Below are 248858 nucleotides of genomic sequence, written 5' to 3' on the forward strand. Positions count from 1 at the left end.
TTATTAAACCCAAATTACAATAGTAGGGAAGAGGGGAAGGGGAGAGAACCCAAGCTCATAAAACTGCCCCAGGTGATGCTTTGAGAAAACAGCTTACCAAGTTAACATGCTAATTTTGCTCTTGAACAACTGATGCCTTTCTGAGTAGTGCTACTTCAAAAGAGAGCAGCTGATACAACTGCGCACACTGCAGCAACTTTCAGTTTCTCTCTTCATCCCAGCATTTCGGAAGCAGGCTGAGAAGGCTCAAGTATTTGATTTTCAGCCTGCTGCAAGTTTTGTCACTGTCTGTTTTCTGATGTGTGTAACAGTAACTCAGAGGCACTCTCCAGCGTGTATACACACATCCATACCTACTTTTGGGATTAAAAATTTTGTAAACATAGGTATTTTCTGGAATGCCACTGAAACTAGTGACATGGAACAAATGCGACTGATGAAAGATTGCAGCTTTCTGTCATTTGATAAGATGATGGCATTAGTGAATTGCTGCTAGGCATATCATATGATATGCTGGCACTTGTGAAGGTTACCAGTGCTTGTGTTGAGTCACAAGATTGTTTTTCTATGTCTTCTGAATTCACAGAGATCAGACTAGCATGTTTTGATCTCCTCCATAACAAAGTTTGCTTCCGAAGGCTTCCCAAGTCCTCCTTAAAGTGTGGATTGAAAAGTATATAAAGGAGTGGGTTTAGACATGCAGGCAGTGGGACAATCACCAGCAGTATTGACTTAATCACTTCTGGGCTGATAAAAGTAAGGTTTAGTAAGGAGGAAAAAGATAAGAAGGCCACAGGGCAATAAAGAATGCAATTAGTAAAAAGTAACAAGGCTATATGTTTGACCATAGAGCAATCCCACATGTTGTCTAGTTCTCCCTTTTCTAAACTACAGTAGAGCTTTGTATAAGCAATAGTCATTACCAGAAAACAAAGGGAGTTCAACAATACCAGCGCTACCATGTAGCCCATAGCAGTGGGTTCTCCAAATGGTAACGGTAAACATAGTGGAGAAACCCCATACTCACTCCCAGTGAGGAGGGGTATCATTGCAATGATTAGTGCCAACATAAAGCAAAAGAAAATGGCAATTTTTATGCTAGCAATGGAAGATTTTGTTTCAAACTTTGTAGCGTGTTTTACAGAGAATGCACGTTCAAGTGCAGCTATGGTAAGGAGGAAAATGGAAGCCTCTGAAGCAAAAATGGAGAGAAGCCCAGTTATTTGGCAACCAGTTCCACTTTCCCACCGTGCTCCGTACTGAGCAAAGCTACCAAAAGTTGATGCATCCACACTAGCCAGAACTCCGCTGGCCAGACCCATCAAGGCATTTACAATAGCTATTAAACTGATCAACAGTTTTATGGAGGACATATACAATGGAGATCTGAAAACTGTAGCAGACACCAGTGCATTGCAAATAAAGGTCAAACCCACTATGGTCCACACTCCAATTCGGATCAGCCAGCTACCAAACAGATGGTCACATGGTTTGAAGGGACCTGAAATGACAAAACGAAAAAGATCATGGAAAACCCATGTGAAGCAAACATCAATTTTGCACTTTTTAAAGTGCAAAGATTTCACTGCTTCGTGCAGATTCTCAGCATAGCCAAGCAATGAGTTTCAGTCCAGAAGGGGACCTGTGAATTTGCTCTTCCTTTGCAGTAATTTGAGACCTTGATAACATACTGCTAAATGCATGTTGCATGTTGTGTTACATGAGCCTGTGTCCCTTAAGTCAAATAGTGTATGGGTTTCCTTTTGTGCCTAGCAGTACAACTGCAATGTCAATGTTCAGTCAGTAGTTTCAAGAAATGCTGTAAAGTTTGTCAGTGTGTGAAAAAAGCTGAAAAAGATACCCCTCACTAAACTAGGGCAGGTTGCTATTGAATCCTGGTGAAGTGCGGTGTAGTGGATATCAACAGATGCACTTTGGTTGTCTTATAACATGTTGTTACATGGATGATGAAAATTGAGATTGTCCTTTCATTTCAAAGTGCTGCCTTTTCAGAGGAGCTTCTAATGAGCTGTGGCTGAAGTCAGGTCATTATGATCGAAGCCTGGTGTATATTCTCATAAACTGAGGTTCATATGCTGTGCAGTTGAAGCTGAATGTTCTGCAGCCTGAGAAACATTATTTATCTTGGTACAAGCCAGTTATCTTCTCTCAAAGGAAGTCCTTTACAATGGTCTGTGCTTCTCCATGAAGACACAGTCCCTGCAGCTCAGATGCGCTCCATATGACTACAGCTGTTGCCATCAAGTAGACATAAGCATCTATTGTGTCAAGTTTTTCTAAGATACCATTTGAAAGATCAACATGGAAGCCAAGTTTTCTCTTGAGTCTGGTGATACCTTACCTTGAAGACAGCGACATTTTTGTGAAAGCAGTAATTACATTTAGGCCATAGGAGAGTACGTGATGGTCAAATGGTTCTAAATTCTTTGGCTCCCTGCCTTTCCTACTACATAACTTAAAAAAACCTATTATTATTTGCTGTTCCAAAAAGGAATCTTGGCTTGGAATATACGCTAAAGTCCTAGGTTGTCACTTGGGTATTTTTGTTTATGTTTCACAATGAAAGAATGGTTAGGGAAAATGCGGAATCAAGCAAGCAAACCTTATAACCACAGATCTTTAAGCTAGGAGCAACCTTCCAGGGAGACATGTTTCTTTCCTTGCCTTAAGGGAAAATTTCAGTGGAACTAGTGGCCTGTACGCTTGCAATTCAACCAGTGTATTTATTTTTCCTTTCTGCCACACTGAGAAGCCAGAGATGCACTATTCTATAAAGGAAATAACAGGAGTTATTTCCTTTGCAATGGACTGTGTGCAGCAATATAGTACTGTTTGGTATTTTCTAGACATTCAACTAAACTGTGTGTTGTTCAAGAAGCTCGTGTAGAGTAACTCAGAAAAGTTCAGAAGAATTACTTTAGCTTTACAAAAGACTGAGTGAGCAAAGATTCTGCTGCCTTTTATCATCTGTGTCTTGGTAGAACAGAGTCTTTGCTCTCTCACTCCCCAGAAAGGACTTGGAGTGAGGATCTGATTCAGGACTGGGTAGAACTTTTGTTACACTAATAGATGAATTTAATACCTGAATAGTTTTCTGCATTTCAGTGCAAAATTTTATATTATTGTGCAATGTATTTGTATTAATCTCACCACTTTATTGGAAAATACCACCTTACTCTACTAGTGTCAGATAGAGTTTGTTCTGCACCTAGAGTATCTGGTAATATTGTGCTTGGATTCCTGTCTGTCTGGCAGTGTCATACCTGGAGAAGGTGAGCATTGCACTGAATGATGAGCTTTCAAATCTTCTTCAAAGTCAAGAAAAAAGTCTTCAAAGTCACGCTCATCTGTGGGGGAGAAAATACCCAGATTTTCAGGAAAACTTCTTTTAGTACAAATTGCAATCATGTCTGTGGTATTTAAGGCCTGCTCTTGCCCTTCTCCCTGCCAAACTGTGAGCAGAAGCAGACACATGCCTACTTGGTTTTGAATTACTGTACTAAGGATTATTTAAAAAGTTGGCACAATCAGAAAATGATCACATTCTTGTTACCCAATTGCCAGTGTGACGACTGCCTAGGGAGGAGTTCAAAACATGAATTCTGCTGCTGTGCCAGGCTACTAAGAATTAACTTGAGTTTTTCTGTTTCTTAAGTCATCACTGTGTGTTCTTGGGTGTATTCTTACTGGGGATAGCCTGAACTTGGAGACTTACTGGTCTGCAGAGTGGAGATAGGACAGAAAGCAGCAGGATGGTGTAACATGTATACGTGCACCTACATAGCAGGTAACAGGTCAAGTAACAGACCTTGGGCTGAAGGGGAAGAAAAATACAGTAGTCTGCTGTCCTGGAGAGCAGATGCACTCTCTGGTACTCAGGAAGTGCTAGAAAATGTATCAGCAGGTATGCCAAAGTAGCCACATAAGCTCTGTGAGTCATCCTGAAGCACGTGCACAGAAGGAGAGCCAAGGATGCGTTGCTACTTCCAAGGCTGGCGAGAAACCTGATCTTTGCTGGGCTGCTCTTGTATGAAGTTACATACCAGCATCGCTTCCCTGTCTCACACATAAAGGGAAGATTTCACTTCCCATGTTATTACATTGTTATTTGGACAGAAAGATGAGTGAGTGAGATTTCTGACAGACAGACCTGAAAAAAATGAGTTTGCTAAGCACAGGAATGCCTCAATAGCAGAACGCTGGGCAAGAGACAGTGAGAGGCTGCATCTGTGACTGTAAAAGAGTACTGGATTTGTTTGACATCAGAGACTGCTCATAGATTTCAGGCAGATTTAAAAGCCAAAGATGGCGATTACCTTGAATCTGTAACAACCCCACATCCTTCCTGTGGAAATCGTCAATGCTGCTATTCTCATCTTTGCTCCACTGGCTGGAGATTTTGTAGTGGCTCTCACAAGCTCCAAAGGCACAGCACTGGTAAGCATAAGGCATTTCCATAACCCTGTAGAAGAATAAGGAAGCATGCCAAGATAGCGGTTTAGCAGCAGGGTTACTGGATTGTACTGCTCCTCTGCTATTAGCACAGAGGAACATGTTTAAATAGCCATGACTGAAAGCAAAAATATCTGTGGGTAAAAATCAGTCATGATAATACAAAATGAGGACTCACAAATAAAATTCCACAACAGAAATGCAAATGATTTCTAGGCTAATTTTAGTAAAGGCACAATGAAACATTTAAAAGCACTTATGCATTTTCATGGGAGATATGAAACTGGGAGATATCTGCCTTGCCACTGAGTGAATGTTTCTCTTAGAGCTGTATTACTATTTTATGATTTTGAATGATTTTGCAGTGTAACCCAACAGTTTCTCCATGTTACTTTCTTAATGGTTTCTTTAAAAAAAGTGGATCCACAGATCACAGCTGCATCTACCTGCCTAACAGACAAAACTAAAACATCACTTCTCAAATGGAATTTCTCTAGTTTGGGGACAACGAGACCTTTTGGAATTTAAATTTTATCCATCTCTTCCCATACCCAACTCTTTTCTCAGTAAAATGGAAAAAAGGAGATTGTGTTTTGCGTACAAATCATGAAAGCACTGCTGTAAACCAAGAGGTGAACGAGTTAGAAAGGCCCTGTGCGTGAAAACAAATGTCACTGAAGAACAGGTTTTACTTTATTAATTGTCTTATAAATGAACATGGTCACTGCAAGACACTGGATGTTTATTCCTAACTCTTTGAAGGTCATCCCTAACACATCACTGAGGATAGGTCTGAGTTTCAAATGATTCTGAGGGCTTCTTTTGTCAGAAAATTGCTCATTTCTGGTATGTTTTGAATCCAGTTCCTTTGGGGATATGCAAAATCTGGCGTAACCTGGAAGCACTGAATACACTCAGGTTCTATAAACTATTTCTTCTATTCCTCAGATAATTCTATGCTTTGGAAGCAGAGATATTTAATTTGCACAGTTTGCCAATAGTACAAAGTAAAACCTAACAGGTCACCTGAATTCTAAAAGCCCAATAAATGAAAAAAAATCAAAGCTAAAGAGGCAAAGTTATTCTGACTTAACTTAAAAGGAATAAAACAGAATTAGATCCTCCTATCGGATTACTTTCAACAGGTTAATCATGTAAATTATCATAATGAGCATTCCAAGCAACCTCTAACCCCCTGGGAAATCTGCAAAGAAATCAGTCGGAATCAGGCGCAGTGCCAACAGGACTTAAACTTGTGCACTAGCCAAAAGCCTGGTACAAAGGAGAGAAATCTAAACTCTAAAACTCTAAAGTGATTTCAAATTAGTGCATTTTGGGGCATTTAGATTCTATATACTTACATTTTTGTTGTGAATTAGCAACAAAAATGTGTACCCTTGTACCCAAATGCAAAAAGCTTCATAAGGTGTTTTTAAGGTACTCCAAGGAAATTTAAGATAACCAAGATCCAACTATTAAGCAACCTCATGCCAGCATATTTAAATACTTAATTTCTAACTCATTTCTGTGCATGCCATCTTTTAAAATAAGAAGATGATCTCAACTGAACATTTTTAACACATTTCCCAGAAGCCCTTCTTAAATAAACTATAATTAAACTCATAGATGACTAGACTAACCCATAGCTCCATAGCTAGTCACGTGGGCTAAATCCAACCTCAGTCCCCAACTAGAAATTCCCCTTTTCTGGATATTAAAAAAAAATATTCCCCACAAACAAACAAGAAAACAAAAACTTCTCAAAAGAAACACTGAAAGTTGTGCAAGGTGATCACTGTAACTTGTGGCTTCTGACCTTTTAGAATTCATTGATACAACTGCAGAAATGATCAGCCATAGTAGATATTTTGGGCTCAAGGGACTAATAAATGTATTCTCTTATCATTCAAATAGATCTGTGTGTTTAATAATGTCAGATTTCCAGAAGCTGTTGTGCTTCTACCAGCCTGCTAGCCTGTCATACATTGAAAATGTGGACCTCTCACATTGTACCAGTCCACTACTTTGATGAAGTAGGCAAAAAACCCCAACTGCTTTTAAATTATCTTTAAAGAGCAAGACTTCTGTTTCCTATCCTCTCTAGTTTTAGGTCTTTCCACCCCCCCCGGGTTACTAGGATATACAGATAGGCCTAAAATTGGTGAGTGCTGCTAATGTGTGTGCAAAGCGTAATTGCACAGAAGGACTGGCACCCAGAACACAGAGGACACAACATACTTTGCAGGGCAGAGAAATAAGTATCAGCTTTTCTTGGTGAGAGTGGAATTTCTCATGAAAAATATATTCAACAAAAAAGAAATAAAAATCCCTAACCAAAAAACAAACAACAAAACCCAAAACCTCTCAGCCATAAAGTGCTGGAAGCGATCCTTTTAATGGCTGGTGCTTATTTGATGTGGGTGATTAGATTTGGACTTTGTTGAACTAAACTCTTTTAGAAACACTGGCTGAATTTATTTCTCTCTATTGCTTATCTTTCTGATGACATCTGTATCCTTGATAATTATTCCACAGCAAGGAATGCCTTTTTTTTTCTGATTTTTGATTAAGCAGCAGAGAACACAAGGTTATTTTCTGCATTGCAAAGGTGTGGGGTTGCTGGTGAATGAGAAGTTACAGTTATGATGAATGAAGCAAACACTGAGTTCTTTACAGTGCTGAATCAAAGCATCAGATCAAGAAGGAGGGAGTGGATGGCAGCCTGACTTTACTTCCTCAAAGCTTGCCATAACAGGCTGGGCTCAGCTCTTAGAGCATTCTCGTGCCATTGCAGAGTTTTAATCTGCTCCGCACTCCTACTCATGACTCCCTTACTGATAATTCCAAACACTTCAGTTCTTTTCATTAGTGGTAACATCTTGAGTTGTCTGGCTACTAAGACTCATAGGACTTTGCCAGTGCAAAAGGCAAACCTAGTGAAGACATAAGAATGGAGTTTCCCTCCTTGGAGACATTCAGAAGTTGTTTGGACATGGTCCTGGACAACTGGTTCCAGGTGACCCTGCTTGAGTAGTGTGGGTTGCACAAGACGACTTCTAGAGTTCCCTTCCGACATCAACCATTCTGTGATTCTGTAACTATGTGCACGCCCATTGTTTCAGATTTTATGGTAGCAAGCATTTTACAGTAAAACATAGAAAAAAATATATGTTGCATTTGGCAATCTCTAATTAAAATGTAAAAATCAAGAGAGAATTAGGGGACACTCCCTGAAGTCATGGTGATTTCTCTGTGGTCATCCAGTGACAGGCAGAGCTGCAGATGATCTCTAGAGAACATTTCCTTCCTGTATCACAGAGCATCCAGCAGAAAATTATGAGCATCAAAATGTTTTAGTAATAATGGCAAAGTATTATCTGAATCTTAATCAAAAGATAACAGAAAAAAACCATGGTCAAAACAAGTGAGGTCAAATATTTTGGAACTCCAGAAGTATATTCTTCCCTTGGTATTTGCTGTGTTCTGACCAAATGTATGTCCTGTAAGCACAATCCAGTAGACAGACATATCACTAAGCTGCTAGCAATATTGTTTTAACAGCTTTCGAAACATATCACCAGGAAGCAGATGTGGCTCATATTAAGCAAGTACTGGGGTTAATATTTCAAAACTCTTCATAGTTTCTTCAGTTAAAAGTGAGCATAATAAAAGAAGTCTATCATTTTTATCATATTTGCTTTAGTTTTAATAGCACAGATCAAAGACTGACAATACAAAGTAACATGCATTACACACTGACACACCTTCCATTGCACACGAACACAAATGTGGCTTATTAGTTTTAATGATATACTCACTTGAGTTCTGGAAAATTTTCAGATGATATCAAACTTTGTAGGGCATGATTTCCTGTTAATTTTAAATGAGTTAAACCATGTAGCCCCGTCACAGGAAAAGAGGACAAAAGGTTGGATGACACATCCCTGCATAACAGCAAATAAAAATCAGCTTATGGGTTTTCATCTTTTTTCTTTAACTCTAGAAGCGTCATGTTGGAAAAACAGATTAGACTTTTCTAACTCAATCAAAAATTACTACATTAAACAGAGGCCTCAGTCAGCAGAGCAAAGCTGCAGCACCACTCAGGAGTATGCACCTATGCGTCCAGCAGAATGCTAACAGTAGCATCTAGCATTTAGCTAAGTCTCTGTTGCCAAATTTTGACTCCAAACATTCATAGTGGCAGTTTTGAGATGAGCAAATGAATTTAAAATCTGTTCATTACATTGTTTGAATTAAAGAAAGCTGGTACCAGAACAGCTTCCCAGTTTAAAAGATTCAGTGGGATGCTAGAGGGCATGGCTGCCCTGAAAGCTCCAGAGGGAGCAAGTCAGGTGTATGAGGAAGACGTGTTTCAGGGTAGGATGGGTCTGGGCTGGAGCAGATGAAGGTGACAGTTCTTAGCTGAGGTTTGCCTGAGGAGCTGAGGGAAGACAGCGCTGATGAACATGTATATATAACTTCAGAAAAGTAAAACAGGAGAAAAAAAAAAGTGATATAGTATTCAAAAAGGGGGGAGCCCAGAGGTACTCTTTTCTCTATTTTTCCCTTTTTCTTTCATTTATTCTATGAGCCTTTTCAGTCCTCTTCACAATTACCTACACTGCAATACTTCAAATGGTCAACAGTCAAGAACAAGGAAGAAGGGGAGTCTGATGTTACTGAAATCCTTTTATGCCCAAGGCTGAACATCAAAGTTCCTGTCTCTTGGACTGTCTACTGAAATCTAAGGGCTAGACATAAAAAAGGTATGTTGATGAACTGGTGCTCTACCTATCTGATTTAGTGTGTGTCCTCTTGCTCACAAGACAGTTAAATACAAAAGGTGAAATTCTGGTCCTACTGCAATGCTAAAAATGACCCCTGACTTCAGTCAGACCAGGGTTAGAGACTAGCATTTTAGGGAACACTACTGCACTGTTACAGTGTGTGTGTTAAAGGGCTTTTTTCTTTAACTCTTTCTGACTGTTCTATGCTACTGACCAAAGGCACGATTTACTACTCCCCTCACAAAGTAGGAAAGTTTGAGGAGGGCTCCAAAAGGGATGTCATAGACAATATTGTCTTTATGGACTATTCAGGCGGCTTTGCACATCAACAGAAATTAGTACCCCTTTAAAGTTTAGGTTTCCCAGCAGCAACTGGATTACCTATGAACAAATGCCCAGCAGTGTACTTTTGTGACAATCTTGCAGCAGGATGACTCCAGGGGATTTTTTTTTCCCTGGGACTCATTTTTTCAAGAGGCATTACAATGACAATGGGAAATAGGAAAAAGTTAGTAAGGACTGAGAAGTGCTGTGATCAAGGCCTGCAAAACTGATGGCTGATGTTTTGAATTTACTACAGAAGAAAAACTATTCCATCAAATAAGGAATGATGAAATAAAGATGTGTACTGAAAAACGCTTCTTATTTAAATTTTAATCCCATTCCTTAGTCCTGAAACACAACTAAAATGAAATATTCCCCGCTGCTACAAGAGACTAAAATGCTAACAAATTAAACAAAGATGCAGATGCATCGATAACTTCATGAACCCCAAATCATTCTAATTACACAGTGTTATATGCAGCTTTGCCATAATACCTGTGGGGGATGGTGAAGTACAACGAAGCAGGCATTTAGATATGGATTCAACAGACCAGAAGATGAGAAAAAAGAAAGCTTTGATTTCTGCTGGGGCACTAAGTTATTAAATTCTTGTATGCTCTTGCAAGACAAATGTGAACATTTGAATGTAAAAGATATACAAATACTTACAGTTTGATCAGAGATGGTAAAGAGGAGAAGGCATTGGGGTGAATAATTTTAATTTTGTTCCAAGCTAAATCCCTACAAGAAAAGTGAGTGGAAAATTACATACCCACTGAGTGAATGTGGAAGTTTTCATACACTTGATTAGGGCGCCTAAATATAGAAAAGGTATTATTTACATGCGGATATTTTCAATAAACTTCTGCATATCTTATAGTGCAAAATCTTTTTTCCATTTTTAAATTATGTTAGTCCATTCATGGTATTAGTTATTAAACTGACAACTTCTAAAAAATGTTATAGTGCCTTATAAAGTCTAAGGCAGGTATTTTCAGTCTCCTTCATAGCTTCCCAAGGCAGCAGAAAGAAGGGTGGGGTATACAGACTACTTCTAAGAAGTCCTCATGTGACTAAGAATAGAAAATCCATTGCCAATAGGCTTAATTTCCTAATCTCAATCTTCACTGCCACTGAAAAGTCAAAAAGACTGAAAACAACTCTTAAAAGAATGTATGGGTTTGATTCTGCAAGTTCCAAAACTTACAACCATGAATAATCTCTTGGCAAAATTACTCTGTTAGCACATGTGCCTATGTGAAAACTAGAAACCCACACATAACTGGACTGTATTTCTTAAGACACTGTTCTCTATAAAGGGATTTCATGCTCCCTAGAGCTCACTATTAGGTGAACCTGCCAACAGACACCAGCTATAGCTCAGTATCTCTCTCTACCTCTATCAGAAACATTTGAAAGTAACAGCTTTTATAGCTATAAATTGATGACTTTGAATTCGTTGCTGCAGATGCTAAAATTCACAATGTTTGTTCTCCTTTCGCAGTTATGACCTAATGGGTGGAAGATCAAAGTGAGATAAAATGGAAACAAGGATGTTTTGGGGCATACAGTGAGCAGACAGCATAGACCCCATGCTTTTGAGAACCTGGGTGAATGGCTGTTAGGGCTGTACTCACAGAGACCGAAGAGCAGCCAGCTGCCGAAATGTGTCTGCTTTGATTTCACCGATTTCATTATGATGCAAGTCACTGAAACAGCAATAAGAATCTCTTCAGTTTCAAAGGCACTTGCAGGACACTTCAGGGTGTTTTGGATTGTGTTTATGATACACTTCAATATAGTGTATGTGTTTGGGATATGTCAAATCACCCAGCAATAATTCAAGTTAATGATGCTCCAACAAATTTGTATATAGATGCTTCTTTTTAGGCTTTTTAGGGTAGTTTGGCACTTACATTTTTTGAAGTTTTTTACAGGCAGTAAAACAAGGTAACTCTTGCAGCAGGTTATAAGACAAATCCCTGTAATACAGAAGAAAATAAAAGATTAACATCAAAGTAACATTAAAAGAAAAAGATCTTTCATTGTCTACCTTCATGCTCAATTTAAAATAACTTGTTTTCATTCCACTCACAAAAGAATAGAAATGTGCAAACTCACTTATCATCTCTCATCTGTCAGATTTTCATTTCTGACTGAGGAGGAGAGAGAAAAGGAAAAGCACGATGTATTAACTCCATATCCTATGTTTGCAAATTCCTTTCATTGTCTGAAGATTTCCTGCCTAAAGTACAGACTTCTGCTGAGAGTTTTGTAGTAATGATATTGGCCATCTGCTTATAGGAAATATTCGATTTACATCACAGACTTCATATCCATCATGCTTAAATTCCGAGGAATATTTGAACCATTTAAAATAATGTGCTAAATAGCTATACATTCATACTTCTTCAGAGAAGATCCTGTATCTTTCTGGTAATAATCACAAGGGACTGCAATCAGCTGTCCATTCTACACTTTTAATTAAGCACTATGCCTCCCTGATCTTTAGATCTTGTAACTGAGGGAAATAGTAAAAAAAAAGGTATTGGAACTAACTAACATTGAAACCAATCACTACACGGGGGAAAAAACCTCTTTAACAGACTTGAGCCAAAACTCAACAAATTACAGAATAACTGAAACATCTGGACTGATTTATAGCATAATGTAGCTAATCAAAACCAAGCCCAGGCAATTTGCAGAAATTGGAAGAAAAAAAAAAATTAAAGGACCAAACACTCACCCCCACCATGCAACAGTCTCATCCTATATATACGTGTTGCTCAGGGAAAAATGAATGGGCAATATGCTAGTGAGGAAATACACAAAAAAGCTTATTCCTACAATTAGGAAAAATATCCTTTTCCACAGCTATCCAATATGATCATGTAAAAGAGTAATCTCTTTTCAAACCTGCTTTAAATTCTTCAAATCTGGTTCATAGGCACCCATTTCCTTCCTTGGTAAAATTTTATTTTCACTGTTTCTATCCCAACAGGGGCTTTTAGACTGTTCTACATAAAATAAAAAAATGTGAATTTCCAATGAACAGTCTAACTCTACTATGAAATGTATAAGTTATTAATTACTATAGTATTTATTTGCCTTCTGTTTTGAGGTTATTTATTGGTTTTGAATAATCTGAAGGGGGGGTACACGGGTGCTGGAGAGGGACTCTTCATCTGGGACTGTAGAGGGTAAGGGGCAATGTGTTCAAATTTAAACGGGGGAGATTCAGGTTAGATACATGGAAGAAGTTCTTCACTGTGAGGGTGGTGAGACACTGGAAGAGGTTGCCCAAGGAAGCTGTGGTTGCCCTAACCCTGGCAGTGTTCAAGGCCAGGCTGGACAGACCCCTTGGGTAACACGGTCTAGTGTGAGGCGTCCCTGCTGATGGCAGGGAGGTTGGAACTGGGTGATCATGAGGTCCTTTCCAACCCTAATCACTCTACGATTCTATGAATGCAGGACATATTTAAACTGCATGCAGACTTCCCTGTGGCAACAGAGTCTGTTTCTGTCTTTTATCACTCTGGAAATGATTATATTGATTCCATCAACTAAAACTTAACTTTTTCTGGAAATGTTCATGACATCCATGCTGGTATTCAAATAACGTGTTATAATTAGTGCTATTTCAATGCTGGCCAAAGGACTAATACCAAATACATTCCTCGTGATGTAATACATAGAGGAAAGTGCTGCTGGCTCTTTCTCAAAGAAGCAGACACAATGATTACTTTCATTAGTGATTAAGCAAACTCCAAGGAAATTTTCAGGCTAAAATAACATTGGGTATGTAGTATAAAAACTATGCCCCAACTATGCCAAGCAATAGTCTGCTAAAATTTCAGCCAGCTACTTATGTCTGGTCAGAAAAGAAACTAAAAGAGGAGCATAACAAGGACTCAATACTACACTCCTTAGTTATATTTTCCATTCACTTCACTGAATTATCTGCCTCACTGAGTTAAAAACCCCCAGACTGCTGTAGCAGAGACAGAATGAATGAAAGTACGGTAGTTCTGTTGTGTTTTAAACAAATTAAAAACCATTTTATGCTTTCCTAAAAATATGTAAAGTAATTATCTTTTTTCACCAATGTATGGGAAATCCTGATCGATAAGGGGGTTGTAAACTTCTTGAGGAACACAGGGGTCTGCTCCCTGAGCTGAATTCCTAAGAATTAACAGGATACACAGTAATAGCAGCAACTGGGTAATTTTGAAATCAGAATGATTCATTTGTCCATTAATCTCTTGCATTAATGTAACATTAGTAATCTTACTGAAACGTACAGCACTTGGAGATTAGGTAACTGGTCACAAGCTGATCTGGGGAGAGAGGTGATCTGTGCTCCTGTGAGTGTCCTGTTGAAAGTATTGATTTCAAAAAAAAGAAAACCAAAAAGATTTCTTATTAAAGATTGCAAAACAAATATAATTTTAAGACATTCTTTAGAGTAAGTATCCAAAAAATAAAACAGAGCACAAATATTTTTCTCACTTACAAACTCTCCAGACTTGTAGTCCCTGTCAGATCAGGAAACTCTGTTATCTGTGAAGCACCATTTAAAGTTCTACAAGATAAAAACATTTCAATACAGTTGTGGTAAGTGCAGGACAACTCTAATATTGCAGTATATAAAGACAATTATATAAAGACAATTAAGATAAAAAAGTAAGCACATACAGAGTTCTGAGTTCTGGTAAGTGTTGAAAAGCAGATTTTCCAACAAGCTGTATAGGGTTGTCATAAAAATGTCTGAAAATAGAGGATAAAGGACATTTTATGAAAAGTATTTTAAAAAATTCTAAATATATTACATGATTATGCTAAAAGTAAATGAGTAAACTCCCTACGATGAACCCCAGACTGTGCACCTCTGGTTGTAGCACCCACTAATTTATATCCACCAACCCTACTTCACACTTTGAACACTGAAGTAGTCATTGTTTTCTTGGTTTTAAAGCCAGAAGCCAGTCCCAAAATATTCCCTCTTCCTCCCAAGTTTGCAAAGATAGAAATACATATATGAAGAACTTTGTTATGACCCGGGACAAATTTAATGTTAGTGGATGAAGAAGTCAGAACTTCACCTACTCAGAAGAGCAGCTTTAAAGTCATGTTGCTTTTGTTCATAGAATAACATTGCTCACGACAAGTGACTATTTTTTTTTAACATTTATTTTACAAGATCTAATTCTGAGGTTTGCCCATTAAATGCATTGTCATGTAAGACAATGGGAACTCAGACTGGAATCCATCGAGAGTAACTCTGCTAGCTTCTACATTGCCAGTAATGCCAAGAGGCTTGGAAGAAACAGTTCAAATCAAAGGTCAAAGGCCAGAGACCACTACTCGCTTCCCTTAAACAGGGCATGTAAACTGCCATTCTTTCCACAAAACTGGAAAGATATGAGCTTATTTGCTTATATAATGATGTGCTACAGAGTACGTTCACAAGAAGGGCTATTTGACAATTAGCCACAAATATGACACTTAGTTCCATGTTCTCTAATCAGAAGAGTCATGAAAAGCACTCTTATCACTTACATTGTAATAAGTGATGGATTACCCACAAATGCACGCTCAGGTATTGACTTGATGTTATTGCTATGAAATCCCCTACAAAAGGAAAAATGATTAACACAGTAAGAAAAAAAGTGAAGGCACAATCCGTATTCACAATGCACAGGTTTTTTTTTGCTTATTATAAGAAAAGCATCTGTATGTAAAGATATGTCCTTGTTTTCTGGAATAAGAACTGAAAAAGGCAAAAGAAAAGAAAAACAATGAAATAGGTGGAATTCTGCTCTTTTCTAAATGAACAAAACAAACACAATAGTGTGTGTATATATATCTATATATATTTCCTCCTGTACTTGTTAAACTGCAAGTATTTCTTTTGCTGGGATAATAATGGATCGCACAAGCTTATCAAGTAAATGGTTTTTACATTATATTGTAATCCATTGAGCCTCCCACAACCATCTTTCTGTTGGAATATTTTAAATGTGGATGTGAACAAACTCTCCAATGTACTCAGAAGGCGCAATTTTTGTCTCATCATTAATTACTGGATTTTATTCATATGAGTAATTCTCCATTGTGAAAAACAAAAGACACAACTAAGATTTCAAAAGAACAATGATGATTTGTGTGGGAAACTCCCATTAGTTCAGTCGGGTATGAAAAAGGCTTTCCAGCTTAAATTTATGCATTTAGAAAGCCTCAGATTGTTCACTGATGCAAGCACACTTGGCCATTACTTGAACAGGTCCTACATTATTGGTTTTACTTGTTTAGGCATTGTGCTACTGCTGATGAGCTACACAGCAAGGCTCTAAATCCCTAGCTCTTTTGCACGCAGTAAGAACTGCATCTATGCAGATGCAGACTCTAAGCAGTATGAGGATGCCATTTTATCCAGAACAGTTTTGTGGCTGTATTGAATAGGATTCAATACATGACAGAAAAGCTAAGGAAATGGCATGACAATTTCCCAGCACAATTCTGGCCCTCGTCATTATTCTGACTTGAGTCAGAGAGCAGCCCCATCAGAGCAGACTCCAATGCATTTATGCACAGAAAAGCCTGAAACACTTCTGAGTCAGAAGAGAGTGTGCTCACAGCTGTAGCCTGTGTCCTGGACACTGTACCCAAGTGACACAAACTGTCTGAATTTAAGGCACCTTATAGCCTGTTGATTCACACAATGAACAAAAGAACAGTGAAATCTATGTGCCTCCCCAGGTAAAAAGACTATATTAATGCCACACTGGGAAAAATGCTTCTACAGTTACCTTCAAAACCCAGTCTGTAAAACATTGTATATACATGAACTTTGGGTAACAGCTATATCCACTTACTTTGGAGAGGTAACTGCTCCTACAGCTGAGACCTTGAAATGCAGAGCATCTGGGACAACGGGGTCTCTGTAGCATCGAACAGAAATGGCCCTGACTCGCTGGCCACTTGCCAGCAGAGATCGAGCTCTGACTGCCTGCCTTGGATGCCTCCAAGCTGGAGACAAATGCCATAGTCTGTGTTTTCAGCCCAGGCATAACTTCTGAGAGAAAAATGACATCCCACTAAGAAATACCCTTACTAAGGTGGCCCTGCAATGAGCTGAACCTCTGTGGGCTTAGGCTCCTACTTGGGTGGGGACACTAGGGCATGCACAACCTTGTGGGAACACCTTGTGCATGCAAGATAAGCTTTCCAGAGCCCAAACAATGCACTGAAGCACATGGTCTCATGGTCTGTGCTGGATTTGGGATGTCAGGTTGCAATTTTACACCACAGAGATTTCTTGCACCTATGAGCTTATCTGAAACATAAGTGTGATACTCAGAGGTGAAGTCCTACAGGAGCCAGCAAGTAATCTCAATCACATGAGGCACTTTGCTGGGTTATCCATGTTTGGCTACTGGCACCAGAGGTCAGCAAAAAGACAATCCTTAACAGCCACTGGATTTCATACCAATTATTTTAGCCAACAAGATGACATAATAGCAGCTGAGAACAACTGGGCTGCAAAACTCGTAGCCCCAGTTCCTCCTCCAGAGCTGCACTGTGCCAGCACTGTCCCAGCACTGAGCTGGAGGCAGCACTGCCTGAGGGTCCCTGCTTTGGAAAAAGTCCAGGTAGCTATTTAAAGGGGCTTTAAGATCAGTTTGTGATGCAGCAGGGGTACAACCACGTCCAACTTGTATATGACTACCTGTTGTTTTCAAAAACCTATTCTGATGGTACAAGTAACATGTTAAATAATTCAAAGGGAAAAAATTCTCAACATATGCATTGATGTGTACAATTGTGTGCATGATGTGTGAATCGAATTTCATTAGTTTGTAATAATTCAGCTCTTTCTTACAATAAACTTGGCTCATTTAATTTTTGATTATTTTTTAATGCAAGCTATGTCTGTGTATCCAGAAGTGTTTTATTTACAGCATTACAAGGGACTATTTACGTTGAAAAGAAAATGCTTTAATTTAATGCGGGGTAGGGAGGGAAGAAGGTTAAACCTTTAAACCTGATGGACTAACATCTTCTGACACTAGAAGACCGTGACTTATTGGACTGTTTGCAAAATCCAGCTGTTGTGTTTGGATTCAAAGTGAATTCATTGTGTTTATTTACTGCATTCCAGGGAGAAAGTTCCTCAAAAAAAAACCCACTGCACAATGCAGTATACAAGTAAAAGTTGTCAGAACTTCAATGCTCTAAACTCAGTGTTGAAAATGATCTTTTATGCAAGTTGGCATGTTTATTAGTTTTTCCTAGGATATCAGTTTTTAAGGATTACTGATAAAATCACCAGCATTAAAAAAAAAAATCACATACTAGACAAAACATCCTCCTTCCTAATAGCAGCTCTGTACTTACAGTTCTTTTAGGTTTGTTAGTGTCCTGATAGCAGTGGGGAACTCGTCCAGACTGTTGTAATTTAAATCTCTGTGTGAAAATGGATTTTATTATTTAGGTTATTCACTGCATATGAAGTAATGAAGTATCACCTTCCATGCATTGAATAAATACATACAGACAAAAGCCAGGATATCCTTGAAAGTATATGGATGTTTTCCAACAAACTCTATTTAGGGCACATTATAATTTATATTTTTTAATCAGCATCCTATTTTTACTTATATCTTAGCTATTCTGAGATGAAGAAAACATAAGTGGATTCAGACACAGATTTGCTGTTTTTCAAATTGCCCATCCGAATCATTACTCGAAAGTATTAATGGCGAAAAAATCTTTCAAACAGAATATTCAGCAACTTTATATAGTGAGCTGTGTGTCACACGGCTAATACATCTCACTATGATGTATTTCTCTGATTCACTGTCTAGTCATATTAGTCTCCCTGTTTGTTTTACTTTTTCTGATGAAAAATCTCTAAAGAGTTTTTTCACAATGGTTAAGTGGTAAAAATAAGAGACACTGGAGTTTGGAGGGTAAAAATGATTGGTGGAAATCTTCCTCTAGCTAAAATAAGTGGGAAAACATACAGTAAGTTCAATGTTACCATTATCTGTATTGTTAATTTCAAGATTTGTCAATGTTCATACAGAGAATGTTTCTAATCACACAAATTGTAAAGCCAGTAGTTTAGTTAGGGTACGGACTTCTGCTTTAAGAAATGCTCATGCTGCAGTGGTAATTAGACTTTATTCAGGTAGATTGAATGGACTATAAGCCTTCTTTTGCCCTCAGATTGACGTATGCATCCTCTAGCATTCAGGAGACACATGAAACTAAAACCAAGATATGCTAGGTTACTGTGATGCTCTCTGGCACTGCTTTGTGAAGCATATAGTCTGAAAAACTTGAGCAAAAGCCTTTTTGAACAAGCAAAACAGAAATCACAGTTTACAATAGATTGAAATTGAAATAGTATCAGGCTGAAGTAATGCAGGCAGGAAACTGCTGTCTGAACTCAACAAGGTTTTCCTTCCTGCTTGTAAACCTCTCTTGCTTATTGACAAAAAGAGATTACAGACATGTACAGTTTGGTTTTGCCCTCCAGTGACATGTGATTTCCAGACCTATGCGTTGATGCAAACAAATTATCTTAAAGCTGGTGTCCATCATTTATGCTGAGATCTCTTTAGATTATCTTGAAACTATCTGGAAACTGGTCTATACAGGACACAGTTACCGGGCTTCAGGCAAGTACTACATTCTGTTATTACAGTCAAGTGGCTGCACCTACACTTATTCCCAGGTTCCTGACTGTCCTCTGTGTTTTCATCTCTCTCATGCCAGGTGGCTGGGACTGGCTTTGCAATTACTTATTCCATTGTTCTGTTTTTCACAATTTTTGACCAAGTGCCATGTGAATCTCATGTAAAAAAACCAAAACAAACAATTACATTTTCCTTCCCCCTTTCCTGTGCCCCTTTCCGGTGCTGCTCTAAGGGACTTCCTCTCAACTCACAGCCAGCTAAAAGTCAAAATTGCAAAACTGCAATTCAGTGGCAAGGGATCAATGTAATCAAAACTAGTGATAAAAAAAAAAAAAGGCCCCAACCTTCTTGCTCTCTGGTCTTAATGAAACATGAAAGTGGGCAGTACATTGTTCTGTGGATGAGAAAGCAGTCACCTTTAGACTAGCATTATTCATGTTTGAAACTGTCTATTTGTTCCTTGTATAACAGGCCTTTTAGCCTCTGGCATGGTTGGGTGAAATACTGTGAATCTCTGAAAATGATGCAGCTGACTGTGGCAGGTGCCAGCGGAAGGATGTGGAAGCGTCTACTCTCCTTGTAGCATTTTGGGGGGTTGGGGGCTACTCCAGCGGACACCACTTTTACTTGAGTAACTCTGCAGTAAAATACCTTGAGCTAACCGTCAGCACTGCATTCCTGTTTGGCATTCTTCTGTAGAATTACTTTTTGCCAGAAAACTCAAGAAAATTTGAATAGGTCTGAACAAACTACAGTGGAAACCTGAGGAAGCATCAATCTGTACCAGTGCTATTCTTTATCAGAGTTCTTTAAATACAAAAACTTGGATACAACTGAAACGCTCTTCTTCTCCCTTTGTAAAATACATGCATAATTTGGCTACCTGGCACTTTCATCTTTTCCAGGGATATAAAACCCCATCTAATTTTATAACACTACGGTGAGACAGTTTTCTAATGTTAAGACTTTTCATTGTGACAATTACCCAATCTACCTATTATTTGCTTTATTGATTAAACAAGACAAATAAATAGTACTAAACTAGCCAAACATATCTGTTCATGAATAGCCACTTCTTTTTCAATGCTCAATAGTTTTCAACTGTTCTTCAAACAATTTATCGATTGACAATGCTTATTAAAAAGGCAAACTAATTTTATAGTCAAAAATAGGATTTGCTACGTAGAGTCATTGTAAGCCACCACTTAGATCCTGTAGCGATTAGGCAGGCCAAAACCCACATTTGGCTTTTAGGCTATTTTTATTCTTTCAGAATATTAATGAAAACACTCTAAAAAAAGGGAAACAAATAAGAGGTCAACTCACAAAGTCTCTAGGCTGTGGAGCCCATCAAAGCATTTCTTTCCCAGGGAGTAGATTCTATTGTTATGGAGATGTCTGGAGGGGAACATTAAGCACACAGTCAGGAAAGCACACTGCACAGAGTGGACTTAAGCAAAACATTTTGATAGTTAAATCAAAAGAAATTTATTTCCAGGCATGTACTGATTATATGCAAGTCATGCTTTTGCAAAAGCATGTATAGAAGGCACCCCGACTGCCTTTCTCCTCCCCCCCCCATATGTCCCCACCCATGAAAGGCTTCCATTTAGAAGGGATTTGTTTTAAATCACCTAGATTGTTTATAAAGGGCATATCCCAGAGTTCCAGGTTGGGGGTTGCACATCAAATACAGAGAAATTGTAGAGATATTCACAGTGGTGGTTAGTAACATGTTGTCTTAAAAACCATGTATGGGGCATGAGGTGTATAGGGAAGATGTATATTCAAAGGGTGTCAGAGGATATGGCACAGAACAGGAGCAGGTAAGGAGATGGATAACACAGCAGACAGGAAAGGGGCATTAGGCTTGCAGAACAAAAGACGACACAGGGCCATAGGACAAGAAGTCGTACCTCCACTGATATGAGTAAACTAACCCATCTCAAAAGTGCTGTAACTTGCCTTCCTTTGAAACTGTAAGAATCAACATCTGCTTTCTCAGACGTTTAGCAGTTGAAAGTAATTTTGTTATGTATTTCAATCAGCTTCTCACACAGAGTGCTATTTCTGAGATTTTTAGACTAACGTGATAAAACCCCACTCCCAGTGAAGCTCATTAATGTGAGCAGATACAACCTGAAGCCACTTCATGTTGTTTTTTAAAAAAGATGCCTTTTTTTCCCAGCAGTTTTTTATTTTATTCTTGACACTCTACACCTAAAGTGGGGAGAAACTATGGGAGTAGCCCTTTAAAAGAAAAGAAGGGCTGTAAATAAGGGTCTACCAGGCACTTTCCCTTCAGTGCTTTATTCTGCTCTAAAAATACTGTTGAAGATCAGAGCCTCTCTGAATGCTCTGCAGAACCTGCAGAAATTGAGTCTACCTGTCCACAAAAGGCAGGGATTCTGATGGTAAAATGCAGATCTTCCATGAGTTTTTACTTTCCCAGGAAGAAAGCTAATCAGCTATTTTTCTTAATGACTACACTGACCTTTAATACTTTAGTTAGCATGGAAAGCGCATCTCCAACTTGCAATTATGTTTGGATATTTAATGATAGAGCTTCAAGCCTGCTCCAATTGACCATGCTTTTTTGCACTGAGTTGAAACTTTGCCAGACAAAAGACAGCAGAACCACACACAAAGATTCTGATGAGCCAAAAATACTAGATGTTGTAGATCATGAAGAATGATTCCATTATTAATCAATATGAAGACCAGAAGATTAGAAATAATCAAGGCAGATCTAAACCAAGGAAACCTAACTGAGCAGAAGTAATCAAGGCATGAAAACAGATAATTTTCTCATGAATTTCTTAACATGTCTCTTATCACTACGTTTTTGGTTGGGATCTAGAGCACAATGTTAAGGAAGTCTCTTGCCTTTAGCACTATTAAGCCTAGAAGCTCCATCAAATAACAAGTTCATCCAGTTTTTAACTTGATTTGGTTTGATACTTAATGTAAAGAAACAAAAGACAAAAGTTTTGCAGCACAAGGCTGCTGTTATCCCTCATTTTTGGTGCCCTATATGCTTATATAAGCACTAGGCAGAGATGGTGATTATAAACGTCAACAAAAGAACCCAAGCATGTGCCAGGTTCAATGCTTACATTAGGGTTAGTATATGCTAAAATATGCTAAGAGTCTTAGCATAGTGACTACGGTTTTGGACAGCTTGTAAAGCTTGAATATATTATTCTTTCTTTAATAATGACAAAATTTTCCAAAGTACCCTGAAATAACTTTTCCACCTCAGTTTCTCCAGCCAGTCCAGATTTTTTTTCCATCTGGTACATTCCCAGAAGAAAAAAAGATGAAACTGTGCTTCACAGTATACCTTCCGGATTTTGCTGCGAGCTATGCATATTTCATTTAGTTGAACTCTTATGCAAACATAAGCAACTACAAAATTACATATACTTTCTATGAAGAGAAGTGCATACTTTTTCTACTGGACAGCATTCTTTTTCCAAGTCATCCAGAAAGCTCTCAGTTCATTTCCTGTTTCTAATCTTCCCTAATTTAGCCCTTAGAGTCTTAGAGGACACACAATTCATCTCTTCCTGTTTGCTTTGCTGACCAGATAGGGTGATTGTTTAATTCCCTTATGTAGCTCTTTATTGGTGATGGAAACTTGTAAGCTCGATCAAAACAAGTGATGCAGCAAATGCCAGTTTAACTTCAGGAAGATGTAAAAATCTGCTTCTCCAAGCTAATTTTTAAATATTATGGATTGTTGCAATTCAGAAAAAGGAATTTATATTTCAAAAAGAACATTCTCTGCAGCAAACAAAACTGACCTCTTGGTAAAGAAATATCACTAAGCCGAGTGCAAATGTAGAAGGGAAACTGCAGATTCATAGCCTGAAGATAACAATCTAATATTAAGACTGTAAGACAAAATGGATGTTTAATTAACCCAGATATATACCTATTTATCTATCATTTGCCATTTATCTCAAGCAACATCAAAATTAAACGCAGTATCTTCAAGTTCTTTATCACAAAGAGAACAGACCTGCAAAGAAGCTGAGATTGTGTCTAAAAAAGCAATCAATAAAACTTACAGAACTACCAAACTAGAGAGGTTTCCAAAAGCATAGTCTGGTATATAATGGATTTTATTCAGTGCCAGTGTCATTGCCTGAAGTGCTGGTAAACTTCTAAAAGCTTGGACAGGAATTTCTGTCAAAGAATTATCATCTAGCCACAGGTGTCTAAGGGAGACCAAGCCATTGAAGCAGTTGGGGGGCACATAGTTGATGTGGTTGGCATCCAGACGTCTAGGAGAAAAAGAAATAGAGAAAATTGACTCTGAGAAAAGAACAGTGGATTTCCACAATGACTATCAGAAGTTATCACCAACAACACAACCCCAAAGGATGCACATGTGTTGCCACATCCATTTTTCATTTTCTGGAGATCCTACATTTCCATCTTGCTTGCAGCCTCAGCCCTGAGACCTCACATTATGTTTACAATTCTCCTTGTCAGCTGGCTCTCCACAGACAGCTCTCCTTTGGAACCATCAGCTCACAGAGAGCACACACTGATCATTTTTGAGCAGACTCTCTGTTACAGACCAGGTATGAATTTGTTTCCCTTCCCAATCATTTGAAAGTATGGAATAAAAAAAAGTGCAAGAAACCAAGCAAGAGATTCTCTTTCAGAACCTATAAATCACTGACCTGCAAGATGGGTTTCCATATGCTCTCTCATTCTAAGAGCCAAAAATAAAACTCACTTCTGAGTCTCTGTTCCTGGTTTACCTTTCATATAAAATGTTTATTCCAATGATTATAATGAGCACTGAAGTTCACATTTTTTGTAGTGGAACAAAACGTTTTAAAAAATCGTTTAGTGCTGCTAATGCAATATACTTATTTTGAGAAAGAAGTTATTAAATACACTTCAGTTGCTGCAGAGCCAAGAGAGGGAGCCCAACTGCGCATCGTACCTCTTCAGAGTCTGCAGGTGATATTTTGCTCTCATACTTGTGTAAATAAGGATTAAATCTACTGAACTTTTTGCAGATGTGGTGCTAGAAATATTATGTCATGTATTCAGTGGCTTCTCCGTCTGCTCTGTTTTGCTTTCCCATTGTGATGCTTTCAGGGAAATATTTAAAAGTGTGCTTCACCTTTCTGAAACTTTGCAAAGCATTCAGCCGGTGATCTGTACTCCAAAACACTTTCTGCTTTTAATGTGTTGTAGTGACTTGTACCTTGGTCAGAACATGAAAGCCATGCTCTTAAACTCTCCTTGAAGATGTCTGTACAGGGCAGTAATTAAGTGAATGGTGAAACAGAAATAAATGCAAATAGATGTTTGAAAACACAACAGAACAAACAACCACATCCAGGGTACAAAGAAGTAATTCTGTACAACCTAAATTCGGTCTGTTTGAGAGAAGTGCAATACCTTTTGTGGCGAGCATGCTAATCTCTTTATTTAAAGCTGTTTCCTCATTTATAGTCATGTAAAACGTCAGGTCCACTCTATCTCCTGCTCCATGCTGCTCCTACCTACTGCATGAGAACAAATAATGACTGCTAAGGCTCTGTGCCAGGCTGACAAATAACTGAGACAAGGTCAGTCGGAACAAATTTATAAAGTTCAGTGTCAAAGCCCTTGTACAATTAAATTTTTGATATAATAACTGACATGGCTGGCAGCAGAGACGGAGCTTCCAAACAACTCAGGGGTCTGTCAACAAATGGGTGAGGCTGGAAATGGTTAGAAATACTCATGCTGTACCTCCCCTCTTCCCCAGGCAACAACCATGCTATGCCTGTGTTTTCAAAGAAGGTAGAATTCAAATGAGTAGATGAGGTTTCTTTGTGTTTAGTCATAATAAGTAAATTTCTTCCCTGTGTGATGCTGGTATGTAAACTAAGAAGTTACAGTTGCCTTAGTTTGACAGTTACACTGATTAAAGAATGGAGGCTTTATTCAGCTTATACTCTTACTGTATTACAGTTAACATCTCGTTCAATACGAAACCTGCCTGTGCAGCTCTAATGTCCCTGTTGACTCCACAGGAGTTACCCACAGGATGCCTGGCTGCATGGTGAAGCTGAAAGCAGGTTGAAATGGCAATGTTTCTGCTGTCATCAGGGGGACCAAGATTTTTGTCTTCCCAATATTTGGTAGCAAATCAAGGGACTGACTTTTTTAATACCTGAGGCTTCCAAAGACAAACCCAGCACTGGCTATGTAAACAAAATACACAAAAAATAAAACACGAGTGCTGTAATATACATGAAATTCTAGGTACTTGAAAATAGGGAAAATATGGGCCCTCTCTGGAAAGAAAACAGAGACCATGTTACCCGGGATATGGACAAGGCTGAGGTATTCAAAAACTGTTTTTGCCTCAATCTCCACCAGCAAGTGCTCCAGCCATACCACCCAAGTCACAGAAGGCAAAGGCAGGGACTGGGAGAATGAAGAATTCCCCACTGTAGGAGAAGATCAAGTTCAAGACCATCTAAGGAACCTGAAGGTGCACAAATCCATGCATCTGTGGGCCCTGAGACAGCTGTCATGTGAAGTGACTAAGCCAGCATCCATCATATTTGGGAAGTCCTGGCAGTCCAGTGAAGTTCCCACTGACTGGAAAAAAGGGAAACATAACTCTCATTTTTAAAAAGGGAAAAAAGGAGAACCTAGGGCACTATGAGCCAGTTGGTGCCTGCCAAGATCATGGAGCAGATCTTCCTGGAAACTATGCTAAGGCACATGAACAATAAGGGGGTGACTGGTGACAGCCAACATAGCTTCACAAGTGGCAAATTTTGCCTGACTGATTCAGTGGCCTTCTACAACAGGGTTACAGTGTTGGCGGATAAGGGAAGAGCGACTGATGTCATCTACCTGGACTTGTGCAAAGCGTTCAACACTGTCCCACATGACATCCTTGTCTCTAAATTGGAGAGACATCAATTTGATGGATGGACTACCCAGCGGATAAGCAATGAGATGGATGGTTGCACTCAAAGTATTGCAGTCAACAGTTTGATGTCTAAGTGGAGACCAGTGATGAGAGGCATTCTTCAGGGGTCAGTATTGGGATCAGTGCTGTTTAACATCTTTGTCACCAGCATGGACAGTGGGATTGAGTGCGCCCTCAGCAAGTTTGCCGATGACACCAAGCTGTGTGGTTCGGTTGATACACTGGAGGGAAGGAATGCCATCCAGAGGGACCTTGACATGCTTGAGAGATGGGCCAATGCCAACCTCATGAAGTTCAACAAAGCAAAGTGCAAGATCCTACACCGGAGTCAGGTCAATCCCCGGCACAGCTACAGGTTGGGGAGGGAAGAGATTCAGAACAGCCCTGCGGAGAAGGCCTTGGAGGCATTGGGTGATAAGAAGCTCAACATGAGCCAGCTTCAGTGTGCGCTCACAGCCCAGAAAGCCAACCGTATCCTGGGCTGCATCAAAAGAAGCGTGACCAGCAGGTTGAAGGAGGTGATCCTGCCCCTCTACTCTGCTCTCAAGACCGAACCCTGAAGTACTGCATGCAGCTCTGGGGCCCCCAACGTAAGAAGAATATGGAGCTATTGGAATAAATACAGAGGAGGGTCATGAAGATGATTAGAGGGATGGAGCACTTCTGAAGATGTATGAAGACAGGTTGAGAGAGTTGGGGCTGTTCAACCTGGAGAAGAGAAGGCTCCAGGGAGATCTTCAAGCAGCCTTCCAGTGCCTAAAGGCAGTCTACAAGAAAGCCAGAGAGGGACTTTTACAAGGGAATGTAGGGATAGGACAAGGGGTAATGGCCTTAAAGTGAAAGAGGGGAGACTTAGACTAGGTATTAGGAAGAAATTCTTTACTGTGAGGGTGCTGAGGCACTGGCACAGGCTGCCCAGAGAAGCTGTGGCTGCCCCATCCCTGTCAGTGTTCAAGGCCAGGTAGGATGGGACTTGGAGCAACCTGGTCTAGTGGAAGGTGTCCCTGCCTGTGGCACAGGGGCTGGAACTGGATGATCTCTAAGGTCCTTTCCAACACAAACCATTCTATGGTTCTATGATTCTATGAATTAGTGTTTAAATAAAGCTTGGAAGAAATCAGGAAGCTACAATTATTCCTGTGTCAGGTCCTGTAACTGGATTACATATCCTGCAAGAGCTTGTAAGAAGTACTGCCTCAAGTGCTCTTTTGTTATCTAATATTTTTAAAATTTCCAAGTGCCATTTTCCCTCTTGCAGATATTAAAAGGTTTCAGCAGTGGTTAAGTTTCCTGTTATACTGTAGGCAATGCACACTGATGTATAAAGCATTAATCAAAATCGCTGTTTTCAGCCAATTGTTTTACATGTGTTGATCAAAGTTTTGGCACTTCAAGACCTAAACCCATTAACTCACAAACATGACCCTACTTACAATTGAAAATATATAGATAACATGTGGTGAGTTTGAAAGCTGCTATTATATTCCAGAGAGGGCCAATTTAGGGAAACAAATACTTGATCTCTTCTGATAGGCAGCATGTAAATAAAGCAGCCAGTATGAAATTCACCATGAGCTCACTTAAAATGTTTAAAACTTTCAAAGCAAATGCTTGAGCTAAGTGGACGGTATCCCACTGGTGCTTCCTGTGAATGCTACAACCATGTGCATCAATTATGAAAAGATATGAAAAGTCACTGTAAACAGGACTCATTTATTAGTACTCTAAAACAGGTGAAAAAGACTGATTTGCATTTTTTTGATCAATTCACTAAGTATCCAATGACTGGATACTTAATTTTATGCCACTGGTAGGTTTCTAAAGTAATATTTACTTTTTTTCCTGTTCTGAATCTTCTTTCAAGAGCAAGCCCAGCTACAACCAGGATGTACCCTGTGATCAAGAAGTTCCTTAATGTCTTGTAGGAGTGCCTTGCTTATTCATTCAGAGGTAAATGAAATGCTAGATATAGGATCAGGAAGGAGATTTCTCCCTCTGAAATGAACAGCTATTACATGGATTGCCTCTTCTTGCAATGGATGAATGCTTGCATACAATGAAGGGACCAGAGAAGAGGAGAGCCACAAAGACAGATAAAGAAGTCAAGTTAAAAATTATTCTTCTGCCATTTAAGTTTTAAACAGGAAAGGTAAAATGAACATGGCTGTATGTAACAGGTAGGGGAGGCAGAGAACTGAGAGCACACGTTGGGCTTGGCAGATTACAGAAGTGGTGTGCTCCTCCCTCTGTTTCCACCTTCCTCTTCTCCTGACCTGGCTCTGTTATACAGGGAGACACAGCCAAGCCTCACCACAAGGTATTGGGATGGGGCCTGTCTGTGGAGGGTATAACAGGCAGGAGGGGATCACCTCCAGCCCCAACATCTGTGCTAGTGTGTGGTAACAGGTCCTTTCAAGGGTTTGTTCACGTAAGTTTGACTAAAGCCTCATTTAAGTAATGGCAAGCGACACTGAAACTGGGTCTGAAAAGTGAATGTAATGAAAATATAGCTGGCTATCATGAGTCATGTTTTTCAAACATGGCCTTTTACGCAGGATATCCCCTTCAGTCCACAGGGGAAAATGCTAGGACTATTGTAAAAGATTAAGTACAACACACCAGCACAGCAGTTCCCACAGCTCACTTTCAGCTCTGCCCTCATATGGGTTTCTACAGGACTGATATAAAGAACCCTCGTGTGGCAGCAGCAAGACAAAAAAAGTCACTAGTCACAGTTGAGGAGCATTTGTTTCTGTCCCACTGCTCAGTTTTCCAGGAGGAGGTATCTGCAGCTCTGGGATTTTCAATCTTTAGTGTTTCTCTTCATACCCAAACATACTTCCTCCAAGATCAAGTGGGCCAGGATGCCAGATAACTGCATAAAGCAAAACAGCCAAGTGCAATGCTGTATTTATGCAAAGACTGGCCCTGATACTGGGTACCCTAAATCCCCACAGCTGGGAAAAAGTGGGGGCCAGCAGCAGTGGTTGGGTTATCCTAGGAATCTGCCTGCACTCAGGTTACCAGTCCCCAGCTAGACTAGCACGTTTGGTGTGGCTGGGAATGCTCCCAGGTCCCGCAGCCAGCTGGCTCTGAGTGACCTCTCCTAGCCTCCCAAGCAAGGTGGCTGTATGCAGAGCTCCTAACAGGCACAGTCCCAGGGGTGTGGGAACTCCCAGATGGCCCCGGGAAACAGCTCAGGCATGTGTTAGGTGGCACAGGTCAAAAGGGTGCCAAGGACCCTGTTAACAGTGCAGCAGGACAGATGGTCACGGCCAGTGCCTGGAGCACTAAAGCACTTTGCTTTGCTTGGCTGATAGTAGCAGCACTCTGTCACTATGGTGCCCAAAAGGATCTCAGAAGTCTAGTGTGAGCCCCTGTACTGACAGTCACTCCAACAGTGGCTTCTTGCTCTCCTCCCACATGTGGTGTACATACTGGTGGGCTTTAGCCATGCAGGATGATTTTTGGCTAGCAGTTCTGAAGTTGAGAAATTTGCCTGTCCTTTACAAAACGTGGTTAAAACCCTCTCTTTTGAAATTACTCAGAAGACAGAAAAGAGTCAGATGCCCAGTAGCTTCTACTGGATGAAAAACCCCATCATCCAGTGGCCTTGAACTGCTCATCTAGTTCACTCTATTTGCACCAAACTTTGAAAGCAACTGCCTTGTGGCTGGTTGATTTAGGGACTGCATCTCAAAAAAACAGTAGCACATGCATTTTAGACAACCTTGAGCCTCTATCTTCCTCCCAGCTGCTTATCAAGATAGAAAAAAAAGTGTCTGTGACTGAGAGGGGTGGCCTGATACTGTACTACTACTTGCTTCATGTTCAGTCACTCTTCTGTTCTCTAGCCCATCCCAGGGCTCCAGTAGCTCAGATGACTAAGATGTGCAATAAAATGAGAAGACTGCAGTGGTGAGTTTTGAGCCGTCTTTGTGTATGTGTACATACAGCTGCATGGGTACACACAAACTTGATTTAAACTGTGGGAAATTCCTCCTCAGGGAGTTTGTGGGTACCTTTTGAGGTACTAGGTTTCCTAAGAGGATAATACTTTCTGTAGGCTTCATTATCATGGGGTGTGACATGGAAAACCACAACTAAAGCTCCTGTCTTTTCATGAAAACAGTTCTCTAGGGAGAATGTGATTTCATCAAAGTTGTTTTGCCTCTTAACAAAAAATCAGGATTAGTAACACAAGCATCAAACTGGAAAAGAAAGAAAAATGTTTGAAGTCAACATTTCTGAAGAAAAGGCTTTTTAATTTCAGACTTAAACTGGAAGCATTTCAGAACACTGAGCCCTCAAAGTCTTCAACTCTTTCTCTGGATTAAGAATGGAAACTTCTCTTGAAATGTCAAATATTTAGAGGAGTAGGGAGAAGATTAAAAATCCATTTGCAGACCTGTTCCAACCAGCTGATTATTAAGAATATCTAAGATGATTTCTAGATAATCTTTCATGTAAAACTCGGTGTAACCATCAGATGCTCCACAAATACTGAAATTTCTTAAAAATAAAGTTTACACAATTTACAAATTCTGTTAGGAAAAATAAACAAATGTAATTGATGTTATCTCATTGTTACTTGTAAAGCCAAATTAATTTGCTTCACTGAATTTCAAGTTTGCAGGTTGTCAAGGGAGAAAAGATGGTTTATTTTTTTCTCTACCATTTCTGGTGCTTTGGAAGATGGGCTATGCTGTCTTCTGCCCTATTTTGTGCTACTGAAGTAGAAGTCCTCTTAAATTTTACAGGAAGGAAAGTAGGTGATACAGTAAAAAAGGCTTGCTTTTCAATGTCCTTCATGACTGGTTTGGCATGGGCAGTGAGACAGTGCCCGGTCTGTTCTTGATATTGAAAATTTCGGCCTCTGAAAATGGTGCTTACAGAACAAACCGATACACATATGTAAAAGGTTTTTAGACCATACAGTTATATTCAAAATCACTAAAAGGCTGCTGGATTTAAAAGCATTCTGGAGATACTGATGCTGCAGAAAAACAAAACCCAGAGACCATCTGCTTATAGTTGGTTCTAAACAAATATATTTGCACAAGGTGCAAAACAGAGAAGACAGAACACAAGCGACACCAAACCCTGCTGCCAAGATCCAAGTTGGAACATGTCACTGACTCCTTTCAGTCATGTTCCTCCTTTTCAGTCATGGTACCTGTGAATATATTTTCTCACAGATATTTGCTGTTGAAGCTGGAATGCTAAAACCTCAGGGTTCTTTTTGTTGTCCACTTCTTATGTCATAGTATTTACTGATTAATATCTGCTGTCTGAAGGAGACTGATCTATTCTAGAAACAGGTCAACCCTTAAGAAATTTAGGAATATATATCACTCAAACTTGTTACGCTATTCTGCATGACAGACTTCGACAAGTTAGTGGAACAAATAGTTGCTTGTTCCTGCAGTACATCAGTTCTTTTTTTGTGGGCCACAGGCCATTTAACATCAGTTAATATATCTATCAATACTGATGCTTGCACTGTCATTTTTTAGCTTGGAACTAGATAATAAGAAAAGCATGTAATCTAGAAATACCCTTTTGTGCAAAATATTTGTGATGAATTTGTATTACAAGTGAACATGGAGAACTTGCTTCTGCATATATATATACATATACTGTTCATGTGTATGCATACAATTGTATATGTATACTGATAAAAAAATGATTGTAACATAATTCTCCTCACACTGACTAAGGCAGCAAGGCAGTTAGTATGGCTGACCACTCTATATGACTGCCTTTCTTGTGTAAAACCACAAAAGGCAGAGATTTGAGTCCTGTCATCAGTTTTCTGCATCCATCCTAAGCTAAAGCAAAGTGTTAATGAGGCTTTCAGAAATCACACCATGTGCATAGTTAAAGGTAGTTAAGTACAAGAAGCTGCTATCTTACAGGAATTGCCTTTGTGAAGGCTTTTAACCTCTTAATTACACTCTTGAAAAGACTCCTGTTAGTTCAAAGCTTTCAAGAAACAATTCCTATTGGAAATCAGAAATCAATGCAAGAACCACCTTGAGGACAGAAAATTCCTAGACTATATGAAACAAGAAATTGAATCTGTGCACACCTTTATCCGACAGTCACAACCTTGTTTAAGCAAACAAAAGAATAATAGTTTTCTTTTCCTCAAAGAGGTCTCTTTTGCTGATGATCATCTTTCAGGTGATAGTAGCTCTTCTGTACAAACCCATATCATATCATCTTGTCCTGCTACATAGCTGTCTAAAGGTTTCTACTGACCTCTCCTATTCTCCTTCTGTTTTAATTCTGTCACAAAATATCCATCCTTTACATAGGCAAATGCACAAATGATGTTTGGTTTACTTCAAATTGTTCACCCAAGGAAAAAATATTTGCTAAAAAGCCTGAGTGAGACTGTCATTTTGTTTAGAAACTGTGATGAAAATTCAACAGTCTCTTTCAGAGCAACAAAAGAACTCTTGTTTGCTTGGCTTATCATGTTTTGGTTCAGAACGTGTATAGAGCGATCTGATCTCAGCAAGATTGTTTTTGTTTGTTTAGCAGAAAGAAAATCTAATACAGTCACTAGACCAGCATTTTCTCATGACTTTTTCAAAGATCAAAGGAAAGAACTGTAACCTCAAAAGTATATGGCTGAGATATTGCAGTCTGTGTCTGGTCAATAAAGAAAAAAGGTACTGACCAAATAGCAATTATAAGATAATTAATTCCTAGGGCTGTTTCACCTTTAGAAACCTTAACAAATGCTTTGTATATTAAGACGGTAAATGTTCAAGCTGGACAAAAGAAACTGGGAGCTAATGAAATATAAAGTGTGTCTGTGTAGCGGCAAGTTATACACAGATGACATAATTCTGCTGAAAATCAATTCCTTTAATTAATTCTGTTCTTCAGATTTTGGATGAATTGAATGTATGCAAAAGATGTTAACCTTTTGGTGGAACTTCTTTATGCACAAAAAAAGAAGACTGTGTTCAACACAGTTATTTCTCAACCAATACAACTTAACTCTAACCAGACTGGATAGACTGGTACAGACACTCACTCTACCTTTGTTAGACTTTTACCAGTGATGCTGGTGATCAGTGCACACTGCAGCAATTGTTTATGATTTAATATTTGAACTTCCAGATTTACTTCCACATTGGATATTGGAACTTCTTAGGAAAAACAGCTTTACTTCAGAGTAATTCTGTGAAAACATAAAGTGGTCAGCTAAAGACAGAAGGTTCCTCTGCTCAGAGAACCCGCATGCCTATCTTAAAGAATCTAAATATTTTATGCTGCTCATCAAAATTAGTAGATCCTTTAGAAAATAATCTTTTTACTTTTTTTTTAATTGGGTGACAATGAAATTCTGTGGATAACTTGGAAACATACTCTATTTATTATGTCTGGCATGCAGACAGCAAGAGTGGCCTTGTGGTTGGAAACTGTTAACTGCAAGTACAGCAGAAAGAACTCATGATACTCAACTGACTCACAAGAATATGGCAGATGAGTTTCAGTGTCGATAGGCATCAATTGAGGCACTTAGGGAAATGGCAATACAAACTTTACATGACAAACTCATGAGTAGCTACTAATATGCTAGACAGAAGTCCAGCAGTCGTAATAAGTATGAAAATAAAAGCTCAATTTTCAGTAAAGGTTAAAATAATTCATCAAAATAAAATTTGGGGGAATTAGGAGGAAAGCGAACAAAACAGCATTTATAATTCCACTCTATAAATCCATAGCGTGCAAAAACTTTAAACATGCTGTGAAGGCCTGATTGCTCCTTGACTTTTCCATATCAAATATATGAGAACTGAATAAAAGTTCAGTAAGAGTGACAAGGATGACCAGAGGAAGGGAACAGCTCCCAGATGAAAAACAATCCTAACAGCCTATGCCTGAAAAACATGACTCATGGAGATAAAACAGAGGTCTATGAATCTGGCATATATCAATAAGGATCTGCTGATTTCACTTTCTCCTGATGCTGCACTTAAGGGACACCAAATGTGTGTTACAAGTAAATAACAGGAGGTACTTCCCCATGCTATGCAGAGCTAGCCAATAAGCAGATATACTGCCACAAAAAAAATCATGAGTGTTACAGTGGCTCAAAAAGCAATTGTACAAAAACATAGAATAAAATTCTTTAAGAGCTATTAAATTCAAAGAAGCCACAATAGGCTCAGTGAGTCCCTGAGTGAAAATTTCCAGCAGCTGGGACAGTTTACCAAAGGAGTGTTTTATATTCCTTGCCAGTCCTTCTAGTTTTCCTGCTGTTGAAGACTGGATACTGGGCTAGGTCAGCTTTTAGCACAACCTGGTACAACCATCCTTACGTTATGGGGCAGAAGCACATAAAAATAATTTCATTCATACCATGAAGCAGCCAATCCTCACTCCTGGTCTAGCAGTTCTGGCAGTTCTGTTAAAACTGAAGCTCATGGACTGAGTCAGCATAGCACAGTCAAGAAGTATAAATATGGAGACCTGCCTGAAGCACAGATCATAATAAAGCATCCTCTAGTACACTTTGTTTCATGAGTTAATATTGTTTTCCATACTGCTTAAAAAGAAATAAAAAAATTACACCAAATGAAAAAAACAAGGGAGTCATTTGAAATTCTTTCTTTTCCCTGGTAAAGAACCTCAGCAAGAAACCATGGGAAGGACCAGCGCTCAAGGGACCATATTCTTCTGGACAGACAGAAAGCACTGCAGGGCAAGGTGTGTCTTCTCAGACAGCGAACCAGTTTATAGTGCTGCAGAGAAGCTGCCGGTGTCTTGAAATTACCGGAATGAAATCAGTCACTTTTGATGTTTGAGTGTACAATTCTGCTGAAAAACAGCTCAAAGAGAGTTAAAAGAAAAAGTTGATTCAGCACATTATTAAGTGATAATAACAGGTAGTTAATAGGTACTCATATATTCTTGTTCATGCAAGGTTACAAGTTGATTTGTCAAGTATACTCACAGAGACTGCAGGCTGCGCAAGTTCTGGAGTGCTTCAGTAGGGACCTGGCGCAGTTGGTTATTCTGCAGCATCCTACATTTTCAGTAGTACAAAAAAACAGAATCAACACAGTAAAGATGATTTCCTTCTCTCAAAATTTTTTTTCCAAGCTTACCTCCTTTGTACTGGTTCTATTGCAAGATTACAAACAAAGGAAAGCTACACAAATACTCTGTTCCCCTGCCCCTGTCAAATGCCAGCTCTTTTCAAAGCAAACAAATACCTGAAGCATATCAGCTTTGTTAACAGCTACACATCAGCTTTGAGAAGGATTTTCGAAACAGCTGAGAAAGTTAAAAGAATAAATGCAATTCACTTTCAATAGGGCTTGAGCACCTAATTGCCTCCAGTGATTCTGAAATTGTCATCCTCATGTACTGATTTTGTTTTCCTTCTGAAGTGCTTCAGTTTCTTATTCTGATAAAGCTGAGAAGACGGACTCTTGAAATCCTTCCTCAGGAAAACGCTACTATGGCAATTGGGACTTATAACAATATGAGGAGTTCATGATTTGATTTGAATAAAAATTTATCTCTGTAAAAATCGCTGATTTTTTTCCCAATGAAATTGATTTTCTCAAACAGAAGGTTGCTAGCAATGACCTGACAAATCTCTTTTCTGAAATATCACACCATTTAAATTTCAAAGATTAAAAAATGACTTTTCATTCCAAAATAATATTTTCCTCCCTTTGAATTCAGTGTCATTTACACTGCCTGATATCCCAGTTTGAACCGACTCCTACATATACAAAAGGATTCTATGTGGGTAAAACTGAACTAGTACAATGTACCTTCAAAATGAGGCATACTTGGTGGGACACTGGAAATGAAATCATTTTTGGCAGGCCTTAATCTCCTTAGGCCAACAAGCGCTACAGCTGGCCAACTTAAGAATAAATGGAGTGGGAACCTCTTCATACTTCTTTCCCACTTAGGTATTTTTTCTGTAGAGCTTTGTATACTCTTACAGTAGCATCTGGCTTGACTTGATGCTGCCCGGGAGACTGGTGCTAACAATACAGTTTCTGTGATAGGCAAAGATCCCCTCTAGTATAAATATTGTGAGATGTGGCCTGCTAATAATTTCAGTAACTGTATGTGCTGTCCTATTACTCCAAATAATACAGGGGTTTGTCATATTTTTTTAATTTACTTCTCAGTAATTACATGGCAAAGAACAAGATATGAAATACAAACTGGATTTTACTTTCACGGTGTTCTACAACAATGTTTCTTTCCCCTGGCTCTCAAGAAAAGAAGGCAATTTACCCCCAGTTCTGTGTGATGATGGGAAGTTCACTAAGATTACTACACTTGAAATCAGAACTTTTGAGACACTTAAAGAAACTATTAACCGAACCTATTTTTACCTTTGATATTATACAGAGACATCTATTTGGTGAGCAAGTTGTTTTTAGAATGTTATTAATGCTTTCTAACCTTTTTGTTTGGGATATTTTCTAAATGAAAAAACAGATTTAATGATGTTCATATGTATCTTCAATTGAATTGTTCAAAATGAGCTGATCAAAATATGTAATTTACTTGATCAAAACTTCACTGGCTAATTAGTTCCCTGGAGCATTTAGGAAATCAGAAATATATCAAACAACACACAGTTTACTTACAGCACTTTAAGACTGAAAAGGCCAGCAAATGCTCCCTTAGGAATGTATGTCAAGCCATTTCCTGCAAGACGTCTGCAAAGTTTGAAAAAGGAAAAGAAAAAGAGTGAATACTTTTTCTCTTCATGTGGAATTAATTTGGTTGTTAAAAAGTGCAACACAGCTACGTCTGAGCGACTGATGCCAGAGGCAGTAGTTTAAGAGCCTTGTTTTGTCATTAATACACTTTTAAAAGCAGAAAAAAAAAGAGAAGTCCTTAACTGTACAGTTGATTTACTGACAGCTAGACTGCAGAGCAAAAATGCAATTTCACTGCAAATTGAGTTTATAGGTTAGAATGCACACTGAATTCTTCATATTGTTCTTTTTAAAGATTACAGCAATCTCAGGAACTAAAATACATACGTACTGACAACAGTTAGCATCATTGGGTTTACAGGAATCCACTTTTGGAATTGTGCATGTATGATGTTTGTTAACATTTAACTCATTTGCACTGAAATATATCCACATAGTCATGACCATAGTCTATTTTAAACTAACTACACAGAAAACTGCTGCACTGGTGGAACCATAGTTTTTCCTGTGAACAGGTAAGGTTCATAAGGTTGGCATAAAATGTATTTGCTAAAATCTGTAGTGCTTTTTTCCCTACTTCTATTGCATCTTCCTTCAGAGAATACCTGAACGTACTTCACAGACCTAGGTGAGTACAACGAATACCTCTGTAAAGCGTCTTACTCTGACAAAGAGCACATTCTGTAAGGTTTGTGCCTAGGAAAGAGGTTTTGTATTTATCTGAAATAAAAGCACATTATTGGAACATAATGGCACAGTGGAACTGCAGAGAATCTTGCATTTAGCCTACTGACATCCCAGTTTAGGGTGAACGTGCAGCAGGAAACTGACTGCTGGGGTCAGATTACCAGTAAAGTTACTTTGCGTCACTAGAGATACAGTGTCTGGGGGTAGCTGGCAGCAAATGTGGGTGGGTGGATATGATGTAACCCTCCTTGACAGTAAATCAAGCTAGGCAGAACTGATACTTCCCATCAGGTAAAGCATTGCACACCAAAGCTGCAGGCAGTTAAGCTGATGTCGAAAGACCTGACATCTGATTTGGCCTCTGGCCCCTTAGGAAAGACCACAGGACTATACCCAGAAAATGTCTTAGGTACCAAGCTGCCAGAGAAGAACCTGCACCACTGAAGAAGGCACCGGTTGCCAATACTGTTTGTGAAACAGGCCACCTGCTAATGACTGCAGTCCCATAGATCCAGCAGTGACTGGCCTTAAACATCTTTCTTTGGAGTTTAGTTGTCCCAGGCTAAGTAGAGAGTCCTGAGCACACCTCCTCATTAGATACCTCTTTCATACAGAAAATAAAAGCAAAAAGAGCCATAAAGAAAGAAAACATGATTCTAGATCCCAGCTCCAAAGACTTTTCAGGCCATTTTCAGTGTGTGGAAAAGACTCTTCCTGTACACACACCTCCTGGGTGTTGTGACCTATAACTGAGCAAGTGGCTCTTCCTAGCTCTGTTCAATTATTTTAACTGTGCTCTGCAGAAGCACTTGACTACAGACAGAGCTGCCGAACTTGTCTCTTATTTTGGAGTACACTGCACTCTGATGTTGAGACATCCGAGAACTGGGCATAGGTACCTGAATTCCTGCAGGCAAATGAGTGAACCAAACCTGGCTTGCTCTTGCTCCAAGGTGAGGAACTCACAGGCTGAGCTTATATTTGTTTGAGGGGCTTCTTCAGCTTCAGCTTTCATTCTGGACGAAAATCACAGTAACTTTTGGGTTGTTGCTGGATCAAGCCGGTGTGTGTTGATTATGTACACCACACTGGGTCCCTGAAAGCAAATGCCACTTGTGGGTTGCTGACTAGCAGACGGTCAGGACCTACCTAACCTGAGTTTACGATAAAGAGTTTTTTGAAAAGACCCGTGACTGCTTCATCCCCACAGAACCCTTTTGCTCTCTTATTTTAATTACATGACTGGACATGAGTCTGGACATGAGCCTGGCATGAACCAGAAAGTGAGGAGTCTGCAAAACTTTACTGGAAAAAGGCAGGTACAGGTCTTGAGGTATAGAAAGCTTGATAAAGAGCAGAGAACTAAGCTCACACATCTAAAGATGTAAGTTGGTGCTCTTTCAGGCCACCAGACCTTCTTAAGAGTGGCTGTGTTGTGGCAATTTTCGTAATTGTCACCATGCAAACTGCCTAACACACCACATGTTCATACCGCCTGTTTGAACTGGAATGCTCTGCATAAAATGGGCTAGCTGAGAAAATCAGACCTGTTTAAGAGCTCCTGAGAAGGGCTTTGGCAATTACCAAGGATGCTCCTCCCTGTTGCAAAGACGGGACTGCAGTAATTTAATTGGGACACTATGCAGCTTTCAAGTTTTTTTGTCAAGATGTAATACTCATTTTTCCCAGGTTCAGAGCATCATTGTGGCTTTCTGTGGTAAGCCTTAATGTTTGGCATTTTTTTGAGAATGGAGTGCCATAATTTTAAGACATTTTTGTCGTACTTGTAATCTGTATCTAATATATTTAGAAAGAAATACCTAAGCACAGAGACACACCTATACATATACATGCTACACATCTCACTGACACTGAACCTGGTTTCAGTGAGGCTGTACTGCAATGGGTTGTATCTGAGCTAGTCTCTGATGGCTAAAACTTTTCCATGTAATTTTTTCCCCCGTTTCCTTTTCTGGCCAGGTTTTCTGTCAAAGTGATTTCAGGAGAAGATTTGCCAGATTAAACTACTGTCATTCTGACTGTTAAGGTCCACTTGGAACATCTGGCCACACACAATATACCACCTTAAAGCCTGATCCCCCTGCATGGCCCCAGTTTCAACACCTTTTAGAGGAATACCCAAAGCTGACAGATGGTTAGTTGTACGCGAGGGATGTTGAGCCATGTTCCTGAGCTGTTCTAAGTGACAGTTACCAGTACTGTTAAACTGGGATGTATTTTTTTTTCTCTTTTGTTTTGTTTCAGATTCCAACCCTTGTTTTATATTCTGCTTCTTTTCCTTTTAGATCCCAACTTCTCAATTATTAAATACACCTTGTACAAACACTTCAGAGAGAAGGAACCACAAGTCAATCTTCTTTTTGGTAGACGCATCTTCTGCATTTACTTCTTATGAGTTTTTCAAACCTCAGGTCATTCTTGAAATTCTGCTTTGAATATTTTTCTCTTTGGAAAGAGCTCTCGCTAATTTTGCAGCCAGTGATTAATGCTATTTTATACCATATTCCTCTTCTTATGTAGCAGAAGATCATGGTCATCAGATACAGCCCTACATATTTCAGCAGAGGGCTACATCAAACATATCATAAATGCCAAAATACGTGTACGTCCACGTAGTACTCATACCAAGTAAACTGGCAACATCAGAAAAGATAGACTTCTGGCAACAATTATTTTTCATGTAATGATGTTGTCTGCCCTTCAGTTAAAATATTCTTTCTCATGATGTCCTTTTTGTGACTTTTTGTGGGACTGACTTCAGGGAAACCACCTATCTATTCCCAAGACACTCCGTGAGACCACTTCTGAACAACAGCATAACAGTAGCATCTTCCCAGGCCTTTAGAATTCCCCAGCATTGTGGTATTTGGTAAAAGTCAGCAAAAATGATTCACTGGGATTGTTGTTTAATTATTTCAATATTCTTGGATGAAAGTTAACACATCAGTTATTTAAGGCATGCTGTAAAGCTCATTAAGTTTGGTTTATTTGTTCCTGACCATTTTTAATGCCTCCTTGTGGTTTTTTTTTTGTGCTGCTACTATGTTCTATTCAAGTCTTGGCATAGGGGCACATTAATCCCCTTGTTGACACTACAGTAACTGTCAAATATCTATCAGGGTTTACTCTTCTCCACTTCAAAGATTTTGTTTTCCATTACCCTAAATTATTTAAGGGAAACTGCCCAGTATTTTACTGAACTTTGTATGGACTTTTGGTAGTGATTTTAGTCTGGATGGGTAAATATTGCTTTCCCCAAACAGATGAAGGCAAATATACTATCTGTCTCTGTAAATCAGCATTTAATTAATGATTTCTGAGGGCAGGAGTGAACTAGCTTGTTTATAGTGCTTACATAACCAAATGGTTGGCTTTCATTGTTTGATCAACTTCAATTTTTATTGATTTCCAGCATTTCCAACTATTTTAGAAGTATCTCATTAAGTACATTTAAGCTCAAATGTATCATATCTCTTTAGTAATCAAAAGTACACAGCACCATTGATTTTAGATCATACCTTTTGAGCTCTATCATTTTAGAATTAGATTTTACTTATGCTGCTTCATATAATCTTGCAAATTAATGGAGGCTGGAGAAGTTTATGGGGAAGTGTTATCACATGTTTCCCTCTGTACTCACTTACCTGCCACCAGTCAAGAGACTAGGACACTTCTGGCTTAAGCATAGGCTAAGTTTTTATACTAGTGCATGTTTCTTTCTAAAAGATGTAAAATAAATGAGCTGAGAGAAAAGCATGCTGCCTCCATCCTTTGAAATGACAGCAATTGATAAAGATGGTCAGATCTAAGAAAAGGTGTGTCTTGGCTCTCCTTTGAGTCCTGCCCACCTGTTTATGGCTACAAATTTTTTAGTAAAGGCAGTGCAGCAAGGCAAGGCGGTGGAGCTGCTCTTCATGTGAGACAGCAAGTGGAATATATCAAGCTCGAGTGGATGAAGACTGAGTTGAGAGTTTATGGGTAAGAGTTCAGGGGCAGGCTAACATGTGTGTGACACTGTTGTGGGTGTTTACTACACCCTGATCAGAAGGAGGAAGTCGATGAGACCTTATATGGACAGCTAGAAGTAGCCTCATGATCGCAGGCCCTGGTTCTTGTGGGGGCTATGAAAATGATTAAGGAACGTGACCATCTGTCTTATGAGGAAGGGCTAAGAGAGACAACTGAGAGGGGATCTTATCAATACATACAATTAGTTTAAGGATAGGTGTCAAGAGGACAAGACCAGGCTCTTTTTGTAGGTGCCCAGTGACAGGGTAAGGGGCAATGGCTACAAACTGGAACACAGAAAGTTCATCCGAATATAAGGAGGAACTTCCTTACTCTGAGGATGACAGAGCACTGGAACAGGCCACCCATAGAGGCTGTGGAGTTTCTTTCCCTTGAGATATTCAAATCCCACCTGAATACAATCCTGTGCAACCTGCTTCAGGTGAACCTGCTTTAGCAAGGGTGTTGGACTAGCTGATCTCCAGAGGTCCCTTCCAACCCAAAACATCCTGTGACTGTGTGATTCCGCGTTTACCCTTTGGGCGTATTCTGACCTCTCCTGCAGTGCAGTAGTTCTGAGAAATTGTAGTCAACAAATCAGAAGAACATTCACAAAGACAACACAACTAATGAGACACCCACTGAAAGCTCTGAAAATGATCAGAGAGTTTTGCTTTACTTTACTTTATTTGCTTCATTCCTCAGAGAAAAGCAAATAAACATGAAGTTGTGACTGAGCACAGTCAACTATTTACTTTACATTTTTAATACAACAGTTTTTCTTCACCAACTCAGAACTGCTTTGTGCATGTATTTTTTTTCTGCATCAGGACAAGCCTTGCCTTGTACCATGCCTCCCCTCATTACCTGCTGGAATGGAAGGTGAACTTGAAACACTAAAAAGTCTTCTCTCTACAGCTAAAAAACTGTGGCATTTAATAAAGAAAGCATCTCTCCACTATCTGTGGAAACAACCTGTGGTAAATCTATCCCAGCTACTCCTCATTATCTGCAGTGGGCAGTATCTGTACTATATGGGTACTGGCTGCTTTCCTTTGCTTGAGTAAGATCCAGTAAATGCTGAATAAGCATCTGTAAAATGTATTTCAAAATCTGGTAGCATCAAACCTATAGGAAGGACATGAAAGGAAGATAATAGTCTCCTTGGGAAAAAACATGTTTATATTCATTAATATTCACACCATGTTCTAACAGGATTAGCACAATGGAAATTTCTGGAACAAGTTACTGATTATATCTTGCAAGGTGCTGTAATGTAGAATAGATGACACTCTGGATCTTGGTGTAGCTCAACATATGACAGGAATAAGAAGTGTGAAAGGAGTCAAGCTCCACTACTGAGAAGTGGAAAACCAGTGAAATCTGTTGTAATTCTATTTCAGAACAGATACAGTTAAGTAGAATTTCATTACACTCAAAATTCTGGTTAATATATTGGACCCTTATTATAATGCCAGTAAACTATAACAGCAATATGAGAGTGACTCAGTGTTTCTAGGCTAGTGCCAGGGCATGCCCTTTAATACAGATTAGGTTATATATCATTGCATCACGTATGTTGCATTATATTTAATCAGTCCACATGTATCCTATACAGAATGTAACTGTAAGTGCAATTTGAATTCACGCTTCAACAGCACAAAGATACTGAGGGATTTCTACAAAAATAATTCCCTGAACTACTATCTTGCCTTGTTGTCCCTTTGACTCTGCATTTTACTTCTGCTCACTCACTGGTTTGCTGGTTTTATTTAAGGAATGAGAGCAAAGACAGCACATGTTACGGGAATGCTATCATGAATGAATTTGGATATGCATATATATATGCAGGTTTAAAGGTGAGTAGGTTAACATCAATGCCACAACTCAGTCAGTTTTATATTTGCCTATTTTCTTGGAAAACAGATGCTTTATTCTTAATTTTCTACATTATATCCTGCAACTAACAAACTTCTCCAGACAGATAATTGGAAAGGAATTACACAGAAGAACCTAGAAACCAGTGAAAAAATCTTTGCATTTGTGAATAGAAATTGAAAGTACAGAAGGCCTGAGATAGTGAAAAACCCCAACAGCAGGGACAGTTCTGCTCCTACATAGTACTAACCTTCCTGCATTTGGTGCTAAACCACTAGTGTGCCATGTAGAAAACTCCATTAAAATTGATGTAATCATAGATTGTGTCTTTTATACCTCAGGTACAGATCACTAATTCTCTTTCGTAATTTGAAACTTGTTTCTTAAAAGCCTGATCTACCTCTACAACTGCCATAATTGTTCTTCATAACTGATAAAGATCCATGGTGAAATCTTAGTCTCATTGATGTCTGTGGAAATATTTCTGCTGACACAAGTAGAAATAGGGCTTTCATTTGCATCCAACCTCAACTCTTCTCATCTTACCACCTTTTCTCTGAGGCATTGTACTAATAGCACTAGTACCAATCCTAAAACTATTATCTCAATTTCTAATAAAGGAAATGGCTGTTTGAGGAGTAACAACATGGAAATAGAGCAGGAAAACATAAATCTAAAAAATCTTTTTCTAAAACAACTTGTGGATATAAAAGAGCACCTCTGTTCAAGGAAGAATAACCAGTCTTGAAATTTTAGCTCAATTTTCTTTCCTATCAAGCTTAATCAAAGATACACAAGCACACAGCTACACATATATTTAGTCCAGCTATATAAATATATAGCTGATATATAATTTATATATTTCTACGACCATATTTTTTTTTCAGCTTACATATATATCTATAAATAGGTTACACAAAATGTTCTTGCATATCAGAAAAGCTTTGACAATGCAGATACTCATAAAGCGCTTTCCCAAAGTCAACTAAAATTTTGAGATAAGAGTTTAATGTGATACTTATTAGCAATTATTCTTGAGCCAATGCAATACAAATGTATGAATGGCTGGTTAATTACTGTTTAATTATTAGTTAACTAATGGATCATATCAACATATATATTTCAAAATGTTTTGTTAGGAATTACTTTATTAGACTAGGAATTTAAGTGTTATTCTGTATTTTAATTATCTTTTTATATTTCAATTTGTCATGTTAATCAAAACTGTAATCATTATAATAACATAAAAAGAAATGTGGGTCAAATGACATACTAATAACTCTGATGCTCAGAGAGATCAAAGAAGAAAATGTAAAGATATTATCCTTTCTTTAAAAAAGGGGGGGGAGTGTGCAAGTCGTAATTGTGCTGTATATTATATTTATTGCTACTTAAAGTTTAGTTGGAAATTAAAATATAACACACTCTGATCTTGCTTTAGGGCCTAACTGCCTTTTAAAATGCATGTGCCTAATTCTCATAGGGTGTGAACTGAAATAACTTCAACTGACCTCAAGCAGTTGGAATGAAATCAGTGTGCATTTGATCTTCAGCTGGCTTTGATAGAACAGATCACAGATTTTTGTCAGTTAAGGATATGGTCTAAAATGTACTATTTCTTTCTCTACTTATAAAAGGCAGAGACTCTTTCTGCACATGGCATGAGTGTGATCCAGTAACTGCTAAAGCCAATTGATCTCTCCTTTGGTGAAGCTGTCCACTGCCAGCGCTGAGAACAAGCCGTTTTGTTCTCAGCACTGCAGAAGGCAGCACCCTTCTATAGGGCTCCAACAGGCCCGTCTGCTACACAGACATACAGGTACCTGCCTTCTGACTGCAGCAAGGCTGGCTCTCAGGAAGTTCTCCAACACTGGCCAGGAGATCCCTCTCTGATTCCCAGCAGTGCATCCCGAGGATGTAACCAGTAAGAGACATAACTTTACTCCTGTGTTTAAAGAATGCTGTCACCAAATCACTACTCCCAGAAAAATCTGAAATTTGCTAAAATTCCTTTCTCAGTGTTTAAATGTTACAGCAAGATGGAGCAACAAATGCTGGATTCTATGCATCACATTTCTTAGGCTGGGTCTTCCAAGCAACATTTATGCTTCTGATGCTGGATTTGGTTTTATCCCAGAAGTGCCAGTAAAGGGTAAGAGCCTTCCTGGTTCTTACCAGAAAGGGTAAGAACTAAAAACAATAATAACAGGCCAGCTGAAGTGCACGGCAGTACAACACATCTTGATCAAACTGTCAATAATGAAAAATGTGACAGCTGTTTTGTCATTCTTACGTGATATGCAAAGGACATAAATTGTGCAGATAACAAGTTTCAAGGTTACTGCTGGTTTTTTGAGTGGTACAATGAAGCGGTATCAAAGAAGTAGGGGAGAAATTACTGCCACCCATGTTTGGAAATCCATAAAACAACTTAAAGAGAAGGTGTTGGGTTTATTTGCATGTGAACCTACTAGATAGCAATGTGATATTGGTTGAATTCATTGCACGTAATCCTAAGCAAGTGGAAAATTGAACAGTGTAGGGATCAGAAGTGCTCACTGCCCTGCGATCACACAGTCTACAAATAGGCTGAACTTCCACTGACAAAAAAGGAAATTATTTCTGTGTACTTGCTACTGCTGTGCACATAGAGTGTGTAAGACTTCAATTAAAATCCTGCCTCAGGATCTACAGATATATAGCACATTTAATAAAGTGTCGTTTTGCCTTAGTTTAATTAAGTATAATGTCACTATCTGATTGATCGCAAAAAAAAAGAACTTCTTCCTTTGACATTCTAAACTAGTTCATAGTGAATATTGCTGGATTATATATTACAAGTTCCAAAAAGCACTTACAAGCTACAAGCCAAAAATAAACTTCAACACACGCTCAGTAAGAGCAACACAGCAGTAGTGACAAGGCTTCTTGGATATCAACCTAGAACATTTACTGATTCCGCTTGCATGCGTATCTTACTCTTTTCACTTCTTTTTCCTTCCCCCATGTTCTCCCCTTCTGCCACTTTATACCACAGATGCACAGCAGTTCCAGTGTTAAGGCTGCTCCATGCAATCTGCATTAACATTTCCAGAATAATTATCTGTCAGCGCAAGTTATTTAACAAACAATGCAAGCATGCCTGGTTTACTAAGGCACTTGCTCTGTTGTTTCTCCTTTTTTTTTAGTTCCTCATCTTGTCACTCTTGATAAGGCAGCAAAAAGGGCAGTTTAGAGGGTGTCAGGCTGACACATCCACATGGGAGAGTTCTTTGTTGTTACTTGCTTTGGCGGCAAAAAGGAACAGCAACAAAGGCAATGACAGTTCTAGAACATCACGGCCTTTGTTTTGTTAATGTAAAGGTTACAAGTTGTTATCTTGTACAGTAGAAGTCTTCTACATTTGGGTTTATTCCTTTCTAGTAAACCTAACTGTGTATGTAAAAACTAAGGGAGAAAAATACCTTCATTGCTTCCAACTGATTAACAAGACAAACATCTTCTCACTGTTTTTATGGACATATGGTTAACTTCAAGAAGACCGGCGCCCTTCCTGCTGTTTGGACTTCCAGTGCCTTCCTGGGTGTATTGAAGCAAAGTTGAGGAGTCACAGCCCTGTTTTATCAACGAAGTCTGTCTTACAGCAACAGAACTGACAACGTACCATGGGCCCCTTTCCTGGTGGGTACCTCACACTGACAAACACCAAGTGTGGCATAGTCTGAACACACCATCTCTACGTGCATGAGGTGAAGAAATCAAATTCACCATTTATGTGAAGATATCAAATTCACAACTTATTTGTTAGATTGTGCCCAGCTCTGAAATTCCCTATGGGGCTGTAAGTCATTTAGCAGTGAAAGTTATTGAAACTTTAGCTGACATGGCACAGGCAAATTTCCACTGAGAACAGCTCCACTAAAACCTGCTCTGCAGGCACTGTAAAAGGGTATTTAAGCGACATAGGAAGGAAGCATGTGCAGACAGTTTGAGAGCACTAGATGATACTCTATTTTTACTTTTGTTGTGCATGTCAGTTGCAGGTAGTTTTACTTTTTTGCCTTGGAGGTTTTTAAACCTACACAGTTTAAACTTTGTGAAAGATTTTAGTTATCAAGCATCATGTCTAAAAGTTGTTGAAGTAACTTATAATATTTCCTGTCTTTCTCCAAAAAGTTTTAGACTATGGCTGCAGTACTCTCATGTTTTCTACTAGCCTACATAATAGTAAAAAGCACAGAGTGAGTTTTCAGTGCTAGCCATAATGTGCCTGCACCAGCACAAAAATAAAGACTGTACAAGACACCAGGAGATAATGCTCTTGGTTTTCAAAGATGTAAATGATCAGAGCTCAGTCCTACTGCTCAAAGTCAGTGGGGAAAAGAACATCTAATTCCCATTAACAGCTTTGAAAACTTTGTAAGAAGAGCAAGCAGAGAGAGAAGTAAAGGGAAAACAATAAATAAGAACAGATGGTAATGGATTATGCCTGGTAATTTAGGACTTCATTTTCATGTATATAGTGGCCTATTGACCACTTCTGTGGTGTAAAGGGATTTCCACACAAATCATGGTAAGATTTACATGATATATCTCATACATACTGTATCTGTAATTCTGCACTTCAGTATTGTAGTAAGATGCACTTTTAAAGACACTGCCTAGGTAACTGCTATAAAAATACCATGATCAATCTGAAAAACTTTGTATATACATTTAATTGCCTTCAAGGTTCTTTTAGGAAATAACATGGTCATCAGTAAACTTTCTTGCACCTGTAGGTAGGTTACAATTAATTGATGGTGGCTTCATTGCTTGCTTTTGTGAAGTGAAATTTATTTGGAACTGGTTTACTCTGTAGGTAAAATAATTGTAAGAAAAAAGTCCTTTGTTGCTGTTTTACTAAAATGCCTATTTTAAGTTGCTGAAAAATAGCAAAGTACTAAAAATCACTTGGAGTTTTCCTTATCTGTAGAATTTTTCTGTGTTTAAAATGAAAATTAAAGCCTTATATATGTGCATGTGTGGGGGTGTGTGCATATATTTATGCATGTGCATATGCATGTATGTGTAGAAATATATCTAGTTGGAGATATCTGCAGTTTGGTCTGACTCAAATAGTTTGAAATTATTATTGGCTTTCTTCCTCGCTCCTCATAGAGACATTAATCTAGAAAATAAAACAGTTTCAGGCACTGCTTTGAAGTGTTCCTAATCATAAGATGATATGTCTACACTCATATGTAGCTGCCTCTTAAAAGCTTAGAATTCCCACCCTCGGTAATTCCTCACACTTTTTTAAAAACCCTTTTTTTCATGGATTATGCTGATTTACTGATCTATTAATACAGCCATTCTACACATATTGTAGAATGACATGCATTTACACATCCTCCATATGAGACTGAGTCTTGGATTCAGGCATACTGATAAATATCTGCAGTTATTTTGAATTTATAATGAAGAATTTGACTTAATGGTCTGGTACAAGTTCATGCAGAGCAACTTGCTGATAATCAAGCAGCTGAAGCATATTTCTTTCTTGCTGGGAGTTCCATCATATGCACTTCAAGAAAAAATGGGGCCTGAAATGACCATCATTTTCACAAATAGAAGATCTTGCTCCAAACTAAACATTTTAGGAGCTAGAACAGTTCAGTATGCAAAGTACCATGAGGTTTTCCAAAGTTTTTAGAGGAACTTGCACTTCAAAAATACAGCATAGTTTCAGTATGTTGCACTTCAGTGATCAAAGTCTTTGGTTAAGGATAAATAAAGAGCATGATCATCAGGATTGCAAGAATGCTGCTTGCAAAAGTGTCTAACCTTGCCTAGAAGAGTGGATCAAATTGAGCCTAGAAGATCAGGAACCTGGCTTATACATCCTTGCTTTAGAGTCAAAACAACTGGTTTAACTGTCATTTAACTGTCAAAATAACTGCCCATTACCCCAGTTATTTTGGGGTAATGACTTACAATTATTGCCAAACCAAGCATGTAGGACGTAAGATCTAAGCTAAAACTCAGTGGGATCAATTGTTAACTTTTATCACGTTTCTGAACCAGACCTCCAATAAAAGGATTAATTAACTCTTTTTTCCAGCACTAAAAAACCCCGCCCAAAAAAAAAACATTTTAAGCTCCCAGTGTAGTTGTATTTCAAAAAGCAGATAGACATTTCTAAGATGCATTTTAATTTCATGGAAACATTGCTTTGGTATAAAGATCTCGTAAAATCTTATTTTACAATGTCTGTAGTATGGCCTAAGTTATCTTTTACAATAGGTGCCTTTAACTAAAACACATAACCAAAACACAAATTTTTGGAGAGAGTCCAGAGGAGGGCCAGAAAGATGATCAGAGGGATGGAGCACCTTTCCTATGAAGACAGGCTGAGTTGGGTTCTTCAGCCTGGAAAGAGAAGGCTTTGGAGAGACCCTTTAGCAACCTTCCAGCAGCTAAAGGGGGCCTACGAGAAAGCCAGAGAGGGAATTTAAAAGGGAATGTAGGGATAGGACAAGGGGGAATGGCTTTAAACTGAAAGAGGGGAGATTTAGACTAGGTATTAGGAAGAAATTCTTTACTGTGAGGGTGGTGAGGCACTTGCACAAGTTGCCCAGAGAAGCTGTGGCTGCCCCATCCCTGTCAGTGTTCAAGGTCAGGTTGGATGGGACTTTGAGCAACCTGATATAATGGAGGGTGTCCCTGCCTGTGGCATGGGGGTTGGAAGTGGATGATCTTAAGAACCCTTCCAATCTAAACTGTTCTGTAGTCCTATGAATTCCCAGATTAAGCCAGGAATAAAAATCATGTGGCAAAATAATTTTCATGTGTACAATCGCTGCTCAGAAATTAACACAGGGGAGCACAGGAACTACAAATGACTGTTACCCCCTCCTTAAAAATTCAATATCCAGTTCTCTTTCTATTATCTATACCTTTTTCTATGTAATACTAGACTGAAATGTATTACATGCCTCTGAGCACCAAAGACTCTCTCAGCACAATGGGTTTGAATTAGCATCAAGGTAATCAGTTGCCTCAGCTCTTCAAAGGCTTACTTTTCCTATGCTTATTTGAAAAGTGAATATAAACTGGAAGGGTTTCATAAAACAGCATCACAATTAATGAGAAATGGAAATTATTGGCTTGTGTGAAATGAATGGAGAAGCTGACTGCATATATGTAAAACAGAACATAGTGAATAAATAAATATTTTTTTGGTACTACCAGTAATGAAGGAATGGAATTACTTAAATTGGAGGAGGGTTATAAGGATTGCAGTTTAATATTTCTGGTGGAAAACATAGGCCCAAACCAAGAATAAGGTAAGAACACTACCAAAGGTCTTGATCAGTAAGATGAAGTTGACTGCTGAACAGTTTCTCAAACAGCGACATGAGTCTTACTTATTTGGGTCATCTAACTTTAGGCTGTAAAATGAAGGAGTGAAGGTAACTTCGCTTAATGTATTAGAATTTCCTTGCAGGAAAAGCTCACGCGTTAGTTTTTCTTTTTTTTTTTTTCCCTCTTTAATGGCTGGAGAGAAATCTTTCTTTGGAAGTTTTTAGTAGGGTTATTACAGTTGACAAGAGATTAGACAAGCAAACATGAACATGATGCAAAAATCCATAAGCAAGGTCTTTGTGGCATAATTCATTTCATAAGCACTTGATACTGTTAGTACTTGTGTGTGATGTTATGTTATGTCCGTATCTGTATGATACTTGAAAGTTGCACCAACAGCAATACAGACAATGAAAACCAAAGAAAACTAGGAATTAAAGGAAGAGAGAGATCTCAAAGCAATAATGCTTTCTAATACAAGTGATGCCAGTAAAAAAAGTAAGAAAGACAGGAAAGGAAAATCAGCCTGCGAACAGAGTACAGTTCAAAGACAGCATTACAAATAGATTAGGTTTTTTTCTAATTTTTTTTTTTTTTCATAGACCAGACAGCAAAATTCAAATGAGTGTTGACAAGGACACCAAAAGTTGTCAGTGCAATACCCACCTAAATTACAGAGGACTGTACAAACTTCATTGCTTAAAATAGACCATGGTTTTACAAGAAGGGCAGCACCATGACTTTGCATATCTTACATGGGTTTTATGGCGTGTTAGGAGCCAAACATGTTATAAAAAAAGGAGGCTTTCGCTTTTAAAAGCTTATAAACCACATTTCATAAGAGGCTGGATGCCTAGACAATTCTTTTAATCAACTTTTAGAGATATACATGCAAATTGTGGGTACCAGCTTTTTCCCACACAACCTATGGTGCATCAGTTACAGAGTCTTCATCACTCCTCAGGAATCTGAATTTTCTTTTAAGCCTGGGCCATTATAACTAGGGTCACAGCCAAATCCAGGTCTCATGAATGCACAATACTTTTCACTTTTGATTAGTCACCATCACTTCAAACGAGCATTCCCCTTTTGATGTTGTGCTTGATTAGCTAGTTTTTGCAGTGTACTTTTTCCCCTCAGTGAATGTACTAGATAGATAGCTTAACTAAGCTTTTTGCAGGATTCTGCATTTTACAGTCAGCCTTCAGGGATGCTAAATTTAAGGGTAAGGAAACAGTAATTAAAAGTGATTAGGACAAGAAGCCTTGATACTATGAAATGTGGACTCAATTGTCCTTGACACAAGCAGAACGAGGCAGCAGGTTTTGGTTTTGATTATAGCTTTACTTGCGATTTTAATAAACATGAGCCAGTATTCAAACTTTTAATATCCTGCTGCTTAACTATTTCCAAAAAGCAATCCAGTTCTTTTAAACTGCCCTTGTTTAAAAATTTTAATTTGTTTGGCTCTGTCTCTGCTTAGAGAAGTTGTAGCTTCACGGTAACTCTTTTATAAGTTCATTTCCAGAATCACAAGCAATTGTTTTTTTTTCAACTAAGTGTTTCCGCATGTGCCAGAAGTATCAAGCTGACAGCTTTCCTGCACTGTTTTATCTGGTTCCCACAGTAAGTATTAGAGACAAACACAGGAATGTGTCTAGTGCTAACTATGCTCATCAAGGATACAATGATACTTACAGCTCTTCCAGGAAGCGGAGATTGTGCACAGGGTTTGAGGGCAGCTTAGTAATGTTGTTCATACTGAGATCACTATAGGGGAAAACAGACAGAGACTTAATACAGCATGCCACAACTGTGGTATCCAGCTGTTCATTCCACACATTTTTAAGTACTACATTAACAAAAATTAGTTCCTCTGCCAGAACTGATGAATCATTATCTAGTTAGCACATTAAACATTTTTCCTTCATATGAACACAGCTTTGTCAAACCAAATATAGGCTGTAGTGTGTTCCGTGTTTCCAAGAATTTTGGAATGTTTCATCATGACCTATAAATCAGCTGGAACACTAAACAACCCTTTTATTCTACATAACTTTAATAAACCACTGTTCTGTATTAAAATTTACTTGGAGTAGTAAAGAAAAACTACTACGATTTTTGTTGTTGTAGTACTGTAGCACAGTTGGTTGACTAAAGTACAGAGGCAGAAGTGTACAGATACAAACTACCTTCATCATTCTTTACATTTCATGAATACAGAAACATGTTTCTTTTGCTGTACAACCTGCGGCACGGTTGTACTGATTTGCCTTGCCTTACATTAGGCACATCAGCTGTTCCCAGAACCCAAGTTACTTGAGTCAAAGAAATCACATATTTTCAAATAATAAACATCCCCTTTTTAGAGTGCTCTTTTTTTGCAGGTACTCAAATTGCATTAAATAAGTGAAATGAACCATAAAACAAGGGTGTAATGTGATCCTGCTCTGTAGCACACTTCCTGGTGGGGTTCCTTGGTAGTTCCTGGCACAGGAAACAGGCAACCATATCAGCTCTGTCAGGGTTCATTCAAGCTATGTTTTAGACTAAATTTCATATAATACCTTTTTATTCTTAACATGCTTTTTCATTGTTTTCCATTATCTTCCCCATGCCCCACAGTATCACTATAATTGCTTTGCATTAAGTGTAAAAACTGTAAACAGACTGCATAATAAAATTGTGTGGAAGATATGATTTACGCAACTACATCAAAATTCCAGTAGACCGTTACAATAAAAGTATTAGACCTGCATATTTTATGCAGACATTATGTGATAATTTAAAACTCCCCACTATTTAAACATATATATGTGTGTGTGTGTATATATATATATATATATATTTGTAGTGGTGCTTACAGCTTCCAGCTACTTTGGGTAGTATTTAGATAACTTTATTTCTTCCAGCTGTTGAGAGCTTACAAGGTAAATAAGTTATCTGTATGGTGGTGGGTAGACATCTTATTCCTATTCCATCTAGTTCTTATTACTCACAGTCTGTTTCACATTACAGAATATATGCTTTTAGTCAGCATAGTTAATTTTGATGTTTGATCTTTTGCTGAATTTTAAAATGTATAATTTAAAAACATGCTTCACATAGAGATTCTGAAATAAAGGAAATGTGTTAATACTTTACAACAATTATCAAATCACTGTTGGGTAAGGTCTCCACATTCACTTCAAAATCAAGGTATAATTTGAGAACCGTGTACTTATTAAATTCAGTCTTTATTTTATCACCCAAATTCTTTCATACTGTTTAGCAGGTTATTACCATTTCAGTTTGATAAAGGCTCAAAGGATTTATTCTGGCAAAGGAACAAACCCATGGATTTATTTGGCAAAAAAACCCCTCATGCACGTAGTGAATCATATACTACTGAGTATTAAGATAAGCTCAATATTTTAACAGTATCATTTTAATTGTGAGATTTTCAACATGTCTTAAAGTTTTTTTTGTAAACATACCAAATCACATTTTAGACTTAAAAAAGCAGCCTTGGTGGAAGATGGGAGTGATTTATCTTCAGAGAGACAGACATTTAGGTCATTCTACATAGCCAGCATTAACCACTGCTCAAGGCAGCACCAACCACTGCTCTGCCTGACCAGGGAAACCTTAAGCCTTTTTCTTGCATATGAATTTCTAGTAGGTAGTACTTGTCTGCTTGTATCACCCACAGGACCCCATGATGACACCAAGTCACAAACAATATACAGACCAGACCCCAATAGCCTAAAAGGATCTGAAGAAGAGAAGGTGGCTTTCATTATGCGCTTTGATGTACAATGAGAAAATCACACACACTTTTCTCAAAAACATCTTTAGACCCCACAGGTGGGGGCCAATAGTGAACTCCAAATCCTAGCGTCCTTTTTGGACTCCACTCGTGGTAAAGTATGGGTTCCACAACACGTGATGGAGAACCTCTTTTTTCCCCCCTCAGCTAGCAACTGCTAGCTCTTTCTATACCTACCAGTTAAATAATCTAATTCTCTTAGACAGGTTCCTTTTTTTTCCAGATTATTCTTTTATTGGGATATAAAGTACAAGGTTGTTTTTATGCAACAGAACTACTAAACATTACCTATGCATATTTCATAGAATCACAGAATCATTTAGGTTGGAAAACACCCACACGATCATCAAGTCCAACCATTAACCTAACACTATCAAGTCCACCACTACACCATCACGTCTTTTAAATATGCTCAGGGATTATGTCCAAATTTGTTCAATAACATCTATCCAAATCAGTTTTTAACACACTGGTAACTAATACACAGGCCATTCCAGTCTATGTCAGTGATGTGTTACTATTGTAGCTAGAAGGGTTTAAGAATATAAGGGAGAATACTGTAGAGAGAAGCAATATCTCTGATGAGGCTAGCTGATGCAGCTGGAAAAGCTAAGTAACTTTCAGGCACAAAAAATCAAAACTCTCTAATTCTTCCAGCTGTACCAGTTGGCTAAAGAGGTGACATTATTTCTCCCTAAAAACCTCACATTGCTTTCACTGGCAAAGCAGTTCATCTGTGCTTACAGGTTATAGATTCAGAATACGCTTTTGGGTCACAATCACCATGGATGCATTTAATCCAATTTTTGTTCACTGGAGTAACTAAGGGACTTATGAGAGAAGTTTCATGAAGCACAGATATTCTGAGGGGATGTTCAAAGAAGTGAAACAAAAAGTTAATGGAATGAAATCAGTTGCTGGGTCTCATGTGAGCAATACTGCAAGTTCAGGCTGCTGAGCAGACATTCCTTGCAGTTCTTCAAATAAAGGTGATTCTCGGCAAACATGCCAGCCTTTGGACCATATTGCTAAGAAGACATAGCTAGAATGAGATTTATGGCTCTTACCTTGATCAAGCATAGCTAACAGCCAGGAAGAGCTAGTCGGTAAATTCTAGGCTTACATATTACTACTATGAAGAACAGTAACAACTGTAATGGGTATGTCTTTTGTCGTGTACCTGCAATGGTTTCTTTCCAAAAAGTGCATCGAATGGGTATTCTGATTTCTCCTTTCAGCGTTAGCCTGTCAAAATCAGCAATTTGCTGATTGCAATTGCTTGCACATCAGAATTTGTAGTGTAATGCTGAAAAATGTTAAAACCAAAGTACTAGATCTTTTAACTATCCTCAGTGGAATGGTTCTGATTTTATATCAGATCCATTCCTCAATTTCCTTTGTGTGCCTGTACATGTATACTTGGAAGAAATCAGCTGAAACTGCAAACATTTCTAGTCAAATTTGGTAGACTCTTACAAGCTACAGTGATGAAAAACTGAACGGTTATTAGCATAATGAAAATCTTTAAATAAACTAGTGTAACAGAACTACTCCTATATCACAATACCACAGCACATGCAAACACCACTGAAATCAGTAAGAGCAGCACTGTAAGAGTATACTCTGAGTTTTAAAACGCTCCTAATGTAAACAGCAATAGTACCAGATCTACTTTTATGAAAGCTACCTGCACCACAAGCTGACATACTGTGCTGGAAAGGTGATACACTATTTTGAACAGCCACATGAACATACTACCTGTTCTCCCACCGGCACTCCTGCACCCTCTTTCTAACTGCTGGCTGTAAAAGTAACATAACTGCAAATGAAACTTATACCTTTTCAAAAGATAAAAATTTTTGCTTCAATGATTGCAATGCCAACATAGCTCACTATAATAATATCTCAATTATACTCTGTGCCCATCAATCACCATGCCATCCCTCTGGTGACTTGCAAAGGGAATCCTATGTGCGATGAAATCTTTGAAGAACAGGAAATATTGCAAAGTGCACCACGCATCTGTTTTTTCTTCATGACTATATGGGCAATTTCTAAGCACTTGCAAAACAGAGTCCAAGAAGGCAAATACAACAGGGCTCTCTCCTCTCCAATTTTGTTGTCCGTGCATATACATGCTGGGAAAATGTTCAGTTACCATCTGAAGAGTTAGTAGTTCACAATGAATTCTCAAAAGCCAGAAAAAAAATTAAGTGAACTAGCTCTTAACATACAGTAGATGAGACTGCAGGCCAAGTTACTAACCTGTTATTAGCTGTTATTGCAAGAGATGTTTCAGTGACTATTCATCTTGGAGGATCCGTTTTCCGTATTATATTTATGCCTTTTAAAGGAGAACAAAAATCTATCTTGGGATATACACAAGGCTTCTATTGGCTTTCACCGACCTGTTAATCTACTACTATGCTCAACTTCTATTATACTGAATTGTACAAACTGTCTGCCCATTGCAGGACTAATATAATAATACAGTTTTAAAGACAATGAATTTTGTAGAATAATTTACTCTCTGATGGATGACTATGCTAGCTATTGAATGCACGCCATCTAGTAACACAAATGATTCACTATGGATATTAAAAATAACTTCATCTGCTACAGCTACTTCAAGTAGAGAGATCTATTTGCCAACACTGTAGTAGCAATTCCTATTTCTTACAAATAAATTTCTACAGCATGTTTTCATTCAATGGCCTCAGTAAATAAATAGAATAATAATTACCATCATTTTACAGAAGGGAAACTAAGACACCTAATGGCAAAGTGACATGCTCACAGTCAAATAGCGGGTTACACACCATGGAGAAACCAAATGCTGATGACTTGTGCAGTACCCTTTTCATGAGCTCACACTGTTCGCCCCGTGGCATTTACATTGGTTTTCCAAATGGTGATGTAAAAACTGCCAATAGCCTCAGAAAACAATGACCATATTTTCTATTTTCATTTTAATGGTCCTAGATTATATTATCTTCCAAAATCAATATGAAAATTGGTAGTCATGAATTTGTATGCTTAGTACACCCATGCAGAGCAGCACAGGGCAGAGTATAAGCATGCATAAGTAAGCATTTAAGTGCTTCCTGACAATTAAATCATAGTATTTCTTCTCACAACTAGCTTCAAACTTCATCTGTGGTTCTTTGAAGGTCTCTAGAAAACTATGAATAATATGTACATTTCCACTAAATGATTCACATTTGAAGCACTGCATCTTTGTGTTTGGAAAATTTCCAGGAAAAAAGTGGTAGATTTGCAGGAAGAAGCAGTAAAGAGAGTTATAATAGACATTATACGGAGCAGGCAATCTCTCTATCAAGGTATTCACAGTAAATAACAAGTGGCAACAGCATGGATATTTCTGCCCTTCTTCACGTTCATAAAGACAAACGCTAAATTAAATATCTAAAAATCAATTATCCCATGTAATATTATTTGTAACAGCAAATTATCATCAATGTATCCTGTTCCATTATTTTTAAAAATTAATAAAGAAGGGATGCAAGGCTAAACCAGGATTACTTCTTACACATTTTTTACAGAAGATTTCTGTTACTTGACATTGAAGTTTATTGTTTCTAGAGATCCTACACCTTGTACTAAAACATGCCCTGCAAAAAGCAAATGATGTTGGGTGGCCACATGAGAATAGACCCTGCAGTGAAATTATGTGCACCTGTGCACCTCACAAAATGCTTTACACAAGTAAATGTAAAGTAGTCCCATTACCTCATAACACTGTCCTTCCTTTCCTTGGCACACCAGTGGTGCTTGTTCCAGCAGCGCATTTTGCTTACACTGCAACTGCAAATACATATTGACGGGAAGGATCAGGTGCCTTGAATGTAGGGAAGCTTCAAAAGGTCAGCAGGGCTCTGTCTCTGTCTGTTGTGTACTGGCCCATAACCCACTGGGAGAATACTAAACATCAGATCCTAGCAAACCAGGCTGATAACCATGTCTGGATTCAACACGAGCTAACAAAATGCTTTGACCAAAATTCTGCACTCCCAACACCGGCCAGTGGGTTCTTCTAATGTCACAGATGGAAAAATATGGATTATTATTGCAGAAGCTCTATAACAAAGTCATTTTAAACAGCATGCATTATTCCTGAATCTAGTAGGCAATTCTGTCATATAAACAGCCATCAAAGACTTACTTAAATCTAGGCTGCAGAACATTTGTAAAGCAAACAAGTACGTGCATGATTAATCTTTTCAGGAAACAATTTTGCCATTCAGTTTATCCAAGACTCCAGCAGAGGGAGCAGGGCAGAGCAAACAATTAAGGTCAAAAAGAAAGTAAAGATCAAAGATCAGATCAAACACACACAGTGCTGAATTAATCTGACAAGTACCTGACATTTCATTTTAGGTACAAAGATTCTGGCTCTCTGCTTTTTTTGTATGTCAAATTCACGATGCTCCCTACATGAAATTATCCATTTACTTTCAAAGTTGATTCATGGCTGTTCATTTGGCATGAAGACTCAGTTTGCTAAGTAATAATTACCAGGGTAAGTAACAAAAACATTCCAACATGTCAATCATTTACTGTACTCAACTCACATATTTTAAAGCTTAAATAACTAAAAAAATATTTCATAATACAGAAGCCAGCAGGAGCAATTAAAAGAGGACTGAATGGAATTCCTCTTTCTCCCATGCCCACAGACTGCATCAGTATTATTTAACTTTGTGAGTTATTACTTCTTTCTGCTGCACTAATTCGAATGAACTATGCAAGTACTGCAGACACAATTCATCTTGTTCAAATACTGAATACATAACAGAAAAAAATATCCATTTTTATTGTAAATTATGAGGACAACTACTAGAATGTTTGGTCTGTTTTTCATCATTACCTGTTTGTTTATCACATATTGTTTATCTTATTTTTGATGAAGAACAGTAGAGTTAAATTGAGAAATATTTATTAGAAGTGACCAAGTCCGGGAGAAAAACCCAAACCCTGGTCTCTCTTAGTTTCAGGATGTTTTCTGCAATTCTAGAAGCTGTAAATAGCTTTTACAACTATTTGTTAAAAAAATTACAAAAAAAACAGGAAAGCACCTTGTTTTATTTTCTTTTTTTTTTTTATTTTTTCCCCTGGATGGACACATTCATCCATTTTAAACTGGAAGGCCAATTTTCTTCTAATTCCAGGTCTATAATTTCATTCCTGTGAATTCAATGAAGTTGTTCCTAAATTATAGTAATTTATATGTGAGGAGAGCATTCACAAAAAGCACAGCATAGTTTGCTTGTTAGCATACTACACCTTCACTACAGCAGAGTCTAATTCAAAATATATCTCAGTGTAGGCAGACTACAAATACAATCCTAAAATCATAAAGTACAGACTTCCCAAATCAAGTATTGTGGGCTCAACTGGAAGTTACGCACAGCATAGATTACATGTTACACAACACATTTTAAAACTCATCGTCACCAAAATATCCAGTATTACTTCAGTGAGACTGCTTAGAGTAGAAATGAACCAGGGTTACCCTGATTTCATTCATAACAAGATACACAGTAAGTTAATTATTTTGCTCATCTTAATTTGCCTCAACTAAGTTCCACAGCATGGACTGGAAGAATGAAAATGCAAACAGCTTTGAGAGCATCTGTTACTAACACATTCTAACAGTGATGGTGTAAGTCTGGGTATCTGGAAATCTGTGCACAACACACCTGCATTTAGAGCAGGAAATATATATCCTACATTACACAGTGCAAAGTTCCCTGAGGTACTGACGAGTGAGCTGGGTCCAGTGCTGGAAGTTACATTACCACATCAGGTGCTCTCGGAAAGACTAATTATCCCAGGTACAGAAGGATGATGCTATGACTAACTTCAAAATTTCACAATGCAGGGTCTCTGCACAATGCTCCTTTGTGTGATGTAATTTAGCAGTTGTCATTTTTATCAGCTCTGTATTCCCAGAGTGTGTCCCTGCAAAATACACATACTCTGGACTGGGTGAAATTCTGGACTGGAGAAGGAAATGGCAAAAATGTCATTCAGCAAAGACAAGAGTCCACCTCTTTGATCCCAACTGCTCTTTTTAACCTCAGAGGAGTTTTCAGTAAAATTCTGGTTAGCTTCTTCACTACTCTTACTCTACAGATTCCTATTTTCCTATGCACTGGTGTTCAATCATAGAATCATTTGGGTTGGAAAAAAACTTGAAGATCTTTTGAGTCACTGACTCCAGCTATTAATCTAACACTGCCAAGTCCACCATTAGACCATGTCCCTTGGTGTCACATCTACACACCTTTTAAACACTTCCAGAGATAGTGATTCCACTACTTCCATGGGCAGCCTGTTCCAGTGCTTGACAGCCCTTTTGTGAAAGAGATTTTTTTTCTAATATCCAATTTAAACCTTACTTGGCGGAGCTTGAGGCCAATTCCTCTTGTCCTATCGTTTGCTACTTGGGAGAACAGACCCGACACCCACCTTGCTACAACCTCCATTCAGGTCTTCCCTGAGCCTCCTTTTTTCCAGACTAAACAACTCCAGTTCCCTCAGCCGCTCTTCATCAGACTTGCTCTCCAGATCCGTCACCAGCTTCTTTGCCCTTCTCTGGATATGTTCCAGCACCTCACTATCTCTCTTGTAGTGACAGACCCCAAACTGAACACATGATTTGAGGTGCAGCCTCACCGGTGCCACATACAGGGGACAATCATTTCCCTAGTCCTGCTGGTCACACTACTTGTGATACAAACCAGGATGCTATTGGCCTTCTTGTCCACCTGGGCAGAAACTGGCTAATGTTCAGCCATCTTTCAACTAAAACCCCCAGGATTTTTTCCACCAGCCACCCTTCCAGCCACTCTTCCCCTCACCTGTTTTGTTACATGGGATTTTTGTGACGCAAGTGCTGGAGACAGCACTGAGCCATGTTGAACCCCATGCAATTGATCTCAGCCCATTGATCCAGCCTGTCCAGATCCCTGTGTAGAGCCTTCCTATCCTTGAGCAGTTCAACCCTCCTGAATGATGGGACTTGTCTTAACACCACATTGTCACTTCCGCTTTTATTATAATTTAGATGTGACAGCAAAGTCCTCAGGTTGCAGGTTTTGTAAGAGTGCCCTTCTCTTAGATGGAAGACCTTACAAGGCTAGGCGAGCTCCATCTGCCCGGGTTTGAAGTTAGGAGTTTTCCTTCTCCTATGAGGAAAACTCCTAACTTCAAACCGGGCAGCTAGCTAGGACGTGGCAGATAAACCTCAGGTGTAAAGGGTGGGGCCAGTTCTGCACCTCACCTAAAAAATCCACTGCACAGGCTGGAAGGGTTTCCTCTCACTTGTCTGTAATGGACAGGCAAGGGTCTGTAATGGACAGGTGAGGGTCAAAACGGCAGGTGACAAGGTGCATTGGAAGCTGAAGATCCAACCTTGCATGTGGGCGTATCAGGACTTTGGTCGCTTGATATTGCCTCAGGAGATGACAGTCCTGGTCGGAAACTTCCTGATCGCTTAAACACCCTTTTTTCCAACCAGATTTGCCTATCTCACATGCCCTTGGTCATTGTGCTTGTAGTAAGCGTGGGTAAAGCCCTTCCCAAATCTTCGCTCGCAGTCAAGTCATCAGTCAATCATAATTTAGATGTACCTTGCTTTGTTGAAGAGTAATTGAAGAGTTTCACAGAGAAAATGCTTCTTTATATCACAACTACTAGAGTTCCACTCTGAATTACTTATTTGATCATTTTTGTGTTGTTGCTTAGCTGAAATAATTTTTAGCAGAATCTTCTCTTTATTGTGTGGACAACCCAACTGAGGTCATATTACCAGCATACTCATTTTCATCTAATGTTGCTGCCAAAAGAATTTCTCCTTATCTCTCCATCACCCCAGCATTGCTCATTCCTTTTGAGGATGCTGTTGAACCACATTGTTGCAGCTTGTACTACCACAAGCTAAAGTATAGAGGAAAAACAAATATGGAAGGTGAAGCAGAACTGTTTTTTTTTCACTTGGCAGTATTGAATTAGAGTAATGCAGGGTGATCCTATACCTAGGATGCAAGGATTGTAAATCTTCAGATGTACAAAGTTGTGGATTTTATTTATACATGCATCTTCCCTTTATGTCTGACAGGGCTTGTTCACTGAAATACAATGGGCCTCCAGATCTGGCTGACAGCCTCTTCCAACACCTCCTACAGAGCTCAGAGGAATGACAGAGCTGTCAGATTTTTCCCTGACAGGTTGAACACCCAAACTGCAATTGTAAGTGCCAGGAAATATGTATCGTTTGATTCTTACAAAGATAATGCACTTAAAACCACTGTATTTCTCCATCAGGACTATTTTTCTTCATGAGACACCTTTCCATAGGTTGGCATAAAACAATCTGAATATACATAAAGACCAAGTCCTTAATCTTATACTGAAGTCACATGTACCTGGTCTCCACACTTTTTTTTTTTGCTTGTAACTAAACAGCTGCTTTGAGAAAAGCAGAGTACTGAAATACCCAATCTAGCTTTAAACAATCCAGGCAAAGGAGCAGGGTTGAGATGCACTAATTTACCCTACCAAGGAGAAATCTCTGGCAGAGACCTCACTTGTTTGATCAAGCTGGTATGTACTTCTTATGTGGTTTTACCAGCACAATCTTCAGGGAAAAGAGCTGTGCTCCTTCTAGTATAAAAGTGTCTTCTTTTTGGATAAATTATTTCCCTTTCCAGTAATTAAATTACTGGTATCAGAGCTATACAATTAATACATGGAGGCAAAATACTTCAGGACTATTTCTACTGAGATCGGCTGGGCTGTTCAGAGGTAAGCAAATATTTACTATGAGTAGAGGCAGCAGAGGCTGATCCAGACAGAATAAATGATTTTTTTCCTTCCGTTTATTCATAGTGTTACAGAGTCACTTTTTGGCAACTCCACTCTGAGGCCAGTGACCCACCACTTCTTGTGATTGTTATGATGATCAACGGAAAACCTCTTCAGGGCGAGCAATAAACTGGTGCCGATCACTCAAATACACTGCTGTGTATGAATTTCAGGTTTCAAACATCAGGTTTGGGTCTCCCTGGAGACAATACTGAACAATATTACAAACCATCTGTAGTCAAAACAAACCTTTAACAAATGTAAACTGTTGCTGCCAACTGTATTGCACCTATGTGCGTATGGGGAGTGTGTCCCCTATACTGCACCTGTTTTGCTTTTCTTGCACATGAAATGAACTTTCCAAGATCTTTCTTTAGTTATTCCAAATGCTATAAAAATGCTGGAAAGAATCAGTCACCCTATTATTTACATGTCTTAAAACTTGTAACACAGCAAGTCAACGTCAGCACTAGAACATTTCTTGCGGGTAAACACCTGGCTCCACTGACACTGGCAGCAAAAATTCCACTGACTCCCATGGGAGAAGCATGTCATCCCAGGCCTACGAGTGCCTAATACCAGGTTCTACCCAATAGGCAGTATTTCACAGTTGTGGAAATGATGCAACAGCACTTCACTTTGCCTGAAGTAGTGAATATAGTACCACTGGGCTCACTGGGAAAACTTCTATGTACTTTTCCAGCCCTTTTTTGTTCCTAAAATCAACTGAGTCAAAGGTGGGATGCTGCTGGTTTGGGTCACCAAAGAGAGGAAAATGTAACATTTTCTGCTAACAAAATAATCCTTATACCTGTTTTTCAAGAGAGGAGGTTTAAAAAATCTAAGGAAATGGTTTATTCGGTTTCTTTCACTTCTGCATTGTTCATTGTTACAGCCTTTCTTTCTTTTCTGTTTGGCTGCCATACCTGCTCCAATTATTTGACTACTTTACTTTCCATTCCTGATGTTCTACTTCCAAAGTGATGTGTGAATTCTCCTCATTTTCTGTTTCTCACCCTTTCTTCTCCATAGTCTTTGCTCAATTTTTCTTTCAGTGAAGTTCAGCTTTCCAGTCAGCTCCACCAGGAAAACAGGAGGATTACCTGGAATAACCTTTCTGGTTCTTTCTGGGTGAAGATGAATCAACATTTTGGAACTAATAGGCTTAAAACACTCTGGGAGATCTCTTATAGGCTTAATTTGCCTTGTGATGAACAAACAGCACAAATGAACACAGCAACACCCACCTCCTACATGACAGCAACTGCTAATGACCACTGGTCTCACCTTGCGGAAGAGTTCACAAGACAGTACCTGCCACATACTGCTATTGCTGCACTCCTCCCCAAAATGGTGACGAAATAGATGCCAGCTTGAAAATGGTGCAGGTAGAAATGAAATACAGAACAGAAATAAAGTCAAGGCACTCACAGAAGAAGCAGGTCTTCTGCTAAGAGGTGTCATCCTATTTTACACACTCCTCAGAATCCAGTCAGCCTTCTCTTCCCTTTATGAGGTGTTTGGAGTTGGTGGGATTCAGACCACACTCAGAGACTGCCTCAGCCCACATGCTGGCTTCATTTAACCATCCCATGTGGGGAGCTGTGTGAAGATTTAGAGAGGTGGCATTTGGGTCTCAACTTTCATGTACTTGTGGCAGACTGAAGAAGACAGCACCACATGGCTCTCCATGCATTAATACTGTTGCTATCAGAAGGACTGCAAAGGGGGTTTTGTGGGCACTACTTCAGACTGAAAAACACAAACCTGTCAGGAACTTCCTGAATAAAGTCCCAATATATCCTTGCATGATCCACTAGAGATTCCAGAGGGATTCTTTCTCTAGAACTGTCCAGAGGATTCTGCTCCTTTTTTTATTTATGCAGTTTTATTAAGCTCTTCAGAATTTCCATCTGCAGATTCAGCACAGCACAAGAAGAAACGAGGACTTCAAGCCACTGTGATCTTAAATTAAAACCCCTTTAACAAAAACAGGAGCATCTAAGGTGTCTTTTCTTCTGACCTAATCCCACAATGAACAGTTTTTAATAAAGGCATGTGGTTTGAAAATGAGCTTGTAAATAACCATAGAAAAGAAAGAACAAAGAAACAGGCTTTTAAATGTCTGTGGAAAAAAGACAAGGCATTATTTTAAATAATTAAATTCAAAGCTCAGGTGATTTGTCTTGTCATATGTATAATGTATGAGGTTACATTTTTTAGAAGTCAGTGTTAAAAGAAGGAAATGGTAGGATCGCTAACAAATGCTATAGGGCAGAAAGTCTTTTCTGGACAACTTTTCCATTAAATAAAATTTCAAACCTGTATTTTGCCATTTCCAGCTCCCATATTAAAAACCTATTAGCAGAAAGCCTATTGAAAAGCTGACCATGAGCACAAGAGACTTTTTCTGGAAACACTTCTATTCAGTTCTCATGCTTGAACAAAAGCAGATTAGCACATTCAGTTATATACAAACGCCTTTGAAAGGGACTTCCCCCCCCTTTTCCATAGCCACGCGTTTCAGGGCTCTATATGCTGAAGGAAGCCAGTGAAAGGTTTGAAGGGGTGGGGAGACCAAGGGCTTCCACCGAGCTCCTTCAAAGTCCTCGTCTTCTATAGTGGGAGGATTTCCCTCTAAATCCCTTTCAATAGCATATTGATGGCTTTGAAAGCTTAAATGGCATTTGTCAACCATCAGTAAATCTTGAAAACTGTTTCTGCAAATAGCCTAACTCTGAGTCTCAGCTTTTCCCATTAATCTGTACGTAAGGCCACTGAAGACTTTTTCAGAGCCTAGATAATGCCTGGATTAAAAGGTCCATTCAGAAGGGAAAACTTTAGCATTCACCTTGTGTACATAGCCATTTCACCAGTGGTATTCATGGGTTGTTATTTCAACTCTGCATTTGTCCTGCAAACAAGACATTTTGCCACAAAGACTTGGTAGAGACATTCTTCATTGAATTACTGAAACCTAGCCCCATTATTTGTCATGGCTTGTTATTTTTATCAAGTGTAATCAGTTCAAATAGGAACCCCAGACTGACAACTTTACAATTATGTTACTATTTTAAGACTGGAAGCTATGTTTTCTTCTAATTCAACAATGAAACTGATTAAAGCACAACCTGATTGCTTTATCTAATGAAACAATCTAAAATTTCCCTTAATCAGCTGTCAGAAGACTTTGTTTTTATTGAAAGTAAAGACAAGAACTTTATAAAAATCATTATTCAACATTTTAACTTTATGATGTTTTAGAAAAGTTTTATACATTTACAATGCTTAATAATTTATAACATATTACATATTGCTTTGTGTTTGCATTTTGCAATAATACTGCATTAATATACCTTTCTCCAAATAAAACAAATGGACAGACTTTAAACCCTCAGGACCTCTGTCCCTTACACATACAAACCTTTTTTTTTCAGTCTGTTCTTACATCTCAATAATGTTTGTGAACTCTTCTTTCTATTTTTCTTTTTCATTTTGCATCCAATAAGTAATACCAAAGCCAAGGTATGAGCTCTTTAGATGGGCACAAAGGATTTCACCATTATTATTATTCTCAAAATAATCAGGTCAAGATGTTTATGCATCACAGAGAAGAAGAAAAACAGAACAAGATCACACACTGGAGTCTCCAGGCAAATACTGAAGAGCCAGTGACACAATGCAATCAGATTTTTTATTAAAAAAAATATAAAGAAATCGGACCACATCAGATTTTGCCCAGATAGATCTCATTGTTTGAACAAATTGACCTTTCCCTCACACTGGACAATTTACTGTGAATGTCAAGAGCACCCAGCCTGGGATCAGTGAAGTTCACTGGAAATCCCTTACAAGGACACACAGAAATTATCCTTCCTTCTAGTACTGTTGAAAGGGAGAAGCTTAGTCAAGGATTTATATCACATATTAAATCACAGATATTAAAGAATGGAGACTCCATTTAGTTTGCTAAACACAGCCATCTACAGCAACGCAAAACTATCCTCAGTTACCTGAGACATCCACATGGGCCTGCAAATACAACATTACAACACAACCTACTGCCTTTTGAACAGACAACTGAAGGCCAGCTCAGATACTGTAAGACAAATCAAGTCACTCGATATCTACCTGTGCTTAGGCAACTGCACTGACCTCTGAGACTGAGATTCAGCTCCAAACACCCCTAAGTTAGCTGTCTGCATGTGTAACAAGCTTCTGGGTTCCTGGTGTAGTCAGTGAAATCTAGAAGGATTTGTCATCTTCTGATAAGTGACTTATTTTAGTCACTGCTCTCCAGTGACTAGGACTACACTGACTGTTAGGGAAGCGAGACACTGCATGCTCTAGACAGATGCATTTTAGATAAGCTTGTGAATCTGGAGCTGAACAGCAGTTCAGTTGACTCCAAGAGCAACTAAATTACATAACAAAATGTATGCACAATATTTACACTAGTGGTGGTGCAAGGAAATTAGATGAAGAAATCTGCTGCTTTCATTACTTCTCTGCACCCATACGACTTAAGTTTTCTGACATCTGAAGCATACTCTAATGCCTGGTTGCTTATTCAAGCTTTTCTTTTAATGAAAGAACTTAGTTTTCTTTTGCAGGAAAGGGAGAGTCTTTATGAGTCTTTACTTTCATCAGTATTCATTAGGACCTGTAACTTGATTGCTGGGCTTTCTTTTTATAATAATATCAATAGGTAGGTCTTCCTAGAAATACAGAATACTCACTAAGGATGACTTAATACAAATTAGGAAAACGCTAACAAATGTGAATGCAAAGTAGGCTGTAACAACACTTAAAGACTTTTGAAATTTTTCTCTGTAACGCAGCATGTGTTTCATGAAAGTAGAGCATAGGGTGCTCAGTTTCACACAAGTCTCTGTCTTGCAGTTAGACTCCTCTAGGTACCATGAGATGGAGAAGCTTTCTCTTCTATGCAGATTCTTAGGTGTCTCTAGATCTAGATACAAGCCAACCATTTTGGTAAGGTTAGTGCTCATGTAAGGTCAGCACTTTGCTGATGGTTTCCAGATGGCTCAGAACATGGGCAGAGCTCACACACATCTTCAAAAAAATTCTATGTAGATGTGACTTCATATGTGCGTTGAATCCTTTGGGACTAGATACAACTGATATCACAAAAGTGATATCAGAGTTGTGCATTTCCATATCGTCATGAGAATGTTACTTTTAAAACCCTTGGCCAACTTTCATAATTAGGGTTAGTGTTTTCCTCCTGTAAGAGACACAGATCCTCTGATTTCCTCATGGTTCTGAAAAACTCTAAGAATTTAGGAAACAGATTTCCATGAAACTCAAAAAGACGGACAAAAGCAATTCCCCACCCTTCCTCAGGTTTGTGAACAGCAGCTGTAGGAATCTGCACTCTAGCGCACACCCTACAGAAAATGGGATGCAATTTAAAGGTCTCTTGGGAGTGCCAGGGGAGCAACTTCTGCCCACCCATACCCATGACGGATATGTACTGGCAGGAAGGTAGGGAAGAATTTTCTGGGCTGGTGTAATTATGCATTTGCTGGCTCCTTCCTCCTGCTCTTTTTGTACAGCAATATTCAATTATGCAATACTTTACAAAGAACAACATAAGGAATTAACTACTATTAGAAGTTGAGGAGACCACAGGGTGGGAGATAAACCAATTTTGCTGTGGCACTAAGCAATGCAATAAGGAAATGTAAGAAAATATAGGTCTGAATCTCATATCCATAAGGTGGTGCTGCCTCCTTAAGCAAAACAAATAAATATTCCCAGGCTAACCACAACTCTCAGTGGTATTTCAATGAATGCTTCTACTTTTCTTTACGACTATTCCATCAATTTTTATTTTTGTGACCGTGTTCTCACATTCAAACTAACATACCCTTTGCATCTGACATCACAGGTTTTGGAATACGAAGACTGCAGATGTTCACAATGCCAACAGATTTTAGGACACAGAAAGACAGAAAAATCTATTATCTACTTTAGTTTAAGACTGCTATCATATGGGAACATAGGGTTTTCCCCCCCAAAAAATACTATTCAGTGCATCTTGCTGGCAGGGGAAATTAATTTTCCAAACTCAGTCTTTAAAGGATATTATTTTTTTAATAGAAGCGCCTTTGAGATAGAACATATGCCCCTGTTTCTCTATCCACACCATAAAATGTTTTTCCCATTCATCACAAATAGCACGTTTTTTTGTTTTACTGTGAAAGCTTTTATAGAGCCTGCCTTCCTGAAACAGTGGATCCACAACCTCATATGGCTGTGGACTGCAATACCGCCATAACACAAATGATAAATAGGGTCCTTATGCTTATCTAATTCTTCAGCTATAACTTCCAAAATACAAAGAGGTAGGTAGACAAAACTATTAAGCATGTTGGCTGTAACTGCCTGCTGAACTACTGAATTAATACAGAAGATGGGGAAACCTGGGGGAAGATGAAATCCTTAACCTTCATTTAGTACAGTCTAAGGTTACACGATTCTCCTCTGCATTATTGCATAGCACAGAAGTATGTAGAAATGTGAAGCCTTAATGCCTATGGAAGGCCTGTCTGCCCTCTAGAAGAATGGATGTTTTAGGTCCCTAATGCCCCCTGAAATAGCTTCTATACCCTTGTAAATCAAGTTTGTGAAAGTGAGATAACTAACAGCTGAACAATGCAGTCTAGAATTTTTTTCATGGACTATTTAGAGATTTGTTTGCTTATGATAATATGCAAATTACTGACAGGGCACCAGACTCCTGACTGGCAGCAAACACGAAAAATTACAAGAACACATATTCTTTGGAAGCTTCTTACTTTAATACTGGTTAACATGGCTAATATATATTTCCAAAACAATCTTCATATTAAAGACAGGAATTAAAAATGGGGGATTCCGCAGCCCATGGACTTCAGTGAGATTATCTGAATGAGTACTGTTTGTCTGGGTAAAGAGAGCAGTTCTGTACTCTGGCATTTCATTATGCCTGCATATTAAGGGGTTTACAGTGAATCTTAGTGTCTTTCTGGGCATCTCGATTTATACTTCAAAAGAAAAGACAAGGAGTAACAGCTCCCAGAAAACCTGGCTGAGGTATATTACATGAGAGCACATGTGTCAAGCTAACAGTCACCTTTTCAGCCCACAGAATCTCACAGCTGTTACCCAACAGAATCAGGAGACAGGGATATGCAGTTGATTTGGCTTTGGCTATGGCAGTTTTGATTTCACTATGTGGCCTTAGAAACCCTCACCCTAAAGCCTTATGGTAGCAGCAGATCCAGACTTAATCAACCACTGAATTATTCTAACGCAATTGTGGAGAAAGACACCAAATGCCCTGAGAAATCAAACAGCATCCTCAGAGAACAGCAGACATACTGTTTACATGGGATATGCTTTTTCCATAAAAGAGAACAGAATCTAAATATACTGAAACTCATGGGAAATTAATCTTCAGAAACGTTTAGCTGCGTACCATTATAGATCATGGTGTACAATGACATCTCAGCCCATAAAACCACCTTAATCAGGGCCTCTCTCTTACGGCACCATCCTATTTTCAACTCACAATGCTTTCAGATGAGCCAAAAAGGGGTACTTTGCTCCCACCACTACAATTTCTGCTCTTTTCTTTACCCTTTTCAAAAAACATGAAAGCATTGGATTGCTAATTACTTTTATCCAGCCTATAGGAAAATTAGTTTATCTTCCTGATCAAAGCAAATTAGGCAGATCATGGCTGATTAGAATGCAACAGTAAAATCTCCATACTTTCTATTCCACCCCCTTTTCTCTCAGAAATGGGGCCTGTGTCAAATATGTAGGTATTTCCCACGGCCAGTCTGGACTCTGCTTCCAACAGGCTCTGGGGCTGGGACAATGGTTCTTACACAGACACTGAAGTTCTTTAGTTCAGTCATTGTGCAAGGAAAGAACTGGTAACCCCTTAGCTAGCATTTGATGAAACATCTAGATTTACACATTTCCCTAATTGCATTTTTTGAATGTGAGTGAGATTTATCTGACCAGAGTTAAATGACCCCTTTATTCTACTACCCAAAATACAAACCTATGCTCACCAGGCAGAGTTGCATTTGGTTATGATCCCAGCATTAAAATTTTGTTTTCACTATAGTGGGACAAAGCAATGCCTACCTTTACTTCTGAAAACACAGTCTAAAGAAGACTTGGCTAGTTGCTTCCAAGGTGGCTGCTGCACTACATTGCAAAACTGCATACCATTACTCCTTCTAAGTAGCTGCTTCAAGCAGCATTTTCTATCACTCAAGTATTTTACTGTTCACTTTTTACCCTTAATAACTCATTTCCCTTCAATTTGCATTCTATGGCTTTAATAGATGAAAGCCAAGCTATGCTGCTACTTTATTTATAACCAATTACTATAAATTAACAGTAAATCTCACATTTAGCTCCATTTAAACATCACTATGCAGCTGCCCATTTGAAAATAAAATGGTTGCCTTCTTTCACTTGAGTGGGCACAATACAAAACATCCATTGAGCTTTTCCTTTATTGCAGCTGCCAATGCCCAGCCGACTTTAACAAACCAACCAAGCGGAATAACAATGCAGCTGCAACATTTTATGGTATTTCTGTTAGTTCTCTTTTGAGACTGAAGGTGTTAATTAGGAATCAAAGAATACAACCCTGCCAGCTTTCTTTCACAAACTATACACTGGCCACTGCAGTTTTCAGAAGAAAAATAAATCTAATAAAGGGACAAAAATGTTGTTTGTCACACCAGTAACGTGTATTTAAGACCCTTTGATCACGAGCTTTTTACGTAGTCTTGTCAGACAGGCTGAAAATATTTTTTCCTCTCTTTTCTCCTTTCTTTTGGCTCTTCTAAATACTGATTCTAGGGTTGTCTGGAAAGGTGAAAAACCCGATCGTAACTGGAATGCTTTACAGGTTAAAAAGGCTTTGCTGAGCAAGCCAACTTTAAATCAAATCAAATCAAGTCAAGTCAAATCAAATCAAATCATAATTGTTCACTTTTCTAATTCAAGTGTAAGTTGTTTTGAAATACAAAGACCTGTTCCTGTTATAGAGTGTAAGAATCCTGTGTAGCATTTATTATTTTAAGAATTTAAAGATATGCAAGTGTTTTACTATTAATACACTGCTTTGTGGAATCTCATTTTAAACCACAAAAACGACAGTTTACAGACGTTGTAAAAAAATCCATGACATACATATTTTCATATGTATACCATCCAATATATATTCAACATTTTATTTATAAATTAACCGTAATTGTATTAGAGTATCATATATTCAAAGGTAGCAGCGTGAAGTCATTACCTTTAATCTTTAGTCAAAGTTAAAACCTGAAAATAGGTTTATGAAGTTAGCACAACTGAGAATTAGTCAAGCTTGCTGGCTTACCCAGCAAGAGCTTTCACTGTTAAATGCACAAATCATGCCAAAATCCATTAATCCTGCCAAGGAATGGCAGAAAGAAGCTCTGGTTGTTGATTTAATGATAATCAATTGAACAGGCTCTTAAGGCTACCTGCAGAGTTTTCTAAACTGTAAAACAAATAAAGTCAATTTTAAGAAATGCTTTCTACAGAAGTATATATAACCAGTTTTCTTTGCTTTAAACACTAGGTAGGAGAAGCAAGGTTTTAAACTACAATTCCACTTATTTTGTTATAAGTTTAATATAATTCCTTAGAATGTTATTTGCTGTTCGGTAACCAAGAAATGCAAAACTGGTTTGAAAATGTGATAATACAAACCTTAGTAACAACTAAGTTTGATCAATGCTGTCATGTTCTGTATCTCATGTGAAGTGCAATGGCAGCTGGAAGGCAGAAGAGAATATTCCCATTCTGCATACGGATTAAAGGAAAGCAAGCAAATATATTTGAAATTGGCTGCTGTAATCATTTCTTACAATGCGTTTTTTTCTGTTATTGCACCATAATAGTGACATGGTGTCTAAAGGAATTCAATTATTCTTGTAGAAAGATGTCAAGTATATAAACACAAGACACACTGCTCTCCATAGGGTTAATAACAATTATTAGAGGCTTGTTGCTAATAATTTGGTGAAGTTCTGCTCTGACTGATATCTTTCATAGCTATTTCACAGTAAGCTGGAATTTTCAGTTGTAAGCTCACCCTCTTAAACATGGTCTTGTGTGGTGTACAGGCTGAGGATATATGTGTCTTGGGTGAAGTCTGCCATTAAGCAGACAAAACATTTTAGCCGTGGGTACTTCAATATGGAGTAGAAAGGATTTTATTTTTCTTCCTCTAGTTTTGGAAAAGTTTTTTACCCAGTCATTATTTTGAAATTATTTGGTGTATAAACTTCGTATTTATTTGACTCACAAATTCAAGAACTGCTCTATGTGGCTGCTTTTATTGAGCAATGCCTGGGTGAAATATTTACTCTGGGTTGACTAATAATGCAAATGAACTCAAGTTCTCTGAGAATGTTTTCCTGTTCAGTTTTGCTGAATTCTAGACTCATCTGGAATAGTCTGAATAATTTATATTCTTCCTATTTTAAGCATCTCAAATGGAACTTTTACAAAGTGCTATGTTTATCAACAATACACAATCAAAGAAGGCAAAAGACTTTTGCTAATGAACACACGACTACAACTAAATCAAAGACAAGAAAATCTCATCCCTATGGTTTTTTGTATGTTCATTTTTGCATTGGAAACTGCAGTGGTACAAGGGTACTAGAAAAGTTTTCCAGTTCCCTTCAGTTGCTCACTGACCTCCCAGTCAGCTGTCCCTGCCCCTTCAGCTGTGCTGGTTTGGCTGTTTCTGTGGCTACATTCTAAAACAGATCAGTGAAATGAGATACATATTTTTCAAAGACTAGAAATGTGTTTCTTTTTAAACTGGATTATTTCACAGGTCTGCTTAGGAGCACAGCCCAGCAAACAGCTGAATCAGCACAGCCAGAAGATGAAGCGTAGAGCAGCAGAGTGGGAACAACTAACTTCAACGGGGGAAGCTAACATGGGCAGCATCTAAAACTGTCTCTGCTGCAGACTCATTTTGTCTGAGTTTTCTATTCCAACTCAAATCTTCCAGAAAATTCTGAGCGCTATCTTCCTCCAATTCTGTAAATTCAGGACCTTAACTAGGAAAGACAAGCAGCTCCTACTCAAGGAATTCAGCTGCAGAAAGCAGGTTCTTTTTGCAGTGCCCTGCCCGGCTAAGTGAAACCGGCAACTGAGCTTCAGCAGCGAGTGTCAGGAGTCAGTGCACACACACGCTGGCACCTTGGAAGTTCATTTTTGGTAGTCTACTTTTCCTGAACTGTTTTTCCGCATAGATCCAGCAATTCCTAAACCTGTTACCTTTCACAGCTTGGAGAAAAAGTCCATTTTGGTTTCTTAACGCTTTTGTATGAGAAGATTCTGTGCTGATAGGACCAGAAGAGAAAGTATATAGACAAAACATACCAGCAAATAAAGCATGTAAATCAAACTTTTCCTGACATCTTTCTCATCTTTTTCACTAGAACACTAATGTTACAAGATTTCATTACTTATCCTCAAGTATAATCTTTGGACCGAATCTAAAATGTCCACGATATTCTCATTCTGTTGCCTTCCAGGCCCAGTCATGATAGTGAAAAACAAAACTTGCGCTCAAAGTTGGCTTCTGCAATGGAACTGATTTTTGATTACTCTGGATTTTTCTATTTTGGTAAGCAAATAATTGCAACCCCCCCCCCAAATTTTCTATTCACTGAACATTCACCATTTATTTTAAGAACTCTAAAGGAATTTTAAAAAAACAACATAAGAGCATACAAAAAAAAAAAGGCTCTTTTGTTTAGAGAGAAGATGAATACAATCTCCTCTTCAAAATGAGAAACAAACCTCTTCATGATAGACTCCTGTAATAATAAAGCTATCAATATTTAATACTTTAAAAAACCCTCTATCTGTATCTAAAAACCCTGTTGTCTTGAGGTAGCTGAAATTAGTATTTTGACAGCATTTAGAAAGGGTCAGTTCGCTCTCAGGAAGAAGAATGTTCCCAACTATATGAAAATACAATAGGGCAGGGATTTGTTTCCACTTACAAGGTAACAGTTAAATATCTTCCAAAGCAACTAGGCGTGGCTGCTGTTCGAATGAGATACGGATTTAATTACCTTGGTCTCATCCATTCTGCACTCTTTTATTTTGTCCTTCAGAATACAGATTGCCTAGTAATTCAATTCTGATTACCCCTGGTTTAATTGCTTTATAATTTGTAGACTCTTACATAGTTTTATGAGAGCTTACACAGTTCACTGTGATAACAAGACCACTCGATTTTCAGATTTACTTGTCAATAGCTACTTTCACAAAGAGGATGGACCTAGGAACATGACAGAAATATAGTCAGTGATCTGAGGATCAAATTTAGGCAGCTGTCTTATTCTCCGCTGTCCATACATTTGCAGTCATACCTTTGCTTGTTATCAATGTAGTTGTATATGTTTGTAGATTTCCACAGTGACTGCCAGGCACGTTTAGATGATAGAGCATATAAAAATGAATGTAAAAATAAATATTAAAATGTTTACCAGAACCTCTTTCCAGCCTGTACACACAACATCTGTATGTAGTCTACCAACTGCAGTTTAGAAGCAAATAATCTTCTTCATCTTATTAATGTCTTAAAAAGTGAGAGATGCAATTCAGACTCAATAGTTAGAAAAACCTTAAGAAAAGCCTCTTTCTAGTTCTGGAATAATGAGCTGAGAAGCTTGAAAGGTTTGTTGTCTGCTTTAAGACATCTCTTTTCTACTTTAATAGCTTAAAGATGGTAAGGATAAAGATCTTAAAAGCTGTATAGGCACTTAAGAGATGCAAATAGCAAACACAGACTTACTAAGAAGGGACCAGGCACTGAGTAGATAATATGGAGGTAATAGTCCCCCCCAGCTGATTGCCTGATGTCACACCAGTTACACCATGATCTGTCTTCCCTTCCACACATAATAACAGCTAGATCTGCAACCGTATCCAAAAGTGTGTAACCGCCATTTCCATGAATAAAGGATAACTTGGTAACCAAGGAAAAATTGAATGCATAACAGAACTTCAAAAGTATTTCCACTTTGACAGAATGAAGGATTCAGATACTGGAATAAAAAATACATTAATTTATCTTTATTTTTTTTATTTTACACTTAAAGCTTAAGACTTAATGAGGGCATGGAGGATCTGCACTGTACAGAAGCACTGCAGCTGAAATCATTAGCCTGAAGATGCATACATTTGCTAGTCTGCATTTATTTATGTCTCCAGAAAACATAATGCATATAATAAAGCCAGTCATTTTACCGGAGAACTTTACCGAGAACTAGCAAAGCTTGTAGTTATACTGAGGTCTTCTACATGTGGCAGTTTAAGAACTGTCATAGATACAAGTTTTTAAGATCCAAGAAGAGCCAACGATTCTGCTACTGAACTAAATGATAGTTAAGACAGATGTTCATTATTTTTAACAGAACTGGGGAACAGAGCTTCACTGACACAGCTGTGCACCAATTCGAATGGGGCTCACTTGTCTCTAAGTAGCCCCCTCAGGATGAGATAATGGTGTATAGCAAACCTCCTCAGAAGACAGAGAAAGACATTTTACATTCGCTCCTTGACAGCTCTGACTAGTGGAATGGTTCCCAGGATATCTGTGAGCTGACTGCTTTTCTAAGAAGCAGCCTTAGGCCTTTTCTACTTTCTTCGTGAGCTGTGCTGCTGTCCTAAGTAACCTCAGAAGGAAAATATTTTAAAATGGCAAAATGTACCTCTACCCACCCCGGCCAGGCCTGGACTTTAGAAGCCGCATAAATTCTACTCCAGTATCCCTTAGTGAGTTCTTCTTAATTAGTATCTTTTCAAGTCAAATGCATCATGTGCTTTGTAAATTACTGAAAAAGTAGCACGAGGTACAGAACTGGCGTTAAAAACAACCTTTTATTCATTTTAATATCACTCAACCTTACACATTACTTAAACGGTGACACTTCAAACGTGTTTCTCTAGAGCAATATGTGTTATTTATTTAGAACAAACTGCAGCTCTATTTCATGTCATGATTGAAGACTTTATTCCATGGTCTAATGTGTATTTTAGTTTGCCTACTTTGAATTTTTATCCATCAATATTGTGTCTTAACATGTTAATACTCAATATATGATTTCAATGTAATCTGTTCTGCAAGTGTTTTACAATTTTAAAATTAGTTTATGATCTCATGCCAGCAGTAAACCTAACCATCATCTTGCCTACCAGAACATTTAATTATGCAGTTTTACCAAATTTGTCAGTCAGAGAAACCCTTTCAACAAGATTATTACCAATATGACAGAAATTAAAGAAATAATACTTAAAGGAAATAAAACTCTTGATTTTACTTGAGCTGCATTATCTATCCTGGTGGATGATTATGTAAAAGGAAAGATGGTTATCTGAATGCTGTTGCAGTTTCTTTCTCCACATTTAAAACCCTGTTCATTGAGATCAATCTCTGTGAGCAGTTATTGCTTTACACTTGCCCTGACACATGGCAAAATATTTAAAAACTGTCCTGTTTAACTAGAAGTGAAAAACATACATATACGACATCATTAAAATAGTCAAGAATTACATGCTCTGAAGCAGCGCTGTAGAATCAGAATTACTATACAACTTCAAAGCCTCTTTCTCATACTGTAACTACTGAGAAATTCCACATCATATTTCATCTTCGTCAATAATGGTGCCATAGTGCATAAAGAAAAAGTTTGAGTTCCCTTTGTTCTGTGTCATTCTTCCCACCTGGTGCAACCCAGAGCTGTTTCTTTCAGGTCTTGAACCATGCCTTCCCAAAGTGCACCCAAGGTCACTGCAGTAGCAACAGGCCTGCTCTAATTGCACCCAAGTGGACTGACTCAGGCGTTTACCTGTCACACTGTTTGAAGACCTCAGTTTGCCTAATAAGCCAGGAGCTGCTCCGCAAATGAAGCAGTGTACAATGCACCAGTTGCTTTGTCAGCTCTTTAGACCCATCTTCTAAAGAGTCACACTGGCTACTAGTGATCCAAGGAATTTCATTGTGAATGGACTAGGCTAGCACAAGTCAGTTTAATGTCTAAACCTAATAATGAATGTTGGATTATCAAATGTTTTAGTTGCTGGAATTGTTTCTGATAAACACCATTTTAAAGACAGAGACCAAACAGAAGGCTTATTTAATGTCTGACTTTGTTTCACTCTGTTACAGCTATACATATATTTAATTTGCCTTTAATGCTAGCAGTGGTATTATTGACTGAAAGAATATAGACATAAAGCCTTGCTGCTAAGGTGTATTTTGTTTTCCTTTATGTCTTTCTGTTATTATTCTCCTGTGGCTAGGACATCCATCTGTTTACCAAATTCATATTGCTACATGATGATGCACAAAGTGCTTATTTTCATTTGGTCTAATCTTGATCAGTACACATTTATTGAACAACCACCTTAATGCTGTCTTATAAAAGTTGTGAACACTTTAATGGAAACTTTCCAATCTGAGATAATCAAAACCACTAATGAATGTCATTCAAAATTAATTATTATCATTGTGTACTTAAGTAATTATTCATTCACCAAATGTAAAAAACAAATCTGTTTGTGTGCTCATTCAATATATGGTGATATTTGGAGAAACAGTAATTTGCTTTAGATTAGACTCACCATGACCCAACAGAAACTTCTACAATAAAACCGTGACATAGCAGGAGCTCAATCTGTATCGTTAAAAGGAGTTTCAGTTCTAGTTTCATTGGGAAACAAAACTGGTTCATAATTAGTCTTCACAGGCCTTTATCAGTAGAGATTAAACTAGCAGTATGTTGACAGCACGCAGCATTTCCCTATATACTTCATACACAGACATATAACACTAAATAATACCATCCAGTGAATCTGGATATTACAATTTCCTTGTGAAATCTGATGCTCTTGCAGCACTGCTCTATGGTCAGACAAAGCTACATGACTACAAGATGCTGTATCCATGATTGATGATAAATGTAGAAAGCAGACCACATCTGGCTTCAGGTTTACAGGATTCTTCCCAGATTGACCAGAGACAGCCATTGAAGTTAGAACAGCTGAGGCACCAATATGTACAGAAATGACATTTTGATAGCTCTATTTGGTGTGACAGTTCTTTCTGTCTATGATAAATGGAATGAACATATTCATAGCACTATGCAAGCATTCTGAAAAAAATCTGTTGCTCTTTTCATTGAGTGCTATCAACAACAAGAAGACTGAAAAAGGAAAGAAAATCCTTCCTTCCTCAAACTGCTGGGAAGTCTGTACAGTTGACAATATCTCCCTGACACAACACAACTCTCCTGCCAGAATCTACATCCAGACTCAAGACAATAATGATCACTTGGCTGTATGCCTATAAAAAATAATTTGACTTCTATTTATTTCAGAAAGGCAGACACAATACGCAGAAGTAACAGAAACTTTTCTGTCAAGAACTGGCACATGAAAACTGAAGTGAATGCTTCATTTTAATTATATCAATTAATGCTTTTCCAAAAGCTTCAAATTTTTCTAACTGAATTTATTTTAGCAGCACCAATTCTATACAATTAAGTTAGCTGCATTAGCATACCCAGAGCAAAAACTACCTGAACTCTTTCTTGGCATAAGTCTATTAATTAGAATGAAACACACGTAATGGCAGGCAGAGATGAATCTGTCACTGGGTCTTTTTTTTTCTCCATTCCCTATAATGATTAATTTTAAATATTCCATCCAAATAATCCTTGAAATACTTGTGCTACAATAGTCTTCCACATATATCTGTTTCTACACATTTTTTTTTTTTTTTTATTTCAGATGAAAGACTTTTGTCTCATCAGTATTCAGTAAGCATTTGTTTTATTCTAAAAACATGTATTTCTAGATTTCAAGAATGTGTTCAACTATGTTCTGTACTGTCTCTGGCCTTTGGGCAGATAGGGTGTTCCAAGATGCTCGTCCTGCCCTTTCTTTTCACATCTTCTGTCTTGGCCAGAAAGAAGTAAAGTTCTGGCACTCAGGACTTCACACTACTCTACATATGTACAGGCAACAGGTAAGAGGCAACGTGAAGCCTCCATATGCTGAGGAATTTTTAGCCTTCCCAGATGCTATTTTCAGACCATGAGCTTTCACATTGTCCCTTTTCAGTGCTAGGCCTAAATAACACCACATGAGCCCTTTATTCTGCTACCAATTACTCTTCCACAGTGCACCACACTCAATTTTTAAGATCACCCAACAGCAGTACTGCAAACCCTTACTCTTCACCCCACCACAGCCGTATACTGAGGTGTTATCTCTGCTAGAGCCAGTTAGTCACAAATGTTTCTGGTAATAACTATGCCATGGTAACTGTACCCTACAAAGGCTCATTGCAGACACATGGCACAAACGTAAACTGCAATTTGCATTCCTGCCACTTCTCCAGAGGGTTTACAATTGCTTGAGCTGCCTGATGAGAGCCCCATTTCACTACTCTATAGCACTGATTCATATGGATTCCCAAGCTACCTGCCATCTCTTGTCACAATGCATTTTTTGCTCCTTTGTTAATCCTCCTGTAATTGTATGTGCCTGCTGCAGGTTAGAGTCAGTATAGTGAGGCTTTATGCAAGGACAGCAGGACTGGAATTTACTCCCTGAGACCCTTGTCAGGTCACAAGGTTGAACCTGCACTTCTTTCAGCCCTCTTCCAAATCCTTGTCTTTACACAACTTCAGCATGATAGCAGACAATACTTCCATACTGCATGAAGCATATGGATCCTCTATTTCCTTGTCAGTAGGTCAAATATTGCTTTCAGATGTCTGCATAGACTTCACTTCTTCCTGTAAGAATCTTACGTATCACAGCCGCATAGACAGCCATGAGCAAAACTGAAAGACAGATATACAGCATTATGAAGAGAGAAAATCCTCCAGGATTTCACCTTATTTTACCATGCCATAATCATAATTAGAACCTCATTAAGTGTTTTTAATCTACAGATCTTCTTCATTTATCAGCCACTACCAAATTAGTCAAACTCAGATGTAGGTAGTTGCTCCAGCCATCACATATATAGAGTAAGACTACAAAAATGTTGCATGATTTGCTTTAATTTGTAAACTACTTCATTACTATCCAGGAGCAGAACTCAATACCTGAATGCCAGCTATAGCTATCTGATCATACTTCCTGCTCCCAGAAGCAGTTCCTGCCCTTTCCTCATGCTTCCAAAATAGCAATTTCTGTGAACCAGGGTGTTTAAGAAACTTTGGTTTCTATGCCTTCAAAAGGATGAATCTCATTTCTGGACACTGGACAATTTGATCTGGCCCCAACACAAACATACTGCAACCTCATCATTTGCAAGACCACAGGAGAAAGATTTAATTTCTGAGGCAGCCTCCATGCCAAACTGATCAAGGATCGAGCCCAAAGGCAAGTTACTCATCAAGGTGGTTCAGAACAGGTAACTTTCAGTGATGGGTGAGAAAGAGTTTTGCCTTGTCTTACTTGCTTCCGTTGCCAGCTATGACCTATTTCTCCCCTAAGGGTACACAGAGACTCATTTACAAAACTCACTGAATGCCAAATCAGTGCAGTTACACTTCTCTTAATGCTGACATCATCTCACATCTGTTCTCTCATTCACTTAGATTAGCATTTATATTATCACAGGATCCAGAAGACATGGTATAACTGGCATTGTAAGCTGCCTACCGCTGCAGAAACTGGGAGTTTTGTTTCTGTGTAATACTAGAACTGTAACTATTCCACCCTCAAACAGAGAAGACTAACTAACTAACTAAGAGGAACTAACGGGGGGGGGAAAAAAAAAAAAAGAAAAAAAGGAAGAAGTAGTAGTCCTGAACCCCAGCTTTACTTTTCTACCTCCTAACCCCCTTCATAAATACAGCATCAAATTATTGTACACTTTTCATGGGAAAAGTTGCATGAAACAAGCACAAAAAAAAAAAATCATAACACTTAGAAGGTTAAGTTTAGACACAATCATTATACAAATTAAGTCACAACCCAGCAAATACTTCAGCATTACTTAGGCACTTAATGCTTAAGTTGGGTAACATCAATAAGCATGGGTACTTTCAGTAAGAAAGCAAGCATTTATTCAAATGTCTGTAAAAGGATGGACAGATTTTTTTGTGGTGGGAGCTGTACTTGTTCGTACTGCATTAGCCTGATGCTTGTTTTTCATTTGCTCAAACTCTACAAACACACATATCACACACAAAATACTGTATCCCCTCTACAAAAAGACAATACTTCTATGCTGTAATGCAAAAAGTTGTTGCAATTTTTTATCAAAAACATGTCCTTAAAATCACTTCATTGCAATTACATAACACTGTTGAACAACAGCACGCTCCTGATTAAAGTAAATATTCATTTTATGTACGATTTTGGACAATTTTGAAAGAACGGCTTTTAAGCAATTTGATATGCATAATGCTTTAGGCTGCGTAATTAGACAGTGCAGCAGAGCATCTTAGTGGAACTATTCCACACAATGAGTTGATATTTGCGGAAGGGGGTAATCGTTTTAGAGCTGTTCAAGGCTTTGATCCAACAAACATTTGTGCATGTGATTACAGTGGAACCATTCCTGACACTAAAGTTAAGTATCTGGATAAGTATTTGCAGGTCTGGAGCCAAATCATACAATTGGGCCCAAACTAAGAGCCCATTTGTTACCAATAAAATCTTATTTTGGAGTGGTTGATTACTGTAATTGTCACTGTTGGATAATGTTGCACTTCAGAATAGTTATTTCTTGCAGCAGTGTCTAGCCATGAAAATATAGCTTGTCCTTTCTCAGACGGAGCTAAGTGCTATGTCCACCACACCAAAAGCCCAAAGCTCATAGCTAAAAGCAAAATATGAAAACTGTAAGGTGATACAGAATGTATCTGTACTCAGACTGTGTCTAAGCAAAGGCCTTATTAAGCTGGGGACACACTCTATCAATTCCTGGGGATCTCCGCTGCTATTCCATTTCATTTCCACTTGGAGTTCCAGGTATTGCTGGTGCCTAACATAATACTAAGTGACTTGTGCTCTCTCAGCTTGAGTGATCGCATCTCTCCAAGCAGTAGCTTACGGGGTCTTTTTCATCTAAATGGCAAAGACATTTCAGGACAGTCTTTCTATTTGGGTGCTGCTGCTTTAATATTCATTCCAAGGCCTCCAATTGAAAAATTCCATGGTGTTGTCTATAGGTTTTTAGAAAAAAAAACATGCTTCTTGGGACTAAAATCAGGGGTACCTCGAGTTACTGTCATGTATAGTTGAAGCTTTTCACTGTCTTAGCTTTATGCATTTTTTATTTAAACCTTGATTCCAAGAGACAAGTAACAACAACATTGTTTCAGGCCCTACATCTCCCCAACAACATTTATTTCTTTTATAATTCTCCAGGCATTAAATTTCTCACATCTGAACAGTAAAACTGTACAGAAGTTTCCCAGGTCTTCTCAGTAAACAGTACAGAGCATGTAGCATAAGGATTTGCCACATGACTCGCTAAATCTCTGAGGAGTAAGCATGCTTTGATCACATCTCATTCTTTTTAAAGGGTATTTTCTTCTAACTGAAGTCTGACGCAGGTTTGGTATGTTGAAAACACCACATCATGTTCTGCCCTTAGTCAGTTTACTTGGAGCCAAAGGAGCCACACCTTATTTACCATGATTTTTACTGGGAAAAGAATCAGATCTGCTGGACAGTTCAAGGACGTCAGACAAAATGCCATAAACTGTATTAATTGAGACCATTTAAATAACCAACAGAGAATTAAGAAAGCAATGCATGCAGATGAAATATTACTTTGGCCAACAAATAGAATAAAAGAAAGCAATCTGGGCTGCTGCAGAACTGGTAGCAATTTTAAGCATTTGAAAGACAAATGACATTGGAGAAAAGACCGGGTTAACAAGGGAGCACTTGGGGAAAGTCTAATCTCTGCTGGCATGCTGATGGGGAGGTCAGCCCAGTGCACGCGTTCTCAGCTGGAGTCAGGCTCCCTCTGCCCAGCCAATTGTCCTATGCACTTAGGATACCAAACCAAATTGAAGGTGCCTTCACGCTGCCAGCTTCCTTATACTCTACCAGCTTCCCAATTCTCCCTGTCAATTTATGTTGCATTTCTACAGAGCAAATGCTATAACGGAAAGACCTAGTGTGCGAGTGCCGTTTTTCCCCCATTCTGAGCAGCACAAGGCTCTTTAGGAAGCAGTGTAAAGAGTTATTTTTAGCACTGTATTCTCAAGTGGGAAGAGTGATATTCTCTCTTAACTACTTTTTAAATCCAAATTTTTCACAAAGTCACTCTTAATTGACAAGTCATGTTTCGAAATTTAAAGCAAATCCCTTGAAAACTGGCAAACATGAACTTTACGTAGCTTGTTATTTCTTCAGTTTTTAGGTACCTCTAATTTATCTGTGCGTAGATTTTACCTTCATATACCCACTATTGCCATGAGTAGAGAGGGAATGCTCTGTTTTATTTTCAAACGGGATATTTAACACTGAATTCTAAATCCAGAACCTGGATTCACCTTCATCCTCAACTGGGACAAGACTCAGATTTTAACTGAAACCACATGGCAATTATTATTTACTTCACCCAGAAAGGCACAAAAATGGTTTATAAAGTTTATAGCTATGTAAAGAAGTACTTTCTAAGAAAGGCAGACATTTTACTAATTACCAAACACCTAAATCTTGTCAAGGGATATGGAAGTTGTAAGACTTTATAAAGCTTACTTCTCTGTAGGAAGTCACCTTGCTGCTTGATCCCACTGAAAAACTACAGTCATTCCCAAAGTATCTTAGATGAAGATTCAGACAAGATTTGCATTTGCAACAAGATCAGAATGACTAAAATACTGCAAATTTACCCCAAAGCATTGGTCCTAATGCTTTTTGGGTATTCCTAACATAGAAACAACTATCTTATTTCAGAAGTGTTGTTTATTTCTGGGAATGTACTTCTTCACCACCAAAAAGTAAATAATTTTTTTCTTCCAAATTGTATATTGCTTTTTCTGTTTAGTAGTCTTAAACACTTTCAGACACCCAATAGAGCTTTGACTGTGCTATACAGGAATATTTATCATCAGACACAATATTGTGGCAACAAAGGAAGCATAAGGCCAAAATTTATTTGAAGACTAATATGCTAGGAACATGATAATATGCACTGATTTCTTCTTCATAGGTTTTGCTGTAATACTATCATAATTCTGAAATACAATTTTTCTTAACGAATTATTTCTAATACTAATTAAAATTATATGAATCAGATTTTCCCTAAATGTTTCATCCATATTTACATTGTACTCAAAATTAAACTTTCAAAATGCAAATAGCACATATCCCAAAATAACTCATTAAGTAAACTATAATGTAAAAAACAACATACCATATGCTGCGATATTTATACATGCCTATGTCAATCTAAGATGGTAACACTGTGAAAACATTCTGCTTAATATTCCCCTTAAAATACTCCACTGAGTTTATTACTGAGAGTTTCTGAACACAAAGAATAGAGCATCTTTCCTGCAATTTATAATAAATTCACTTTTCTGTGCTATCCAGGCACATAACATCTCAGAATCTTTAAGAGCTACCTTATATAGTGCCATCACATGAGATACAAAACCAGATTATTTTTGTACTCATCATACTAGATATTCTTGAGCAGGAGCTGCCAGATTTTACACTGTTCTTTAATGAGTAATTATTTAGGAGAAGTAGGGTGAGCCTGTGGTTAAAGAATGGTGTTTGGATAAGGCATTCTGTCTTTAATTACTGGCTTTGTCATAAACTTTACCTCTAACTCTGAGCAAGCCCTTCTGCCTCAGTTTTCCACATCACAGTAAATGGTAACAGTATTTCAGTCACTCACAGGCTTGCTCCGAGAATTAATGAGGGTCCCATGTGCAAAAGACCTGTAGATCTTGACTTCTTCTTCTCACTGTGCACTGATAGGAAAGTGACATGTTCTTAATCTGAAACAGAGACTCAGTGCTGCCCTTCATCAGCACATGGAATTCTCATTTATGTCAACATGAATTGCATTAAATACATTGAGTACATTATTTAGCCTAAAAATAAAGAAAAAAAAAAGGAATTGAAAGAAACTCCTGGATTCTCCTTGTCTGCTCTTAAAAAGTCTAACAGTTCATGGCAGCAGACATACAATCATAAATTAAAAGATTTTTGATGAGAGGCATGACTTGCTCCCTGGGAATATAAATGAGAATGGAGAAATGTGTATCAGGTCCATCTGTAGACTACATTTAGCTCTGTTGCAAGAGCACCATCGTAAAAACCATACAAAATTCAGTCACCATAATATATCATGCTCTGCACACATTTGTCCAAACATAAACCTTGATGGCCTCAGCATTTCAATTTTTCACACAATCTCTGCTGCACGCCAAGAAAACATTTACTTTTTTTTTCTATGTGAGTACCCAGATTAGATAAAAATGGCAGAAATTTAGAATAAAAATCTTTAAATGCCCAAATGTAACACAAGGTAATACTACAGACCACTTTTGCACATATATCTACTGTGTAAGAGTGGAATCAACTAAAGAAGATAGGGTTTTTCACTAGAAAGAGAGTTAATGTGAGTACACAATTTTAATCTCCTCCTTTGATCTGAAGTAAAAACTGTCCTAGTGCAAAAAGATATTTCTGTTTTTCTGGAAAAACAAACAAACAAACAAACAAACAACAAAACAAAACCAACCCAAACGCAAAATCAACCAAAAAGAAAAAAAAAAACCAAAAGAAAAAAAAACAAAACCAAGGAGTTTCTGGTGGGCCACTACCAGTCTCAGGGAGGCAAACATCTCTATAAAAAGCAGGCATGTTTTAAGATTTGCCATTGCTTGGCCATCTACAGATAATGAAACTTGACAGTTCTTTAGGAAGGCAGGCAGGAGCTAGAATTTTGCATAATTACTCAATAACTAATCAATCCAAGGATAACAGCCTAGTAAATCTGGGAAAGGGTAAGTGTAACTGCCTATGTGTATGAACTAGTCATTTATGCTGTTAATACTGCCTGTATGCAGCTTTGGTCATTTAAAAGTCTGCCTGTCCCAGTGGTGTTTTTTTACTTCTGGGCATATGCTACTGAACAGCATGAATTCTTGACAACAGAAAGACATCCCTCTCCTGAAGGACAAGAGGATGTAAAAAACAAAAGTGAGGACCAGATCACAATCCTACTGAGAAGTAGCTTCCTGGAGGTATGTATCTTTTCAACAGCAGAAGACCACAGCAGTCGTATTTTGACATTATCGTGCATATTTATGTTCTCTTTTTCTTCATAAAACAGTCAAACAGTGGGTTCTCTAATGTTTTTCTTTCGAGTTTTAGCATTTTTCTAAGCAACCAAGAATTTAGGGCATCTAATTCTTGACACAGGATATGTACAACTTAAGTGCGCCTTTATACCTTCATTATCTTTCTGCATATGACTTTCTAAAGCACCAGAACACATTGTGTCTTGTGTATACCCCAAATCCTGACCTGCTGCTTTCGAAACCTCTGGCGGACTTCATATGTGTCTTAGAAATTTTATCTTCACTACATTTTGATCTACTGTAACTAGTCATTCAGTAATGCCGACTCCTGCCTTTTAACATTACTAATAGTTTTGATTTTGAAATGTTTATAGTTAAATAAGCCAAAACTGTTCTACCTAGGTAAATTTCAGGAGAGTATTTACATGCATAATATTTAGAAAAGTATTTTAGCTGCACATCCTCTTTCTAAACCAGTGCTATTTTCACTAAACTAAGCTTTCTAACCCATATTTTTTTTGGTTGCACTTAATTTCTACCTTCTTGTCATGTTTGTACTTGTCTTAGAAGGGGTGTTTCTAGTTTAGTTTCATCTACTTTCTCAGATGCAGCATATGTTTTAGGTCCTTTGGAGTATGGCATTAACAGAGAAGTGAGTTCAGAATTACCAGTTTAGTACGCCTGACACACAGTACTGTGAAAGCATCTTTACAGTAACCATAGTAGCAAGCATGGCAACAGCACGTCAAAATACACGGGTGGACAAACACATTCAGAAACAGACGTGTGTGCTGGGCACAGAGGATTAGCATTAACTCAACAAGCTATAGGACATGCAACCACAATGAAGTGCATGAAACTAGTAAGGAGAGCACCAGAGTAACACTTTTAGCGCACCAGCACTTTTGACACACAAAACCAAGAGAGGCTAAACGAGGACCCTTCTGCCAAAAAGAAGAAAACAAACGAAAAGTTTCCCCGGACTGTGGGGCAGTGTTTTTATTAATCCAAAGCTCCTCCATTCTCACTGTCCCTGTCCCTACATGCTATAATTCGGCACGCCCGAGATGCAGAGGAGTTTCTCCCCAACCACCGCAGCCGGACCAGCGGGGATGCCCCCCCGCACAGTGCGGCGGGTAATTGGAAACTGAGGGAGAGCTCCGGCGAGGTCGGTGGCTGCGGCCCGGCTACGGACACAGGCACCTGCCCGCACTGGCCTCCGAGCGCTGCCCGCCTCCCGGGAGCCCGCTTTATTTATTGCCTTTCCTCAACCCGAGGGGAGATCTGTTAAAGATTAAATCAGCAGCAACCGCAGTTCAAAGCCCTGTCCCGGGAAGCAAAGGTGAAGATAACGTCCCTGCAGATCGAATCGAGTTTCTGCTGTTGCAATCGCTTTTAATTACCCTCCAAACGGCATATCATACAGCGATCCTCCAGGCACCGGACCCGGCACCGAGATAGCGAGATACCTACAAACCCGCCCGCTGATTAAAAACCGACTGAAACTTATTTGAAGTCGGGTGTTTTCGGGCAGCGGCTCGGCAGTCCATCGACCCCGCGCGCCTTCTGTCACCGCCGGGGACCGGTCCGGGCCCTCCCGCGGGGTCGCCCCGCCGCTGCCGGTGCCCCTTCCCCGGCCCGCCGGCGCTGGCTGCCCACACTTACAGGTAGGAGGTGAAGACGCTGAGGTTGGCGGGCACGGCCGTGAGCCCCAGGTCGGAGCAGTCGGCGCGGACGAGCATGCCCTCCTGCTCGCAGCGGCACGGCGCCGGGCAGCCCCGCGGGCGCTGCCCGCTGCCCCGCGCTCCCCGCCGCAGCCCCGGCAGGCAGAAGAGGAGCAGCAGGAGGAGGAGGAGGGCAGCGCGGGACGTCGCCATGGGGCCCGGGGGGTACCTAGAGCTGCGGGTCGGTCGCTCTCATGCCCCGCGATGTGGCGGGGGCGAAACGCGGGCGGCCGCGTAGGCTCGGGGAGCTGCTGCTGCGGCCGCTCCCGCGCCGCTGTCTGTAGTAGCATCTCAGCTTACACGCTGCTTTAAAGCCCTCGAGCCGGCACCGCGCGCCCGCTGACGCCGCCCCAGCCTTGCCCGCCGTAGAGCGGAGAGCCCTGCCCGCGCCGCCGTACGAGCTAGCGGGTGGGGGCGGCCGCGGGCCCGGCGGGCGGGAGGCGGGAGGGGGGTGTGTGTGAGGGGGAGAGCCTTCAGCCCGCCCTCACTCGTTCGCTGTCTCTCACCGGCCCGCGGCCGCCGCGCCTCGGGACTCGCCTCAGGAGGGGGATTGCCCCTCAGGGCAGGGGTGAGCGCGGTGGACGTTTCTGGAACGCGGCGGGACGGCCGGTTGAGCAGTGCGTGCCCCCTCACCCTATCGCATTTGAAATCAAAGCGACAATGGGCCTGAGGCAGTGGGGTTAGCGAGCGGTCTCTGAGGCGGTAGCCCAAAGGCTCGGGTGCTGCTCTGGGCTGGAAAGGAGGTCTAACCCAGGGCAGGAAACCCGTTCATTGGTGAGCGGTCCTAGCTCGACGGTTCTATGAGGAGATGGGGATTCATCACTCGCTTCCCTCGCACCGCTCGGTTACCTCGCAGGCTTGCCAAGAGGCTGCAGTTTTCCAAAGGAGACCTGCTGCCAAGGGAAACTGACTTTGCTGCGAGGCTGCCTTTGAGAGGTCTTGATCTGTCCCTCACCCGGCGTCTTGCCAGAGGTTTCCACTCCTCAGGGTGTGCGTAAAGTGGCCTTCATGCTGCTCTTCTGTGACCGAGTATGCCAAAGCCATTGGTGAGGGAAAGGTGAGGGTGGCAGTTTTTCAAACATTTTTTCCCCTCCAAATCAGTTCTCAGTGCAAACAAAGTTGACCACAAGCTCCAGACTTGAGCCTGTTTAATAACCCAGTCCCAGCCCAATTCTTGTTTAGACCGGTGACAGAATTGTTGGTCAGGCTACGCAGTGTGCGTTGGAGAGCGTTAGTTAAAGGTTTCTTCTACGCCATCTTTGAATCTACAATTAAGCCTGCAATGAGAGAGAGCTTAATGAAAAGGCCAGCAGAATGCATGCTTTTATATTCCACCCACTTCATAGCCCCTGTTCCCACCCCTGGACCATCATTTGATCCAATCTGAGCTGCAGAAGGACCTTGTACAGGAGCTCAAGTGCTTTATTTAAAATAATAAAGAAATCTGCTGTCTGAATGTTTTGTAAATCTAGGCCTATGGGGCTTCTGGGAAGCTTTTCCCCAAGCATCACCTTATCCTAAGATAATAAAAACAGTGGGTGAAAGCATAGAGTGTCCAAAATAAACGCCTAAGGAGAAAAATTATGCAGGAAGCAGTTTTTATGTACCATGGTGTCTGTCCAGGAGACCTGTTCCACTAAAACCTTTTGATTGTTTCTTACACATCTTACATCACTGTGAAGTAGCAATACTTTTATCACTAAATTTCATGGGTTTCAAGAAGTTCTGGCCTGTGTTGAATAGATACATACTAATGGTTCAATAAATTGTAAGTACTTTTACTTTCTTCTGGGGTGAAATAGTTTCTATTAGGCATTTGTACTGCTTGTTGTTAGAGTCCTTAACATGTACTGCCAAAAGACATCAGAATAGCTGTAGTTAACAAATAAGTAAATATTTTTCATAACTGTAGTAAAATTGTATTTATATAACCTGAGTCTATTGCATGCATGTTTTGTTTGTTCTAGGAAGGAAAGTGTATACCGTGTGTTCATTTTATATTGAAGATTTATCAGCTTGCACAAGATATCTGAAGTTAGACATAGATTAATTAGTAGTGAGGTTTTAGCTGTAAAAATATTCCTTTGAATGTTGCGTACTTTGCACGAATACATTTGTTCAGCTGGGGACTTTCTTTGAAATATTTAATGTACTTCTTTCTAGTTTTACCTAAAGATTTTTTGAAAGAATAGTAGCTTGAAGATTAGAAGGATTTGGTAGGAATGGATATGGATAATTCCTACCTTTGTACATTTAAATTAGGCCATACAGTTATTTCCTTTTCATGTTTCTCATAGGTCTCTGGATCTCCATAAAGAGAAAAGGAAAAACATCTGTCAGTTTGGTAATGTCTCTTGGAGGTGCTGTTACTGTTCCAAAAAGCCACTGGGATGGTAAAATTTCCTGTAGGTTCTGACATCTCAGCATTATGTCCTGATCACTTGGACCGACACCTATGGTGCAGCCACCAGCGATCTTTAGCTTTCACCAAGGTAGTAAACAAATCCTTTCAGGATCTCAGCAGAGTGCTCTCTTGAAAATCTTCCTGTCTTCCTGATACTCAAGTGAAAATAACTGTCTTCTGAATCTGATGTATAATGTGACAACCCTCCAATTTATCAGTATTAAAGATATCTTTATGGAATGTTACCTACGAATAAACAAAATGATGTGTGGTATTATATATTGTTAGCACACAAAAAGCATACCAATTCATGTGTCAGGAATATATATACACTGATATATATTTAACATGCATCTTTTATATTGTTACTTACAGCATGACAGATTTTAGACCTTATATGATTTTAAAATAACAGGACTGTAAAAAGAAAATTTGATATCCAAAATACGTACTTTATTTCTGTTTTGTAAGCTTAAACTGGATGAACTGATTTTAAAAAGAGAGTGGCTAAAGCATTTAACAATGGAAACTTATGTTTAATCCTGAAACGATTGGTTGTCCCAGCCAAAATAGAGTTTAAAGCAGAAATATGGAGAGGTCCTGCACTACCAAAGGTAGCAACTAGTACTTAAATATTCAGGCAAGTGCGATACAGTGCCAAAGTAAAAAGTACAGCAACAAAAGACAAGGTAGTTCACAGTTGAATATAGCTTGTTTTTCCCTTTGCTGTCTATGAATGAAGAGCATATTCCTAGAAAGCTGTAGAACCATGCGGTTCGGCTGTGGGGAGAATAAGGCTCTCGTGCAGGGTGGGATTTCTTTTTCTTCCCATTGGGAGAAAAAAATTCTTCATTGGATGTGTTGAAGTCATTATGTTGAAAGGGTTCATTAGGCAAGTGTTAAGCTCCACTAGCCCTTAGGCTGTGCTGCTGTAGAGCAGTACTGCCAGTGCCCAGTGACCTGTGCAGAAGGATCCTTTCCTCTTTGAAGGACACCTGATTTGTCCCTTTGTTTTGGCTAGTCCTGGAAAACGGTTTATGTCTTTTAAGATTTATCTTTATAGGGCTTTTATACATAAAACAGAAGGTTATTTATATACTATGTTTGTTTGTTTTCATATTTACCAGTATAGATTCACACTCATTTGCATAATGTATCTGTCATGTTTTATTGAGAATCTTTAGCTAACACATGTTAAGCCACGCAGTGTTCTTCAAACCAAGGCAGATAGCACCATTTCAGTTTTATGTAGTGGTAAATGCTGGTACCTGAAATGTAGGACGGTTAGGGCAGAGTCATGCCTAGAACCAGACACAAATACAGGAGTTTTAATTACCCTGGCTTAATTTACCACACAGCTACAGCTTGTCAGTCACAACACTGACATCAACTTGGTTTTGTTGAGGTTTTCATGCTATTTAAGGCATGCAATGTCATTCATCTTAAAAAAATCATCTTTTTATGTAGATTCTTTTGTTTGGCACACTGCCACCTCCCTGCACCCTTCCCTCAGCAGTTCCGGAATTGGTGCAGTAGTAGGACCAAGATAAAACATTTGATGTTTAAGATTTACTTGGGTTCACTCTCCAGTAGTTTGAAGTCTGCTGATGGGAAGAACGAAAAAAGCATAAAGATAGTATTATTATTACTGTTACAATGCATACAGTGACAGTTGACTCATCTGTATAATTTTGAATCAAATGCTGACATGAACATTATTTTCAGGCTGAAAATATCTGATTGTAAAGCTTGCAACAACAGTAGAAAAGTCAGGATTACTCAGGCACATTGTAATAGTAAGGCATTTGGGAAAAGAAATCAGGAAAAAATGTAAATACATAGGATGCAGATTTACTGAATGTTTGTTTGGAGGGAATGGAAGTTGATCATTACAGTAATTCTCTGTTTAGGAAATAAAATCCATGTGTTAGAGTGAAGATGTGGAAATAAGCTGCATGAAGAGACCCTTCTATTATTTTGTGTTTAGGTGGATGTGACATCATTCAGGGAATTACAGCCAGGCTGCAAAACATTAAGTGGGTATTTTACCAACACAGGGACTGTGTGATTTAAGCAATATTTTAAATGATGCTTTTTAACTCTTAAAATTTAGTGATGTGTTATCTTATCCTTGTATATCTCATGGAAAGCCAAGAGAAGAAAGAGGACATGTAAGCTATGTCTAACAGTACATGAAGGATGAGGAGTAATAGCTTTTATCAAGACAACTAATACTTGAAAACAGACAAGAGCTCTCTTTTTGGCTCATCTGTCTTTTTTTTTTCTTCTTTTCTTCTCAAGCTATATCTAACTGCCCATTCAAAGCTTGTCTCAAGAATCATATCATGAGCTGTGACAATTTCTTAAGAACTATGCCAGGTGGGATTGTGGCAGCAAGGCAGGTCAGGTTGACTGTAGACTTCCTGTGGTCTTAACTGTGCCTTTTGAGAGTCGGTAAACCGTTGCAACAGGTCTCTAAACTGATATGTCCTGGTTTTACACACAACAGAAAAACACGTAGTAGGTTTGAACCCAAATGGCAAGTGGGCTCAAATGTCTCTCAGAAAAGAGGATGAAAGAAGGATGTGACTTCTGGGAGGCTATGTTGTGATGAATGAATCCCTTTGACCATTTCTGAATTGCATAGTCTTGGGACTCTACTTTCTCACTGCACAAAAGTGAGGAAGTTAACTCTAGTTCATAGAGGGCTGCAGTTTGTTTTTTTTTTACCTTAACACTTGCAAAACGTGAATATGCATGTGGAGATGCATGATGTATTTCTGGGTCCTCTGCGTGCTGTGGTGATCTGCATTCTTCTCTGGGTAAAAGACAAGAGTTGATACATACCATGTGCATGCGTGGAGTCATTTCTTAATTTAGCAGCTCATATAGAAATTCTGTCCAGTTCTTTCATCCTTCCTCTTCTCACTGTGTCTGTGTGGCAAACACCCTGGGGTTCCTGTGGTTTTTGAAGTGTATTTGCATGATACTTTATAATGAGAGATTACATTGGTTTTAGTTGTTTGAAGGAGGTCACAATAATGGGTTTTTTTTCCTTCTTTCTCTTTTTTGTGGTGGTGGTAATAGTTTTAGTTATTTTTGGATCAGCTGCCATGCAAAAGGAAGAAATGTATCTAAGAAAGATGTATGTAATTGTGACAAATTGTCAGAAGGCTTTAGATGTGGTGTAATACCTTGTTTTCCTGCAAATTCCTCCCTCCAGAAGTGGGGGAGGTCTGTATTTTGATTTCTGTCTCTGTGTGCTTGTCTTCTGAGGTGTAAACACAGATTGCAGAGAGGAGGGAAGTTAATTTTCATTAGCAAGACCAAAAGATTTCAAACATGTCTATAATCCTAACATCAGTGCTTTTACTATTCTTGATTTAGGAAAAACAAACAGGTAATGCCTTATAAGACTTAATTTTTCAAGAAGTTTTTGAAAACTGTTTGCATATTTCCCAGTGCAATATTAATCAACAAAGCCTTTCAGTACATACTTAACTAGAGAAGTGTCTGTGTTTCTGTGGCTTACGTGCTTCATCCTCACTTTGTACAACAGCGATAAACTGGCAGGATACATTACCCACCTCTTCTGACTCTTTTAAGCTGATGCAGTCCCATCTGCAGTAATGTAAAATGTCATAAAGGAGGGAAGAAGCAAAATACAGGTCTGCAACCTTCAATACATGCACAAAGTCTCCACCAGAGCCTGCCAGTGACACAGGACCCCTAGGACCCCTGTGTCACAGATGTACAAGAAATGCTGTTTTTTCTGCATGGGTAGCAATTATGCAGGGTCTCTGCTATAGGTGGAGGAAGGGAACAGATCAAGAATTTGGACAGAGCAACCAGCAAGAAGAAGAAGTGGGATGTTTTGTGGTTGCCTACAGCTGCCAAGGAGTTGAACATAGGAGGAGCTTTAGACAGGGGAGCAAAGGGAGGAAGAATGATTGCAGCACAGATGTTTATAGAAAGATGAGAGAGGATGATTTGAAAGAGCCCTTGTATTTGGAAAAAAGAGAATGGGGACACTTGGGACTAACAGGAGGTTTAGAGCAGGGGAATGACAGGGAGGTCTTCACAGATAAGAGGAGGGAAGGTGGCCCACAAAAAAACTTACAAGAGAAAGAGGTAAGAACTCTTGATACCTCTAGTGAACTCAGCCAGTTGAAATACACAACTCTGAAGTTTCTGTGCCCTTTCTTCTACAAATACTGCTCCCAGTTTATAATCCTGGACCACAGGATTATACAGCCAGTATTTCTGTTAATAACTCAGGCCTCTAAGGATTTGGCTACTTTTCTTTAGTAATTACTGAAGACAGTAGGAGATGAGGAGAGAGTGTTTGTACCACCCAAACTTAATCTCCAAGCTGATTAAGAGTGATAGATTCTCCTCCAGAAGGTAGTTCAAAGCATCTGTATTAATTATTTTATGCATTTGTGAACAGTTAAATCGAGGTTGTTATGCAAAAGTATCCTTGCATTGATTGTGGTTAGGGATGCTGCTATAGTAGAGCAGAGCCCTGAGATGTTATATGCAGGAAAGAGGAAACTTTGGCAAACAAGGACTAATATGAAAAGCCCAGATTTAGTATATTCTCTTTGCATACATTTTTTGGTCCGCATTTGGCTCAATATATGAGCCCTTGAGGAAGGTGAAACAGAAGTTTGAATGTAAATCAGTACTAATAATTTTGGTTTAATGCCAGTTGGAATCTGTCAGAAGCAGCAGCGGTATAGAAAGCAGCATTTGTTCAAGGTTAATTTGTCTCTGAAACATTTCTGTGAACTATGGTAAAAACAAATGGAATTTAAAATATACAAAGAAAAAGAAAATGACAAAAGGAGAAATCATTGTATTGTATTGAAAAATAATTACTTTTAAGTTTGACCACTTGGAATGGATTTCAAAAGCACCAAGTCAAAAGCAATCTTTGTATTTTTTCACTTTAATTTCCATTATAGGTTTTCCTTTTCAGGGAAGACATTTTCATCTGTAGAACAATTACATACTTAATGCACTTAATATTAAGAATAATAATAATTATGCAGAATTTTAGAAAATGTTATTATGGGAAGAAGTCACAAGTGTCAGGTCTGTTTGCTGATGATTTTAGGCAATCTTTCTTTGAACATGGAAACATAATACAATTGAAATTATTTGGGAGAGAAGACAACTTCACAAGGGATGCTGTGTTGCTCGTGGGTGGCCATGCAGAATTCAGTTGTCCTCTTACTTTGCTTCAGACTTCAATCCTTCAATCCCCTCCTTGCAGCTTGAGCCATATGCAACAGAAAAAAAAATCTGCCCCTTCCATAGTGTCAGTGTTGTACACTAAATTGACATGTATACGTATATGTGTATACATTGTCATTGTATTCAACTTTTTTAGGGCAGAAGCATATTCACAGGTGAATTTGAGTCAAATCAGATACTCTTTATTAAGCTTGTTTGTCCCCAGGAGCCTTTAGAATGCAGTATTTCTATTTATTTACATTTTCAAAATGTAACTACTAATTTTGAGACTAGTAGTTTTTTGCTGTCCTAACTTCACACAACTTAATTACAAATTGAGAAAAACTTTAAAACAGTTTGAAAAGTTAGACTAAATAAGCTATTTTGAAATCCTAAATTCAGATTTACTGTGGTGATCAAAGATTTTTTCTTATATGTTTTACACTGGAGTTTTAATACTTAGGATTTTCTCTGGTTTTACAGTTGTTCAGCAGTACAACAGCAAAGTTTTTCCCACTGCGTTTTTTAAACCAACCTTTTTCCATGCAGTAAGAACTCATTTGATATTTCTTGAGAATGCGTATCTGAGAGCATTAAATTCAACATTAATGTAATTTTTATCATTACATTATTTTGAGGTGTAGAACTTTGGAGTAGTCTGGTGAGACTAAGTCTTGTGGGACTAATCTCTTATTATTACTGTGGGTTGATAGATACAAAGAAAACGTAACATCAAGTATATAGATATTTCTTAAATACAGCTTATTATTTAATGTGGTCTGTCTGAATAATAGAGGCTTTTGTGATAGTTTCAGTGCATTTAGCATGCAGGGCTATTCTTCCTATTTCATAGAATAATAGAATGGGTTGGGTTGGAAGGGACCTTAAAGATCATCCAATTCCAACTCCCCTGCCATGAGCAGGGATACTTTCTGCCAGACCAGGTTGCTCAAAGCCCCGTCCAGCTTGGCCTTGAACACTACCACGGATGGGGCAGCCACAGCTTCTCTGGGCAACCTGTGCCAATGTCTCACCACCCTCACAGCAGAGAATTTCTATCTCACTACCTTGCCAGAGTAAAATCTAACAAGTTTAGAATTGTGCTCAGCTGAATTGCCACTGTTCAGAGAAATTTCTGTGAAAACAGACCCATAACACATGAAAAATATGGTACCTTTTATTAATGCTTTTACACAAAGAGTAATTAACATGAGATGTAACAGAGCTACTTGAAATAAAACCCAAACAACACAATTAGATTTCAGTAAGACATTAAAAGGACACACTACTTTTTGGAAAAGTCACAGGTATATATGTCTTTCTTGTACATTGCACAGTTTCTTTAGGACTTTTCATGTGGACAAAGTAAGGGCATGTACTTTTTTTTTTGCAAGGCTGGAGTCTAAAGCCATGGTTGAACTGAAGAAAATGAAGCAGTAGATCAAGACATTATTCTGACTTTTGGAAAAGTAGCGACAGAAAAAAAAAAAGGCATATGAGGCCAAGGGTTAATTAAAAGATTCCTTCTGTATCTACAAGTTGATCTGTACAGAAGTTGAATGGATTCCCATGCAATTGTGTATTCACAACAAATAATTTTTTTACTGCTTACTACTGGAAGGTGTGGGTTTTATTTTTTTGTTTTGCCGAAAGCCTCACACCCAAAAGCGCTCACACCCAAGATATATGTACTTCTGCTTGGACTAAAACCAGCTTGGCTACCATCTGTTAAACCCTCTTGCCTTTACCTGCGCTGTAGCTCCGCTCCTGATGTTGCCTTGAAGCACTGCGCACCGGTTTCTGTGGGACGAGACGAAGCTAAAAGCGTGGGCGCCCTCTGCTGGCTGCTGACGTTGCTCCGGTCCCTCCTCCAAGACTCCGCTCCTCCCGATGGATTCGGGAAGACGCGAGTTGTAGCTTATTTTAAACGATTACACTTTTAACACAAAAAAAAAAAAAAAAAAAAAAGAAGAAAAAAAAAGCCAGGTGGATATTAAACTAGATTTAATCTAGCCCTTAAAATACAACGGCAATGTAAAACTTGCATTTGAAATGAACAGATGCCCTGAAATAATAGTTTTATAGTGAAACAGCATCGGATAAACCAGGAAAGAATATAGTGGACAGAAACAATTTTTTACTTTTTGTGATTTCAAGTACTAAAAGAGCTGGGGAATAGGGAAGTAGGGGTGCAATCTACCCAATCCTAGCTTCTGTGTAAAACTCAACAGAGAACCAATATTTCATTTCTCATTCTTTCCAGCTGCCCCCAGACTCCAGGGCATGATTTTTGCAAGGTGCTTTGATTTTTTTTTTTCATATCTCAACTGGATTAGGCCTTGAGCAACCTGACCTGAAGTTGGTCCTTGAACTGAAGCTTGTACCTGATAACCTCAGTAAGTCCTCCCATCATACATTGTTCTGTGTTTCTGTCCTAAATGTGAAAGTTTAAACTTGTGAAAAAGATTTTGTATAATATAGCCTTTAATCCCTTGGTCATTTTGACAGGCCTTTTATATTCCAAGGTAGAAAGTGACATTCTATCGGTATAGAGAGGAGCCTGGATCCATTTTCTACACTGTCACCCTTTGTATGCCAGCAGGCCTTTTCAAGAGGAGAGGTGTAATACAGGTGCAGAATACTAGGCTGCAGATTAGGGAGCTCCTCAGCATTAAAGAAAATGACTGCATGTCCCCTGTGCCAACCAATAGCTATTAAAAAAAGCTGTGGAAAACCACATACAGCTCATTTCAAGAGGAATCCTGGACACCATCTCTCAGACTGAGGGCTCAAGTGATAGTCTGTGACATGCCTGTGCCATGAGGGAAGGGCTGTATGAAAGTAAGGGAATGCTTTTAACACCCTGTCTTGGTTGTGATCGACGTTTACCCCAGAGCTGTTTGGCACAACCTTTCACTGCATGGGGGAGAGAATGGATGAATGTGACTATCCATCCTTCCCCAAAGTACTGAATAGTAGTACACAGATTAGATGAAAGAGAAGCTTACAGTGCCAGAAGAAAAAGGGGAATACAATATTTAGAAGAGAGAGGCTTTTTTAGAAGCTGGTTCAGAGTAGAAGCCATAATCTAAGTATTCTTGATTTTTTTCCCCCAGTATACCTTATTTCCTTCTATCAACAATGAAAGCAGCGTAGCAAGTTTGGTCTTTGAAGGCTAAACTTAGCCTTTGTGAATACTTCCTTTCCTTCCCTTCCCTCACTCCAGTACCCAGTGTGATTTTCTCAGTTTTCTAGGCCACGGATGGATATGGAGGGTTTTTTTTTTTATCTGATGAGTCTGAATTCTATGTGAAAAAATGGTGAGTTCAACTTGCCACAACAGATTCCCATCATCCTGCCATGAACATGCCAGATGTAAGGTTTGTTTGGGCCTGTGTTGTGATTTCAGTTAAGGGTAACTGTCAAAAAAAAAGACTATGTTTTTTTCTACTAATCTTCAGGAAAACTGCCTCTACAAGCATTATACCAGAATTATTATGAAACCTATTTTAAGATGGGCTTTTTCCCCATATACAAAAGACAATTCTGAAGGAACAGTCTGATATTTTTAAGAAACAGGGTGACCAAATCAGTCACACGTTAGCAGTGATGAACTCAGCTACAGTGTAAGTAGATATGAGGAGGAAGGTTAAAAAACATCCTGGTAGTTTCATCTCTGATGATAGTCCTGGTGAGGACAGTGTATCCCAAATTAGTACTCCCAGGTCACAATACCCTTGATTTACTAGGCAGTTTTAAGGAAATAGAAAAAATCATAATCAGAAGCTACAGAAATAACCTGGAGAAGCCTCATGTGATTCTTTTTACAAGTTGTGCCTCTATTTTACCCGGAGAAACAGGCATTGAAAATGTCATGGGCAAAACTGTCTTTGAAGTTGGTGTATGTTTTACAGGTTGTTTTGTTCAGTGATACTTGCTGAAAAAGCTGAACCTACTAAGTATTCCAAGGGGTTAATGCCAGTATGGCATCAGGAGCGCAGTAATGCATGTGCTCCTGACTGTGCCTGTCTTCTAGAAGAGTGAAGGAAGGTATGTAGATAATAGTGCCATTCTTTCCAGATGCTGTTGTAATACTTGCCACAATAGTTCTTAGATTTGCTTTGCAGCATGATGTATATTTACTTAAAATAATTTTAGTTATTATATATTATCTGTAACTTTTTTATCCTTTTGATACTTAAATGGGCATGATAGTAGTACCCAGAGAAAGGACAATATTCCTTCAGGTTTGTGAACCATCTGCAGCTTCAGCTGTCACCCAGACATTGCCAAGACAACAGAATGCAGATACAGTTATATTTTGTATGGTACATATATAGATTTTTAGAAGGCACTGCTTTTATGTGGTAACTTTAGAAAAGCCCCATATAAATAGCATTTATTAGATAGCTGTGCACAATTCACTTGCATTCAACCCACCGAGGCACTGTTGGTGAACGCAATTTACCGCTTTAAACTCTATGCAAGCAAATGAATGGAGTAAAAAGCCTGCTTTGGAAGCATCCTCACATTAGGAACTTCCCTTTCCCTTATACTTGGCTTTGAGACATGACAGACGTTATTGGGATTTGAGGGGTGAGGTTTCAAGACTTGTTTTTTAATGCCACAAAAAAACCCCAAAACATTATTAATTGAGCTCAGATGTAGTTGTGAGCAGTGCAGAGGTCAGCTCACTTTGAGCCAAATGTAAGTTCCTGTACTCATTCCCTTCCACAGTTATCTTAACTCTATAGCTATAGGGGCAAATCTTTCAGTTCATACACTGTTTTGCTACTTTTAATTTAAGTAAGCGGGAATTTTGTCTCAAAATGGCTATACCATGACACAGAACAGGGGTGTTTATGTGCCTCTGTATATCTATACTGATATACCTGATCTGGCTTTGAGACAGTAGATACATCTGTCAGGACAATACAATGCTGGGTTAGCTAAGGTTGTGTGAATAGCCAAGGGGCTGCATTAAATAGTACTGCACAGCACAGATGCACTTGAAAATTCAAAGCCATTGCTTGAAAGAAATTGCTTTCTGAAACCAAAAAAAAGGGCAATTAGATTTATTTGGCTTTTTATTTTATAGCACATTTTCGGTGTACTAGAGAACAGATTATGCTGTTGATATGAATGCTTGGATTTTCAAGAATTGATGTAAAAATATGAGTATGATTACCCTACTCTCAGTTCTATCTTTTAGCTTATTTGATCCTATCACAAAATGCAAGAGGAAAAGTCTTCCATATGTTGCCTAATAAATCCTGGGGGAAGCACGCACTGTTCATTAAAATACAGTGTATATTTTATGAAATCTATTTTTTCCTAACTTCATTTTATATTAGGTGTATCTGCTTTACAAGCATACATTCTTTTAAAATAATTTGTTCTGCACGTTATGTTTGCTGTAATAATAACATGGGAGAATGTTTGCTGAAATGTACTGAATTCCAGCCTGTAGCTTGTGCCTTTACAGTCATCAAGTAGGTATTCCAATTTATGAATAATAGGCTTTATGCAAGCAGCCGGGTGAGCCGACACCACTGGCTTGCCTCAGTAACTTCAAAGGGAAACATTTTTTTTCCAGAAGAGACAGAAAGATCACATTTGGAGGTTGAAAGGGTGCACTGCACCCTTTAGCCAAGATAAGGAGATCAGCCAGCGTCTGAGAGCTCTTTTCGTCAAATTATTTAAATAGAAATGCAAAGAAAATGTTCTCTAAGTTTCAAGTAGCATGGATAAAGTTACTTATAAGCATATACTTAAAGTGGCCTTATTATTGTTTCCAGATGTAAATTTTGAAACGCAGAAAGGGCAGTTAGCATTTAGGCCCATTAAAAGCAGTATAATTCAGAACTCATTCAGCCTAATATACTCTCCCTTGGACGAGAAAGGGAAGACAGGAATGAGAACCTAATGCAGCTGAAGGCACTAAACATGGATGGAGCCTTAATGTGGAGCTTGGGTAGGATGTGTTACTTGAGAAGCAGCATCTGGTCACATACATGCACTAGCACAAATAATTGGCAGTTTTGTTCTATGTCCAAAAAGAAATTGGAAAAAAGAAAATTATCTCAATCTCACTTTTCTTTTTTTTTTTAATTATTCTTTCCTTGCCGCATCAGAACTAACATACAGATAGCCATTTTCAAAGGAGGCAAATGCACATACAGCTTCCCATTTCCCACTGAAATTCAGAGCCTACTCCTCACCTTGCAGGCAGCTCTGAGGACAATTACTGTGAAAGAATTAAAGGTGCCCACTAAAAATGATATATTTTTTCTCCTATTGTTTGCTTCTACTGTGTGCTGAGCTTTGCCAGCTTACGGTGCTGACTCTAGGGATGGGTGTCTTCTCTAGATGACAGTTCTCACGTAATCCAGCAGGCCACTAGGCTCATGGTCTATAGTTATGGACTCCTTTAAGGCTCATGAAGGTGCTCAGGCACAGGGTTAGGAACCCTGAAGCATAAAAGCAAGAAAGGAACCCAGTGCAGGCCCAAATACAAAGTGGTGCGCAAGCAGGCAGGCCTTAGTAAGCAGCCTGTGGTCTGTCCTTTATGTGTGAGCAGCAGGCAGGCAGGAGCTGGAGCACATGGTGCTTACAGCTCTTCCAAAGCTGGCATAGCTCTTGCCAATATGTTTTATCTGCTTTTCTCTTGCTAGAGAGCCAACATATTTAATGAGATTTGTTGTCAGTCTTGCACAATAATATTTCTAATGGAGCTCAGGCTGCAGACCGTTTTTTACTGGTGATGCCGGTGAGTAGGAACTTGAGAAAACCTATTTTGACTTTTACATTTCAGGCCTAGTTTGGAGGGCTGACATTTGCAAAAGGAAGCACAAGCATATTTTAATTTATAAATGGAATAAAACTAATACAACATCTATGAGGTCACAGGGAAATAAAAATGCTGAAAGACCACAGTTTTACAAAGGCATATTTTAAAACATAACTGCATAGTAAGATAGGTTTTATTCTGCGCATTTGCTCAGGACACTGACTGTTTATATCTTTCTCACTACAGAATCCATAGGACCCAATTCTTCTGTGACCCACGACTGCTGTAGTTTTCAAGGGGGTGCCACATGTGAAACTGAGTAACTCAAATTATGGAACCCTTGTAAAAAGATCTGTATTGAAGCATTCCAGCTTTTAAAGTTTGTCCCTTGTTTCTGCGCGTAAATTTCCATGAAGGCAGATTTAGTCTGTAAATGGATGCAGCCAAATGTGTAGGCAATGCATATACATTACTTAACCAAAATAAAATTTTCATAAGTAGAATTTATTTTGGCTTTTCTTAATCCTGACTGTGTTACCATTTCAGAAATATTTAACCAAAAAGCACAAACTGCACTTCACATGAGACCCTCAGGAAGTGCAATAATACACCACAGGAGAAGAGAATAAATCCCATCGATTAATAATTCATAGCATTCCAGGAGCTATAGTAATATCTGCTACTAAATTAATAGAACAAGCAACTTTGCAAAAAGATTATACCAGCACTGGCTCTCCTGTAATTGTTCTTTCTTGGATGACCATCAGTGTGGGATTTTCATAGAGCAAGCCAGAGGTCGTGACATATCTGACTCCATCCTTTTGCTGCTTGTTTTATGCAACTATCTACAGAAATCTTTCATTTCTTAAAAATATGATTCTGATGTTAACATGTATCCCACTGAAATTGGTGGAAAGGTTCACAGTGACTTGACTAAGATCTCACTGGTCCCTCAATCACCCAAATACCTGTCTGAAAAAAAGCTGTGTTTGAGGGTGCAATTACGGCACTTGCTGGTGAAAAAGTCATAAAATACATGGCTGTCAGGCTTCACCTTATGAAAATCTGGTCTACAATGTGGAGGGATAAGGATACTTGAAGGCACTTAATACTCTTCTGATTTAAAGATGACCATGCATAACTCATTTGTGGCTTTATTTCAATCGACACCCTGCACTTTTGTGCATGAAGTCATCCAAGAGTCACAACTAAAAGGGGCATATTCTAAGATGCCACAATTCCTTTGACACCTCTTTAAAATTAAATGGTAAATATAAGTTGCAACTGAGAGAATCTGGTAAACCTGATGCAAAAATATCTAGACTGCTGCACTTCAGATGGCAATAGGCATTTCTGGAATTAAATCTTTCTCAACTAAGCTATTTTTCATTACCACTACTTAGCTCACTAAGCTGAAGATTGCTGAAATTGCATTGAAATGAGGTACCTAATTCCTGAAGAAGCAGCCAAAAAAGCTATTTACTACCATTGCCTGCATCTGGTGTTGCCTAAAATGCCTTCAGTGTGACCCTGAGTGCCTTTGACCTTGCCTCAGGCCTGTGCAGAAGTGCCCTCAGGGTGAGTAAGAAAGTCCTCTTCTCCTACGTGGGTTCTGCTGCTGGGCTGCAGGAATTTGGAATGCCTCTCCCATCCAGAGCCAGCCTTGTATTTGCACTCAGCAGCCAAGCCCTGACTTCTAGAGCAATACCAGTGCTACTGTCCCATTCACATCACAGTATTCTGTCAGGAAGAGAGAAGTAGAACCTCCAGGAGTCCTGAATCACTGACTGTCATTTCCCCAGATCACTGTGCTTCTGGGAATGCAAAAGACTGCTGTCAGAAGGAAACTGTAAAGTTTGACTTTGCAACTTACCAAGTCAGGGAGACCAGGGCTTCTGGATCACAAAAGCATATACCTATGCCTATCACCTAGCTACAGATACAGCCTTAGAATAACTGCTTTCTCTGATGGAGGCAGAAAATTATCAAATTATATGAGAGTTGTATTTCCTTTGTTTGGGAAAGTGCAGGTGTCTTAAAAGCAGAAATGTTTAGTAAGGGCAATAAGAATACTTCTGTCCTTTATCCTTTAAAATATTCAGTTAATTCAAATACTGTTTGGATTTAAGAGAACAGGTAGGCTGGTTGTATATAGACAAGGTTTCCTTCTAGAGAATTATGTTGTATTGATTGTAAATTAACTTCATTGTTTCATACAGTTTAAAATGGTTTTCCTTCCTGGGAGACTTAAGATTTTGATGATTCTGTCTGTCCCTTGTCAGGGCAATATGTTGAAATTTGAGAATGGTTATGAACTTAAGTATTGCTTTGACATGTATTGTTCTTTTTGATTGTTTCTAAATATATAATTCAATTTTTAAGGTGTATTATTTGGGCTATTACTGCCTTATATTTTGAGAGTAAAGCTTTGAAAGGAAAACTGACCAAACAGAAAATTAGTCAGAAAATTGTCTAAGTAACTCTTCTCAGTACTTTTGAAATCCTTCCCTTTTTATAAGAAATTCAATGCGGCTGGCTCACCCCCACCCCGACAGTTGCAGTTTAAATCATTTTGTATCATGGCAAAAGGAGATATCTTAAAATTTTCCATTCAACAACGTTCTGAATCCTGGAGGAGTAAGGACTCATTATTATTTCTTTTGATGTGATGATGGATAGGCAGTCTGCTTTTTCACATTTAGAGTATTATCTGATGGTTAGAAACATAAACATAGTACAATATCTTAAAAAACACAAGTGCCTTAGTTATTTAACAGAAAGAATGAAGAAAAAAAATCTTTTTTTTTTTTTTTCCCCAGCATTAACACCATGCAGTCACATTGTAATGATTACATAGGTTTTATACTGGTGACATCACACAAGTATTTTATCATATGTATCAATATTAGTTTCCAAAGAGGTTGATTTTTGGGTTTCCTTTTAGACATCAGAGTTCTGTTAGTGTCAGTCTTCTAACAGAGAATGTAAAGGAATTCACTAGGTGAAAAAAAAAGGCTTATAATGAGATGAAGCATGTTCAGTTTTAGGTTTGCAGAGAGTGCTTCGAGCATTTTATATTTTACAAACATTGTTAAAATCCCATCTGGTGTTTGTGAAGTATTTTACTATCTCCTGCTGGGCCAGGCAGACATTGGTTTCCATGTCTGTATGTTTCCAAAACAGGAAAAAAATTGAATGGACCTGGACCAAGTGTAGCAAAATGATAGAATACCATATTTCCATTCTTCTGCATTCGGGAATGGAGGCAAATGTCCCTGATTCCAGAAAAGATTCATCAGTTCCCATGATGTAGCTTCTTGTGAAAAATGCAGGAGTAAACTTCTCTAAGCAGTTCAACATTCAGCATCTTGCGCATGATAGATTTTTATGAGCAATGAATATATAATTTCTGTTTCAATTATATACTTCATGTTCAAGGGAATTAATTTAGAAAATATAAAAGCCAGATGAAAATGTGTTCCATCTGAATATGCACATTTTTCCTTTATGCACTTTAGCTATTAATTGGCTGTGAAAAAAATAAAATACCAAACCAGAAATGCAAGGTCCTTCTATTTTTGTTTTCCTGGAGCCATCATCGTGCATTCCGATGACCCATTTTCTCTGAAGTCAATGGGAACAGACCCATTTCTGGTCTTACACTGCATCTACAACTGGTATAGCTTTTAATTATTTTAATTTGGTTACTGAAGCAGTAAGAGAGGATGAAAGAGAATCAATTCAGAAGGGAGAAGGGGTCAGTGGGTCTGCATTAGCTACTTGTAGAAGGGAGATAATTATCTAAAATGACATGCCAGTGATAGCAGAGCTACTGCATGTAACCGCATTTTAATGGTTTAGGCAATATAAGTATTTCCAAACACAGTTGTTGCACTGAAGATCCTAGAAAACATTTCCTACGTTCACTGATAATTCATAGAAAATGTAGATACATTGCCAAAACAAATAAAAAAAGTCTTAGAAGAACAGAAGTATAAAAATAGACTGATTGCTTTTTAAGATGCAGTGGTCGTACCATTGGAATACCAGACGGAATTTTCCATAGACATTTTTGGTCTTTTACCTGATAAATGGCATTATATCAGAAAACCTCTTCTGTGCATGCTTTCAATTGTTTATTTGTTATTTTCTGAAAGGACAGACTTTTGATGGGAGTGTAATTCTTGCATTTGTTCATCCTTCATTCCTCCACATGTGATTTGCACACGTAGAGCCCATCTTCCTGCCAGGGATGGCGGGGAGCAGGTAGAGATGCAGACACACATTTCATATAAACTTCATGTGTGAGCAACCCAAAGGGTTGACTGTGTGTACAGTCAGTAAGTAGGATTTTCCCCACTTCCATGCGGTCTTGGCTCTTGTGAAACACATTGTCCCTGTCATTCCAAGCCCTCAGTTTTCTCTCTTTGCTGTTATCATACCCATTCTTAGGGTTAAAGAACGAAAATTAGAATGTGAGGTTGAGAGATCATCTGATACACATACATATATATGAAAAAAATGGACATTAGAGTGCTCTCTGCTTCTCACTTTTTCTGCCCAGTGCAAAGCCCCACTTCCTTTGCTATTTTAAAAGGTATTTTCAAATGTTAATCTATGTAAACATTGTTGCAGCATTCTTAAGCGTCGTGATAATCAGCATTCTGGATAAATGGCATTTATTTCTATTTGAGGCACTTTGCTGAGTCTGTAGACACAGAATTTGATAACAGCTTTGTGCTTAGCAGCAAATATGAACTGTTAATTCTCTGGGAAACAGGGCAGAGGGGCAGAGAAGCTCATCTGAGCTAATTGCTGTCTTCTCCAGAAGGCAGATGTGCAATACAAGTATTTGTTCCATGAAGATCTAAGTATCCGATAAACCAAAACTTAGGGGAAGGTAAGAAGCTGAGGGGGAGCAGGAATCGCTGGAGTCTCTAACAGCTAGGAGACAATTGCTTCTTCCAGCCCCTTTACCCTTTTTAGGGAATATGGGTGGTCAGTAGTGAGCTGGTGACCAGCTGTGGAGGCGGAAGGTGGGGGGAGGAGGAGTGATGGGAGAAAGGAGGCCAACTGCAGCTCTCCAGCAGGTGGGAATGATTATGGAAAGAATGACGACCTATACTGTACAAGTTATTGATGGTAGTTCCCAGAGGAGTTGAGTTAATAAAGCTGCAGCCAAAATAAACCACATCCCTTGCATCTTGTCTTTCTTCCTGCCTGTCCGGAACAACGCAATGAAAGTCTATTGCCTCCCCTTCCCCCCATGCCTTCCAAAGCACACTGAAGATTTCTTCTACTCTGTTCTATGCAGCTGTGTCATGGAAGGATTTAACTTTTGTTTTCTGTTAAATGTACAAAAATATGAACATTGAGTAGATCCTGATTCTACTTTTCTAAAAGGAAGTTTAAAATTTGAAATGAGAAAAGAAGTGGAAAGCAAACAATTAGAAATATAACCTGCTTGATGGAACAATATATTGGTTTTGCCTTTAACATCTGTTTACAGATCTATGCTAAGCTGCATTTCTCTAGGCGGGGCAGAAATTACTGTGTTTGCACTGTACTGTCCATGAGGGGAGCTAACACCCAGCAATCAGGTGACTGTCTTTTGAAGTGATTGTTCTTTTTAATAGTCTGGACTTGTAGGAAAGGAGTTGTTCTGAACAAGAATAATTGTAGAATAGAACTCATTGAAGAGTTGAATTCCTAGAGTCCAAGTTCTAGCCTTCCCAGTGGTTCCTGTTGATCTAGAGCTATTTTTTTTCTTTCTGGCAAAATATATATATTGCCCATTTTATGCACAAAGTCGCTTTGTAGGTATTTCCCACAACAAACAGCACATGGAAACCCTAGTCTGCATCATTTTTCCATTTGCTTTTACAGCTCCAGTCTTAATTTCATTAATTTAATCAGTGATGCTAAATGGCATTCTTCAGTACAACTTGGGTTCCAAGCCCTGTCAGAATGGAAGAACATTTGAACTAGTAGGGACTGGATGACTGGCTTCAACACCATGTCTATTATTTAACAGCTTTGGCTTGCTGTTCCCCTGAAAATCAGTATGTCCACTCTCAAGTGTACCATAACAGCTGCATGTGCCAGAATACTGCTTTATGTAGACATCAAACCCTGATGCTGTTGCCCTGCATATGATTCTTTGCACAATTATTTGTACAGTCTAGGAAATGGCCTGTTACTGAAGTATCAAAATTCTTCCAGAGTATTTAGAAATAGAAATATCTGCCTCTCTTGTTTTTTTGCCTTTTTCTTTGTCCAGGACATAGGAAAAATATCTTCATTAGTTTATAGCATGCCTGAATGGACATTTGTGTACCTGTGTATATGATTAGGTGTGTTTGTATTTATACTGAGAACTCACAGCGAACGGTATATTGACTATATATTTCTTTCTGAACGTGGAGATATTTCTGCTTATTCTCCTATGAGTCCTACAATCAAGGTTAGTGTTTCCCAGACAGGTAGCAGTCATGGAGGGGTCATCATCCAGAAATGGGGCTATGGTCCTGAAATTAGGCGTGCCATTATAAAATCTTGGGAGCTTGTCTGGGTCAAGCTATTGTTAAATGACATTGTTAAATGACATACCTATAGGTATGTTTATTAGTTCATTAGTAAAGAATATTTTAAGAAAGAAGACTTGAAAATTTAGAATAATAGGCATGAGCTGCACAGCTGTTTGCTAGCAAGTCAGGCATTTTGTGTGCAGTGGTTTGCTGCTATTTGGCTATCTGCTGTTACTGTAAAATCATTACATCTTCCTGTAACAGTACTTCCCAGTCTTCTAAAAGATGAGCTCACTTTCAAAATGAAATCAATCGAACCCATTGCTTTTCCATGAGCTTTTAAAGTCAAACACCTTGGCATATGTGTATTCTGGTTTATCCTTATTGCATGCTGTTTTTTACTGCTTATTCTCAGAAACACTGGGGTAAGAATTCCTACTAACATACTTTTTCCTTTTCGCATGCATCAGTAGTGAAAAAGTGAAGCAGCATTTACATTGCTACCCCTTGTAATTGGTGGGTTTAGAGCATGCAGGCAGACATTTCTGAACCAATTGCTCCAGTTTTGCAGGCACCTTTCGCAAAAGCGAGAGTTAGAGCTTTAATTTCAATAATGGCAGCTAAGTCTCTGTTAGGAGAGTAGCCCACCAAAGTTATTCCATATCCTAAGGAATGTTCTTCATACTGAGAAATGTTATTCTATAATAACCAACTTAACAGCAGGCAAGTGGAAAACTCTTTTCACACAGAAGGACTAGACCTTTTATAAAGATAAAACATTTTGCAGACTGCAGAAATTTTGCAGTCTTGGCGATGATCTTGGATAAAGTTGAAATGAGGGTATTTGCTTCTGTTTACTAAATTCCAACATTAATCTAAACCTAATCATACTTAGGTCTAATCATCTTGATCTCTGTTTCCCAGCGGGGTGGAAAATTTCCTTAAAATCCCTTTTGTTACCCTGGGGTTTACTTGGTTTGCAAATATTCAAGTCTATCCCTATAATTTTTTCAGGTGTTCTCTGATGTGAAAGCCTTTAGGGAGCAAATCACTCAAATGTGGGCATTTTATGTTCTGTGAAGTATGATTGCATAAAGCTTTAGATATCAAATATTTTCAACTCATTGAAGTACAGTTTTTCCTAACAGCTACTGATGCTCAGCATGTAGGAGGTTTGGCTAGTGAATCCAATGAGTGGGGATAAGTGAGTAGGCCGTATGTGGTTCCTTTTCACCCTGCCCCAACCTCCTAGTTTTCTTAGGAAAGAATTAAAAAACACAATGCATACTAATGAAGGGTCTGTTGCTGTCTGCACACAGCAAGATCTGCCCCAGCATTAATAACCACAGTAAAGACCAACATTCATTTCATCAATTGTTTTTAAGCAACTGGGTCAATGGTATTTTTGACAACGTGAATGGTGAGTGTTTAAATTGCTTTCACAAAAGCGGTTAACACATTGTACCACTAATTATATGATTACAGGGAAGCTATTTATCAATTTACTTTTACAGGAACTGTTTATTTTGGATTAAACCTTTGAGTTTTGCTGTAGTTTGAAACAGAGCCTCTCACAGAAGGAAGCTGTTAGTAGTGGCTAGTTTATAGAGTTTGGGGCCCAACAAAAATACCTCAGAATCATCCAAGGCCAGACAAGAAGTTTTATGAAAGTCTTCTAATTCTACGCATGAAGCATGAATTAAGTCAGTAAAAAAAAAAGGCGTATTTTTTCTTTCTAAATATTAATTTTTCTAAAAACTTGGGTTTCAGCTCATGCAAGCATAGGTAACTGGTGACACATAAAAGAGGGCAGGCAACCATTGCTGTATCTACCTTTCTTCACTTTCCTTCTTGTGTACTCTTTGCTTTTTTTAGCAGCTATAAGAAATAAAGATAGTCAATTTTGCTCATGCTCTCTGGCATGTACTGGATCTGAGTGGAAAGATTTTGCCAGGGACAGAGCAACAAACCAAGCTATCTTTTTGAAGAACTATGTATAAGGGCTATAAAGTCTCTAGATCTACTGGTAGGTCTGCTAGTAACAGCATGAGGAATTTTGCATGATAGGTGAAATATGAACGTTGTTCATAAGTGAGCATGCACAGTGCTCAAGTGGAGTAAGAATGTGGAGCAATGAGGGTATTAGAGGGAACAGTGTGTACTAAACCCATAGCCAGAATGGTATTGACCATCACAAGCTGGACTTATTGTAAGTTAATTCAGGATTATATGGAATAGACTGTTCTCAAACCTGGGAATTTGTGTCCTGTGTTCCATTTGGAAGAGTCTGCACATGCAGAATAACTGCAGGGCAGCATGCCCTCTAAGCTTTGCCTACAGAAGCAAGTTGCATAGGTTTAATTTAAAATTTTAAATAGAATTCAGTTAAACAGCTTGTGAGGCCATGCTTCCCTTAGTTTAAATATTAGATAGGTTCCTGACTAACTGACCTGAAATAGCATGGTTTGCAGTGTTTTTTATATGAGAAGCCTCAGAGAGTACTGTAGACACTACCAAGTTGAGCCTAAAAAAGAAGAGTATGGAATTTATTCACAGACTGTTATTTAAAGTGTCTTTGAACACACTTGTACTTTCAGAAGAGTTGAACAATTTGTCCAGAGCCTAAGGACTAGTTCTACTAAAAGCTGTTTAAAAATTAAGCACCATGTCCCTAGACTGGATGCCGCATCCTGTGCTAAGTGCTGGTATTAGCTGGGCTAAGCACGGGGAGAGAAGATGAACCGAACACATCTGTAAGAGGTCTGTACAGGTCTTCTACAGAGAGCCAGAAGGACATGTTCGGAATCTTGATTCTTTGCTGAAAGAGTGAATCTGATTTACAGCTCCAAAGTGTGTGTCCTAACTTTGGATGCCTGGTTTAGACTCCTTTTCATGGGAGACCCTCAAAGTTCAGCATATGTTTTTGATTACACATTTACTAATAGTGCAACAGCCATCTGCTTCTCTTAACAGACTGACACCTTGAGGACTAACAATCTGAAGTTTTGGAAGATCTGGGATCACTGCTGTTGGCTTGAGGGGCCAATCTGGATGCAGGCAAGTAGACTGAAGTACACATTGCAGTCTTGTCTCCTAATGATCACATCAGGGACTTGGCTGTAGCGCACCGAGGCTTTAAGTTCAGGCTGTTGTGCTTCAATTTCATTCTCCCACGGTGACATGGTGGTGGTGCAGACCTGCATGTTGTTCCACATTGAGGTATGATATGGCAGGGGCACTTGTTTTAATTCAGGAGAACAAGGGCAGGAAATGCTTATTTTGTTCTTCCCTAAAGATACCTTTAAATTATGCCCTGCCCATACTATTGAAGATGTGACACCATCCACAAAAGCAGTTCAAATTAATTAATCCAGGAAGGCTAAGAAGAAACCTGTTTCTGTACTTAATGTTTAGGACACATACCACACACACTGATGATTCTTGATTTTTGTCCCTATTCCAGACTGAGGAGGAAACACCAGAAACCAAAATACCCTGTCTTTTTGACAGGTGATTTGTATTGCTACCATTTAGAAGCATACTCTCTGCTGTAAATTGCTGTATTGCAATTTATCTTTTCTGCATGATAGCCTCCATATTAGCCAAGAGGTAGAATTTGTGTCTTCTCAAAATATGTCTTTAAGCTGTTGAATTTGCATTTCTCACTTCCTGGGTAAATGTTGTAAGATCTGGTTCTCACCTCTGGGTATTAAAGAAAGCAAACTTGATGGCTTACAACTGCTGCCTCCAGTTCCATATATATGTGTTAAATGTCTCTCTGAATGTTGCATTCAGCTACTCAGAGCTTTTAAGCTAGTGAAGCGCATTTTTTCTGGATCCCAGCCATATCTAGGCTGGCAATGGCAGATAAAGTTCTGAATAAGAAGAATATACATACTGGGTGAAATTAAGCATCTTCAAGATTAAGAAACAGCTGATGAGTCTTATTTGGATCCCAATTTTGGTTCCAACTTCAGTCCTGCTTTAAATGCTTATATCCTTCCTAGATACAGCACAAAGGCTTTAAGGAATACTAGTGCTTGTGTTCAAGTGTACTTTTGCATGGAACCCCTGAGGAAAAGATGGTATTCTTTAGTCTTCTTCAGACTCCATACTATGGCATGTGTTGTCTCCCTTTCACTTTTGAGTAAACAGAACTTACAAGTTCATGATGGTCTATACAGATCTCAAATGTAACTTTTTCCTTCTTTCCCTAATCTTAGGGCTCAGATATTCCAAAAAAGGGTTTGAGGGATTTTGGGTTCTTTGGTCTGATTTTGTTAAGGTCTCATTATTGCTTTTGTGAAGTAAGGTATAAGTTGGTAGTTTGTAACATATGTGTTTCTGTGCATGTTAGTTATATTTCGCAAAGCTGATTAATCTAATCTCAAGCACCACAAAATCCCCACTTCTTAACACATACTAATCTGAGATTTGTAGTGGGAATGAAATGGAAAGAAAGGGCAGTTGTTACAAAAATACACAGGGACTTTCTTCTGAAGAATGTTGACCTAGAAGCTGTGTACACATATTTCTTTTGTTAGAAGAAATCTTCTAAAAGGTGAATACAATAGTTCTGTATTTTCTCAGGGGAAACTTCAAGTAACAATTGCATTGCTACTGTTGAAAAATTATATCTATTAAAATGGAAAAAGTGTTACATTCTATAACTTGCAGATACTATTCTTGCTTTTAAAGCTGCTTATAAATCTCTCCTTTCTTTCAAAACAGAACCTACAGTTAGTCTGTTAAAAACATTAAACAGCTGTTATTGACCTTTTTGGTTGCTGTCAGATGCTAAGCACTAGAAAACATGAAAGTAGCTGATTTGGACCTTAAGAGCTTACAGCTCAGATTCATTTTATGAAACTATTGTCCACAGAAAATAAAGTAGATGTTGCCTGTTGGTAAATATTCCATGAATGATTTCAGCTTGTAAAATACAAGTGGTAAGGGAACAGATATATGAGGCACAGTGTCGTGGTTTAAACCCAGTCAGGCAACTTGTTCACTGTAGCTGGCAGGAACCCAGGACACACAGAAAGGACTGCAGATAGATAGGGGGCTTGGTTTTAGTCATTCTTTCTAAAAGGAGTATGTCTGATATTTGCACTGTTTGCCATCCATTCACTCCTAACGCAAAATTGAACTTCACTTAGACGTGGAGGTCAGTCTGTCAAGAGGATTCGTCAGATGGATCTCCATAGAAGCAAGTACCAGAGAAGTCAGCTCTGACGCAGCTTTTCAGCAGTTCACAGAGATGATCTAGGCAGATAGAAATCCTATGACTAGCAATCTTTTTGCTGGAAGGAATACCCAACTTGCAACACTGGTGGCAGAGAAGCTGCTGTTGATAGTTGCACTGCTCCTCACAGTCTTGCTAGCGGTGTTGACGGCACCTGGGGGAATTGAATCCCCAGGCCCACAGCAGCACCGCGCATACTATCTTTTTTTCTTCATTTTGAGGAAGGAAAAGAAAGAGTTAATTTTAGGCTAACATGCAAAACTTCTTTTTGTGCAGTGCATGAAGCATGAACTCAGTGGGAGGTCCATGAAACAGAGCCTGACTCTGCTCCATTAGCATTCTGGTCATATTTTAGGACAACATAAGCAGACTTAAAGCTTTTAGAAATGTTGTTTTGCTCTCATCTAAATCTGTCCCACAGCTGAGTTCTGTGTAGAGAGGGGGTATTGCCCCATACCAAGGCTGGGGTATTGCAAGTTCCCATCTGTGTTTTCCATTTAATTATGCTTTCTTCCCCTCGCACCCTGACAGTTTTTAGAAATAAATGAGAAAAATTAAAGGCAATTAATTCAGTTCAAGATTTACTCCTCCCAAGCCATTCTCTAGCCTATGTTCATCTTTACAATTTGCTTTTTCAAAAAATAGATGCTCTCACTAGTAGCTTGAAAAATGGTTTAGAGTCTGCTCATGAACAAAATTATTGGAAGCTTCACTGACCTCCCCTGGCTTCATCTGCAGTGAGGGAAGAAGAGCTATGCCTGTTATTTGCATTACCACAAGTTGAAAAAGGCCATGGTGTCTTTGCAGCAGCCCGGCCATCTGCCGGGGTGAGTTCTGTATCTGAGCCAGGGTCCGTAAGGAGGCAAGAGCATGCTTTAAAGAAGCCCATGTCCTCAATAGAAATCAGCCCTACTGCAGGTCCTTTTTAAATAATGAATTATTTTTCATTTCTGTAGCGGCAAAAGTTTTGTATTTTTCACTTTCAAATTTCTGGATACATTGTATTGACTGCAATGGTTGACTGACATAAGAAACTGAAATGGTTTTCTGCTGTTGTGATTAGAAGACATGAAATAATGTGTTATCATAGTAACAGTTTATTTTGTTTAATTGTTTCCCCATCCAACTTGAATTCAATTTTCAAGTTTCTTAGTTTTCTTTCTTTCAGGCAAAACTATTGATGCAATTGGGTTTGCACTAAGCAGAAAACAAAATATTCAGAACTGTTTTGGGCTCATGGCTTCTAGAACCACAATTTTGTCTCTAAACGAGAAATTGATTTTGAAACAAACCACAGGTTTTAATAATTGTCTGTGTTCCCTTCAGGTTCTTGTTCTGTGTAGGGAGTGTTGTAAATAATTTGCGCTTCTCAGTTCAAGGCAGAAACGAGGATTTGGCTGCAAAGGCTGGCTCTGAACTTTCCCAAAGTTTGGGAGTGTTTAGATCTTGGAACTTGATTTTGGTCAGGCTTGTTCTTTGATATCCCTAGATGAAAGGCAGCCTATAAATGTGAAGAGCAAATTCTTCTGCCTTGGTTACACCAGTGTTACCGGATTAATGCCAATGTGGTCGTATGCATAACAGGATGGAAAATTTGCCCAGAGTGTTTATTGTAAGTAGCAATAAGGAAAAGAAACCTACTGAAGAGAAGAAACACAAAACTGTAAATGGTCAGGCAGCAGGCCTCTTGCTAACTTTACTTGCCAAACTGATGACTTACTCCAACATTAACAATTTATACAACCAAGTCAACTTCACTGTATAAAACATTTTATTGCAACAATCCTGCCTGCCCTGCCCTTTGCCTTTTCCAAGAGATTGAAGGTCACATATAAACCACTAAAAGAAATGAAATAGTTTAGTTATCTGTATTCAGTATCCCTCAGGGCTCATTTTCTACATAAAGAGCAAAGAAAAACAGCTAGACATTTAAAGAGACTGGAAAAGTTTTAATTGTGAAATATCCAGAGGCTTTGTTGTAGATGTATGGGTCTACACTACGCATTTCTAATAGCAGGCAGTAGAAGTGAAAAATAAAAGGGTTTAATGCATTAGTTATGGGTTGGCAATGGGCAGATATGTGGTGCTTATTCTCTGGCTGGTGTGGCATGGCATCAGCATTTGGTCCCTACTAAAACAAAAAAGCGGAAAGTCAAACAACAGTCATGTCAAATTAAACCTCTTTTTGTTCAATTTATCAAAGTGATTCATTTAGCTGCTTGGCAGAGAATCAAACTGATAGCTAACAATAGTTCATTTATTTAGTGTTGCCTTCAGTACCCTGTATTCACTCAGCTGCACCAGAACTTATCTTCTGTAATTCTCTTTGAGCTGTGAAGATAGGCCAGGAAACTGGAGTAGGTCAGGTGTATACGGAGGCACAGCTCACATGGTGGGGCAGTTTGTGCCTCATGAACCACAGAATTGTGAAGAGGTTTTCAAGAACAGTTAAAGCTTCCTTTTAATCTCAGAAGTGAATAAAGCAGGTATCATTATGTTCAATGTTTGCTGAGTCTCAGCAATCCAAAAATTAAGAGCTTGGTTTGTAGAAGAAAAAAATGTGTTGCATAACCTGCCAATGCTGCAGATGCCCTGTGAGGGCACATAATGAAAAAGGTCTTCCCTGACTACATTTTCTTACCAGTTATAAAAGTTTGGGGATGGTAAATTAGCCTCTTGGTGATTTCCATGTAATTCTGTTTTCTTCAATAGGACTGAAAAAAATAATTCTGATTAGAATTAGTAAACAGCTCTGCAGTTTTCCAGAAATATGAGTAAATCTAGTTATAAGCACTTTTTAGCAATGGTTCTATGGGGCTTACAGAAATAAAATTAGGCAAACATTATTATGTTAATAAAGGCAGTAGTTACAAACCTAATCATTGAGAGAGGAAGCAGATCAGTCGAGTACGAAGATAATATTTGCAATAAGTGTAAGTGTTGATAGCAAGTTTTTTCTGTTCTATTTAATAGAATTTTGTGTGACTGTTGCATGGTGTTTGATCAAAGAGCTCTGGCATAGGCTGTTCACCCAATGAAAACAAGTGTCGTGTATGACAGTTCTCTGGCATTTTAAAATTGTATATCATGCAGTGTAACTGTATACAGAAACACTACAGTGAGTGGGAAAACATGAGCGGCCTACACATGGAAGACATCTGTCTAAATCCCATGTGTAATTTTTGTTTGTTTGTTTGTTGTAAAGGGCTGGATAATTTTGATCTTCAGTTTCAGGTTTTACATTTTTCGTCTAAACTTTTCCATATATTCATACTCAGACAAGGTGATATGTGATAAAAGAAAATACATTGTATACATAAGAACCATGGATTGTATGTTAAATAAATCTTTCTATTATTCAGCTCTGGTAAGGATTATATATACTTGCAAAGGATAAGTTTTCTCAAAAGCCAAATAACCCTCTCTCCTCTGTTCCTGTAAGTATGCTCTGTCTTTGCCAAAAGCTCTTGTGTCCATAATTGACTTCTAGATTTGTGCAGAATTTTAGAATAATTATCAAATGTTGATTTTCTTAAAGAAGTGTAGTTGTCTGTCATTTTACTTATATTTATGAAAATACCATCTTTCTGATTGATCGAATAAAAACTTTTTGCTTTGTTCCATAAAATGTGTGTAACTGTTACTAAGTAGAAGGATTCTGCCAAAAAAAGACTGGAGAAAGAGCATTGATTCATCATGTCTGATTCTGTGGGGCTATCTGTATGAGATCTTTGTGTTAAAACCTGTAAGCTTTCCTTTCTGAATTGCATTTAACATAACATTTTGCTTATTCCTTGTGTCATTGCATCTTTAAAGTGTTGGGGAAGGCTTGTGTCTCCAGCATCCTGGTGAGCCAAGCCAGTGTGGATTTTTTGTAAGTATGAGTCTTTAGTCAGTCAAATCAAGAGTGGATTCCAATCAAAAGGAATCCTTCCGCCTAATGAGGTAAAGAAATAATCTACTTTAAAGAAAAATTTACGTTATAGGAACAATACAGTGTCCATAAGAAACATTCTGCTCATGGTATATGTTTTCTGGTGGGTTTTAAAGTGATATGAAATATAATGGAGCAAAACAGTGTACCAAATGTGTATTACCACACTATGGTAAATGTATCTTAAGTACTCTGTTGAGAGTGCCAGGAAGACTGCCGTTACTGATAATATACCCGTTATGATGAGGGTCAGGAAACCACTCTGCTATAATACAGGCCTACACTGCTAAGGACTTTAAAATAAAAACCATGCAAGAAATGTAAAATCAATACAGCATTGCTTAGGGCTAACATAAAGGCAATGTAAAAAACAAAACAAGCATAATGTCATTGTTATTTAATAACAACAGTGTTATTTATATTGCACCAGCAGTGATGTAGATGTTATGTAGCTGGATATATAAATAACATTTTGTCCAAAAATTTAAATGCCTACGTACAGAAAAAGCAAAACCACAGGAAGGGAGGTGCCAGGACTATTCATACCGATGCAAAAATGTCCTACTCTGTGTGATGCTGGTGATGTTGGCATGGATCTTACAGGACATTTTATACTGTTGAAATGTATACTTTGAAAATGTATCCCAGAGGGTAAAATCCAGTCATGAAATTGAGTTTTATCTTTGACATCAAAAGGGCCATGGTTTCACTCAGGTAGGTATTTCTGTCAAAGTACAAGAAAACATATGCCCGAGGAGAGTATTAGTCAATAACTGAGAAGCAAGTAGTAAAATTTTATAGTTAATATTCTTGAAAGCCCTTTTAGTTCTGGAAAAAACAGGAGTCAGTATCAAGGTTATGCTTAAAAGTTACAGCCTAAAATACGTGTTTTGCCTTCTACAGTCAAAAAGTGGCGAAGGTTTGGACAGCTTTTGGGCTGAAATCACTTTGCTTAAATAAAAGGCAGAGATCACATTAAGAGATCACATTAAGAGAACACATTAAGAGGCAGGAATTTTAGTCCAGATGACTTTTGGATTCCACAGACTTCACACATAAGACTGTAGAGGTAACAAAAGAGGTTAATTGCTGAAAGGCGGCAGTTTCTAAGCTGGAGTATGGGTTGTGCACATGCCTTTTTATTCAGTGCATTTCCTAGACCATAGTAGATGATGTAGAGTAATATTAAAAAATGAACCATAAGGAACCATTAGGCTGGGGGCAGGTAGTTGGGACTGATCCCAACTCCTGTATAAGGAGAAATCATGGGTAGTCTTAAAAGAGGTGGGGTTGGAACTTCCTCATAGTATGGTATTGGGAAACTTCGATAACTGAGAGAAGGCTCAGGATGAAAAGAGCTGCATCGCCTTGAGGACTGGGGAACTAGACATGAGATTCAGCAGTAAGAACTCCAAAGCATTGCAGGAAGATACAGTAGAGAAAATACAAAATCTGTTATGACCTGAGAAGTCATAATCTGGAAATGGAGATTATGCGAAGCCTTATTCTGTCTATCAATACACTCGATAGCTAGAAAACTTCATTTGCTGTTTTAAATACGACCTTTGGGTCTTATGTCTTCCTCTGCTGTGCTAAAAATCAATTTGTTATCAAAACTCTCTTTTCCACATGACTGCTTGTGGAACAAGACCCAGTCACTTTCTCAATTAACTAAATGAATAGAGCTTCTGTCACCTCTTTTGCTACCAAAGAATTATTCCCAGACCCCTAGCTATTCTTGTAGCTCCTGAGTTGCTGCCATCAAGATCCCTTTAGAAGTGCCGACAGCAGTGTGTTTCAGCAATGATCTCATTACTAGCATATTACTAAGAAATTGCCACTCCAGCCACTGTTACTTATCCCTCTATTCAAAGATCATATTCTCTGTCTATACCATATTGGAAACAGACATCTGTTAATAATCATGATTTTTACAAGTTTTCCAGTGATGTTGTGGTTTAGGATAGTATCCTATTCCTGTTCTTCTGAATTTGACTTACTGTCTTCATTCCTAGGCATCGCTATCCTTGTGTTTAGCCACATTAAACAACTCATTTATTTAGCAAGCGATAAAGATCAGCTTGTATAGGTGTTTTGACTCTACTTTTACATCTTATTCCCATGGTAAGTGGAAGGTTATCTGCAAGTAGATGTGATAAAATGGTGCCTTAGATACAGAGGGATTTTTCTTGGAGTACTGGAGGATATATATGACTATGTCTTTTTCATTTGATGTATAAGTAATTGAAAGTCAGTATTGATGTGTGTAAGTCTTCATACAATTACTCCCATTATAAAGTACCATGATTAAGAGAATTAGATGTTACTAGTAAATTCCTATTACTATGAAAAATAAAACTCAATAATGAAATTATTGAGCAGGTCCTAATAAATACAGTAAGTTAATTCTATGTGAGTTTAAAAAGATATATAGTAAGTTACTACAAAGTGACATTTAGGCCAAAATAGCAAGAAACATATGCCATGCAGAAACAGAAATCTTGCCTTTAAAAATTAAATCCTATATACTTAACACCAGTCTAAAAGCTGTTTTACTGTGTGGCACTGCAACTTGAAGACATACCCAGCTGCTGCTGTTCGAACTGCACTTCTTTATGAAGTGTAGCTGTAGGCTAGCTCTGTATAGGAAGTCACACTTACACCAGTGACCAAAAAAATAATCACAAATGAAAGGCTCCGGAGACAGATGAAATGGAAAATGAGAGGAAGCCAAAATGTAATTAACAGCATAACAAGGCAAGCATTGACTTGGAACACCTTTTGCCACACTGCCCAGTGTACCCCAGAGATATAGACACCTTTGCGGTTTGCTGTCCTAAAGGGGAGTGGAAGCAAGCTGAGCCAAAAAGCAGTGGTAGAACCATGGAGAGTTTACAGGTCTCCTTGCTGGCAGAAGAAACGAGCCAATTTTCTCTGCCCAGATTTTTCCGACTGCCCCAGTGCCTCCTGAGGAGTAAGACGGGGCTGCAACTGAAGCCATATGCAGCAAGCTGCATGATCTGTGCCTAACCCAATGATTTTTCCTAGGCAAGCAGCAGCATCTCAAACAGAAGACACCCTAGGTTACATAGAAAAGGGGAAAATAACCATTAAAAGGGCATCTGGAGAAGAAAGATTGTCACATGGAAGTCAGAAATGAAGGGTTCATGTTTCACACTGGACAAGGAGGCACAGCTAACCAAGCAGCTTATGGCCACCCAAATGCCATTGTATTGTCTGTGTCTGTGGTTCAGCATCTATACATTTCTCCTGAAATATATCCCTTCCTATCACCATGAATGACAGTGACAAGTTTGGACAAATGTAATGCATGATTGAGGAACTCATTATCTCTTATTCCAAGCAACAGATTCTGGGAAAACAACCCAACCTTACTGATCAAATAAAACGGGAAACAAAGATTTCATTTCCGGATAACAGTATTACTGGCATTATGCACTGTAAGAGTTACACACTAGTCCGACAATTCAAAAGCTGGCTCTACTTTTGAGATTGTGTCCAAAAAGTACTTTCGAAATAATTTTCCATGTTAAATATAAAATTACTAAGCAGTTTATTACTGTCAAAATCGTTCAGCACAGACATCCTTGACTTTAATGCAAATCTCCTGAGGGATGTATTTATAGCAAAATACACGTGAAGCACAGATTTCTGATCATACCACTTCTGTAAGCCATCCACAGCAGGAACACTTTACGGAACTTTCCACTGCTCATTGCTTTCCTACCGTCTTGGTGATTTCTTTCATGTCGTTATGGCTCAGTGGCTGTTAGGTGAGGGAACTGGATACAATGCTGCTGCTCTAATTAGAGTATGGTGATCAGTCAGTGGAAATAGCCTTGCTTTTCTTGCACTGCTTCATTCACCTTCCTGTTTGAGCTTGTAAATCTTCCCTGTCAGCCTCTGTATTCCATCTTTCCATGCACTTTAATAGTTGAGGTTGGGATGGGGATTACTATCTCCAAAACTGCCTGGAAATAAAAAGCTTTCTCTTTCTCTCTCTCTTTTTTTTTTTTCTTTGAAAAATACCACATTTTGCTAAGAAAACATTGCAAGAGGGTCTTTGTATTTGTCTAAATCCTGCTGTTCTTACTGAGGATGATATGCACTAATGGTAATAAAAGCTCACCCACTGTAAGATCCCTTCACCCCAAATCATTTCCTCTACCATAAACCTTAGGAGTAAATGAATATTTCAAGTTAGTTGCCATTATGTGATCAAGACTCTACCAGATTAAAGTGTTTTACTGCTCAAAAGACCTTGAATTTGGACTTTGAATTAAATTTGTTGCTTTGCATAATGCATTTCTTCTTGTGCCAACTCTTGATATTCTTGATTTTTTTCCTCTGTCTTTCTCATTGAAGCAAAATCCAATTGAACGTTTCAGAATAAGTCGTGGTATTTTCAAACTTCATCATTACATTCACATGAATCACACTCTGTACCAAATAGAGCAGCTGGATGTGCCACGACAAACTGCAGATCTGACTGAGTGTTAGAGCAGGAGACACGTTGCATTGAATTTCTGTCAACTAATTTTATGCATCAACATTTTTCCAGTAAGGAGCATTTGCAGATTCTTTGCCTTTAAATACATGAAGGTAAAGGAGGAAAGAGAAAGAACCATTAAGCTCTTCTATCTTCAACTGTCTTTTGTGTGAGGTCTGGGGAAGATAAAGCCCTTTGGTGGAAGCCACTTCTACTGGCAGAACTTTGTAAGTATGAGCTATAAAACTCTAAAATGCTTTAAAACAAGGAGTGTGGAGCTGATGTGTCAGGTTTGTAAATGACATGTATCAAAGGAAAACCTGTCCAGCTGTGTTTAATAGCATAAACACTGTGAGAATTTAGGGAGGGATGTCTACATTTCTTAATTTTTTTTTTTTAATATAATTTAATTTTTTTTTTTAATTTGAATTTATAATGAAAAAAAGTGCATGAAGAAAACTTTTGTTATTATACCTGGAACTAAGAAAGAGTGCTATTTCTTTTTTCTGTAAATATTTTATTTAAAATCTTGAACAAGTAAATTTTAGCTGTTTGCTTTCTGCCACTGAATTCAACCAGTATTAACAGGCCCGGTAGCAAACAGTTTTTTCCACTCAGTTATTTTGAATGGTGTACAATTGAATTGTGCATAGAGTACAAGTTCTATAGGCAACCTCTTTACATTTTCATACAAGAAACCTGATGCTGACATACATTTAAAAATACTGAAAACAAAAGTAATGCTAGATTACTTACCTGATTACAAGTAAAGTAGAACTTCGGATATTTTACTTGAGACTACAGAGCAAGGAAGCGTAAATGAAAATGATCAAATGATGAAAATATTAGGAAAGTTACTGGAACACTCAGGAAAAAATCAAAAGTTAGCTTGTGAGTGAACATTATAAATAATTTCTTTCTCTTGAATGATTTCCCTTATGATTTTAATGACTTTATTTAAGTCTCGTATGCTGACCATCAACATTTTAATAGTTAATGGAGAAGCCACAATCTTTGGTGGCCATCCTACATAATTTCACTGCAGAGTGCTTTTTCAGTTGTTAATGTTTCTAATCAAAGTTTGTCAAGTAATGCTGTCTGTTACAATTGGGAAGGACTCCCTGTAAAACTTGCAAACCCACTCAATTTGTCACCTTTCACACCTCTCTTCAAAACTTGCCCTTGCTGATGCCTGCAAAAAACATTTTCAGTGGGTAGATTGCTGGGATGCAACTAAAACTGCCTAGCAGACAGAGATTTATTTCACTTCTGATCACCAGTTGAATTATCTTCTAGCCTTTTGTCATCTCTATCACTTCTGTCATTCTTTTGGAGTAAAGGTTTTTGATGAGAGACTGTCTTTCTGCTCTGTGTTCTACAGTCACAGTCCATGCTGAGGGCTTCTACTTCTAACCTAATGCGAGTGAGTTCGTAATAATCTTTCGGCCTTTCTGTACATTCTATTCCGTGAGAAGATACTGCCCTTCTCACATATGCTAAATACCTTATTTTTCTTTGCCAGTGGTGCTTCAGGTGGCATACTGAAATAGTATTTTATTTCCCCAAAGATAAGTAAACGAGATTCAACAAACCATGTAAGCAGACTGCACTTCAAGCATGTAAACCATATCGCTGCTGGGAACCAGTGCAATATAAGGTTTCAGTGCATAGTTATGTACTGTGCTAAGCAGCGATAACAGGCGTTTGGTTAAAATTCAGTGTGAACTTCACGACTTTGCTGCCTTGGGGTATTTCTATGCTTAAAAGCCTTTAAAATCCAAGGTTGTGAAAGTGTACTGTCACTTCAATTCACCTTTTATGCTGAAGATCCTAAGCAGTAGGTATATTTTTCATTGGGCAAGATGGAGGAAGAGGACACTGAAGTTTGGAGTCACAATAACAAAAGAAAATAAATTAAGACCAACCACTGCACAACTCTCATGTCTATTGTCAGATTCTACAGGACATGGGAAGAAAATACAAACTGTTTGCTTCCTATTTCCAAAACTGTATCTGAGTGCTGCATGGATGAAATCTCCAGACTTCAGGAGTCAGTAAAAAAACTTCTCAAGTACTTCTCAATGTAGGTCACCTGAGAGAGTAACCAGGCAAGAGACTGTCACACTTCAAGTACTGTTGAAGATTTTTCTAAGCTACCATTGTGAAGCTTTGAGGGATTATGCTCTTGCCTCATACATGTCACACAAGCAATTAAAAAGGCTGGAACGCTTCATAAAATATTTTAAAGATTTCATTCTTTCTTTGCTTAGAACACAGTTCTGATCCCTGAAGTGGAGTAAGGAAAAGCAAATATGAAATTATCCATCACATGGATATAAAACAGTGAGTTGTACTTCCAGTTTCTTTCAACACTTGGAGAAAAAAAAAAGAAAATTCATCATAATGAAACCCTGAAGTGTGCATCACAAGACTGATTGGTCTTCCTGATTGTAAACCTCAACAGTAAAATTATATCCTCAGGGAGGCAGTGAGTCTCCTCATGCAGGGCATAATCCCAAATATCATTCATATGTAGTCAGATCTGATTAGCCTACGTGAATGATAAACTCATTTTATATTTAAATTACAGCACTAATAAAAAATGTATGAAGGCAAGAGACTGAGAAGAGGATGCTGCAGGCAAGTGAAAGGGGAAAAAATTTCATACTTCTGTTTTTCAAAAAGTATTTGAAGTGTGCAAAACACACCTGAACCCTTGCATATGTTGTCTTCAGCATCAAGCATATAAAAACTTGCCATTAACAAAAAGAATGGCCTAAAAGGTATACAAACAACTGAATAATACCTTTTATTTAGAGAATGTATTGATACTTCTGCAAGCCCAGTGAAACTCTTACTGATCCTCATCACTGATATGAAAGGAATAAATAATGAAAACAGTGAGTTTGTAGAGATTCGAATATAAAGATTTTAGTTGACTGTGAAGTGGACAAACACAAAGACAGTTCCCAAGGAGCTACGGCATAAAGAGGTGTGGAAGGGGGAACAGTCTGAGAGAATCAGAGATGAGGGCTTGGTTTTCTGTGTGAGGCTTCTTTTCTGTATTTTTTTTCATCATCAGGGGAGATGCAGTGTTTTACAAGATAATCCAATGTTCAAGGAGGAAAGGCTTGATACACTACTGAGGAATTTGGACTGGAAGATTAACTAGGAAGTTGGGATCTAGGCACTGCTAATGAGAGACTATATTACCTAATGTTTTTCTAATTATATTTCTTTGTGGATCCAGTACCAAATCACACAATGCAATTTGTCAGTAACTTCAAGGCATGACTGTTTTGTTCAGGATAAAAAAATGATTCATTTTTTACAACATCTCTGATATTGCTCAGACTTCAATGTTACCAGGAAAATTCTGCTGGTTTTACCTGGGAAAAAATAACTGCCTTTTTGTCATGGTCTGCTTTTGCCTGTTCTGCTTCTGCAGCGTTAGAAAAGGGTGCAAAACAACAAATAGAAAATTGCTGCATAGTCTTTTTGCAGCCTTTTCCTGCGTGTTTATATTTTTCTTTCATCTATTATTCATCAGTGGTGTGTATTATTGCATAACAGTACCTGGAGCTCATCCAAATATATGCTTACACAAGGTAGGCTTTTGTAAGACAAAAATCTCAGTAGTCTTAGTTCTGAAGAGATGATGTGAATGAAGAATGTCTCTGAAATATAAAGGCATGGAAACTCACTTGGGGGAAGGTTTAAAGTTAAAGGACCTCCTGGTCATCCATGAAACTCTCACAGACCAGCGTACAGAAAAAGGCCAAGTGAAACATGTGGGGTTTCTTCTGAGGGGAAAGAAGGTGAGACAAATATCTGTTCCAAGGGCACAGGTGCATGGACCTGACTATGTACAGTAGATGTTCAGTTGCTAAAAGGATCACTCCAAGACTCTGAATCCAGTTTGGTATAATTATGTAGCTAGAGCTAAGCCTCTTACTGCAGATCCCATTGCCACTACGTTTTCTTGGGAATTTAGACCTGAATTCTGAATACCATTCAGAAAGTACCCAAAATTTAGTTCCTGCAGCACTTAAAGCATGTGTTGGACATGGGAAAGCCCATTTGGTTAATGGCAGTTTCTTGCTGTGGTAAGACTTGGGGGGAATAAAGTGGTGTAATGGTGTCTTGAATCAGGCCCATAATTAGCACATGTAGTTAGCCTATTAGCTGGTGCCTTCAAACAAATGTCACATTATTTTCATTAATACTTGTATTTTGAGTCTTACTTTTATGATGTCAATCCATGGAAGGCAGCTAAAGGTCATTTTAGTTACATTTCACATTTAAAGTTCTGCTTTTGCAGGAATTATGGCAAGAGAGATGTTGGCAAGTTCACAACAACTGCAAGATTGGGCAATAAGGGAATTAAAAAGATTTGTAGAAAACCAGTGACTAAGTGCCTATTTCACTGCCTGTTGTATCCTGTTCTATCTAGAGAATGGAAAAAGGAAATTCCATATTGACTAGATTGAGCTGTGCTTGCCATCTCAGTAATGAATCCATCATGCAATTCCTTCAAATGAAACCTCAGTTAAACTGCACAACTGTTTCTTTTTACTGTCACACTGTAAAAATTCAGAATAGCGAGTGTCCAGGAAAATATATTCATTGGAAAGAAGCTACCAAAGTCTGTGCATTTGACTGTCATCTGCAGCTTGTTTCACACATCCCCCAAAAGCAAGAAGTCAAAAATGGAAACTGCATGGGTGGTTTATTACTCAGCATTGGTCTTCAAACATGTCTTCCTGATGCAATTGTCTTCTTGATACAAAACAGATAATTCGTTTCCCAATTCCATAATTATTTGAACTCATTAGATTTCTGAAAATAAGAAAACATTTCAGATTGTCCATACCCTCCTACATGTACCTGTATTTAAATTTTGGGTCTGGGTCCATTCTTCCTAGTAACCAATATAGTGATTTACAGCTTTGCAGGTGTGAGAGGGTGTAATAAGTAACCAAACAGATTCTGATTTGCAGACACTCCAGTACACTGAATCTCAACTATTTTATACAGAATATGAGGCCTGCATACTTACATTTCCAAAGAAGTCCTTTTCCAGAATCTATACTGTCTAAAGTAGTTTTTCAGTAAATGCTCTGGTGATATAAATAGCAACAATTTCTCTTAAAAAGGGGCTATTTCTTCATCTCACTCTCTTTTTAGCAAAAGCTGTCTGCTCAGTGAATTGTGTCACTACAGTTCCTGTGAAGACTATTCTAACTGTCACACAAGGATGGACATGCTAATACTAATGCGCTATACTCACATATCATGCTATAATCAATACAAGTTCTTGAACATGGTTGTGCCAGAAGAAAAAATTCTCGATGCCTTGATGAGTAGCATTTGCTGCTCTCAGAATCTGGGGAAAAGAAAAAGAAGGGGGACAAAAGAATAAAGAGAAAATATTCTGGGTGTATGAAGAGTAAAAGTCACAAAGGCAGGCAAGCAAAATAATAAAGGATCTTTAAACTTGTTTTTCATCACCTCTTACCAGAAATTTGATTTTAATTGTGTTTCCTTTTACTGGAATATTAACCTTAGACTGGAGCTGAGCATCTCACATTAGAAGTCAGGAGTCAACAACTAACTCCTTTATGCTGGGATAAAGAAAGATGGAGAGGATTCTTTGTTCCACTGACATAGTCTTTACAGGAGTTCTCTTGCTTCAGTGTAGCTGCTCAACCCTCAGTATTAGCAGTAAAGACTGTTTCAGCCTTCACAAAATATTGTCCAAATATCTGTTCCTGAGTAGGGCATTAATTTTCAGGGATTTGCCAGCTATCCTACACGGTAGGTGGGAAAAAATGTTGCGCTGCTTGGGTGTGATGCCAACAATAACTAGCAATTCACAGCTATGATTTCTCACCAAATAATTATAACTCTTACTTTAACAGGGGAAAGAAAATAATACAGAGAATAAATATTTTAATAATATTTACTCATTACCAAATAATTCTTAAGTTTTCTTTGGGAAAAGGAGCTAGGAGCCTTTCTTGCTAGCTGGAAATTTCCACCTAACTTTCTTGAGAATTACTGCCATGCTAAAAATACAGTATCTGTATACCTATGTGGCAAAGTTGATCCTCTTTTCCTAGTAGGATGCATTCTTGATACAATGCAGATACCTCCCAGTTGTATCAGATAAAAGTATAGCCAAAGAATTGAATAGTATATATAATATATATTATATTTATATGTATCATTATATATATTATAAATTATATATTAAATGCAAAATATATAGTATATAAAAGTATAGCCAAAGAATTGAATGAAGTCAGAAATAAACAACTGAAGCAGGTAGAGATTGAAAATAAGATGAAGAACATCAAAAAGAAAGTGGAGGAATCTGAACAACTGATGCATTACATGAATTTAAATAGCATAGTAATAAAAGAGGCCTAATAGAGGAGCCAGATGAATGGAGAAATACCTATTGAAGGGTATGCAGTATTCAGAGAAGAAAGTAAGGTAAATGCACCAGGCAGGCAGTGTGCATGTTTAGATGCAGAATGCTGTAAAACAATGAGAAAAAGGAGCATTCATAGAAAACAGTAGATATTCAATCTGGGGAAGAAATTAAGAAAATTGTTGTGTGAACAGATCTTGAACATCAGTTTTACATGTTGAGAATGTTGCCTTTAACATGAATGTAGAAATAATTTTACTAGGCATTGTGCTAAGGACATTAATTTCCCTGGTGCAAGTTGGAGAGCAAATGCTATTGGTAATTGTAAGACCACCAGCAGTGCATAGTGCTGAGAAGAGAACAATGCAGCACATTTGGGGACAAATTTTATTTAGGATTTTGACCCTTGAAAGTGTTACAGAAGTCGGGAGGATGATCATGAGGTTTCGTGATGCCATAAAGTGAAGAAGCATTGCCAGCGTCCAGCAGGATCAGACTACCATATGAGCATTGGATTACTTTGAGAATTACAATGCTAGATAGAAATGGATGAATGTTACAAGGAAAATGTACAAGTGTTTATGAAATATGCCAGGGATTTATCAGATGAAGACAATAGACTCATTCAAGGATGTGTATATGCTAACCTAAGGCTGAGAAGAATCAGGAAAGACTAGCTGATCACAGGACCACCCCATAATGCAGAAGTTGAAGAAGGCACAAGTGATCATAGGATGTGTGAGGTGAGTTGTCTTTGAGAGAGGGAGAGGGATGCAGTTCTTGGTGCCCACTGAGCAATTGCACTCATCTGTGTTCAGGGAGACGAGCTGCCCTCGAGCAGAGGAGGGATGCTTGGTGATGGGGCATCAGAAGCTCTGCTTTGTGAAAGAGTTTAAAATAAGTTCTCAAGAACAAGACTGAAAGACAATGTCGTGGTAAATACACCATGTGTCCAAATCAGACTGGGAATGAGAAGAAATATTTTAGCCACCAGAAGTGCAAGACTGTGGAAGAGCCCTCCTAGTGCAACAGTGCAGGCAAGAAGCTAGCAGTCTAATGAATGGGAGCTGCCTGGCATGAAGGGAACACAGATGTTCCTGACCCCAAACAGCCAGGACCCCCAGCTCCACCTGCAGGTCCAGGAGCTCAGGGCAGGCACAGGCTGAGACCCAGGTCTGACCATGGCCAGGTTGCCAGCACCCCTGTGCCCAGCCCAGGCCCCACAGAGCCTGGTGGGGCTGTCTGGATGGATTCTAGCCCCGCCACCATCCCTCACTACCTCCTGTAATTGTCAGGGATTGGCAGTGTTGTCTCCATCATGGCCCTGCTTGGGGAGCTGCCTGTGTGTAGGTTGCCTGCAGCTCCTGAAGTGGGTAGCCCACTCCCCTGGGGCTACTCCTTGGCAATTCTTGTCCATCCTTCCTAGAACAAGTCAAATGTGACAACCATGTAATCCAAGGACTTGAAAGAGTATTGTGATAGTATTGATCCAAGTCTTGATATCTTAATTAAAATTATAGTTACTAAATAATTATGCACTGGTTGTGTATGGTTGTCTATAATGCACTTGTAATTTCTTCAGTGGCTCTGTGTCCTTTCTAAGGAGATCAATATTAGTGCACATATTTTCTGGTTGAAGGAACAGCAGCCATGTACTCAAGGGCCACCCAGCAAAATGGGGGCAGAAATTGAAGAGGAGGTGAGCTCTTCCCAAATCTGCTTGTGGTCTGTCCAACATCTGCATCGAGAGACCTCAATAAAACTGCATTTCTTATGGTAGCCTGTTTTGCAATGAGTATAGACCAGGCCTATGGACCACGCTAATGCTTTGCCCAGTACCTAAAATGCTGCATAACCTGTCAGTGGCATAAGATTTAAGTTTAAAAGATGCACATTTTCGACGTTTGCCTACAGTGAAAGAACAATAATAGTTATGTTAGTTATAGCTCTGAAAATATGTTTTTAAAAGTTTAGGCTGGCAGGACAAGAGAATTAATAATCCCCCTGTACTGGGCACTGGTGAGGCCGCACCTCATGTACTGTGTTCAGTTCTGGGCCCTTCACTACAAGAAAGACTTGGAGATGCTGTAGAGGGTCCAGAGAAGGGAAACAGAGCTGGTGAAGGGTCTGGAGCACAAGTGTGATGGGGAACGGCTGAGGGAACTGGGGGTGTGTAATCTGGAGAAGAGAAGGCTCAGGGGGCACCTTATTGCTCTCTAAAACTACCTGAAAGGAGGTTGTAGGGAGGGGGAGGTCTGTCTCTTCTCTCAGGTAACAAGTGATAGGACAAGAGGAGGTGCCTGTGCCAAGGGAGGTTTAGACTAGTTATTAGGAAAGATTTCTTCACTGAAGGTGTGCTCAGGCATTGGAACAGGCTGCCCAGGGCAGTGGTGGAATCACCATCCCTGGAAGCGTTCAGAAACTGCGTAGACGAGGTCCTTGGTGCCATGGTTTAGTGCTGGACTTGGCAGTCCTGGGGTAAGGGTTGGACTTGATGATCTTAAAGATCTTTTCCAAATTACTTGATTCTATGATTCTAATGGCCAAACTGACCTGAATGGCTCCAGCAAAAGAAGCCAGTCCCTTTATTTGGTCGAAACACTTTTTAATGCTCATTTCTCTCACATTTTCACTAAGGCAGCAGTTTTTCCGGTCTTTTTCACTCAGGGAATTAACTGTTTTCCAGTGCTGTATTGGAGGATTCTGAAACCCTGCATCAGATACTGCGTCTGGAAACAGACATCTCTCCTGTTGAGCAGCTCAACATATCATCTGTGTCTTGCATGTGGTTAAAAGTAAGGGCTATATACATTAATAGGCTTTCTGATGCTATAGATGATCCCCTTGCAGTATGGTTCAGTGCTGGGGAATACAACTCCTGAATTGTACTTTTTTTCGTTGAATCTGGACACAAAATATAGTACAAGGAATCAGTTGATTAAGTTTTCCTTTTTTTTTTTTTTTTAATGGACTAAATATCATATCCTTTATAATTTAAATGAGTGTAGATTTTTGGAATGGCTTACGGCAGCTGATAATCTGTCTCTCCTAATATAACATCTAGCTTCAGTTCACTCTGATATTCGAATGGATTATCTTGGAAGAGATGATAGAGAAATAGAAAGTGAATAGGCTAACATACAGTTTTGCAAGATGAATGCTATTACTTTCCTGTCTGAGCTTGATACCTTTGAAAATCAACATTTGTAATAGCAGTGTTGACAAAGCCTTTAATATGGAATTGTAATAGAGGTGTTAAACTAAATAAATGAGCATGTATATGAGAAGATTGGGCAAAATTGTAACTTTTCCCCAGATGCAAGTTAAATCCTGTAAAGAGGAAATGAAGGTCTTTGTGCTGCAGTACGGCATATAGGGCAACTTTTTCAGCTTCATGGTATGCTTTACCTAAAACAGGCTTGGCTAAATCCTTCTGCCTGCTTATGTGGTATAAAGTGGATTTAAAATAACCAGAGCAACCAGCAGAGGTTTTCCTGCTGCAAGGGAGTCCTCTGCTTGCAGAAAGATCATTGTGATATGGAAGTATCTCCTAACTATGTCCTGCTCCATGTGTGTGGACAGTGGAGCAGTCTGGCAGTGAGGTATGTTTGCAGAGGCTCTTCATTTGGTAGAAAAATAAAAATACCTACTTCTAAATACAGATCTCCTGGGATTAAGGAATTGCAATAATATTTTTTTGTTTTGCAGCCCTTTTCTCCACCATCTCCAAATATAAACCAGCTAGAGTGGAAAATCTAACTCTCAGTGCAAATGTACTCAGTACACAAAATTGGTATGTGCTTATATGTTGGTAGGTTAACCACTTTGCAAGCCCTACTGGGACATTTAGACATATGTACTCAGACAGATATTTATGCGCTGGGATTTTTTCACATAATTTAGGGGTATGCAAGCTCATACTGCTAGTTTAAAAACGCAAATCCATTTATATACACATGTGCAGCCAGGACAGAATTCTGTACATGTGACAGCACTGAAACCATGAATGAACAGAGATGAGCAAAGTTAACTCTGGTGGTGTATAAACTCAGCAGGATTCTAGGCAAAAAGCACCAGAGACTTTAAAATAAAAAAGGAAATGCTTTTGTTGCATGATCTTGAAAGTCTATAACAATACCAGCAATGTCAGTTTCTTAACTCTATAGTCACAGTGGACATCCCATATTCCCTATGAATGTTCCATTTTAAAACAAGCCAACCCTCCCAGAACTATTCCTTTTGGCTATTCATAATTGTTCTTGTACAAACACACTTGCATTTTTACATAGACAGATGTCTCTGATATGTTTTCCCTTGTGCTAATGATTTAAACCAAAAATATTTAAATTTAACTGTGCTTGTCTATTTTGTTACGAAGGTTTGTTACTTGAATATCTGCATGTTGTAGTTTTTAGGAAACTGTATGAAACTGAAGCATCCTGTGCCCACACTTGACGTCTGATATACAGATTGTGTTTTCATGGACAAAGAATTTTTGTGATTTCACTGATATGACATGACTTGGTTAGATCAAATTTGGGAGTGGCCTTAGAGTCCTCATTCTATTCATTAGAACCTCAAAAGTATCTAGGAGACATCTGGCATGAATGACACTACAGGAGTAAGTTTACTCATTTGTCATTTACCCTGAAGTTCCATTTTGCTGGCATAGGTGGTGATTTTGATTATCATTACCTTGTAGAATATAAATACTGAAGCTGTAATTTGCACAAAACATATTTTTCTCTTAGGATAAACATAAGAATAATGTTAAAGATGGAGGAAATAGTAGTGTTGAAATTGTCTGGTGTGGTCCTACTCCCTTGCATCTGGAAATTTCTTAGTTTTCATATATTAAAAGCATTTGCAGCATGTTTTTTTACAAATTGTAGGTGGTGGAAGAAGAGTCTGGACGAGGAAGTAAGGCAGGGCACAGAGGAGCTTAGGGAGAAAGCTAAGGTCCAGAAAGTCTAGCATGAAGCCCATTTGCTTGTTGAAATAACTGCTATTTGCAGCTGAGATTGCTCATCAAGTTCCAAATATTTGACTGCAGTTCTCTTTCCATAAACATTGGATTCACATCATACATGTCTACAGGGCTCAGCCACACCTCTGCTGTCTTTGCCTCAGAATCCCTGCCTCTAGTGGTGCAACCAACACAACAGTCCAGAACACTCTCCTTATCGTTTCTAATTCATCCTTTTAAAGTCTGTTTTGCAGCCTCAACAGGCAAAGTCACCTCTCTCCAATTCAGGGTTGTTAACCTCTTTGGACATTGGCAGAGGAGGTTTTTCATACGCTTCATGACAGCCTAAGCTTAACCTATGTGTTGATAGAAATAGCTGGTGGTGATGTTTTAACTTTTAAGAAGAGTTTGAAGCTTTAGGGGCTATCTCCACCCTGTTGACCTATTTAGCCTGAACAGATTGCCAAAGCTTCAGGGATGCCAAAGGTTGTACTAGCTAGTTCCATTCGGGTCTCCCACCCAAACAAAAGGGTGGAGAATTCCAGATGCAGTGATTCAGGAAGGCCAAAAACCCTGTAAGACTCAATGAAAAATGTTTATTTTTCAGTTTTAAGCCAATCCAGTAGAAACAGCACATCCTTTTTTTGCCTTTAACTCAGGCAAGAGAGAAATCTGAACCACCACTGAAGGTGGAAATTCTGTGTACCTGGTTTTATTGTTGTGTTTTTAAGCAGAACCACAATGGTTTTAGTGGAGTGTTTTGGTTAAAACAGGAAACAGTCTACCGCTTGGGATGTTTTGGTTGTTTTCATTTAAACATGCATGGTAAAATGCAGTGACAGCTCTTTGTGTGTTGACAGCGTATGTGCAGGTAGTATTACATGTAGTCACTGCGTGAAAAGCAAATCATGGGAGGTATGTGCCCGTACTGATAGCATGAGGATACATTTTAGGTGTAACATATGTATAAAACTCAGGTTGTCACTGCTGCTGTCAGGCTTTGCCAAAATGAACTGCTCTCGTGCTTTCCCTGATATCATCTTAGGAATTCTAGGAATCATTTCATTATGCCATAGATATCCTGACCAGGAGTGCAGCAAAAAGAGTATAGTGGAAATGGTTGCTACAAATTAGCTATTGGAGGTTTTCCTTATTCAGGTTTGCACCGGGTCTGTGTGGGATAGAGTTAAATTTATTCAAAGTAACTTGTAGGAGGCTGTGTTTTGGATTTGTGATGAGAATAGTGTTGATAACACAGGGATGTTTTGGTTACTGCTGAGCAGTGCTCACACAGAGTCAAGGCCTTTTCTGTTCCTCACCAGCGAGCAGGCTGGGGGTGCACAAGAAGCTGGGAGGGGATACAGCCGGGAGAGCTGACCCCAGCTGACCAAAAGGATATCCCACGCCATAAGACATAGTGCTCAGCAATGCAAATGTGAGGGGTGGAGGTTGGTAGTGGCTGCCGTTGCTTGGGAACCGGCTGGGCACCAGTCAGTTGGTGGTGAGCAATTGTTTTCTTTTGCGTCACTTTTTATTCTTAGTTGTCAATTTTTCTTCAAACATTGAAACTTTGTCACAACCCACGGATTTTCTCACTTTTACCCTTCTGATTCTCCCACCCATCCCTCTGTGGAGGCACGAATGAGTGGCTTTGTGATGCCTAGCTGCCTACCAGGGTTAAGCCACAACAAGATTTGAACTGCCACATGAGCTCATTTGCCTCTCTTCTGAATCCCTGGAAATCATAGTTCAGAATGTGGTTTGAGTGCCCATCATGAATGTGCAACTACAGTGCTCAGTTTGCCTTGTTTCTGCTCTGCTGTACTTCTAACCAGTTTTATTCCAATAGCAGTGGAGAAAAAGAATAGATAAAGTGGATGAAATCTGTCTGACTAAATATAAACATCTACAGTAAAAATATTCACTTCTGGCTTCCCTTGTAGTCAATGGAGAGAACCAAACATTTGTAGAGTGTGAGTCATCTCATTCCAAGGTAGGTGTCTAAACTGGTTTAGATGTGTCATGTCCTAAAAATGCCCAATTCTCTACATAATGAGAGCCACTGATGACAACTTCAGGTGTAGGTTTCTTCACTTTAGAAACCTTTATCCAAAGGGAGATGATGTGAGTCTCTCCTAAGGAGATCCTAGGAACACATGAACTACCACATAAGGCCAGACCATCAAGCTTAGTACCACCAATGACTGATGCTAAGACAATATACTTAAAGAATAATGCAAGACCAAGGCAAGTATTATCTTTCCTCATTACACCCTCCCAGCTTCTGGTATTCAGCAGATTACAGGCTCCACGCACCAAAGGTTCCCCCTGTTAGCATTGGTTATTGTAGCTATTAGTGATGTCTTAGATGCATTCACTATGCCAGTGAATTAATGTACCCCACTAACCCTTATCATAGTCTCCTCTGAGGCTTCAGGATTCTTGTTAAGAATTAGGATTATCCTACTATTCCTAATCTGCCCATATATAGAAACTGTTTTGATCGCTTTGATACTTTTCTCTATATTTTCTCTATTCCTATTATGTGCTCTGAGAACCAGAACTGCATATTGTTCCACGCATGTGTACTGCATGCATCAAGTTGATGTATTTTGTTGTCAATTACGTTCCTAATATTTCCTAACATTCTAGCTGTCCGTTTGATCACTACTGAGGGTTACACTATTTTTGTAGGCAATTATTATCCATCACTCCAGAACTGGTTTCCGTAAGAGTGAGAATTAATAAATCAATGAATCATGAAGTACTCTTTCCTGTCTGTACTGCTGAACAGTTGTCAGTAGCAAACTTCAAAATCCGTTTTCCATCTTGGCCCTAGAATATTCTGAAATTCTTCTTCAATTACTTGCATTTATCTTGATTGTGGCTACTCTGGTTTATTTTATACAGTCTGCAAGTATTGCTGCCTTTTTATTCATCCAGTTCCTGCATGTATATGTTAAACAGAACAGATTCCAGAATAGATTAACACAGGACAACAGAAATATACACATATTAAAAATTGACCTCTTAGCCTTTGTATACTATTCTTTGTATATTTTAAGCGGTCATATATCCAGTAACTGCTTAGTTTTTTTAAAGTCGCTGTGACAGAGGATCTCACCAAAATCTGTTAAATTTTGTGTTGAGTCTTTGCCAGTTAAAGATGAAAAGTGGTTTTCACCACAGAGAAAGTGAATTGTGAAATATACATTCTCTGCTAATTGTGAAATATACATACTCTGCTAATATACATATTAGCAGAGAACTGCACTATTAGTAGTTCCACTACAGTAGGTAGTGAAAGAAAAGCATGGAAGATCATTTTATAATAAATAACAAATGAATTCTCTGGGAAAAATAGAGAATGGGGAGAAAAGAGAAGATAATTGCTTTCATCATATAATAAATTAGATTAAATAGTTGTGATTCTGGTACTTGGAAAGAACAAGATTCAAAGGAGGAATCTTCTCTCTCTCTCTTTTTCAAGCCTGCTGCTTTAGAGTCTGTCTGCTTCTAATGTGAAGCTGTTGCATACCATGCAAAGTATAAATATGGATTCCTCCAGGGGTTTGATGACATTTTGTTGGAAGACATAAACATGTTTCTTGCAGATTTGTGATCTTCAAGAATTCTGTATGTGCCAGTACAATGGGGACCATGCCATAGATCACGGCTCAAAATTGCCAGTTCACTCTATTTATTTACCTGGGTTAATAGAAACAAAAGAATATTGAAGTGCAATTAAACCGAACTTGGAAAAGGATTTATGAAACCTTGTCAACTGTGTTATCCAACACAATACCATTTGTGGGAGAACAAAGATTGTTCATTTAGAATATGTTGAAACCATAAGTGAAATCACCTTACAAATATTTTTCTCCTTGAACGGATAACATCTGACAGACTGGAAAGCAATGCCTAACCCACTATTAAACATTACCAGGTTACCATTAGAGTTAATTAGCAAGGCATTACCCATAATCCTTTGAAGACAATAGTTTTCTGGCTGTCACCCAGGCCTGCTGCACTATAGGCTCACTGACTTCGGAAGGCTGACAAGAGTTCTTTTCCTGCAAGAAGCATGTTGTGAAAGAAGCCTGGTGAAGGTGAAACATGTTTTTACTTCAACTTTAGGAGACCCATTTGATCACATTAGCTGGCAGCACTTCTAATGTTCATTTCAATGTCAGGGAAATTTCTGCATCAGTTTTCAAAATGTAACTATATATACTAATTGCTTTTTCTCATTGGGAAATACCTAACTTTGGGTAGGAATTTATTTGAAACCTGTGCCCTTGTTGAGAACTCATCAATAGATCATGAAAATCAGGTCACAGTTTGGAAAACTGCAAGGTTTTCCTGCTTTATCAAAAGAAGTGTTTAACATCCTCATTAAAGATCTGGATGATGGGACAGAGTGCATCCTCATGAAGTCTGCTGATGACATAAAACTGGGAGGAATGGCTGATACACCAGAAAGTCTTGTTGGACTTCTCTACAGGGATGGCCAGACAGTAATGCTGAACATATTTATGTTGGAGATGTGTGTTTCCTCTTTGGACTATGTCAGTATGGCTCACTTCCTAGCCTGGAAGATGCAGCATTACTGTGGCAGCAGCCCATTCAACTGCTGAAATGAATGAAGTGCCATGCTTTAATCCATATGACATATCTTGATAACTAAAAATGAAAGTCAGAGGCCTTCAGAGCGCTAGCTCCCAGGTAGCTGACTGGCATGTGGATGGACCATGCAGTAAGCATGTCACTGGACTGTCAGACCTTTATCATACACAACTGAGAAGAATCTAGCAAATATCAACACTGACCACTTCAGATAGTAAAGGAACTTAAATAGGGATTGCTAAAGTTCTGTTCCTTGCAGGATTTCTGACTCATGGTCATAAGCTATTTCTGATACACATCCTGGTATTTAAGCCCCCACATTTTTAAGGTGAATTTGCAATGACCTTTTAAAAATAATTCTTGCTTTTCCATTCCTTTAATACTTTTGACCCATAGTTTTATTTTAATAGTATTCTAGTTGGCGATGCTAGAAGAAGAGAAGATCAGAATGAAAAACATGTCATTACTCAGCAGTCTCATTGCTCAACCAGGCTGCCTTTTCCATAACATGCACTGAGTGCTTTGCTCACTTAAATACCAGTGCACAGGTTGCATAGCCCAGAATTCATGTTGCATGATAGAATCTGTGCAGGGGGGATATTAGAAATGAAGGACTCATGTGACAGTCACTGCACACGACGCAGCGGTTTAGCACTTCCCATTTTTGGAGCAAATTTTATTAAACAAAGAGCATGTATATATGCATATATACACATACATGGGTTTATTCACCTGGTTTTCTTCCTATGGTATCTGCCAGCGTCTAAAGGCAACAGAAAGATTGAGGTTTCATGGCTTTACTGGTGACAAAGGACCCCTTTATTAATTTTGTTGTGGGTGTGCCAAAGTGAACCACTTGGGATTCCACATCAGTTCATGGGTCAGGAACGGTGAGGGACAGAAATGGAGCATGTGAGAAGACTGTTAGAAGACTAAGTAGCCTTGGGCAGATGTACGTAAGCTCACCTTAGACACCTCCTCACCAAAGCACAGAGAGGCTTCATCTGTAGAGCAGGACCTCCTCAAAATGTACTGACAGACGTTCCTCGCAGAATTTACCTGTGGGTGCCACCTTCATTATAAAGCTAGAACATAAAGACACTCTCCCCGTCCTCTTCTATATAATGACTTAATGGTGTGAGCCTTCAGACTGGAGGTGTAGGAAATCTGTATTCAGGCCCTCTTCAGCTTAAGGACATGCAGATTCTGATCTTCCACTAGAGTGCTTTAATCCTTGGCTGTGGGGGAGCACAGGGAAGTGATCTTAGTCCATTCTGTCAAACTAAATGCAAAAAAAAAAGAGCTAGGATTCATTGGGACAGAGGGACATCTGGGACACTTCCTGAAGGAGGGGAGTCCTGGACTCTTGATCTTTACTCTCAGAGACCTGTTAATTATCTTGAGTGTATTGTATAAATAAGTCACTGGGCAAAATTAACTGAATTGAGAAAAACGTAAAACCATGCCCTTTTCAGGGACCTAAGCCTTTTTGGATATAACCATGGGTCCCTTCATTGCTAACTTTTATGGTGCTATATCACTTTGATGACCCTGTTGTGAATTCTTTGTTTTACTGTAGCAAGCATGGTGGCCTGTTCTTATAACTTTCCTTCTGAGAACAATGATATGTGAGCTGTGCGTGTACATGGAGAATGTGTGGCTCACGTTTTAACCTCACTTCCCAGAGCAGAGGTATTATTCTTACTTTGGCTCTCTTGGTAAGTTCACTTTATGGGCAGGAGAAGAATAATGGAATCCTGGAGATCTGGCACATGAGACAGCTGCATGCTGTGAGTAAAGCCCCCTTTGGAGGCATCATTTGGGGCCAGTTTCTTTATTTTGTAGTCAGGCAAAACTCCCATTGACGTCAGTGGGAATTTTCCTTCCGCGAAAAATGGAGACTCAGGTTTGGCCCTGATTTTTAGGTCAGCTTGGGCCACTTCAGATAGTACCAGTATTCTGAACATCTATTTGTGGACAGAAAGCTCCTGTAATGTGCTTAAGATGTATCCAGGTTGGCATAAAAAGATAAAAATAAGGAAAAAACAACTAATCAGCCAGCCGTTTTTCTTTCAGTATTCCCAAATGTGTCTTGTATGAATAGTTGGACCCCCTCAGATGCATAAGGATAGCAGGTATTTTTAATTTAACCTTTCAAAAATGCTTTTTAAATAAGACATCTGGTAATAGCTTGTAAATAGAAATGCTAATAAAAGTGCATTATATTCAGGGGTATTCTCAATGTGAAGTGCTTACTCCACCCCAAGCTGAGGAAAAGTAAATGTTATCCATTTTCACATGATTTTTTTTTAGCCAAAGTCTTTTAAGCATATAACTTTACAGCTTTCATAAAAAGGGCATAAAGATGAAAAATGTGTTTTGCAATGCATCTGCCACTGATACGAGTGTTCAATTAAATGGACCGTGCAAGAAAAGAGGAAAGATTTGCTACTAGGGTATTGCCAATGATATCCTTTGACACTTCTATAGTCTCATGTGTTCCTGATCAAGCAGCACAGAGCACTGGAAAATCCCAAACCAATAAGCTTGAAACCAGAGCATTCCGCATACATTTGATATGCAGTCAAAAGAGGCTGATTTGAAACGATTGGCACTGAACTGTGGCCTTTCCATTAACTTACCTTAAACCATTTTTGCCCTTTTGTTGACACAGAACTTCACCAACTCTATTTATACCCTGGAAAATTGCATGTTTCTGCTTAGACAACAGATTCGAACTATGTTTTTACTAGTGGCAGCCATTTGGAATTCTTTCCTACCACACTGTATCCCATTTCACTTTAAATCTTCTCTTCTGGACACATGCAAGATTCATACTTCTGTAAAATCTCATTACCAAATTTGGTAATTTGTCATTGATGTTATCCAGTGAAATATATCAGTGGTTTTAGTCCAATTCCTGAATTCGTGTGTTTTGTTCCCATCACATAAATTTCTGTGTTCCTGATGTGATTTGATACAATTCCCAGTGTAAGACCTGCATGCTGTACTGCAGGTGCAGAGACAGGAGTTTGAGATCTGCTGTCTTCTCCTTTCTATCCAGCTCCACCCCTCTCTCCCTACCCCACAGCATGCCTGTCCTTCTGTGCACCTGGTTAGAGAATAGATGAGCATGAATAAGGATCAGTGGTAATTGATCCGTCTTGGCCACTGTTGAAACACTTTGTAGCTGATGGATGCCAAGTTTGTCATGGGTCATAGAGTTGCCTCCCACTTTTGTGGGGCAGGTTCCTAGGAGGAGTAAGGAAGGGAAGTTCCAGGGAAGAAATGACAGGCTGTCTTCTGGTGGCAGAAAACCTGCCTGCAATCTGACCTGGGAACCAATGTTGTGTTCCCGTGGTTTCTCTACCTGTGATGTTTTGATTTTGGTGCAACCCCCTGAACACCAGATACCAAGACAGCCATTGGTTTTGGGAGACAACTCCTCTGCTTTTCCTTCACTGGAACAGCATCTGCTCCTTCTGACTGAAGAAAGGAAACCCCATGAAAAGGGCACCTAAATGTTTCTATCATCTACTCTGTAATACCCTTATACACACAGAAAGATGCAGTTAGAGCACAGTAGGAACTCTTAACAAAGAAAGTGTAAATAACAGAATGTCACAGAGGCTACTTTTAAAGCTAAAAAATGGAAGTGCGTCATGAATATATTTGCATTCTTGCCACTTGCTGACTTACCTTTCATAAAGTCGAGGTCTTCCTTTTCCAGTGCTACAAATGTGGCACTACTCACAATGATTAAATTCTCTTAAAGAAAAATAAGGAAGAGAGAAAAAGAATTATTTTTTTTGTGGCCAAGGAATGTGCAAACTGCTGGAAGAAGTATTTTATAACTGCTTAACACAACATAACAGAGAAGTTATGCCAGTCTCCAGGATAAAAAAGACTCATGAGGAATTTAGCTTCTTACTTGCTGTCTCATGTAATTGCATTCTCATCTGTGCAGATGCCATCTAGTTCTAAGTATAAAACTACTATCAGACTTACTTTTCATATGCAAGAAATCCTATTTCCATCTGTTCTAGATTCACCTACTATGACTGAATTTGTTTTCTTGAGCATGAGTAAAGATATGCAGCTCATTTGTCAAACAAACAATATGTAAAGGACCTGCCACTACTCTTCCAATCATGTCCAATTCAGATATGTTGCAGTCTTTGTTGGTGAAGAACACAGTTGTTCAAGATCCGTCTCTCTTCATGGCAACTTAAGTTCCATATTTGACGGCGCTGACCACTGGATCCCCACAAGGCACACTGACTCCCTGCCCTGCATATCGATCCTTACAGTAGAGAAAATGAGACAGGTGTCAATCTCAGGGTCAAGTGTCTTGGCAGACCTTGTGATTGCTGTGCACGTTTCCTCTTTGGAACAGAACAACCTTGTCCATGCTTCTCCTGGGAAAAGTCTTTGCTCTGTGCTAATCCCTGTATCATAACTTAGCATTATCTGGGAGAGTATTAATGGCCTTATATCAAAACTAGGAAGCCTTCAACTCAGGCTTTGAAAATGTCAAATAAACTTATGTAACTTTAAAACACATGATGGACATCTCTCTACACTGCTGAAATAATATTATATATTTTTTTTTTTAATTTCCATAACTTTATTCCCTTGTCTAACCAGGAATAATTCAGTACAGCTGAAATTCGGGAGCTGAAACGAAATGCAACTGGGACTAATCCCAGTAAAGTTACTTGCTTCATGCCAGCCAATGACTTCAGTACAATGAGTCATTTTAATTTCATCATGAGTGTCCAAAACACCTTCTGTTTCACTGACCTCTTCGAAAAGTGAAGGCTTCTTCTTAGGCTAAGTTCTAAGACTTCTTTCTTTGTTATGGTGTGTGTATGTTTGTCTATGAGACGTATAGAGGACTATAAAGAACTGAATCATCAAACTCCAGGCAAAATTAACAATGGTGTTTAAAGCAAAGCAAGGTGGCTGGCAAACATACAACTCTTTATCATTCCTTTTCAGTCCATGTGGGAAAACAAACAGAGATGGCATTGAAATATTAAAGAAAAACTAGTTATGTATTGCATATTGCTACATGGACACCTTCAGAAATGAGAAGGCGTTCTCACAGTTGTTGAAGCAAAGGGAAAATACGAATCTGCACATGCAACTGTATTATTTTTTTCTTAATTATTTCAGACCTTTCATCTATTGTATCATGAACTTCTTTACAGAGTAAAACAAACAACCCAATAATATAATTTGTGCAATTTCATGGCTCTAATTTCCTTTCTTGTAAAGTGGTCAAAAAAAGTGTGTTTATTCCATTTTGGTTGCAGTGTATTTTGGCATAAACTTAATATTGGAATTACTTTCCTTGACATTTGACTTACCAGTAGAAAGGAAAACGAAGAAGGACAAAGAAGAATTCCCACCTGGATTCTTTCTGTTTGGTGCTACCACTTATACTGTGGCAATCAGCAGTTATTCAAAACCTGTCTTGGATACAAGCAGTGAATGTTAATGTTGTTTTATTTTATTTTGTTTTATTTTATTTGTTTTGGTTTGTTTATTTATTTTTTAGTGTAGTTTGTTTGCATGCAAATTTGAGGTAATAGTTCACAGTGATTTTAAGAAATGTTTGACAAATAATCCAAACCTGTTCCTAATGCCCATGAGACCTAGGCTTTAGGAAATGAAAAGAACTTCAGGAGGTCAACTGTTCCGAAGAAGTCCTTTGCAGGATCAGGATCAGGGCAAAAGTGTTCCTGGAATTCATTCTCAGCAGAAGATAATGTTTCAGGGAATCATCACTGGGGCAAAACCATGCACGGTAAACTGCTACACAACATTCCTGCACAATACCTTTGCATCACATTAAATACCACATTAGGCCAGTGTAATCTGTGCAATGTGTAGGCTTCAGTAGGCCTCAGCACAGTTAAAATAGATATATACAGCAGTGTTTTCTTTACTTGTCAGGAGAGTTGTTGAAAAAGTACCCCATAATAGCAGGAAGTGGGAATAAAGTGGGAATGTGGTTGTATGTGGGGATAGAAACCTCCTGTAAACAGTGTACTCTGAGACTGAAAGACTATGGAGCTGTTATTAAGCCTATTAAAATTAACAGGAGCAGTTCTGACCACGAGAATGAGTGCAATTCCCATACAGACTTGGGCTCCATGAACAAGTTTGCATAAAACAAGAGCAAACCTGAAACCTTGAGAAAAAAAACCTTGAACTGAACCAAGCCTTTTCCTGAGGGTTGGAAAAAATTTGATTGTTTAATTTTCACATTCCTCATCTTTTCCATTTTCATCATAGAGAAAAAGTGGACAAGAGACTATTTTGTGGTATTATTACTGGCCTGACTGAAACTAAAAAGGTATTAGAGGTAATCTCATGAGAAAGTTTGACCTTGCAAGATTTCCGATTGATTGCCAAAGCCAGGAAATTCAGATACATTTGGATAGACTTGGAACGAGCATCCAAACTTCTGCGCACTTGTCTAAACTGAAGATCCAAGAGTCTGATATACCCTCCTTCCTCTCCTTGACAAACACACTTGTATATTGTGAGCGTATTTGCTTGTGTTATTTGTGGAACTGGCAAAAACACATGTACATTTAGGCTCTTGTCAGAGGGGTTTCTGGGCTGAAGTGCTAATTCATTACTGGAAATAAAAGTTGATACAAAACATAAGTGCTAAGTGCTCCAGAAAGTACATTACAAAAAATAGTTGAGCTATATGCAGTCTTCAGTCTCATTAGGAAGTGAGAAAGAGATGGCATGGAAAAAATTAACTTGTCAACATAACCATATATAATTTTCAAAGAGCACAATGTGAACACAAGATGTTGCACTGACCATTCAAATAAATCAGAAAGCTGTGAATTGTTTCAGAGATTTATTGATTTAATTACCGATCATAACACAATGTGTTTGTTCTAAAGTAATCTTATAAAAAAGGAAAAACATGATGTGTTTATACAGCTCTTGGACAGAAAAGCAGATCCTTTGAAACTGGCGAGTTATGGTCTGCATGTAAATAATGCATTTACTATGCAAAGCTTTTAAAAAGTTCTATTGAGAAGAGCAGCATCAACAGAGCATTTTAGAGATTCCAATGGAGCTCTTTTTAACCTCAGAGTAGCTGAAGATTTCTCAACGATTTTAGTCATTGCTGAAACCTGAAACAGCAAATTTGCTGTTGAGCACATTGACCAGAAGGATAGTTTAGCATGGGAAAATAAGTGGTGCTTCTCAACTCTGCACACAGATAGCACCTAAAAATAACTACCCTGTAAAACTTGTGCTGAGATGGAGGGAGCCTGAAGAAAATCACTTGATGTTCCTATCTGAATATTTGCCAGCATTTCAATATTTAAGCACCCCAATCAGAAAAACTCATTAGAGTTAAGCACAACCTAAAGTCTCCTAAGGCAGTTCACAGAAGGCAGAAGGTTATGCATGTGCTTAAGTGCTGCCCTGGTCTGCGTAGATATGGGGGCCAGTATACAGGAGCAGTACTGGGAAACAGGAGCAAACAAACAGACATGTAATTATGGATCAGGAGCCAAAAGGACAAATAGCCACAACATAGAGAAAGTCACAATGCTTAAATCCACTGTCTTGTGATGGATCCCTTTGTCTAAGGCAGATTTTCCTCCCCAGGGTGTGCTGCTGAAAAACCTTGGTTGGGTTTTACAAAGAACCCACAAGGCACATGAAAGGTCTTTTTTTTTGCCATAGCAGCACAATACAGTTTGCACATATATTTAAACAATACTCGTAAACCATAAATTTCAAAGGTTTTGATTTTCGGGGACTTGGTTCATCCAGAATAGGACAAGAGTAAGCTTATGTGTGCTCACCGTGAGTAGTCAGGGTACAGGCCCAGTGAAACGGGCAGAGAAGTAAGTGAATTAAATTCACTGGTTTAGACTAAAAAGTATCACCTCCTACAAGGAATTGGGAATGAATTTACCAAAGCCACAAGGATTCCTGTCTACCTGACTTTTGGTCCATGTTTTACACACAGGGAAATGAAATTAAACATAAATGAATGTGATTTCTTTGGGACAAAATTTAATTTTCCAGGCTGTCCACTGGAAAAATTAACCCCTAAACTAAATATCTGGTATTTAATTTGGGCCTGATTTATATTGGTCCTTCCGGAACAAAAGTTAGTAACATCTAAAATAGTGTAACCTACATCTCCCTCAGAGCTGGAATAAACAGAAATTTTAATGATCTATAAAGTTTTATGAGTGACTGAACTTTAGTCAGCAGTGTTTCAGTGGGATTTCTAGAAACATCAAAAGGATAAAAAAATCCAGATATAACACCATTCCACTTCGGTGGCTGAGAGTTAATAAAGTTAAAACCTCTTCCATACGCTGTCATGTAACTCCATATCATAACTCTTGTTACGCTAAGGTTCATTGCCAAGAATTCATAGTAGTGGAAGCTGCAAATGAAAAATGGCCAGACAGACCACAGTTTTGTTAGGCAATACAGTTCAGGTACAAGATTTTGGCCTCTGTGAAAGAAGGGGAGGCAGCCAAAACTACTTGAGTATAACAGCCTCCCCATATTCTGCAATTACATAACAATGAGTCTAGTCATTAATGCCCATTTAGCTGTCCCAAGGTCCTGAGCAATCCAGTGCTATAACCGCTCCCAGAGTGCATCAAGTCAACAGCCTAAATCAGTTCCAACACCTAAGCAAGCAGAATAATAATGATAGCCGGGAATAAACACCTTTGTTCAGTAAAATTAATCATTGCAATTGTAGAGTCTATGACCAGGTCATTACCTTGAAGGCAGGTCCTGGTTGTGGCCACTGAGCAACCATAATGGAAAAGCTCATTTATGCAGAGGGCATTTCATAACACGTAACTAGGCCAAGGGAGCAAGACCTTATGAGTGACAAGCTGAGCTGGAACTGGCCATCACATTGCTAGTGTAAGCAGGAATGCTACTATGGCTATACGATACTGCCATTATCTAGGGGTGACATTCACTGACTGGCAGAAGAAGAAATGAGAAGAGAAAGAGGATGACTCTGTGTAAGTCAGAGAAAGCAGATGAAGAAGCAGGACAATCTGAGGCTAACACAACACTTCCCCAGAAACTGAGCTTCCCTTACTCGGAAGAGATAGATACAGTTATACGGAAACCTTAGGCAGGTGCAGGCAGTGCTAACCACCCAAAGCCTCTGCTGCATCTGTTAGTAGGCTTGAGGCCTCAAAGACATACCTGCAGAGCTGGAGGAAAGAGGTTGTCTAGTTTCCATAAGGTACCTGGCTTGCTACTGATTTCCATGGGAGGTTAGGCATGTAAACATCAAATCAGGCACCTAATTCATTAGGGACTGTAATGACAGGACAAGGGGTAATGGGTTAAAACTTAAACAGGGGAAGTTTAGATTGGATAAAAGGAGGAAATTCTTTCCTGTTAGGGTGGTGAGGCAGTGGAATAGGTTGCCCAGGGAGGTTGTGAATGCTCCATCCCTGGCAGTGTTCAAGGCCAGGTTGGACAAAGCCTTGGGTGAGATGGTTTAGTGTGAGGTGTCCCTGCCCATGGCAGGGGGGTGGGAACTAGATGATCTTAAGGTCCTTTCCAACCCTAACTATTCTATGATTCTATGATTCTAATACCTTTCATGGACCTGACCCCCATACAAAACTGAGATGATTTGGATCCCTTAGTAACAATTAGAGGCATTCTGCATGGTCACTACTACCACTTTTATTAGTAGCACAGGTTCCTATGTTCTGTGAAGGTCAGAAGCAGGTAGCAAAGAATACAGTTCCTCCCCATGTCAGTTGTGTTGGATGAACTCAATGGGAGTCAGATGAAAGGACAAGACAACTGCCAAGTGAAGAGGGCATGCCTGAAATCACAGTTTTGCATTTGCTTAGCCAGTGCAGGAGAGGAGTTATGGAATTTATTTATCTGTCCCCAGATGGAGAAGCCTTCAGGGGAGGATAAATTAAGAATTTTCCTTACGCATAGGGGACAGGCAGATGAAAGCATAGAGGTGGCTGAGGAAGAAGCTGACGTGGTAATCAAGGCTGTCATCTTTTTCAGATCACAGGCAGGAGGTGACAGTTTGATAGGCCAGTATATTTGACAGATAGGGTGAGGCTAAATGTGAAGGATCTTAAAAACAAAGATAAGATGTTTGTGTTCAAAAATGTGAAGCCACTGAAAGGACACAAGGAGAGCTGTGATGCAGCCAAAGTGATGAGCCAGGAACGTGGTTCTAATCTCAGTGTTTTGAATGGAAGTGAAGGGCAGCGGTAGTGCTGGGACATGGCTGGAGACCAGATTAGTACAGGCGAAGTGCAAAATGACGGAATCCTGCTATGAGCCATAGCTGGCTGCTGAGAGAAAGGGTGAATCTGTGAGCTATTATGTAGGAGGAGGCAAATAGGCTTGGATCACACAGTGACTGAAAAAGGCAGAAGAATCTAAAATGGTCCCTGATCATGTGCTGGAGGCAGCATGAGGTTAAGATCAGTGTTAAAAAGTGGGCAATGTGGACAGAAAATTTCTTTTCAGCTATTATTGATTGTCAGAGATGTGGAAGTGAAGTGTTAGAATGAAATCTACATAGAGAAAGTGGCAGTGAGAGATTTGGAAATCAATTGCAGAGATGAATTTTTTGTGAGAAGGGCACCTACAAATGGGACAGAGCTAATTGTTAAAGAAATCTTTCTGCCTCTCTGTCTCTCTTCTCCTGATGTCTGGGCAGCTGGAAAAGTCAAGGGCATTGCCAACAGCAAATTTTCCTTTCTTTGCTTACTAAAAGCATAATTTTCTTAATTTTATTCTGTTTTTCTCATTTGTACAGTAGGTTGTGCACTGGGTGCACAGCCAACTGACTCAGCTCCAGATATTCCACATACTTCAGATACTGATAGGTGTTACTGGCAATACTGAACACAATAGAACTTGTGAGTTTTATGAAAAAGACAATACTTTCAGTGCACTAAGAAGACCCATCCCCAAATGGGAGAATTCACTGAATGCACAATGAGCCCAATTTTCTATAGATTTGGTATAACAGTGTGGATATATGAAAAGGTCCTGGGTATTCTTAAAGCAGCTTCATGGGGCTTCTTTAATTTTCACAGTGATATAATCCTGTGCTTTTCAGTCTGGTGAGAATGAGAGTCCTGATGGGAATTACCAGATTGACAGACCAGGAAATAGTTGATGGACATGTCACACTTATCAAAACCACCAGTTTTGCAGCCAGGTTGGATTAAGTCCCATCAGCATGCCGTAGTTCAGCTTTTCTGTATTGCCTCCCCCCACCCCCTTGTCCCCATCATTCTTGTTGATGGACATGACACCCTCTCTGCCATCCTCAAGAGGAGAGGGGTAGTAAGGGCTTCTGTGCATTTCTTTGCTCACTTCTTTAATCCCAGAGTGGCAGACTTTAATCTCAGATGCAAGACACCAGAATGAGATGACCTTCAAACTTGGACCAGGACCCATCTCATGACAGGCTTTAACTCCATCAGAGAATATCAACAGCATTCTCACTGATTTTCAGTTTTCTGCCGAGAAACTGAGGCCAAAAGCCAAGGATACTATTTGAAGAGAAGGTGATTCCTTTTTCCTACTGCATTTCTAGCCAATGTCTGAAAACCAGGGTGACGGCTGAAGTGCTGAGTGCAATAAACAGAACATCTTACCCATTGTTTTAGCTTAAGAGAAAAAGAAAAGCAGCAAGTCTTTGTATACATGAAATAATTATTAACAGTTTTTATTAGGAAGAGACCAAACTTGTTCAGCTTCTTTTATAGTAAACATGTCTGATGGGGTGGAGGGAAAGGAGGAAAAATCACGCATACTTTATATACAGTCTGGTTGCATAGCTGGCAAGTGCACCTGTAGGGCATATGTGAATGTATAAACCCACACATGTTCACTTAAAAGGACACCGTCAGCTTGCTTCAGAGCTTTTGTTTGCCCTTTAATCTGCATTATTTTAATACCCTCTTAGAAGCTTAAAAAACAGCATTTATTTCCCTATTGATTTCCTTCTTCTCTTTCCCCTTGTCAAGCCGTTTCTCTGTGTGTTTGGTTTGCTGTGTTTTGAGTGGAGATAAAATTAACACAGCTGGTCTTATTTAACAGCCCAAACAATTTCAGTTTGTACGACACTTTACCAGCCCAGTGAGAGCAAGGGTGAGAGCATCAGTGTCTGCTGAGACAGTGAGCTGAGCTGGCACGCCATGGGAGTGCCGCTTTGTGGTGCTGTGCTTAGGCTGGCCTTTGATGGGACACCAAGGTAAAGCAGTCCTGTTGTGGTCACCTGGGCCTGGGAGAGAGGACAGACACATTAAAGAGGTTTAGTTCCTGTAAAAATGTGAGTAGCCACTTGCTGCCCCTTCTTGAACAAAATGGATGAACCAGAAAAACCCAGTGGCCTTCATCTTAGTCTGTGCAACCAGGTTAACACCTCTTTGATGGTGCAAACCGACCTGCTGTTAGTGTAACTAAGTGTGAGAACCTCTATTTTCAATTCTTAATGTTCTTTATTTCCATTTCTTACAGCTGTTATGAGCATGAGTTTGTTTGCAGTGATGCAGAACTCCACAAAGAGCCCTGAGGGCAGAGGCTGCACATCCTTGCTGTGGCCTTGGCATGCTGCAGACAGCAGACACACCAGGAGAAGCAGCCTGCTGGGAGACACCCAGTGAAAGCCCCCTGCTCCTTGACTCCCCTTATGTGGGAGAAGAAGAGTGCAAAATGGAGCTTGGCAGACAAGCAATGGTGGTAGGGAGCCATTCTGAGTACTGGGCTTTCCAGGTAGATTAAAGTGGGGAGATAAGAAAAATGGAGAAGGGGGGACCTAACCAATTCACTGTGCAATAGGTCTGCTGTGGAACCTCCAGGACATTTAGCTGCAGTCACTGCTCACTTGGCCATTGCCTTTAGGATCTGTTCCAGAACAGATTATTTTAGCTGCTGACTCTCATTTTTAGATATTTGATCAAATGAAGAAGCTAGAGGGAAAGCAACAGATGTTCAAGGATCAAATAATTTTTCTGTCTTCAGCTTTGCAGGCTTTGTCAGAATTTAATAACCCCTCTTTAAAGTTCCATGTGGATAAAAGGATTTTGTGATTTCACCAAAGATTCACTCCAAAAGAAGGAGCATCTCCTTTGACAGCTTGCTTAACACTGCATGAAAACAAGCAGGACTGGTGCTGGCACTGTGCTGTTGTTTTTCCTTCCTGACGGCATGGTGGGACCAGCTTGTAAATGAACCCTTGCAAGCAGAAAGTGCAGGAAGGTCTTATTAAGCAAAGCAAGAGGCTAAAATACACAAAATAAGCTGCACAAGAGCTCCAAACCTGGTGTTTCACCCATTTTCAGAATTCACAGGGTTGCTGTCCTTTGGAACATGACTCTCCAAAGGTTGCCACAAAAGAATATAATCCCATCTCTGGAATAGCCGTGGCTACAAAAGCAGTACAAAATAAAAGGGTGGAAAGAGAAATTCACACCCAGCCCATTACTGAATTAGGCTTTTTATGTTCCCACACAATGTTCAACTGTTCTCCAGTAATTCTGGTGTCACAAGAACATAATACACCAAGGCAAAGAAAACACTGCACAATGCCGAGATGAAAAGCCACCCTCACACGGAGGTCAGATGCGGCTCTTTCTCCGTCTGCGCTGAGCGGCTTCTGTCAGGCCTTTCCCACCTGGGCTGGTGGGATGCCATTGCAGGGCTTCCTTCTGCCATCTTCTGCCTTTTTGTAGTACTGCGAGCCGGGGAGCAATCCTTCAGCTCAGGTCTGTGGTCAATGGCAGCAGGACCCGGGCTTTTGCCCAAAGGTATGAGATCTGATTATAGTCACACACCAGGAGATTATTGAAAATAACTTGTTTACAATAGTAATGATGCGTTATTGAAATGATGCTCTAAAGTGTTTGTAGGCACCCCTGCCTGAGCATCTGGTATCTGAGCTCACACATGAAGACAGAGAATACCTGACAAAGGTAAGAGATCATTTTTTCCCTAAGGGTTTTTCACCTTGACCACGTGCTGTGTGCTGCACCCCCTCCTGTTGAGGGAGAAGCTTTATCTATCCCAACATCACTGCAGGGAAGTCTACATTTTGCATCCTTTGAGACAATCAAGAGGGAAGAGAAAGAAGGAAGCAAGTAGCCATCTACTTTCACAGTGTTAGCAGATGACAGAGCACTCCCATAGGTGCTCAGGTAATAAAAATGTGCCCAGTGACAGTAAAACTGTACCGTGTGTGTCTCAGGAGATTGATTGCCTGACAGGCCTGGCTTACAGTCATCCCCTTCATTTGCTCTGACCAGCTAACAGTGATACTGAATAGTGCCTGATGCCTGGGTTTTAGATAGGGATTTTCTGCTTAGGCTACTATAGCAGAACTATACACAATAATGGTTATCATCCCTGATCAGTTATGATAGAGCAAAGGCTGTGAAGGAATCTCCTTTGCTGACCTTTCTTTTAAACTTCCAGACTGAAGGATAAAACTAATTCAGTAAGTTGGAGGCCTACTGTAGGGACTCCTCACAAAGAGGACAGAGGGGTGTGTGTGTGTGTGTTTCTGTGTGTGAGATCTATGTCCCTTCTGAAGGAGGTCCCATTCTGCTTTCTGTTGATGATGCATTTAGTCTTAGCCCAGCAGATTTTAGGATATGCCTGCCCCCACCTCAATATACATTCATCCCTGCCATTGCTGGGTTGAGTACGAGTATTTGGAAGTATTTATTATGTAAATGTGGCATAATTCCTTCCAGCTGTATCCATCTGCCATGCTGCCAGCTACCTCACAGGACCAGGATTTGCACCAGCATTCTGCTGCATTTGTTTTCATAGCAGTTAGTAAGTAGTATTTTCAGCTTTTGAGAACATCTCACCTATAAGCTACATTTATACGTTTATACGTGTATTCTGTGAGGCACTTGCTGCTAGCATTTAAACAACAATAACAGTGACAGCTACCAATTTATGTTCCTGCTATTTGGATCTAAGGTACAGTACTACCTGAGAAGGTGGAAGGAGTTACAGATATTTTCTGCTTTTTTCTAAGAAGCTGATTTATAGTTTCTCATATGTTTTTCCTCATCTCATGCTGGCCTTGGACACATCTCTGTCTTGTCCCAGAAGTATAAGGATAAAACAGCATTCACCCCATTCACCTCTGACTTGGAGTTCTGGGCATAGAAGTCTCCTTCCTGCCAGTTTCTATGAACTGCATCTAAAAGCTCATATGATGGCTTTCCTGGCAAAATGCTGCTTCTCATTTCCCTTCTTTTGTTACGTCTTTGTCCCTGTACAAAATAATTAATACTTTCTGCTCTGCTTTCTCTTACCTTTCACTCATCATTTCTGACTTTGTAAATTTGTTTTGGAACAGAAAGGTCCTCCTCGTAGCTCTTTCCAGTGTACTACATTTTATGAATGATTGGGACTTTTACAGAGTAGTGCAGCCTATTTGTGTGTGTGAGTTTTCAGTAATATGGTTTGCAATAAAATTCCTCTCACCAAAGAAGTTAAGTCAAAAAAAAGACTTTTTTCCAGTTCTGCTCAGGGTTACTTTTATGTGTTTTAAAGTGCATCTAATTAATATTGGCACAGAAATTTTGTCATAGAAGTGGAGACAATACAAGCTAAGTATTTGGGAACTTGCCTAAGTTCCCAAAATACTTGGGAATGATGGGTTTTCTGTGGTTGTATTGTGATTTGTTTTAACAGAAAACAATTTACTCCATCAAATCTTTCTGGGCACTCTTAACCTGTAAGGTTCATTTCCTCTCTTACAAATACAAATATTTACTACATCCATTATTTGCTGGTTTTGTGTGGCTTTTAGGGGGGTTCTCCTGCAGTCTGGAGCAAGAATAGGCACTTATTGTGCCTGGTTACGCAAGCAGCCCAGGGGGCAATGAACCTTCCCAAGCCAAGCTCTGGGTTCGGCAGGGCTCTGAAACAGCACAGGTGCAGGAGACTTTCAGGGCTAAAATCTGAAGTAGCATAAAGACTGCTGCCAGCAGTAGAAAGACATTATTTACACATTGAGGAGTAAGAAATAATCAACAGACAAATAAGCCTCCAAGAAATGAGTTAAAAGGTGAGGGAGGTGTAAAGCATTATGGTAAAGTTACATTTAGTTTATAATTTCTGGGACAAAATTATCCTACTAAAACTTGCTAAAATATGCTATATCAGTTGCACCCTAGCAAAGAAGCCAGGCACATGCTGAAAAAAATAGTTCAGTGGAAGAACATTTTGTTTGCTGCAGTGTTCCCTTTCCTTCCTGTTTCTTCAGCAAATGTGTGTGTTACAGTACGCACCGTATTGTAGCTTAATCACTAATGTACCAGGCACCAGCAGTTACACATCAACACACACATGTTCTTATCATCTCTCAAGGTGTGTTTGTAGATAATGTGCAATGTAAATCTGAGTGAAAGCTCCATCGTTGCATGGGTTCCACACACCAGTTATTGTTATCTACAAAAATAATTTATTAACAGAATAAGGGAGGAGAAAGGCTGGGTGCAGTTTCAGACTAGGGTTTCTGTTGCCTAACCTTAGGTTACATGACTCACAAACTGAAGGGTGCGAATGTGTATTAAAAGCTGTGCTTTATTACCTTAACTGTGAAGAAGCTCAGGAGCATTTTAATTTGTCTGTCTCTGATCCCTGCTGTTAATAGTTTACTGTATAGCACAGTCCATGTATAGCCCCTGTCTTTCTTGATTTCCCTTGCCCTAAGTAGCCCACAGTATTTTTCCTTCCCCTGATTTCCCCAGTATTTTCTTTGTCGTTGATTTTCTGCCCTGTTTCTGTTTTCCTGGTCCGTCCCCCTCTCCTCACACTGGAGCAAAGCATTTGGTTTGAAGTGTCTGGGTTGTAAAAGCCTGATTTGAGTGCTGCGGTTTTCCAGGAGTCAGGGTCACTATTGCTTGGCCATGCCCCAGAAGACTTCCTATAACCAGAGCTAGTGCCAGAGTAGTTACGCCAGTTTGGTGAACATAGAGGATTCCTCTGTGCACAGAGGACACTCAGTCTGCTATTTAACTACCTTTAAGTTTTTTAATGAAATCTGCAATGGTGTCCAAACAAGCCTAATGTGGTTAAGAATTCAGCCCAGTGATCTCACATCCTCCACAACAGTTGAAGACTCATAAACACATTTTATGTCTGTATTGGTGTGTTGTCATAATTTGGGAGACACATTGCCTGGAAACACAATAGTTGGTTATGAAATTCTAGCTTGATGCTGAGAGATCTCAGCCAGATGTTATATTCCAGTAATCAAAAATAAGCTATTGCAGGAACAAATAGAAAGTAGTGAAAGGCTAACTTGTATATTGTTTGGTTTTCTCCTTTTTCTTAAAAATATAATTTATTTTTGCTTTTAAATGCAGCGACTACTCAGAGAAGACAATGATGACTGGGAGACTACTAGGAGAAGAAATCCAAAGAATTGTAGAATCGGTAGAGCTAGTCAGGGAAGACGCTTCATATTGCACATTAACTTAGAATGTATATCTGAATAGAGCTGTGCATGAATTAAGAATATCAGAGCTCCAAGAAAAGATCAATACTCTGTAGAGTCAACTGGTGCAGGAGTACAGATGGATATAGAAGATATGGTAGAGAAAAGACTTCTCAGAAAACTCAGAATTTGCAGATACCTGCTCCGCAAGGCAATCTTGAGGCTATTCTTCTACATAAATTGACCCAGGTAAGTATGTCTGTAAAAGGAATAAAAAGAACAGAGAGTCAATTGAAAGACACAGGGATAATTAAAGGATTAATTTTCTGTGCTGTGAAATGAAGAACAGGAGGTGAGAGAAAGTGGGAAAGAAGGGATTTGAAAAGAAGAGCCAGATTCACAAAAGACGGGAGGAAGAATGGAGATATCTCACAGCTACAACCTGAGGAAGAAGAGGAAAAATATACACACAAAAGTTGTCCCTCTGAAAAATGGATGTGAGAGGGGGACTTGGGGTGGGAAGACAGAGGGCAAACAGTCCTGTTGAAAGTAAGGGAAGATTCACCCACCTCTCTGAGAAGCAAGATCCTTGCAGGAGCAAACTGAAAGTCAGTATGCTGCGCAGGGGTGATTGCCTAAAGGTGAATCTGCTCTTTTTGTGACATATTCAAGAACCAGTTTAAAGCAATATGCATAAACACCTGAATCCCACAACTGCTTCTTTTACCGTTCTAGTGAGTAAACTGATACAGCGCTAAAGTTATTTTACTACTAGTCACCTGGACTTCGCATATTAATATCCACAGGGGCCTAACTTCAGGAGAAGTAGATTATGTTTGCACATCCTACCTCCATAACCCTCCACAATGCTCAATTCCCTGATAGCAGGGATTCTTTTCCCACATTCAAGGCTGACATTTGCTTAAACCCTAAGTCTTCTGCTTCTTGGGACATTACTTCAGCTAATAATCAGAAAGTCACCATCACTGGTCTTCTCGTGAAACACATGAAATATGCTTCATAAGACAACCACTTCTGCAGACAATTGAAATGCAGAAATGCAGGAGCTCTTTCCTAACCTTTGTAGAGCACATGATGGGGTGCCACATAAGGGGTTATTTATTAAACCAATGAAGATGAAGAGCAATGAAAATGCTCTACGGTGGGTAAGGATTTGCTTAAAATAGAGATGTCATCAGGTAATGCTGAAAGGAAAGATGCAGGCATTAAACAAGTTAGTTGGTAGAGCAGCAGAGGAGTCAAAGAGCAGAGTGTGGACCTTTTTTTCACATTTTTACTGTAGCATGGAGCATGGGGGAGTGCTGATGGGGCATGTGAGAAACACAAAGGTTTGAGAGATGATCAAGACATGAATGATCAAGATTTACAGAAAAACTGAATGGCCTGAGGACTGTGGGATTAAAGTGGGATGGATTTCTGCGAAACCTAATGTCAGCTATTTAGCTTGGAAACGGATAAGAAAAAATCTTCTGTTATAAACCAGAAACTACTCAGGTGAAATAAACTGAGGATGGAAACTTGGGCATATTAATTACCAGGATAAGAATGCACTATGATACAACCAAGAAAGACAATTATGGTCAGGAGAGCAATTACCTGTAGAAAGACAGAAGGCTGTTTTTCAGTCCTCATCTGGAACTCCATGTCTTATGTGGGGCTCCCTTATTCAGGAAAGATGAACTCAAATGGATTAGGTTCAGCAGGAGAAAGGCGAGCATCTTGCAAGGAGAAACTAGAAGAAATGGCATCTTTTTAGCAAAGCAATATTTCGGTTCATAAGGTGTTACAGAAAGAAAATAAATAAGCTAAAATGTGAAGTTATGAGAAAAGACAGAAATAAACTGTATAAATGTAAACTGGCCATGTGCAAATTTGGAATGGAAATTAGAAGAACTTTCCTAACCAGTATAGCAATGGGAGTAGAGGAAGTGAAGAAAAGAAACTGCTAAAATGGAAGCTGATAAAAAAGGATATAATATGATGTCTGCAATAACAAGAGACTGGTTTATGTGACTCAGGAGTACTCACTGAGCTCAAAGGCCAGCTTCTTAATTTAGATGTATTTTTGTAGTTCATGAAATCAGCATACCTATTGCTGTGAAGTACTGACTAGCTAAATGATGCTGTTTAGGTGAGGAGAGAGCATTAAGATCATCTATTCTGAACGTTAATGTAACACAGCCCATAGAAACCCAGTCATTTATTTTTGCTCCAGACTCAATGCGTCTCTTTGATCTATAGCATATCTTTTCAGAAAGGTATTCCGATTTAATTTAAGTGCTTCAAGTGAAGTAGAATCCGCCACATTCAACAGCAGCATCTATTGAAACTGCAATGCAGATGGGGTTTGAGAGAACAGCTTTTGACCTTTGTGATTTTTTTTTTCCTTTTGCCATTGCTGACAGGCTTTATGAGGAAATACATCAGACAGATCATTGTGGAAGATATTAAACTTCCTACATCTATTCTGATCTGATGATTTCCTTTTCAATAGTCTCAGAAGGAGTTAATGGCTTGTGGTATGTTCTTTCTGCTGTTGAGCCCAATTTTGACATCAGTGAAGTTCTTCCCATTTACACCAGGTAAAAATCTGATCCTTCATACATATGATTAACAGACTTCCTGGGATGAGTAAATATTTTCAAAGTAATCCAACAGGCTGGAAAATAGCTATATATCTTATCTCTGAGTAAAGCCAGCAGACTTTGTTTTATGGAATGCTCTGTGCAGTGCACATTTAATTTCATACACAGATAGAAAGTTATAATAAAAGAAAAGAAAGAGTAATAGATGTTTCCTTTAATATTAGCTTCCTAAATCTGACACATAATCTAAGATAATACTTTAAATTCTCTTTATAGCTGGAAAAAAGAGATAAATACTTGCCAACAGTAAGCCGTCTTGTTTTAGATACTTGGAATGGTTCTCCTTCAGGTTAGAAAACTAACTTAAATTACAGACTTACCTTTTAAGTGGCTGCAATTAGGTGAAAGGTATTTTATAAAGTCTGGAAAACAAATAGCCTCATGACAGGGAATTCTGGGTAGCTGTCATAGAATAAATTTGGAGTAGCTCAATAGTAAGACTAAATAAACCAAAACAGCAGTACTCAGATGCAGGGGTCTGATTTCTGTGTGATGGGGAGAAAGGACAGGAGAGGAAGCCATTCAGATCTGGGATTAAATATGATTCCTCATAGAGAGCTATGAGGCATAAAAAACAAGTATGGAGCTGAACCCAAGCATAGCTAATATTGATTAGATTAATAATTATTCTTCTCTTGCAACATTTCTCCTTGGTTGTAGTATTTCATTGGCACCACTTCCAGAGATCTTGAGCACCCTGAAGCACGGTCCTGTGCAACAAGAAGTGTGCACCCTGGAGGATGCTCCCACTGTGTATGACATCTTGTGACAACATGCTTATTGTTTTCAGCACTGTGGTTATGCCTTCTTGTTAGTAGCCAGATACTCTTTCAAGAGCAAAGGGCAATGGTGCCAGACTTTGAACTAGATCTCAGACTAATCAAAATCCCTGCCCAAATGACCCTTTTTTATGTAGAGTCAGCACACTGTTAAGCATTTCTTTTATAAGGATAGTTTGAATATGTTTAATCTGTACTACAGTGCTATGAAAATAAAGACAGTGTGTCCAAACTCTGCTCTTAGCCACAGCAGTCAGCACAGCCATCTGGAGGTCAAGTATTTTTAGAGGTCTGACTTGGATTAGAGTATGACCCCTTGCACATGAATCATCACAAGGATTAATGAAGTGTACAAAGTGTGTGTGCTTGTTAATCTCATCTATGGACATGACAAAGGAAGAAATTCTTCACTTTGAGATAGTAAATGGCTTAGCAAAGAGAAGACACAAAGCCTAACCATATGCTGATGGGGAACCTACAGCTTAATGGGAAACTGTCTTTTATTATCTTAACAGTCAAGAACTACAGTGATTGTGCTCAAAGGAGACATGACATGAAAATGACCCTGTTTCACTTTTAGGCAAGAAGTTTTCACTCTTCTTCCTTTTGGCATTCTCACCTCTGTTTTAAACATTGCCTATTATGTAGATTCTATATTAAATTAAAACTAGAGTTTCATCGTTTGCATTGTTTTTAGTTCATACTTCCTGTAAGTTCCTCTGGCTTATGCCACAGGTATGAACATGGTTGCTCAAGATTTGGCATTGGCTTGGCCAAATACTTTTGCAGGGGCAAGTATTTCTCATAGCAACTCTGATAACATCAACTAGGAAGTTTACTAACTTAATTTTGGCTTGAGTAGTTGCGTTAATTCTTTAACTGTAAGGTTAACGGGGCCTCTGCCATTCCAGCTATCCACCCAGGGCAGATAGTCTGAAGCAGAGCAGTTCCATAGAGATCATCTTCCCTGTCCCCGCAGAGCTGCTTTTTAAAGTTTCAGAGTCAGCTTTAAGACAACCTGTGTGCAGAGCTTTGAAATCCTTCATGAATAGTGGCAATCAGAGGCTCATCTTCAGAAGTAAATCTCTTCTGGTATCGTACTGTTTGATACAGAATGAGTCCAGGGGATCACAGAGCATGTAAGGAAGCACATCATGGCCTCCAAAAGACTGAGTTGGTCTCCAAGAACTTCTGTAGATACAGAAGCACCAGGTTTGTTCCAGTATCCATCTTCTTTCTTTCTCAGTAAAAGAGGGGTTTGGACACCTCTTGTAGCGTTGAAGAGAATCATCTTTATGCAACAGCCAAGAGTTTCCTAGTTCCATGTGCTTGTCTGTTCAGAGGGAGGTAATCCCAGAAAACTTGTGAAAGCTGAAAAAAGGGGAACTATTTTTACAGTAGTGGTTAGCATTTGGAGCTTAGTGCTGGATGGTACTGAGATTCCTCTGAAAAGGCGCTCAGCACTCACACCTCTGATTGCAGTCTTGGGATGCCGACAGTTCCTCAGCATGGGCTGCTTGGCTTTTCTGAAGACCAAGCTCCTTACGACATCTTTCTTCAATGGCTTCAGTAGGAAATTAGTTTTTAGTACAAATGTGAATTGCACATGTGCAAGTTATAAATCTGGATCATTGCCAGTAGGTAAAGTCGCTAACTCTGCTATTTGGTAGTTACTATAAAGTTTCCAGTAATACACTTCAGTTCTCTTCCTTTCCTTTCAGCTACAGAAAAAACATTTGGAAAGAGAAGAGCCTTTTTATGTATAGAAGGGATAAATGAATAGCACTTGCGGGACAAAGATGAGTGGGAATGAAAATATGATTTTTTTTCAGCTAATGTTTATAGTCTGCAAATGATAGAATTTTCATATTCCAGCTTCGTAAAAAATAGCACTCAGGGGCAGAAATGAAAGGTTTGTGTGTGAGGGGATTAAACTGAAAAAGCAATGCAACTATCTGAATCGGGAGAAACCCGAGTGTCCACAGCGTGCTGCAAAGCAGCAAAGTTTAATGTCAGTGGGATTGTGAAGGTCAGTGAGCAGATGACAGTTGATGGAAACTCCTCTCTGGGCTGTGAAAAGACTACACACATCTGGTAGAATAGTCTCAGAGGATACCCGAGTTTCAGGGGGTTGTGACACCTGTAGCTCACTTGCTGTGTGGTGTTATTTTGATGGCATCACTTTGTCTACAGCAGTCATAGAAAAATAAAGACGCTCCCATTCAACTTTCACAGCACGGATGTTTTATCCCAAATGAAATTTAAGAAATTAATAATGTTGAAAGTTAAAGCTTGCTTACTTATATTTGCTGTTTAATTTTTGTGTGTGTTTACTTAGTTTGCCAAATAGAGGTATGCCTCAGTGAAAGTGGGGATCGAGTGTCATATTATCCTGAAATACAAGAAATATGCTTGTCAAAATAAATATAAAATCTGCATTTTTTGAGCAAAATTTCATGACAGATGTTATGTACTTCCAGTGTACTAATTCTAAACATAACTGGTGACCATATTGCCTGCCTGCCTGTATTATGTAGAGTTTGCATATAAGGCATTAAGAAAGCATCTTTATATGGAATAACATAATTATAGTTACATAACTGATGTCTATAAAACAACAACAGAATGACTTCTCATTTTTTAACCTTGAAGTATCTGATTTTTGGAGCACTAAACAACTGTATACCTGTGTGGGCCTCATATCTTCAGGACACTTCCCACTCATGGCTGGAGGGCAGCAGGAAAAATTCAAGAAACAAGTGTCCTATTTTTCTGGCAGGTTTACTCTTTTTTCCTTGGAAAAATTAGGGCAGGGAGGAAGGTTGCACATATAATTTCTAATCTGTACTGACAGTGACTTGCCTTACAAACGTCTTTAGATTTACATAGCCATAAACAAAATCAGAATCAAGTTCCCAGTGTTTAGGCCTGAATATGAAATACGCATATCTTTTTCCAGGAGAAACACTCCTAGATAAGTTGCCCTCACCATGAAAAAGAAGGTGATATTCTAAAGATGCATCTGAAGCCTTTTGATTCTTCACTGACAAAGGCTGTTCCCTTTTTTAAGGCATCCTTCTTCACAGCAATCTGTACTTCATGGCAGACAGTTTAATGATACATCAAAAATGTCAGAGGTCAAAAATACTACCTTTTATCTTAGTAACAGCTCCCATACATTGAGCCCTGTCTGCATGATTACAAACCTACAAGAATCGTATTCAGTGTTGGTTCTTTAGCAAGCATTTTTTTTAACAAGATTAGGCTTGATAATATAGTCACAGACTAGACAGGAAACCCCTTACTGACACTGATTAACATGTTAATCGATGATGAATTCATTTTGAAACCAACAAAATATTTTAGACCCGGAGACATAGAGTTTAAATGAATCCTGACCAGGCACTGGGAAATATGAAATTCGTGACATAACCTCTGACATAAAAGACGAGCTTATTCAATGAAGTACAGAAATGAGCAAAAAGGCTGTAAGACAGCCAAGAAGGCTAGCAGTAAATGAAAAGGTCTGGGGAGGTAGGGAAGGTGAAAAGAAAGATATGTGGATTAGGTACATGAGCTTATTTGTACTTGAGGACTTATTTTATTTTAATATGAGTCAAATATCAATAAAAGCTTAAAGATCTGTATTTCAGAGACTTTTCAGATGAACCAGTGGTGTATGGGAAGAGGAGGCTGCATCCTTTGGGAGGGAGAGTAAATAACAGGCAGACGTGCTGCAAGAGGTTTCTTTTCTGGTGGAAGAGTTGTTACTTTAGGGGAAGTGAGAGTGTCTGAGACACTAGACCTTGCTAAAGCAGGAACATATGACTGATGTTGGCATGAGGCCATGGAGTGCCTGGATAGGAGTTCAGAGCAGAGCTGACTGGGGATTTTCTGATGAAACTCTTTTGTCAGAATAGGATCCTTTTGTGCACACGTATACCCACCTAAACTCCCTCCCTGGGGACAAGATTTCCAGCGCTAATGTGAAAAGTGTGGTCAGAGGGATGGCACAGCGCACCTCTGACCAAGACCCACATGGCCAACACAGCCATCTGGGCCACAGGACCACCCCTCCGAGTGCCTGTTCTAGGACGAAGGGTATCTTACCTCTGTGCTGCTTTTCTCCAAGCCTTATAAAAAGGGGAGAGCACTGGTGTTATACAGCTATGCATTCCCCAGCCCAGCGCTGGGAAATGGGACAGGATTTGCCTGCTCCTGAGTGTACAGACATGGCTGGAACATCAAGGTTTGTTTTGGTGGTCAGGCCACTGCCTCTTCTCAACTGGGTCGCTCAGCAACTTGTGTTAAGCTGTGTCTTTTATAAAAAAGTTTACATTTTTATTGTCTGGAGTGCAGAGGAACATTGTTATCAAGAAAGAAGGGTTTACATTGTTAATGGCTACAAACACCTATTATTTCAAAGTGAAAGTAAATGTCCTAACAGGCAAGAAATCAGTTCCCAGTATGACACTAACTGGTGCCCAGTTCATTTATATAGCCCAAAGGAAACTGAGAGGCTCCAGATCTGCTCTGAGGCATAATTTTGTTCACCCCTGTAATGGTTCACAATGTGGTAAGAGGGAGAAAAAGAAAGGAGATGGCACACAGCACTTGTTTCACCTGGCATCAGGGGTGAGCAAGTTATTGTGAAAGCGTGAAAAATCTCTTCTCCTTTGTACTACTGTTTAGACAGGACTTTAATCAGGAAATGCAGAAACTTGTATTGATTAGAGACCTTAGAGAAACAGATGAGGTTTCAAGAGGTGAAGTATCCCATTGGCTGAAGATCAAATGCTGTGACAACCTGAGATCTGTCTCTGCATGGCTTATATAGGCTCTCCTTACTGTTTCAGCAGATCCAGAGATCTACTGAACTCTTCGAGGTTGCAAGCTCCATGCTTAATATAGTTATTATCCGCCTTCTCTATTTTGTGTTTATCACCACACTGAGGAGAAATTCCAATGGCAAACAAACTTCTATTACTCACTAGCCACATCACACTGTTCAAAGAGTTCGCTGCTACCCAGAGCAAACCAGTTTTTCAAGCCTGTTTAGACCTGAATGTATGACTAGCTGTGCAGTGAATCATTCGATATGGGGCTTTGGTCACAGCCTGACCACGGAGAGGCACCTCACAAGGGGAAATAGGGGTTGTAAAAAGCATAAGGAGACACAAAGGGAGGAAAGGCTTGGAGAAGAAGGAAGATAAAAGCATTATGAAACCAACTGCAGCTGCTTCAGAAGTGTCAAAGGGGAGATCCTTTACTCTGAGTTCATTGCAAGGGTACTGGCATTATTTTTCTGTCAAGATATGCCTCTCCCTTTCCGGTGTTTTGTGTGATACAGCGGGCAAAGTCAGCATGTCATTGCAGCTCCCCTGTGGTGGTGGAGAACTACGCGTGCTGCGTCAGAGGCTCCCACCTTATGCTGCACCCAGTGTACTGTGTACTGATAATCCTCCTCTTCTAATCTGTGAGGAGGAGCAGTAACTGAACAGGGTTTTAAAACTCCTATACTGGAAAAAGCTTTTTGGCAGTTTGTGGCATGGGTTTTGTTACTGGGAGAGCACAGCTGATCATCTAAATGGTTAGTGGAGGGGTAATGGGAGAAATTTCACATGCAGCCAAATAGCACCAAAATTTCTCACGTCATTGCTGTCATTGATAGGCTTCTGCAATTATCTGCATGACCTTCATACTTGTAGCTACAATTGCAAACATAATCTGTGCCATAACTGTGGCCTTCCCCTTCTCCAAGACATACAAAAAAACACTGTGTAGCCAAGAAATAAGAAATCAACTCATACAGAAGATTTAACTTGAAAATCTGTCATTTAATGGAAACTGTTTGTTTGCTTTCAATGTTAGGTGACATATTTTGACTTTGGATGCCATTAAATATAGATATAAAACATGTAGGAATTGTAGTACATTCAGATCCTGAGTTTCTATTCAGCAGCCATATTTAGCATGTTGGAAACCCACTAGGAAATGTACTTGACTTTATTTCCCATTTGCCATCTTAGAAAAGGAACATATAACCCTAAGAAAGACTATTTTTGCTTTTTCTAAAGGGAGCAGTAAACATATAAAATGCAGATTTTGAGGGTGTAGGAACTGGGATCTTACCAGAACCTGCTTCTGTGTAATGTTCAATAGGTATATTTAAAAAAGAAACCTCAGAAGTTCTGGCAAATTTCTTCAACATCCACAGCCATAAGTATAAAATTGTAATGAAAACAGGTTTCACATCTAAATCATATCTATCTTCAGCTGTTTAAACATCCTAGGATGAATGAGAAACTCAGCTGTGCTGTGCTTACACCTCCTGAGGATGGAGGCTGGGGAAAGGTCCAGAGATGCTGTGGAACTCTCTGCCTCAAGACAGGCCTGGGGTCCTCCAACAATCCATGGCTGTATATCCTTCTGGGAGTCATTCCTGGGCACTGCTGGCACAGATCCCTACCTGCCCAGAATCCAAGAGTGCTGTGAGGGAAAGTGGGGAGGCAAAGAGGCAGCGAGCCTCTTGCATGTGAAAGGTCTTCTCACACTGGCCTTTTTTGATGGGCCAGTGTGTGTGGGTGTGTATGTGTGAATGCTCATTCTGGCTTTCTATATTAATACTGCCCTAGGACAGCTTCCCTCGGACATTTGTGACTGAATGCCTGGGCTAAGCATCTCACAGACAACAGTGCTACAGCTCAAGCCTCCTTTAATGAGTATGTAATGTGTGTGAAGATTTATAGCTGTGTAGTATTTGCTATAAAATGTTGTTTCCCAGCTCCACTTTCAATAAACTTACTTTACTGATGCAAATACTGGTACTTACTTCTTCAAATCCTGCATCATCTGTGGTTCCCTTCTTACCCTTCATGGCCCTTTTCATACAATTTTATACGGCCCTTTAAACTTTTGTCATGATTCATCTGTGGCTATGGCATCCCTCCATAATGACGCCCACATTTCTCAACTTACTTATTTGTTGAGTGCTTTAGATCTAAACCATACCACATAGTTGTTTCTCCCAGTCCTTACAAAATCTGTATTTCATGAGCGCAATTATTTTTAGGAACATTCTCAGATTCAGGCGGTATTGTGAAATAAGCTACTCAGTCAGCCAATTGCCTAGAGTTAGAAAAATGAGTATCACTCCAGAAAGGAGCCCAGAAAGTCAAAGGCAGGTACAGACCCACTCAAAAAAATGGGATTGTTTGTGTCTGTTTAAATATAATTAATGAAAGTGCATGGACAGATTACAACATCACACCTTCATTAAAAACTGGTTGAAAGAGCAGCTAGAGGAAGTTGTTTTCAGTGTAGAGCAGACTGTTTTTTGTGGATCCTCCAAAAGCCAGGCTCTAAGTTACATCTTTTTGTCACCATCTGCAGGTGCTCTATATGCTAACCCTTTCTTTTTTTTTCCAAATACAGACAGAAGAACTGAAGAATGGGAACTGACAGTGAAGGCTGAAAAATGGGCTTGGGCCTAGGGAGCTTCATAAATCAGTTCAGTACAGCATGATCTTAATCTCTCACATTTAAATCCTTTGTGCTCTCCTGCAAAATAAAGCTTCTTTTTTTTTATGGCAAACTCAGGGGAGAACCTTTGTCTGACCGTCATCCTTCTAAGGACTGCTATATGGGGCTTCTCCAGAAAGTGGGCTGATACTAAAAACCAGAGCAAAGATACTTTTGTTTTCCCCTCAGGATTCCTAGCTTGAAGAGCACAAAAGAAAACAAACAAGACATAAACCAAAACCAGTGAAGCAGGTTTATTGCCTTGTCCTCTGGGTTGAATCTAGCTCCTGTTGCTGAGCCGTATCCTCACTCTTGATTCCAGAACTGCAGTTGCTGTTCTGGGGTTCACAACATTTTTGGAAACCTGCACAACAGAACGTTTTGTGCACCACAGTGCTCAGGTTCCTCAGGTCCTGATTTAGTGAGGAAGAGGAAAAGGATCTGAAGTAGACACCGAGAGTGAGAAAATGGCAGCAGATTCCTTGCCCTTCCTCTCATGGGGTAACTCAGACCCATCCCTTTATTCCAGCTGTGCATTTGGAGTGGGAGAGTGAATGTGACTGAATGAATGTTGGCAATGGTCGAGTAAACCCTGTAACTTAAAAGCATTAAGAAACACAGTCACTTCCACCTCTTAAAAGCAGGTCTATAAAACTTTTTTATGCTCGCTTCCCTTTCTCTTGAAACTATGACTTTTCTTGCATTATCTATTTACTTTTGAGGTGTAGGACAAGACTAACTGCACTGTAGGAAAGTACAAATCACAAGGACACAATAAGAGTCTGGAGACTCAGTGATAATACCTCACAATGCTTCCCCTACACTCTGGTTAATGTTTACTTGTGGAATACGAGCTATTTAAATAATTGTCAGTGCCCTGGTCACAGGGTTTGCTTTCAGTGGCGGAGCACAGTGTATTTGACGTGGTTTGACAGTTTTTTTGAAGACACAGCAACAACTTCTATATCAAGGTCAAGTTCTCAGGAAAGCTTCTTCTGCAGTGCTTGTTTTTGTCTCAGCTTGTTGAAAATGGCGGGTGTAAGCAGCTGCATGAAGTACTCGATGTTCATCTTCAACTTCTTATTTTGGGTAAGCTTGGTGTTTCAGTTGTTATTAGTGATGCATGAAATGTGCCCCTGAAAGCTGTAGTTGAAGGAATTGAAAAAAAAATAGAGCATAAGTGGAACCAGAGTATGATTCTAAATTAAGGAGGGGAGAATATGTTTAACTTTTGCCTTTCCCCTTGTCTTTTTCCTTCAAAATACCTTTCCCTCCACATTCGAAAGTAGACCAGCCTTAAGTCTGTCCCCTGCCCATATCATGACCCTTATGTCAAAAGACATCACTAATTTCAGTCAGAAGATAACAGGCTCTCCACTTAGAATGCGGCATTTTGTTGCTTTTATGGTCTGCTGCTTAAATCCAAATGGCATAATCCAGAGAATGTAGTTTCAGTGGGAGATACAAAAAATTCACTTGTATTTTTAGCCTCCTAATTGATAAATGTTTTTCATATCCTTCCTCGGATATGAAGTTACATTCAGTGTCGTAATTAGTTTCTGATGGTGGAGAGTAAATGTTCGTAAAATGGCATGGGCTGGCAGTACTGCCAATAGCTGTATCAAGGCAGATTCAGCACTGGGCAGCAGGCAGGTCTCTGGGTGTCATTTGAATTTGAAACATCTCAGCTGGTTTGCAAGAATCTCAGGTCTTGGAAGATGTGGAAAAGTTTGACTTGAAGAACATTTCTTTCATGGTTCATTTAGCCTCATTATCAGCTTTCCTGACAGAGATTTCTCAGGTTCACCAGAAGTTCGCTGAAATCAGATGCAGAACTACTACTCACATTATGGGCTTTTCCTCAAGAGGTACTTTTTTCAAGTGAAAAAGTGATACCATTTAAAAGGGACCACAAACAGTAGCCTTGGAAAACTTGTGGCTGGCCAAAATGAGAAGAATTAGCAGAATTATTTGATCACTTGTGGACATCACAAGGAAATTCCTCACATGCCAGTGATGGTTTCAACTGCCTCCCCCTCCCCTTCTCGCTTCATCTCCACCAAGGCAAATTAAAGATGTCTGACATCTCTGCTGAAGTTTTTCTGCAATGGTATTTAAAAGAGTCCATAGTTTCTGACTTGGAATTCTTGTCCCTGAAGGAGTTTATCCTGTCCACATTCATATGTATTTACTGTGAGCAAAAACATAGGCAAATGTCTCAGAATAGCATCAGAAAAACTCCAAACTACTCCTGGAATGAACATGTTAATAATGCCCCATGCCTAAGACTCCAGTGACAGCATGAATTTCCTAGCTAAAAACAGAGGCTGTGATCCTGGGGAAGTCTGGAAAGCTCAGGAAACAAGAAGGTGGGGAACAAACTTCCCAGACCTATCTTTGTGCCAAAGGTAGGAAAATCATTACTCTGTTCTGGGGAAGAATATGCTGAGAGCATTTTCTGTACATGTGACTGCATAGCTGGGACAGAAGAGGCCAGGAATGTAGCTATACTTACTTGTTTTAAAAGAGGTTTAGCACTACCAAGATAGGGAAGAACAGGTGTGGTGCAAACAGGAACATTTGCTGACAGAGTACAATGAAGCTGAATTCTTTTATTCACATTCCTTTCTCTAATTCCTGCTAATCATTAAATTGCTGTAGTAAAGTACAGGAAACAGTGATGTTTTTACCACCACTGTTCCCTCACCTACTCTCTCTGGTGCACAAGGCAGTTGGCAAGTGGCAAAATTAAACTGATAGTGGGAAATGAAGGTGACTTTAACCTTCACTAGATAAGAGCTACAGCTGCATATTTACTTGGTGTCCTTTCATTTTAAGCCCACTGCTATCTCTATGGGAGTGTCCCTTCTTAGGGGATTTGGGAATGGGTTTTCCAGCCTTCTGATGCCTTTGTCTTAGCACCAATTAGAGCACAGCACTAAGTATGTAACTCCTAAAACGGTCTAAGCGAGCTCTGTAAAATGACTCTGGCTTCACTACGTGAAGCGTGCCCCCTGGGAACCTACAGCCCCATGAGTGTGTGCAGGAGTTTTCATCCTCCAGTTTGGTGGAAGAAAGCTGAGCACGGGCTTTTGAAAATCTGTGCTTTGGAGCTGAGTGCCTATATGGAGCTTTTAATGGTCCTTAAGTTAATAATGAAATCAGTTTTGTGCATTAAACCTGAGATATAGGTCAGATTTTTCCTCTTTCCCCTTTTCCAAGTTTGCAGGATATCCAGTCTTACCTGCTGCTACTTCACATCATACAAAATTGTAGAATGACTGTTTTTTTTTCACTAAATATTGATTTCTGATCCTAATCTGTGGCAACCCATCAGTAACAGAGCAATCTTTGATCAGTTTTTGATAGCAGGCTGGCAGTCTCATCTGCAACCGAAGTGGCCCCTTCCCCATACCTTACATCTAAACATCTCAATCTCTGAAAGCAGCAACACAAACTTATCAGGTATGATGAACCATAGACCATATTCTCTGTGGGACCTTCCTAACGCTGTCAATTTCAGGTATCTTAAGGAAGTATTCCAGTCAAATGTTTTCATGAATGAGAGCAACCTTGTAGAAAGCTCCTCCTGATACCCTTACACTGGTTGCATAAAATGTGTGCCAGTGGAGGGAATTCCCCATGGATTTGGTATTCCTGTGTCTGAGAAATGCAGAGTCTTGATATAGCACTGGTCCAGAGTCACAGTAGGCTCATCTGAGGTGATATTAATTTAACTAGGCTCTATTTCTTCATCACACTAAGACTGAAGGGCTCAAGAAGAGAAGGACCGGTTGAATTTGAGGGACAACAGTCCTGTTCCTGATCAGTTTATGAAACTTGTGACAAGGCCACTGATTCTTGGTCGAGGGTTGAGGCGAAGCTACAATAGCCATCAAGTTTTGGAAAAATAGTTGAGGACTATTTCAAAGAAACTTTTTTTATTCCATTGGAAAATACTTGTTTATTAACAATGAAATTTCTTGAAATGAAAATTTCTTTAGTTGAAACTTTGTTTTAAGAAAACTTAATAATTAGGATGGAATATTCCAGCAAACTTCAAAAGTTCAACATGGACCCTTTGGGAACAAGCCATTTTGATTTGTTATTCCAAAACTTTTCTTTGTGTGTTTGGGTACAATTTGTATATTCTGAAAATAAACAGAAACAGAACATTAAGATTTTATTGAAATGAACCATTTTTTATTAACCTAAACCAACTCTATTTTTATAATGAAAATATATGAACCTTACTAAAAATTTTCATTTATTAATGATGTTTCTTTTTTTGAATTAAGTAAATATTGTAGCATTCCCATCCGATTGCTAAGTTCCTGTATATTCAGCTATATTTACTTCTACTACTGTGCTGTATTTTTATGGGAGGTCCTCTGTAACAAATAAGGCAGTGGGCCAGAATCTGTTTGGATTTGTAGCAATAGCTGCTTGCGTGGAAATTTTCACATTAATGAGATCATGTTGTCTGTTGCATAGCCACATGTCTCACATAGCGCTGCTGAACAAGACCCAAATATACAGTCATATGATACCATCAGTTTCCAGTCAGATTCAGTGGGATTCAGAAGGTTTCAGTGGGGAGCTCTAGTTAAATTTGATAACATGATACAGTTGTCATCGATTGTACGACTTTCCTTTTCATGTTTAAAATGTACTTGTAGAAACTTTACTTAGAACAGGAAAATGTGTGGTACTCATGTCTGAGTGCTGGCTCTGTTCCATATTAAATAATCTGCTAAAGTCATTATGGTCTTTGATGCTAAATATGTGAAATCTTTCGCGGGGAAAGTATTTTTTAGGAAAAATTATCTAAAACATATAAAAATAGCTCTTCTAATTTTAAAAGGTTAGGAATAGTCTCAGTCTTCATGGGAAGCTAAAAACAACATTTCAGGGCCTTTTATGACTTGAGTGTTAGTGGCATACAGGAAGATAATTCTAAATATGACTACACCCTGGTCCTCAGTGGTATCTTTTTCCTACCAGTCATCTCAGAAGGCATAATCCTTTCATCTAATCAAACTCTTAACTACCTGTCTCCAGCACTTAATGAAGAGAAATTCTGTATAAGAATCCTCACAGACAAGGTTAGAAATAGAGTAAATGGCACATAGTGGAATGGTACCTCAACAATCAATGAAACAGGAGAACAACTAGTGATTAAGGAATGCATTTAGACCTGGGATTCATCTGCCCTGATTTCAACATCTTAAAGCAAGTCATCACTGTCTAACTTTCTAATGTACTTGACTGATTTTTCTGTAGAAATGTAATGAAAATTATAACTATAGGCGTTTTACAGAAGGTATGTTCAAAGGATTGGAGATGGCCAGATATTGTTGCAATAGAAACAACAAAAAGACTTTATTTAGAAATGTTCCTGATAGTTTTACCATAGAGAGTATGTCCCTAGACACGTCTTGAATAATTCTAGAAACAACATTTGTACAAACATCCCTTATCAAATCTCATGTGTTTCCATTATCCAAGAAACAATGTTCTTTACAGTCATGTTATATACGTACAATACCAATTTATATTCCTCTCTAATCTAACAGAATTTCTGTGTGCTTCCCAACCACATGTATAAATCATCAAGGAAATGTGGAGTCCTCTGAGACAGAAACATCAGGGATTTGGTGCATAACTGAAGAAGTTTCCTGGATACAAATCAATGTTCTATTCTCCAGCAAATCATGTTTCTTTCACTTTGCCAAGCAAAAGATTTCAGAATTTTGGCCAGCATCTGGTGCAATTTGGATGCTGAATGTTAATCTAAAATTGCTGCTCTTTCTAAACATTCTTTATTTTCTCCTGCAGGTGTGTGGTTCCATTATTTTGGGAGTCTCTATATGGATACGTGTTAGCAAAGATGCTCAGCAGGTAAATGAATACAGCCATACCAGAACTATGTCAAATGTGGAAACCACTGCATACACTTTCAGTTCCAAACTTCATTTCCACAGACTTTTTATGTTTTCGTTGAAGTGGTTTGTGTGGGTAAAGATTGATGCATTTTATGATGTCTAAGATTAAACAAGATGGTGCAGGTATTTGGATAAAGTAATTGATGTAAGCAGAGACATATGACTACAAGAAGTGTCGTCTAGTGTTATTAATGTAGGTTCTTGCAGATGCAACAGATTTCTGCTGGAAGACGTGTCTCTCTCTCTCCTCTAATGAAAACTAGTGATGGGTTTGATATTGATTTCAGCATTAGAGAGAATAATGAGGAGCCCTGCGGCTCCTAGACTTTTCAATGTCTTTCCCTATTAGAATAGTACAGTCATATACATTCCTGGGTTTACTTCCATATGTTTGGAGGGAATATTTTTACCTTTCTCTCTCTCTTCAATAACACAATTATTATTTTACTAGTAACCGCAACTTTGAAAGGCAGCAAGGATTTTTTGCTTTTATTTTCAGTGGCTATTTAAAAACACTTTACTCTTTCCTCCTCATATTAATATAAAAAGAGCTTTAGAGACTCAAACCCCTTTACTTCTGATTAAAATGTCCTAACAGTCCTGGAGGGGAGAAGAAAGTCCCTGACTTCCCCTCATGGATTTTATCTGGGTTATTAAATTACGTCAGGCTTAGTGACTTTCCTTTTCTGTAAACCTAGGGATAGTGCAGTTTTGAGGAGCCCTTAATCTTGCAGACACGCAGCAGAGGCTGGTCCTGTTGCTGCAAAGGCCCTTCACCCTGTGGGCTCTGCCAGCCTTTTGCCAAGCATGCTCCCAGTGACACTGACCTCTGACTCACATGTTTTCTGTCCCCCTTGAGAGAAGCTGAGTTCACAGCTTGTAGCTGATTCTCTAGAAGGCACTGTACAATTCTCTGTGCAATCTTGGTATGTCAGTGCTTTGTTATATTAACAGGAAAAACAAACTGACCCTAAGGTATAAGCAGTGTATTTCTTCTTGTGAATTTGAGCCATACAAATGTAAACGAATTTGAAAATGTAACTTGTTTGCTTCTATATCCAAAAAGATTTTCTGGCCATAGAAGTGAAAAAAAAATGTGATATGGAAGCATGTTTTTCAGCTTTCAGCCTAATTCTTTAGTATAAATTAAGTTGCAGATCTTCAGATCACTCACCTGTTGCTCTACTGCAGTCTGTCAGTTAAGAACAATAACTTTTAAGCCAGTATTTTCCTATCTGGAAACAAAAAGATGGTGGAGATAAGATAGCTTTATATATTTCCTGCCATTTGGCTGCTGACACTGTTGCTCTTAGCCAGTCCCAGATGTCTTATGTTTGGCAGAATGGATGCAATAGAACTCAGTTCATGATGATGTTGTGCCATGGGGTAAATCAGGTCATGGTGGAGAGCTCTGCTGTTCCCTGCTGTGGAAGAGGAAGAATGACAACTTCCACTCCTCAACCAACATTTTATAAGAAGCTAAATTTTCCATCCTTACTAGTTGATCATCTCTAGTATGATGGCTCAGATGGTACAATGGAGCTAGGAAAACCGTAACTGCGATTATCCGTTCTTAATTTGGGGAAGATTTCCTATTAAGAAAAGGACACTTAAGTGTATCCAAAACTGGTTTCCTAAAATGACACTTTGTACTTCCCAAAAAGTATGCATTAGGAGTAGGGACTAAAATTGAAAGCATTTTCTCACATTTTTGCCTCTAGGCAGGCAAAGTTCCCATTCAAAATCAATGTATGTTTTGCCTGAGTAATAATTGAACAGACCATAAGGATTTGGTTGTAGATGAATAGAGCTTTCTAAGAATAAATAACAGGAGGTTCAGTCCAACTTGGAATAGGAAAGAACAACACATTCTTCAAATCAGTCTTGTCTATATACCTTCGCAATTTCCATCAGAAGATAAATGTGACAACTTCCAGACATTTTTGCTAATCTTGGCACCAGCCACACTGGAAAATATTCTTTGAACATTTTTCTCTATTTTGGCCTTTGGCCTTAGTCAGTCCTGTGGGAACTGAATAATTTGATATTTAATAATATTGAGGTATATGAATTGTTTAGTTGAATGTCCCGCACATCAAAATACAGTCTTCATCCTTGAGGGTAATATTAGAGATCATGCTGGAAAAAAAAAAAGGAAAAGAAAGCTGCTTTGGAAAATACATCTAAGTATTTCTCTAGTATATCCAGCATTGCTCTGAAAAGTGTTCCCTCAGGAGCAGCCACAGAGTATGTTCCTGGCCTTTTAATGGCAGAGATTTTGTTTCTTTAACACTTGGTTAATGTAGGAGAGATTTCAAGATAATCAATTTTGCTACTTCCAGTAAAAAGTGAAGATTCATTGACTGAAAACTAACTAAAAGCCACTTTAAAGACAAGAGATCTTTATTTACTCTGTGAAGTTGACTTTCATCTTGTGCAGAGACAAAGACTGTGGAAAGCCAGGTTCTACTGAACTCCACAACAAAACAATTAAGAAAGGGGCATTGGAGGTCTGTTTATTTCTCCATGGTTGCTAATCAATGTATTTGTTGGTTATGAAGTAATTACCTTGATTTGAGGGATACAGAAGCTTTTAGAAACTACTTCTTGTGGCTGAAAGATTTCTTCCCCTCTTTTTTCAGGAGTTGGAGATAGACAGCAGCGTGTTTGCAGGGGTTGATCTACTGATAGCTGTGGGCTCCATCATTATGATTCTTGGGTTTCTGGGATGCTGTGGAGCCATAAAGGAGAGCCGGTGCATGCTGATGTTGGTAGGAAAGAAAAACATTTAGATTATCTTTAACAGCCAACAGCTACATTTGATGGATAAGGTCTTAGCAAATAGAATCATATGAGGATGAGGACCTTTTTGTTGAACCATAAGCTTGATTATAATCATGTGTTTTCATTCCTTACCTTGTGCTTGAGCCCCTTCTGAATTCTAGCACAGAAAAAATGATGGGTGGTCTCCTCAGCTGGAAAACAGGGTCCAGAGAGCCCCAAACACGTCACTAGGTTTTTTTTTTTCCATCCAGTCATCTCCTAAGTTCCCTCCGCCAGTCCTCCCTCTAACTTATCCCATTTAATTTCCTAAATTCCCAGTGGCTCCCTTTGCTGGTCTCCCTAGAATGTCCTCCCTGTCCTCCTGCCCAACACCTATCACCTACACAGTGTCCATTGTGCCACTCCTCCAGTTATTAGCTGAGCACACCCTGTCTCAAGCACCCCCTTTTCTCATTGCCAAAGAAGGAATAACTGGAATAGCTCTGGCTGGAATTTTAGTTCATTTTACCTACATGGCTATTCAAGCACATGAAAGCTTAACATTCACTTAGAGGAAATGATACCATCTTGGTCAAAAGTACTGCAGTTTTCTCACCCTTCTTTTTTCTTCCTAGTTTTTTATTGGGCTGCTTCTGATCCTGATCCTCCAGGTCACAGGAGGTATTTTAGGAGCAGTGTACCGATCTCAGGTACAGTATTATTCTACATTTTCATTGAAGTCTTCCCAAAGTTTTATTTCTACCCCAAAACTAATAAAACATTTGGATTTGCAGATTGAAACATCCCTTAAAGAGACTCTCCAGGAGAGTGTGAATACATTGCAAAGTTCTACAGAAGAATCTAAAGTGCTTCAAGAGAAGCTCCAGAAGTTTCAGACAATGGTAATTAAAATGTAACAAAGGGCAGGGGTTGTTGCTATATGTTCCATCTCTAGTGTTTGTCTGTGCTTCATTTTAGGGCTACTTTGCCATAGATTTGAATTTCATTCCCTGAAGATGGGGACGGGTCTGAATTAAATGCAAGTTAAAGCACTATAAAAGGGGCTTCTGCTCTTTTGATGTGGCATGGGCTTTCTGTGATGATTTCTCTGCACAACAGCATTTATAAGAGCAAGGGACCAAGGACACACAACATGCGAGACTGGCAGCTAGCTAAGGTCTTCCATGAAAAGACTGCCTGCTCCTTTCTAACATCTTTCCCTTCTGAAGGGACATTACTCCTTCACTGTATCACCTAACTAAGAACTAGCTAGGACTCTGGAGAGATTGCTCCAGGGATAAGAAAAAAATCAGGAGTGTATTTCATTTGGAATATCCTATTGCAATGAAATGATTAAATACCACACTTTACAGTGTAAGTAACAGGAAGAAAACAGATGATGAAAGGGAGGTTTGTTATCACTGTGCTAATACCTGCCTTGGCTTCCCCCACTTGCAGGACCCCAAAAGGTAGGCACTTAGTGTTACCTTGCTCCTGGGTATCACACAGAGAGTACCCTTGAATCTCACCGATACTACTGATGGTGTAAACCCCTGCCCCTCCCATTAGTGCCTGTGTCTATACACTGAGAGTGCCTGCTGTTATTCTTTTATTTTAGTCCTAATGGGTGATGCCTTTAATGGGTAGGATAAAGAATTCCTGTAATTTTAAAGGCTGCTGGTGTGAAACAAAAGAAGCAAGAAACAATATTTGAGTGGCTTACATTACTTCCACTTCTCCTTCCCCATTCCACCTCCAGCCCTGTCGTCTGATTCTGAGCCAGTTTATTTTTTCTGATACAATAAGCAGCTCCCTGGAGAGATTATTGAAGGGTGAGCAAAATGAAAAATCCCATAATTACTGAATTAATTTTTAAATACCCCAGGATTGCTTTATTACGTCCCACGGCCTTTGCTTTTATACAGAATTATGTGAACATTTCCAGCTGCTTTTTAAAACAGGGGGGACCTCAAACTCAAGTCTGCACCCCTGAGCTTTAGTGGCTTGAATAAAGTGGAACATGAAGTGAAACTGCACCTGGTTTAGGTTTCACAAATCACAAATGGAGCCAAGGCCTCCTCAGTCCATTCCTCATTTAAAGGGCTAACCATCTTTCAAGGTGGTTATTTTTCTAGATTTCAGAGTTTTATATGCCTGAATTTTACATTTATTGCCTGGCTTTTCAGGGTGTGGATGCTATTGGAGCTGTTACTTACCTTCTGCAAGTATAACCTATAGAAAGAAGGCTTGATTCTCAAAAAATGCTATGCCCAGCTTTGTTCCATGTTCCAGTTCCGTTCCAGCATTGACAATTACTAGCTTTATAGCATATTAATGTTTTTGAGCACTGTATACTGAAAATATGGTCTTTTTTTCCTTTTTTCTTCTTTTTTTTTTTTTTTTATACTTTTATACTTACCTCTTATAACTGGTATAAAAATGTAAATGGTGTTTGTGACATAACAATTTAGGACAAGTGCCACATGGTAAAAGATGAAAGGAAATTTCTCCTTCATTATTCCTCTCAACTCCCTCTCCTTGAACTGCAAATAAACCATTTTTTAACTCATCTCTCCATTTCATTTACTCCTTGCAGAACCAGTGCTGTGGTTTGCTGAATGGACCTTCCGACTGGGGAAAAAATATTGGTAACAATAAAATCTGTGAGTGTGAACTGAAGAGCTCATCAGATCTCTGCACCTACTATCAAGGCAGATATGTTTATAAAAACGTAAGAAAAAATATAACCTTCCACTCTTCTTTCCCCAGAGAAGTTTTAACCCAAGGTTGTCTTTGGTGACAGGCATAGTCAGCAGTTCTGTATCTTTCCAAAAAGTCAAAGATTTGCCTTCTCTTCATTAACCAGAATTGCCTTGTGCCATCTGTTACAAAATCAGTGTGCATACATAAAATATGCTGCTGCTTCCTTTTCCTGGGGTGTCTCTATTTATTTTAGCTGTGCGGTGCAGTGCCCTTAGGGCCTCAGCAGCCTGCATGGTTACTATGGAGGAAAACTATTTGTTGTCAGGGTCAGAGGAGCACATCAGCTACCCTTTGGCTCTCATTCTTCCATCAGAAGGTTATGTTCCCACCCAGGCTCATTTTGGTGGTAGACATATTGACTCAGAGGCTTTCAAAGGGCTAAGGGATATTGAAAAATGAACACATTGAATGCAAGACCTTTGGGGTTTTATAGTCCTTTAATAAAAAACCCCCACACTCACTTTGAAGGATCTGCTGGAAGGAAACCTTACCTGTTTGTAGGCTTCATGGTAGCATACTCAAAGTGTAATTTCCAACAACTACAGCCTTTTGAAAAGCTTGTGGCATTAATATAATTAGAAGGCAAAAATGCCTGATGACAGGCAACAAGAAAGCATACTAAGAAATTGGCAGGTGGGCAGCAGAGGTCTCAGTTAATTAATTTGAAGATTTATCTGTCTCCTCATATGGAAATTTGGACTCTGTGCACACAAAAAAAAGTATGGGGGGGGGAAGTGGAAAACTAGCACAAAATAGCTGCATTTTTAGAATGCTGGTGGTACAAAACGTGCTGATCCGCACCTAGCACAAAGCAGATTTTAGCAAGCATCCCTTCTGGTTGTATACTTTTCTAAATGCAGAGCCTCCTAGCCAGGTCCTGCCTGGGCACTAATTTCCTCCCTGTGCAGTCCCACAGAAGCAAACAGTGTTTTAAAGCAAGGGAACCGTCTGGTTAAATAGAGGATGCCAGAAGCCAATCTGGAAATAAGCTGTTTTGGCCACATTTTAATGTCTCTTTGGCCTCAGGCAAACTCTCAAAGGACACATGAGAAGCCATCAGTGAAATTGCTGCAGGTGCAAGATATTGTTCACATGAACACATAGATTTCATGGTGGTGTTAGATTCTAGTAAAGACATTCAACTCTTGTTGATCCAGGAAAAAAGATTTGGAATTCAGTACAGTTCTGAGTCAGCCTAAATCAAAGGAGTTTTAGAAGAACTGGAAGGAGAAGACCCATGTGCTTACTGTGAAGGAGGAAATATGGTGAAATAACATAACTGTATTTGGGGGAAGGTAGTCATAGTGTTGGAACAGTACTGTAGTTGATGGATTTATGCCTTACTTGGCCTTCCCTGCAGTCAGTAGTTAAAGGAGTATTGTCAATGCCTGGAGAAGATGTAGTCATTATAAGAACAGATGTATGCATTTATTAAAAAGGAGAGTAGGTCTGCACAGAACTTCAGATAAGATCACTCTCTTCCTCCCAGCCCTAGTCTAAGACCACTAAACATTTGTCAAAACTATTTTTAAATATAGGTTTTATATCTGAATGTTGTTAGTTGAGCCCGATTATAACAATAAGCTTTGAAGCTTCAAATCCAAGGATCAGACTAGTGGGAAGCTAGAGTTCTCTCTCAGATCTGCATTGGCTCTTTCCTAGCAGCAAACAATTACCAAATGAAAATAAGAATAAATGCTTCTTTCCTTGTCAATTAAAATAATACAAACATTAGACATGGCAGCTGTATGTTTTCATTTGAAACTTCACCCTTTTATAGTCAGCTACTAAATTCATATTCATATTTAGGAAGGCAAAAACTAGATATCTTCCTCAGAGCACAAGGTACATATAGCTGTGTTCTTTGTGTTTGTTAGCAACAAGTCAAAGTAAATTCAAATAGAATTTCTTCAGCACAGAGAGAAAGCGAGAGACTGTGAGAGGATCTATTTTAGAAGGTGCATTCCAAAAAACCTTAAGATAACATTGCTTGCCTATAATTAATCATTTTTTCTTATTTTTCAGCCTTGTGGAGATGTGATTATCGATTACCTTAAAGAACATCTGCTCATAATTATGGGGATTGCTTTTGGACTGGCCGTTATCGAGGTACCGGTACACACCATTAAAATATTTAGTAGCTGACAAGCAATATTTTCTACCTAGGAATGGGATTAAAACACCTGGCTTGCTCAATTAAGAGACAAGGGAAAACCACCTCTTACCTTAGCTGTAATCTTACAGTTATTCCATATAAACAGTATACGGCTGCTGAGTGTCTAACTTCAGCTGAGATCAGACCACCCTGCTGCCTGTATAAGTGTTTCACATGGGACTTTTTCTGCAAAGATTTGAGAGTCTGGAGCCAGGCTGTGCCTTGACAATGAGCCTTGTTGAGAGAGGGGTATGTGGATACCCAGCCCCAGGAAGACACAAGGCAGCATATCTGGTCTTTTCCTTACCTTTCCCTTCTTTGCTTGAGGAAAAAGTCATAAGAAAACTTAGACCCTAGACTTCAAATTCTTATCACAGAGAAATTATGGTACAAAAATTTTATTCTGAGGCATAGTTTAGCTATCAAGATGGTCAGTGAATATGCCTGAGTGAACACCTGTGCTGCTCCATATAGTCCTGTGTGTAAAATATGCAGCGTATGTGAGCTCTTTACTTTAATTGCTTCAGCATACACCGAAGAATAAGATGCAAAATTTTCTCTGAAGAGAGGAGTAAAACCAGTGAGTTTTTCCAGGCAGTGACTTGGTGAATGATAGGCTTTGATTAGGAGAAAATGACAAAGAAACAGGGGATTTCATCATGTTGATTTCTTCAGGCATTTTCTTTCTTTTCACTATTCCTCTGTGGTTTCCCTTCTCGCCTGTCCCTGTTTGAGGGAAAAGCAGAAATGACGAAGATTGCTGTGCAGAGTTCAGTCTGTCATTCCAAGTGAAAGCTTCTTAACAACATTGGCAGAGGATTGCTCCTCGTGGTAGAAGAGTGGGCAAGAGCCCCGACTCAAAAATACATTTCCAGGAAAATTATAGTAGGTGGGGAAACGTTACGCAGCTGCAGCACTGGGAGAGGACAGGCCACTGACGTCTTGCGCAGCACTGGCTTCTTGTTATTTAAGGTGCTATATGTGGGAGGTCACCTCTATGTAGACTTGGGGGGGGGGGGGGGAATAGGTGAAATACACCTATATTAAAAGGCCTTTTAAAATATAAAAGAATTTTAAAATTGCATCTGTTTCCCAAAGGTAAGTTATGAGTCTCTTTGCTCTAGTTACTGCAATTACATGAGTTGGAGCCTTTAGTTCACTGGCCAACATTCTTCCCTGTTCCCCAGTTGGCATTTTCTGTGGTGGCTGCCTCTCCCAATCATAAAAGGATTAGAAAACAGCATGAATAAACAATATGAGCCTCAGCTGGTACAAATTGTCAGCTGGCAATTTACACTTGATAAACATTTAGCCTTTCCAAAGATACTAACATATTATGATTTCTCAAGTAATTGCAAATCAAAGGCCACATGCTTAGCCATCTTTCTGCTCCAGAAAACCCCAGATAAAAAGAAGGGGACAAAGAAAAGTACTCTTCCCTATTGTTGCACACACACGCTGCCTGCTCTTTGAAGCCATTTGTGGGCTACAAATGGTTTCAGCTCATTCTGTTAGTGTAAATGATACCAAGTAGAACGGCACAAGTGAAAATGAGGGCATGGTATATTAGGGAAGTCCTGTCAGCTTCTTTCAGCTGTGAGTCCATCCCCTTCTCTTTGCGGTACCCCTGTGTTCCATATTCTCTCTACTGTCTTTTCCTTAAATAAATGAATCATCCTGGTATTTTCATAAGTGTCAATTGGACACTTTCCACTTTTTGAGACACCTTCGCAGACTGGTTAATTTTAAATCTAGAAGGAAGCTTTCTGATCATCTGATCTCACCAGCTGTCTGCCCCAGGCTGTGGAAGTCCACACAGAAATTCCCACTACAGAAAGTGACCCTACTGAAGTTTATATTTCAAGCAACAGCTTCTTTTAATGGACTCAATGTTTCTATCCCAAATCTATTACCAATGAATACAAAATATCTGTTGCATGATCACTTGCCACTCAGAATGGTGGGGTTTGTGGATAGATGTATGCATGTGTACATATTCACATGTATGCCTTTACACATATATTTGCATAAAAGAAAGTGGCAGTAGAAAAGAAGAGGGATTTCAAATGGAGAAAACCCTTAGAATGCACAATGAAATCAGAAAGTTCCTCCAACTGTCTTAGAGATTGAAAAATCAAATTTTTGTCAAATTTGATTGAACTTCTCAGTGTTTGCTGCTCCATTGCAGCTAACAAAAAACTGCATTTTAAACTCCCAGAGCTACAGAGTTCTCCATCCACAGAGGTGATCCATCTTTTAAACAAATGAAATGAAATTCAAATGAAATGAATTTGAAATTCAAATGAAATGAATTCCATCATGTCCGCAGCCTTACCTGTGGTGCATAGTGATTTCATTAAAACAGCTATATTCTAGAGTCTTCAAATTCTTCAAAAATTAGATTGGAAAAGGTCTTCTGCATAGCACATTTAGCCTGCATGTAAATCCAAGACATTTGCAAACAAAATGTTCTCACTGGGTATCAGTTGCATCCTGGGATTTCCAGGACTGCCAAGTAATACCAAAAATGTCTTTGTTTTCCAGATTATCGGTTTGGGGTTTTCTATGAGCCTCTATTGCCAGATCGGGAGAAAATGAAACTGCGGAAGTGTCAGAACCGTGTCACCAGCCAAATCAAACCCTTTGAAGATAGAAGGATATTTGACTTGGCACATTCAGAGATACATGCATGGCCCAGGCATGTCTGATGAAAATGGCAGCACACTGATGCTTCACAATTTTCAAAACAACCTCCTTATACTTCATAAGATTTAATGATGTGAATGTGAATTTTTATTTGGAGTAAACATCTTTGTTTATGTTTCTGAGGAGTTTCTTTTGACTGAAGACAGCATCTAAGTCACCTTGAGATTCTGAGTTCACTGTGCAGTGTGTCCACATGAGCTATGCCACCCATAGCAGTCACCAAAAACAATCTTGCAGTGGCTGAACGGTCCAGGGAATCGCATGCCCCAGGCTGCTTTGCAGTGAAGCAGCCTGTTTCCATTAGGAGTGTCACAGGTCGGTTTGACACTCAGTACAGTGTATACGGTCAGGGGTTTGTTACTTGTGAGAAGCACAGGGACTAACTTTCAGCAAATAAGAAAGCCACATATCCCTTCAGGGACATTTAAATCAATATCCTGGCAGCTGAGATGGTCACTCTCAGGCCCAAATGATGCTTAGAGTCCATACTAGAGTTGGGTTTAGTGGCACGTGTTTTGGAATTATGAAGCAAGGGTGAAATCCAAGCCCATGTGGAGGCAGGATGCGCACAAAAGCCATGTGAGTGGGACTAGTATGGCTAAGACAAGCGGTGTGCTCCCCATCAGCGGGTGGACAGGAGAGGGCATGGCTGGTAACACAGCAGCAGCAATACAAACCATACCCGCCTTTGGACTGACAAGTGCTTGCAAGCGTTGGGGCCCTGAGGCACAGACAGCCCTGACTGTTCCTGCCCAGCCCCCCCTGCCCACGGTCCACAACCCCATGTCAGCCCCATTGGAACGATGATGCCACAGCAGGGTCAGTGCCCAGCTCCCCACATATATGCCCTGATTGGCCATGGGGTATCACTGAGCTGGGCCCAACCATGGGACCATGTCCTGGCCTGGCCTCAGCCCATTCCCATCCCCAGGGAGGTGCTCGATGCCTGGGGCTGGGGCTGCCCCAATGTCCCTGGCTGCTCTGCTCCTGGCTGGGACTGTGGGAAGGTCCCTGGCTGTCACCTCTGGAGAATCCATGCGGTCCTGGCCCCAGGGAGCTGCTGGCCCAGGCACCTCCCTGGCAGAAAGTGGATGTCATCAGGGTGCAGATTTTTTAAGGTATGAAGATGCCTAATGATGCCCACAGGGATCTGCTGAGGTTTCCCACTGATGGCCTCACAGCTGTGTGCTGGGGCCTCCTTGTTCCCACCAGTCCTGCTGGGACCCATCTTCATCTTTAGCAGCAACTTTAAACACCTTCAGACAGCTGCTCTTAAGAGAAAACCATGTACCATGCTCTTCCACTTTAAGACCCCTCAAATGCCCATGACTGTCTCAGAGCATTCCCAGCCTGCTCCCATCTTGACAGAACCAGGCAAGTGTTGCTTATAAATCGATTAAAAGCTTCCTTTGAACAGAGACCTTTGCCTATAACGTATACTGGTAGGACTGGGTTCAGATAAATTAATCTGCAGCAACCACTTTTCTTTAACGTGCATTCAGAGGAAAAGTTTCTGACCTGTCTCCCACCCTCTCCCTAGCACTCAGACCATCAGGCCAAGCAGCGAGGGCTGCTTTCAGGAATTCATGTATCTCCCAGGAAAAGCCATCTAGCTACCAGACAGCTCTGGCACTTGCCCTTCCTTTTGCTGAACCTCAGAAACTGTGCCAGAAGAATTCAAACTTTGTTGGACCGGAGAAGAAGCATGACTCCAACCCAGCCATACTCACTGGAAGGAAAAACGCTGGCTTCTGGTTCCTCCTCCTCCCCAGACTGGCTTTTTTTCTGTGCATATCTTACCCATGATCTAAAATCCTGGAAGCTGAGACTAAATCATGCAGATCATGGGTTGGAAGCTGAACTCTTGGATCATCACTACAGAAAAAATTGTGAGTGTAGGGGCAAAATCCAGAGACAATTGCATCTTCCTCTTCTTCCTTCTCCGTCCCATAAGAAGGAATGCTCTTCTCTTTGAACAAAGGACCAGAGGGTCTCCCATAGAGAGGGGGCTTACGGCTTTGGAGGCTTAATGGACGAACATGAACAGGAAATTACAGCTTACCCTTGCTGCCAGAAGTAGTTAGCTTCAAGCATTACTGCTATGGACTTGTGATGAGAACCTACACAAGATTGACACAATGTACACTGGCTTGGAGACCAGTCTGTTCCTGTATGCTACTCCCGGACAGACAGATGCATAGAAGCAAGGCGTTAATATATCTAAATTCTTGTTGTCTACAGCCTGGTCTGGATATAGCCCTCAAAATGCTCTCCTCTTGCATCAAAATAACGATGTATGATACATTTGACTCTTTGTTAAAATCATGGTGTCATTAAAATCAATAAGAAAATGTCGTCTGCAGTGAGGAACATAGACATAAGAGTTTCATCTGGATCTGAGGTGAATAGCTCTTCTATTTGCTCAGGCAATTTGTCTTCATTTCCTAAAGCACTAAGGAATAAAACTGAAGAACTATGATTATATGTTATCGTGCCTGTTTAAATAGGACTGAACCAGTGAAGTAATTCAGACTATTACCAGCTTGCTGCTTAAATGGGTTTGCCTCTAAAACATACTTATGGTCTTTGAGGTTGCAAAACTTATTTCCTTAAAATGTTCTGTAGCCTCCTGAAGTTTCCTCATCCATTTTTAAATAAAACAAAGAGAAATCTGTCTGGATGGGACTCATCTGGCCAAATGCAATGCTCTACAAGATAGAAATTCAGATCATACAATCATGGAATGGTTTGGATTGGAAAGTTCATCTAGTCCACCCCTTCTGCCTTATGTGAGCTACCTGTTTAGAGTCCCCTTATAATCAATTAAGAGAAATAAGCACATTTAGGATTTGAGCTAACCCATTCTAAAATAGATGTCCAAAGAGGTTAGATGAGCCATTTGCATCCCAGTTTGGTGAAGCTTGAGTGATTGAATCTTACTCTACAATATTGAACTTGCTAAAATCAACACAAGCAGTGGTCAGTCAGGAAAGAGCATTAGTATAATATTGCAAGAGAGGGCATTGATTATTCATTGTTTCATTGCTCAGTCATAATCCAGCCTGCTAAGAAATGAGCCCTGCTTACTGTCTGGGCTGGTAGGACGAGACTCACCTGCTCTGCAGGAATGTCCCTCTCAGAGCCATTATGCTGTAACAGAGATCCCAGCACCACTTCTTCATGGAGTCCTCTTGGTGTTCTTATCAGAGAGTGTTTTGAGTTAGCAATTGACCCAAAATAACAATGGGACATTTTTCTGAGCCCACATCCACTTTTTAATTATGATGTCTGGAAACTCTAAAGTAGAATTGGACAATAATTCCTCGACAGAATAATAAAACAATAAAAGTTTTCTTTTGTGGGATGTCAGGGAAAGTTGGTTTTGTTTTTCCACAACAATCTCATCCAAGGTTATGTTCCTTTCAGTGTTACCCAGTAAAATCAAGCAACATAAAAAATGTTAGTGCTTTGGAATACAAAAGGAGACAAAGCGTGTATCATTGTAATCTGAAACAGTATAAGAAAACAGTGGTAGGAAGAAAGACAATGCATCCCTGTCTATGCTAGGAGAGCTGAATACCAACTTAAAACCAAGTCTATTCAACACAAACTGGTTATATACCCTGTCAAAGCCAAACAACTATTTAATGGCAACAGATAAGACATTGCACCTGGGTCAAACTATTTCCAATGAATGTTTTGTTACATCATTTGAGGGATTTCGGGGGAACGTATTGATCTCAGAAAGGACTGCATTTGGGGGAAAAATACAGCATGAATAGAAAAAGAAAGATGTTATACTGTATGGTAAAGTATGAGTTGGTAAAGTATGAGTTAGTAAAGTAATGTCAGGAATGCCATAAACAATGAAGGAAGCATTAATAAAGTCCACTGTTGGAAACAAAGAAACAACAACAACAAAAAATATGAAGAAAAAGACAGAGGCAGGTGGGCAAACAAAAAAGAAATCAGATTTTGAAAAATGGAAGAAGAATGAAGCAAAACAGGACAGGTTAATTTGAAAGAAAAAAGAATAAATATATTGAGCTTATCGAGATCCAAGGGTTTGCTGCACTCAGCTCAGCATGAGGGCAATTTGGCCCTGATCCACCTTTGTGTCCTGGCTGTCACATTGAAAGCCAGTTCAACCTGTTCTTCATCCAGTGCCAAATCTGCCCCAAATCTGGCTGTCTGTCGGCACCCCTAAGGAACCTGTGTCACAGATGTGGCTCATCAAAGAAGAACCGGTACCCAAAGGGTACTCCAAGAGACAGCTCTGCTAGTTGTACAGCCCCTGGGAATGCCTGGAGAATAAGCCTGAGGAGCTGGAACCGATGGCTTTCCCTCTGGGCACTGCAGATCTGGCCCAAGTATGTTTAGAGACAGGATTAAGCGAGGCAGAAAGGTTTATTTTTAAAGTAAGATGGAGGATTATCAGTTTAATTTCTGAAGTATGACTGAGACCACAAAATTATAAGCCAGTTCTTTGGCTCTGCTGTAGACCTGTCCTAACTGCTTAGCCAAAGGTTTTCTGGCATGCGAGAAGCTCAGCTGATTTATGCTGGATTCAGATCTCCTGATTCAGGGGGATATTTGACTTGTTTGGGTCAGCCAGTTATAGAGTAAACACGTAATGCTGCTTCAGGCCAGAACCAAGACCTCCCCCTGCAAACGTTCCGGCTGGGAAGCTGCTGAGACACTGCTCCTCCAGGAGGGAACCAGGCTGTGCCAATCTGAGGAAATGTTACATCAGGACTTCATTCAGGGACCCAAAGGAGGTTTGCATCTCTTCTGGTGTTACCCATGGCAATTTGATTATTCTTGATAATTATATATCAAGAAAACTGGCAGTTTTCCTCCCCGCTTCTGTCAATAGCAATATTCTCATATTTTCACTGAAGGGTTCTCTCTTTGTGCAGTCGTTTGGATTAAATTCCTTTGTGTTATTTTCAAGTCCTTTTTTTGAACTGAAAGCTGACCCTAAGTGTATTTTGCAAAATACTGAGCCTGCTTGGGTTTCTTGGGGAGGTAGAAGGGTGATGTCATTCACCACTTGATATGGTTGAATCCTTTATCTATCTGAACTTGGACACTGGGGAGGAATGGGAAGATCATTCCTTTCTATCCCAAATCCACTTACAAATTCTTTCTCCTTATAGAGAATAACAAGTCTCCACAGCAATATCCCTTTACCCCAGGTTTTATAACATCTGCTCAGGCAGCCCAGAATTCTTTAAAAATCAGGAACCAGATGACTGGAAAAGGCATGAAGGAATAAGAAGCAAGAGAGGTCCTTGGGAAGTAGAAGGGATAAGAGACACATAATATTCTTTGTTCCCACTCTGTGAGGAGCTCAAGTTTAGCTATTATAACTCATCAGAGACTCCAGTTTCTTCACCTGCATTAACCTGTGCAAGACTGGAAAAGACTGTTTGGCCCATTATTTTAATGAAAACTAAATAAACTAAAAGGTGCTAATGGATTTGGAAATACAAGTTTATAGAAGAAACTGGTAAGAAAACCAGGTACTGCATACGGACAAACCCAAGTGCGGTCTTAGCCAGCTTCATAAACAGTCTCAAGTCATTTACACTGCATGTCTGTGATCTTGCTAATGTAAGGAGGTTGATTATTGGAGTGGGTTTCAGGGATTGTATTAAAAAGCCTCAAGTGTCAGGAGTTTCACATCTGCTGTTAAATGAACATAATGTTTCTAAGCTGCTTCAAACTGTGCTTTTGCTATCTAAAAGATTTGTCAGATAGCTAAACCCAAGTTGATATATGAATACTGACTTTTTTTTTTGCTGTAATGCATTTTCTTGCTAAAGTTTCAGTTGAATAACTTCGCTGTAATACATCCTAAACTCTCTTTCATGATATTCATGAATTAAAGCAGCAGCTACACTCTGAACCATTAAATATATCATTACTCAACTTGACATTAAGTTCTTTATTATTGCAGTTAATTCAGACCAGAAAAGATCTTCTGTAGATTTGATTATGTTGGGAATGAGAAAGGAATTGAATGTACTTACTACTGTCCCTGTTAAAAAATGTCCTTTATAATGTATTGAGTTTAGTTTAAAAATATTTATCAAAACAAGTTTAATTAAGGCTTAAGTATCATTGATTATCAGTATATTACAATTAACAACTGCTCAGACGCGGAGGTACAGAAATGAAGGTTGGCTGTTGATCAGGATTTATTTCTCTTCCCTGCCTGGACAAATTCCTACTGCTTTAAATACAGGTGAGATCCTCTGGCACAGGGTTAAAACAAATTTTCAAGAAAGCAGTGACTGAGAAAATTGTTTGGTAAAAAGGATACAGTGATGGTGTGAATAGGAATCAGACTGAACATACCACAGAAATATATCAGCACTGCTTTACTGCATAGGAAGCAAATTACAATCACTTCTCCCATTGCTGTAGCAAAGGAGCTGGGAGCAAGCTGCCTTAGTACCTGGGCTATTGCACTTCCATGTATGTTTATAGACAGGCAAACAGATGGTGTGGGGAGCAAGGATCATGTAGCAACAAGGCTCAGAACATCAGAAAAGGAAGTGAATAAGAATGACATACCTAATTGCAACTGGGAGAGGAATTCAGGGAGCCAGAATGTGAATTACGTGAACCGGAATGTGATCGGAACGACAAGACAGAAGTTTACAACCCAACTGGATAGGAAGCATGATGGATCCCTGGAGCCTCTTGCAAACTGATGAAGGACTGGACTGTTTGTCAGCACAAATGAGAAATTACAGACTACTGAACACAACAGAGTGTGCTGAAAGGGGAAGGAAATGAGGGCTTGTTTTATAGTGGTTGGATTTAAAAAATGTCCACTGCTTTAGGAGACATTCCAGATTCAGAAAGGGTTTGTCACATTAAGTGCAGGAAATTGTCTGTCACATACGGTTTTGGGTACTGTGATCATGGTACAAAGGATCCAGATGTGCTATCTCTGATATGCTTAATACTGTAGCACAAACAATTACAATGAATTACCTTCTCCCTGTGATTTAAGATTCTGCTCTCATTCTACACACGGACTCTTACGGTGACAAGGGGGACTTCCTGCTGTTACCTTTTTCATATTATTTCTCAGCCTTTCAGCCAGTGGGAAAAGGATTGGAATCAATAGACTAAAGAGGCCATTCTGGAGTACAGTGTGGTGAACTTGTTTAAACATAGTTTTTTAAATATATACACAAAGAACTATACAAACCATCTGAGAAAAAAAAAAATGGCCTGTAGCTATAGCATAAGAGATGTGCTACAGATGCAAAAAGTTGTGGAAAAAAGACTTCAAGAGCAGGGTTTCAGAGTTGAAATTGGCTCTGATTCAAATATTCCTGAAACACTATTTTTTTTTTTGGATGGTAGCGACCATAAGTTGATGTTAATAATGCAAGTCAATTTTAATAATGTGTTCCTCTTAACTGCAGTAACCACAACAATGTTATGTAAAAGGAAAAACTGCTGTAGATTTCATGCTGGTGTGCAGAAGTTTGTGAGCAGGTGGAGTGGGTTTTATATCTTCCAAGAGGAACATGATGTATTTCTGGTCATATGGCAGCCATTCCTGAAGCTTGAAGTGATAGGCAATATAGTTGGTATAAACTTTCTGTGGATCTTGCAGATCCATGCCTTGAATTTATGCTTGTTGCCTGATGGCTATCACTCTAAGTTATACTGGAAGAGAAATGTATTAGAAAGCCTGAACTAGGTAGGCAGAAATTAAAAAATATGTACTAAGAGATGAAAACAGAAATGAATAGTGACACTTATTCTAGAATTGCAAGCCACCAGACTCAATATCTAGAGGATATTTCACAGGGGAGCACAGTTCATGTACTGCTGTGTTTTATGGACCATGATCATCACATCACAAACATGCTAGTATCTCCAAACAGAAAATATAGAGGATCTCCGACCTGTTATGGACTTCAGCGGATCTATTTATCAAATTAAGATTGCACAAATTAGGTGGGATTCAGTCACCTAACAAAGCATTTAGTGCCTTTCAGACTGCTAAGGTCTTCTGCTTGGGCTTCAGCTGTTGCTTGATGAGACCATATGAATCCCTTGGCTCCTGTGTCATATCTGCCAGCCCTGCAGATTTCTTCTTCACCTTAGGAGAGCTAAAGTGGGACAATTTATTTTAAGGCTCTTGATTCACTCTCTTGATCCCTAGAAAAGGACTGGCTGCCAGTTACCTGCGTTATTGCAACAGGCTGCTTAGAGAGAAAAATTAAAAGTCTAGAAAAGTTTGGTTTATGCTGGTAACAGAATGATTGCGTCAAAATACTGCTACGAGTTAGATATTCAGGTAACATGTCAGGAATGCTGATGGGGCTACATCGACTTCACACCATGCTGGAAAGAAGAGCACAGTATATAGTCTGTGTTCTGAAGCAGCTGACCCAGCTGTGATACAGAGAAGCAGACACAAATGCTCTTGTAGATCTTGTGGACTTAGTGACCTATTCACATGAAGATGTGATGAGGAATCAGAAAAGCCACAGACATTATGACTAAATTAATTTCATAGGCAGCAGAAAGGGAACAAAGGCTGCAAGTAAGGGAATAACTAAAATATTTTAAGGCTGCAAAGTGCAATTTAGCTGCACTTTCTGTTTTGAGACTTTATCATGCACATGGAGCAAAATTATTTTGGCACGGAAAATGCTGGGCAGTTTGAAACCAAGGTGATAGAGGCAAGCAAGGAAGCAAGGGCTACCTAATTAATGTTCATGGGCTGTCTTGAGGCTTGTCCATATGTCAAGGAGAGTTTCCTCCAACATTAGAGCACACATGGAAAATTTGTGACCCCAGGCTTTTACTTTCCATTGGTTCTCCAGGGTATGTGTCTTGCATACATCTTGTATGTGGTATGTGTCTTATTACTCTAACGAATGTAATGGTGTTGCTATGCACTTTGCAGAGCTCAGGAGGTCTCCTGTACCCTGGAGTGTGACAAATTCTAACACAGATATACAGTTATTAGGGCCCATATGTACTGGAAAAGGGTGCAAGTTGTCGCTAGAGATGGGAGTTACAGTGGTCTCCTTGCCAGCAGCCTGCTGTCAGGCACAAGATACAGCTCAGAACCCGAGCCACACTTCAAAGCTTAGCATCTGCCTGCGGACAAGAAACGGCCACCACACTGGAGTATGGACTAGCACTGTGCAAGGAAAATAAGCAGAACTAAGATTCAAGTACTCTGGGGGGCATGTGGAATGGTAGCAGACAAGGTGGATCTACAGAACAATAGTGAATAATAAGACAGCAGCATCCTTTCACATATTTTTAAACCAGGTGTCCTTAGTCGGTTCAGAAACTGCAGAATTCTGCAGAGGGTGGTGCTTGTCAATTGTAAACATTTAAACTACTAAACCAACAAGTGCTGGTTTCTTAGGAATGTGTCTATTATTTTTAAACACAAATTGAAGAGTATCAGGCTGGTGGCCAGACAACATTCACAGTCAGAAATCCATGTTAAGCAGATACAGTGGACGTGTGCAAGCCCAAAGCAGCAACAAAGATCACCACATCAAGATCTTATGGAACGGAAAACTGCTTTGTCCTATTTATCCTCATTTAGACTAAGGAACAGTTGAGACTCAACAGTTTGAAAAAGTCAGTTAGTGTTTAAAGCAACAGTGCTGTACCATTTGTGGAATAATAATGTCCTCTTTAACACAGAAAATCTCATTCACCCAGGAGACGAAATGGGGCCAAATTCTCATCTGATGTCAATCAGCATGTGTTTGGTGGAGCAATACCAATTTACTTCTGCTGAAGGCTTTGGCCTTCTGTCTCACAGCTCAAAGAAATTAAGCTGCCTTCCAAATCTTCTGACTGAAGCCGTGTGCAGTTTGAATCTTGTTGCAAAAAGCCTGTTCAGATATGTTTTTCCTTGCTGTTTCAAATAATTTTGCACATTCATCATATGAGTTTAATGGAATATGTCTAATTTTCATCAAACCATGGAAAACCAAAAAATGCTCGTAGGTTTATGTCAATGACCCATTTTGCTGAAAAAAATAGTAATGTGCTTAAGCTAAATTTACTTTGCAGGAATGGTTTCTCTTTATTTTATTTACTTTATTTTTTTTTTAAGATTTGTAATGAAATATGAAGCAAGTTAACATATGAGACATTTTACACCTTATTAATAACATTTTGACAGCCCTGCTTTGAAGGTCTTTTCAAAATAACATGAAAATCAGAGAGAATTATGATAGAATGTTAGACTCATAGAATGGTTTGGGGTGGAAGGGACCTTAAAGATCATCTAACACCCTGCCATGGGCAGAGACACCTTCCACTGGATGAGGTTGCTCAAGGCTGAATCCAACCTGGCCCTGAACCATTCCAGGGCTGAGGCATTACATCAGTATCATTTTAAATTACAAAGGCACCCTTTTTTAATCTTTGTTTTGACCTTGGTCATATTTAAAGTGTCCTGTCTTAATTTTGCAAAACACTGTAAATTCACAGACAAAGATATACTTTTGTCCTCATTGAAAATAACGTTTTCCTGTATGACTTTAATCTAAGACCTCAGCTTGTTATCTCATCTCACCAATTAGGCATGTGCTCCTGCAAAACAGGAAAATTATAGGAATTACTATTTTCCATGTTACATAGTGAGAACATACCACACAGACATTAACAGTAACTGAGGAGTGTTGTATACTTCCTCCTGCTGTGATTAGGTTTTGCAGTTATTTTGTATACCTCTGCCATCACTAGATTTAACTTTTAATTAAGGCGGGTATTGGGTAAGTTTATGCATTCACTTCATTTTTTATTTGGCATAGTAGCCTTAAAAATCCCAGTCTTTCACATGTATGGATCTCTCTTGCAACTGCCTGCTCTTTGGATGGTGAATCCACCTAGGAGGTGAATATTGCTAAAGAAAAATAAGCACGATCTGTGGGGAGCTGATAGGAGAAACAAAGGGCCTGAGAGGGGTCAATCAGTTCCTCTGGTGAGGAGGACGTACCCATGAAGAGGCTGAAAGTCCCAGCGGCAGGAGGCTTTGAGGGGAATGAGTCAGGTCCCCGCTGGTGACACTGAACTGGGACTCTGAACATCAAAGATCTCCCTAGGAGGAAAGGAGCAAGAAATGGTGCCAGTAGTTCGGAGATACTGACATACCGGCACATGAAGTGGTTTGCTGGCTCATTTGAGAGAGTAGAACGGGGGGGATCAAACATTTTGGAGCAGGTCTACCTAAAGCTTCCTCTTAAATTTTGTCGCATGTCCATCACGTTTCCTTGCTGCCCTCATGCTCATGGTAGGAAACCTCCTTGTAACCTGGGTTCAAAAGTTGCCCTGCAACTAGAAGATGTGATCCCACGCATCTCACTGTGTCACTTGTGGTTGTTACCATGGATGTGAAGAGGGGAAAAGTCACAGGAGGTGAGGACATGGTGAACTGTGGTGCTGGCTGGGCTGAGCAGGATCTGACAGCATGTCTAAAGGAATCAGCCCTCACAGGGAGGAAAGCAGTGTTCCCCAAAGGAACTACACAAGATGACCGAAAGAAACCATTTCCCAGCAGATCCTGTCTATGCTAAGGCTCTGCTGGCATGACTGTGTCAGCAAGTCTGGAAACTCCTAATTGAAGCACAGCCCCAGCGGCCAAACTTTAGTCCAGATCGGGCCTCAGAAAAGGCCAGGACGTTCTGATGCATTATTTCCAGTGCAGGTCCCACTAGATTAGGATGTGTTTTTCATTTGAAGTTGAGCTACTCTACCCCAATTCCCTCCAAACAAACAAACAACTGAACGAGCGAGCAAACAGCCCCGTGGGAGGATGGCTTATCCGAGCTCAGCGGGGAGCAGAGCGGGGTGGGGACCGACTGGCTCCGAGTGCCGGCGCTAGGGTTGTTTTCCCCTGTAACTTTCATCCTGTTTGTCGCTGGTTACCAGGGGTTTACAAACTGAAAGCGAACATCTGGTCTGGTTTAATACCAACAGGAATGAAAACTGGATATTAATTTTGATATGACAGTAAAGCCGTTTGATAGCGCTCACGCTGACAGAGCCATCACACCATTTACGATCACTAAAACTAAATTGGTTTTCATAAAACCCTTGCAAGATCATATTAGGGCTGACAATTAAGACTATAATGCAGCCTAGCCTGCTAAGGAGCAGTAAATTTTCCTGGAATTTGGTCAGTTGGTTACACTGATCTTATATTAAGTCAGAGAAAATTTTGGTCATGTAAAGGCAAAAGCAGTTTAAATCTGTTTCATACATTGCAGTATAGTCTTACTGATTAAAAATACCTGGGCTTCTTCCAAACTTGTCGTCATATTGGCTACATGACTGTTATAAGCAAACCCCCGCAAACAGAAAGATCTGAAAGTTCAAAGCTTGTTTAACTTGAGAGTGCTTGTAAAAGGGGAAAAATGCCATTTCTGCATGGAATAATGGCTTGTAACTTTTCCAGCATTATTTTTTTCATTAATATCACCTGAATCTGATATGTATGTTTCACAGCAGACTCTGAATAAGAAATCTGGTACCTTTTGGCCTGTTGTTCCTGTACCATCTGGCTAACAGGTACTGTACTGTTCTTGCAGTGTGACGCACCAAATAAAAAAGTCAGATCTTTTTAAAGCCACAATAAATTTCCCAAATGAGTTTGTGTGAAATGTTAAAAAGCAGAAGATAGAGGTTTTGGGTTACATTGCCTCTAATTTGAAAGCGGGATAAGTGGAGCCAGGTGGGCTACTTAGCCAATACCTGCCTGTTCCAGCTTTTTGAATCTGTGAACATTACACCCGGATACAGATGGAAATTGGAAACAATAAATGATTATTACGGAGACTTTATCATCCTGTAACTCGTGCACAAAAGATGAGCCACTCTCAAGGACACTTTGAAAGTGTGCTGCTTAGGCACGTATCCGGACAGATGTACGGGAGTAGGAAAGTGCCATATATCAAGTGAGAAGAATAAGATTTCTTAATTCCACTGTGACAAGCACAAGGATCTTTTTACAAATGAACCTCCTCTTTTCAGCATTAATCCAGTTTCTTTCTGATGACTCCTTTTTTTTTTTTTTTGGTAAAGATGAGCATCCACTCATTTCCAGAAATCTGCTACTCCACAGCTGGAAATGGGGGATGGTATAAATAGTATATTATGAAAAGGGGCTAACGATACCTTATATGAGTTACATGTACAAGACATAAAGGTAAACTCAGACTGTTAAGTTCTCCACTCCCACTGGCCACTTCTGATTTATAAGTCTGTATTCTCATCAATGCTCAAAAAGCAACGCTTCAGGACAACAACTGCAAATGAAGCCAGATCAGAAATTACTCAATGGCATATTTCTTTGTTGACTAGTCCTAATCAAATCTTTCCTCATGGATGGCCTGAGTTTGCTGGAGAATGGATGGGAAGTAGAAATATTTCCATCACAAAATGTCTAGCTTGCTTTCAACTTGCTTGGCAGTGGCTAACTACCCTGTTCCCTGGGGTACCTGATGGTGATCCCCTACCAGCTCTTGGCGGCAGAGGCTGAAGGAAAACCATGGCTCTGGGGGCTTTGACAGCAGCTCAGCCCTGATCCATCTCAACCTCAGGTCAGCCAAATCCCTCTGCAGAATTTTTTCCCATTAATAAGGAATGCAGCCTGGACATGCTCAGGCACTGTGCAGAGCTGGGCAGTGGGGCTGCTGTGGTGTCCAGGGCTTTTCTTTGGAAGTCCTGAGTTGGCGACAAAATGGATGCTGAGACATAAAAATCCTTAGCAGGATGGCATGAGCTTCTCTGCACATCTGTATAACCAGTTGACGGCCTTTCCCTTTTGGATGGGAGACCATGACAGCCAGTGCAAATCCTAATAAAGCTTCTAAGCACTGGGCAGGTCTTCATACAGTTGCTTCTGTGTGAAGAGGTTTTCTATTTCCATTTGATTTAAGGCAAGTACACCAAGCAGCTGCACATCGTGATGCTCAGCACTGCCAGGTCAGGGGCTGGGATGAAGAGTAATACATAAACCCAAGGGTCAGCTGTACCCTGAGTGAAGCATGAGGGCTCTAAGTGCATGGATGTCCACTGTCCATGCCCCACAGGCAGGCAGATTGGCACCCTGCTGGGACTGGGGTAGGTGAAGCATCCGCCTCACTCCTGCATGGAGATCCTGCCCGCACAGCTGGGATTCACAGCCCAAGAGCTCTCCTCAGGAGCCTAAATCACTCTCCTATTATATGGGACATATTTTACTGTCTTATAGTATTGTAAGGCTTTCTTAAGTTTTACTGAACAAAGTGCATGCACTTTGGGTTAGAAAGGAGAGGACAGAGGAATCACAATGCTGGGTTAGTTATTAAATTTACTCATGGCTTTTTTCTGCCTCTCAACTTCACACTTTACCACTTTGTCACTGTGTTGTGTTTTCAGGCTTTTTTCCTTCACAACAGTCAGCTCACCTCTGCTCTTTGCAAAGTGCCGCCAAACTCTGAAACACAGTAATTAATTAAAATGCAGAAAGAAAGTGTAGTGATGGGAGTAACGTAATTTCTTACCCATTTTCTGGTCATTTTTCTTTTAGGGAAAATAAAACAAGCTAGAACAGCAGGACTGCATTTAAAACAAAAGCCTCTTCCAAAATACCTCCATGTTTAAGAATGGGAAATTAGTCCTTGCAATTGGATCAAATCAGGGTATTCCACAAGATGTAAGACTTAGCTCAGGAGGAACCGCTGGAACGAAGTGAAATGGAAAGCTAACACCATCTCTATTTAAAAGGGAAAAAAATGAAACTTCACAGATCTGATCTTCATTGTCTGAGAAATCAAAAAGCATTTTCAACATTTATATTCATTCTGAATTAGTGGAAATGTCACAAAGACGATAATTTTGGCCTAGCACAGCAAATGCCAGTTTCATAACAGCTGTATATGTTAACATACTTGTTCCCTTTGGGGTATTTGTATGTCTTACCAACTTAAATAGCTCCACTACTTATAAACTAGTACACAAACGTCTAACAGATGTACAAGTTCACATGAGAAGGAATAAAAAATGCATAAACCCCATCACTCTTTCACAACTAATCTGCTTTAATGCAGGAAACAGCCCACTTGCGCTTCCTTCACTACAAATGCTTTCTTACTCTGTGAGATCCCTGAATCCCAGCCTACTCTTTGTTCTTTCATATTTGAAATAGCTGTTGGACTTTTAGAAATGCTCCTTCAGTCTTTTTTTAATTGTCTCATGAGATCCAGTACTCTGAACAAGTATAAATAAATTTCTTTAAGAGCTCTGAGATGGATTTACTGGGAGGACTGAAATGGGTACATTCCCACTTATATAACAGCAGACGAGCTATGACCCTGAATGGTCCTTTCCTTCCCTTATCCACAATCATGCAGCATCCATCTCTGAAGAGTCTGATTTTCACTTACTTGGCACATTAGCCTGCATCTAACAGTTTTGATCTCATGGTTCTCCTTCTTCCTGGATTCTCTCCTTTTGTGACTTTGGGCCAGAGCTGATGCTTCTTTCTTCTGCCTCCTGTTTGCCATGTCCCTTCTCCAGGGAAGGAACTGCTCTTACATGCACATTTAGGATGTGTCTTTGTCCCATGGTGTGGTCCTGCAAAGACATGGCTTAAGCAAGATGTATCTGAACAAGCACAGGCAATGCAACACAGAGATCTCTGCAAGACAAATCAACCTTCAGTTTTAACTTAAGATAAATTTCTCCTCAAAAGTACAGTCCCTCTGAACTCAGTCTGTCTGAGCTGCCATATGAATTGAGCTTTAGTGCTTTTGTTGTCCAAGCTAGTTTGCTTATGGTCAGGGCAGATTATTTGTATCAGCAGGACTGATCAGCCACCCAAGTGAGTTTCTCTCTCCAACTATTGCACAGAGTACATGCTCTTTTGTGCTGTATGACACCAAAAACATTTCTGTGTTATTAGACAACCATGTATTCTCTGAAAGAAAGGAGAGGAAAACCCTTCTAGACCAATTATTAGTCCATGTTTGCAGGAGGGTGAATGAGGAATACTTCCCCCTCACTTCAGGAGACACCTCAGTGAAGTGATGAGCACCCATGACCTTTACTACCATCAAGTTTAACAAGATGTCCATTAAATGACTGTAAATGCTGTATCCTTAACAGTGCTGTGGATCTTGCCAGTTTACTGGCACCAGTGAGACCTAGATTGACTGGGATTTCCCCCCACGCTCTTTACTGTAGATCCTGCCTATGACTTTTGGGTTATCTCTTCTCTTGAGAATCAGTAAACAAGTTGGTAAACCTGTCCTCTGCATTGTCAAAGTGTAAAGTTATGTTGTATCTGTACTTTGTTCTCCGTTTTGATTTTTAATAATCTATTTGGTTTGTTTGTTCAAGATAAGGGAAATAGTATGTTATTGTTATGTAGTTGTGCCAGAACACTTCACCAGAAATTTCATAAATGTTTTCTGGTGTGTTGCCCGGTTTCATGTGGTTTCACTTTTTCCCTTCACGTAGAAGAAAGACACATGGAAGATAAAGATCTTAGGGTTAATGCAACCAGAAAAAGCTCTGGGAAGATTCCCTTAAACAGCAAAAAAGGAGTTAATGAAACATCAAGTACAAATGAATTATTGTCTGGCTGGCTAACAGTAAAGCTTTAAGGTCTCGATCACAGCTTTTATTTGCAACGGTAAGCATTTATTCTCACCAGGAGTCCAGCCAACTTTTTTGGGGGACCGTTTGTGTGAGAAAGAACACATCACCACAGGGAAAGGTCTCACCACCTAACATTTGCAGCTTCACAAAGTTTCAGAATTGTCTTTTGCTCATAGTAGCATTCCTCTTGGGCTAAAGAGTTTCCATACAATTAAAAGGAGAGGGGTCTCTGCCTCCAAGGAGTTCACAGCTGAAGGTCAAAAAACCCAACGGGAATCAAGAAAGGGTTCTTTTGTGCAAATCAGCAGGATGCTACAAAGGAGCATTGCACTAGGCTGTCTTCTAGGATGCCTCTGACTTGTTCTGCTAGTACAAAGAGACTATTTTCCCAGAACACCTCCATTATCTGTGCTGCTTTTTGAGACGGCACTTAAGTTCTAGAACTGTAAGAAAGCAAATTGTAAGAAGACAAACTACCAAACTGTAGTTTGTTCATATAGACAGTGAGGAATTTGAGTGCAATAGACTTGCAAGGAGGATTATGTGTGTAAGGGTAGAATTTCTCCCTTTGATGGTAAATATATCTAATAATTGAATTTTAAAGCCTGAAATCTGATAAATCAGCCTTATACCCCATTTTTGCATCCTGGCTGTATACATCTATTGAAGTTCAGGGCTGTGGAACTTCCTGGATATTTTTTAGCAATAAAATATTCCTCATTTCTTATTTCTCTGCTGTTCATGTTAAAGTTGATGGAAAGCTCTCTTTGATTTTATTCAAGTGGGATCAAGCTCTCAAACATAATTTAAGACCTCAGCCAGTTCCCAGTGCAGCAACCAAGCCCAACAGCTAACAGCTAGAGCTGCGCATGCAGTTTGCCAAATGAAAGGAAAACAGGCTGAAAGAAGCATAAATATAAGGGGTACTGAAAATAAATTTATTGGAAATGAACACTGAATCTGAATGAAAATCTGAACTGCTTCCAAATCAGTTTCAAAGAACTGATGCAGCAGAAAAGGCCTTCTTATCCAGCATTATGTCCCTTACCTTAGATAAACTAACCTATCATCAACATATAGCAAAGTCACATAGTTTTCTCTGATGCATCTGCCAAACATCTATATGCGCAAGTGAATTCACAGAACCTGGATTGCTTTCAGACACAGGGATGTAGCCATCTAAGCTCTCAAGTCAAAGCAATGTAACCCTCTTTGTAGCTTGATACTTTTTTCCCCTCTAGTCTCGTATACACTGGTGCAAATTTCCCCAAGGCTGGCCACAGCTGTGTGGAATTAGGTGATAAGGCACATTTGCCTTGATGAGCCCCATAGTGGTGGGTATGATGCCAGCCTCAGAGCACAGTTTCTGAATATGGGATCCAGGTTACACTGTTGGGCCACAGCCTCTCCCCTGCTTTAGGACACCCCAGGCCTGATCAGTTCAGTAGATTTAAGATCAAGCAGACCAGATAGATTTGACATTTAATTACAAGAAAATTAAGCACAGCAAAAGGAAAGAAATGTCTCACATGGCAAGACGGTGAGTGATGGTAAACTGCCCTGTGTTATCTGTCGGTCCTACCCACCATAAGCCCTCATCCTCTTCCTACACAATGCTCTTCTGCTCACCTTTTCAACCCCACTCTTTCACTATTTTTCACTCTGCAGGTCTCCAGATTCCTTCTTGCTACAACCCCCTCCACTCCTTCACATCTGCAAATGTTCCTCACCTGTATTTCCAGGCCTTCTTGTGCCTGGTCTCCCACTACCCATGCATGTCACTGGCTAAAGCCCAGATTGTTTTCAGGATGATGCTGATGATGTTCTTGTACCTTCCCTAGGCTCGTTCCATCCACACTGAAGTCTCCATATATCAGTGCTGTCCTATCCTCACCACGTCAGCTCCCTGCATGATAGTCCCTGAAACAACGTTTTAAGTGACTGAAGTGACTTTTAAGGACCTGGTCACAGGCTTCAACCATGACAAGCCTTGCAGAGCTGCACCATGAGGGTACAAAGGGTGGGAAAGAAGGATGTTTTTCCTGGGATCATGAACTGGCAAATGTCATGATGCTGCTCTTCCAACATGCAAGGTACCCATTTCATGGGGGAACAACATGAGGTAGGAGCCAGTTACAAGAGCGTTCAGTACTTGAGACTTGACCAGCCCACCAGCAAAGAGCTAGCAGTTGTTCGCCCAACTTACAATAAATATAACAAAGTCCAGGACACTTGGAGTTGGGAGAACCAAATATGGAGCTTATAGTCCTTCGGGGGATGGTGACACATAGTAAATTCAATTCTGTGAATTTCCTCTCACACATACAGACACGTTATTTAAATGAACACGTCTCTTGTCCTCTTCCTCCCATATTTTCCCCCTCTTCCTCCACCAGTAGAGGTACAACAATAAAACAGATTTGCTTTTTTTGCTCTTGGAAATCTGGGCCGCACATTAGTAACTTCCCTTCTGAAATCTAAACTGAAAAATTATGTGCACTAGTGGACCATATTGTGCTCTTATTCTTGAAGCCCAGCTCCCTTCGGGTACCTGTACAGCTTAAAAAGTAGTGACAGGATATACAGCTGGACAGAGTATTTCCAGTGGAGCCGCTTTCCACTGGACAGTGACATTTTGGTGGAATGTGTTGATTCTGTCAGAATTTGCACTGGGAGCCAGTCTGGTAAGCAGATGGGTGGCCAGAACCACAAAAAGCAATTTTTTAAACAAAATTCCATTATTTTTCTTTTTGTCTTTCTGACTTTTCCTTCCAATTTGAAATAAAAAATAAATAAATCTGGAAATGGTAATTTTTCTGTGGAGCAGGAATTCCTAAGCCTTAACCAAAAAAGAAACTATTTGTTTATTTTTCCATTTGGCTCTTCCTCTCTGTTTCTCTGGCTTCTCTCAGCCTCCCTTTCCACTCCCCCTTTTTTGTTCCTTCTGCTCATTTTTCCCCTTTCACCTCTTCATTTCTCAGATGAATTGTTCTCTCACTCCTGGCTTTGCAATCTATTTCACAGCTGATCCTTTGCTGACCGTGAACTCAATAACACTGGAGGTGAACTTTCATACTCATGTTGATTCAGAGAATTACAGGAGACAGGTTTGCCCCTCTCTGTGCAGTAAGTAAGGTTAATGTACAAACTTCCTCTCTGCTTTATATTCTCCTCGTTTTTATTATCTTAACTTACGGTTTTGTTTTAAAAACCCGATCCATATCTAAACATAACCTCATGTGAACTGCCTGGCCACCACCACCATCACCTTGTCCTAGCCTAGCTCCCCTCTTTGAGTAGCAGAATTGCTGTTTGAAACAAGACTTTGAATTGGAAATTACTTCAGTGTTCAGTGTGGTACCTTCGGTAATGTAGTTCGTTAATGGAGTTCCTGCTATAGGCACCTTTTTCCTCTCAGCCTGAGAAAAGTTTTACCTCCCTTATTAGTTTAACCAGCAGTAGCACAGGTTGTTTTAATATTCTATGCTGCCTGTAACATATTGCAGATGTACCTGTGTGAAATGGTCTCTCGTTATTGGAATGCAATAAAAAGAAAACAAGCTTTTCAAGAGGAAAGGAGGTAAAAGAAAAAAGTTAACCCAGTTTGGGCCTGAAATTCCCCAGATTTTTATACTAACATTAACATTTTATAATACAGCTATTAAATTACCCATAGCAGTGCATTTAAAAGGGCTTTGGGCTAAATTCCATATCCTTTCCTTTACTCAGTCCCTGTATCTGTTGTTGAAGCAGTAATAGATCTTGACTGATTAAGGCAGAAGAGTAGCATTTGAAAAAGCATGGCAGTGATTCTAGGACCTATTCCCTGAAATTTTGAAGCCTAAGGATATTGCTTGTGTCATGCCACAGGGAATGATGAGGAGACACCTGACAACAGATATCACACAGTTTCAGCAGCAGCAGAAACCAGGAATCTCATCTGTGCTGTCCTCCAGGTTAGGGCAAAGCATTTCAGCTCAGTTGCACCTTGCTGACTTGGCTGCAGTGTGCTGGAAACTGGGGCTAGCGTTGCCACACGTCTGTGCCATATCTTGAAAGCACTATTTTCATTATCTCTGTATTTTTTCCCTTGTGTAGTGTAGATCTACTGGTTTTAGTTGGGACTCAGGCTCCTAAATTAACTGATAAATTGAAGAATGTCCAGAGAAAACAAGAGGGCCAAGTGCTTTCCCCTGAAGGAAAGCCCTCATCTGGTGTAGATCTGACACGCTGTGCCTCTTCTCATTAACCACGCAGTGTATTAGGATATTTCAAATTAGGCAAGATACGTCCATGCAGTGATTGTCCTTAAAGGGAGAGTGCCAAGTAATCCAACAGAATAGCAACCAGGCTAATTTGAGCTATGTTAGAGGTAGCACAGAAGTCAAATTATCTGTGTGCACGTTAGGTGCATCCATTGCCATCTCTGAACAAGCAGATGAACTCATTCTCATGTTCTAAAAGCACCTTCAAATTGCTTGCATGCATATGTAAAGGTCTTCAGCTTGTAACTTGAAGCTAGTACAAGCATTCTAATTTGTTTTAATTCACTGCCTTTGTGAAATGAGACCAAGGCAGAATGTCCCTCTCTCCCTTTGAAGAGCACAAAACTGTGCCAGTGCATTTCTCAAGGCAAGCTGTATCATTTCACACCAATATACTTAAAGTTCTGCAACAGTTGCTTGCAAACACTGATTTTTCCTCAAGATTTGTGTTTTCAAGTGTAGTGTGTAGTGTGTATAGATGGTCTTTTCCAGTTTTAATGCTCTTATTAACAATTGACAGTGGAGATAGAAATAGGAATGATTGCTTAGCATGATAACATCATCTATGATCTGAATCATAGAATCACAGAATGTTTTGGCTTGTAAGGAACCTTAAAGATCATTCATTTCTCATTCCCCTGCCATGGGCAGGGACACCTTGCACTAGACCAGATTGCTCCAAGCCCCATCCAACCTGGCCTTGAACACTGCCAGGGATGGGGCAGCCACAGCTTCTCTGGACAACCTGTGCTGTCTGTCTCACCACCCTCATAGTGAAGAACTTCTTCCTAGCATCTAATCTAAACCTACCCTCTTTCAATTTAAAGCCATTTCCCCTTGTCCTGTCACTACATGCCCTTTTAAGAACTCCAGGTCAGTATACCCTGGGATTATGATTTGTGTTTGCATAAACCCATGAGTTAGGTGATCTAAACCTATGGGAATAAAACCCTGTGTTTGACCCTCTGCTCCTCAAGAGTTAAGCAGTGAGAAAGAAACCGCATTACCGTAGTGGAAAAGTCATTGTGCAGTTGTCTGTCATAGGCTAGATCATGAACCTGGTATAATTTGGCAAAGCTTTGCTGCCTTCAGTGAAGCTGACCCAGTTTATACCAGCAGAAGACCTGGCTTGCTGTAATTTACCACTACCATCAGCAGTCCCTGTAATTTTAATCTTACAGCATCTATGAAGACCAATGTGTTATGTAGTTTCTCTTCTGGAATCATAAGGGAATCATAAGCCTTCTGGTAATCTTGGATAATCCCTGAAGCTATGAGTCACTAGAAGCAAAGGCCCTTGATGCATTGTTTGAACCCCTAATTATCCAACACATGCAGGTGAAAAGTGAGAGGCAAGAGCAAGGCCAGCAGCAGACAGAAAACACTGGACAAGCTATTCTGAAGGGGACTTCCCGTTAATAAAAGCAACCTTCTTTTCTTCCTAATAAAGCACCTGTTAGCAAATACATTCGTGGGGATCTGCTCTCATGCGTCTGCTTACAACTTTGCAGAGGAAGTAGCTAATTGACATTAGGGGACTTTGAGGCGTTTCCTGACTACAACTGTGCAGTATTTAACACTGCTTTATAGAGCACAATGCTCAAAACACTGCCAAAAACTTCAGAGACCTGCTGAAAATCTGGAAGAAGCAAAAGGTTTCCATGTCCAGAATGGTGACCTAGAATTTAATCTGTTTCCAGGTAGAATTAATAGCACTCTGGCATGTAGCCCAGTCTCTTCCTCCACACATTGCTTTTCAAAGTGTTGTGATTCCCTTGATCGTTCTCTGTTCCTTAGGGTGGAAAAATCAGAGCTATTGAAGAGAAATCTGAGAAACTGCAAGAACATTTTAGAAGCAGGGTCCAGGCAGCAGCGGCAGCAGGTCGTACAGTATGCCAGGATCAGTACATGGAGTGCAGGTGGAAGGAGGCACTCAGCCCCTTGGCTACGTAATGCTTTGAAATCGCTTGTTGCAATAGCCTGTTGTGTACACTGCTGAGGCAGAGTTCGTGCTTTAGTCTACAACCTACTCATAATACAAATGACCAAAGGGTTGCATAAAGAATCCAATTTCTTCTTTGAGCATTGTATTTCACATTTCATTCAAAGGGAAACATTTTTAGCCAAGTTTCTGAGAGGAACAACGTTAGTAACCTTGTTCATTACGCATTGTTTTTCCCTATCTTTTGAGCATTTTGGTTGATTTTAATGACCTTGAGGGCTGACATATCTTGGAGAATTCCCCAAAGAGAGCGAAATGGAGATTCACGAGTGCCCCAAATGTGTGAAAAGCTGCAGTAGAACTCATGCCTTCTTAGGCATAAGAGTCAACTAATCCTGAGACACAAGTAAAAAGAGGGTCCCTTAATTCACATGTTATTTTGAATACTGTTTCTGCTGCATTTCAAGTGAACCACATCAGAGAACTGAAGAAATCTCTCATGGGACATGTGGGGCCTTTGATAATAGTAATGGATAGGGCCTTTTTCAATCAGTGGTGTTACTTCTAGTCATTGCTCAAGACTAAACTGAGCATTTGTACTTGTGTGGAATTCCAAAGGAGAATGGGCTGGTGAAAGTTCATCCAACAGGAAAGTATAGAGAATTGAGGCTCTGCTTATGTCTGTGAAACTGTTGTTGGTTTCAAGACATCTATAAATCAATCAGGCCTGTTTATTTGGTGTCTCAGATTAGCTGGAATTATTTGGGCCATTGCTGAAGCTCTGCCTCTTTAAATCTGCAGCAGACCAGGACTGGTTGATGGGGTGGACTGTCAGTGTATGGGGATATAGGAACTCCTCTATCTCTCAAAGGCATGCTCAAATTTGCTGCAATGGCTGCAGAGCACAGCTGGATGGTGAAAATCCTGTGGATTTGGCTGTGGGCTTGTTACAGAAATTATTGCAGCAGAGCACTCCCAAGCAACAATCTATCATATTTCAGGGAATATTTATCTTTCTCACTATAGGTGGAGGTTTTGCTCTTGTTTTTTGCTTTTAGTTTAGCTTGCATAATCTGTTCCTCTCTTTTTTCTCCTTGTAGGAACTTCATTTGTGAGCGACTTCGAACATGGAAAATATTTTTTAAACTATAAACAGTTTCTTTTGTTTTCTTGCAGGCTCTGTTAGCTGGCGTTCTTTCTAAACGAGAAATCCTATAGCTCTCGCAGCCAATTTGTTTTGGTTTTCTACTTTGATTTATTTTACAGTTACACAGGCCGGATGGGTGGAGATCAGATCAGTATCATTTCAATCCCTGTTATATCTCTCATCCCACAAGTCTGTTTGCTTTCTAGAAATGATTGGTGTTGATTTCAGCAGCTCCATCAGCTAGTATATTGTGCTATCTGGTGCTTCTCTCGCCAAAAGACGCCTACTGTGTCCAGATGCAGGAAGAAGAATGTTACTTATCCATAGCCTGTGTGTACATCAAAAAAGCTCTAGCACATCTCCAAATATTGTGAAACAGCCTCTCCTTTGCTGTGCATAAATTTTCCATTTACTAAGCAGATCTGACTTCTTTCTCACCTGCTGGTATGACTCTCTTTGTGCAGAAGAAGAGGCAGCCAAAATTCCAGTTTTGTTATTAAAGAAACCTCTAAACCCCTAAATCCTTTGTTCTGTTGAAGACACTGGAAGCAGCTCTGGGCTGACGGAAATCAGCAGCAATGTTGACATATACTTTGCAGAGTCTAAGCTTTCATTCAGTAATATTATGCCAGAGTGTAGATCTTCAAAGAATTTTCTCACCAGAGAATTTCTCAACCTCTATTTTCTTACACAGTGTCAAGCTGGGAATAGATGCTTCCCTTTAGTTTAAAATGGTGTTTGTCTAGATGCCATATGCTTAAATCAAGATGGTATTACTGTTGTCACTGGATGATTTTGTATATGTGAAGCCCCAGAAGATGCAGGTGCTCTGGCACCACACAAAACAGGTAACAGAGGAGATTAATGTATTTTATGTCTCTTGCAGACAAGAAACTGGACCAGCTGCCTTGATGTCTGTTGAATGGGAAAAGGCATTAATCAGAATGAAAAAAGAAACTTCAGTCATCTTCATTTGCTCATTCTACTACTCAGCTCTCAAGCAGAGGTAGGTAAAACACTTCTGGGCATATTTAAACTATTCTGTTTTTTCCAAGACCTAATTTATACCCAGTTCTCATGGGAGAGAGAACTTGAGAACATCAGCAATATGCAATAACTCAGGACAGGGAGCAAAAGATGCATGCAGTCGGAATTTGCATTAGGACAATGATGGTCCTCAACTAAGAGACCATTGCCAACCACAGAAAAGTCAGTGACAAATTTAAGGTTAACCTAAATAGTATATCTCAGTTCCAGGCAGGTATGAAGCTGAAACTCTGCAGAACTATTATAAAAAATTCATAGTTTTGTTCTTCGGGAAATGAGAACAAAAATAGAAAACAGGGGAATGACAGAAAAGGAGCTATAACAGCCAATAAAAATTATAAAAAGTAACATGAACAGGAAATATCATCTAACATATCACTAACATTGCAGGTTCATTTTACCGTATACTGTAGCACATCATAGAGTGGCCTTTGAAAGCAATACACGAGTCTTGCAGAGGAATAAGCTGATGGTAAGGCCATTTGCATATGCTTACGTCTTTGACAAATGCTGAATTAATCATATACTGTAGTCAAGACTGTTGGTTGTATCAAAGCTGTAGGTATAAAAGTTGCTTTTAACCTAAGTTGGCTGGTTTAGTATTTGACCACAGGAAATAAAATTGTTGATCTTCTGCTACTTTTCAGTTGCACTGCATTAAAGTGTGTACAGAAGGCTTGATAAAGTATTTTTCTTAGAACCATTATTGTATGGCTGATTTATGTGGCTACTTTGATGGTAAGGAAGTTTAATTAGTAATAGCTGCAGTTCTTGAGAATTTTAACAAGGTGCCTCACGCATGAAAAGTACAGAAGCCTCTTTGTTCTGAACAAGCTCTAACAGGCTGTAGGGGAGACTTTTCCTCACTCCACTCATTCTGATAAATTAGGAAGTTGCTTTGAGCAAGTAAGTGGAACAAGATCACAATACCATTGAGTATCAAGTCTTGGCCCACTGAAGGAACATTTGCACCACTGCTCAATTGCTGCAGAAGATTTATACCATCAAAACATCAATGCTGGGATTTCTCTCCCTGCTTCATTGAAACAGGGCTTCAAACTCCAGAGGCCCTTTTCTAGGTGTCTCCAACTAGATGCCCAAAACCTAAACCATTTCCCCTGTGCATGGTGAGAAATTGGTACAGCTGGGGAGTCACCTCACCCAAACACAGGAGGTTAGGACAAGCCAATTCAATGGCTGTAAGCAAATCTGCTGAAAACAGCCTTCCACCCTGTGTGTCACAAAAAAAATCAGGTGCGGCTGGTATTGCAAGGTCCCACTAATTCAGGCTGTGTACCCATCTGGAGAACAGAATGTATTCTCATCTTTATGGCTATTCCATTTCAGAAAGAAAACAGATATACAAATTGTTTTAATCCATAAATCTGATACAACTTTCAATAAATATTTTGGTGGTGTCTAAAAGGCAATGCCTACAGCACCAACTAGAAGAAGCTAGGGATCATTCTGCGTGCTAAAGGGCAGCTGGCATGGCACTGATCCTTTCCACAGTCCTGAACTCACTGCCCTCTCAAAGCAGAGATGTCACACCGCTTTCTGGGAAGGGTCCCTGGCAAGCGCTGGTCTTAGCATGGTCTGTGGCAGCACTGACAGGCACTAGCCAGAAGCAGGCAAGCTCATGATTTCATTGCAGCTGTGAAGCAAGGTGAGCTGTGCCCTGCCTATTTCTTATCTATTACAGTAGACATAGTCAAGGGCTTTATTCTGCAAAAATACAGTTACTACTGAAAACACCTCTTTTGGCAGCAAAAAGCTTAAAAAGGAAAGTGTTCTCTGCCAGGGCAAGGTCATGTTTTCAGGTGGAAGGACTTACAGATAATTACACATGTTTATATTTATGGATATAATTTCATGTGCTCTTTAAGAAAGATCCCCAAAGAGAAAGCCACACTGGCTATATGGTCTTTAAGTGAATCCTGACCAAAAAGCTTTTGATTATTTTATATAAAATATCTCATATTTTATGTATGAGATAGACAGTGTCTATCTGATTCAAGACAGTGTCTTCAATCTTTCTCTAGGTGTCTAGGTATCTCATACATTTTGTAAATGCTCTTAAAGCCTATAACAGTTTGGCAAGAGAGCCACAGAATGGAGCAATCGTTTATTTCTGGCATCTTAGGTGTACGGCACATAAAATAAAATAGTAGGCTGAGCATTTATCAGACATCAGGATTTATGGTAAGACTAGGAAAGGAAAAGAATATTACACTCAATTCTTCCCTTTTGATGAAGTCCTTTAAAATTCTGAGCTCTAAGATAGGTCTGAAGTCCTCAGTATGCGGGGATAAGGAACTACAGTGAACAAAACCTCTCTCTGCAGTATCAGGAAGGAACTACTTCTATAGCTCTGTGAAATCCAAGTGTAATTGTGTCAGGGAGTTAACCCGGCCTTACAAGAAATGAAAAGTAGATAGATGGACACAAGAGAGGGACTAAAGCCAGAGATTATAAATCACTTCCATGGTGTCCAGAGCTAAATAGAATTTCCAAATACTAGTGAGATGGTTTCGAAGTTAGCTCTTGTGAATGTCTCCTGCTTGCCGTAGGGATCCACTTTGAAGCCAATGTACATAGAATTGGGAAGGTTTTTTATGACATTTTGTCTTCATATTTAATCTCCAGAATATGAAGCCCTGTGACTCTATACAACTTTCACATTTGACTCAAAGTAATAAGTTATTTATAATAAGGAGGATTGTCAGTGATGGGGACAAAAGGGTGAGTTCCTAGGTTTACTTAGATTAGGGACTGCAATATACAACATAATCTGTGACAATGGCAAACGGGTTAGGAAACACATAAAAAGATTAATTACAGAATAAGACTACCCATTTCTAAACATGCAGACCCATTGGTTTTACCAAAGAGGTATTTCTTACTGTGAGTATCTGTGCACTCTGAAAAAAAGACATTACATAGACTCAAGCAGAATTTTTTGATGTTGGATATATACTTTACTGCAAACACAATAGGATTCAGATGTGCCATAAAAAACTTCCAAACCAAAACAAAGCACATATATTTCTTAGGTGGTGGGAGATAAAGAGTTGTTTATAGTCCCTTATACTTGAAGCATCTCATAACCAGACTTGGGGATTTCTAGTCCCACAGCGCTGCTAATATCTAACAACTTTCTAAGTGTAAGGAAGCAGACAGTGTCTTGTTCCTCAGCTGTGCTGCTACAACCTCAGTGCAGATGCCCATTATGATAAAGGTTTCTCGTAATATAAACAGTTACCAGCAATTCCACTAAGGAGCCCTGCGCCAGACTCTCCACAGGAGCTCTGTGCTGAGCCGGGTCCTATGCCACTGCCTCTCTTCCCAGGGTTGCAGGTGCCGGCTCCTGGCCCTGGGGAGCCCCTGCCAGCTGGATGCACTGCTCAAGCAGCTCCTTACTACCTAAATTCAGCAGAAAGCCTCAGGATACCTCTGATGATAGACAGGACTAACAAGATTATCAGAGCATGCGGGACACTCTTCTGCAGTAGGCAGCACTGCACCCTGGGAGTGTAATGTGTGATACAGACCTCTTGTGGTGGTCAAGACCCAGCATGTTCCTGCTAGTCAGCTGGTGTGTATTTCATAAAAATTGGCTGGCATTTTACCACTAAAATTGTTTTCAGAAATCAAAAAGTCTTTGTGGCTTGTTATTCTTTCTCAAATATCTCTGTGTTTCCTTAAAACAGTCTCATACGCAAACTTCTATTTACATGTTTCATAAACCTTGTAATTTGTGGCTTCCTACAGATTTTTCCTTCAAAATATAACAACTTAATCAGAGACCTGAAATTCTATTAATAAGGGTCTTTACAGAGCATTTCCTGTCATTCCTACTTCCAAGTGTCCCAGGGAAATCTGCTAATTGAGAGAAGTCAGCAGCAATCAGAACAGTTACAAGATGAACTGGGAAAAGCAACAGTAATTGTGCAACAAATCAGTGAATATATTAAACAGAATTCTTTTCTATTGTAGAAAAAATAGACAAAACTAAGAGACCAATTAGTGCTCTTCCGTGTGACAAGGAGAAATATGAAGGTAAAGGGCAGATGCAGCAATTATAATACGCAGGCAAATCAATCCGGGAGGTAGAAAAAGCAAAGTTCAAGTACTGCTTGAACCCACTAGATGACTACAGCATAAGAATTAAACAGCAGCATCTCCACCAGCAGAAGTATCTGATGTTACTTCAGTTTCATGAAGAGAGTGACATTTTACATTCTCATAGATATATATAGAGAGAGATATACAGATACACACTACACCTTCTGTTGTGCAAGGAATCTTGCAGACTTGGCCTTATTTCAAAGAACAGTAGGTTTGGGGCATATCAGCATGTTATTGACAAGTATTCTATTAGTTCACTCATGAAGGCTTTCTTGGTGACAATCTTTCATGGGCATCTGTGCTTCAGATCTTGGTGATACCTTCAGAGCCTCTCAGGCGGATTCAGCCTGGACAGTAATTTATATTACATGTATCCCATGGCACTCACAGTAATCTGACATGGCCTTTTTAATACTTTTTTCACCTATTTGAAACATGCTGCCCATACTGTCTGGGAGCTAGACATTTGTCATGAGCACTTTCCTCATGCATCCCTATGGTCCACCTTGACTCAGACCTATCAGCTTATGTTGCATCTCTATGGGTAGCTCTCTACTTCTCATTGCAAGTAGCTTTTTCTCAAGAAGACCATCTTGTGAGGCAGGGGCTCCTGACAGCAGTGCTTTTGGTTTCATAAGCAAGGTGGCTACGTGCTTCATATGTATTAAAAAGTCTTTGGAAAAAAAAGTCTCACCCAATGTCTTGGGCTCTAGGGTGAACAAAGTCATATTCAAGTCATCCTTCTGGAGAGCTGCTAATGGTGGAGTCACCTGGAGTGTGAGGGAGCACACCAGAGGGTGAGGTATTGAATATCTGAGCCAGAGGTTTTCCTTCCCAGCAATCCCATTTTGTTATGAACTCCTCATGGTACTGTCCAAACTTAAGATTTCTCCTTCAGGACCTTGGAGTGACCATGTGGACACTACTAGTGCTTTGTTTTTTTTCTCTGAAGGATGCACTTGGAGGGCATATACAACAGTCCCAAAATCTGCATCTGCCTTCTACAGTTTTGAGCAGTTACACCAGGACCAGATGTTCAACAGATTCACTGGAGCTTGAACTAGCACTTACAAGCTTTTTTTTCTATAATTTGAATGTCTTTTGGCAAAACTAAAGCCAACCAATTCATATGGCACAGATCACAAAGTACAGCAAGAAGGCAAATTTTAACTGGTGACCAATAGCTGCATCCTTTATTTTCTACTGCTGATATTTGGAGATCTTCATTTTCCCAAGACAGATTTGCTTGACGTATAGAAAGAGAAGGCAGTCACAAAGACAGAAATGTTGGTTATACAAAATAGATTGGTACAGCTTGCATTTCATTTTTAATTTTCTTTCAGTCTTACTGTGATTTTTAACTGATTTTCACCACTTTTGTCAAAAATCTGTTCAGGTTTTGATTGCTGAGAGCTGACAAGTGGTTAGTTATACAACGAGTAGTCAACAGCCTTCATAGGAGAAAGTGAATATTGTCAAATTAGCTTTCTTTCTTTGCTAAGAATATAACTCTTAGAATCAGATACAGTCACCTATTTTTCCTGAAACTAGTGCTGATGAGGTTATTGCTACTGCTTCAAGTTTCACACTGATTCCTCCTTTGCTGCAGGGGCTAGATTGTGCATTGTTTCCCCTGCAGTGGGGAGGTACTTAGCTCATGCATGTCCATCTTCACTAAGTTTCAGGAAACATAATCAAGTCTGAGACTACAAATCTGGGTTTAAATTGCATTATAATACTGTTTTCAAAGACAGGTACACTTTTATGTGTCCTGGAAAACAGTCAGGCACATGCTTTGATGTCTTCTTTACAATAAAAAATCAACAGAAACAATAGCGCCTGCAGCCCAGACATTACTTTTGAACAACTGTAACAAAAAAGGGAGAGTATGTGGAAGAAAAGGAAACTATGCAAAAGGAAACCTTTACAGGGAAATGGTAGACTTTGTGTGATATTATTCCATTTTTTCATAACAAAGAGAATACACTGATAATAAGAGTTACATTTTATAGGAAGATAGTATTGGTAGGTTAAGATAAGTAGACTACTCTTTCCAAGCTAAACTCAGAACGTAAACTGGATAATTGCACTTGGTTATCTGCATGCCTGTAATTATTCTAACTCTCCACTGGATGTCAATACTGCTTAATACAAACGTTGGCTCAGAGTTCACAGCTCAGAGCAGAGCAAGCCCTCCTTTTAGAGGTGATACTATTTAAGAACATAATTAGGTGTGGGATGTAATTATAGCAGGTGAAACTCACCCATTTGGAGTCAGGCAAAGGATAGCCTTTAATAGCAAGGCACTTCTTCCTCCCTTCCCTGGGAAGTTAAGGTTGCAGTTGTGCTTCCATTACATTGCAGATGTTGTGCTTCTGGCTGCAAAAATTTCTGCCATGGACAGTTTGGCAGAATTGGGAATCTGGTGTCTACAATTTCTAATAAAAGTAGGTAAAATATTCTATGAAAAAATCACCCCAGAACCATTGCAAGGCTACCTTTCACTCTTTACAGAGAGGAGAGGGTTACAAAAGATAGGCACCTGAAACTTGATGTATAGAAGTTTTCATTAAAAAAGCTATCAAAACCTCATGGGTAGTATTAACGCCAAAATTACTGATTGGCTTGAAGACGCCTTAGTTAAGCTCTGAACTTCCAGGAGGTTCCACCCCTTTTGCTCCTACCTAAACCTGGTGCAGAGTTTTCCTCTGCAGAGCAGAAGTATGGTGGAGGTGCTGAAGGAAGAGCCAACAGGAGGAGTGGAAAAGGCAATGGCGTGAAGGCAAGAAGAGAAAACAAATAACACATTCCATGTCCTGCAGATGCAAGGATTTGGAAGACATCCTGTATTTCCTCTGAAATGCCAGTGAGCTGTCCCTGGTAAAAATTCCATTAAACGAATAATTCTGTGATGTGAGTGCACTAGAGTTTAGTGATATCTGTCATCCTCCTGCTGTTGTTAGCACTGGCAGTAACATGATGTCCCTTGAAGAGGAGAGGGAAGCCGTGCTGAGCACAAGATGTGGGTTAGCAGAGTATAATTTTTAAGTGAACAACATTTTTCAATTTATTTTTTGATTTTTGGCAGGTGACTCTAAAAGACAACCATTTGAACATGGCGCTTCTGGCAAAGTAGGGGGGTTTGGGTGGGTTTTGCTTCAATATGTAGCAAATTAGCTGAAACAAAATGTAGAAAACAAAATGAACAGAAATGGCGTTTCAGCGACGGAGTTCCCAAAGCTGAGCTGATGCCAGTGGCACCCCATGCTTCTGTGATTCTGCCTAACGATTCCTGTGCTATTTAACTTTCATAAGGATTTAATATTTGACACTGTGACAAGATTTTTTCCAAGAATGCATGGAGTGTTTTTTATACTCTTTTTGGCATATTTATTCAAAATGTACTATATTTAAGATTGCTGTAATCACATACATACATTGGCTACTGGCCACAACATTCAAGCTATTAATCATACCCCAGAATCCATGGCAGATGTAAAAATTAAGTTTTATTTATCAAACTTACTCATTGGAAATGGCAGCCCAAGAAATTTACTCCTTCAGATTTTGACTTTTCTTACATACTTCTGGCAATGGGTTCAAGGCTTTAGAAAGGTGTAAATCATATTTTTGCTCAGCCCAGAGAGTGTTGGCACAAACCTAAAATTATTTTTCCAGAAATGCAAACCCTTTTGTTTGGATGGCCTTTATTTTTCTGCCAAATTATACCACCAGCGCTATTCCTTTAGCCTAACACTATTTTCCATTATAAACCCATCTTTCAAGAAACAAACCAAAGCCTTCTACCCTTGCAGAAGTTTCAGACCCACCAATACAGCTACCTTTCAGCTGAGTTGGGAAAGTGGTCTCCAGTGACAATCTTGGAGGATTCTGGTTGTTTTTTTCCACAATTAGCTAGGTGAAAAGCCAATAACCTGATAGGGAAAATACAGGTTCAGGAGGAAGATTGTTTCTGCGGTATGACCCGCAATAGCTCTGGCTCTAAAAAACTGAGTAGTATATGGGATTATTTACAACAGAGAGTGCCTTTGAAAATAACTAGCATGAGTACTTTTTAAGCTGAAGGGGGCCCAAATGATTGTGATGCTGTTTCTGTTGTCTCCTAGAGAAGGAAAAGTTTCTGCAAACCAAACTTTCTATTAAAAGTCTAAAATTACTATTTCTACAACCCAAGTTTTCTATTAAAAAGAGTAAATTAGGTACAAAGAAGAAAACAAAACAAGTAACAAGGCTAGCATTATGGGACAAAAATACACCCACCATATGAGTGTACAGAGTGCCGCAGATTTGTTTCTCATTTATTATTTTGCTTGCAAATTGTTTTTGCTTTACAAGCATTCCTTTTATATATATACATATATATATATATTGCAGTGTAAGAACTAAATTAATTCCAATTGTCTTCTGCTTAGACTAAATATATGTTAATGTCTGGACTTTGTTTATTTGCCTTTGCATTCCAAACGTTGTCATAATATATCTTTTTGTATTTGTATCATAGATCTATATAGCACGTTACCATTAAAGAATCAGCTGCTTTCTTGAGTAGCTTATAAACTTGCACAAATTAAGAAGGTACCTGAATGATAATATGTAAGAGAGTGGATGGACAGCAGTGGAGAGCATATGAGCATAAAAGGTACTCTTCTATAATGCAGCAAAGGAAGTGTTTGGGCTTTTTTTACCCAGCCTTACCTGCTGCTTAGTGGTACTTCCATGTTAGAACTGTGGTTTGCTGGTCTTTCCTTATAAACACTGGAGAGAGGATGATTCAGACATTAGGTAAGCTAACTCATGTGCCTGGTGCTAAAAAGGGTGAATAATTTGTGTGCAGGGAACAGAGACTGTCCCAGGTACAGCATTTTGCAGGACAAGCTGTTTAAAAATTAACATAGAATCACAGAATGGTTTAGGTTGGAAGGGAGCTGAAAAATCATCTAGTTCCAACCCCCCTGCCATGTGCAAGGACACCTTCCACCAGACCAGGTTGTTCAAACCCCTGTCCGGCCTGGCCTTGGACACTTCCAGGGCATCCACAGCTTCTCTAGGCAACCTGTGCCAGTGTCTCACCACCCTTACAGTGAAGAATTTCTTCCTAATACCTATTCTAAATCTCACCTTTGCCAATTTAAAGTAAAAATATACTCATGGTTTAATCCAGACTTTTCTGGATGGAGACCCCCATGATCCCAGTGCCCCCCCATGTGGGCAGATAACCCCACCACCAAAACCAGCATTTCCCCTTCCCAAGTGAAGGCACTAACCCCATCTGTCTCTGGCACAGCCGGTGAAACATGGGTTTATGGTGAAGACACAGGGCAAGGAGGGGAGATGTCAAGCAGGAGGATTAAAGCTCTGCAGTCTGTGCTGTGTGTCCTGCAGGAGGGGAATGTCTTCCCCCTCGGAGCTGTGGTCAACTGGGGAGCATTGGCCAGGTGGCTGCATCACCCACCTGCAGCAAGGGACAGGCTAGCTCCAGACAGAGAAGTCAGAGGTTCCTCCTGCGGCGCCAGGGGTCTTGCTCCTCTTTTTATTGGCCTGTTTCATTTTTCGTATAGCAGAAGTTTTCTGTTTTCTCACTTTAGTGAGGAAAGCAAACACAGAGAAAATACAAACTCAGTTCAGTCTGAACCGAATCGGCGTGTAACTTGGCCTCCACACTGAAATATCTACTATCTGCAAAGCCCTAAAGGAAACGGTCATGCTGATTTGAGGTAGACTGATATAAATTCAGGTTTCAACAGGCTACTTCAGGCATTAATGTTAATATCTGTGCAGCTGTTATTTGGGGAAAGATATGGAGTATCTACCATGCTCTGTCCCTGACTTGAAAAGTGGTGATACAAATTCATTACCCATGACGCTGCTCAGGACACTCATAATTTTTTTGCTCCTAAATACTCCTCTCAGGTTTTGCTTTGTGAGTTTTCCTACATTCCTTCTGCTTCAATGTCTCGTTGTTTGCCAGCATCCTACTTGTACTCAAAATGGGTGAGATTTGTTTTCTGAAACATCAGCATTTCCAGGTGTCAATTTTCTTTCCTGTTCAGGAGCAGAAGTGCCAGCAGAAGGTTGGCTCTCTTTTTCTGGCTCGACTGTGCATGAAGTTCAACCTTCCCTCAAAAAGGTTTGTGTTTCACAACAGCTAAACTAAAACAAAAGAGAAAAATCCACAGCCTGACCCAAGCCCCCAAACAAGACAGTTAATGGAAGAAAAAGCTCTGCACTTTGGTTTCAAAATTCTTCAAGAGGAGGAATGCACAGGGCATAGTGAACACAAACAGTCCTTGTCCATGCCCCTTCTCCATGCCAACATATTTCTTACTTCCAATTTCTAATCACAAATTAGTAGGTTAGTAACTGACCCTGTAGTGTTTTGGACTATTATTCTGGGTCTGCTTTCACCTAAATAACAACCATCTGGTGGTGTCGCAAATCAGATTCGTGTGATGGACTGTATATAATAACAGTTCAAGGATTGTCAGGGGAAGGGTTAACATTCTTGCCCTGAGCAGAAGGACCACAGCTGCATGCCGTAAACTTTGCACAAAGATTGTCATGATGGAAGGGCTGGGTCAGCTGTAAAGAATTAAGCAAATCCCCCTACTACAAGAGGACGGAAGAAGAAGACTGGAGTTAAGAAGTCCTTTTCTGTTCTTGCGTTTGGTTCATAGTAAAAGAGATAACTGAGAACATTTGAGGTGTACCTTGACCCTTAACACCTACACAATTTTTCCTCATGGAGGGCCTTGCTCTTTGCTCTCACAGAATCCCAAGTAATTCATCTTCCATTCCAGTAATGTCCAAGGTTTGCAGAAGGTGTGTGGAAAAGAGACCACGTGAACCTGCAAACTTATATGCTATTTGTCTGGAAATCTGCATCCCTTCTATCAATCCACCGTTATGTTCGTACAAGAAAGGTTCATGCAAGCATACACTCTAAGCTGAAGTGTTCCCTGCACAAATCCTTTTTCAAGGGCAAGACTGAATTAAAGTAGCATGAAAGCATCTTGTTTTCCCAAAAGTGTTAAAATCCTACTTCAGCACAAATAGAATGTTCAAAATGCAGTTCCCTGAAAGGTTTATCACAAGGATATGGGAAAATATCAGATATTCCTGCTACAAAAAGTCATGGGGCAGCTGGAAACAAAACTATGTGTCACAGGATGCTAGAGATGGAAAAAAAATAATAATAAGGGCTGGCTGATTTTGAGTATCCAAAGGTTTGGTGTTTTTTTTTTGTGGAAAGGAGGAATGTAGAGCTGGAGATGTGATGTGGCTGAGGATGCTATTACAGCCTGGGACCATAGTAATGGTATAGTCCAGACTCTCATGATGAATGGAGAAGTCCACATTCTGCTCTCTTTTTTTTTTCTGCTTTCTTGGGTTCTTTGAATTTGTTAGAGTGCCAAGAGTTATCCAGCTTTGTTTTTTTTTATTTGTTCCTTTTTAGCTGTGGGTTGGGAAATAATTTTCCTCTATGTATCTATGTGAACCTAAAGTATGTATGTATACACAGAACCTAAGTACGTATAGATCTAGATACATGCATGTGCACACATACAAAAACTTCTTTAAGAATATAACTCTTTACATATTGAGTTGTGCAAAAGCACAACCACATGCTTATGTTTGTAATCATACAGAATCTTACTGAAATCAGTAAGTCTTCTTCCAGCAACAGCAGATGCATAGGGTATGTTTTGACACTCTAGGGTACAGGTTGGCTTTTTTGTTCTGAGCCTAAGTCCAGGCACTTGCTGTTTGCAAGAAGGCTGCTGCACCTCTATTGTCTTTGAAGGGAATGCATAGGGGAGCAGCAACCTCACTGAACCTTTGCTCCTGGTTTTCCTGACTTGTGTGAAACAATGCTTTATGAGCTTACCTGTTTTCTCTGTAAACACTGCTGCACTGCATGTCACTGAAGCTGCTTGTCCGTCTGCAAGACTGAAAGGAAGACTTGACTGTAGATGCTATTGACAATGGAAGAAAGATTTGTTCTGGCTTTCTATTGTGTTTGGTTTTTTTTTTTGCTGTGGGGTAAGACTATATTTGATATATGAAAACATTTTTCAAACTGATTGGATCAATCCCTTTGTAATTTGATTTGTTGGGTGGGAGGAGGGGGAAGTGGGAGGAAGAAAACCTATTGTAGAATGTTTTTCAATAAAACTGCAACAGCTAAGACTCCAGACCAACAAACACACATGTGCTTAGTTTTAAATCTCAGTTAGACCCATGGGGCCTATATTTGTATTTGATTAATGACAATTATTTGAAGAAAGATGGACTGGGACGGAATCAACTGGAAAATATATGTAGCCATAAAAATGTATGCTTACTGTAACCGATTTTTATACTGTTTCAGTTCTGTAATATTCTTTTATCTTGCATATTTGGCACACAGTTGTAGCTTTCTAGTGTAAGGAAAATGTTGCACTGTCAAATTCTGCTTAGTTTTAATCAAAAGTGTATAACTAAGTCCCCATTTGCCAATGTGAGCTCAAGCGGAAACCCTACTAACACTAGGGAACCTGGTTGCAGAACTGGGACCTTAATTTGTATTAGCTCCAGGGGTTGATCTCCTTTTCTTCCTTCCTCTGGTGAATTCAGCATCCCTGCTTGTATGGTTACAAGATTGAGCTTACAGCACAATAGCAGGTTCACTTTGTTAACAATCCCCTTAACCCTCATAGGTGTTTCATCTTGTCTGTACGCAAACTTGGCTGTTTGCAACCAGGCATTTGAGAGCAAAGTTAGGCAGAGGTAACATCTTTCAGGTAAGAGCTTTTCACAGGATCCCCACAATACTGCAAGAAGTATTTTTAATAATATGAGAAGTGGAATAGTGTTGGGGCAAGACTTACTATAATGGCTTTATTAGATCGCAGAAAGCCGGTATACTTACAGGATCCGCTTATAGGATTGACTGTCAGGTTTGTCAAGTTTACCTCTTGCATGGGTTTCTGCCTTGATCTGCAGAGTGGCTGTGGGAGATCCAGCAGCTCTTGTACTCCTACCCTAGCCTGGGTGCTCCTGTCCCAGCACCAGTGCTCCTGCTTCAGCCTGGACACTTCCCTTAGACCAGCTTTAGCAAGAGGAACTCTCAGGATTGCAGGAGAGGTCATGCAGCCACCTAACCACTTTTTTCCTACTGGAGAGAGGTCCTTCTTCCTGCTCTCCAACACCTTCTTTCCGCTGTGGCAGACAGGAGGAAGAATAAGCACCCAGACTTGGCATGGGATCTTCTCAGTCTCAGCTCAGGTCAGAGGCTTAGAAAAGACACTGCTTTCAGAGCACTGCTCAGACGAGGAGAGCATAAACATGTCCACCCCTGAGCTGCTCACGCTCTCTTTATAACAGGTCATAGAATCATAGACTCAACTAGGTTGGAAAAGACCTTTAAGATAATCAAGTACAGCCTTTACCCAGGACTCCCAAGTTTACCACTAAACCATGCCACTAAAGGCCTCATCTACATGTTCTTTGAACAGTTCCAAGGACAGTGATTCCATCATGGCCCTGGGCAACCTGTTCCTATGCCTGACCACCTTTTGGGTAAGAAATTTTTCCTAATAACCAGTTTAAATCTTGATGTAACTTGAGGCTGTTACTTCTTGTCCTATCACTTGTTACTTGGGAAAAGAGACTACCATCTAAAGTGGTGAGAAACAGCCTGTAATTCACCTCAGCCTTAGGGTAGGGTAGGATTCAGCTCCAGACTGACAGCTGGGGGTCTAAATGTGAGGCAAATTTTCAAGTGTCTGGTGTGGTCAGTGGAGATAGTGTCTATTCAGAGAAGGGAAACTAAAAGGTAGTTCACCCCATTACAGGTAACTCTACTGTAGGGTGAACTGTGTTGCTCTTTGGTCTCCACTGATTGTGTTGAACAGATCTCTGTGACTGTACTGAAGGCTTAGACATATTGCTCCCACATAGGTACCTACTTCTGCTATCTTTTTCTTATATGGTTTCCTCCCACATGTCTGTATTTGTTCAGGAGAATCAAGTCCTATAAGTTCCTCTTTCCCTCTGCTGTCTCCAAAGGTAGGCAGCAGATGGCTGACAGGTGACACCGCTTCCCTGCTTTGGGAGGAGAAAGAGAGCAGTGACATCTGGGAAATGTCCTGCTGGGGCTGAGGGTGCCAGCTGTGCTCGGGTGAGGGCAGTAGCAGTCTTCTCTGGACTGTCTCTGGCTCAGGCTTCTAATTCCTAGCAAACGGCTTCTACCTCCTTCTAGAAGCACTGTTTTTCTAAGTGTACGGGTTATGCAAACTGGAGAGCCGTATCGGTTTAGTTCAGTATAGCCTCTTCCAGAGTTAGATTTCTGACAAGTTCAAAGAGAAATACAGACATGCTTGAGATGTCTGAATCCAAGCTGCAGCTCTGCACGTGTTAAGCAGTGCTTAAACTCTTGAGAAGGCCAGACAAGACCCCCAGGCTAATGGCTAACACTTTGCTTTACATATAGTCAACTGATAAAAATTGGTACCTTAGCTGCAGGAGCTGTGTTAAGATCATGACTAATGCAGGTAGGTGTTGCCTTCCGCACAATGACTTCCAGTGTAGTCAGCTTCTGTTTAGAAAACATAGATTAGCAAGACCGAATGTGGCCTTCTCTGTATTTCCTAGATTAAACACTCTGAGTAGAAAACCATTTTATCATATGAAATCTGCTCTGAAGAACCTAACTCTCCCAGGTCATCTTACTGCATTTCAGAGCCAGGACACAGAAAAGTCAAGCGAAGTGATAAAGGTGCTACCACCCAGGTTCCTTTGTGAAGCTGGCACTTGGCTATTCCTCTGCAGCCAAACACTCACAAGGGTTAATACATCTGGGGTCTAAACTGCTGCTCCAAGCTCAGCCTGAAAATCTCTCTCTCTCTGAACTGCTGGGTACTGCTGTGCATTGTTTAAACAGCTGCAAAGTTCCACTCCTGAGGGACTCACAGGTTTGCACTGGGTGAAGTCTTGTATACACAAACAGAGTTTTGTGTACTTCTTTGGAATCCACCTCTATAAGCGGTGGTATATAAACAGATCATCATTGCTGTGCAGTGAGGATTACATGTCGAAGCCTCATTAGCTCTATGGCTGAGATAGATAGATAGATAGATAGATAGATAGATAGATAGATAGATAGATAGATAGAATGAATTTACCTTTTCTGTAGTACTGCCTAAATGGAAACCACCAAGACTGAGGCAAAACATTTACACAAAATTTATCCATTTAGACTGTCCTCTAATCAAAGGTTCAGATTCTGCAAACATGTTTGTTTTCTCCTGAACTGACCAAAAGAGATGGTCCAACTCATATTAGATTGGGTAAGGCCCATAAGCAAGCACAAGTTAACAGAAATAACACCACATTTATCTCTAGTGCATGGCGTTGTTAGACACATGAGAATATCCACAACTCAATACTGTAATTTTAGTGGATATAACAAGAGATGTAATAATTTGGAGGCTACCCACTGGGACTTGAGCTCTCAGTCGCTCTTCCTTTTGCTTCCACTGAAATACAGTCCCACTGCAGGAGTACAGAGCTACTGCTGGGGCAATGCACCAAGAGAGAGTTTCCCTTCCCAGAGCATGTAACTCTGGGCTATAATTACTCAAAAATATCCTGTAGAGACTGTGACAAACTGCTGGGAAGGCACAGGAGCTATCAAGTTGTTTAGCAGAAGTTGCTGTGTTTGGCATATCAGGAGGATTACTGAAGTACAGTAGAGGTTTCAGATTTTATTTCCTATCAGTGTGTTTTGCATCCCTTTAAAGACTCTAAAGTAAATAAACTGAACAGAGCTTGAGTAACATAATGTAGTTGCTATTATTCCAGTTATTTAGACATATTCTCGTGTTTAACACTACATTCCAAGCAGGGAAGCCTGTTCTAGCACTGTGGCACAGATATAGCATTTTAATATATAATCTACTAATGCAATAGAACCAAGTGTATGTGTAGTAATTGCAAATTAAATTCCACATATAGTATCAAGTGAAAATAATTATTGGGCCCTACTGAGTACATATTTCTGGAGTTGCCTATGATGACAAGCCATAAAAAATGAAAGGTTTGGCTTCTGGACATCATTTTCCAGCTCTTGGACCTGTGAGTCTCTGTGCTTGGTGAGCAGAATCTGGTCTGGAGCAAGGGTTTGAGCCCCAGACCTCCCTCCTCTTAGCAGACTAGTCCAAGAGCTAGGTTCTTTTTTCCTATTTGGTGGTGGTCCTTTGTCTGTAGTTTTGAGCAGAAATTCCATCCTGAAGCACAGAATGCTTTCCCAATCACTGTTTCATTGAAACTGGAACACACTGTGAAATGCTTTATTTTCAGGGAGTCAGCACTTTCCAAGTAAAATACGTTTTGTCAGAAAATTGGCTACCAGCTTTCACCCTGGGCTAGCTGCATACATCCCCTGTAAGGAAAATACACCCAGCTGAGAAGGATGTTCCAGCTGTGGTAGGTGAAGTCTGACAGGTTATACACCTGGTCTTCTGCATTCCCTCCCATGGATACATCCCACAAAGTACTCTGGCTTTCCTCTGCTTTTCCAGCTAACAGCCCCATCTCTACTTCATACAGAAGTGATTCAGAAGAAAGGCCTGTGACAGCACCAATGCTGTGCTAAAGGTACAACACATGAGGGTGTGCCAAGAGGGATGAAGCAGGAAATAATCCTACATAACAAATTAGGTGTGAACTTAATATGTGTGCTACTGTTATATCAATGATTTCTGTACAGTAATGAGTGTCACAGGTGAAATCAGGGTCCTATCAGTCTTTAGCACATAGACTCCATTTTAATCCTGTGTGGGTATTCCATTTTTAAGTTTGTTTTTTTTTTATTTTTAATAAAATAAGCATGTATGTATATATATGTATATCTCAGGATAACTGAGAGCAAAAGTGAATGCAAAATCTACATTAAAAGGACATTCACATGTGACCAGCTGAAACAGGTTAATAAGATTTCAATATGCACAGTTCAGGAAAAGCATTTCTAGAAGGAAAAGGGAGGAAAAATATTTGAACATGTGAATAGCAAAGTAATGCTATCAGAGAGGAGTAACTGCTTCAGCAGGTTGTGAGTGGGAATAATAAGGTGAAGAGCTGCAAATTAGGGAAGATAAAATTCACACCATGAAATATCAGAAACATGACAGAATGGAGCAACTTGCCTCATACGTGCAAGTCAGGCAAATGAGATTAGATAAAATCTGAGAAGCCCAAGTCTTGGTGTTTGTTGGTTGGTGTTTGTTTTTTTTTTTTCTCTGAAGATGATGACAAGATTCTCAGTAGTTTCAGTAGGAGCTGATTTGTGCTGTCCCAAAGTGTTAACCATAGTTCAGCTCTGGGGGTGGAAAGAATGTCCCAGCAGTTGGGCTGAAGGAGACAGGAGGAAGGCCTAAATGGCAGAAAGCTGATGCTGTATCACCTTCCCTCTTCCTCCTCTCACCTCCCTCCAAAAGGAGGATTAAACATGCACACACACAAAATCTGCGACCTTAACAATCTTCTTAATTTCAAGGCTGTTCGTACACGACCTAAAGTTTGGATTGTGTTAGGCTACAGTCCACAAGCTATTCTGCCTTATTCTGAGTGGTATGAAATACGAAGAGAAGGAGCTCGTATTTATAACCTTATAATAACTCATTCTGATCAAGAACAGCCTGATAACAAGGCATGTATATTAATTTATTATAATCTGCCTTGAAGACAATTTACATAATCAGTTAACTGAGAAATGCAATGTGGTTATATTATCCTACTGCCTTCATTTGTAAGTATTTTGCCTTAATCAGAGTTGAAAGTTCAACTGACACCACTTTTCCAACACTGATCATACCTTCTCCTCATCTCCCAAGGCCTCTTTACTTTCACCAGAGAAGAGCACTAAATACACTGGCATTCTGTTTACAAAACACAAAGGGAAGAAGAAAGCTGGTAAATTGAGTTTGGAGTTAGCAGTGAGAGAAATATTTATATTGAACATAAGTGTGAGTTTTCATGGAATCTCATGGCAGGGATATTTCACCAGAATGCCCCTGCTCTGCACATTCAGGGAACATGTAATGGGATACTACACAAATAATGGAAAAAGTCATCACAGCACTTTGAGAGGGAAAAGATTGCATTTTATTACCCATCTGGGCAGCATGAAGCAGTGCCGCTTCTAGTTTGACCCTTTAGTGTTGCTAACAAGTGTTGTTTAGTTTAATAAAAATATCATTATCTTTTACTTAAACTACAACTCTAAGTCATTTAAAGCTGGGCAGCAGAAAGAAACTCCATTTCACGTAGTACTTTGCCATTTCATATTAGACTTTACTCCGATCTAACAAAAAAATGAAATAAGCGTGAACTTTCTCCAAGAGAAGGAATTGGGGGTTGGCTAGAAGATCTTGAAGCTATTGCTGGACCCACCTGGTTGGAGGTTGAGGAGCCAAAGCAGAAAGCAGTAGAAACTACACAGTTCTTCTCCTGTAACTATCTTTGTTTTGCAAATGCATGCTTAACTTTCTTTATGTAAGTACCACTGACTTTCCGAAGATTAAGCTCGTGTCTAAGTATGAACAGGGGTGAATCCAGGAGGGCTCATAAATCCTCTCCTGTGAACTAGGCACTTGATGTCAGGAAGCCAGCACAGCTGTATTGGTGGTGGTCCCAGGTATGCATTAAGGACATAGTAGACCTGCCAACCAAGAAAAACATGGGTTCCTTCTTGAAAAGACTCAACTGAAGTTTGGAAAGTCCACCTCACCATTGTATATTCCTACAAAAGATAATTGATGTGGTGATAGCATGTGCTAGGCAGGGGAGTTACTTCTAAACATAGAAGATTGCGCATAACCCAATTGTAGATAAAGTTTGTTTATAGGGGAACCTAAGAGTCTCTCTGCATTTCTCTCTATTTGAAGACTCATCAATTGCATATGAGGCGCTAACACAAAAAGAGGTAGTATCTGAGTTTGACCTTTTCCCAACTTTCATCAACATTGAGCAAGTTTCCTTTTTAATCTTCTTAGCCTGCATTGGCCGAAGGCCTGGAAACCAAACCCTTCACTGGCAGCCCAGCAGCCACTACTACTTCACTACCATCTTGGCTGAGTCAAATTCATTTCTATTAGCAACTAATTTATTGCATAACATAGGCAGCAGGAGAACATTTCAAAAACAATAAGACTTTTCAAAGATTTACAGTCTACTAAAGACAGCAAAATATGCTTTGTACATAAACTATGAATATAAAGAGATTTGAATTGTCTTGAGGTTGAGGCATAAGGCGCTTGGTCCTGCATAGCAGCTACTTCTTCATCTGAGTTTACCAAAGGTGATCAAGAAGCAACTGGGTTTTTTTATTTACATAATATTAAAATCAAGATCACAATATGCATTAGGTCACAAAAATTCCATGATAAAAGTGTTTACAAAACTAAAATGGTGAGGAGTTTCTTCTGATTTAAGGTTAACGTATTATATGCTTTAAAACCTGTTAAAAGAATGTTATTACATTAAAGGATTGAGAAGTAAAGGCTGAATATTAAATAAAACTTAAATGTGAATAAATTCTTGTCAGTCTTTGTGAATATGCAACACTCAAAGCCTTATGTGCCCCCTAGAAAGAGATGGAAAAATATGTCCTGCCCTTCCTTCCTTACTTATAAAAGCAGAAGGTATTCAGCAGGCCAATTAAAAATACAATTTGAATTAACTAAATACAATTTGAATTAACTATATCTATTCACAGGTTTCTGCTGACAAGTATTGTTGTTCAAAACTATGGATAATCAAAACAGACATTTTTTTTTTAAGATAAGATGCATTTGTATTTCATTTTTAAGATAAGATGCATTTTCTATTTCTTCTACTATATTTTTTGTAGTAGTATTGTTATTGCTATCAGCATTTCAAAACTTGTTCCTCAAAATACTGAAACATAACTTTTTCTTAATTTCAGTGAGTAAACTAATGAACCTGATTTACATGACAGCTTTTAGGTTTGTTGCTGGAATTGCTTTAGATGAAAAGCTGGACTTCGTGTTGAATGACATTCTTCATGAACAATGCAAGGGAAAAATGTGTACTTTTCCTTGATAAAACATGACCAAGTTGAATGGCCTGGGGAGTGTTGATCAAAACCAGAACACTTCAGTTAAAATAAACTAAGACAGTGGATTAGGAGAGAAGCAGTGTTGAATACCTCCTGCTTCTCCTCAGTATGTCTGGTTTCCCCAGCTGAGCTATGTTCCTGCCTTCCACTGCAGCCAGGAGGACCTGCAAGGTACAGCCTGGTGGGACAATGGTGGGATAATGGTGGGACCATCCTACATTCTGGGAGATGCAGTCCCATAGAGGAGGTGAAACGATATAGCTTTTGCAATATTCTAGGGAATATAAGAAGTGGGCTATCAGCTTCCCATGTGCTAAAAAGGATGAACAATGTGGCATAAACATCTGCACTTCAGCCTATTAGTGTTTAGGGTACATGCAAGAACCTTTTCTGGTTTTTGAGGGGTTCTTGCTCCTCTATCATTTAAATGCTGCAACTGACTTTTCTGTTTCTTTTTTTCAGAAATGTCTTAGATGAAATATAAAGCTCTTCACAGTTTAGTGCTGTCACTGCTTTCTTGAGAATATCTCTCATGCAAACTTTGATAGTATCATGCGCTATTGCTAAAGAATATATATTTAACAAAGATATCTGTGCAGACAGTCTAAAAACTTTCAGTATAGCGGAACCTTACATGCATGGCTTCTTTATCTAATTGTCATGGTTTAAACCCTAGCCAGACAGCTTGTTCACTCACTCCCTGTAAGTGGTGCCGGGCTGAGAGCAATTGAGGCCTCCCCCCCGGGGCTCTCCCTTTCCCCGCTCCCGTGAGGGATGGGGAGGAGGATCGAACGGGGGCAACTCCCACGGGTTGAGACAAGAACAGTCCAGCAACCAATGTACAACACAAATCACCACCGCTACCACCAATGACAACGATAAGAGAATATAACAAGGGAAGAGAATACAATACCACCGGCCAAGAAACCAGTCCGACCCACAAGCCCCTGTCCTTCCGGGTAACTCCCAGTTACCCCCCACCCCGGGCATGACGTGCTGTGGTATGGAATACCTCTTTGGCTAGCCTGGGTCAGGCACCCCGTCTCTGCTTCCTCACAGCTTCCCCTCCTCCCTGGCAGAGCATGAGCCTCACAAAGTCCTTGGTCAGGGTAAACATCACTTAGCAACAACCAAAAACATCGGTATCACCAGCACTGTTCCCAGGCTGGCAGTCAAAACACAGCACTGCACCAGCTACCATGAAGGAGAAAAATGACTGCTACTGCTGAACCCAGGACATTATCCACCCCTTATTCCATACCATTCACGTCATGCTCAGATTCCACACTTTCAATATACCATCGCTCTCCCCACATATATACATCCATATACACACAGACCAAGAGAAAGAGATCCTTTTCTTAGTGCATGGACCAATCCCTATAATGCTGCCGAGTCCATTCGGTCCATGATGTCAGGTTCCATCTCGTGTAACAATCTTTCAGGGCAGGAAAGGCTGTGTGCGGTATTGGATCATTGCCTGCTGATGCTGGTCGTTCCTTTACTGTGGAACTCATCCGGTTCATCACAGTTCATTCTCTGTTGGGATGACGGTTGGAGGGAAATCAGGGCTAGTCGCTGGTGACCTGGAGACATCTAGTTGATGGGCTATAAAAGTATTACACAGCAGGAAACAGCATACAATTAAGTTCATTGGCTGCTTGCGCCAAAAATCAAATCCCCTTGAGGTACACATCGGACTTCCCCATCTTCCCGCATTACCCACCAAGTATATCCAGGTCCCTGAGCAAAAGCAATCACACGAGTGGGTTTGCCTTTACCTGAAGCAGGAATAACCCAGACTGTCTTCCCCAGCAAATTCTTCATATGCACCACAGGAACTTCGTCCCCATCTACAATATGTAAAAGTTCTGACTGGGCTGGGTCAGCCCTGTTGGCAGATCCTCTGGTGTTGACCAACCAGGTGGCCTTTGGTAAGCGTGTATCCCAATGCTTGAAAGTTCCCCCACCCATTGCTTTCAGTGTAGTTTTTAAGAGCCCATTGTACTGTTCGATTTTCCCAGAGGCTGGTGCATGGTAGGGGATGTGATATACCCACTCAATGCCATGCTCTTTGGCCCAAATATCTATAAGGTTATTCCGGAAATGAGTCCCATTGTCTGACTCAATTCTCTCTGGGGTGCCGTGTCGCCACAAAATCTGTTTCTCAAGGCCCAGGATGGTGTTCCGGGCAGTGGCGTGGGGCACAGCGTATGTTTCCAGCCACCCGGTGGTTGCTTCCACCATGGTAAGCACATGGCGCTTGCCTTGGCGGGTTGGTGGCAGTGTGATATAGTCAATCTGCCAGGCTTCCCCATATTTATACTTCAACCATCATCCTCCATACCAAAGAGGCTTTAACCGCTTGGCTTGTTTAATTGCAGCACATGTTTCACACTCATAAATAACCTGGGCAATAGTGTCCATTGTTAAGTCCCCCCTCGATCACGGGCCCATCTATATGTTGCATCTCTGCCCTGATGGCCTGAAGTGTCATAGACCCATCGGGCCAAAAATAATTCACCTTTATGTTGCCAATCTAAGTCCATCTGAGCCACTTCAATCTTAGCCGCTTTATCCACTTGTTGGTTGTTCTGGTGTTCCTCAGTGGCCCGACTCTTGGGTACATGGGCATCTACATGACGTACCTTCACCACCAGGTTCTGCACCCTGGCAGCAATATCTTTCCACAGTGCAGCAGCCCAGATGGGTTTACCTCTGCGTTGCCAGTTGCTCTGCTTCCATTGCTTCAACCACCCCCACAGGGCATTTGCCACCATCCATGAGTCAGTATAGAGATAAAGTACTGGCCACTTTTCTCATTCAGCAATGTCCAGGGCCAGCTGGATGGCTTTCACCTCGGCAAACTGACTCGATTCACCCTCTCCTTCAGCAGTTTCTGCAACTTGTCGTCCAGGACTCCATACAGCTGCCTTCCATCTCCGATGCTTTCCCACAATACAACAAGAGCCGTCAGTAAACAAGGCATACTGCTTTTCACTTTCTGACAGTTTATTATATGGTGGGGCCTCTTCAGCGCGCATCACCTCCTCCTCTGGTGACATTCCGAAATCTTTGCCCTCTGGCCAGCCCATGATGACTTCTAGAATGCCTGGACGACTGAGATTTCCTATTCGAGTTTGTTGTGTAATTAGTGCAGCCCATTTACTCCATGTAGCATCAGTTGCATGATGTGTAGAGGAGACCCTGCCTTTGAACATCCAGCCCAGCACGGGCAACCGGGGTGCCAGGAGGAGCTGTGCTTCAGTGCCAATCACTTCCAAAGCAGCTCAAACCCCTTCATAGGCTGCCAGTATCTCTTTCTCAGTTGGGGTATAGCTGGCCTCAGATCCTTTGTATCCCCGACTCCAAAAGCCGAGGGGTCGACCTCGAGTCTCCCCTGGAGCTTTCTGCCAGAGGCTCCAGGTAGGACCGTTCTCCCCAACTGCAGTGTACAGTACATTTTTTACATCTGGCCCGGTCCGGACTGGTCCAAGGGCTACTGCATGAACTATCTCGTGTTTAATTTGCTCAAAGGCTTGTTGTTGCTCAGGGCCCCATTTAAAATCATTCTTCTTCCGGGTCACATGATAGAGAGGGCTTATAATTGAACTGTAATTTGGGATGTGCATTCTCCAGAACCCCACTGCACCCAAGAAAGCTTGCGTTTCTTTCTTATTAGTTGGTGGAGACATTGCTGTTATCTTGTTGATCACATCTGTGGGGATCTGTCTACATCCATCTTGCCATTTTATTCCCCAAAATTGAATCTCCTGTGCAGGTCCCTTGACCTTACTCCGTTTTATGGCAAAACCGGCTTTCAGCAGGATTTGGATTATTTTCCTCCCTTTCTCAAAGACTTCTTCCGCTGTATCGCCCCACACAATAATGTCATCAATGTATTGCAGGTGTTCTGGAGCTTGCCCCTGTTCCAGTGCAGTCTGGATCAGTCCATGGCAAATGGTAGGGCTGTGTTTCCACCCCTGGGGCAGTCGGTTCCAAGTGAACTGGACACCCCTCCAAGTAAAAGCAAACTGTGGCCTGCACTCTGCTGCCAAAGGAATTGAGAAAAATGCATTGCCAATATCAATCGTGGCATACCACTTGGCTGCCTTTGACTCTAGTTCATACTGAAGTTCTAGCATGTCCGGTACGGCAGCACTCAATGGTGGTGTGACTTCATTCAGGCCACGATAGTCTACTGTTAGTCTCCATTCTCCATTAGACTTTCGCACTGGCCGTATGGGGCTATTAAAGGGTAAGTGGGTCCTGCTGATCACTCCCTGACGCTCCAGTCTACGGATCAGCTGATGGATGGGAATCAGGGAGTCTCGGTTGGTGCGATATTGCTGCCGGTGCACTGTTGTGGTCACAATTGGCACTTGCTGTTCTTCAGCTTTCAGCAACCCCACAACAGGAGGATCCTCTGAGAGACCAGGCAAGGTGGACAGCTGCTCAATTTCCTCAGTCTCCAAAGCAGCAATACCAAAAGCCCATCGGTACCCTTTTGGGTCTTTGAAGTACCCTCTCTTGAGGTAGTCTATGCCGAGGACGCATGGAGCCTCTGGACCAGTCAGGGTGCTTTTGCCATTCCCTCCCAGTCAGGCTGATTTCAGCCTCCAGCACAGTCAACTCTTGGGATCCTCCTGTCACTCCAGAAATACAGATGGGTTCCACCCCTTGACAGCTTGATGGCATCAGGGTACACTGTGCACCGGTATCTACTAGAGCCTTATACTTCTGTGGGACTGATGTGCCAGGCCATCTGATACACACAGTCCAGTAAATCCAATTGTCCCCTACCTCCACCTGGCTGGAGGCAGGGCCCCTCTAATGGTCATCACAGCGTTGGACACTTAAGTCGTGGTGAAAGGGATTATTCTTCGTTATCACAGGAGCTGGAGTAAAATCGGCTCTTCCACTCCATCTGGGAAACTGCTCACCAGAGACTGAAGCCGTAGCTCTCATGGGATGATCAGTCTTGGCCCTTGCTCCCCTCTTCAGGTCACTCACCTGTTCCTCCAAAGCTGAAGTAGGTTTTCCATCCCACTTTGTCATGTCTTCTCCGTGATCCCGCAGGTAAAACCATAGGGTACCCCGTGGTGTATACCTCCTGTATCTCCTCTCTCGAACAATAGGACGTCTTTTGTTAATAGCTGAGACATGTGTTGGTACACGTGAGGAGCTGGATAAATCAGATACATCGTCCCTCAATTGTTCGAGGTCCTGGGACAGTTTTTGCACAGCTGAGATGATGGAAGGGGTGAGGTTGTCTTCGAACTCTCGGAGTTTATGAACCATTTCATCCACTGTTAGTGGTACTATGTCATTCCAGGTCACTGTTGCCAATGAATGGGCATATGATGACGGTGCATTCCGTGTAAGTTTTCACCACATGGGTCGTGTACATTCAACTTCATCTGGATCTATAGGTGTATCCCCGTTATTCGGCTTGATGTGATAGATCATCTCTACGATGGCCGATTCCCTCAGAGACTGGATGCCTTTGTCTATAGTAGTCCACTTGGCCGAATGACTCGTAACATCGTCCTTGTACGGAAACCTTTCTTTCACAGCTGCCAAGAGCCTCCTCCAAAGGCTGAGGGACTTTTTCTCTCTTGCAATTGCTTTGTCAATTCCCCCTTCTCTAGCAAGTGATCCCAGCTGCTTGGCTTCTGTACCTTCTAGTTCGTGACCATCGGCCCCATTGTCCCAGCATCGGAGTAACCAGGTGATGATGTGCTCCCCTGGTTGACGGGTAAAATCTTTTCGCATATTCCGCAGCTCGGTTGAGGTCCGAGGTCGAGGAGTTACCTCTTCTTCTTCTTCTTCGTCATGTGAGGATGACTCCTGATCAGATTCTGGACCGGGTGGTGAATTCATTGTTTCTTCATCTCGCTTCACCCTTCTTGCCTCTTTTTTGCTTGTTCTCTTGCGTACAGGGGCAACCGATATTGGTACGAATTGGTCCTCTGGTTTGGCTGCAGTAATTATCATTGTGGTTTGAGTAGCGACTGTACTTGTTGCTGGGGGTGGTGTAGCTGCTGTGCTTGGAGCTGGGGTAACTGCGCTGTCTGTTGCAGTTGAAGTTTGAGCAGCTGCTGTACTTGCCACTGGGGTAGCTGCGCAGTTCATTGCAGCCAAAGTTTGAGTAGCGACTGTACTTGTCGCTGGGGGTGGTGAAGCTGCTGTGCCTGGAGCTGGAGTAGCTGCGCTGACTGTTGCTTTGCCCTCAGATCCGCTGACATTCTTTTCCTTTTGGAAGTGCTGGATAGTGTTGAACAAGGCCCTGTAAGCATAGGCCAAGCCCCAGCACGTTGCCATGATTTGTCCATCTCTGGTATGGCCAGAATGACCACACACCTCATTTAAGTGTTTTACTAATTCTTCTGGATTTTGCAGTTGTTTGGTGGTGAAATTCCAAAGTACTGGAGGGGCCCACTGACCTAGATACCTGCCCATACTATCCCACACATCCTGCCACTCATGGCTGTCCAGCCTCAGGGAAAATCTCTTGGTCCTCCTACATCGTCGTTTGACCCCAGACAAGACCCAAACCTGACTCTGCTTAACTCTTGAAATCACTCATGGGCAAAATACACTCTGTATGCGTGTTAGCATGGTGATTCCCATCACCATCAGCAAACAAGTCTCAACAGCATTAAAAGGCCACTCAAAAACGTCAAAACTCTCAAATGTAAATGGTCTGGGGGGAGGACTGGGAGGGTAAAAGAATGTCTCCTTCACAGGGTGAGCACCTGAGAAGGAGAAAAAAGATGTGTAATTGCTAAGCACCTCCATCATATACCTCCCAAAGTATAAAGGTGGTGACCACACTGGGAACATAAGCCAGATCAGTTTCATGATCAATGATTCTATTGTATTACAAGTCATTACCATAAAGTACAATGAGACAAAAACCTTAGCCCAAGCCCCACACTTGAAAAACACTAATACAGCAAATAGCGGATGGAAGTAAGATGCGATATACTGAAACTGTGAGATCAAGAGGAACAACCTTGAGAGCCAATAAATCAGCATTGTGATGAGTGACTATTAATCCGGACAGATCTGTTGTTATCTCAACCCCTTGGGCCCAACGTTGGGTGCCAAAAGAACTGTCGTGGTTTAAACCCTAGCCAGACAGCTTGTTTACTCACTCCCAGTGAGTGGTGCTGGGCTGAGAGCAATCGAGGCCTCCCCCCCGGGGCTCTCCCTTTCCCCGGTCCCGTGAGGGATGGGGAGGAGGATCGAACGAATGCAACTCCCACGGGTTGAGACAAGAACAGTCCAGCAACCAATGTACAACACAAATCACCACCGCTACCACCAACGACAACAATGATAAGAGAATATAACAAGGGAAGAGAATACAATACCACCGGCCAAGAAACCAGTCCGAACCACAAGCCCCTGTCCTTCTGGGTAACTCCCAGTTACCCCCACCCCTGGCATGACGTGCTGTGGTATGGAATACCTCTTTGGCTAGCCTGGGTCAGGCGCCCTGTCTCTGCTTCCTCATGGCTTCCCCTCCTCTGTGGCAGAGCATGAGCCTCACAAAGTCCTTGGTCAGGGTAAACATCACTTAGCAACAATCGAAAACATCGGTATCACCAGCACTGTTCCCAGGCTGGCAGTCGAAACACAGCACTGCATCAGCTACCACAAAGGAGAAAAATGACTGCTACTGGTGAACCCAGGACACTAACTTTTTTCTCAAAAAAATAAACCAGTTCTCTAACAGTCAGAGCTGCAAAGGCCCACTTTCTAATCACTTTTTTCTTATAGCTGTCTAAATTTGTTAATGAGTTATATGAGGCACAGAGTTATATGAGGCACAAAGTTATACTTTATTATGCAGCAGGGAATCCACATTCACTACCAGCATCACAATACAAGGATCGTGTTTTGTATCTCTGACAGCATATTAGCCTATCTTTTTAAACCTTTATCTTAATAACAGATTAGGCTAAAGCTGGTCTGAACTCTATAGGAAAGGAAACCAAAAGGACTTACTGAGTCTGTGAACCTTGCCTCCTTCAGAAATCAGTTAAAATGGCTTCAGGTCCTTATCAAAGGGATAAGTAAATTTGATGTTTCCATTAGTGTGATTGATAGAGCTTTTCTGGTGGAGTAATTTAATTCCCATATCCTCATAATTATTTTCACCTTGCAAAATATTCAGTTGTCATCCCATTTTACTGGAACTTTCTGAAAGGAAAAAAAAAGAGATAGGCAATATTAAAATACCAAGTCTGCCTTTTCAAAAGTACCAGTGATTTGTAGTGCTGGGAAGTCTTGTGTGGCTAAGGTCTAGAGTGAATTAAACCCTGGAAGAATGGCTGTATTTTAGTGCTGACCCATCAGGTGTGAGTATTTGCCTGGCTGAAAGAGCCCTCATTTGTTACTACTGGATAGATGTGCTGACCATAAATCTGGAGTAAGGAAAGGCACTGGGCTGAGCTGGTATCCCAAAACACTTAGGCTTGTAAAACCCCCAGCTATTCTGTTATGTGCACCCTGAAATGTTAACGCTTGTCTGACTGGAACCAATAACCTTGTTTGACTGCTTTTTGACATGGGCAACTGTATGCAGAATAGGAGGCCAAACATCAGTTTATTCTGCTCTCTGCAGCTACAGAACCATAGAATTGTTTAGGTTGGAAAAGACCTTTAAGATCATTGAGTCCAACCATTAACCTAGCACTGATAAGTCTACCATGAAATCATGTCCCTAAATGCCACATCTACACATCTTTTAGACACTTCCAGGGTATAGTTGCTTCAAAGCTTGAATCAGCGCTTTTCTTCCATGACAGCTATTTTATTAAAACCAAAGTATGTAAAACATACCATTATTCTCTGAAAATGTGATTAATGAGTTTCTTGGGTTCAGGAGCATATTGAAGAGAGAAAAGCATTTACCTGGAAGGAGGGAAGCTCAAGGTTAGCTTCTTCACTCCCTTGTTCCTTGCAGGGAGCCAAGTTAGGCTCTTTTTTTGTCCAACATGAATAACTCATCTGTAAGTTACAGACAATATTCCAGCTGGTCTTCTGGAATAAGTTTCTTCATCATAGTTTAAAAGGAGGTATTGGTTTTGCCCATGTTAGAACAGGCTTTGAAACCTCAGTATATTTCATGAGCTGGAATTACTGCTTTTCAGCCAGCCCTAATGTGACCTTTGTTTTTCACCATGCACAAGAGTAGTTATTGTGACATCATTTGAGAGTTTTCTGGTAAATCCATGGGAAGGTCTAACAAGAGGAGACAAAAGTAGCTGCAGAGATGATAATTCTCTCCATATTCTAAATCCTTTTCAGAGCTAGGAAGCTGAGATTGCAGTTATGAAATAGAGAAAAATATATACTTAAAGAGACCAGGAAAAACAAAAACAAAACAAAACAAAATATATTTATCTAATAATTAAAATAAAGGGCTATCATAATACAGTATTTTGAGGTTTTTCTATGTCTGCGGGTGGTCAGCAGGGCTGGCTGAAAAATATTTCGTACTTCTATACAGGCCAAATTAATTGAAAATGCCTAAAACAAAGGTGAAAAGTTCACTGAAGACCTGACTGAACCAAGAGATCAGCATCAACCTGCCAAACTCCACTGACTTGGATACTGCCACTGCGCACTGAGCTGCTTAAGCAGAGGCTCAAGGCAGTTGACATTTGTCTACAAAGTTTGCATATACCACAGATCTTTCTGCATCTTGTGGTCAGTGACTGAGCTTGTCACACAATATATAGGAAATTGCTCACCACAAATAAGTGTCCAAAACTCTGTACTCATTTAAAATGACTGCATGGAATAATGTTTTACTCTGTTGCTTATATCCAAAACTCTATACCCATTTAAAATGACTGCATGGAATAATGTTTTACTCTGTCGCTTGTTCTACTGAGTATCAGATCTTTATAGTTTGTGATAGGGATGCTCCTTCATGTCCTGTTTCCATCAACAGTCATTAATACATCTGTTACAATGTCCAAGCCTCAAAGTACCAGCCAAGACCTGGGTCACAGACAGTCTGTTCATCTATATTAGCTGGAAAAATGTAGCACTCTGTTGGCAGAAGAATAATTTAAAAAGAATTTCAAACCTTTTAATGATGCTTGACCTAATTACCTTCGTTTCACGTGAACAAACATTGGGTATAAAGGGAAAGGAACAGTAAATAGGGCTGCAGCCATAAAAGATACGATTTTGGGAGCTTCCTCCATGAAAGAGAATTATCAGTTAGACACTGTACATTATTTCTAGTCTACAACAGAGGTGTCACAGCCATGCTGTTGCTTGTTCTACCAGCATCCATTTTGAAGCTATTATAAGTCTCTCCTTCCCCTCTCCCCTTCTCCTTTGAACTCACAAACTGGTCCGGTTTCATTAGAACTAAATGAAAACATTTTGCATTATCTAAATGAGAGAGAGGCTGCAAACAGCAGTAGCAGCAGTTATTCACAAGGCAGTTTAGATGAATAGGAGGCTAACTTTTTCATACAAAAAAGCCATAAATTGCCCTTTTGCTTAGTGACCCGGTTGAAAAATCTTCACTAGCTGCATTAAATATACATTCTTTAACTACATTATTCCCAGTTCAGTGCCTAAAGCTGCTAGAAAAGCATTGACTTCATCTTATTGGATTGTTAAATGTTAAAAAGCTAAATTATATTTTATTCTAGGCAAAACTATGTTCCTCAGCATGCATTGCTTGTGTTTCATTGCATACTGGTTTCTTTTTGCTATACAGCCTGTGCACACTGAAATTTAATTCCTTAATAAATTTGTGCAACTCCCTAAACAGTTACAGAGAAATGCTGTTTATGCCTTTGGTATTTTTCCTGCAAATGGAAAAAGGAGAAAATATAAATTAAACCTTGAGGCATTTCATTTCTGTTATCAAGTCTCCTGTGATCTCTTTAGATCTAGAGATATTTTTGGAAAATAAAGGTCTGAGCAGTATTTTAGCACAAGATTTATTTCTGCAGATGCAAAGAATTGTTAAAATCCTATAATTTTTAATGAGATGATAACCAGGCTTTGTAATGTTTGTTGGAGACGTATATATATGTGTGTGTATATACGTGTGTGTGTGTGCGTGTGCATGGAACAGAAGTTACCATTCCTAACTTTATGACTATCTGATTCTAAAATATCTAAACATCTGCAATCTGGAATAGATGTCTAAATTGTTCACCTACTCTCCCACCATAGCTGATACATGCAGCAATATCTCCTGAGGGCAGCTCATTTCACCTCACAGACATCTATCTCAGGATGAAACAAATTACTGTTTGGACATATTTTTCCACTGACGGAAGAAGGAGCTTGTGTGATGATCTTAGACTCAGGACTCAAACTTTTCCATATCTAAAATTAGGAGAGCTGAAAAGTCTCACTCACAGACAATATGCTACTTGGCGAACTAGGATAGGCTTTGTCCTGCCAAACCTTAGATGTCAGCCACCCACATCTGACAAAATCCCTGGAGGCCTCCCATGCTGAGGAGCAGATCCTTAGTTCTGCAGTGGCCATGTAAAACAGATTGGAGGAGTCATCTAATTCCCACTTCCTCACAGATGACTTTTTCAGGAAACCACTGTACGAACTTTCCAGAAAGGCTGTGAAATCTCCATCCTTTGGATGCTCTCAAGACAAAGCCAGCACTCAGCTGATAAGAGTGCTGCTGATAGTCCTGAACTAGAAGACACCTTGTAGATCACCTCCAGCCTACATTTCTGTATAGTTTGTTTCTCTTCATTGGTGACAAAACAAGTCCCATTAATGAGCTTCTACAGAGGCATTGACAATTAGGTGCGATCAATGCAAACTCTGGTCTTGGGCTGTTTCTGTACACAATTTGCTCTATTTTAATTACAGACAGGTGCTTCTTGTGGTGCATGTGAACCAGAAAAATGTCTGCAGTAGCAATAAATACTAATTAGTGGTTAAGTCAATTAATATGTAAAAGTGGCAATGTTAAGGGGTATCTCCAGTAGGACTAATTTTGGGCAATCTGAGAAAGACGTTTAGGTTGGATAGCATGAATTCTTCAAAGTGAATATCTACTTGTTTTGATTACTATGATGGAAGATTAGACAAGTAGCTTAAACTAAATGTCTAATATATGAATAGCTAAATAGGAGCGATGGATGGAATATAGCCTTTTCCTACATAATTTTCTGCCTTTGTTTCTTGCCTTTTTTAATTACCAGGGAAGCAGAGACTATATTGTAGATACAGCTGCTTGAAAGGCAAACAAACAAAAAAAAAGATTGTTCCCCAAAAGAACAGTTTAATCTGCCTTTTCTTTACTGAATTAGGGTTTGGGATGTGTTCCTGGATAATGAAAGCATCCAGAAGACGAGATGGTGAGCTAGAAATCTTTAAGCAATAGGATGGCAGTAGAACCCTAGGCTGCAGGAGAAGAGAGCACCAATGACAGTGAAGAGAGTGCTGCAGATCATCATACTGCAGTAATGTTACTATTTTGGGAGCATTACACATCAGCTATCTAACAGAGATATCAGCATCTGATCTTCAAAGATTTGACCAATTCAACAGTTCAAATACCAATAATTATTTGTGGAAGTGTTGCACTGTTTTTTTTTTGTTTTCTGGGTTTAGCACTTGTCTTGTCTTTCACTCTAACTCCTTTCCTGCGCTGAGCTATGGAATAAATCTTACTTACGGGACATGTGCTGTCAAACACCACGTTATCTGAACTCTCCCCATGTAACTTAGAGGGCAGCAGTGAACTCCCTGATAGACTTTATGGAGGTTCTGGCTCTTCTTTTTCTGTTTTAAAAATCTCTGTTTCCCATGAGGTATTCTTTGGGTGAAGAATGAGAAAATTCTGGTTCTGATAAAATGTACTCTATTGAATAAATAGGGCTGGCAAAATTTCTGAAGTGTGGTTAGTCTCTAGATTTATTTAATCTCCTCTGAAACTTCATTCCATGTTTTCATTCCATAATTTCACTCAGCACACATGAAGGACTAGATCCTCAGCTGTTTTAAGTCAATAGAGCATCACTGACATCAGCTGTCTGAAACTCAGGATAATCTGGGTGTTACAACACTCTGGCACACAAAAACCTAGGCAATGCAATAGTTTTCAGCCCTGAACTGGCTCACACAGAACCAATGTAAGCATCCCTGCACTGGACTCCCCCATGTATCTGGTATTACTTCAGGTGCTGAGCCATGTGAACAAGTGAGACTTGTGAGAGTAGAAGCGGTCTGGTCATTGCTGTGCCCAAGTTACCAAAGCTTTCCAGACATGGTTGTGCTAAAGAGAGTGGAGACATTGGGGGAGCAATCAATTGGAGTCCAGCAAGGCTGATACGGAACATTGGAGATGTCAGCAGAATCAGCTTGTTTTGCAGAAGTGGGGAGTTTCTTTGAGGATCGGATCAGTGATACAGGCTCAATATTCAGCCGTGATTTTAGGCTGTCAAAACCCTATCAGGCACTAGATGGCTTCTGTGGAACAAGTTCAAAAGTGTGTTTTCATAAGAACACAGTATATCCACAGCTGATGCTGCCTCGTAAACTGAGTCTAGGGAAGAAGCGCGTAATTTATGAAAACAACAGGTAATGTCAAAACAAAAGGTCTCTGGCCTTTTTTCCCATTGTTTCTTCTAAAAAACATATTAATCAATTCTGTTGTGCAGTCCTTCAACTTCCTGGAGGTCTCCCTCATACTGCTTGAAAACCCTATGGCTCATTGTTTCTGAGGTGAGACAGAGTCTCTGAAAAGGGAGCAAAAAGAGACTAAAAGGATCATGTGGATCCAAAAGGTGGTATAACTAACACTCAGCAAATGCAAAAATTGATTGCCTTTAGTTTGAGGGATAATCATATTTGTTTCCAAATTTATACTACTTTTGACGTGCTAGCAAGTACTTGAATAAATGTAGCACTTTACATATAAAAATTGCAACCTAGAGAGAGGCAGCAATAATTTTTTTCAGAAAAACTGTGGGGCTCTCTATTTCTCATTGAGTTGGCAGAGAAGCCCTCCCATATCCTCAGAAGAAATAAAAACAGATGAAGAAGTCCTGCACAGTCCATTCTCTAGTAGGAAGCATATCATATTTCTCACATCTGTTACCATCATGGCTGATCTACTCTGTTCCCATCAGAGGGATAGTCAGGATATCAATGATTTGAGGTTTTGCCTTTTTAGGAGATATACTTCTCATCGTGTTATGTCTTTTGTTAATTTTATAGCAGTTTGATGTTACGAAGGAGCTCCTCCTTTTCTGTCAATAGTACAAGGTCACCATATCAGAGTAACATAATACATCACCAGCTTGCATGCTTCAGGCATTTGAATAGATTAATTTTGTCCTGGTAAAATTTAGCAACGTATCTTTACTTCCTGCTTTTCTGTGGACAGTCAGTCCAATGTTAATGTCAAAAGTAACTGCATGTTACAGTGATATATTAGGCTTAAAAAAAAAAAAATCAGATATTGCAAGGATCTGAAAGAACAATGTCATAATGCTTTAGTTCTGGGAAAGTTTTATTTTAGTTTTACAAGCTATAAATAGGTTAAATGATGTAAACCACCAAAACTTTCTATCCATTTGCCAACTTGCCAATATGCAGTAAGGGGAGAGACAAATAGGTTGACAGACTTTCATGTCTCAATGCCATACAGAAAGAAATTCAGGGATGAAACTCAAGGACCTCGGCACACCTATTGCCTCCACAGAGGATTTTAAAACTGTAGAAACTACAGCCTGAAACACTTCTGAAATGTAAAGTCCTTGTCAAATCCAAAGAGCTATCCCTTTGTAGTGAAAGCTTTGGAGGCATTAAATATATTGAGCCTCCCAACTTTTAGAGAAGGAAATTGCCACAATAAGTCCATATGACTTATGTTCTTGTGAATCTCATATTCTACTAGAATCTCATTATTTGCTCCTACTTCAGTTAATGGTTTAGAGCACAGAATAATATTTAATCATAATATGTAAGGTAGCGATTAGAAAAGACTTTGACAGGCTTTACAATGAAGTAGCTTATTCTGAAATCTAATCACATCTAGAAATGACTACAGAAAAGAAAGGGGTTGCATAAAATAGGTGCAGGAGAACTGGGAGATCATTAAAAAGTAGCTACAACCATAATTTTTGTTGTTCGTGTGTTACGTGGGTGAAGACCAGGGAAGTACCAGAGAAGTAATAAGCAAGCTCAGAATACTGAATATCAGCCAAAGAAATACTGAAATATTTTTAATGCACATTGAAACAGAAGAATATACAGTTGTGAAAAGTCACGGATACACCTGATGATTTTACATTTACCTGAGAAATTACAATCAGATGGATCAAGCACACATGAGTTTAAAGGGTAAAAATCTGTCATTTTCTGCTCTGTAGAAACAATTGCTTAATGTTTCAGGATGGATTGTCAATTAAAGGCTAAATTTGCCATAGGATATCTTGGAAAGCAAATAATGGAAAGCATGATTCTGGTAGATCACTTGAAAAAAATCAGTCTCTGAGAACAGCAAAGCAACCCATTTCTGATCAAATAGGTGTCACAGAAATACACACCATTAAATAACATACATTGAAGCAGCAATTTGGACAGTTGGTAAGGAAATTACACGTTGTCTATGAAAGGTACACTGTCAAAACAAGAAAGTGGGAGCAACTGCCGCTGCATAATTTTCATGCAACTTATCAGGTTAATACACAGGGCTCATTTCTGGTTTTACTGGGACAAAACCTACATGTGTCCTTTTCCAGCCAAAGAATCACTGGGCTTTTGGTTCTGAATTAGGGCATCATGTAAGGGATACAATGTTTTATTCTTCCAAATAATTAGAAAAAAAATCTGAGATCCTTATTTTGTGTCTTAACTTTTGGATGTCAAATGCATTTTTAATTATGATGTTCTGTCTACTACAATTAGCATTGTTAGCAGATGTTTTTGCTCAAGAACCAAGACTATTGGAAACCAATGTTTCTTAAACTAGCCATGTTTTTCGTCAGAGAGAATTCTGATCTAATTGACATGTGTCTTAAAGGGATTTCCTGTTCTAAATATACTGATTTCCTCAACTGTTGTGACTATGCGTAACATATGTCTCCAAAAGCGGAGTATCCTCTATTACCAATGTTCCAGAGTTTATTCTGTAAAAACTCAAAGATCTTCTACAATTTTTAAATTTCATTCTTAACTTCTGAGTTCAAGTGGGATTTAAGGGTATCCATGTCCTTTCATGACATGCTCAATATGTTGCAGGATCAGACCTTTAAGTATTGCCTTAAGAAAGTATCCAGAATATGAATTTCTGGATTTTTTCATTCTGAATGTCATAGAATTGGCTCAACAATCACAAGAAATTCCAAAACATCTGGAAGGCATCACATTTCATACTGATGGTACCTACTAGATTTAGGTAGAAAAGCTCCAGACAGTGTATTTTTATTTTTTATTTATTTCTTTAATGCTAGCCCTGTTGGAAAGGAGTTGATACACACATAGCTAAGTTCTTACAAATGCAGAAAATCTCACCAGATATGAATAAGGCTTTAATAGAAGGATTTAGAAGAGAGATGACATCTTTGGGCATGTCGTAAGTGGGTCAGATTGGATATAGCAGAACAGTTAGAAGGTGAAAGAACCAAGATTTGAAGGAGAACTGGAGTTTTAACAAGCAGTATTAAGTGGAATATGAAATATTACATCCATATGCTAGAGAAACCACATGTCGAACAGAAGGAATGGTGGACTATCAAAGCAGTGACTTTAAATTTGTTGGGTTTGGCAAAGCAAGTCATAATCAGTACAATAAACAGAACACTCGAATGCTTAAATAACCTTGAAGAAACGTTGTAACTGCAAACAACATTCTCCTCTTGATTAAAAAAATAAATAAATTTTAAAAAGTGGCACCAATTCTGTTTGTTAGACAGTATTGGTTTAGGTTTTTTCAATTTGAGGGTACCCAGCGTAACTACATTTTGTTTTTACAGAAAATACTACTTTCTCATGAAAACACTACAACTTGTTAAATATCGCATGAAAAACATCTACACTTTGTGGGCAGCAAGTACAAACAAGTACAGTGCACGCAGCAACAAACTGCTGATGAATGAAAGTGCTATGTGTATCACCTTACCGTATTCATAACAAATATCATGCATTATTTACAGAACTGCCTCACTTTGTGCAATGATGGAAGCTTTATCCATTCTTTTTGAACTCTGAGGATGCCATATCACCCTCAAAACTCGGTTTTCTGACAGCTATTACACTATGTCACACTAACCAAAATGGTACCTAGTTTTACTTTAATGTAACTGAAGACAACATCGTTCATAGATTTCAGGCAGATGTTACAGATCAGCAGAGCTTACTTAAAAACTTTACACAATGTTTCATCATTTACACTAACAGCATATGCCTCTAGGAATTATTACTAGTATTTACAAGCAGATAGTACCTCTGAGCCATAGGACGGCTGGCATGTAACCTGCAGCATGTAGGATGTATCATATATCATTGAAGCCTGCAACTTCAGAGTTGAGAAATCATATGTGTACATCTATATATATTAGCTTGTGAGGAATCTAATGCTCAGGTTGCAGCAATTTATGTTTGCTGAACTTTACATATGTCTCAACTACCTTTCTGTGTGCTAAGATAACAAACCACACATGCATCGGTAGACAAGAACACATCTATAAACAAATAATGTCCATCAAACAGTTTTTCATTAATCTTTCACAGTAAATCACAGTGACAGTCTGAAAAGAACGAGATGTCGATGGAATTGTAATATTTATTCCACATTCATAGAGATGAGAGCACTGGGTCTCAACTCCAAAGGTCCAAGACATCTCTCACATACCACATCAGACAACAGGGTGTCCCAAACATAAAGGTGTTGATTGTAATCCAGCCTTTTTTGTCAGCTAGAATATACATAGCTACACATTGTGAATGATCCATAATATGTGTACTTCCTCACTCACGTGAAAGGGGTATGTTCCTCAAGGAAAGGGTATATGACACCTGCTGTAAGATCCTCCCTTGAAGCCTAATTCATCTCTGATGTCATGACAAACTGAAGTGTCTGAAATGTATTTGATGTCATTTATAAAAATAAAAATATTTTTTATTAAAAAATATTGTTTCTGTTTGTCAGACACTGTTTCAAGGCACTTTATGACAAAGTAGTCCCACCGTGCACAGCAACCTCCTGCAGCATGGGAGAAAACCTATGTGCTCATGCGCTTGTTCTGAAGTGGGGGTTATCAGCAAAGCAGCAGAGAGTTATCCATGCAGT

General features: G+C 39.6%; 2 protein-coding genes and 1 long non-coding RNA gene across 5 annotated transcripts; 2 read left to right on the forward strand and 1 right to left on the reverse strand.

The window, feature by feature from the left end:
• Positions 1-211: 211 nt before the first annotated feature.
• Positions 212-90160, reverse strand: LGR5 (leucine rich repeat containing G protein-coupled receptor 5). Of its 2 annotated transcripts, XM_061454792.1 has the most exons (18): positions 89684-90160; positions 52613-52684; positions 36899-36970; positions 35230-35301; positions 23365-23580; positions 20618-20689; positions 17985-18053; positions 15147-15218; positions 14283-14354; positions 14101-14169; positions 13889-13960; positions 11504-11569; positions 11225-11296; positions 10257-10328; positions 8292-8417; positions 4338-4483; positions 3285-3368; positions 212-1501 (listed from the first exon to the last, which is right to left on the reverse strand). In XM_061454792.1, exons 1-18 carry the CDS (start codon positions 89893-89895, stop codon positions 411-413), a joined length of 2727 nt encoding a protein of 908 aa, XP_061310776.1. In that variant the 5' UTR covers positions 89896-90160; the 3' UTR covers positions 212-410. The 2 variants fall into 2 exon arrangements, with proteins under 2 accessions (XP_061310776.1, XP_061310777.1); XM_061454793.1 differs by lacking the exon at positions 23365-23580.
• A 408-nt stretch (positions 90161-90568) lies between these two features.
• Positions 90569-107595, forward strand: LOC133269986 (uncharacterized). Of its 2 annotated transcripts, none has more exons than XR_009743633.1 (3): positions 90569-90799; positions 99648-99780; positions 107358-107595. It is a non-coding gene; the product is annotated as an uncharacterized LOC133269986 (long non-coding RNA). The 2 variants fall into 2 exon arrangements; XR_009743634.1 differs by lacking the exon at positions 107358-107595 and adding an exon at positions 99893-100100.
• Positions 107596-169296: 61701 nt separating this feature from the next.
• Positions 169297-185331, forward strand: TSPAN8 (tetraspanin 8). Its single transcript, XM_061454799.1, has 8 exons — positions 169297-169970; positions 174720-174782; positions 177469-177597; positions 178225-178299; positions 178384-178491; positions 180186-180320; positions 182378-182461; positions 185052-185331. Exons 1-8 carry the CDS (start codon positions 169911-169913, stop codon positions 185103-185105), a joined length of 708 nt encoding a protein of 235 aa, XP_061310783.1. The 5' UTR covers positions 169297-169910; the 3' UTR covers positions 185106-185331.
• The last annotated feature ends 63527 nt before the right edge of the window (positions 185332-248858 follow it).

The sequence above is a fragment of the Pezoporus flaviventris genome, unplaced genomic scaffold (genome assembly GCF_033815535.1).
Source record: "Pezoporus flaviventris isolate CSIRO_AGI_PZ_B2104156 unplaced genomic scaffold, CSIRO_AGI_Pfla_v1 ptg000016l, whole genome shotgun sequence".
NCBI lineage: Eukaryota > Metazoa > Chordata > Aves > Psittaciformes > Psittacidae > Pezoporus > Pezoporus flaviventris.

Bases quoted from the DNA above. Each gene is read 5' to 3' on its own strand.
- LGR5 (XM_061454792.1), bottom strand. From the start codon at position 89,895: ATGGCGACGTCCCGCGCTGCCCTCCTCCTCCTCCTGCTGCTCCTCTTC. The intron at 8,418-10,256 runs GTAAGTATTTGT...GCTGTTATGCAG, and splicing joins TTACCATCTCTGATCAAACT to GGATGTGTCATCCAACCTTT. The intron at 1,502-3,284 runs GTATGACACTGC...TTGTCATTTCAG, and splicing joins GCAATGCTCACCTTCTCCAG to GTCCCTTCAAACCATGTGAC.
- TSPAN8 (XM_061454799.1), top strand. From the start codon at position 169,911: ATGGCGGGTGTAAGCAGCTGCATGAAGTACTCGATGTTCATCTTCAAC. The intron at 178,300-178,383 runs GTACAGTATTAT...TTGGATTTGCAG, and splicing joins GAGCAGTGTACCGATCTCAG to ATTGAAACATCCCTTAAAGA. The intron at 178,492-180,185 runs GTAATTAAAATG...TACTCCTTGCAG, and splicing joins TCCAGAAGTTTCAGACAATG to AACCAGTGCTGTGGTTTGCT.